The sequence below is a fragment of the Anolis carolinensis genome, chromosome Y (genome assembly GCF_035594765.1).
Source record: "Anolis carolinensis isolate JA03-04 chromosome Y, rAnoCar3.1.pri, whole genome shotgun sequence".
NCBI classification, from domain to species: Eukaryota; Metazoa; Chordata; class Lepidosauria; order Squamata; family Dactyloidae; genus Anolis; species Anolis carolinensis.
In genome coordinates, this window is record NC_085848.1 from 898,553 (window position 1) to 1,186,910 (window position 288,358).

At 44.8% G+C, this 288,358-nt stretch overlaps 4 protein-coding genes across 18 annotated transcripts; 1 reads left to right on the forward strand and 3 right to left on the reverse strand.

Moving 5' to 3' along the window:
• Positions 1–12,667: 12,667 nt before the first annotated feature.
• Positions 12,668–26,288, reverse strand: LOC134292949 (mediator of RNA polymerase II transcription subunit 15-like). 6 transcript variants are annotated; one of them, XM_062958837.1, is made up of 19 exons: positions 25,877–26,288; positions 25,538–25,757; positions 23,362–23,449; positions 23,204–23,255; positions 23,042–23,077; positions 22,521–22,811; positions 22,063–22,355; positions 21,618–21,974; positions 21,410–21,496; positions 21,206–21,316; positions 20,987–21,114; positions 20,646–20,776; positions 20,376–20,510; positions 19,766–19,829; positions 19,346–19,421; positions 14,007–14,167; positions 13,699–13,865; positions 13,308–13,406; positions 12,668–13,225 (listed from the first exon to the last, which is right to left on the reverse strand). In XM_062958837.1, exons 2-19 carry the CDS (start codon positions 25,591–25,593, stop codon positions 13,089–13,091), a joined length of 2,469 nt encoding a protein of 822 aa, XP_062814907.1. In that variant the 5' UTR covers positions 25,594–25,757; positions 25,877–26,288; the 3' UTR covers positions 12,668–13,088. The 6 variants fall into 6 exon arrangements, with proteins under 6 accessions (XP_062814907.1, XP_062814906.1, XP_062814908.1 ...); XM_062958836.1 differs by having other exon boundaries at positions 25,538–25,760; XM_062958838.1 differs by having other exon boundaries at positions 19,355–19,421; positions 25,538–26,288.
• A 166-nt stretch (positions 26,289–26,454) lies between these two features.
• Positions 26,455–36,332, forward strand: LOC134292950 (crk-like protein). Of its 5 annotated transcripts, none has more exons than XM_062958844.1 (4): positions 26,455–26,829; positions 26,921–27,353; positions 29,998–30,124; positions 36,148–36,332. In XM_062958844.1, the coding sequence occupies exons 1-4, from the start codon at positions 26,483–26,485 to the stop codon at positions 36,186–36,188; spliced, it is 948 nt and encodes a 315-aa protein (XP_062814914.1). In that variant the 5' UTR covers positions 26,455–26,482; the 3' UTR covers positions 36,189–36,332. The 5 variants fall into 5 exon arrangements, with proteins under 5 accessions (XP_062814914.1, XP_062814911.1, XP_062814915.1 ...); XM_062958841.1 differs by lacking the exon at positions 36,148–36,332 and adding an exon at positions 32,254–34,912 and having other exon boundaries at positions 29,998–30,090; XM_062958842.1 differs by lacking the exon at positions 36,148–36,332 and adding an exon at positions 32,254–34,912 and having other exon boundaries at positions 26,456–26,829.
• A 31,313-nt stretch (positions 36,333–67,645) lies between these two features.
• Positions 67,646–199,181, reverse strand: LOC134292951 (serine/threonine-protein phosphatase PP1-gamma catalytic subunit A-like). Of its 6 annotated transcripts, XM_062958848.1 has the most exons (8): positions 198,898–199,175; positions 163,537–163,668; positions 147,814–148,044; positions 117,944–118,048; positions 111,663–111,886; positions 97,113–97,247; positions 69,155–69,215; positions 67,646–68,024 (listed from the first exon to the last, which is right to left on the reverse strand). In XM_062958848.1, exons 1-8 carry the CDS (start codon positions 198,950–198,952, stop codon positions 68,011–68,013), a joined length of 957 nt encoding a protein of 318 aa, XP_062814918.1. In that variant the 5' UTR covers positions 198,953–199,175; the 3' UTR covers positions 67,646–68,010. The 6 variants fall into 6 exon arrangements, with proteins under 6 accessions (XP_062814918.1, XP_062814921.1, XP_062814916.1 ...); XM_062958851.1 differs by lacking the exon at positions 97,113–97,247 and having other exon boundaries at positions 198,898–199,180; XM_062958846.1 differs by lacking the exon at positions 69,155–69,215 and having other exon boundaries at positions 198,898–199,178.
• A 24,395-nt stretch (positions 199,182–223,576) lies between these two features.
• On the reverse strand, positions 223,577–255,738 carry LOC134292947 (sodium/glucose cotransporter 1-like). Its single transcript, XM_062958832.1, has 17 exons — positions 255,669–255,738; positions 248,388–248,430; positions 248,021–248,265; positions 246,943–247,014; positions 246,176–246,280; positions 246,021–246,080; positions 245,809–245,913; positions 228,682–228,787; positions 228,516–228,596; positions 228,153–228,370; positions 227,519–227,654; positions 226,994–227,101; positions 226,080–226,230; positions 225,792–225,960; positions 225,354–225,569; positions 224,544–224,652; positions 223,577–224,392 (listed from the first exon to the last, which is right to left on the reverse strand). Exons 3-17 carry the CDS (start codon positions 248,156–248,158, stop codon positions 224,181–224,183), a joined length of 1,986 nt encoding a protein of 661 aa, XP_062814902.1. The 5' UTR covers positions 248,159–248,265; positions 248,388–248,430; positions 255,669–255,738; the 3' UTR covers positions 223,577–224,180.
• Between the last annotated feature and the right edge of the window lie 32,620 nt (positions 255,739–288,358).

Below are 288,358 nucleotides of genomic sequence, written 5' to 3' on the forward strand. Positions count from 1 at the left end.
GGCAACTCCGTCTCCTTGTCCACGTCCTCCTCCTCTTGCTCAGGCAACTCCGTCTCCTTGTCCACGTCCTCCTCCTCTTACTCAGGCAACGCCGTCTCCTTGTCCACGTCCTCCTCCTCCTGCTCAGGCAACTCCGTCTCCTTGTCCACGTCCTCCTCCTCTTGCTCAGGCAACTCCGTCTCATTGTCCACGTCCTTCCTCCTCTTGCTCAGGCAACGCCTTCTCCTTGTCCACGTCCTCCTCCTCTTGCTCAGGCAACTCCGTCTCCTTGTCCACGTCCTCCTCCTCTTGCTCAGGCAACTCCGACTCCTTGTCCACGTCCTCCTCCTCTTGCTCAGGCAACTCCGTCTCCTTGTCCACGTCCTCCTCCTCTTGCTCAGGCAACTCCGTCTCCTTGTCCACGTCCTCCTCCTCTTGCTGAGGCGACTCCGTCTCCTTGTCCACGTCCTCCTCCTCTTGCTCAGGCAACTCCGTCTCATTGTCCACGTCCTTCCTCCTCTTGCTCAGGCAACGCCTTCTCCTTGTCCACGTCCTCCTCCTCTTGCTCAGGCAACTCCGTCTCCTTGTCCACGTCCTCCTCCTCTTGCTCAGGCAACTCCGACTCCTTGTCCACGTCCTCCTCCTCTTGCTCAGGCAACTCCGTCTCCTTGTCCACGTCCTCCTCCTCTTGCTCAGGCAACTCCGTCTCCTTGTCCACGTCCTCCTCCTCTTGCTCAGGCAACTCCGTCACCATGCCCTCCTCCTCCTTCTCTTGCTCAGGCAACTCCGTCTCCTTGTCCACGTCCTCCTCCTCTTGCTCAGGCAACTCCATCTCCTTGTCCACGTCCTCCTCCTCTTGCTCAGGCAACTCCGTCTCCTTCTACACGTCCTCCTCCTCTTGCTCAGGCAACTCCGTCTCCTTGTCCTCGTCCTCCTCCTCTTGCTCAGGCGACACCGTCTCCTTGTCCACGTCCTCCTCCTCTTGCTCAGGCAACTCCGTCTCCTTGTCCACGTCCTCCTCCTCTTGCTCAGGCAACTCCGTCTCCTTGTCCACGTCCTCCTCCTCTTGCTCAGGCGACACCGTCTCCTTGTCCACGTCCTCCTCCTCTTGCTGAGGCAACTCCGTCTTCTTGTCCACGTCCTCCTCCTCTTGCTGAGGCAACTCCGTCTCCTTGTCCACGTCCTCCTCCTCTTGCTCAGGCAACTCCGTCTCCTTGTCCACGTCCTCCTCCTCTTGCTCAGGCAACTCCGTCTCCTTGTCCACGTCCTCCTCCTCTTGCTCAGGCAACTCCCTCTCCTTCTCCACGTCCTCCTCCTCTTGCTAAGGCAACTCCGTCTCCTTGTCCACGTCCTCCTCCTCTTGCTCAGGCAACTCCGTCTCCGTGTCCACGTCCTCCTCCTCTTGCTCAGGCAACTCCCTCTCCTTCTCCACGTCCTCCTCCTCTTGCTCAGGCAACTCCGTCTCCTTGTCCACGTCCTCCTCCTTTTGCTCAGGCAACTCCTTCTCGTCCTCCTCCTCTTCCTCTTGCTCAGGCAACTCCGTCTCCTTGTCCACGTCCTCCTCCTCTTGCTCAGGCAACTCCGTCTCCTTGTCCACGTCCTCCTCCTCTTGCTCAGGCAACTCCGTCTCCTTGTCCACGTCCTCCTCCTCTTGCTCAGGCAACTCCCTCTCCTTCTCCACGTCCTCCTCCTCTTGCTAAGGCAACTCCGTCTCCTTGTCCACGTCCTCCTCCTCTTGCTCAGGCAACTCCGTCTCCGTGTCCACGTCCTCCTCCTCTTGCTCAGGCAACTCCCTCTCCTTCTCCACGTCCTCCTCCTCTTGCTCAGGCAACTCCGTCTCCTTGTCCACGTCCTCCTCCTTTTGCTCAGGCAACTCCTTCTCGTCCTCCTCCTCTTCCTCTTGCTCAGGCAACTCCGTCTCCGTGTCCACTTCCCCCTCCTCTTGCTCAGGCAACTCCGTCTCCTTGTCCACGTCCTCCTCCTCTTGCTCAGGCATCTCCGTCTCCTTGTCCACGTCCTCCTCCTCTTCCTCAGGCAACTCCGTCTCCTTGTCCACTTCCCCCTCCTCTTGCTAAGGCAACTCCGTCTCCTTGTCCACGTCCTCCTCCTCTTCCTCAGGCAACTCCGTCTCCTTGTCCACGTCCTCCTCCTCTTCCTCAGGCAACTCCGTCTCCTTGTCCACGTCCTCCTCCTCTTGCTCAGGCAACTCCGTCTCCTTGTCCACGTCCTCCTCCTCTTGCTCAGGCAACTCCGTCTCCTTGTCCACGTCCCCCTCTTCTTGCTCAGGCAACTCCATCTCCTTGTCCACGTCCCCCTCTTCTTGCTCAGGCAACTCCGTCTCCGTGTCCACGTCCCCCTCCTCTTGCTCAGGCAACTCCGTCTCCGTGTCCACGTCCCCCTCCTCCTGCTCAGGCCACTCCGTCTCCTTGTCCACGTCCTCCTCTTGCTCAGGCAACTCCTTCTCGTCCTCCTCCTCTTCCTCTTGCTCAGGCAACTCCGTCTCCTTGTCCACGTCCTCATCCTCTTGCTTAGGCAACTCCTTCTCGTCCTCCTCCTCTTCCTCTTGCTAAGGCAACTCCGTCACCATGCCCTCGTCGTCCTCCTCTTGCTCAGGCAACTCCTTCTCGTCCTCCTCCTCTTCCTCTTGCTCAGGCAACTCCGCCTCCTTGTCCACGTCCTCCTCTTGCTCAGGCAACTCCGTCACCATGCCCGCATTGTCCTCCTCCTCCTCAGGCAACTCCGTCTCGTCCTCCTCCTCCTCCTCTTGCTCAGGCAACTCCGTCACCATCCCTCATCGTCCTCCTCTTGCTCAGGCAACTCCGTCTCCTTGTCCACATTCTCCTCCTTTTGCTCAGGCAACTCCGTCTCCTTGTCCACGTCCTCCTCCTCTTGCTCAGGCAACTCCGTCTCCTTCTCCACATCCTCCTCCTCTTGCTGAGGCAACTCCGTCTCCTTGTCCACGTCCTCCTCCTCTTGCTCAGGCAACTCCGTCTCCTTGTCCACGTCCTCCTCCTCTTGCTCAGGCAACTCCATCTCCTTGTCCACGTCCTCCTCCTCTTGCTCAGGCAACTCCGTCTCCTTGTCCACGTCGTCCTCCTCTTGCTCAGGCAACTCCGTCTCCTTGTCCACGTCCTCCTCCTCTTGCTCAGGCAACTCCATCTCCTTGTCCACGTCGTCCTCCTCTTGCTCAGGCAACTCCGTCACCATGCCCTCGTTGTCCTCCTCTTGCTCAGGCAACTCCGTCTCCTTGTCCACGTCCTCCTCCTCTTGCTGAGGCAACTCCGTCTCCTTGTCCACGTTCTCCTCCTCTTGCTCAGGCAACTCCGTCTCCTTGTCCACGTCCTCCTCCTCTTGCTCAGCCAACTCCGTCTCCTTGTCCATGTCCTCCTCCTCTTGCTCAGGCAACTCCGTCTCCTTGTCCACGTCCTCCTCCTCTTGCTCAGGCAACTCCGTCTCCGTGTCCACGTCCTCCTCCTCTTGCTCAGGCAACTCCGTCTCCGTGTCCACGTCCCCCTCCTCTTGCTCAGGGAACTCCTTCTCCTTGTCCACGTCCTCCTCCTCTTGCTCATGCAACTCCGTCTCCTTGTCCACGTCCTCCTCCTCTTGCTAAGGCAACTCCGTCTCCTTGTCCACGTCCTCCTCCTTTTGCTCAGGCAACTCTGTCTCCTTTTCCACGTCCTCCTCCTCTTGCTCAGGCGACACCGTCACCATGCCCTCGTCATCCTCCTCTTGCTCAGGCAACTCCGTCTCCTTGTCCACGTCCTCCTCCTTTTGCTCAGGCAACTCCCTCTCCTTCTCCACGTCCTCCTCTTCTTGCTCAGGCAACTCTGTCTCCGTGTCCACGTCTTCCTCCTCTTGCCCAGGGAACTCCATCTCCTTGTCCACGTCCTCCTCCTCTTGCTCAGGCAACTCCGTCTCCTTGTCCACGTCCTCCTCCTCTTGCTCAGGCAACTCCGTCTCCTTGTCCACGTCCTCGTCCTCTTGCTCAGACAACTCCGTCCCCATGCCCTCATCGTCCTCCTCTTGCTCAGTCAACTCCGTCTCCTTGTCCCCGTCCTCCTCCTCTTGCTCAGGCGACACCGTCACCATGCCCTCGTCATCCTCCTCTTGCTCAGGCAACTCCGTCTCCTTGTCCATGTTCTCCTCCTCTTGCTCAGGCAACTCCGTCTCCTTGTCCATGTTCTCCTCCTCTTGCTCAGGCAACTCCGTCTCCTTCTCCACGTCCTCCTCCTCTTGCTCAGGCAACTCCGTCTCCTTCTCCACGTCCTCCTCCTCTTGCTCAGGCAACTCCGTCTCCTTCTCCGCGTCCTCCTCCTCTTGCTCAGGCAACTCCGTCTCCTTGTCCACGTCCTCCTCCTCTTGCCCAGGCAACTCCGTCTCCTTGTCCACGTCTTCCTCCTTTTGCTCAGTCAACTCCGTCTCCTTGTCCACCTCCTCCTCCTCTTGCTCAGGCAACTCCGTCTCCTTGTCCACGTCCTCCTCCTCTTGCTCAGGCAACTCCGTCTCCTTGTCCACGTCCTCCTCTTGCTCAGGCAACTCCGTCACCATGCCCTCGTCGTCCTCCTCTTGCTCAGGCAACTCCGTCTCGTCCACCTCCTCCTCCTCTTGCTCAGGCAACTCCGTCTCCTTGTACACGTCCTTCTCCTCTTACTCAGGCAACTCCGTCACCTTGTACACGTCCTCCTCTTCTTGCTCAGGCAACTCCGTCTCCTTGTCCACGTCCTCCTCTTGCTCAGGCAACTCCGTCACCATGCCCTCGTCCTCCTCCTCTTGCTCAGGCAACTCCGTCTCGTCCACCTCCTCCTCCTCTTGCTCAGGCAACTCCGTCTCCTTGTACACGTCCTTCTCCTCTTACTCAGGCAACTCCGTCACCATGCCCTCGTCGTCCTCCTCTTGCTCAGGCAATTCCGTCACCATGCCCCCGTCATAGAATCATAGAATCATAGAATAGTAGAGTTGGAAGAGACCTCATGGGCCATCCAGTCCAACCCCCTTCCAAGTAGCAGTAAATCGCATTCAAAGCACCCCCGACAGATGGCCATCCAGCCTCTGCTTAAAAGCCTCCAAGGAAGGAGCCTGCACCACAGCCCGGGGGAGAGAGTTCCACTGCCAAACAGCCCTTCTCACTGTGAGGAAGTTCTTCCTGAGGTTCAGACGGAATCTCCTTCCTTTCCTGTAGTTTGAAGCCCTTGTTCCATTGCGTCCTAGTCTGCAGGGCAGCAGAAAACAATCTTGCTCCCTCCTCCCTATGACTTCCCTTCACGTATTTGTACATGGCCCTCATCATGTCTCCTCTCAGCCTTCTCTTCTGCAGGCTAAACATGCCCAGCTCTTTAAGCCGCTCCTCATAGGGCTTGTTCTCCAGACCCTTCATCATTTTAGTCGCCCTCTTCCTCTGGACGCTTTCCAGCTTGTCAACATCTCCCTTCATCTGCGGTGCCCAGAATGGGACACAGTGTGATTCCAGGTGTGGTCTGACCAAGGCAGAATAGAATAAGGGGGAGCAGGACTTCCCTGGATCTAGACGCTATTCCCCTCTTGATGCAGGACAGAATCCCATTGGCTTTTTTAGCAGCCGCATCACATTCCTGGCTCATGTTCCCCTTCCTCCCCACGAGGACTCCAAGGTCTTTTTCGCACACACTGCTGTCAAGCCAGGCATCGCCCCCCATTCTGTGTCTTTGATTTCCATTTTTTCTGCCGAAGTGAAGTATCCTGCATTTGTCCCTGTTGAACTTCATTTTGTGAGTTTCGGCCAATCATCTCTCTAGTCTGTCAAGATCGTTTTGGATTCTGCTCCTGTCTTCTGGAGTGTTGGCTCTCCCTCCCAGTTTGGTCCCCTCTGCAAACTTGATGATCGTGCCTTCTAACCCTTCGTCTAAGTCGTTAATAAAGATGTTGAACAGAACCGGGCCCAGGACGGAGCCCTGCGGCACTCCACTTGTCACTTCTTTCCAAGATGAAGACGACGCATTGGTGAGAATCACCCTTTGGGTTCGTTCGCTTAGCCAATTACAGATCCACCTCACCGTAGTTTTGTCTAGCCCACATTTTACTAGTTTGTTTGCCAGAAGGTCGTGGGGGACTTTGTCGAAGGCCTTACTGAAATCCAGGTCGGCTACATCCACAGCATTCCCTGTATCGACCCAACTCGTAACTCTGTCGAAAAAAGAGATCAGATGAGCCTGGCATGACTTGTTTTTGGTAAATCCGTGTTGACTATTAGCAATGACTGCATTTGTTTCTAAGTGTTTGCAGACCACTTCCTTGATGATCTTTTCCAGAATCCTGCCTGGTATCGATGTGAGGCTGACCGGACGGTAATTGTTTGGGTCGTTCTTTTTTCCCTTCTTGAAGATAGATCGGGACCACATTCGCCCTCCTCCAATCTGCCGGGACTTCTCCCGTTCTCCAAGAACTCTCGAAGATAATTGCCAGTGGTTCTGAAATAACTTCCGCTAATTCCTTCAATACTCTTGGATGTAGCTGATCTGGCCCTGGGGACTTGAATTCGTTTAGAGAGGCCAGTGGTCCTGGACAGCTTGTCTCCCTATTTGGGGTTGGATTTCCCCCAATCCTTCGTCCATTCCATGTTGCCGAGATTGAGGCTGGCTCTCGTTTTGTGAGGAGACCGAGGCAAAGAAGGCATTAAGTAGTTCTGCCTTTTCCCTGTCCCCTGTCACCATCACCCCATCTTCTCCTTGCAATGGCCCTATCGCCTCCTTTTTCTTCCTTTTTCTACCAACGTAAGGAAAAAAGCCTTTTTTGTTGTTTTTTATGTCCCTGGCAAGCCTGAGCTCATTTTGCGCTTTAGCCTTGCGAACCTTTTCCCTGCAGGTGTTGGCTATACGTTTGAATTCTTCTTTGGTGATTTCTCCCCTTTTCCACTTCTTGTGCATGTCACTTTTGCGTCTTAGCTCGGTTAGAAGTTCTTTGGACATCCATTCTGGCTTCTTTGCACTTGTCTTATTTTTCTTCTTTGTTGGCACTGCTTGCATTTGCGCCTTGAGTATTTCACTTTTTAAAAACTCTCATCCATCCTTAACTCCCATCCATCCTTAACTCCCATGGAATGCCACTCAGTATTTCCTTCATTTTTTGGAAGTCAGCTCTCTTAGAGTCCAGAATGCGTGTTTGACTTGTCTTAGTTTCAGCATTCCTTTGTATTGCAAACTGCAGGAGCACATGGTCACTTGCCCCTAAGGATCCAACCACTTCAACTGTGTTGATCAGGTCTTCCACATTTGTTAAGATTAGATCAAGAGTTGCTGATTCTCTTGTTGCCTCTTCTACCTTCTGGACCATAAAATTGTCTGCAAGGCAAATGAGGAATTTGGACTTTGTGCTCTTGGCAGAGTTTGTTTTCCAGCAGATATCGGGATAGTTGAAATCGCCCATGACTACTATATCTCTTCTTTGTGCCTATTTGGTCAGCTGCTGACAGAAGGCTTCCTCAAGTCCTTCATCCTGGTTCGGAGGTCTGTAGTTGACACCCACGACAAGGTCTTTTTGAGTCCCGGTTCCCTTGATTCTTATCCAGATGCTTTCAAGCTGGTTTCCCAGATTACAGTCTTGCATTTCTTCTGCAACGTAACTGTTTTTGACATATAAAGCTACTCCCCCTCCTCTCCCCTTTGTTCTATTTCTGTGAAAGAGGTTATAGCCCTCAATGGCTACATTCCAGTGATGGGAGTCATTCCACCAGGTTTCAATGATGCCTATGACATCGTATGTGTGGTGTTCATAAGCATATCATTAAAAAGATAATAGCAATGTTCTCTTCTGTCTTTTGAGGAAAGTAGGGCCTTACAAAGAAGTTGAAAGCTGAGGCAAGATGGCTTTTGGGCCTAGCAGCGTGGGGCCAGCCTGGAAGGCCTTAAACATGTCAGCAGAGGGGCCCAAGCGCCCAGTGGTGGGTGGGTAAGGGGGTAAGGGAGGGGGATAGAAGTGTTCATAATGACAGCAAAGATTAAAAAGATAGTCATTTTTCCTCTTCAGTCTGTTGTGGAAAGTAGATATAGTAAATGTATTTTTTTTATTATTATCAGTATGCACAGTCGGCCATGTTGGGTCTATGTGGTCCAGATCCATTGTCAGTGGGTTCATGGGTCCTAGGGGTTATGTGTGTCAAGTTTGGTCCAGGTCCGGCCTTCCTGGTGGTGGCAGTGGTTTTTTTATTACAAAAGTGTAGGCCGAAGGCTGTTAAGTGTACCAAAGCTAGCGTCGTTCTGAGGATAGAGAGTAGGCTGAAGCCTTTTGGTAGTAGTTTTTGCCTCAGGGGTCCCAGTGGCCTGTGAAAGTGGCGGCCAATCAGAAAGCTGGGCCATATTCCAGCCGGCCAATCAGAAGGCTGGCCCATATTCCAGCCAGCCAATCAAAACGCTGATACATACAAACATTCACTTTCATTTTAGATATAGATATAGATAGATATAGATATAGATTTAGATTAGATTTAGATATAGAATATATAAATAGATATATAGATCTAGACTAGCTTGGGGACTCTGCGGTGCCCGGGTTATTCCCATATTGTCCTATCGTCCATGCCCCCCCCCCCAAACAGCGCCAGGATGTAGAGTAGGTCATGGGGGCCCTATCTGCCAAGTTTGGTCTTGATCAGTCATTGGTGGGGGTCCTAGTGGTCTCACGCAATCACCCTTCAGTGAGTGAAGGGACTGCAAATCCTATCACCCTTGGTCTGTCACCCCCAAACCGTACCAGGATGTATAGTTGGTCATAGGGGGTATGTGTGCCAAGTTTGGTTTTTCTGTGGGAAATAGCTCTAGAAAGGACCCTTTCTGAGGGAAAATTGCCCAAAGTAACCCTTTTTGGGCAAAAACTCAGGAAAAATAACCATGATTGCCATAAAATGACTGTTTTTGAAGAAAACCCCACTTTAAAAAAAGGAAACAGTAAAAATGCACAAAGAAATGCCCTTTTTGGGAGGCAAACCCACTAAAATCGACTGTATTTGGACTGTGTTGTCGAAGGCTTTCATGGCCAGGATCACAGGGTTGTTGTATGTCTTTCGGGCTGTGTGGCCATGTTCCAGAAGCATTCTCTCCTGACGTTTCACCCACATCTAGGGCAGGCATCCTCAGAGGTGTAAGGCATGGATAAACTTAGGGAAGGAAAGGAAAAAAATATATATCTGTAGAGAGTCCAGGGTGTGGCAAGAGTCCTTTGTCACTGCGAAGCCAGCATTAATGTTTCAGTTAATCACCCTAATTAGCATTGGAAAGGTTTGTCTCTTGCCTGGGGGCATCCCTTGTTCAGTCATTAGCTGTCCCTGGGGCTCCTCTGCCCTCAGAGTGTTGGTTCCCATCCACTGTTTTGATTTTGGAGTTTTGTAATACTGGGAGCCAGATTGTGTTCATTTTCATGGTTCCCTCCTTTCTGTTGAAGTTGTCCACATGCTTGTGGATTTCAATGGCTTCTCTGTGTCGTCTGACATGATAGTTGTTGGAGTGGTCCAGCATTTCTATGTTCTCCAATAATATCCTGTGTCCAGGCTGGTTCATCAAGGGCTCTGGCTGATTTCTCTGGTTGAGTGAGTCTGCAGTGCCTTTCATGTTCCTTGACTTGTGTTTGGGCATTGCTGCGTTTGGTGGTCCCTCTGTAGACTTCTCATCCACAGCTGCATGGTATCCGGTAGACTCCTGCAGAGGAGAGAGGATCCCTCTTGTCCTTCGCTGACCGTAGCCTCGGTTGGGTTTTCTTTGTGGGTCTGTAGATAGTCTGTAGGTTGTGCTTCTTCATCAGCTTCCCTATGCGGTCAGTGGTTCCCTTGATGTCTGGAAAGAACACCTTTCCTCTGGGTGGATCTTTGTCTTGACTCTCCTGGCTTGTTCTTGGCCTTGCAGCTCTTCTGGTGTCTGTGGTGGAGTCTCCATTGGCCTGTAGAGCCCAGTTTAGGTGGTTGAGTTCCCCTTGGAGGAGGTGAGGTTCGCAAATTCTTTGTGCACGGTGAACTGGTGTCGGTGATCCGGAAGCTCAAATTGGTGCAAAATGCAGCCGCCCGGCTCCTTGCGGGAGTCCCGATGAGATGCCACATAACACCAATCTTACGGCAGCTGCACTGGTTACCAACTGAGCACCGGATCACTTTCAAAGTGATGGTGCTTACCTTCAAGGCCTTACATGGTCTAGGGCCGATGTACCTGAGGGACCGCCTCACTCCCAACAAACCCCAGAGATCCCTCCGTTCTGAGGACCAAGTCCTGCTGGAAGTCCCCAGTTTTAAGACCTTGCGTCTAACAACGACTAGACGCAGAGCCTTTTCAGCAGTGGCACCGTCTCTCTGGAACACCTTGCCACCTGAAGTCCGTGCCCTGCGGGACTTGTCGGCCTTACGCAGGGCATGCAAGACTCGTCTGTTTCGACAGGCTTTTGAGTTCTGTTGTTGATGTTTTAAAAGGTGCTTTTAGGATGTTTTAAAGATGTTTTTTAAAATGATGTTTTTAAGATGTTTTTAAATTGTTGATTTTAGCCGGTTCTTGTGTGGGGAGTGGCGGCATCTAAGTTTGAAAAATAAGTAAATAAATAAATAAATGGCAGTCAAGGATTCCTCATGGCCGTCAACTATATTTTATGTTATTCTATTTTAATGGGGATTTCAAATGTCTTTGGGTTTCTATAAAATGCTTTTAGTCAACAGATTTTTGTAAATAAAGGCCTCTTTTTGTTTCTAAGGAGAAATGTGTCAACGAGGGGTCATTTTCTGATTTTATACAACTTTTACCGAAGCATTGTCACCAAACCTTCTCCATGGCTGTCGTTTCCATGTTGACTGGAGAAGCCTATTCAGTGTTGGCAATGTGCATATTTTATACATAATTAATATAATATATAATAATAATTTGATTTCCTACCCTGCACTAAATAATAATAACAACAATTATTATTATTATTATTATTATTATTATTATTATTATTATTATTATTATTATTATTATTATTATTATTTTATTTTTATACCCTGCTCCATCTCCCCAAAGGGACTCAGGGCGGCTCACATAGGGCCAGATAAAAACAATAGCAATATAAAACACATCAAATGGAAAAAAGACATGCACAATTATAAAATTTGAACATTAATATATAAAGTAGCAAAAATAATAAAACATGATTTAAACACAGAAAGGTTATAAAAACAGACTGAGTAAAGTGCACCAATTGAATTGTGTAAACACAAGATAGCTGATAAAGTGCTGCAAATTCGTGAGAGAACAACTTGGGATGGGAATTGACCCCGTTGCTATATCAAGTTAACAAGGCAAGAAAAGTGCAACCGGTGAGGAAATGGTCACAGATACAAGATTTGTCATGGAGATGGGCAATCCTTATCCAAGGGCCTGTGTGAAGAGCCAGGTTTTCAGGCTCTTCCTGAAAAGCTACCTAAAAGCTACCAGGGTGGGGGCTTGCCTGATCTACCTGGGGAGCGAGTTCCAGAGCCGGGATGGGGGCCACGATGGAGAAGGCCCTCTCTCTCCCTCGTCCCCACCAACCGCGCTTGTGACGGAGGCGGAAGCGAGAGGAGGGCTTCCCCCGACGAACGAAGAGACCGTGCAGGTTCATAGGGGGAGAGGCGGTCACGAAGGTAGGGGGGTCCCGAACCGTGCAGGGCTTTGTAGGTGAGTACCTGCACCTTGAATTGGGACCGGAAGGTGAACGGCAGCCAGTGGAGCTCCCTAAACAGGAGGGTGGACTGCTCCCCACTAATTTATAAATAAATAAATGCATTTCAATATAAGGTTATTTAAAAAGTTTTTCTTTAGTTAACTATGTGTATGACACAATGCTAAATTTAATTTTACACCTATTAAGTGTGGTTTGGATTGAAATGAGTACTTTCATGTTTAGGTGCATGTACTCAAAAACTATTTTCTTAATAACTTCATTATCATTGTAGATCTTGAAGCCTGCTGAGAAAAAGAAGCCCAATGCTAGCCGACCTGTAACACCACCTAGGGGTATGATCACAAAGCAAACAAAGAAATGATCATTTTTGACCCTGCTTTTTTGAGATGAATTTCAGGATTTTGTGTGTGTGTGTGTGTGTGTGTGTGTGTGAGTGTGTGAGTGTGTTTGTTTGAAGGGAAGACAAAGTAAATCTGCTGAAATAACATTGTGTTTGTAGTTTTTATGTTCATTTTCATGTATGGTAATTGCAAAAAAAGCTTTTCTATATTAATATTTCAGCTGTATACTTTACAGTAACTGTATTTTTCATGCAAGGTAATCAAATTGTATCAGTGATTCCTCCAATGTGTAAAAATGAGCACTGTGCTATGACTGCTTTTCTTTTCAACTTAAGAGTCAAATTAGTTTGCTATAAGACTAGAAAACATAATACAGTAGTCTCACTTATCCAACGTTCTCGATTATCCAAGCCATTTTGTAGTCAATGTTTTCAATACATCGTGATATTTTGGTGCTAAATTCGTAAATACAGTAATTACTACATAGCATTACTGTGTATTGAACTACTTTTTCTGTCAAATTTGTTGTCTAACATGATGTTTTGGTGCTTAATTTGTAAAATCATAACCTAATTTGATGTTCAATAGGCTTTTTCTTAATCCCTCCTTATTATCCAACATATTCGCTTATCCAACATTCTGCCAGCCCATTTATGTTGGATAAGTGGGACTCTACTGTATAGTAAAAAGGGGAAAACAAAGTATTTTATTATAACAATACATTTATTTTTATATCAGAAAACAAAAAACACCTGAAACATCAGTTAACTCCCATCTCCACTCCGTTTCCGATATAGATTGAAGTTTTAAAATACAATAATAATGGGAAAATATTTAAATGGGGGGAAAGAGTCTGAAAAATAACCAGGTTCGGAAATATTTCAATTTAAAAATAAAAAGGAAAAATATTTAAATTAAAAAATAAAATTAAAATAGAGAAGAAAATTATAAAAAATATAGAAATGGATGAGGCAGCTGCTTCATTTTTTTGTCTCCCTGGGAGAAAAAAAAAATGGAATGGCAGCATCTCTGATTTTTGAATGGCAGAAGTCTCTGGAAGTCTGTGGCAGGCCGTGTCCTTGTGGAAGGGAAGGCGTGGGGGTGGGGTCTGGTGGGGGCGGGTGTTCAGGCGGCGGAGAGGGAGGCCTGGCGGATGCTCTGGGCCCAGGTCTGGAGCAGAGCCGTCACCGAATGCTTGTCCGGCAGCTGGAGCAGCTTGGACATCATGGCGCGGTGGACCGACTGCAGGAAAGGGTTGGCCTCTGGGGCCGGAAAGGGGGGGTCAGGCCCGCCCCCAGTCCTGAGCCCCCCCCCCGCCCCCCCCCCGCCTTCCCGTTCCCTCACCGTACTGCTGGCGGTTGTCGACCCACAGCGGACTCTGCTCGGGATAGTCGGCCGGGACGCTCAGCTGCAGCGGAGGCACGTTGGGAAGGTTCTTGTCGTCTGGAGAAAGCGAGAGCAAATATCAAATGCAAAGATAGACAGAAATATATAAGCCGCTTGCCTACTTTCTCCCTTCTCCAGCTCTGAGAAAGAAGGCCAGCCTGAGCGGGCCTCCCTCGCAAGGACTCCATGGCCTTCTTGGAGTCTGAAGGAGGGAGAAAGTGGGGCCTTTCCCCCCGATTTGGAGACAGGCCGAGAGGAAAGAGCTGAGAGAGAGCGGGCCTCCCTCCGAGCTGGGAAAGGGAGAAAGCAGGCTGAGAGCGGGAGGGAGGGAGGGAGGGGGCGGACAGACCTATCTTGCAGATGAGGTGGACGGTGCCGTTGTTGCTGCAGTGGGCGGGGTCCAGGTTGACCAGGAACTTGGGGTTGAGCCGGGCCACCTCCCCCTGCAGGACGTTGGGGATGGTCTGCCGGTCGTCCTCCTCGAACTTCCGCTTCCGGGGAGGCGGCACCGGGGCCCTGCAAACCCCGCCAAGAGGACAGGAGGAGTTCACACCACCGCAAGAGGGAACGCGGGTTCACACAGTCCCGAAATCAGAACGGGATCCCAACCGGACCCCAGGAAGAGACAAGGGCGCAAAAGCGGGAGCCACTACTCACACAATGGAAGGGCCGTGAATGGCCGTCATGGCCGGCATGAAGGTGCGGTAGAGGGAATGGTTGAAGACGGGCGAGCGGATGTTCGCCAACACCGCGTCCAGGAGCGGCTGGCAGAGGTATTGCTGCTTCGTCGGAGGGACCACCGGCGGCGGAGGGGTCGGCTGGACGGACGGAAAATGAATCATAAACATTAATATTAAGTACTATGGTTTCATGCATTGTTATATCTATATATATAAAAGGCTTTTGGCATTGCGGCGATACACAAAACAACAAAACCCAAAAAAAACGCAAACTCGAAAATTGTCAACACAATCCATCATCCCCGCATCAAGTAAGATACATCACAATTACACTAAAAACACAATCACAGGACCAACAAAAGGCCAAAAACTGCAACAGGTGATGTGCACCTGCACCAACACAGAAGACGCCACCACCAGTCCCCTTGCCCGGAAGGCAAAAGTGAGCCCAGGCAAAGCAAGGAGGCGGAGAGGGATCAACCCTCTGAGGGCCACCTGACTGGCCCACCTCTTCCCTGCTGACACCTCCTCCTCTTTGCGGCCTAACCGAACTGCCCTGGGTGGCCATGCTGAGCGGCAGTGCCTCGCCTTCGCCTGAGGAGGAAGGAGCGTTGCCGCTTTCGCTGCCGGGAGACATGGTGCTGCTCTTGCCCGCAACCACTGCCTCCTCTTCCTCCTCCTCCTCCATCTCTGCTAGGCGTCAAGGCCTGTATCCCCAGGAGACTCTCTTCCTGAGGGACTGCCTGGCCTACCTGGGCCTATGGGAGGCCTCCGCACCTCGGCTTTTTCCTAAAGATGATGCTGAGGAGGAGGAGGAGGAGGAGGAAGAGAATGAAAAAGAAGAGGAGGAGGAGGTGCAGGCCGCAGCCCCACCTCAAGGCCTGGACATTGATTTGGAAGAGAATGGCGAGGAGGAGGACGAAGAGCTTGGAGGAGGAAGAGGCGGACAGACCTTGCTGTTACTGCTACCCCATGCCGAACTCCTCCCTCCTTCCTTCGAGGCCTTGGGCACAACCAGCGGGGGCCTGCTCTACACCCCTGAAGAGGAGGGGGTGCCCCCCTGCCATGGTAACCACCATATTCTCCCAGACCTATGGTCCTCCACCAGGAGGAGGAGCAGCAGCGGAAGCGACAGTGGCAGCGGGAGCAGGGGGAGTGGCAGCTCCTGGAGGCGGCAGAGGAGGAGGGCTGGCCCTCAACAGAGGCAAGGCAGCGGCAGCAGCACTTCTGCGGAGGAAGAGCGTCAACACCACCGAGTGCGTCCCCGTGCCCAGCTCCAAGTATGTGGCCAAGATCGTGGGACGATAGGGTGAGTCCTTCCTCCCATCCACTCCCCTTCTTCATTCAAAGCCCAGCCAGTGCAACCCATGTCCCTACCCCCTACCTCCCCCCCCCCCACCATTCTACTCTTTGGAAACAAGGCCACAACTGTCAATTTCTTCCCTTCCACTCCTCTTATTCCTCCTCCTCCACTCATGAATCAAGGCCCATCCAACAGGCCCACCACCCAGCCCCTCCCACTCTTCTTCCTCTATTTATGTAAACAAGGCCCACCCAATACAACCCACAACCACCCCAACCATCCTCTTCCCCCATCCCTTTAAAAACAAGGCCCATCCAGCACAACCCACAACCATCCATTTCCTCCCACCCACCCCTCCTCTTCCTCCTCCATTCCTGGAAACAAAGTCCACCCCGTACAACACATACCCCCCCATCTCTCCCCTTTGAAAACAAGGCCACAACCATCCATTTCCTTCCCCCCCCCTCCCCACTCTCTCATTCCTCCTCCATTCATGGAAACAAGAGCCAGCCAGTACAACTCACAACCACAGATATACACAATATCTTATTGCAACTGGATTATCTTGAGTTCACAATGACATATAATTCAGTTCACAGTGGATTTAAAACAGCTGTCTACAAGGGACCTCATAGTATAATCAAGTTCTAACCAGATAATATAGGATTATAAATATAATATATAATAATTACTATACTATAATAATAAAGGACAATATCATCTCTAAAATCAGGACAGTAAATAAAGACCAACACAAGAAGAACCAGGGCCACCTACCACCTCACAACAAAGGATTCCCCCACTCAGGAAACAACCAGGCTTCCAAACAGCAAGCCTGTTCAGTCCTGTTCAACCCGACCAACCAAGATTTCCCCTTGATAGAAAACCCCCAGTCTTTGAACCCATCAGGCTATTCCGTCCCATTCAACCTGCCCAACAAAGGATGTCCCTATGTACAAACCGGCCAGGCTTTCAACCACCAAGTATTCACTGCTCTTCAACCTGGCCAACCTAGATTTCCCCTACATACAAAACTCTCAGGTTTTTATCCCATGAAATTACTCCATTCCATTCAGCCTACCCAAGGAAGAATACTCCTATACAGAAACTGACCAGGCCTTGAACCAGCAAGGCTATTCACTGCAGTTCCAATTACCCAAAAAACCATTCCCCTACAATGCAAGTACCCAGCCTTCCAAACAACAACCCTATTCCTTTATATTCCACCTCACCAAACAAGGATTTACATAAGAAGAAAATGGCCATGCTTTCAGGCTACAAGGCTATTCACTCCTATTCCACCTGACCAACAAAGAATTCCCATTAGCCACAGCAACGTGTGGCTGGGCACAGCTAGTTAACAGAATATAAGAATAAATTACATTATTGTTATATTTGGTTACATTACTATTCTAATATGTTAATATATTATTACTAGCTGTGCCCAGCCACGCGTTGCTGTGGCGAAGTCTGGTGGTCTGGGAAATAAAGTATTGAGGAATTGGTGGTAGTTAAGGTCAAGGGTCAAGGTTTTCCCCAGACATTAAGTCCAGTCGTGTCTGACTCTGGGGGTTGGTGCTCATCTCCATTTCTAAGCCGAAGAGCCGGCGTTGTCCGTAGACTCCTCCAAGGTCATGTGGGATGACTACATGGAGCGGCGTTACCTTCCCGCTGGAGCAGTACCTATTGATGCACTCACATTTGCATGTTTTCGAACTTCTGGGTTGGCAGAAGCTGGGGCTAACAGTGGGGGCTCTCTCCGCTCCCCCAATTCAAACCTGTGGCCTTTCAGTCCAGAAGTTCAGCAGCTCAGCGCTTTAACACGCTGTGCCATCAGGGGATATTATTTCCTAAAGGTTGTGAATATACAATATTTCTGATTGGTTTTTTTTTTTTGTTTGTTGGAGGCAAGTATGAATGCTGCAATTAGGAAAAATGATTAGGATGTAATGGCCTTGCAGCTTTAAAGCCTGGCTGTTTCCTCCCTGAGTGAATTTTTTGTTGGGAGGTGTTAGCTGGCCCTGATTGTTTCCTGTCTGGAATTCCCTTGTTTTCAGAGTGGTGTTGTTTGCGATATTTTATGTGCTTCTACTGTCTGTGGCCCTGAGAAAACAGAGGATTTTCCAGACTTTGATGATGGGAATACCTTGTTGGGAGGTGTTAGCTGGCCCTGATTGTTTCCTGTGTGGAATTCCCCTGTTTATTTACTGTCCTGGTTTTAGAGATTATATTGTTCTGCATTATTCTATCCCAGTAATTATTTCATATTAAAGAAGAATCTCACTTATCCAACATTCGCTTATACAATGTTCTGGATTATCCAACGCAGTCTGCCTTTTCATAATCAATGTTTTTGTAGTCAGTGTTTTAAATTCATTGTGATATTTTAGTGGTAAATTTGTAAATACAGTACAGTAGAGTTTCACTTATCCAACATAAACGGGCCGGCAGAACGTTGGATAAGCGAATATGTTGGATAATGAGGAATTAAGGATAACCCTATTAAACATCAAATTAAGTTATGATTTTACAAATTAAGCACCAAAACATCATGTTAGACAACAAATTTGTCAGAAAAAGTAGTTCAGTACACAGTAATGCTATATAGTAATTACTGTATTTATGAATTTAGCACCAAAATATCACGATATATTGAAAGCATTGACTACAAAAATGTGTTGGATAATCCAGAATGTTGGATAAGCGAGTGTTGAATAAGTGAGACTCTACTGTAAATACTACATAGCATTACTGCGCATGGAACTACGTTTTCTGTCAAATTTGTTGTATAATATGATGTTTTGGTGCTTAATTTGTCTAACGATTACCTAATTTGATGTTTAATTGGCTTTTCCTGAATCCCTTCTTATTATCCAACATATTCACTTATCCTGCCGGTCTGTTTACGTTGGATAAGTGAGACTCTACTGTATATTTCTAATCTTAAATTATCTGCTCAGAACTGGATTATATGAGGCTCCTTCTTCACAGCTGTATAAAATGCACACTGAAGTGGATTATATGGCAGTGTGGACTCAAGATAATCCAGTGCAAAGCAGATAATATAAGATTCTAAATGGGTTATATAGCTGTGTGGAAGGGCCTTGAGTCTACACTGCCATATAATCCAGTGCAAATTAGATAATCTGTGGAAGAAGACTCAGTGAGGCCTAAATCTGCCTGTCCCCTAACTGAAACCTGGCTGTCCCTTGGCTGGTTGCTAGGCAACCAAGTGGGCAGAGCTTAGCCCTCTAAACTGGCAGCAATTGGATAAAAAAAATTATTGCTCTCCCTCTAATTAGGACTTTATTTTTCTTTTCTTTTGTTGTATCAACCTTGAGGCGTGGATGATGGGTTGTGTTGTCAAATTTTGAGGTTGGGGGGGCCTGTAGTTTTGTTGTTTTGTGAATTTTTCCTAATTGCAGCATTCATACTTGCCTCCAACAAACAAAAAATAAAACTGCTGAACTTCTGGACTGAAAGGCCACAGGTTTGAATTGGTGGAGCGGAGAGAGCCCCCACTGTTAGCCCCAGCTTCTGCCAACCCAGAAGTTCAAAAACATGCAAATGTGAGTGCATCAATAGGTACTGCTCCGGCGGGAAGGTAACGCTGCTCCATGTAGTCATCCCACATGACCTTGGAGGAGTCTACGGACAACGCCGGCTCTTCGGCTTAGAAATGGAGATGAGCACCAACCCCCAGAGTCAGACATGACTGGACTTAATGTCTGGGGAAAACCTTGACCCTTGACCTTAACTACCACCAATTCCTCAATACTTTATTTCCCAGACCACCAAACTTCGCCACAGCAACGCGTGGCCGGGCACAGCTAGTAATACTATATAATGATAATAATAAATATAATTTGTTCTAACAGTATATTCACAATATGATTTTTGCAACAGCCATGATGTATATATGGAGAGGGGAGGACCCATTACGAGGGGACACATTAAAATTAGAACGTGGGAATCAAATCATGGCCGCTCTTAGGATGTCAGCGCAGCCGTACGGCTCTTACTGCCCCCATGTCATCCTTGAGCTTCTCCAGAGCGATCTCGCACTTCTGCAGGGTCTTCAGAGGACACCTAAAATTATATATAACAACATACAATGATAATCTGTAGTAATATAGAAATAATTAGGAATAATATATTTAGAAATAGTAATAATAAACTACAGAGGAAAGGTAGATAAAAATATTATTAGGGTGGCGCATAGTTAAGGGGATAATAATAATAATAATAATAATAATAATAATAATAATAATATAGGAATGGATCCTTCAAAACCATAATAATAATGCTATTGGAAGATATTTTCAACAATAACAATAATAATAATCACCTTGACAGAAATGGTAAAAATAATGATGAGATTTTGTATCTATGTTTCCTCGACAGTAATAATAATAAATGTTATTTCTCATTACCGTTTGGAAGGGTCTGTCAGGATATCCAGCAAGCTCTTCATTTTGCTCAAATCTTTCTTCCGGTCTAAACCAGGAAATATAAAAATAAATGGATAAAATAAACCACTATGTTGATGATACGAGAGTGGGAGTAATAGATGGATAAATAAATCTCTTTGTCAACAACATGATTCTAATAGATATACAGTAGAGTCTCACTTATCCAAGCTAAACGGGCCGGCAGAACTTTGGATATGTGAATATCTTGGATAATAAGGAGGGATTAAGGAAAAGCCTATTAAACATGAAATTAGGTTATGATTTTACAAATTAAACACCAAAACATCATGTTATACAACAAATTTGACAGAAAAAGTAGTTCAATATGCAGTAATGTTATGTTGTAATTACTGTATTTACAAATTTAGCACCAAAATATCACGATATATTGAAAACATTGACTACAAAAATGTCTTGGATAATCCAGAACCTTGGATAAGCGAGTCTTGGATAATTGAGACTCTACTGTAATAGTAATACATGGTTAAACAAGTTGCTACGCTGCCAATAAGATCATGAGAATAGATGGATAAAATGTGATATAATTTTTAAAATGAATTCTGTGTATGACCTTCGTTCTTGTCGATCTTGTTGATCATCCTCCGCAAGGGGTCGATGTACTTGGAGAGCTGCTTGAGCTTCTCCAGGTACTGCTGCTCCTCAGACTGGCTGGAACTGGCCGGACTCATGACGGAGCTGGGATTGCCTTCGGGGAGCAAAAGGAAAGGGGCTTGAGAGGAGGAGGAGGAGGAGGAGGAGAAGGGGGGAAGGAAGGGGAAGGGAGAGGAGAGCGGAAGAGAGCCAAGAAGGCTCCGGTGGGGGCAAGGAAGGGAAGCCGTACCGGGGGTGTTGAGGGGTCCCGGCGAAGGGACGCTGAAGGTCTGGGGGGTCCGTGCGGCCGCCGGGCTCTGCGAAGAGGGCTGTGGGGAAGGGCTGGGCAGGAAGCCTCCGGGGGACGGAGCGGGGCCCGAGCTGCCAGCGGAAGGGAGAGAAGGGCGTCAGGAAGAGGAGCCGCAGGAGGGGAGAGCAAGGCCGGGGGGGGGGGGCAGGCCTCACAGCTGGCCCTGCGGATCTGTTCCCAGGCCAGGAGGGAGTCGGCCTTTCCCGGGCCCCTGAAGGGAGGGGCCGGCCGGCCTCCCCTTCTGTCTCAGAGCCCGGACGGGGGGGGGGGGGGGGGAGCACCTGACGTTGGAGTTGGGCTGGGAGGTGGGCTGCGGCGAGGGCTGTGGGGGGGGCGGGGGCATGGGCGGGGGCTGCGGGGTCTGGGCGGCCTGCTGCTGGACGGGCGACGGGGAAGACATCATGGCGACCTGCGGAGAAGGAAGCAAGGAGAACGGTGGTGGAGGAGGGGGCCCTGGACGGCACGTGAGCCCGGGGGGCCGGACCCTCCCCCGGAAATACCTGTGGCGGCATCTGCATGGCGCTGGGGGGCGGGGGGGCCGAGACGGCGGCGGCCGGAGGGAAGCGCGGGCGGATCTGCATCCCGCCCCTGGCCATCGCGGCGGTCATCATCTTGGGAGGAAGGAAGGAAGACGGGTCAATGGTCACCGAGGCCGACCGTGGCCGCCTGCGGGCTCCCGCTTCCTCTTTGCCCCCCCCCCTCACCTGGTTGGAGGCCCCCATTTGGGCCGCCTGGGCCGCCACGGCTGCCTGCTGCTGCTGCTGTTGCTGTTGCTGCTGGAGGGCTCTGGCCTGCGAGGGTGAAAGGTCAGGGTCAGGGTCAGGGTGGCCGGCACGAGCGTCAAGACAGGAGGGAGGGAAAAGCCCAACATGGCGGCCAGTGTCTCCCCTCAGGCCCCAAGGCGGGACTCACCTGCATGGCCTTGAGTTGCTGCGGGGTCAGGGCCACGGGCATGACCTGTCCGGGGATCTGGCCAGGAAGGGTCTGGGCCTGCGAGACCATGGGCTGCGGGGGGATCTGGGAGGCCTGCGCGGCCGACACTTGTTGCTGCTGCTGCTGCTGTTGTTGCTGCTGCTGCTGCTGCATCTGCTGGATCTGCTGCTGCATGACCTGCTGGGCAGAGGCCGGAGGAGGAGGCTGCTGTTGTTGCTGCTGTTGTTGCTGCTGTTGTTGCTGCTGCTGTTGTTGTTGCACTTGGGCGGCCTGCTGCTGGAGCTGCTGCTGCATCTGGGCAATGCGCTGGAGCTGCTGCTGCTGCTGTTGCTGCATCTGCGGGGAAGGGGAGAGATGGGGGCCTGGACTCCAAATCCCAGCTTCCCCCAGGAGACTCGTAGAGATTGCGAGAGATCCCCTTTACCTGCTGCTGGCTCTGCTGGTGCAGCTGCATCTTCAGCATGTGCTGCTGCTGCTGCACCGCCTGCATCTGCTGCTGCTGTTGCTGCGCCTGCTGCTGCTGTTGGGCGGCCACGGCAGCGGCTGCGGCGGCCTGCTGCTGCTGCTGCGCCTGGAACTGCTGCTGCAGCGCGTTCTGCTGCGCCTGCTGGAACTGTTGCTGCGCCTGCTGCTGCTGCTGCTGCTGCAAGGCCGCGGCGGCCACCTGTTGCTGCTGCTGCTGCTGCTGTTGCGCCATTTGCTGCAGCTGGAGCTGGGCTGAGAGAGGAAGCAGGAGGAGCCTTGAGAGGAGTCGGGCCCGGGTACGGGAAACAATGCCTAGAGGGCTCCAGGGGTGGTGGGGTCGGGCCCCGGGCACCAGGAGTGAGGGGAGAGGGGTCCCTCCTTCTCTTGGCCAAGCTGCTTCCAGGCCGAGGGACTTACTTGGCTGCCCGGAGGGAGGGCCGATGCCGGGGATGCCGTGGGGCCCCATGGGGTTGGCGCCGGGGCCCGGGGGCGGCTGCTGTCCGGGCAGGGGCCCCATCTGCTGTGCCAAGGGGAGGCCGGCCATCCCCCCCATGGGGGCCCCTTGAGGCGGGGGGCGGGGCCCCAGCCCCATCGAGGAGGAGGAGGACGACGCCGCCGGCCCTCCGCCACCGGCCCCCCCTCCTCCGCCACCGCCTCCTCCGGCCGGGGGTCCGCCTCCCGTCAGGGTCTGGAGGGCGTTCATGGGGTCTGCGGAGAGAGAGAGAAGAGCAAAGGAGGAAGGAAGGAAGGAAGGAAGGAAGGAAGGAAGGAAGGAAGGAAGAAAAATCACAGGGGGAAGGAGAGGAAATGAAGGGATAGTAAAGGGGAGAGGGAAAGGGAAGAAAGGCAGGCAGGAGGAAAAAGAGGGAAGGCAAGAAGGAGGGAGGGAGGGAGGGAGGGAGGGAGGGAGGGAGGGAGGGAGGGAGGAGGGCTCTTACCAGCAGCTGCAGCCGAGGCCATGGACTTCTTATTGTCTGCGAAACAAAGAGGATCCGGAAATGAAAAAGAGTGAGACAAACGGGAGGGGAACTGCTTTGAAGCAAGTCTTGTAAAGAGAGAGAGAGAGAGAGAGCGAGGTGGATGAGCAGGGAGCTACTTACGGATGTCCCGGAAGTGGATGATGAGTCGGGCCACCAGGGAGAGGTACTCCTCCTGAGGGGGAACCACACGTTAAGGGGCGCCACGGGTGTGCCTCTCTACACTGCAGCATGAATGCCTGTTTTGCTCTAATTGGGGGAGGGGGGAGGGACACACTCACCCTGGTCTTGGCCTTCATGAAGACGTGGTTCTCCATGTCTTTGCTGGACTTGTTGTGCGCCACGCCCGCCTTGCGCATGGATTCCTCTCTACCAAGAATAGAGGGACGGAACGAGGGAGGGAGGGAAAAAGAAGCCATTACATAAATACACATATACATCTAGATATTCTATTCCAGTTGTCATGCGCTTCATGCAGGCCACTTTGGTCTCTGCCATTATCACCACCACCATAGAATCCTAGAACCGCAGAGTTGGAAGAGACCTCAGCTCTCTTAAAGTCCAGAATGCGTGTTTGACTTGTCTTAATTTCAGCCTTCCTTTGTATCACAAACTGCAGGAGCACATGGTCACTTGCCCCTAAGGATCCAACCACTTCGACTGTATTGATTAGGTCTTCCACATTTGTTAAGATTAGATCAAGAGTAGCCGATCCCCTTGTTGCCTCTTCTACCTTCTGGACCATAAAATTGACTGCAAGGCAAGTGAGGAATTTGGACTTTGTGCTCTTGGCCGAGTTTGTTTTCCAGCAGATATCGGGATAGTTGAAATCGCCCATGACTACTATATCTCTTCTTGGTTCCTGTTTGGTCAGCTGCTGACAGAAGGCTTCATCAAGTCCTTCATCCTGACTCGGAGTTCTGTAGTAGACACCCACGACGAGATCTTTTTGAGTCCCGGTTCCCTTGATTCTCATCCAGATGCTTTCCCGGATGCTTATCCAGATGTTTTCCGGATTACAGTCTTGCATTTCTTCTGCAATGTAACTGTTTTTGACATATAAAGCTACTCCCCCTCATCTCCCCTTTGTTCTATTTCTGTGAAAGAGGTTATAGCCCTCAATGGTTAAATTCCAGTGATGGGAGTCATCCCACCAGGTTTCAGTGATGCCTATGACATCGTATGTGTGGTGCTGTGCTAGAAGTTGGAGTTTGTCTTGCTTATTTCCCATGCTCTGAGCATTGGTGTCAAGACATGTAAGCCCCTGTGACCTCCCCTTGAGCTGTTTATTTGGGATTATTGTGCTTTCCGTACTTGGTCCTTGCTGTGTTTGTGCAGCCCTCCGTTTAGCCTTTTGGCGGTTCCCTGTAGTCGTAGGTAATACAGTGTTCGCCAGGCTGTTGTTCCCCTCCCCCAGTGGATCTAGTTTAAAGTGTGCCTGATGAGGTTTGTCAGTCTGTGTGCAAAAAGATGTTTTCCTACTTGTGTGAGATGCACCCCATCACTTGCTAGTAGGCCATCCTCTTGGAAGAGTAGACCATGGTCAAGGAAGCCAAAATTCTCCTCTTGACACCATTTTCTGAGCCAGTTATTGACCTGTATTATTTTTCCGGCCCTTGTAGAGCCGTGTCCTACAACGGGGAGGAGGGATGAAAAGATCACCTGTACATTACACAGTTTTAGCTTACTTCCGAGGGCTCGAAAATAATTTGTGATCTTTTGAAAAGTATGCCTAGCGGTGTCATGGGTTCCTACATGAATCAACATAAGGTGGGGAGGGTGATGGGGCTTTAGGAGCCTGCTGAACCTCTGAGTGATATGGTGTATTTCTGCCCCCGGGAGGCAGCATGTTTCTCGGGCCATCCCATCCGGTCTGGAAATGATGGCTTCCGTTCCTCTAAGGAGGGAGTCCCCTACTACCAAGACCTGTTTCCTTTGAGGATTGACAGGGTCCCTTTTGTGCAAGACAGTGTGTATGTCCCCTGAAGAGTGTTCCTGTTGAAGTGAATCGTGTAGGTGTAAAGTGTTGTCCTCCTCCTCAACATCCCCAGTGCATTCATCAATGACAATCCATTGAGATACATCCGAGAGCCCATCACTCTCCCAAGGGTGTTCCTGTTGCTCCTGGTCTACGATTGGGGATGGAGCATCTGCATGATTGTGTAAGTGTGAATGTGGTGATGCATCGCCCCTGTCAGGGCTATCTGCCCTGCAATGATCAAAGGTGGCCCACTGAGTGGTACCAGTTTATTCTAGTCACATGTTCTTTTTGAAATTCTCTCATCCCAGGATGTTTGTGGGCCGCAGTGAAGGGGCCCATGTGCATCTGGGGGGGAGGGGAGGGGGGAAGGGGCTGCTTGGCGGGCCGTCCTGCCCCTTCGTGCCCCAGGATGAGGCCTGGCGGGGCCTGGTGTCCATTCGCTCGCTTGCGCCTCCCCCCCCCCCCCCCGGACTTACATCTGGCTGACTAGCTTCTGCCGGAAGTTGCTGCTCCGCCAGTCGTTCTCCTCCATGACTGTGGGAGGCGGGAGGTGTCCTTCCTTCCTTCCTTCCCGAGTCCGCCCTCGAAGAACTTGGCCGCTTCCCGGGGAGGGAGAGGACGCCAGAGGACCAAGCCAGGCGGCTTCCGGCCCAGACCAGAAACACGGCTCCTACTTCCGGCCCTGACCCGCACTGCCTGCTGGGAAATGGAGTCACAGCATCATAGAGTTAGACGAGACCTCATGGGCTATCCGGTCTATCCCCATTCTGTCAAGAAGTAGGAAAATCACATTCAGAAAACATTGATGCACTCACCTATACTGAATTTTTTAAAAAAAGAAAGCCTTTCCTCCCTCGCCCAGTGTTGCTCCTCTTTGGAGAAAAGGGGGACCCGGAAGTGGCGCTACGTCTCTTCCCTTTTCGCACTGAGTTCCGTTTAGGCTTGGAAGCCTCACTGGAGGGAGGCTCCTCCCATGTTGCGCGTCGCAGGCGTTGCGCCTCCGCTTGCGCTCTTCAAGTCCTACCACCCTTCCCTCCCCGCCCCGCGGCCATGCCTTTCCGCTTCCCCCTTGGCCTTCCCCTTCCTCCTCCTCCGCTTCTCGCCTCGGGCCCCGGGCCTCCCGCCGGGCTTCCCTGAGGAGGGAAACCCTCGGCGGGGCCTTGGCCTGACGGAAGCGTGGCCGCGCGTGGGCTCTTTCTGAGGGGAAGGAAGGAAGGAAGGAAGGAAGGAAGGGGCCCCTCTCGCCGTCTCTGGGCAGGTGTGGCCCCGTGAGGCCCGCCCGCCCGCCCGCCCGCCCTCCTCGGGGCTTTCCTGGGGGAAACGTGGCCCTGTCTGGGGCCGGGGCGCCTGTCCTTGCGCGCCCTTCCTTCCTTCCTTCCTTCCTTCCTTCCTTGGTGTGCCCGCCCTCCCGGCCGGGGAGCATGTCGTGCCCGTGCCCGTGTCCGGGGGAGGGGTGCCGGGGGCGGGGCGCGTGGTACGCGGGGCGGCTGGGGCGGCGGGAGGCGGCGTGGCGGCTGCAGGGCCAGCGCCAGGGCACCTTCCTGGTGCGGGACTCCTCCACCTGCCCCGGGGACTACGTCCTCTCCGTCGCGGAGAACGGCCGCGTCTCCCACTACATCATCCACGCCCTCCCCGGGGATGGGGGCGGCGCCGCCGGGAGGGGCCTCTTCCGCATCGGGGACCAGCACTTCCAGAGCCTGCCGGACCTGCTGGACTTCTACCGGGACCACTACCTCGACACCACCACCCTCCGGGAGCCCCTCCCCAGGTGAGCACGCGGGGCCCGGGGGGGGGGGGAGGGGGGGGCCCCGCCTGAGCAGGCCTGACCAGGGCGGCCCCTCTCCTCTCCTCTCCCGCAGGGGCGCCGCTTCCCCGCCGGCCCCCGGGCGCCCGCCCTCCCTCCCGCCGGAGGGGCCCGAGGGGGAGCTGGTGCGGGCGCTCTATGACTTCGCCGGGAAGGACGCGGAGGACCTCCCGTTCCAGAAGGGAGAGGTGCTGTCCATCGAGGAGAAGCCCGAGGAGCAGTGGTGGCGCGCCAGGAACAAGGAGGGACGCCAAGGCATGATCCCCGTCCCCTACGTCCACAGGCTGCTGCTGCCGCCCAGCAAGGGGGCCGCCAAGGGGGCCGGGGGCCGCTACGGCATCCCGGAGCCCGCCCACGCCTACGCCCAGCCCCACGGACACCCCGCCCCTGCCCCCGCCGCCCCTGCCGCCCAGAAGGGCCCCGTCTTCGCCAAAGCCATCCAGAGGAGGGTCCCCTGCGCCTACGACAAGTCCGCCCTCGCCCTCGAGGTACCCACTCCGTCATATATTTTCATATCAGTGTAATGACCTAATATGGTCATGATAACAATATAATAATTTAATATCAGGGTAGTCATATAATTTTGTAATAAAAATATAGTAGGGATAACAATATAATGGAAGCAATGTTTACCCGTCCAAACCAATGTTTCCATATATACCATTGAGACTTTGGAGAGGCCCTGCTCACAGTCCTGCCTTCCTCACAGGTGTGACTGGTGTGGACAAGACAGGGCCTTCTCAGTGGTGGCCCCTCATCTGTGGAACTCCCTCCCAGGGAGATTAGATCAGCCCCCTCTCTCCTGACTTTCCATTAAAAAAATGAATACATGGCTTTGTGACTAAGCCTTTGGAGAACTGGTGCAATAAATAGATATGAAAAGATGCACAATGACTATTGGAAAGGCCCAGACTGTGTTTGTGGATCACATGATTAATAGTGTTGGTATTGCTCTAAATGTTTTTAATAGTTTTAATTGTATTGCATAACTCTATTTTAAATGTTTGTTTTATTGTACACTGTTTTTAAAAGCATCAAGTAGTTGCCTATGTTGTAGATCCACCTTGAGTCACCTCTGGGGTTGAGAAAGGCCAGGTAGAAATGTTGTGAAACATAATAATAAGTGTAATCATATAATAATAGTTCAACTGAAATAGCAATATTTAACAAGTCCACCCTCCTCCTCAAGGTACACAACAGAAAGAGAACATGAAGGAGAGGAGAGGATAATAGATAATCATGTAATATGATTATAATACAATATTTTTTCCTTTTAAGTATTCCACAAAACTATCAGAAATAATATTTTTATTTATATAAAATACAATACTACTAATAATAATATATTTCTATTAAATATACCACAACAATAAATAAAATGGGTTTCTTTCTAAAATACAATCATAATAATGAATTATGTATGGTAAATATTCCAAGAAAATTCAAACAAATTGGATTATTTCTATAAGATATAATCATGATATTTCTATTAAATATGCCACTAATTTCTTAGAAGTGGGATTATTTACTTCTATAAAATATATTATAAAATGTACTAAAATCAGATTGGTTTTCCTCCTATAAAATATATCACAAAAATGATTGAAAGCAAAAATATTTTTTATAAAATATACTAACTGGATTTATTTTTATAAAATACTAGCTGTACCCTGCCACGCCTTGCTGTGGCCAATTGGAATTGCCGTGAATAGCCTGGCTGCTTGAAAGCCTGGCCGTTTTCTACATAGGGTATGCTTGCTAGGCCAGATTGAATGAGATGGAGTAGCCTCGTGGTTTCCAAAGTCTGGCTTTGAAGCTGCAAGGTTGTTCAGTGTTAATCAAGGTGGGCCACAAAGGGGTTGATATATGTGTGGAATAACGTGCAGTGTGGTAGAAAGAACTGTTGTCTGGTTGAGGCAGGTGTTGCCATGGATCTCCTTGATTAGCATTGAATAGGCCTGGAGCTTCAAGGTCTGCCTGGTTAGTACTTGGAAGAATCCTTTACTGGGACGTGTTAGCTGGGTGTGATTATTTAAGTTGTTTAGCATTGAATGGTCTTGTAGCTTCCAAGCCTGGCTGCTTCCTGCGTGAGGGAATCCTTTGTTGGGAGGTATTAGCTGGGCCTGGTTGTTTCCTGTGTGGAATTCCCCTGTGTTCTGAGTGTTGTTGTTTATTTAGTGTCCTGATTTTAGAGATTATATTGTTGTGTATTGTTATTAGAGAACAGTAATTATTAAACATTATATTGTTATATGATTTGCCTGGAACAGGATAATATGAGGCCCCTTCTACACAATGGTTTAAAATTCACACTGAAGTGGTGTTTTTTTGTTTGTTTGTTTTTTTGCTGTGGCCTAGGAGGCAGCCTGGCTTTGAAGCTGCAAGGCTGTTTAGTGTCAATCAAGGTGGGTCACAAAGGGGTGCATTCTGGTTTTTTGGTCCCATGGAGGTTATGGATGTGTAGTTTGTTTGTAAGAACGTAGAGACGTGGATGAGGGGTTGTGTTGTCAATTTTCTAGGTTGGGGGGCCTTTAGTTTTGTTGTTTTGCTCCTTATATATATATAGAAGATGCAACAAAAATATTAAATATGTTTTTTATGAAAAATGTGGCACAGAAGTTATTAAAAATTAAACCGTATTTTCTATTAAACACAAAATAATTAAAATGTGATTATTTTTGCTTTAAAAATATTAGAAACATTATTAAAATTGATATTTCTAAAAGCATACCATTAAATTAATACAAATCCAATTGTTTCTATAAAATATACACCAGAAAATAAAATTCACATTTATTTAAATAAATATATTACAAAATTTAATAAAAATCATATAATTATTTTTATATCAAATCACCTTCTTTGGGCGTTTTCTGAGGGCAAAGAGGCCTTTTCTGAGGAAAAACCTGCCTACCTTGGCCTTTTCTGAGGGAAAACAGGCCTCTTTAGAGGGAAAATCTGTTTCATTTCCGAGGGAAAATATGTCTTTTTCTAATGGAAAACCTGTCATCTTTTGACATTTTCTGACTAAAATGATGCCGCTTCTGAGGAAAAACTTGCTCCCATTGGCCTTTTCTGAGGGAAAAAAAGGCTTCTTCTGAGGTAAAACCTGCTTCCTTGGGTCTCTTTCAGGTTGGCGACCTGGTGAGAGTGACCCAGATGAACATCAACGGCCAATGGGAGGGCGAGATCCAGGGCAGGAGGGGCCTCTTCCCTTTCACACATGTCAGAATCATCAATCCTCGCAACCCAAATGAGAGTGAATGATGTTCCCATCCACTTGTTTCGTTTTCTTAACATTTTATTATAATTTAATATATTTCTTTTTCTCCACCATTTTCCTCCATTAAAGGATGGAAAATAGAGCAACTTTCCCAGATGATGGGATTTTTTTGTATTCTTCAGAAGTAACTTTCCCCCCAAGAAATATGTTTATACACACACATACACACAAAGTTGACAGATTTTATTTTTTATTTTTAATGGAAGGAACAATCTGTTTAAATGAGGAATAATAAGAATTGTGCCTTCCCCCTGCTGTTTATATCTTGCTTTTATTACCGTATATACTTGAGTATAAGCTGACGTGAATATAAGCCGAGGCACCTGATTTTACCACAAAAAAAAAATATTGACTCGAGTAAAGCTGAGGGTGGGAAATGCAGCAGCTATGGGTTAATTTCAAAAATATAAAAGATATGGCTGAAATTACATTACTTGATGCATCAGTATCAAATGTATTTGAATATTTACCATATTTCAAAGAAAAACAGTAAACTAGCTCTGTAAATGGAAAATGGGGTCAACAAAAACAATATGATATCAACAATAACTTTGTAATAATAATAATTTATTTGTACTCTGTCCTATCTCCCCATGGGGACTCAGGGCAGCTTCCAACATAGTAACAGGCAAACATTCAATGCCTATAAAAATAAAAAAACATAAAAAATTTAAACAAAAGACAATACTAAACATTGTACCATAAGTTAAAATAAACAGTTGCATTAATAATTACCATTACAAACAATTAAAAAACCAGCCAAGGTAAAGTGTCATATCAGTTCCCTTTAGCCTTCTCTCAGGCTTCTATTGGGAACACCATTGGCCTTTTCAGCTGCACCACCACACGGTTGGCTCATGGCCAACTATGACTTCTTTCATAGAATCCTAAAGTTGGAAGGGACCTCTAAAGGCCATCTAGTCCAACCCCCTTCATTGTGCCTTTATGCAGGGAAAGCACCCTCAACAGATGGCCATCCAGAGGCCCCTCGCAGTGAGACCTCTCACAGTAAGTGCAGGGCCTCTGGTCACAGTGAGGGACCTGCACTGGCAGCAAGAAGCCTTGCAGCAAGCGAGGGATGCAGAGGACGCAGCAGAGCCCTCTCGCTGCGAGCCCCTTCTACCTTCTTGCCTTTGCTTGCAGTAAGAAGGCTCAGTTGTGTCCGCTGCCTTCTCCACTCACTGTGAGGCCTCTCCTTTCCAGTGCAGGTCCCTTGCAGTGAGCACAGGCTCCTTTTAGCAAGCGCAGTGAGGGGCAGTGAGAGCCCTCGCAGCAAGCGGAAGACGCAGCAAGACCTTCTGCTTTCTTGCCTTCGCTCACTGCGAGAGGGCTCCACTACATCCTCCACTTGCTGCGAGGCCTCTCGTTGCCAGTGCAGGCCTCTCGCAGCAAGCGCAGGCCCTTCACAAGAGGCAGTGGCTGCGAACAGAGTGGAAGAGGAGACAGGGCCAGGGACTTAGTAACAGTGGCAGCTTCACTTGAATATAAGCTGAGGCAGGCTTTTTCAGCCCCCCAAAAGGGCTGATAAACTCAGCTTACATTCAAGTATATACAGTATATTTTGTGAAGTATGTCTAAAAATCCTGTTTTTGCATAATTTTAGCTCTTATTCACATTTTCTTTTGTTTCTTTTTGCAATTATCAAGTTTTGATAGTCATTAATAATGAAGAATCTCATTTTGATAATTTTCACTATTTGTAATATAATCTTTTTCATATTTCTTGAATTATTGAAAAGAAAAATAATAAAAACAACAAGGAATAATTTAAAAATATATGGATATCTATTACGGGTACTTTGTGCCTTTCCTGCATGGCAGTGGGTTGGACAGGATAGCCTATGTTGTCTTTTCCAACTCTATGATTCTATTATTCTATTACACAGCAACTTAAATGTTGAATATTGAAGAAAATTGTACAATTTTTCTGGATATTAATTTTTTTTTAAAAAAAAATGGCCAAGTAATTAAAATGTTGCATTTATTACTAAAGGGAAACAAACATACCTTAATTTGAATTTTTTTGTAACTAAAATGGATTACACGTGAAAGTAATAAATCAGAATGTCCAGAAGATCTCACATATGTCAATTACCATTTTTCCAGTGTCATCAACATTTGTATCACACAGCATGGAGACCTGGCATACTACTACTACTACAACTACTACTACTAATAATAATTGTAGCTCTGGCTCACGAATGGGACCCTGAAGAAGGAGACGGAAGGCCTGATCCTTGCAGCCCAGGAGCAAGACATCAGGACAAAGGCCATTAATAATAATAATAATAATAATAATAATAATAATAGAAGACCTGGCTCTGGCTCACGAACGGGACCCTGAAGAAGGAGACAGAAGGCCTGATCCTTGCAGCCCAGGAGCAAGACATCAGGACAAAGGCCATTAATAATAATAATAATAATAATAATAATAATAATAATAATAGAAGACCTGGCTCTGGCTCACGAATGGGACCCTGAAGAAGGAGACAGAAGGCCTGATCCTTGCAGCCCAGGAGCAAGACATCAGGACAAAGGCCATTAATAATAATAATAATAATAATAATAATAATAATAATAATAATAGAAGACCTGGCTCTGGCTCACGAATGGGACCCTGAAGAAGGAGACAGAAGGCCTGATCCTTGCAGCCCAGGAGCAAGACATCAGGACAAAGGCCATTAATAATAATAATAATAATAATAATAATAATAATAATAATAGAAGACCTGGCTCTGGCTCACGAATGGGACCCTGAAGAAGGAGACAGAAGGCCTGATCCTTGCAGCCCAGGAGCAAGACATCAGGACAAAGGCCATTAATAATAATAATAATAATAATAATAATAATAGAAGACCTGGCTCTGGCTCACGAATGGGACCCTGAAGAAGGAGACAGAAGGCCTGATCCTTGCAGCCCAGGAGCAAGACATCAGGACAAAGGCCATTAATAATAATAATAATAATAATAATAATAATAATAATAATAATAATAATAGAAGACCTGGCTCTGGCTCACGAATGGGACCCTGAAGAAGGAGACAGAAGGCCTGATCCTTGCAGCCCAGGAGCAAGACATCAGGACAAAGGCAATTCAGGCCAAGATCGAAAAATCAGCTGATGACCCAAAATGCAGACTCTGCAAGGAAACCGATGAAACCATTGACCATATCCTCAGCTGCTGTAAGAAAATTGCACAGACAGACTACAAACAGAGGCACAACTACGTGGCCCAAATGACTCATTGGAACTTATGCCTCAAGTCCCACCTGCCAGCAGCAAAGAACTGGTGGGATCACAAACCTGCAAAAGTCTTGGAAAATGAGCACGCAAAGATACTGTGGGACTTCCGAATCCAGACTGACAAAGTTCTGGAACACAACACACCAGACATCACAGTTGTGGAAAAGAAAAAGGTTTGGATCATTGATGTCCCATCCCAGGTGACAGTCGCATTGACGAAAAACAAGAGGAAAAACTCAGCCGCTCTCAGGACCTCAAGATTGAACTTCAAAGACTCTGGCAGAAACCAGTGCAGGTGGTCCCGGTGGTGATGGGCACACTGGGTGCCGTGCCAAAAGATCTCAGCCGGCATTTGGAAACAATAGACATTGACAAAATCACGATCTGCCAACTGCAAAAGGCCACCCTGCTGGGATCTGCAGCATCATCAGAAAATACATCACACAGTCCTAGACACTTGGGAAGTGTTCGACTTGTGGTTTTGTGATATGAAATCCAGCATATCTAGCTTGTTTGCTGTGTCATACAATATAATAATAATAATAATAATGGCATTTAAAATGGTTCCTGACTGCATTTATTTATTCTCCAGTGCAGAAGCATCCAGAGAAGGGTATGGACCTTGGGAAACTATAACTCTCAGAACAACATAGTATAGAGCTATGGTGTTTCAAGTGGGGTTCAAGAGTATTCATTCCATTGTGTAAATGCAACAAGAGAAGGGTATGGATCTTGGGAAACTATAACTCCCAGAATTGCACAGCATGGAGACATGGCATAATTATAATAATAATCCATCTCTCCCGGCTTTCTTATGTAACACAAGGCACAGACATATAATGGAAGGAAGGGAAGGGAAGGAAGAGAAAGGAAAGGACCCAAAAAAGAAATTGTTATGGCAAAGTAAAAACTTGATGAGTAAAAAGTAATTATTTCCCTAACATGGGTACTTTTGGCCCCACCCATAAATTGGGGAAACGTTTCATTTTAAACCTGGGAGCAACAAATGCCATCACATTACAGAACTGCCCATTTACCTAGATCATTCCCTCAAAATCAATTTCCCCACCACCTCTTGAAACGTTTGAAAAGAATGTCCCCCCCCCCCCTTAAAATACACAAAGAATGCTCTATCCTACACTTCAAGTCAAACTAACGTACAGTGCCTTCCCGGATTTTAAGTGTAGCACTGCGTGGAATTTAGTAAGTGTGATGAACTGGCATTACTGCAAGATCTCTATCCCATGTAACACTGTTATAAAGCCAGATGTCACCCATTCTGTATCTGCATTTCATTTTTTTCTGCCTAAGTGTAGTATTCTACATTTCTCCTTGTTGACATTCATGTTGTTAGTTCAGGCAAATCAGCTCTCTCATCTGTTGAGGTCATTTTGAATTCCGATCCTGTCCTCTGATGCATTAGCTCTCCCTCCTAATTTGGTCCCATTTGTAAACTTGATGAGCCTGCTCTCTAAACTTTTGTCCAAGACATTAATAAAGATGTTGAACAGGATTGAACCCTCTCTGTGGTACTCCACTAGTCATTTCTTTCCAGGGTGAAGAGGAATAATTGACAAGCACTCTTTTAGTTCAGGCATTCAATCAATTGCAGTGCCTAGCCCATTTTTTACTAGTCTCCATTGGCCTGGGGAACCCAGTTTAAGGGGTTCTGTTCCCCTTGGAGGAGGTGGGCTCCGCAGAATCTTCATGCATGGCAAACTGCAATTTCTAGATGTCCTAGTCATCTGCAAAGCCAATCAATAATTGGGCCACACAGTCTACAGAAAAGCTACACACATGGAGAGGTAGCTTCATTAAAACTCCAACCATCAACCAAGTCAAGAAAGAAGCATAATCAAAGCCCTGGCAGACGGTGCAAAAAGAATCTGTGAACCCCACCTCCTCCAAGGTGAACTGGTCTACTTTTTTTTTTTCAAAGCCAAAATCCCCTGTTTTTTTTTTCTTGCATTGGCACCGCTACGGAATCTCCTCCTCCCTCTGTTTGTTGAGCATATAAATCTTGTCCCCCTTCAGCATTCACTTTATAAAGAAGTAGGTATTTTTCATGTCTGGAGGGAGGGATGTTGTAAGGTAGATAGAAGAATCACAAACAGAAGTTGGATGTTACAATTGATGCTTGGGGAATCTAGAATAAGGCACACATCTGTATTTCTCTTTGGAACCATAAAGACAAGAGAAAATAATATGATTTTGTTGGGATCCAGAGAGAAAGGGTCATGCATTAGTAGATCTCATAAGACCATGGAAGAAATCCGTTATTTCCAAAACAGGTTATTTTGTGTGTGTGTGTGGGGGGGGGGGGGGTTGTATAAATCTCACTGTTGAATGATGGCCCATGGCCTGATCCATCATAGCAATAAATTCATGCCAACAAAGCAAAGGTCTTTTGTGTATCTTCTGGAGTCTTTAAAGATACAGATGAAAGGAATAACACATACATCTGGAGAGGAATGGCACCTGACATTTCTTTAGTTCATAATCTACTATATGCCTAGCAGATAAATCTGTTGTGCTGCAGGGTGTCTTGATGAAAAAGAATGGTGATAGTCTTCTGATAATCTCAAAAGAAGGAATAAAGGCTAGTATCTCTAGCCCCATAGGCATTGCAAAGCATGACTGATAACTAGCCATTCTAATAGTCAAAGAAGATGAAATGTAAACTCAAAAATACTGAATTTCTTCCATTTTATGCTTGTCAATGTTCTATGAATCTTCTTTTTATTCTTCATCTTCTTAGGTACCTCCATAGCTACAAAATTAAGAACTCTGCACTGCTAAGAAAAAGATCTACGCCAGTGCAAAAGCTGAGGTCCAAAGAAGGACCAGGGAACTCAAGAACATCTGGTGGACAAAGAAGGCTGAAGAAATCCAACACCTTGCAGATACCCATGATGCTCAGGGATTTGTCAAAGCCACAAAGATCATTTATGGACCAAGAAACCATGGCATACAGCCCCTACGCTCATCAGATGGAACGAAATTCTGAAGGACAAACCATCAATTGCACTACGTTGGAAAGAGCACTACCAGAACCTGCGGAATCGCAGCTCCAATGTGGCCGAAGAGACCCTCTCACAAATCCCGCAACAACAAACCAGGGATGAGCTTGCAGCACCACCTAGTTTGGAAGAAGTCAGCAATGCCACCAGCCAACAATAAAACAACAAAGCCAGAGGACCTGATGGGATCCCTGCTGAAATCTTCAAAGAGGGTGGACCTGAGCTGATACAACAACTCCACCAGCTCATTGAAAAGGTGTGGATGACCGAGAAAATCCCAACAGACTTCAAGGATGCCACCATCATCACCCTTTTCAAAAAAAAGGGGATAGAACAGACTGTGGGAACTATCGCGGTATCTCCCATCTGACTTCCGCTGGGAAAATCCTCGCAAGAATTCTCGCAAACCGCCTTCTCCCTGTTTCAGAAGACAGCCTTCCAGAATGGCTTCCGTCCTTCCAGAGGAACAGGGGACACGATCTTTAATGCACGACAGCTCAGAGAAAAATGCAGGGAACAAAACCAACCTCTGTACATGGCATTCATTGACCTTGCAAAGGCATTCGACACAGTGAATCGAAGGGCTCTCTGGAGCATCCCCCAAAAAACCGGGTGCCCTGACAAATTTGTGAACATCCTGCGGCTCCCCCATGATGACATGACGGCGACAGTCTTGGACAGCAACGGCTCCCAAAGTGACCCATTCAAGGTGGAATCAGGTGTCAAGCTTTTTTGTTGCTGCTGTTTATTCATTCAAGCAGGGATGTGTTATTGCCCCGACCTTATTCTCCATCTTCATCACTATGATTCTGCACCTTGTTGATGGGAAGTTCCCCACCAGAGCGGGAACTATCTATCGGACAGATGGCAAGCTATTTAAGCTCAGCACACTGAAAGCCAAAACCAAGGTCACCACAACATGTGTTATAGAACTCCAATATGCTGATGACAACGTAGTCTGTGTGCATTCAGAAGAAGGCCTACAAGCCACTCTAAACACTTTCGCAGAAGCATACGAGAAGCTCGGCCTCTCATTGGACATCGAGAAAACCAATGTGCTCTTCCAACAGGCACCAGCCAATCCCTCTGCAAGGCCAGAAATACAGCTTCACCATGTAACATTGGTGTAAATGTTGACCCTTTCCGCTACCTGGGCAGCCACCTCTCCACAAAAGTCAACATTGATGCTGAAATACATCACCGGCTGAGCTCTGCAAGTGCAGCATTTCTCTGAATGAAGCAGAGAGTGTCTGAGGATCGGGACATCCGTAGGGACACCAAGGGGCTCGTTTATAAAGCTACTGGCTGTGCCCGGCCAGGTGTTGCTGTGGCTTATGGGAATACTTTGTTGGCCAGGTGGAATAGCAGTGAATAGCCTTGCAGCCTCAAAGCCTGGCCGTTTTCTTTTTATGGGAATCCTTGTTTGTCCTCCCAGCTACGTTATATGCCTGCGAAACATGGACGTTCTACACACTCAACTCCTGGAGCGTTTCCATCAGTGTTGCCTCTGGAAAATCCTGCCAATCTCTTGGGAAGACAGGCGGACTAATGTCAGCGTGCCAGAAGAAGAAGCAAAGACCACCAGCATTGAAGCCATGCTCCTGCGCCATCAACTCCACTGGACTGAAGGCCACGTTGTCCAAAACCAGTTCCGATAATGAATTGAATTCTGATACTGAACCCAATTCCGATACTGAACCCAATTCTGATACTGAAACAAATACGTGAAGGGAAGTCCTAGGGAGGAGGGAGGGAGCTTCCTTTCTGCTGCCCTGCAGACTAGGACACGGAACAATGGCTTCAAACTACAGGAAAGGAGATTCCACTTGAACATCAGGAAGAACTTCCTCACTGTGAGAAGGGCTGTTCGGCAGTGGAACTCTCTCCCCCGGACTGTGGTGCAGGCTCCTTCTTTGGAGGCTTTTAAGCAGAGGCTGGATGGCCATCTGTCGGGAGTGCTTTGAATGCGATTTCCTGCTTCTTGGCAGAAAGGGGTTGGACTAGATGGGCCATGAGGTCTCTTCCAACTCTACGATTCTAGGATTCTATGATTCTATGAACTCAAAATACAATAAGCAATAAACATAGGAAAGGATTTAAAGTTTAAAATTATAGGATACAAACCAGTTTGGATATCTCTGACATGAATCAAATTAGAAATCAAACTAAACAAGTATCAACATTAAGGTAAAATAGGCAATAAATTGATGGCAGAACATTAAATTGAAGCAAGGCTTTATATTCATTGCTTTATATTGGAATATATGGCTATGTGGAAGGGCCCTTAGTTCAAAGCAGATATTGTGGAAATTTTTGCCTTAATATTCTGGATTATATGGCTATGTGGACAGGGGGCTGAGCTACTGCTATATATTCTAGTTCAAAGCAGAAAATGTGGGATTTTATTCAGCTGTGTGGAAGGGGCCAAGTGAGCTGATTGAGGAAGAAGCAAAAAACAGACTACATACGATTGTGGGTTGATATAGCTAGAAAAAGATACTTTGACTTCTAAACAATTTCTACTGTTTTTGTAATTTGAAGGCTGCATTCTTTCACAGCAACAAAATGTAAAGCTCTTTGAAGACACAAGTAAAAGTGGAACTGTAGAAAAGAAATATTATTAGGGGCAATCTGTAGCCTTGTGTTTCAGAGGCCATCCCTCCTTGGCCAGGCTTCCACTCTTTCGCTCTGCCTTATTTATTTATTTTATTTATTTATTTACAGTATTTATATTCCGCCCTTCTCACCCTGAAGGGGACTCAGGGTGGATCACATGACACATATAAGGCAAACATTCAATGCCTTGACAGAACAAAGACAAGACAAACATAGGCTCCGAGCGGGCCTCGAACTCATGACCTCCTGGTCAGAGTGATTCATTGCAGCTGGTTGCAGCTGGCTTGCTCTCCAGCCTGCGCCACAGCCCGGGCCTTGCTCTCTTCCCACAACCATTTCCTGAGGGAAGGAGAGCTACCAAGAAAGCCAATCCCAACGAAGTTTTTACCCAATCTGTCTTGCCTCAGGATTGCAAAAACTTTGTTTTCACTTCTCCTTGGGATGACCTTTTTGGCCGCATCTCCTCCTCCCTAGCATGACCTCAATAGTAGCACCCTGAGTCCAGGATTCCCCTCCTTCAGGGGTACCCATAGTAGTCGCTAAGGAAAAGGGAGCAGAACTGAGTTGGGAAATTAATGAGGCTGAAGCATGGCTAAGGGTTTTCACCAAGTTGATGGTGACACTGATTAAACTGTTGTATTGAGAGAATTGGAGGACAGTTTTTGCCTCACTGATAAGTCTGTTCTAGCTCCTGTAAGGTATTTTATATGATTGAAATGCTCCAAAATAGCTAAAACTTGAAAGTCTACTACAAGAATCCAGTCTACTAAAAAAAGTAGGACACATGAATTGTCCATCATGTATTCACAGACACTTAACGACTTCAACCATCAGGACATGACATCCACATCAGACTCTGGATTGGGATTGAAGGTTTTTCTCAGATGCAGGCAATTGTGTTGGACTGGATGAAACTGAATCCAGACAAGACGGAGGTCCTCCTGGTCAGTTGCAGGGCCGAACAGGGCATAGGGTCAGAGCCTGTGCTGGACGGGGTCGCACTCCCCCTGAAGACACAGGTTCGCAGTCTGGGGGTTCTTCTCCTGGACTCATCGCTGAGCCTGGAGCCCCAGGTCTCGGCGGTGGCCAGGGGAGCCTTTGCACAACTCCGCCTTGTGCGCCAGCTGCGCCCGTTCCTTGGGAGGTCTGACTTGGCCACGGGGGTCCACGCTCTGGTTACAGCTCGTTTGGACTACTGCAACGCGCTCTACGTGGGGCTGCCTCTGAAAACGGCCCGGAAGCTCCAACTAGTCGAGGTTGATAACCGGAGCGGCGTTCAGGGAGCGCACTACTCCTCTGTTACGCCAGCTCCACTGGCTGCCGATTAGCGACTGAGCACAATTCAAGGTGCTGGCTCTAGCCTATAAAGCTCTAAACGGTTCCGGCCCAGCTTATCTGTCCGAACGTGTCTCCTGCTACGACCCACCTCGAAGCTTAAAATCATCAGGTGAGGCCCTGCTCTCGGTCCCACCTGCCTCACAAGTGCGTCTGGCGGGGAGGAGGGGCGGGGCCTTCTCGGTGGTGGCCCCTCCCTCGGCTGTGGGACTCCCTCCCGAGTGACATCCGGCAGGCTCCATCCCTTTTCAGTTTCAGAAGGAAAGCAAAGACCTGGCTATGTGAGCAAGCGTTCAAAGAATAAGTTTCATTGGCTTCAACTCAGTCTGGGCTAAGGTTGATGTACAAGGTTTTGTGGATGAATGGCTCAAGTATTTTGTATTATTTAAATCTGTTTTCAACTGCTTATGTTTTATTCTTTTGTATGGTTGCGTCTTGGCATCGAATTCTGCCAGTTTTGTCAGCCGCCCTGAGTCCCTTCACGAGAGAAGAGCGGAATAGAAATAATAGAAATAATAAATAAATAAATTGAGGCACCTGGGGAAGCCCTTCAGGAGGGACAGATATAATAATAATAATAATAATAATAATAATAATAATAATAATAATAATAATAATTGTTGACAGAGGGATCATGGCAATAATGAAAAGCAGAGGGGACAATGAGTCTCCCTGGAAAATTCCTCTTCTGATGTTGACAAGTCCATAGCTTTCATTTCCAACAAACAGTTCAGTTTTCCAGTGCTCCATCATGTTTTCAATGAAGGTGCCAACTTTTTTACTAATCCCGATGGCGTCCAGGCACTTGATGATCCAGCTGTGTGGGAGTGAGTCAAAGGCCTTTTTGTAGTCAATCCACGTCATGTGAAGATTAGCTTTTTGGCTCTTACAGTTCTCCAGAATCATTTTGTCAATCAATAACTGGTCTTTTGTGCCCCTGCTTTTCCGTTTGTTGCCTTTCTGTTCATCTGGCAAGATGTTTTTTCTTCAAGATAGTCTTGAATTCTGTCAGCTATGATGCCAGTCAGTAGTTTAAACATAGTGGGCAGACACGTTATTGGCCTGTAGTTTCCTGGTGCTGCTCCTTTTGCTGGATCCTTTTGTATCAGGTATGTTCTTCCAGTTGTTAGCCATTCACTGATACTTCCTTTCTGCAGCATCTCATTGAATTGTTGGGCCATTTTTCCATGTAAACTAATCAGATGTTTGAGCCAAAATCCATGAAGTTGATCACTACCAGGCGATGTCCAGTTCTTGACTTTTTGCACTCGTTTGCTGATCATTTCAGTTGTTATTTCCATCAGTTCCATTTTGTTCTGTGAGAATTTTCCTTCAAACTCCTTTATCTACCCAGCGTTTTTGTTGTAGTTCTTATTATTTTCCCAAAGCTCTTTCCAGAACTTTATTGTTGCAGTTTTCTCTGGCTTTATGGTTACTGTGTCTGTTGCTTGGTTCAGACTCTGGTAGAACCGTCTATAGAACTCCAATATGCTGATGACAACGTAGTCTGTGCGCACTCAGAAGAAGGCCTACAAGCCACTCTAAACACCTTCGCAGAAGCATACGAGAAGCTCGGCCTCTCACGGAACATCGAGAAAACCAAAGTGCTCTTCCAACAGGCACCAGCCAATCCTTCTGCAAAGCCAGGAATACAGCTTAACGGTGTCACATTAGAAAACGTTGACCATTTCCGCTCCCTTGGCAGCCATCTCTCCACAAAAGTCAACATCGACACTGAAATACAATACCGCCTGAGCTCTGCGAGTGCAGCATTTTTCCGTATGAAGCAGAGAGTGTTTGATGACCGGGACATCCGTAGAGAGACCAAGGGGCTTGTTTACAAAGCCATTCCCCTCCCAACCCTGCTCTACGCCTGCGAAACGTGGACGGTCTACAGACGTCACACCAAACTCCTGGAGCGTTTCCATCAGCGTTGCCTCAGGAAAATCCTGCCAATCTCTTGGGAAGACAGGCGGACAAAGGTCAGCGTGCTTGAGGAAGCAATGACCACCAGCATTGAAGCCATGCTCCTACGCCATCAACTCCGCTGGACTGAAGGCCACGTTGTCCGAATGCCCAAAGATCACCATTGTCTCCCAAAGCAGTTGCTCTACTCCGAACTCAAGAACGGGAAACGTAATGTTGTTGGGCAGGAAAAGAGATTGAAAGATGGGCTCAAAGCCAACCTTAAAAACCGTGGCCTAGACACTGAGAACTGGGGAGCCCTGGCCCTTGAGGGCTCCAATTGGAGGTCAGCTGTGACCGGCAGTGCTGCGGAGTTCGAAGAGGCACGAACGGAGGGCTTGAGGGAGAAACGTGCCAAGAGGAAGAAGGTGCGTCAAGCCAACCCCGACCGGGACCGCCTTCCACCTGGAAACCGATGTCCTCACTGCGGAAGGGAGAACATGCGGGTCAAGAATAGGGCTCTTCAGCCACCTATGCATCCACCGCCAAGACACTACACCTGGAGGGCCATCATCCTCGGCCTACGAGGGATAGCCTAAGTACTCTTTATCTTGGGTACCTCTATAGATATAAAATTGAGAAGTGAATGTGTAACTACAAAAGATTATTTTGAAAATAATAAATGCTCTTGGTGATGATATGTAGGAGGCAAAGATACTGATTTAAGCCAAGATTGTGGAATAGTTGGAAGGCCAGCAGAGGGCTAAGTATTACTAGTGTTTTGCAAGTTCACAAGTAGGAAAAGCATCAGAAACAAGAGTTGCTAGACACAAACTTAGCATAAGGCTGTAAAGTGAATATAAGTACCGCTAATGAATATCCACATTAGCAAAAAAGCCAAAGATGAAGAAAATGCAGGAGAAAAATCAGAATTTTATTTCTTATAATCATTGCCATCATCATCATTTGATTGTTTTGGAGGATGACTGGATTTGAATCATTGATAGTACAGTAAATATCAGAACTGAAACAGAAATCAAGACACTAATCTTAATGGTATGAAACTGACCAGACTGAAAAGTAGTGTTTATTTATACTAGGGCAATAACAAGTATAATGAAATGCAGAAGACAGGTCCTAATGGTTTGGAATTTCTGTAGCCTTTAGAGAGATAAGGAAGCCTAACCAAGGCTGAAGGAAGCAGGAAGAACACAACATAAGGATCTCAAATAAATGAGGCATACTAAAAATGATCTTCAATAGTGATAATATTGAGGATGCCTCATAGATGTGGACGAAATGTCAAGAGAATACTTCTGGAACATGGCCATACAGCCTGGAAAACATAGAACAACCCTGTGATAATATTGTCTAGTCAGAGTGCAGCAAGTGTCATAACTAGAGATAATTTGCTTCTCCTGCATGGCAGGGGGTTGAACTGTAGTGAGTGCATTGAGCAAATGTCACCTCTAACGTGAATTGACACAATATGGCAAGCAAAATTGATGCTGACAATACTACTGATGTGGTAGAATGTAACACAGTAACAATTTTATTCAAGAAGATTCAGATGCCATCTTCAATTATTACCTCTGCATTTTAAGCAGCAATTTGGGAAGCATTAGACTTTATCATAGTGGTAGAAGCAAAAATAAAAAGGTTCCTGTCTTCTGCAACTTTGAGGGATGCCTCTTAGCTGTATAGTTTAACCTGAGAAGTCTAGGAATGTGACTTCCTTCTAGACAGAAAAGTCACTTATTGCATACATTTGGCAATACAGTTCCTTATAGGACTTGATAGGTATCACATCTATCTATATATATAAAAGAGTGATGGCATCAGGGCAGTGGACAAAACAACAAAAGTACAGGCTCCCCAACCTCGAAATTTGACAACACAACCCATCATCCACGCCTCTAGGTTGATACAACAAAAAGAAAAGAAAAATAAAGTCCTAATTAGAGGGAGAGCAATAATTGTTTTTATCCAATTGCTGCCAGTTTAGAGGGCTAATCTCTGCCCACTTCGTTGCCTAGCAACCAAGGGACAGCCAGGTTTCAGTTAGGGGACAGGCAGATTTAGGCCTCACTTAGGCTTCTTCCACAGATTATCTAATTTGCACTGGATTATATGGCAGTGTAGACTCAAGGCCCTTCAACACAGCTATATAACCCATTTATAATCTTATATTATCTGCTTTGCACTGGATTATCTTGACCTCACACTGCCATATAATCCACTTCAGTGTGCATTTTATACAACTGTGAAGAAAGGGCCTCATATAATCTAGTTCTGAGCAGATAATATAAGATTAGAAATATACAGTAGACTCTCACTTATCCAACATAAACAGGCCGGCAGGATAAGTAAATATATTGGATAATAAGAAGGGATTCAGGAAAAGCTGATTAAACATCAAATTACGTAATCGTTATACAAATTAAGCACCAAAACATCATATTATACAACAAATTTGACAGAAAAGGTAGTTCCACGCGCAGTAATGCTATGTAGTAATTACAGTAGAGTCTCACTTATCCAACACTCGCTTATCCAACGTTCTGGATTATCCAACGCATTTTTGTAGTCAATGTTTTCAATACATCGTGATATTTTGGTGCTAAATTCATAAATACAGTAATTACTACATAGCATTACTGCGTATTGAACTACTTTTTCTGCCAAATTTGTTGTCTAACATGATGTTTTGGTGCTTCATTTGTAAAATCATAACCTAATTTGATATTTAATAGGCTTTTCCTTAACGCCTCCTTATTATCCAACATATTCGGTTATCCAACATTTTGCCAGCCCACTTATGTTGGATAAGTGAGACTCTACTATACTGTATTTACAAATTTACCAGTAAAATATCACAATGAATTTGAAACACTGACTACAAAAACATTGATTATGAAAAGGCAGACTGTGTTGGATAATCCAGAACATTGTATAAGCGAATGTTGGATAAGTGAGATTCTACTTTGATATGAAATAATTTCTAGGATAGAATAATGCAGAACAATATAATCTCTAAAACCAGGACAGTAATAAAGAAATAAAGAAAGTAAATAAAGCAAGGAAATTGGAAATTCCACAAAGGAAACAATCAGGGCCAGCTAACACCTCCCAAGAAAGGATTCTTCCAGAAAGGAAGCTGAGAAGGCAGTGAAGCACTATGTATTACCAAAGTCATTATTATTACTATCATTACTATCCTTACTATTATTATTATTATTATTATTATTATTATTATTATTATTATTATGTTGCGGTCAACCGTGAAAATGAATACAATCTGGCTCCAAGTATTCAAAAACACTAAAATCAGAATATATAAAAATTAATGTGGTATAATAAAACAGAACAATACAATCTCTAAAATCAGAACACTAAATAAAGAACAACACTCTGAAAATAGGGGAATTCCACACAGAAAACAATCAGGGCCAGCTAACACCTCCCAACAAAGGATTCCCATAATCAAAGTCTGGCCAATCCTCTGTTTTCTCAGGGCCACAGACAGTAGAAGCATATAAAATATCGCAAACAACACCACTCTGAAAACAAGGTAATTCCAGACAGGAAACAATCAGGGCCAGCTAACACCTCCCAACAAAAAAATCACTCAGGGAGGAAACAGCTAGGCTTTAAATCTGCAAGGCCATTACATCCTAATCATTTTTCCTAATTGCAGCATTCATACTTGCCTCCAACAGACAAAAAAAAACAAAACAATCAGAAATATTGTATATTCACAACCTTTAGGAAATAATGTCCCCTGATGGCACAGCATGTTAAAGCGCTGAGCTGCTGAACTTCTGGACCGAAAGGCCGCAGGTTTGAATTGGGGGAACTGACAGAGCCCCCACTGTTAGCCCCAGCTTCTGCCAACCCAGAAGTTCAAAAACATGTAAATGTGAGTGCATCAATAGGTACTGCTCCGGTGGGAAGGTAACGCCGCCCCATGCAGTCATCCCACATGACCTTGGAGGAGTCTACGGACAACGCCGGCTCTTCGGCTTAGAAATGGAGATGAGCACCAACCCCCAGAATCAGACATGACTGGACTTAACGTCAGGGGAAAAGCTTTACCCTTGACCTTAACTACCACCAATTCCTCAATACTTTATTTCCCAGACCACCAGACTTCGCCACAGCAACGCGTGGCCGGGCACAGCTAGTCTATATATATAAAAGAGTGATGGCATCAGGGCAGTGGACAAAACAACAAAAGTACAGGCCCCCCAACCTCGAAATTTGACAACACAACCCATCATCCACGCCTCAAGGTTGTTACAACAAAAAGAAAAGAAAAATAAAGTCCTAATTAGAGGGAGAGCAATATTTTTTTTATCCAATTGCTGCCAGTTTAGAGGGCTAATCTCTGCCCACTTGGTTGCCTAGCAACCAGCCAAGGGACAGCCAGGTTTCAGTTAGGGGACAGGCAGATTTAGGCCTCACTTAGACTTCTTCCACAGATTATCTAATTTGCACTGGATTATATGGCAGTGTAGACTCAAGGCCCTTCCACACAGTTATATAACCCATTTATAATCTTATATTATCTGCTTTGCACTGGATTATCTTGAGTCCACACTGCCATATAATCCACTTCAGTGTGCATTTTATACAGCTGTGAAGAAGGAGCCTCATATCATCGAGTTCTAAGCAGATAATATAAGATTAGAAATATACAGTAGAGTCTCACTTATCCAACGTAAACAGGCCGGCAGGATAACTGAATATGTTGGATAATAAGAAGGGATTCAGGAAAAGCCAATTAAACATCAAATTAGGTAATCGTTATACAAATTAAGCACCAAAACATCATATTATACAACAAATTTGACAGAAAAAGTAGTTCCGTGCGCAGTAATGCTATGTAGTATTTACAGTAGAGTCTCACTTATCCAACACTCGCTTATCCAACGTTCTGGATTATCCAACACATTTTTGTAGTCAATGCTTTCAATATATCGTGATATTTTGGTGCTAAATTCATAAATACAGTAATTACTATATAGCATTACTGTGTATTGAACTACTTTTTCTGACAAATTTGTTGTCTAACATGATGTTTTGGTGCTTAATTTGTAAAATCATAACTTAATTTGATGTTTAATAGGGTTATCCTTAATTCCTCATTATCCAACATATTCGCTTATCCAACGTTCTGCCGGCCCATTTATGTTGGATAAGTGAGACTCTACTGTACTGTATTTACAAATTTACCACTAAAATATCACAATGAATTTAAAACACTGACTACAAAAACATTGATTATGAAAAGGCAGACTGCGTTGGATAATCCAGAACATTGTATAAGCGAATGTTGGATAAGTGAGATTCTTCTTTAATATGAAATAATTACTGGGATAGAATAATGCAGAACAATATAATCTCTAAAACCAGGACAGTAAATAAACAGGGGAATTCCACACAGGAAACAATCAGGGCCAGCTAACACCTCCCAACAAAGTATTCCCATCATCAAAGTCTGGAAAATCCTCTGTTTTCTCAGGGCCACAGACAGTAGAAGCACATAAAATATCGCAAACAACACCACTCTGAAAACAAGAGAATTCCAGACAGGAAACAATCAGGGCCAGCTAACACCTCCCAACAAAAAATTCACTCAGGGAGGAAACAGCCAGGCTTTAAAGCTGCAAGGCCATTACACCCTAATCATTTTTCCTAACTGCAGCATTCATACTTGCCTCCAACAGAAAAAAAACCCAATCAGAAATACTGTATATTCACAACCTTTAGGAAATAATATCCCCTGATGGCGCAGCGTGTTAAAGCGCTGAGCTGCTGAACTTCTGGACCGAAAGGCCACAGGTTTGAATTGGGGGAGCGGAGAGAGCCCTCACTGTTAGCCCCAGCTTCTGCCAACCCAGAAGTTCGAAAACATGCAAATGTGAGTGCATCAATAGGTACTGCTCCAGCGGGAAGGTAACGCCACTCCATGTAGTCATCCCACATGACCTTGGAGGAATCTACGGACAACGCCGGCTCTTCGGCTTAGAAATGGAAATGAGCACCAACCTCCAGAGTAAGACACGACTGGACTTAATGTCTGGGGAAAACCTTGACCCTTGACCTTAACTACCACCAATTCCTCAATACTTTATTTCCCAGACCACCAGACTTCGCCACAGCAACGCGTGGCCGGGCACAGCTAGTCTATATATATAAAAGAGTGATGGCATCACAGCAATTCACAAAACAACAAAAGTACAGGCCCCCCAACCTCAAAATTTGACAACACAACCCATCATCCACGCCTCAAGGTTGATACAACAAAAAGAAAAGAAAAATAAAGTCCTAATTAGAGGGAGAGCAATAATTTTTTTTATCCAATTGCTGCCAGTTTAGGGGGCTAATCTCTGCCCACTTGGTTGCCTAGCAACCAAGGGACAGCCAGGGTTCAGTTAGGGGACAGGCAGATTTAGGCCTCACTGAGTCTTCTTCCACAGATTATCGAATTTGCACTGGATTATATGGCAGTGTAGACTCAAGGCCCTTCCACACAGTTATATAACCCATTTATAATCTTATATTATCTGCTTTGCACTGGATTATCTTGAGTCCACACTGCCATATAATCCACTTCAGTGTGCATTTTATACAGCTGTGAAGAAGGGGCCTCATATAATCGAGTTCTGAGCAGATAATATAAGATTTGAAATATACAGCAGAGTCTCACTTATCCAACGTAAACAGGCCGGCAGGATAAGTGAATATGTTGGATAATAAGAAGGGATTCAGGAAAAGCCAATTAAACATCAAATTAGGTAATCGTTATACAAATTAAGCACCAAAACATCATATTATACAACAAATTTGACAGAAAAAGTAGTTCCATGCGCAGTAATGCTAAGTACTATTTACAGTAGAGTCTCACTTATCCAACACTCGCTTATCCAACGTTCTGGATTATCCAACGCATTTTTGTAGTCAATGCTTTCAATATATCGTGATATTTTGGTGCTAAATTCATAAATACAGTAATTACTATATAGCATTACTGCGTATTGAACTACTTTTTCTGGCAAATTTGTTGTCTAACATGATGTTTTGGTGCTTAATTTGTAAAATCAACTTAATTTGATGTTTAATAGGGTTATCCTTAATTCCTCATTATCCAACATATTCGCTTATCCAACGTTCTGCCGGCCCGTTTATGTTGGATAAGTGAGACTCTACTGTACTGTATTTACAAATTTACCACTAAAATATCACAATGAATTTAAAACACTGACTACAAAAACATTGATTATGAAAAGGCAGACTGCGTTGGATAATCCAGAACATTGTATAAGCGAATGTTGGATAAGTGAGATTCTTCTTTAATATGAAATAATTACTGGGATAGAATAATGCAGAACAATATAATCTCTAAAACCAGGACAGTAAATAAACAGGGGAATTCCACACAGGAAACAATCGGGGCCAGCTAACACCTCCCAACAAAGTATTCCCATCATCAAAGTCTGGCAAATCCTGTTTTCTCAGGGCCACAGACAGTAGAAGCACATAAAATATCGCAAACAACATCACTCTGAAAACAAGGGAATTCCAGACAGGAAACAATCAGGGACAGCTAACACCTCCCAACAAAGTATTCCCATCATCAAAGTCTGGCAAATCCTCTGTTTTCTCAGGGCCACAGGCAGTAGAAGCACATAAAATATCGCAAACAACACCACTCTGAAAACAAGGGAATTCCAGACAGGAAACAATCAGGGCCAGCTAACACCTCCCAACAAAAAATTCACTCAGGGAGGAAGCAGCCAGGCTTTAAAGCTGCAAGGCCATTACATCCTAATCATTTTTCCTAATTGCAGCATTCATACTTGCCTCCAACAAACAAAAAAACCCAATCAGAAATATTGTATATTCACAACCTTTAGGAAATAATATCCCCTGATGGTGCAGCATGTTAAAGCACTGAGCTGCTGAACTTCTGGACCAAAAGGCCGCAGGTTTGAATTGGGGGAGCGGAGGGAGCCCCCACTGTTAGCCCCAGCTTCTGCCAACCCAGAAGTTGTGTTGTCGACCGCGTTTTAGGGGATCGGGCCCTTAAGGAGAGACCCGATCCGGTCCTGAGAGAACAGACCTCGGCGGAGCCAATAGGAAAATATGAGCCGCAATACAACCTGAAGCCGAAATGAAGAAGGTCCGCCAAAGTTGAAGGAAAATTCCACCAAGGAGTCTTTATTGAGCAATTCAGCTGAAGAGGACTCTAGTAGCGATCATTCAGTCTACTAGGGTATCACATAATCAAAATAAAGCCATATTTATACAAAGTTTCAGTCTGACAGCCCTTTGAATTTCCCGCCCCGCTCCCCCCCGCCCATCTGATCGCTGATAGGCTAGAACAGGGGTCCCCAAACTTTTTTAACAGGGGGCCAGTTCACGGTCCCTCAGACCATTGGAGGGCCGGATTATAGTTTTTTTTTAAAAAAGCTATGAACAAATTCCTATGCGTACTGCACATATCTTATTTTGAAGTAAAAACAAAAACAAAAAAGGAACAAATACAGTCTCAATGTTAATAATAATAATAATAATAATCATCATCATCATCAAAATAATAAAGAGGGTTGGAAGAGACCCCTTGGGACATCTACTCCCTCCCCCTTTTGCTTTTGTGCATCACATCATAATCAAAGCACCCCTGACAGATAGCCACCCAATAACAACAACAACAACAACAACAACACCATAATAAACATGGTTGGAAGAGACCCCTTGGGCCATAGAGTCCAACCCCTTTCTCCCTTTGTGAACCAAAACATAAAGCACCCCTGACCAACAACAACAACAACAACAATAATAATACACTAAAAATCAGGGTTGGAAGAAATTGCTAGCCTTCAAGAAAAATGAATCCACGACAGGGCTGCAAAGGAGGGAGTCTGTGTGGCAAGATAAAACGGGAGCCCTCTACCTTTTACCACAGGCATGCCTCTATTGTTGTTTCGCCTCCTCCATTGCAGGAAGGCGCATACCAGGTGAGGGAGGAGGAGGAAAAGGAGTGTGCGAGGTGAGCGAGGAGGCAGGAAAGGCACGCATCTTTCCCTCCTCTCTCGTTCTGTGCAGGCCTTCCTCAGCAGTAGCGAGGAGGAAAGGAGGAAAGGCCCACGCCTTTTCCTCGCCCCGTGAGGCCCTTCCTCGACAGCGGGAAAGTTGCGTGCGTGACGAGGAAATGGCGTGCGCCTTTCTCCTCTCACCTCACGCGCATCTTTCCCACTGCCTTCCTCGACGGCGGCAGCGGGAAAGCTGCCCGCGAGGTGAGGGAGGAAAGTCACATGCCTTTTCCTCGCCTCGTGCAGCTCTTCCTCGGCGGCAGCAGCGGGAAAGGTGAGTGCAGGGCGAGGAAAAGCCATGCACCTTTCCTCCCTCACCCTGCGCTCACTTTTCCCGCTGCCTCCCTCAGCAGCGGCAGCGGGAAAGCGCCCCACGCAGCGGGGGAGGAATGCCTTTTCTTCCCCCCGTGCAGCCCTTCCTCGATGGTGGGAAAGCTGCCCCTGGGGTGAGGGAGGAAAGCCGCACACCTTTTCCTCGCCCCGTGCGGCCCTTCCTCAGCAGCAGCAGTGGGAAAAGTGCCTGTGGGGCGATGGAGATAAGAAAGGCATGTGCCTTTTCCTCCTTCTCCACACTACATGCACCTTTCTTGGCGGAGGAGGAAGGAGCCACCACCGCGGGGGCCGGATAAATGGCTCCGATGGGCCGGATGTGGCCCGCAGGCCGTACTTTGGGGACCCCTGGGCTAGAAGGTTGAACGAGGCGGGCTTTCGTTTCCCGCCTTGCTCTGTTGGCCCAATAGGAAGCTGCCTTTTGTCTCTACTCGAGCCAATCAGGAAGGAGAAGGCGGGAGTTATTGAAACAATGAAGTGACAGGGCAGGAAATATCGGATTAATTCCTGCTAGACCGATTTCTAAAGGGATTAATGGCAGCAATCAAGGATGTCCGGGTTTCTGTCACTTATACAGATTTTAGATATGCCTTGGGGTGTCAGAGCATGATTTTACAATTCATGAAGTTAGCCCAACGATTAGAAATTCATACAACAGTGATTCATGAGGGTGTCCAGGTACATAGAATATGAAAATTCACGGATACATTGGGAAAAGAGTTCATCTGTGGTGGAAGGAATTCATAGAAATAGCATGGGGAAGAGGTACATGTGAGTTGCAGTCTTTGGAAGTATAGGATTTCATAAGTTCAGGGGTAGGTCTGGGGAAGAGTGTTCTTCTCATTCATAAAATTATGAAGGTGTGAATGAAACGTGGAGGGCGCCCGTCCAGGCACCCTCCTGGCAGCTGTAGAGAGGGTGAAGGTCCTTGGAGAACTATGTCTCCCCAGCGGGAGAGCGATTCCCCATCCACAGTTCATAGAAAGGGACCAGTGATCTCTTAAAACCATCCCGCGGGTCGCGGGGAGAGGAAAGTCCGGGATAAGGCTGGAAGAGAGCAGTCTGGCTTGAAAAGAGCAGTCGTTCCGTTTGACAGTCAGCTGATGAGGTGCCGAGAACTGGACCGATTTTGGTTCCGCTGGTGGTCCTTGGGTCAGGAGCCTTAGGAAGGGTTAGGACTAAAAGAGGAGCGTGCTAGGGGTAATTTTGATAAAGATATGAGCCAATTTGTATCGTCCGCCGTATTAACCTATGGCGGAGGAACCTTAGCCAGAGTTTAAAGGTCGGACGGGTTAGAGAGAGAGAGGGGGGGGGATTGCGTGCAAAAGAAGGAGTCAGGGAAAGACACAAAATAACCAGATAGAAAGTGTTACTGTTAAAAATGAATGCTACTTTTATTGAGGGGATTTGTTACATAGTTCAGGGAAGGGGAAAGTGAAGAAAAAAAGATCTTTTAATAATAGTCTGCTGCGGTCCCGCTCCGTTCCTTTGGTGATGGATCTGTGGAACTCTCCGCTGCGGGTTCAAATCAATTTGAAAGCTGGCCCCACGGTCATCATATCCCCACTCGGGAGGGCGGGGAGAAATGGGAGGGGCCCATTTCTCCCCTGCCCTACCGCATAAGCATTGTAACCTCTCAGTGGCAGCATGGCCATCTGTTGAGAGGGGTTTGAATTGTTCTTTTTGTGACAAATTTGGAACAGAGCGGGTAAATGCGACCAGCAGCAGCTTATTATTAGAAGAAAGAGGATTACAGCTAGAAAGATGAGAAATCCTTTCCTCAACCAGTCTAAAGAAGGAAGCCAGTCGGTCAGAAAACTAAGATCGAAGCCAACCGTCTCTTTAATTCCCGATGCTAGATCATTCAAGCCCTCGATGGTTTTATGAATTATAGGAGTCTGGTCTGTCAAATTAAAGCAGCACATGTGCCTTACGCTCTCACAGCCATAGTGGTTCTTCAATAAGAGGAAATCAATAGCTGCCCTGTTATCCAATACAGCTTCACGCAGCTCATGCATTTCCTTGGCCACTGAAGCCAAGGCTTGAGAGGTATAATTGATGTTTTTGACCAGAGCACAGGCCAGATGCTTTATGGCCCTATAATTCATGGCTGAGGCCACTCCAGGAGTGAACAATGCAGCTGCCACAAATTGAGGAATGCCCTTAAGTACCACCGAGGGGTCGCAATTTGGATCCAAGTTTTGAATGGATCTGGCCTTCTGACTCAAAGAGTGTGCCAGTTCCAAGTCGTTTTTTGAAGGCATAAAAAGAGACAGCCTACCCAATGCACAATTCCCCATGGAGGTATTGGCTGGTAGATAACCATAGGCTGTCTGTCCACACAGGAAAAACCATCCTGGGGGCAGGACCAAATGGGCATTCAAATGAGACAGTTTTTCTATATGAGTGCAATTTAGAGAGTTGTCAATGGGAAGTTGATGGCACTCACCGGTGCAGGTGGGTATTTGAAAACAATTTTTTTCTTGTGGAACATGAGCAAGGTGAATTGCAGCCATGCTGGGCAACTTGTCCTTGGAAACTCTTCCCCAGTTTGAGAGATCTCTGTAAGACATATCCTTAGGGATGTCTTGGAACATGGTATTCTAAAAATTTCCAGGGGTTCTGGAATGCCAATTAAACAAGTGGAAAACAGGTCTGTGGCGGAAACCCCGCTGGACAGGCAAAAGTCTGAGACATTTAAGGCTTTTGAAGCTAACTGTTGCCAGAAGTTTACTTTAGAAGAGAGCCATTCATACAAAACCGGGCTAGAATTGACAGGGAGGGTTAGAGAAAAAATGAGAATTAGGGTTAGCATTTTTAGGGTTAGCACGCTGGACAGCTCCCAGCGGTGAAAGATAGGGAAGAAACAGAGAGGAAAAAAATAGAGAGAAAATTAGAACTCACGGCTCCTGACATGGTACTAAGGACAGCTCCCAGCGGTATCGCAGAGCCGGCTTTTCCGTGTGGGTGTTGAAATGAGAGATCTGATCAGCTGGCAGGTGAACTTGACAGCTGTCAAGTCGAGCTGTCAAATGTTTGTAGGTCCAAAAAGGGGTGTTCCCGTGGTGCTAGAGGGATGGGATTTGGAGGGGTCCTTGGAGGGGGTCTTGTGCTTTCGTCTCTGGCGTTTGGTCTTTCTCCGGGCCTCGGGAGGGTGTGGGTCAGGACAGTTTGCGGGCGGCAGGCCCTGAGGAGGTGTTTTCCGGAACAACACCCTCAGGTCGTCTCCCAGCTCAGCAGTCCACAGGTCTTTGTCTTCCTCACTGCTGATGGGGGCTGGTTCTGGTTCAGGAGCGCTCTTGAGCCTGGTGTGATGGATCCAGGCACGGATTCCAGCAACCTTGCAAGCGGTGTAGGAGGTCAGGAGGACTTGGTGAGGTCCGACCCACTTCTCAGTCAGAGGCTCCGGTCGCCACGTCCGCACGAAGACCCAATCTCCAATGGAAAAGTCATGGACTGGAGCATCCAAGGGGACAGGAAGGTGGGAGAGTAGGTACCTGTTTAGAGAAGAGAGGACAGAGGTAAGAGAAGACAGTCTAGTTCTAAGGCTTTCGGAACCCACCTCATGTAGGTGTTCAGCCTTCAAGGGAACCTGAGAAGAAGGAAAAGGTCTACCATAAAGAATCTCAAAAGGACTTAATTTTAACTTGCCCCTAGGGGCAGCCCTGACTCGAGTGAGAGCGAGTGGAAGAGCATCTGGCCAAGGCAGGTTAGCTTGCTGACAGATCTTCGCCACTTGTCGCTTAAGGGTTTGATTCATCCTTTCAACCTTGCTGCTTGCTTCTGGGTGCCAGCTGGAGTGTAAGTCCCACCGGATCTGAAGGGCCTGGGAGACCTGTTGGGTGACCTTGGAGATGAAGGAACTTCCGTTGTCCGAAGAAATGCAGAGAGGCAAACCGAAACGTGGGATGATGTCATGGAGGAGAGCTTGGGTGACTTCTTTGGCAGTGCAAGTGTAGCAGGCGAAAGCTTCAGGCCACCCGCTGTAGCAATTCACAAACACCAACAGGTATTTGTACTTTTTACTGGAGGGCAATTCAGCAAAATCCACCTGCCATACTTGTCCTGGTTGTAGTCCTGCCCTGAGATGCCCCACTTCTGGCTTCTTCTGGATCTTGGGATTGTTCTTTAGGCAAAGGAGGCATCGCTTGCAGGCCCAGATGGACTGTTGGGCCATGCGTGGTCCAATGAAGAAGGATTTGAGATGCTCCAGCATGGCATCATGACCCCAGTGGGTGCTTTTGTGAAGACGGAGGGCCACTTCACGCATCAGGGGATCTGTGAGGAGCAAACGGCCTTGGCTGTCCTTCCACCAACCCTCATCCCGTGTCAGACCTTCCTTCCTAGCGAACTCATCGTCCATAGTTCCATACAAAGGGAGGCTGGTGACGGTGGCATCTGGGATGAGGGCACCCTGGAAGGTGGGCGTTTGGTTGGCAGCCCCCTTAGCCGCGGCATCTGCTCTCCTGTTTCCCCTGGCGGCGTCCTGGTCTCCCGTCTGGTGTCCCCGACAGTGGATGACGGCAACGGCAGTGGGCTTGCAGACAGCATCCAGCAGCCTCAGGATTTCCGCCTGGTACTTGACTGGGCTGCCAGCAGTGGTCAGCAGTCCCCTCTCCTTCCAAATGGCTCCGTGGGCATGCAGGACATTGAAGGCAAATTTAGAGTCTGTGTAGATGTTAACAGTCCTTCCTTCCGCCAGCTCCAGAGCTCTGGTGAGGGCGATGAGTTCTGCCTTTTGGGCGGAGGTACCGGCTGGCAATGGTTCTGCCTCTATGGTGTCCCACAGAGTGACAATTGCATAGCCCTCCTTCCTCACGCCCTGATGGACACTGCTCGACCCATCAGTGTAGTATTCCAAATCTGCCTGGGGAAGTGGTTGGTCCTTGAGGTCCGGCCGGCTGGAGTAGACTTCTTCGATGGTGGCGATGCAATCATGTGGCTCCTGGTCGTCTCCCTCGGCTGATTCGATGGGCATTAGGGTGGCTGGGTTGAGGCAGTTGGTGGTAGCCAGGGTGAGGTCTCCCTGGTCGATGAGCAAAGCTTGGTAGCGAGTGAGCCGTCCCGCTGACAGCCAGTTGGTCCCCTTAGCATCCAGGACCGCCAGGACGCTATGGGGCACATAGACAGTCATTGGTTGGCCCAGCGTCAGCTTCCGGGCTTCCTCAGCCAGCATAGCGGTGGCAGCCACGGCACGAAGACAGGCTGGCCACCCAAGGCTGGTGGGGTCCAGTCGCTTGGAGAAGTAAGCGACTGGCCTTTTGGTGTTGCCCAGAGGTTGGGTCAACACCCCCGCTGCCACCCCCCGAAGTTCATGATCATAGAGTAAGAAGGGCTTGGTCATGTCAGGTAGTCCCAAGGCTGGTGCAGACATGAGGGCCTTCTTGAGGGCTTCGAAGGCTGTCCTGCATTCTGCGGTGCAGGTGAGGAAAGTCTCTGGTCCGGTGGTTGCCTCGTAAAGAGGCCTGGCAAGCAGTCCGAAGTTAGGCACCCAGATTCTGCAGAAGCCGGCCATGCCCAAAAAGCCCCTCAGTTGCTTCTTGGTCTTGGGCTCTTGGACCTTGCAGATGGCTTCCTTCCGCTCTGGTCCCAGAGCCCGCTGTCCTTGAGAGACATCAAACCCCAAGTAGCGCACAGTGTCCTTACAGATTTGAGCCTTCTTTTTGGAGACCTTGAAGCCAGCCTCTCCCAGGAAGTTGAGGAGACTGATGGTGAGTCTCTGGCAAGTAGGTTCGTTGGAAGTACAAAGCAAAAGATCATCAATATATTGAAGGAGGACCCCCTGGTCTCGATCTGGCCATCTGTCCAGCTCCGAAGCGAGGCTTTGGCTGAAGATCGTAGGGGAACAAGTGAAACCTTGCGGAAGAACCTGCCAGCAGAGCTGCACCTTCCTGGCCGAGTCCACATGCTCCCACTCAAAAGCAAATATTTCTTGGCTATCTACGTGCAGAGGGATAGAAAAAAACGCATCTTTTAAGTCCAGAACAGTAAAGCAAGAGCAGGAAGGAGGAATAGTAGAAAGAAGAGTATAGGGGTTAGGCACCACGGGATGAATGTCCACCACAACGGTGTTGATGGCTCTGAGGTCCTGTACAAAGCGGTATTCATCTGAGTTGGGCTTCTTGACTGGCAGCACAGGAGTGTTGTAGGGGGAGGCGCACTCCCTCAGCAGAGAGTGCTTCAGAAAATTATCAATGATGGGCTGGAGGCCCTTTTTGGCTTCGAGAGGGATGCGGTATTGGGGAATCCTAGGAGGATGTCAGGCTTTAGGGCAATTTTGACTGGGGCAATGTTCTTGGCCCTCCCTGGAATCCCATCGGCCCACACAACAGGGTCGACTTGTTCCAGAATGGCCAAAGGGATCAGGTCAGCCTCTGGGCTGGGCTGGTGAAGCAGAAAAGCCTGTACCCTCCACCCGTCCTCCTCTGGGACAGCCAAGATGATCTTTTCCGGCCCAAAGGTGACCTGCGCCCTGATCTTACAAAGGATGTCTCGGCCCAGAAGGGGAACTGGACACTCAGGCATGTACAGGAACTCATGAGACAGAGTCTTCCCTCCCACCTCACACTCGATGGGCTTGAGAAAAGACCTCTCTGCCTCTTTCCCTGAGACCCCCACCACCTGAGTCTTCCTAGCTCCCATTTCTGTTCCCCGAAACCCTTCGGTGACCACTGAATGGGTGGCCCCACTGTCTAGAAGAAAATCCACAGTTCTTTTCCCTAACTTCAATGGCACCAACGGGTCACTGGGAGCCAAGACAATCCGCTGTCCTAGTCACATGACCCGGCTCCCTGCCCCCTTGTCCTTGAGATCGGGACATTCTCTCCTGTAGTGCCCCCTCTGCTGGCAGTGGAAACAACGGAGTTCCCTTGGTGGTTCTCTCCCTTGCCCTCTGTCCCTCCAAACTGGCCTTTCTCTGTTTTCCCCAAATCCCCGTCCCCTGTCACGTTCTGCCAGTGCAGCCACCACACTGGCCGCTTGGACCTGCGCCTGAGCCTGGCGATCATCTTCTTCCTTCTGGGCTGCTGCATCCTCCCGGTTGTGGAATACCTTGAAAGCAATGTTGATTAACTGGGAGATGGGCATGCCTGCTCCCCCCTCCAGTTTCTGGAGTTTTAGCCGGATGTCCCTGTATGACCTGCCAATGAACAGGGAATTTAAAGTGGATGCATTTTGGGTGTCAGTGGGGTCAATGTTTGTCCACTGTTTTGCAGTGCGACATAACCGATCATAAAAATCAGAGGGGCTTTCTTCAGGAGTCTGTTTTATGTCATAGAATTTAGAAAGATTTATAGGTCGAGGATAGACCAACGGCAGGCCAGCCAAGATGGCACGATGGAAAGCCTTTAGAGACATCATACCAGCGTTGGTATTGTAGTCCCAGCCGGGGTCTTCCTTGGTTGGAAAAATAATTTCAGAATCTCTACCGTCATCTACATCTGCCTTCATGATTTCAGCCTGAGCTGCGGCCAGTAGGCGGCGCTTCTCCTCTTGAGTAAGGAGAGAAGCCAAGAGAGTCATAACATCTGCCCAGGAGGGGCGATGAGTTAGAAATATAGTCCTAAAAAGCTCAGTCATTTCTGAGGGGTCTTGGGAAAGTGGTGCAGTTGTCTTCTTCCAAGCAATGAGGTCTGTTGTGCTGAAAGGGACATGGATTAGGACCAGGTCTCCCCTTGTCCCGACCACCTCCCGTAGGGGGGCCATTACGGTGGCGGAGCGGCTCCGCAGGCTATCTTTGGTGATGAGGGGCTCGAAGGGATTCTCTGATGCTTGAGAAACCCTTAGAGGGGGCAGGGGAGAAATTTCTGATGAGGGGGTAGGAGAGGGACAGTTGGGACTGGGTTTTTCGGGTGCTTGGAAGACTGGTGGGGGGGGTCTGAGAAGCTGGAGAGACTGGGGAAACGGGGGGTTTGCGGGGGGCGCAGATGGGAGTAATAGAGGGTGGAAAATCTGAGGGACGAGAGAGTCTGGGATTTGGAAGGGCGATCCTTTGGAAAGCGTGTATGGGAGATAGCCATTAAAGAAGGGGAAGGGAGGTTGAGAAAGAGAGAGAGAAGGGGATTGGGGAGTGGAGGGGTTGGGAGGAGGAGAGAGAAGGGATGGTTGGGGGGGGGGCTGAGAGAGAATAGAAGGCTGGGAAACGGAGGGGAGATGGGGCTGAGAGACAGTAGAAGGTTGGGGAGTGGAGGGGTTGGGAGGAGGAGAGAGAAGGGATGGTTGGGGGGGGCTGAGAGAGAGTAGAAGGCTGGGAAACGGAGGGAGCATAAGGGGAAATGGCAGGGGGTTGGGAGAGTGAGTCTTGGATGGTGGGGATCCCGGGAAGCAGAGGTTCCCCAGAAGGGTCAATTTGGGAGTTCTGGATCGGTACAGGACTCAAGACAGGGGGAGAAAGCGGGGAATGAGGTGGGGCAAAGGATGGGGGTCGGGGCTGGTAAGGTGGGGGGCAAGCGAATGTCTCCAGAAGTTCCTCTTCTGGTGGAGGCGGGAAGGGGAGTAGGTCTAGAGAGGAGCTTCTGAGGAGGGTTGGTTTGGAGCCCACGTCCCTGCATGGGAAGACTTGGACCCCCTCTGCTCTTCCACTCTCCCTCTGGCTTAAGGTCATAAACATCGCGGCATAAGCAAGCTGGGACCACTTGCCCTCCCCATGGCAATGGCTCTGGAGTCTCAAAATGAGATTCTCATCCTCACTGCCATGTGGAGGCCAAGCTATTCCCCCTTCAAGGGCCACAAGGGGCCACTTACGCACGCTGAGTTGGACCAACCTGGCCTGCACCATGTTTTTCGATGCAAACCCACCCCAATTGGCCAGGATCTTGCCCAATGGAGAATCCCTGGGGATGTCTGCTGGGGTGGGACACCCTAGACGTGCTGAACAAACACCCATCCTTAGCTCAGCCCCTGCCTACACCAACAGTTAATGGAGTAACGACTCACCCAACCGGTAGGATGCAGCTCGTCCTTTCAAGAGTCCCCTCCACTAAGGCTGGATGGCTAGCGTTCGTAGAATCCGTAGGTGACCCGGGAGCACAACCGTTCTCCTACCCTACGATCCTTGAACCTGCAATCTGCAAGCTAGATTGCTCTCACATGCTTTTAGGTGCCAGATGTTCCCACGTTTCACCAGGATTTGTTACCGAGCTCTGATCCGAAGTGCAATACCTCCAGAGCTCCTCCCACCTGGGTCTTAACAACGGAACCGGTTCCTTTTCAGGGCGTCCCCTGTTTCACGTTGGCGCCTTTCCTTCGAGGAGCTAAAAATCTGCTTCCTCCTATCTGGCTCCTTTGTTCAGTACCCTGAATCAGATCTAGAGAGAGAAAGGGACTGCCAGAGAAATTTGGATGTGAAATGAGGTCAAATTGTTGGTCGGAGGGCCCTCCTTGCAGCCGTTTCTCTCCCCAACCTGTTCCAGAATATCTGGACCAAGGTCGCCGCTTGGAATTTTAGCCTAAAAATTGATTTTTTGGAACTTCCAAGCAAGTCCCTTCGTGGTCGCCAAATTATATTGTCGACCGCGTTTTAGGGGATCGGGCCCTTAAGGAGAGACCCGATCCGGTCCTGAGAGAACGGACCTTGGCGGAGCCAATAGGAAAATATGAGCCGCAATACAACCTGAAGCCGAAATGAAGAAGGTCCGCCAAAGTTGAAGGAAAATTCCACCAAGGAGTCTTTATTGAGCAATTCAGCTGAAGAGGACTCTAGTAGCGATCATTCAGTCTACTAGGGTATCACATAATCAAAATAAAGCCATATTTATACAAAGTTTCAGTCTGACAGCCCTTTGAATTTCCCGCCCCGCTCCCCCCCGCCCATCTGATCGCTGATAGGCTAGAAGGTTGAATGAGGCGGGCTTTCGTTTCCCGCCTTGCTCTGTTGGCCCAATAGGAAGCTGCCTTTTGTCTCTACTCGAGCCAATCAGGAAGGAGAAGGCGGGAGTTATTGAAACAATGAAGTGACAGGGCAGGAAATATCGGATTAATTCCTGCTAGACCGATTTCTAAAGGGATTAATGGCAGCAATCAAGGATGTCCGGGTTTCTGTCACGTATACAGATTTTAGATATGCCTTGGGGTGTCAGAGGTGGAAGTAAAGATGGGTGGTGATGAGCCATATTGACAGGCTCTGCAGGGCGCCTTCCTGAGGTGTCCTGGATTTTCCTTTGGGTGAGATATGACAATGTTTGCCTTGGGGCGAATCACCTTTAGGTCAACACTCCGAATTCGGCGACTCAAGCCCTATATTGTCCATGCAATCTGAATTTGATTGGGTTAAGCGGTGGCAGATTATCCTTTTGTTTTTGGGAAGGGAAGCCTGGGTCATAGGAAATGGGATAGGTTCTGGGGTTCAGGTTGAGTTCAAAATATTTCCTATTTGATTTCATGACTTGGCAATTATATGAAATAAAATGAAAAATAAAATAAAGTTGGAATATAAACCCTGCTGGGAAAAATACATATTTTCCGGGGATCCCAAAGAGTACAAATACATATAGGCAGACAGATAGATTTCATGGAAATAAGGGAGAATCCATAAAAGTGAGTTACATTGCATAAAGGGGAATCATGAATGATATAAACAATTGAAAATATTTGATAAGAACGAAGTTCATAACATCTGGGGAACCCAATATGGAAATTCATAAAAGTGGAGTTTTAGCAGCATGATTTTAAAATTCATGAAGTTAGCCCAACGATTAGAAATTCATACAACAGTGATTCATGAGGGTGTCCAGGTACATAGAATATGAAAATTCACGGATACATTGGGAAAAGAGTTCATCTGTGGTGGAAGGAATTCATAGAAATAGCATGGGGAAGAGGTACATGTGAGTTGCAGTCTTTGGAAGTATAGGATTTCATAAGTTCAGGGGTAGGTCTGGGGAAGAGTGTTCTTCTCATTCATAAAATTATGAAGGTGTGAATGAAACGTGGAGGGCGCCCGTCCAGGCACCCTCCTGGCAGCTGTAGAGAGGGTGAAGGTCCTTGGAGAACTATGTCTCCCCAGCGGGAGAGCGATTCCCCATCCACAGTTCATAGAAAGGGACCAGTGATCTCTTAAAACCATCCCGCGGGTCGCGGGGAGAGGAAAGTCCGGGATAAGGCTGGAAGAGAGCAGTCTGGCTTGAAAAGAGCAGTCGTTCCGTTTGACAGTCAGCTGATGAGGTGCCGAGAACTGGACCGATTTTGGTTCCGCTGGTGGTCCTTGGGTCAGGAGCCTTAGGAAGGGTTAGGACTAAAAGAGGAGCGTGCTAGGGGTAATTTTGATAAAGATATGAGCCAATTTGTATCGTCCGCCGTATTAACCTATGGCGGAGGAACCTTAGCCAGAGTTTAAAGGTCGGACGGGTTAGAGAGAGAGAGGGGGGGGGATTGCGTGCAAAAGAAGGAGTCAGGGAAAGACACAAAATAACCAGATAGAAAGTGTTACTGTTAAAAATGAATGCTACTTTTATTGAGGGGATTTGTTACATAGTTCAGGGAAGGGGAAAGTGAAGAAAAAAAGATCTTTTAATAATAGTCTGCTGCGGTCCCGCTCCGTTCCTTTGGTGATGGATCTGTGGAACTCTCCGCTGCGGGTTCAAATCAATTTGAAAGCTGGCGCCACGGTCATCACTTGTAGGAGTCTACGGACAACGCCGGCTCTTCGGCTTAGAAATGGAGATGAGCACCACCCCCCAGAGTCAGACACGACTGGACTTAACGTCAGGGGAAAACCTTGACCCTTGACCTTAACTACCACCAATTCCTCAATACTTTATTTCCCAGACCACCAGACTTCGCCACAGCAACGCGTGGCCGGGCACAGCTAGTATGGTATAAATGAGAAAAGGCAATAACAAGCTGAAATTCTGGGGATTTTTTCATCCAAAAAAGGAGTAAAGTCAAAATAGGAAAGAGAACACAAGCAACGAGAATGACAGAAGTGAAATGGAAAATTTTCAAATAAAGTCTACATTAGCACAGAACCCATAATCTAAGACCACGATGAATCAAATCAGGATCATGCCTTGTCTTCCAAATGGTGTGTTTTTTCCTATAGGCAAGATGCTATGTAAACCTTCCCTTGTTAATAAATATTGCCTGGTATCAGAAAAGTTATAATTACTAAAACCCTTGTCATAGAATCATAGAATAGTAGAGTTGGAAGAGACCTCATGGGCCATCCAGTCCAGCCCCATTCTGCCAAGAAGCAGGAAATCGCCTTCAAAGCACTCCCGACAGATGGCCATCCAGCCTCTGCTTAAAAGCCTCCAAGGAAGGAGCCTGCACCACGGCCCGGGGGAGAGAGTTCCACTGGTGAACAGCCCTTCTCCCTGTGAGGAAGTTCTTCCGGATGTTCAGACAGAATCTCCTTCCTTTCCTGTCGTTTGAAGCCCTTGTTCCCTTGCGTCCTAGTCTGCAGGGCAGCAGAAAGGAAGCTCCCTCCCTCCTCCCTCTGACTTCCCTTCACGTATTTGTACATGGCCCTCATCATGTCTCCTCTCAGCCTTCTCTTCTGCAGGCTAAACATGCCCAGCTCTTTCAGCCGCTCCTCATGGGGATTCTTGTTCTCCAGACCCTTGATCACTTGAGCCTCCCTCATCCTCTGGACGCTTTCCAGCTTAGAGTCACCCTCTCCCTTCAATTGCAGTGCCCAGAATGGGGCACAGTGGGATTCCAGGTCAAGTGGCCTGGCCAAGGAGGAATAGACTTCCCTGGACCTAGACGCTATTCCCCTCTTGATGCAGGACAGAATCCCGTTGGCTTTCTTAGCCGCCGCACCACATTCCTGGCTCATGTTCCCCTTCCTCCCCACGAGGACTCCAAGGTCTTTTTCGCACACACTGCTGTCAAGCCAGGCATCGCCCCCCATTCTGTGTCTTTGATTTCCATTTTTTCTGCCGAAGTGAAGTATCCTGCATTTGTCCCTGTTGAACTGCAGTTTGTTAGTTTCGGCCCATCTCTCTTGATCAGAATTCTTTTTTTAAAAAAAATACTTTTTATTAAAATTTCTTTTATAATACAATAATAATATAATAGTAATAAAGAAGAAAAAGGAAAGGAAAAAAGAAAAGAGAAAAAGAAAGATTAATATATAGATATGAAAAAAGGGACATAAATAGAACAGATTTAAGACTGCAAGTTAGAGTATCTATTTTGCTGTGTATTACCTACACTAAATTGTGTATATTCTGGAAAAAAATTAATTAAAATTTTTGTTATTATTGTTATTGTGCTGTCTTACTGGGTTCCTATCCCTTGCTTATTTCCCGCTTTGCTGTTCCTGGGTGGAATGTTTCATTGGCTCCTGTTTTGGGGAGGGGCTTGGGACTCCCCTGTAGGTTTATATGAGTTGGTTCAGCCTGTGAGCTAGGCTCTAGAGGCATTTTCCCTCCATTTGGGATTCCAGGGAAAAATCTCTTAGAGATAGGTCTTAGAATTTGGTCTGGGTTCTTTGGCCTGGCAAATTCAAACAGGCAGCATAAATCATGTACTTACCTCATGTGCTTACCAAGAGTATAGTTTATGTACTTATCACCTCATAGTTATTATAGATAGTTTAGCATAGCTTGTACTTACCTGATAGTGAAGTACTTACCTCATGTACTTACCATATAGTTATTATACCTCATAGTTTACCTCATAGCTTATGTACTTACCTTATATTTCACCTCATATTATTTCTAATACAATAAAAGGACCATTTTCTGTGTTCCAATAAAAGTATTTTTGGTTATCTTTAACCAGCTTCAGGAATGTTTACTTTGGGGTTTGAGGTATAATTAAAGGGTAAACCATTTGTTTTGACTTCCTGGTATCTTCCAGAGGTCTGTTCCTTTTCTATTTTTCTGTTCTATTCTTGTTCTTTTCTCGCTTTCTTCTTTCTTCCCCTTTGTTTTTGTACATAGTTTTGTTTTTACAAATAGTTCTTATCATATCAATATTTTTTTATTCTTTAACATGAGATATTCATTTACTTGTTTCCAGTTGGCTTCCTTTATTTTCATTCCTTTATTCTTAGTCATGAGAAAGGTAAGCCTATCCATATTTCTAATTTCTAAGATTTTTGTCATCCAGGTTTCTTCATCAGGTATATCTTGATTTTTCCATAACTGAGCATAACACAGTCTTGCAGCTGTGATCAGTAAGAATAACAATTTGTCTGTATTTTTTTTCCATCTTTATTTCACGGATTCCTAGTAGAAATGTTTCTCATTTCCATGGTATAGCAATTTTTAGAATCTTCTGTAGCTCCTTATGTATTGTTTTCCAGAATTTTTTTGCCTTTTCACATTTCCACTATAAGTGGAAGTATGTTCCTTCTCTCTGCTTGCATTTCCAGCAGCTTGTGTTGGTATTCTTGTAACATTTTCCCAGTTTTTTTGGTGTCATATACCATCTGTATGCAGATTAAATCCAATTTTCTTTTAGATCTATTATGTATATTTTAGTTTTTTTCCAGATTTCTTCCCACTCTTCTTTCCTAATTGTTCTTCCTATATTTTCTCTCCATCTTTTCATGTATTTTTTCCCTTCTTTTTCTGCTATTTCCCATTCAAGTAGTTTCTTATAAATTTTTGTTATCAGTTTCCTCTCTGATTTCATTATATCTTCCCAGAAGTTTGCTTCTTCCGAAAATCCTTTCTCTTTGTCTTTTCTGTATCTTTCCTTTATCTGCCAATATTGATACCATGAAATTTTCTGATCTATTGTGTTTAGTTCTTGTTGTGATTTTTATCTCATCTCCCCTCCTTCTTTTTTTTTTGGTATTTCTTGATAAGTAGGCCAGTTCTGCCATCCTAGGGTCCGTCTTTGTCCTGCCTCTAGTGGGGATAGCCAGAGTGGGGTCTTTTCATACAATTTCTTTTTATATTTGTCCCAAATTTTATATATGGCCGACCTTATGAAATGGTTGCCATTTTTTTTTTCTTTTTTTACACCCTCATACCAGGTATGAGTGCCATCCGGCTCTTAACTCTTCTTCTAAATTTAAAATTTTTGTTTTTTCTAGTTTTGCCCATTCTCTGACCCATACCAACGCACTGGCCTCAAAATATATTTTCAAATTTGGTGTTGCTAACCCTCCTTTTTCTTTGCGCTCTGTCATATGTTTGAAGTGTATTTTCGGTTTCTTATTTTCCTATATATATTTCATAATATCTCTATTCCAATCTTTCAACAGTTTTTGGTTTCTTAATATGGGTAAATTTTGGAACAAGAAGATCATTTTGGGAAGTATTTTTATTTTTACACTAGCAATCCTGCCCATCAGTGATAGTTTTATATTTCTCCAACTATCCATTTCTTTTTTCATTTCCTTCCATTTATCTAAATAATTATTTTGTATTAATTGTAAGTTTTTTTGATGTCAGGATAATTCCTAAATACTTTACTTTTGGCACAATCTGTATATTCCACTTTTCTTTTATTGAATCCTTCTCCTTTTTTTCTATATTCTTTGTTATTGCCTGTTATTGCTATTGCCTTTGTTGAAACCCGCCACTTCGCCAAATTTTCTTATTACCTCAATCCATTCTCCTAAGCTCTTTTTTGGTTCTTCAATTATACAAATTAAATCATCCGCAAAAGCTCGAACTTTGAGATCCTGTCCTTGAATTCGTGCTCCTTTCCATTCTTTTTCTGTTCTTATTTTATTTAACAGTACTTCCTGGGTAAAAATGAATATTAGTGGTGACAGAGGGTAGCCCTGCCTTGTCCCCTTTTTTATCTCTAGTGATTCTGTTTCTTGACCATTTATTATGATTTTTGTCTCTTGTTTTTCGTATATTGCTTCTATCACATTTTGAAATGTGATCAGAATTCATGAGTCAAGCAGTTATGGAGCTCATGTGTACAGCCCACCTTGTCCTCTCTCATTTGCCATTCAATTATTCTTTCAAAGGTAATGCAAAAAAACTGTTATTTTAAAGTTTAAGTTGCACACATGATGCTAATGAAATTAACACAGAGAAGATTTATCAACTTATTCATTTAATAAGCATTTGACCATATTCTACTGCACATGCCATCTGTTTAAAAATATTGATTTGTAAAACCAAAAACCCTCTGAAAAGATGCTCTGTGAGTCACACAAACAGGTGATCAGGGTTCATTGTTGCAATTGGTTGCTTTCTTGCTTTTGTAGAACAGGTCTTCAGATGTTAATTAAAAACGAACTCTAAATGAATTGTTTTATGTGGCAAATCTTTAAATAGCTCTTCACATTCTTTCTGAACTGGCTAAACAATACAATAGCAAATCTCAACACTGAATATAGGGGATGAATAAAAAGCCTTTAATTCTGCATCCCAGTTGACCACAGCATTACTTTCTGCTAGTTCAAGTTGTTCTTCCTGCAGAGGAAAAAATCCAACTTAGACTTTCTATAGACTGCACTGACATGTTGTTCTCAATGCTTTCCCATTCACTATAAAGATATAAAGCAGGAAAAATATTCTTCCATTAAAATATACTTTATAGTAATGAAGCTGATTTAAAAAGAGAATGATTTCAAAATACTAACAATGTAATTTATGTACTGAACAAGAAAAAATCATTTGAGGGGAGTGACCCAGAAATATTTCCATAGTACAGGCAGTCCCTGAGTTACAAACATTCATTTTACACCTATTCTGACTTACATACAAACACAATTTAAAAGAAACTTGCAGAACTTATTTTGTTTGCAACAGCAACAACAATGCTTTATATACTGCTCTATCTCCCCAAAGAGACTCAGAGCAGTTAACCCAGGATCTGTCTGTAATTTGTATAAACAAGGTATAATCTGACAGTACAGTAGAGTCTCACTTATCCAACATAAATGGGCCGGCAGAATGTTGGATAAGCGAATATGTTGGATAATAAGGAGGGATTAAGAAAAAGCCTATTGAACATCAAATTAGGTTATGATTTTACAAATTAAGCACCAAAACATCATGTTAGACAACAAATTTGACAGAAAAAGTAGTTCAATACACAGTAATGCTATGTAGTAATTACTGTATTTACGAATTTAGCACCAAAATATCACGATGTATTGAAAACATTGACTACAAAATGGCTTGGATAATCGAGAACGTTGGATAAGTGAGACTACTGTATTATGTTTTCTAGTCTTATAGCAAACTAATTTGACTCTTAAGTTGAAAAGAAAAGCAGTCATAGCACAGTGCTCATTTTTACACATTGGAGGAATCACTGATACAATTTGATTACCTTGCATGAAAAATACAGTTACTGTAAAGTATACAGCTGAAATATTAATATAGAAAAGCTTTTTTTGCAATTACCATACATGAAAATGAACATAAAAACTACAAACACAATGTTATTTCAGCAGATTTACTTTGTCTTCCCTTCAAACAAACACACTCACACACTCACACACACACACACACACACACACACACAAAATCCTGAAATTCATCTCAAAAAAGCAGGGTCAAAAATGATCATTTCTTTGTTTGCTTTGTGATCATACCCCTAGGTGGTGTTACAGGTCGGCTAGCATTGGGCTTCTTTTTCTCAGCAGGCTTCAAGATCTACAATGATAATGAAGTTATTAAGAAAATAGTTTTTGAGTACATGCACCTAAACATGAAAGTACTCATTTCAATCCAAACCACACTTAATAGGTGTAAAATTAAATTTAGCATTGTGTCATACACATAGTTAACTAAAGAAAAACTTTTTAAATAACCTTATATTGAAATGCATTTATTTATTTATAAATTAGTGGGGAGCAGTCCACCCTCCTGTTTAGGGAGCTCCACTGGCTGCCGTTCACCTTCCGGTCCCAATTCAAGGTGCAGGTACTCACCTACAAAGCCCTGCACGGTTCGGGACCCCCCTACCTTCGTGACCGCCTCTCCCCCTATGAACCTGCACGGTCTCTTCGTTCGTCGGGGGAAGCCCTCCTCTCGCTTCCGCCTCCGTCACAAGCGCGGTTGGTGGGGACGAGGGAGAGAGAGGGCCTTCTCCATCGTGGCCCCCATCCCGGCTCTGGAACTCGCTCCCCAGGTAGATCAGGCAAGCCCCCACCCTGGTAGCTTTTAGGTAGCTTTTCAGGAAGAGCCTGAAAACCTGGCTCTTCACACAGGCCCTTGGATAAGGATTGCCCATCTCCATGACAAATCTTGTATCTGTGACCATTTCCTCACCGGTTGCACTTTTCTTGCCTTGTTAACTTGATATAGCAACGGGGTCAATTCCCATCCCAAGTTGTTCTCTCACGAATTTGCAGCACTTTATCAGCTATCTTGTGTTTACACAATTCAATTGGTGCACTTTACTCAGTCTGTTTTTATAACCTTTCTGTGTTTAAATCATGTTTTATTATTTTTGCTACTTTATATATTAATGTTCAAATTTTATAATTGTGCATGTCTTTTTTCCATTTGATGTGTTTTATATTGCTATTGTTTTTATCTGGCCCTATGTGAGCCGCCCTGAGTCCCTTTGGGGAGATGGAGCAGGGTATAAAAATAAAATAATAATAATAATAATAATAATAATAATTGTTGTTATTATTATTTAGTGCAGGGTAGGAAATCAAATTACAGTAGAGTCTCACTAATCCAAGCCTCGCTTATCCAAGCCTCTGGATAATCCAAGCCATTTTTGTAGTCAATGTTTTCAATATATCGTGATATTTTGGTGCTAAATTCATAAATACAGTAATTACAACATAACATTACTGTGTATTGAACTATTTTTTCTGTGAAATTTGTTGTATAACATGATCTTTTGGTGCTTAATTTGTAATATCATAACCTAATTTGATGTTTAATTGGCTTTTCCTTAATCCCTCCTTATAATCCAAGATATTCGCTTATCCAAGCTTCTGCCGGCCCGTTTAGCTTGGATAAGTGAGACTCTACTGTATTACATTTTTGAAACAGAATAAATAGGAAGATTTTGCTGTAATCTAGATGACAAAAAGCCCTTAGGGGATAATATTGATCATTACCTGTGTTACATTAATGATAAAAAAAAATTAAAGCTTGTTCCTCTCTCTTTCTCAGATAGATAAGAATTGTACAGATCTTGTCCTCTCATGCCTCCCAAGAAGGTCATTTTCTTATCTAATGTTCCAACTATCTGAGTGGACAGTACATTTACAACAGAATAGAAAGTGACAGAAAAATTGAATCCCCATTATCCTAAACCTAGAACACTTTAACACCAGAAATGAACATTAGTGCTGTGTTAGATTACAAGGATGTTTACATTTCAATGTGGAAAATGAACATGTACCAGACAAAGAAATCTTCCAGAAGTGAAAAATAAAATATTTGGTACATAATGGGACCTTCCCCAAGGGGAGGAAAAAGGGTTTTTTCACCTTTGACAAAGAAATCAATCATTAAGTAAGATTTCAACAGAAACCCACTAATACTAGCTCATAAAAATAAGACAGACTTTAAGTTGAATGCTCAGTGACTGTTCATCACCAAACATTTGTAGCAACACTGTATAAAGAGTTACAACTTTTCCAGGAAATAGAAACTTTAGTGAGGCACAAAGCAACCTAAGAAAAAGCAATAATGAAGAAAACTAGTTGCTTGAATATATGAAATATAAACATGCATAGTTTTTTCAATTGATGCTAACCATACAACCATATTTCCATTCTGAACCATGTTTGAAAACTTCCCAACATATTCTCATAATATGATAACAACTAGAATCCTGAAATAAGATTCCAAGCATAATGTACATAGTTTGGAAATAGTGCTTGTTCTTCATTGGTGAATTTGCAAAAAAAAATAAATCATAGTCATTTCTTGTTCAACTGATACACTTGCCTGTTTTTTGTAAGAAGTTATATAAAACTGGTTTAATTGTGTGTGTGTGCAATCCCAATCTTTGACACAAGTGTCTAGTCATCACTCTATTCCTTTAAAAGGGTGCATAGTTTTATCTACTAACACCTAACTCTTCATTACAGATGCAGGTAGAGACAGATTTGCTAGGCAAAAATAGCAAAATCTTCGTTATGGACCATGGCTAAAAGGAAATGAATAATGAGCCGGTTTAATAACCTTTCCATTTTATTTTAGGTATGTGGCAATCCCCTTCAAGTAGTTTCTCAGAACAAGGGCAAAATAATGTCCTGTGCCTTGTGAAAAGACAGATGTTGCTTTTGGAATAAAGGGTAAATTTAATGATAGTTTAATTGAATGAATAAAATTTTTCAATAAAGAGAATTCTTGATCTTGTAAAATGATTGCATGCAGTTAGAAAGACAAGTGTTTGGGGATATTAAAAATACTATGAAGTTACTTACTTAGGCGATCCCTCGTAGCTCGAGGACGATGGTCTTCCATCTTGGGGGTGGGTTCTTAGGTGGCTGAAGAGCCCTATTCTTGACCCGCATGTTCTCCCTTCCGCAGTGAGGACATCGGTTTCCAGGTGGAAGGCGGTCCCGGTCGGGGTTGGCTTGACGCACCTTCTTCCTCTTGGCACGTTTCTCCCTCAAGCCCTCCGTTCGTGCCTCTTCGAACTCCGCAGCACTGCCGGTCACAGCTGACCTCCAATTGGAGCCCTCAAGGGCCAGGGCTCCCCAGTTCTCAGTGTCTAGGCCACGGTTTTTAAGGTTGGCTTTGAGCCCATCTTTCAATCTCTTTTCCTGCCCAACAACATTACGTTTCCCGTTCTTGAGTTCGGAGTAGAGCAACTGCTTTGGGAGACAATGGTGATCTTTGGGCATTCGGACAACGTGGCCTTTAGTCCAGCGGAGTTGATGGCGTAGGAGCATGGCTTCAATGCTGGTGGTCATTGCTTCCTCAAGCACGCTGACCTTTGTCCGCCTGTCTTCCCAAGAGATTGGCAGGATTTTCCTGAGGCAACGCTGATGGAAACGCTCCAGGAGTTTGGTGTGATGTCTGTAGACCGTCCACGTTTCGCAGGCGTAGAGCAGGGTTGGGAGGGGAATGGCTTTGTAAACAAGCCCCTTGGTCTCTCTACGGATGTCCCGGTCATCAAACACTCTCTGCTTCATACGGAAAAATGCTGCACTCGCAGAGCTCAGGCGGTATTGTATTTCAGTGTCGATGTTGACTTTTGTGGAGAGATGGCTGCCAAGGGAGCGGAAATGGTCAACGTTTTCTAATGTGACACCGTTAAGCTGTATTCCTGGCTTTGCAGAAGGATTGGCTGGTGCCTGTTGGAAGAGCACTTTGGTTTTCTCGATGTTCCGTGAGAGGCCGAGCTTCTCGTATGCTTCTGCGAAGGTGAAGTATAAAGAATTGAACCATCATGACTTTCAGAATGATAAGGCTGTACTGAGGCCTAGCAAATACAGTGATTCACTGACATCTCTTCCAGTAGACTCCTGGGAGAGAAGTTGTCACCTAACGAGTATAACTTGTTCTATTTATTTATTGTGTCAGATGTGAATTGAGGGTACATTTACAGTAGAGTCTCGCTTATCCAAGTTTCTGGATAATCCAAGCCATTTTTGTAGTCAATGTTTTCAATATATCATCATATTTTCATGACCAGATTTCTAACGTGAGCCAGCTATAGGGAGCACACAATGCCCCTATTAAAGCAGCTCCACTGGCTGCCGATAAACTGCCGGGCCCAATTCAAGGTGCAGGTCTTGACCTATAAAGCCCTACACGGCTCGGGCCCTACCTATCTCCATGATCGCATCTCCTCCTATGAGCCAGTGCGGACTTTGAGATCTTCCGGGGAGGTTCTTCTCGCGCTCCCACCACCGTCCCAAGTGCGGCTGGTGGGGACGAGGGAACGAGCCTTCTCGGCAGTGGCCCCCATCCCGGCTCTGGAATGCACTGCCAAAAGAGATCAGGCCATCCCCTACATTATCCAATTTCCGTAAGGAACTGAAGACCTGGTGGTGTCGGCAGGTTTTTCAGTAATTACATTGGACTACCGCCAATTTCTGGGCCTGAATATATTGCACAAGATTTCCCTAGCCTAAAATGATACATTTTAATATATTGGTTTTATGGTTCCCGTCCCCTTGATCTGGTCATGTAAGTGTGATTTATTGTCATAATTGTATTTTTTTACTTTGTTTAATAATGTGTATTATGTTGTTATGTAATGTTTGTGTTGCTTTTATGACTGTAAACCGCCCTGAGTCCCATCCGGAGATAGGGCGGTATATAAATAAAGTTCTATTTTATTATGACACAGCAAACAAGATAGATATGCTGGATTTCGCATCACAAAATCACAAGTTGGACACTTCCCAAGTGTCTAGGACTGTGTGATGTATTTTCGGATGATGCGTGCAGATCCCAGTCGGGTGGCCTTTTGCAGCTGGCAGATCGTGATTTTGTCAATGTCTATTGTTTCCAAATGCCGGCTGAGATCTTTTGGCACGGCACCCAGTGTGCCCATCACCACCGGGACCACCTGTACTGGTTTCTGCCAGAGTCCTTACTGTTCAATCTTGAGGTCCTGAGAGCGGCTGAGTTTTTCCTGTTGTTTGTCGTCAATGCGACTGTCACCTGGGATGGCGACATCCATGATCCAAACCTTTTTCTTTTCCACAACTGTGAGGTCTGGTGTGTTGTGTTCCAGAACTTTGTCAGTCTGGACTCGGAAGCCCCACAGTCTCTTTGTGTGCTCATTCTCCAATACTTTTGCAGGTTTGTGATCCCACCAGTTCTTTGCTGCCGGGAGGTGGTACTTGAGGCATAAGTTCCAATGAGTCATTTGGGCCACGTAGTTGTGCCTCTGTTTGTAGTCTGTCTGTGCAATTTTCTTACAGCAGCTGAGGATATGATCCATGGTTTCGTTGGTTTCCTTGCACAGTCTGCATTTTGGGTCATCAGCTGATTTTTCGATCTTGGCCTTGATTGCATTTGTCCTGATGTCTTGCTCCTGGGCTGCAAGGATCAGGCCTTCTGTCTCCTTCTTCAGGGTCCCATTCGTGAGCCAGAGCCAGGTCTTCTCCTTATCAGCTTTTCCTTCAATTTTGACAAGGAACTTTCCATGCAATGTTTTGTTGTGCCAGCTGTCAGCTCTAGTTTGCAGTCCGGTTTTCTTGTACTAGTTTTTTGTCTGCTGTGCTTTGAGGAGTTTCTGATTTTTGACTTCAATCAAAGCAGGTTCTTCACTTTGCTTTACATCTTCTGCCAGGGCATGTTCTTCTTCTTTGACTGCTTGTTTTACTTGTAAGAGTCCTCTGCCCCCTGATCTTCGAGGCAGATATAGCTGGTCAACATCACTGCGAGGGTGCAGTGAAGGATGAATGGTCATGAGTTTTCTTGTTTTTCTGTCCAAATTGTCCAGTTCCATCTGTGTCCAGTTAATGATGCCAGCAGTATATCTTATGACAGGTATGGCCCGGTGTTTATGCCCTTGATGGCACCCCGCAGGTGCCACCTTGACGTGGTGGGGGGGGCTTAGCCATTCCAAGGATGCTGAGGGCTGTGCTGGCGGTAGTGTAACTACCGGCAGGTCCAACCAAGCCAGAGAGGCCTCAGCTGAGGAGCAGAACCAAGAGCACCTAACCCATTAGCATTATGGAGAATCAAACCCAAACGAAGTCTATACTGGCTCGGTCGTCGCCCAGGATAAAAAGGACCACGGTGGATGCTGCTGATTCTGGACATCCATCGACAAGTGGGCTACGGAATCATCAAAACCCAAATGAATAGTCACAGAAGCGGCAGAAATACACAATGCCAGAAAACTGCACAGTCATGAAATGCTATTACAACTCTGAACCCAAAAAACGTGGCTACCAAAAAGGATGCATCAGCTATGGAAACAAGAGTACCCTGACTCACAGATAACAGAACCCCGACTGGCTGACCAACGAAGATTCATAATCAGAAGTATTATTATTATTATTATTATTATTATTATTTTGGTGCTAAATTCATAAATACAGTAATTACTGGATAGCATTACTGTGTATTGAACTATTTTTTATGTCAAATGTGTTGTATAACATGATGTTTTGATGCTTAATTTGTAAAATCATAACCTAATTTGATGCTTAATAGGCTTTTCCTTAATCCCTCCTTATTATCCAAGATATTTGCTTATCCAAGGTTCTGCTGGCCCATTTAGCTTGGATAAGTGAGACTCTACTGTATAATGTATAGAAAAATCACAAATGAACTTAAAAACTTGGCATGATACTAAATGTCCTTTCACCAGAAACAGGCCACTTGGATGCCTCTGGTTTGCAGCAAGAAGGTCCTCCATTGTGCATGTAGCAGGGCTCAGACTGCATTGTAGTCAGTGGTCTATGGTTTACTGTCCTCCACACTTGCATGTTGTAGATTCAACTTTGTGTGGTCCCAGTCCATAAGGTTGGCTTTGCACCTCATGGTGCCAGAGCGCAGTCTGTTCAGTGCCTTCTGGGTTATCTTGAACCAGTGGTGGCATTCTTTCATGCAAGGGAAGCGTAGAGATTTCTATGAAGATCCGGTTTCTGCCTGTGTTAGCTTGACAAGGCACTGATTTTGTCTCAGCAAGCACAGAGGACTTAAAAAAAATACCTATCCCTCAATGGCAGCTGTAATTCATAGCAAAAGGAACCTCTATTTGCTGTTTTAAGGAAGATTTCTCAAGATTGTCCCTTGTGATTCACTTCTGGATGTTGGATAATTAACTTCCCAATGGCATTCAACTCCTTGGAGATGTGAGTTATCTCTTTTGTAAAAAGTAAAGAGAACTTTTGGGATTCTTTTCAGCTTGTTTACCCGGATGACGTGGACAGGATCCTTGGGGCGGTGAGAGCAACCACTTGCTCCGTGGATCTTTGCCCCTCGTGGCTAATTAAATCAGCCAGAGGAGGGTTGGTAGAGTGGTTTGTGAGTATAATTAATGCCTCTTTGGATCAAGGCAAATTTCCATCTGCCCTAAAACAGGCCATAGTGAGGCCCATATTGAAGAAGGCCTCCCTTGATTCTTCTATTTTAAACAACTTCAGACCAATCTCGAACCTGCCTTTCTTGGGCAAGGTCCTGGAGCGGGTGGTTGCCTCTCAGCTGCAGGGTTTCCTGGATGACACCGATTTTCTGGACCCATCGCAGTCCGGCTGCAGGCCTGGGTTCAGCACCGAGACGGCTTGGGTGGCCTTGGTGGATGACCTCCGCAGGGAGCTGGGCAGGGGGAGTGTGACCCTGCTGGTTCTCCTGGACATCTCAGCGGCTTTCGAGACCATCGACCATGGTCTCCTTCTGGGACGGCTCTCTGGGATGGGCCTTGGGGGTTCTGCTCTGCAGTGGCTCCAGTCCTTCCTGGAGGGCCGTTCCCAGTTGGTGAAGCTGGGGGACACCTGTGGGGTTCCATTCTGTCCCCATGCTTTTCAACGTCTACATGAAACCGCTGGGTGAGGTCATCCGGGGATTTGGAGTTGGGTGCCATCTCTACGCAGATGACACCCAACTCTACTACTCCTTTCCACCAAACTCCAAGGAAGCCCCTCGGGTACCGGACCAGTGCCTGGCGGCTGTGATGGGCTGGGTGAGGGCGAATAAGCTGAAGCTTAATCCCGACAAGACAGAGGTCCTCGAGGCCAGTCGCATGTCTGACCGGGGTATTGGGTGGCCACCTGTGCTTGACGGGGTCGCACTCCCCCCGAAGGCGCAGGTCCATTGCAGTCTGGGGGTCCTCCTGGTCTCGGGGCTGACTCTTGAGGCTCAGGTGTCGGCCGTGGCCGGGAGGGCCTTTGCACAACTAAAGCCTGTGCGCCAGCTGCGACCGTACCTCGTGAAGTCTGACTTGGCCATGGTGGTCCACGCCTGAGTCACCTCTAGGCTGGACGATTGCAATGCGCTCTACCTGGAGCTGCCCTTGAAGATGGCCCGGAAATTACAAATAGTCCAACAACCGGCAGCCAGACTAAACGGAGCAACCTACAGGGAGAGGTCTACTCCCTTGTTTAGGGAGCTCCACTGGCTGCCGTTCACCTTCCGGTCCCAATTCAAGGTGCAGGTACTCACCTACAAAGCCCTGCACGGTTCGGGACCCCCCTACCTTCGTGACCGCCTCTCCCCCTATGAACCTGCACGGTCTCTTCGTTCGTCGGGGGAAGCCCTCCTCTCGCTTCCGCCTCCGTCACAAGCGCGGTTGGTGGGGACGAGGGAGAGAGAGGGCCTTCTCCATCGTGGCCCCCATCCCGGCTCTGGAACTCGCTCCCCAGGTAGATCAGGCAAGCCCCCACCTTGGATGTGTTCAGGAAGAGCCTGAAAACCTGGCTCTTCCAACAGGCCTTTGGTGATTTCCTTCCATAGCAAAGGATTGACCAGTTGCCCATTTTTATTTTTACCGCACTTTATTTCTTTAGCCTCCTTTGTTTATGCCTTCCCAGGGCCGGCCCCACTCATGCGGCAGCTGACGCCGCCGCCTCGGGCGCAGGCCCGGGGGGGCGCCGTCAGGCTGGGCGGGAGGCGGGGCACCGCCCTGACGGTGCCCCGCCTCCCGCCCAGTGCGCCCTGGCCCGTCTGGCCTGCTAGAAAAGGCCAGACGGGCGAGCGGGAGTAGCGTGGGAGGCGGGGCCAGCTCTGACGCCGCTCCCCCCCCCCCCGCCCAGCGTGCCTTGGCCCCGCCTCCCACGTTGCGTGGGAGGCAGGGCCAAGGCACGCTGGGCGGGGGGGGGGAGCGGCGTCAGAGCTGGCCCCGCCTCCCACGTTACCCCCGCTCGCCCGTCTGGCCTTGTGTAGCAGGCCAGACTGAGTCTGGCCTGCTACAAAAGGCCAGACGGGCGAGCGGGGGTAGCGTGGGAGGCGGGGCCAACTCTGGCCCCGCCCCCCCGCCCAGCGTGCCCTGGCCCCGCCTCCCACGCTGCGTGGGAGGCGGGGCCAGGGCACGGGGGCGGGGCCAACTCTGGCCCCGCCCCCTCACTATTCGCCCTGGCCCCGCCTCCCACGCAGCGTGGGAGGCGGGGCCAGGGCACGCTGGGCGGGGCCAGGGCGCCGGTGGCGGGGGCGCTTTTCAGCACCCCCGCTTTACATAAAAAAATATCTCCGGCCGGCCCTGTGCCTTCCCCAGCACTTTAATGGGACAATGATTTTGTATCGTCCTCTCCCCAATTGTATCTGATACTACTAGCACTTTTATGGCCCAGTTCCTTTTAGGAGCCAACCCAGGATTTTATCAAGCATGTTTGTTTTCTATGATTTTATTTGTTTTATGACTTGCTTTATTGTTGATTGCTTTGTTTTTATTGTTGTGTTTTATATTGTCTGTTTTGCCTGGGCTTGGCCCCATGCAAGCAGCCCCGAGTCCCCTTGGGGGGATAGGGCGGGGTATTAAAAATTATTATTGTTGTTGTTGTTGTTGTTGTTGTCCCCCAACAACACCTTCTGAGAACAACCCTCAAGTTACTACAAAACAGTACCTCCAGGGCCCATTCCTGCATGGCATTCCAGAAGGATATCATGGTTGACAGTATCGAAGGCTGCTGAGAGGTCCAGCAGAAACAGCAGGGACACACTCCCCTGTCCAGCTCCCGGTGTATATCATCCACTAAGGTGACCAAGGCTGCCTCCATACCATGCCCGGGCCTGAAACCAGACTGCGCCGGATCCAGAAAATCAGTGTCTACCAAGAATCCCTGGAGTTGTGAGGCCACCACATGTTCCAGGACCTTGCCCAAAAAGGGGAGATTGGAAATAGGCCGATAGCTCACCAATTGAGTGAGGTCCAGTGATGGTTTTTTCAACAGCAGTTTTATAATGGCTTGTTTTAAACTGGCTGGAAAACTGCCTTCCCGGAGGGAGGCATTAACCACCGCCTTCTCCCACTCTGCCAAACCCCCTCTGGCTTCTATATATATAAAAGGGTAAACAAATTTTGGCCTAGGACAAAACAACAAAACTACACATCCCAGAAACACTAAACTTGGCAACACAACCCCTCATCCATGCCTCTACGTTCATACAACAAAAAGAAAAGAAAAGAAAAGAAAAATAAAGTCCTAATTAGAGGGAGAGGAATAATTGTTTTTTATCCAATTGCTGCCAGTTACAAGGCTAAGCTCTACCACTTGGTCTCCTAGCAACCTACTCAGCCCAGGGGACAGGCACAGTTAGGCCTCAGGCCTCTTCCACACTGCCTATAAGATACAGATTATCTGATTTGAACTGGATTATATGGCAGTGTAGACTACTCAAGGCCCTTCCACACAGCTATATTTCCCATTTATAATCATATATTATCTGCTTTGCACTGGATTATCTTGACTCCACACTGCCAGATAATCCACTTCAGTGTGCATTTTCTACAGCTGTGAAGAAGGGGCCTCAGATAATCCAGTTCTAAGCAGATAATATATGATTATCAATATACAGTGGAGTCTCACTTATCCAACATAAACACCCTGGCAGAACGTTGGATAAGTGAATATGTTGGATAATAAGAAGGAATTCAGGAAAAGCCTATTAAACATCAAATTAGGTAATCGTTATACAAATTAAGCACCAAACATCATGTTATACAACAAATTGGACAGAAAAAGTAGTTCAATGCTCAGTAATGCTATGTAGTAATTACTGTATTTACAAATTTAGCACCAAAATATCACAATGAATTTAAAACACTGACTACAAAAACATTGACTACTAAAAGGTAGACTGTGTTGGATAATCCAGAATACTGGATAAGCGAATGTTGGATAAGTGAGATTCTACTGTAATATGAAATAATTACTGTGGTAATCAGTCCAACCCAATTCTGCCATGGAGGACACAATCCAAGCACGCCCAACAGATGGCCACCCAGCCTCTCAATAATAATAATAATAATAATAATAATAATAATAATAATAATAATAATAATAATATCATACGTTCCTAAGGTTAGGAGGCACCCCTAAGGATCACCCAGTTCAACTTCCTTATATCATGCAGGACACAATCCAACCACTCCTGACAGATGGCCATCCAAGATCTGCACAGTAATAATACAAATCGAATCATAGAATCAGACAGTTAGAAGAGACCCCTAAAGGCCATCCAGTCCAACCCAACTCTGCCATTGGACGATACAATCTAAGCACTCCCAACAGATGGCCAGCCACCCTCTCAATAATAATAATAATAATAATAATAATAATAATAATAATAATAATAATAATAATAATATCATCATACAATCCTAAGGTTAGGAGGCACCCCTAAGGATCACCCAGTTCAACTTCCTTATATCATGCAGGACACAATCCAACCACTCCTGACAGATGGCCATCCAAGATCTGCACAGTAATAATACAAATCGAATCATAGAATCAGACAGTTAGAAGAGACCCCTAAAGGCCATCCAGTCCAACCCAACTCTGCCATTGGACGATACAATCTAAGCACTCCCAACAGATGGCCAGCCACCCTCTCAATAATAATAATAATAATAATAATAATAATAATAATAAGAAGAAGAAGAAGAAGATTATCATACAATCCTAAGGTTAGGAGGCACCCCTAAGGATTACCCAGTTCAACTTCCTTATATCATGCAGGACACAATCCAACCACTCCTGACAGATGGCCATCCAAGATCTGCACAGTAATAATACAAATCGAATCATAGAATCAGACAGTTAGAAGAGACCCCTAAAGGCCATCCAGTCCAACCCAACTCTGCCATTGGACGATACAATCTAAGCACTCCCAACAGATGGCCAGCCACCCTCTCAATAATAATAATAATAATAATAATAATAATAATAATAAGATTATCATACAATCCTAAGGTTAGGAGGCACCCCTAAGGATCACCCAGTTCAACTTCCTTATATCATGCAGGACACAATCCAACCACTCCTGACAGATGGCCATCCAAGATCTGCACAGTAATAATACAAATCGAATCATAGAATCAGACAGTTAGGAGAGACCCCTAAAGGCCATCCAGTCCAACCCAACTCTGCCATTGGACGATACAATCTAAGCACTCCCAACAGATGGCTAGCCACCCTCTCAATAATAATAATAATAATAATAAGATCATACAATCCTAAGGTTAGAAGATACCCCTAAGGATCACCCAGTTCGACTTCCTTAGCCTGGAGCAACGTCAATACCAGACCATTTCACCTTATGTCTGGAGGCTCTGTCGAACTGGCTACGTGCTAGGAGACTGAAGGTGAACCCGGCAAAGACTGAGATTCTCTGGCATGGCCGCTCAACTGATCTGACCCACTTGCTACCCACCTTTGATGGTGCTGCCCTATCTCCTTCGCCCACCGTTAAGAGCCTGGGTGTCGTTTTAGATTCGCAGCTGACAATGAAAGCTCAGGTCGCTGCTGCCGGCAAACAGGCCTTTTTCCACCTACGACAAGCAAGGCAACTGGCACCCTATCTATCTGATGAGGCGCTGGCAACAGTCATCCATGCCACGGTCACGTCTAGGCTGGACTATTGCAACGCCCTGTATGTTGGCCTTCCGATGTCCACGACCCGGAAGCTCCGTATTGTTCAGAATGCGGCAGCCAGGCTACTCACAAGAACACCCATGAAATGCCACATCACACCAGTGCTGCAGCATCTGCATTGGCTTCCCACTGATTACCGTGGTCTATATAAGATGCTAGTCCTGACCTTTAAAACTCTTTACGGCCAGGGCCCATCGTACCTTAGGGACCGTCTCTCCTTCTCCCATCATTGGAGGTCGCAACAACCATCCCAACGAGACTTACTTTATGTACCGGGTCCCAGAGAAGTGCACTTGGAGAGGACCAGGCGCAGAGCTTTTTCTATTTCTGCCCCTGCCTTAGGGAATGCCTTGCCGCCCCATATGAGAGCCATGCGTGAGTTGGGGCCTTTCACCCTCGCACTCAAGACCTGGCTCTTTACTAGAGCTTTTAATCTATGTTACTTTTATCAATATTTGTATGTATGTATTTTTATCCTTTACAATTTTATCTTGTCTAGAGTATCGTGGATGGAGGGCAATTAATAAGTAATTAGATGATGATGATGATGATGATGATGATGATGATATCATGCAGGAGGACACAATCCAACCACTCCTGACAGATGGCCATCCAATATCTGCACAATAATAATACACATCGAATCATAGCATCAGATAGTTAGGAGACACCCCTAAAGGCCATTCAGTCCAACCCAATTCTGCCATGCAGGACACAATCCAAGCACTCCCAACAGATGGCCACCCAGCCTCTTAATACTAATACTAATAATAATAACAACAAAATCATACAATCCTAAGGTTTGGAGTGACCCCTAAGGATCATCCAGATCAACTTCCTTCTACCATGCAGGACACAATCCAAGAACTCCTGACAGATGGCCATCCAGCCTCTCCATAAAAATGATGATGAAGATGATAATAACAACAACAATAATAATAATAATAAGGATAAGATCATGCCTCATGCTGCAGCAAATGCAATAAGACAGCGGCTCCCAACTCTAAAAACAGTGCCCAAGAGACACCTGGCGCCTCTCATGAAAGATGTGAATGCAGCACTCTCCACTGTCCAAATAACATCAATTGAACAAACAAACCAGTTTGCCTACAGTGCAGCAGTGATAGTAACAGAAGAACTTGGGCTCCTACAACCAAGGCAGCCCCAAAGAAAATCGACTGGAAAACCAAAGTGGAAGGTCAGGCTAGAGTTGAAAATCAAGAAACTTAGATCAGATGCAAGTAACCTGAAAAGTATGAAAGAGAAGAAACTGAAGAATGACAAAATCAAGCAATACCTGATCAGAAAGTACTGGCTGAAAACCAGAAAAATTGAAGAAGCTTTGGAAATTGTGAAAGAACAAATTACAGCAACAGCCAGAAAAATTGAAAGGTATGAAGCCAGAATCATCCAATACAGACAAAATCAACTGTTTCAATCAGACCAAAGACGGTTCTACCAGAATCTGAACCAAACAACAGACACAGTAACCATAAAGCCAGAGAAAACTGCAACAACAAAGTTCTGGAAAGAGCTTTGGGAAAATAATAAGAACTACAACAAAAACGCTGGGTGGATAAAGGAGTTTGAAGGAAAATTCTCACAGAACAAAATGGAACTGATGGAAATAACAACTGAAATGATCAGCAAACGAGTGCAAAAAGTCAAGAACTGGACATCGCCTGGTAGTGATCAACTTCATGGATTTTGGCTCAAACATCTGATTAGTTTACATGGAAAAATGGCCCAACAATTCAATGAGATGCTGCAGAAAGGAAGTATCAGTGAATGGCTAACAACTGGAAGAACATACCTGATACAAAAGGATCCAGCAAAAGGAGCAGCACCAGGAAACTACAGGCCAATAACGTGTCTGCCCACTATGTTTAAACTACTGACTGGCATCATAGCTGACAGAATTCAAGACTATCTTGAAGAAAAAAACATCTTGCCAGATGAACAGAAAGGCAACAAACGGAAAAGCAGGGCACAAAAGACCAGTTATTGATTGACAAAATGATTCTGGAGAACTGTAAGAGCCGAAAAGCTAATCTTCACATGACGTGGATTGACTACAAAAAGGCCTTTGACACTCAGCTGGATCATCAAGTGCCTGCACACCATCGGGATTAGTAAAAAAGTTGGCACCTTCATTGAAAACATGATGGAGCACTGGAAAACTGAACTGTTTGTTGGAAATGAAAGCTATGGACTTGTCAACATCAGGAGAGGAATTTTCCAGGGAGATTCATTGTCCCTTCTGCTTTTCATTAATGCCATGATCCCTCTGACAACAATCTTACAAAAAACAAACCTCGGTTATCAAACATCTAAAAAATCTCACAAAACTTCACATCTGATGTACATAGATGACCTGAAGCCATATGGGAAAACGGAAACTGAAATCCAGTCTCTGACCAACACTGTCGGAATCTTTAGCACTGATATCAGCATGGAGTTTGGACAAATGTTCGACAGTGATATTGAAGAAGGGAAAAATCATTGAAAGTGAGGGCATAAATATGCCTAATGGCCAAACAATAAAGTGTCTACTTTAAGTCTCCATATGGAGAGGAAAAGCAGAATATAAATAATAATAATAATAATAATAATAATAATAATAATAATAATAATAATCCACATGGGCCATCGAGCCCAACCTCCTGCCATGCAGGAAAAGCACAATCAAAGTACAGTTCCTTGACAAAATTTGAAGAAAAAGTTGATAAGGAGAAGACCTGGCTCTGGCTCACAAATGGGACACTGAAGGAGGAAGGAGACAGAAGGCCTGATCCTTGCAGCCCAGGAGCAAGCCATCAGAACAAAGGCAATGATTTTCTGATGATTTAATTTGTATTATAGAGGACCCAATAGAAGACATACAGAAATGGCTAAGTACAATAGAAGAATTTGGTATGATAGCAGGCTTTAAAATAAATAGAAATAAATTGATGATGTTAACTAAAAATATCTCTAAGAAAGACCAAGAAAAGTTGAAAGAAATCTCTGGACTTGAAGTGACGAATAAAATAAACTATTTAGGGATTTGTGTCTCATCCAAAAACTCCCAGTTACTCAAAAACAACTATGAGACAAAATGGACAGAAATAAAAAGAATTAGAAAACTGGAAACGCTTAAATCTTTCATTACTTGGCAGGATTTTGTGATAAAAATGAATAAACTTCCAAAAATGCTGTTCCTGTTCCAGAACTTGCAAATCATTAGAAATTTGACTTTATTCAAAACTTGGGGAAAAGATCTGAAAAAAATTATTTGCAAGACAAAAAAAAAGCCAGAATCAAATACACAAACAAGACAAAAAGAGGAGGTCTGGGAATGCCAGACTTGGAGTCTTACTATGAAGCATGTGCTTTATTATGGGCAAAAGACTGGATGACATTGGAAAGAGAAAAAACTCTAACACTAGAGGGTCACAGTTTGCGACTTGGTCGGCACGCATACCTCTGGTATGGGAAAATAAAGTTAGAAAAAAAATTGGCAATCACTTCATTCAATCATCAATTATAAAAATCTGGAACAAATACAAAAGAATATACCTGAAAACTCCACTCTGGGTCTCACCGCGTGAAGCAGGACAAAAAAGACTGTTGGGCTGGGAAAAATGGCCTACTTATAAGGACATACTGAAACAAATAGGTGGAAGTATGGAAATGAGATCTCAGGAAGAATATTAGAGTTAATTATAAAACGGTCTCGTGGAGCTCCGGTGGCAAAGTATGTTAAAGTGCTGAGCTACTGAACTTGCAGACCGAAAGGTCGCAGGTTCAAACCCCGGGAGTGGAGTGAGTGCCTGCTGTTGCTCCAGCTCCTGCCAACCTAGCAGTTCGCTTCTAGAATTGCAAACAGAAAAAGAATTAGTAAAAGAATCTATGGTAAAATGGGCAAAAATCATTGAAAGTGAGGGCATAAATATGCCTAATGGCCAAACAATAAAGTGTCACCAGCCAGAGGCCTGTAAATATCTGGGCATATTACAGCTGGACAACACCAAGCATGAACATGTGAAAACTGTGGTCAGTAAAAAATACACACAAAGGGTCAGAAAAATTCTCAAAAGCAAGCTCAATGGAGGCAACACCATCAAGGCCATAAACACCTGGGCCATACCTGTCATAAGATATACTGCTGGCATCATAAACTGGACACAGGCGGAACTGGACAATTTGGGCAGAAAAACAAGAAAACTCATGACCATTCATCCTTTACTGCACCCTCGCAGTGATGTTGACCGGCTGTATCTGCCTCGAAGATCAGGGGGCAGAGGACTCTTACAAGTAAAACAAGCAGTGAAAGAAGAAGAACATGCCCTGGCAGAATATGTAAAGCAAAGAGAAGAACCTGCTTTGATTGAAGTCAAAAATCAGAAACTCCTCAAAGCGCAGCAGACAAAAAACTAGTACAAGAAAACCGCACTACAAACTAGAGCTGACAGCTGGCACAAGAAAACATTGCATGGAAAGTTCCTTGACAAAACTGAAGGAAAAGCTGAGAAGGAGAAGACCTGGCTCTGGCTCACGAATGGGACCCTGAAGAAGGAGACAGAAGGCCTGATCCTTGCAGCCCAGGAGCAAGACATCAGGACAAAGGCAATTCAGGCCAAGATCGAAAAATCAGCTGATGACCCAAAATGCAGACTCTGCAAGGAAACCGATGAAACCATTGACCATATCCTCAGCTGCTGTAAGAAAATTGCACAGACAGACTACAAACAGAGGCACAACTACGTGGCCCAAATGACTCATTGGAACTTATGCCTCAAGTACCACCTCCCGGCAGCAAAGAACTGGTGGGATCACAAACCTGCAAAAGTATTGGAAAATGAGCACGCAAAGATACTGTGGGACTTCCGAATCCAGACTGACAAAGTTCTGGAACACAAGACACCAGACATCACAGTTGTGGAAAAGAACAAGGTTTGGATCATGGATGTTGCCATCCCAGGTGACAGTCGCATTGACGAAAAACAACAGGAAAAACTCAGGACCTCAAGATTGAACTTCAAAGACTCTGGCAGAAACCAGTACAGGTGGTCCCGGTGGTGATGGGCACACTGGGTGCCGTGCCAAAAGATCTCAGCCAGCATTTGGAAACAATATACATTGACAAAATCACGATCTGCCAACTGCAAAACTGGGATCTGCACACATCATCCGAAAATACATCACACAGTCCTGAACACTTGGGAAGTGTTCGACTTGTGGTTTTGTGAAATGAAATCCAGCATGTCTATTCCGTTTGCTGTGTCTTACAATAATAATAAAAATAATAAAGAGAGTTGGAAGAGACCTTTTGGGCCATTTAGTCCAACCTCCCCCCCGATTTTGTGCAGCACAAGCACAAGAAAAGCACCCCTGAATAATTAATAATTAATTAAATAATAATTAAGACGCCTTTATAAACACAAGCAAAGCTTTGGAAGGCACGTACCAGGAGAGGGAGGAGGTTGGAAAGGCTCCAAAAGCTTGTGCAGCAAGAGGTATGAGGTGGGAAAGGTGGTGGCAGACACCTTCCTTGGAGGAGGAGGAGGAAGCTACTGCGACAGGGGCTGGATAAATGCCATCAAGGTCCTTGTGGCCAGCAGGCTGTAGTTTGGGGACCCGTCTCAAGAGTGTTTACCAAGAAAATTGTGGTGGTGACTACATGGTTTTGGAGACAAGGTATCATTCTCTTCTGTATTTTAAATGACTAACTGTCATGATCAAGGAGCAGCCTCTGAATGGCTCCTGGCGCTGTATGACATGGGGGCACCGGAGCTCAACAGCTTGGATGCCTTCATGGGGGCACTAAGATCCCGCTTTGAGGACCGCCTGCGGAAGCAAAAAGCCAGGGCGAAACTGAAGAGCCTGAAGCAAGGCACCCGCTCCGCCCAGGACTTTGCCTTGGAATTCAGAAGGCTGGCCTCATTGCTACCTGAGTGGAACGAAGCCTATAGGATTGAAGTGTTCAAGGAGGTCTTGAGGCCAGACCTGGTGGAATGGGTGCTGGCCAGGGAGAACCCAGGCACCCTGGAGGGATGGGTGGATGCGGCTGGCAAGGAGTAGGTGCTGAAGGAGGAAATCAAAAACTTCCGCCAAAAACAAACCCCCCCAGCCGGAAGCACCGCGGGCAGAAGCCGTGCCCCTTTGAAGAACAGGGACAGGCTTGATCCAGCTGAAAAGGATCGGAGGTGGAAGCTGGGCTTGTGCCTACGGTGTGGAGGTGAGGGGCATTTGGCCACCTCCTGCCCAGGAAACGGGAAGAAACCTGCAGGACGCAGAACAGGAGAAGGCCAGCCCAAGGCCAACCTCAACCCAGGGAAGAAGACCAGCACAACAGCACTGGCAGCAAAGCAGCAGAAACGACCGGAGACCCCCCGCGACAGACCTCAAGATGACTCCTCTGGCAGCGAACAGCTCTCAGGAAACAAGGCTTGCCTGGATTAAAGCGCGCCGGCGTCCAGGCAGAAGGAAGGAAGCGCCGGAACAGCAGAGACTGGCAGTGAATCCTCCCCGCCCCAGGCAGCACGGAAGCGACGCTCCAAGACCGTGGTGAGTGGCACAGAATCCCCCTTCTGGCTGAAGGTGCAGCTGAGCAAAATAGGGGCTGGAACAGACTTGCCCATGCGGGCAATCCTGGACTCAGGCTGCACAAAATCCATAATAAAGCCTGAGGTCGTGCTTGGGATGGGGTTGGCCAAAGCTAAGCTTCGCTCACCAATAACCTTTGCGTAGATGGATGGGAGCAAAATGAAGAGGGGACTCTGTAAATACAGGACTGAACAAGTATTGTTGCGGGTGGGAGACCATTGAGAGGCCATCCAGTTCATAATTGCTCCCACAGCCCGCTACAAACTGGTCCTAGGCTTGGATTGGCTGAAACGACACAACCCCATGGTGAAATGGAGGGAGGGGGACATCATTTTCACAGATCCAGCATGCAAGGACCACTTGCGGGACCGGAATGCAAGCGAGACGGGAGGGGCCGATGCGGGATGCAGCACACTCACTCTTTGCCCACCGGAGGGAGAGGGAGGGGGCATCGAAGACCCAGAGCAAATGGCAGGAAGCCCAGTTCAACCACTGGCGGGAGGGGGCGACACACTCACCTCTCAAACACTGGGGCACGGAGTCAGGGTGCTCCCAAATACCAGCACAATATGCAGACTTAGCAGAGGGCTTTGATGACAAAGAGAGTGACAAACTCCCCATTGAGATACGGACTCTGCTATCGAGATCTTGCCTAATTCCCCAATGCCAAAACAAAGAACCTACCCCATGACTCCCAAAGAAAAGTTGCGCTGAAAGAATTCCTGGACAAGAACTTGGCCAGGAGCTTTATTCACCCATTCATGTCGCCCTTGGGTGCGCCAGTCTTTTTCAGGGAAAAGAAAGACCATTCCCTGAGGCTGGTCACCGATTATAGACACTTAAACACAATCAGCGCCACACAGTCATATCTCCTCCCTTTGATTAAAGACATGCTGGCGCACTTAGCACCGGCAAGATCTTTACCAAACTGGACCTACGCGAGGCATTTCACCGAGTTAGAATAAGACAGGGGGATGAATATAAGACAGCAATAAACACGGTCTATGGGAAGTATGAATTTCTAGTAATGAATTTTGGTTTAAAATCCAGATCTGCAGTCTTCCAAAATCTCATTAATGAAGTGCTCAGGGAACACCTAGGCAAAGGTGTTCTCTCTTATTTGGATGACGTCCTTATAATTACTAATGACCTTGAATCTCATGTCCCACTAGTACGGCAAGTCCTAAAAAAAAACTGCTGGCCAACCAATTGTATGTCAAGCTGCCCAAGTGTGCATTCCACCAGGACAAACTGGACTACTTGGGTTACCGCATCTCTAGCCAGGGCATTGAGATGGACCCCAGCAAAGTGCAGGCAGTACTGGGGTGGGAGCCCCCCAGGACACGGAGGCACCTACAAAGCTTCCTGGGATTTGCAAATTTCTACAGGCAATTCATACCCAACTTTGCCCAGATAGCCCTGCCCCTCACTGACATGCTCAAAACGAGGAAAAAGGGAGGGGGAGGTCAATCAGATGCCAAGCCCAAACCAAGCACCAAACTGCCCTGGATCAGGGAGGCCCAGGAGGCCTTTGAAATGCTAAAGTCTCTCAATGAGTTCAGAGCCAATCCTGAAACACCCAGACACCCAACACCCCTTTGTCATACAAGCAGATGCCAGTGACGCAGCCACGGGGGCAGTGTTACTCCAGAAGGATGACGAGGGCATTTTGCGCCCCTGTAGTTACCTCTCCCGGAAGTTCAACACAACAGAGTCACACTGGCCCATCTGGGAAAAGGAAGCTGCAGCAGTCAAATTTGCCTTAGAAGCCTGGAGGCACCTTTTGGAAGGAGTCCCTCACAAATTTGTAGTGTACACAGATCACAGAAACTTAGAAGCACTCCAAACACCACACAAAGTGATCCCAAAGCAACTGAGGTGGGCCAAATTCTTTGCCCGATTTGACTTTGAGCTAAAGTACCTGCCTAGAAAGGAAAACTTCCTAGCGGATGCCTTATCCAGGCTGCCACAGCACAACGCAGATAAACAACACACAATGGGGACAATCTTTTCCAACACCCAACTGGGAATGGGGGTGGTCACGAGGAGCAGAGCGAACAAAGAGGGGACAGGACCAGAGGCCACCCCTCCCCCAGAGAAGAACATCAGGGACCCCTGGCTCAGGGAACACTATCAGGAATTGGAGCATAAGGACGGGGTGTGGCTGAAAGGCAGCAGAACTTATGTCCCTGAGGACCAAAGGAAACTGGTCCTTCACGATCATCATGACAACAAAACAGCGGGGCACTTTGGATTTGTAAAAACTCTGCATTTAGTGCAGAGAAAATATTGGTGTCCTTTCATGAGAAAAGATGTGAAAGCGTATGTTCACCAATGCCCAGTCTGTGCCACAGTGAAAGGGGAAGGGGGCCAACCATCAGGGCTCCTCAGGCCCCTAGAAACCCCAGTAGCCCCCTGGGAACACATCAGCATGGATTTCATTGTAGACCTGCCCCCCAGCAATGGGAAGACCGTGATTTGGGTAGTAGTAGACCTCTTCTCCAAGCAGGCACACTTCATCCCATGCAGGAGCATGCCCAATGCAGAGCAATTGGCGCACATGTTCATTGAACACTGCTATAAGCACCATGGGGCTCCCTCGGAAGTCATATCAGACCGGGGCTCTGTATTTGTGTCCAGATTTTGGAAAGCGTTTCTACGCCAATTAGGGGCCAAGCAAGCCCTCAGCATGGCATACCACCCCCAGACTGACGGGCAAACAGAGAGGGTCAACCAGGTGCTGGAACAATACCTGAGATGTTACACCAACTACCAACAGGATAATTGGTCAAAGTTTTTGGCCTATGCCCAGGTGGCTTACAACAATTCGGTACATTCCAGCACAGGGCACTCCCCATTCGAGATAGTTTACGGCCACAACCTCCGCACGCTGCCAACCCCAGAGGTCATCCAGTCTGACCCAGTCCCCTTGGCAGAATGGATGGCGAGAATTAAGGTCGCATGGCCAGTCATCACACAGGCGCTAGAAGAGGACAAGGCAGCTTACAAACACCAAGCGGACAAACACAGGAGACCAGATTGGGACCTTCTTAGCAGGGGGTTGGACTAGATGGCCCATGTGGTCTCTTCCAACTCTACTATTCTATGATTCTATGATTCTATGATTCAAGCCAGGACAACAGGTCTACCTCTCCACCAAATACCTCAAAGGTAGACAGCCAACCAAGAAGTTGGCTGCCAGTTACGTTGGCCCCTTCACGGTCAAAAGACTAGTGAATGAAGTCACCGCAGAACTCGAACTCCCCCAGTCCTACAGAATGATTCACCCAGTTTTCCACTTCAGTCTCCTCAAACCAGATCCTGAGAGCTCCCAGTGGCACCCAGTCAAGCCCCCGCCCCCACCCATCATGATAGGGGGCAACCAACACTATGAGGTGGCGGAAATATTAGACTCCAGAGTCAGGAAAAACACTCTCCAATATTTCGTCAGGTGGAAGCGTTTTCCTCTCAGTGAATCAGAATGGGTCAGGGATTCTGACATAAATGCACCCACAGCCATCAACAGGTTTCACGCCCAAAACCCACACAAACCTCCATACAAGGGGGGAGGACTGTCTTTGGAGGGGGCGTGATGTCATGATCTCCAATCTTTGACTTCTCTGGTCGGCTGACAGGGAACATATGCCAGCCATAAAACGGGCCAGCCATAAAACCTCAATGACCCTCTGGTATGTGAGAGCCCCCATATAAGTGGGCCAAAGAAAAGGTTCTGGGATTCGGTACAATAAAATCTATTGGAACCTACTAGTGTGTGTCTTGGTGCTTTTTCCAGTGGAAGACTGACCCACAGCACTAACAGATGACACTAACAGATCCTCATCAGCTTGAAACCACATCTGCTAAAAAGGAATGATAGACTTGACCCTCACTCTTCTGCAGGATCTCAGCCTAATTGTAAATTGAGGAAATTCTCACCTGGAACCAACTCTCATCATCAAAGTCATTGGATCAATCTTTAATTCAATGAAGGAGGCAGCCTTCCTTCTGGAAGACGGCAGGTTTCAAAGACTAAGAAATCCCATGCTCTTATGCCAAAGGAGATTCAGATTCTATTGGATATTTGTATTCTATTATGCCTGTGTCTATATGAGACAGTTGCAAATATGGCTTCTAAGACTTTTTAATATTTTATATACTTTGCCAAAAATGGACCTCACAATCCCTTCATGAGTACTCTGTATCCTCACCTAGAAAATGGTCTACAAAATGTGTGTGCAGAAATGCAATCCCAAGTCCTTTATTGTCAATGACAACAGACTCACCTCTCCATAGCTGGGGAGCTCACTGTGAAGGCATCATCATATCAACTTCCTCAACACATTACTGCCTAGATCTCCTGGTTGTCTCAAAGCTCTCTGTTCATTTGAGACATTGATAACTGTCAACAGATTATGTCAGACAACATGACAACAAACAAAAGGGACTTGATCACAGAATCTTCTGTCATTGTCACTTTGACTTTGGCAATAGTGGCATACTGATACAAATCTTGCAGGATATGTTTCCACAACCAGTGGAATTTCAAATCAAGCACTCAAATCACTCTTCATATGATGGGAAATGCCTATAATATCCCTGTTTGCCTTTAGGGATAACACATAGGTTCCTCTATTCTGCACAATAAGTTGCCTGAATGAGACCAAGGAATCCTTATGGGATGATGCCAATACAGGTGTATAGTCAGCTTTTATTAGCTTTCCTTTAACCTTCAAGGTGCTCAAGATCATCTTGGACTCATTGACAACAGTGGTTCTTTTTCCTGCTAATGTTATACTATCATTTCCATACTTACTGTTCATACACAAGGGTTCAATTCATTACTCAGACATCTATATGCTCTGATTTTTTAAAATAGAAAACATGTATTAATATTATAAGGGAAAACAGTTATATATGTTTAAAATATCAAACTGCTCTGAAATATATCACCATCTCTTGAAATGATACAGATTTGGCTCCTGGGAATGGTGGAGAGTTTCATACTGCAGAACTGGTGCATTTAAAATAGCATTTAAAATATGCTCTAATTGACAGTTTGGATGTTAACTTCCCTGATGGCATCTGTTTTGGGAAGTAAAAATGAGTACAGTGGGAAGTTCCACATTTTGGAGGTGTTACACCAATTATCAACATAAAAGGTGAATGTGCATAAGTGGAATTGCTACTAAAATCTTTTCACTAGTCAGAATATTGACCCACAATCATCATCAGTTTTGAGTTTGCTTGAGCTTTTGGCTCTTTCAGGCTTATAGGTTTCTTGAGTAAAATGTTAATTGTCTGCAATATTGTGGCACTTGCAAAGATGGGCACACCTCATTATTTTTCTTGTGCTTTGGTGGAGTCTTTTCCATACAGTCATAAGAACTTGCATCTGCCTATTTAGGAGCCATTTTCTACTTGGAATCTCAAGCTGGTGTTATCAAAACTCATAAACAAGTCTTTTGGACCAATGACGTAACCTTTTGTGGCCATATCAACCAGATGGGCATGTGAACTCTGTGCCCTAAGGATTAAGCCAATCAAGTTTTGCTTCAAACTGATATCACTTTTTTGTCTAAGGCCTATTCACTTACTATATCAACCAGTATGTATCCTGCTTAATCTATTTGAACGATAATTTTGGAAAAAAGGCTTCATGTGTTCAGTGTGCATCAAGCTCTATCCTTTTATATTCATTGAACTATAAAGACCTTTGCAAGCCTATAACACACAGTTCCTATGTTATTCTAAGGACTAATTGGGATTCCAGTTTCATAGCAGAAACTTTCAAACTGTACTGCCCATACTATTGCCTTATGTTCTGCATTTGCAGATAAACACCTCTCGTATGAATTCAATGTCATAACTCTAGGGTTCACGCTGTGTCAATGGTCTTTCTAACAGTACAGCCCTTAGGCTCAATCTATAAAGCTACCACTCTCAACATTTATTTCTCATTAGAGGTTGGATTCTGGGTTACTAGCTGAACTGCCTTCAGACAATGAATTTTACTGTCCTGTGTACCATGACACCTTTGTGGGTGTCCATATGCTAATATACTCATGTCGGTTCTAGACTACGTATAGTTTGTTCTCTGTTCAATGGCACTGTATATCTTTTCTGACTGTCCTGACAATACATATGATGATACATGTTTCTATGTATAGTTAATGCAGTTATTTGAGCCTTAGGTGCAATAACTTTTTATGACATCTTTGGATTATTGCATTGTGGTCTGTATGGACCAAGGTCTCTGATTACAGTAGGAGTTTGCTAACTACTGTATTTAATACATTTGAAAGTGTCCCAGTTTGACTGATTTATGACATTTAATAAATCAGGTTCTGAATGTGTCATGATTCCTACCACCTTTTATTAAGTTTGCTAGTTACCCATTTGTGTGATTCTTCAAGTGGTCATCTGTGAATTCATAATGTGATTTGAGATGAGACTGGTAGCTTTCCCCATTGGTCATTCTCATTGAGCAATTGCCTTCTCACCTCTCTGATGCTGCTCCTCCCACAAAATGCAATCAAGAAGAAGCTATGTTGCCCAGATAGTTAGCACATTATCAAAAGGCCTGGGATAATGAATCCAAGTATGAATGCAAAGAAGAAGAAAAAGCAAATTCAGGTCAATATGGTAATACAAAGATGATATGATTCCTGGGTTGTTGTGTATTTTCTGGGCTGTGTGGCCATGTTCCAGAAGCAGCATTCTCTCCTGACATTTCACCCACATCTATGGCAGGCATCTTCAGAGATTGTGAGGTCTGTTGGAAATGAGGCAAGTGGAGTGTGTGTGTGTGTGTGTGTGTGTGTGTGTGTGTCTGTCTGTCTGTCTGTCTGTCTGTCTGTCTGTCTATCTATCTATCTATCTATCTATCTATCTATCTATCTATCTATCTATCTATCTGTGGAATAATGTCCAGGGTGGGGAAAAACAACTTTTGTCTGTTGGAGGCAAGTGAGAATGTTGCAACTGGCCACCTTGATTAGCATTTGATGGCCGTTTGGCCTCAAGGCCTGGCTTCTTCCTGCATGGGGGAATCCTTTGTCTACGGAGGGCCCTCCAAACACAGCATTGCCCAAACACGGGTCAAGGAACATGAAAGGCACTGCAGACTCACTCAATCAGAGAAGCCAGCCATAGCCGAGCCCTTGAGGAACCAGCCTGGACACAGGATATTATTGTTGGAGACACAGACAGGCAGGGACCACACTCACCGCCACCACGTCAGGCAACACAGAGAAGCCACTGAAATCCACAAGAAGCAGGTGGGCAATCTCAACAGAAAGGAGGAAACCAGGAAAGTGAGCACAGTCTGGCTCCCAGTATTGAAAAACTCTAAACTCAGGACAGGAAATAAAGAGCAACACTCTGAAAACGGGAATTCCAGCCATGAATCAATCAGGGGCAGCTTACACCTCCCAACAAAGAATTCCCCCAGGCAGGAAGAAGCCAGGATGCAAGGCCATTCAATGGCAACACTCCCACTTCCCTCAGGCAGACATGAGTTCTCTCTCCCACCTGGACATCATTACACAGGGATGTGAACCCCACTTGCCCAGTTTCTAAGAGATAAAATGTAAGGAGAGAATGTTTCAGGAACATGGCCAGGCAACCCAGAAAATACACAATAATCCAGTGATTCCGGCCCTGAAAGTCTTTGACAACACTGATGCTGCTGAAGCAGTAAAAGAAATAGGTAGATAAGGGGGAATCCCCTTAAACATAGTGGTTACTGCAGGAAATCCCATTTCTGTGAGTCACAGACACAATGAAAAAGAATAGTTATTACTTTGGCTCCTTTTCTACTATTTGGATATTTTTCACATTGTCACCTAATATTCACTGTCTTGATTTCTTCAGTTGCCATTAATGAGCTGAGAATTTTAACTGAATTTGATTGATCATAAATTAATTTAAAACGTATTACGATTCACATATAGATCTGTACCATCCCTGCTTATTAAAGTGAGAGAGAGGAGCAATGTGTATGAGGTTTTTTTGCTGCTAGAAAATATGGGGCACAACATATATGTGTTTTTAAAAATAAAAATAAAAATGTGAAGACAGTTTTCTCTTACTGAAAGCCTGACTCATTCATTAAGGGATAATGTAGAGTGCAGCAAAAGACTATGTAGGCTCTTAACATATATAATGTATCAAGTGTTTAAGGTACTTCATTCCAAATGCTTTAATATCTCTAAATATCAACAATTTGAAAATAGATTCAATTCTGCTTTTTGTTCCTTTTAATACATTGACAACATCTTATAGATTAACCCTTTTAGATGCGGTAAAGAGAATGACAATTCTTTAGACAATTACATTAAATTACCAAGATTATATAGCAAACTTCTGCCCTAAAGAAAAATAAAGCTTTAACCTTTTTTCTATGAAGCTGTAATGTAATAAAGACCAGTTTAAAAGTAAACATAGATTAGAGGAGATGATAAAGAACAGATCAGCTAAAAAGTACCTGGAAAGAGCACATTAAAGTCTCATCCACGCTCATCATGGCTCCTGCATTGTCAAACTCCCCACAGTAATTGGGGGCAGAAAACAGAGTTACCAGCTGTCTTTTTGCAAAAAATTCATATCCATCTTCAACAACCTTTAAAACAAAGAATCGTTTTCAGAATGGGGAAAGAGGAAAACCAGAAACAATGATTTATTTTATTGTGAAACATATATTGTAACACTATCACTTATCTTAGCCCTCTACAAAGGGAAAACTGGAATGTTTGCAAACATTCTTGGCTCTATAAATAAATCCTGCAGTCACTCACATCTCAATCTTTAATATGAGGTTAATAGCAAGCTAGTTCATTTTTTTCATGGAGTGCATGATACTAATCCATATGAACATTGCCGAAATCTAGCAAATATGATATAGCAAAGAGCTGGCAATTAAAAGATCCTTTCAACCCTTTCCCTAATACTAGATGAGATGTCATAATGAGGGAAGGGAATACTAACCATACAACTAATGCTGCTTTTGGTATATGGAAGACCCTTAAAGTTCCACTGCACCTTTTAGATGTAAAATGTGCAGGGAAAACAGAAATACCTCAAATGTGGCAAAAACACCACTATAAACACTATTCAAGTTACAGATGAAATAGGTACCACAGGTTTGTTCTTAAGCTGAATTTGTATGTAAGTCAGAATAGGTATTTTTTAAACTTTAACTCTAGCCATATATTCATATCTCTATATATAAAAATGTAATGTTCGTTTTACAAAACCACTGAACCAAATCCCACCAAATTTGGCCACAAAAGACATAGTAATCCAAAATATATCTTTCAATAAAAACCCCTAGAAAATAGTCCAAATTACAGAGGATGAGGAAGAGCCTTTCTCCCTCTAACTGCCCGTCCGAAAGGTTGGCTCTACTGCCTTTAGCCCCCCCCCCCCCCGGCTGCCTTTAGGCCCCACCCCCTTCGTGTCCTACCAACTCCCTCAGCCAAGATGGCGCCAGGGCACAGGCAGAGTGCACTTAGGCCTCATCTACACTGCCTATAAAATACAGATTGTTTGATTTGAACTGGATTGATTATATGGCAGTGTAGACTCAAGGTCCTTCCACACACCTATATTACCCATTTATAATCTTATATTATCTATTTTCAACTGGATTACCTTGAGTCCACACTGCCATATAACCCAGTTCAGTGTGTATCATATCATCCAGTGCAAAGCAGATAATATCTATATATATAAAATGATAAAGTTGTTTGCGCAGTGACTATAACAACAAAACTAAACATCCTAGAAATACGAAATTTGGCAACACAATGCAAAAGGCTTGCCTCCAGGTTACAACAACACAACCACACCACAAAACCACAATCCAGACCCACAAAACTCACAACATCGCATCATGCAATAACAACACAACTAAATGCCCCAGAAATACAAAACTTGGCATCACAATGCAAAAGCCTTGCCTCCCAGTTGGAACAACACAACCACACCACAAAACCACACAGGACCCACAAAACTCACAACAACGCATCGTGACACAACTAAACGCCCCAGAAATACGAAACTTGGCAACACAACACAAAAGCCTTCCCTCCAGGTTGTAACAACACAACCACACCACAAAACCACAATTCGTGGCCACAAAACTCACAACAATGCATCTTTACTATAACAACACAACTAAACGCCCCAGAAATACGAAACTTGGCACACAACTAAACGCCCCAGAAATATAAAACTTGACAACACAATGCAAAAGCCTTGCTTCCCGGTTGTAACAACACAACCACACCACAAAACCACAATTCGTGCCCACAAAACTCACAACAATGCATCGTTACTATAACAACACAACTAAACGCCCCAGAAATACGAAACTTGGCACACAACTAAACGCCCCAGAAATACAAAACTTGACAACACAACACAAAAGCCTTTTCTCCCGGTTGTAACAACACAACCACACCACAAAACCACACTGGACCCACAAAACTCACAACAACGCATCGTGACTATAACACAACTAAACGCCCCAGAAATACAAAATTTGACAACACAACGCAAAAGCCTTGCCTCCCAGTTGTAAGAACACAACCACAACACAAAACCGCAATCCGGACCCACAAAACTCACAACGCATCATGACTATAACAACACAACTAAACGCCCCAGAAATACAAAACTTGGCAAAACAATGCAAAAGCCTTGCCTCCCAGTTGTAACAACACAACCACACCACAAAACCACACTGGACCCACAAAACTCACAACAACGCATCATGACTATAACAACACAACTAAACGCCCCAGAAATACGAAACTTGGCAACACAACACAAAAGCATTCCCTCCCGATTGTAACAACACAACCACACCACAAAACTCACAACAGTGCATCGTGACTATAACAACACAACTGAACACCCCAGAAATACAAAACTTGGCACACAACTAAACGGCCCAGAAATACAAAACTTGGCAACACAACACAAAAGCCTTGCCTCTCAGTTGTAACAACACAACCACACCACAAAACCACAATCCGGACCCACAAAACTCACAACAACGCATTGTGTCTATAACAAATACAAAATTTGACAACACAACTCATCCACCTCCCCAATCCCTACATTCACACTTGGCCTCCAAAAAAACAATTACAATAATAACAATGACAACGACAACAATAAGAGTCAACGCAATCACAGGCAAGAAACAGCCAGGCACTGAGGCTGAGAGGCCAGTCAGTGCTACACTGGGCCTCCAAAAAACAATACAGTAGCATCTAACTTATCCAACCTTCATGACCACTACAACAACAACAATAATAAACACCTACACAGGCAAAACAAAAAAAAGACTATTGTACCACAATAAAAATATAAACCGCACTCAGCAGAATCAGACATTACAACTAACAACAAACCAAAGACAACAGGGATCTCAAGCAATTATCAATCAACACAAAAATTGAAGCAGGTAATAGACTTCAAATACTATTACTAATGTGAGTATAAAGAAGGTGGAGGTCACAGCATAAATACAACCTAATGTAGACTGAACAACACCACCAGACTCAGACACAGCAACGCGTGGCCGGGCACAGCTAGTAAGATTATAAATATAATATGAAACAATTACTGTGGTATAATAATACAGAACAATATAATCTCTAAAACCAGGAGCAACACTCTGAAAGAAAGAGTAACACTCTGAAAGAAGGGAAATTGGGAATTCCAGAAAGGAAACAATCAGGGCCGGCTAACACTTCCCAACAAAGGATTCCCCCAGGCAGGAAGCAGCCAGGTTTTGAAGCGGCAAGACCATTAAATGCTAATCAAGGTGGCTAATTGCAGCATTCATACCTGACACACTGAGACTATTAATTTCTATTCAATCTGGCCAACCAAGGATTCTGCAAGGTAGAAAGCGGCCAGGCTTGCAAGCACAAGGCTATTCAGTGCAATTCAATCTGGCCAAACAAGGATTCCCCTACAAAGGAAGGAGCCAGTCTTCAAAGCGGCTCTTTGATTGAGGGTGCGACTCCAGCTACTCCAGAAAATGGCCAGGCTTTGAAGCTGCAAGGCTACTCACTGCTATTCCGTCTGGACAACAAAGGATTCCCATCAGCCACAGCAATGCGTGGCCAGACAAAGCTATATACATACACACAATCTAAAAAGGTAAAGGTTTCCCCTGATGATAAGTCCAGTCGTGTCTGACTCTGGGGGTTGGTGCTCATCTCCATTTCTAAGCCCAAGAGCCGGCGTTGTCCGTAGACTCCTCCAAGGTCATGTGGGATGACTGCATGGAGCGGCGTTACCTTCCCGCCGGAGCAGTACCTATTGATGCACTCACATTTGTAAGTTTTTGAACTTCTGGGTTGGCAGAAGCTGGGGCTAACAGTGGGGGCTCTCTCCGCTCCCCCAATTCAAACCTGTGGCCTTTCGGTCCAGAAGTTCAGCAGCTCAGCGCTTTAACACGCTGCGCCATCAGGGGATATTATTTCCTAAAGGTTGTGAATATACAATACAGTAGAGACTCACTTATCCAACATAAACGGGACGGCAGAACGTTGCATAAGTGAATATGTTGGATAATAAGGAGAGATTAAGAAAAAGCCTATTAAACGTCAAAATAGGTTATGATTTTACAAATTAAGCACCAACACATCATGTTATACAACAAATTTGACAGAAAAAGTAGTTCATTACACATTAATGCAATGTAGTAAATACTCTATTTACGAATTTAGCACCAAAATATCACAAAAGTACGTTGGATAATCCAGAACGTTGGATAAGTGAGTGTTGGATAAGTGAGACTCTACTGTATTTCTGATTGGTTTTTTTGTCTGTTGGAGGCAAGTATGAATGCTGCAATTAGGGAAAATGATTAGGATGTAATGGCCTTGCAGCTGTAAAGCCTGGCTATTTCCTCCCTGAGTGATTTTTTTTGTTGGGAGGTGTTAGCTGGCCCTGATTGTTTCCTGTCTGGAATTCCCTTTTTTCAGAGTGTTGTTCTTTATTTAATGTTCTGATTTTAGAGATTGTATTGTTCTGTTTTATTATATTCTGATTTTTTATTATATTCAGATATATTTTATATATTCTGATTTTAGTGTTTTGGAATACTTGGAGCCAGATTGTATTCATTTTCACGGTTGACCGCAACACAATAATAATAATAATAATAATAATAATGATAGTAATAATAATGACTTTGGTAATACACAGTGCTTCACTCCCTTCTCAGCTTCCTTTCTGGAGGAATCCTTTCTTGGGAGGTGTTAGTTGGCCCTGATTGTTTCCTTTGTGGAATTTCCAATTTCCCTGCTTTCAGACTGTTGGTCTTTATTTACTGTCCTGGTTTTAGAGATTATATTGTTCTGCATTATTCTATCCCAGTAATTATTTCATATTAAAGTAGAATCTCACTTATCCAACATTCGCTTATACAATGTTCTGGATTATCCAACGCAATCTGCCTTTTCGTAACCCATGTTTTTGTAGTCAGTGTTTTAAATTCATTGTGATATTTTAGTGGTAAATTTGTAAATACAGTACAGTAATTACTACATAGCATTACTGCGCATGTAACTACTTTTTCTGTCAAATTTGTTGTATAACATGATGTTTTGGTGCTTAATTTGTATAACAATTACCTAATTTGATGTTTAATTGGCTTTTCCTGAATCCCTTCTTATTATCCAACATATTCATTTATCCTGCCGGCCTGTTTACGTTGGATAAGTGAGACTCTACTGTATATTGATAATCTCATATTATCTGCTTAGAACTGGATTATCTGAGGCCCTTTCTTCACAGCTGTATAAAATGCACACTGAAGTGGATTATCTGGCAGTGTGGAGTCAAGATAATCCAGTGCAAAGCAGATAATATCTATATATATAAAATGATAAAGTTGTTTGCGCAGTGACTATAACAACAAAACTAAACATCCCAGAAATACAAAATTTGGCAACACAATGCAAAAGGCTTGCCTCCAGGTTACAACAACACAACCACACCACAAAACCACAATCCAGACCCACAAAACTCACAACGCATCATGCGATAACAACACAACTAAACGCCCCAGAAATACAAAACTTGGCAACACAATGCAAAAGCCTTGCCTCCCAGTTGTAACAACACAACCACACCACAAAACCACACAGGACCCACAAAACTCACAACAACGCATCATGACTATAACAACACAACTAAACGCCCCAGAAATACGAAACTTGGCAACATAATGCAAAAGCCTTCCCTCCAGGTTGTAACAACACAACCACACCACAAAACTACAATCCGGACCCATAAAACTCACAACAACACATCGTGACTATAACAACACAACTAAACGCCCCAGAAATACAAAACTTGGCACACAACTAAACGCCCCAGAAATATAAAACTTAACAACACAATGCAAAAGCCTTGCCTCCCGGTTGTAACAACGCAACCACACCACAAAACCACAATCCGGACCCACAAAACTTACAATAAGGCATCATGACTATAACAACACAACTAAACGCCCCAGAAATACAAAACTTGGCAAAACAATGCAAAAGCCTTGCCTCCCGATTGTAACAACACAACCACACCACAAAACCACAATCCAGACCCACAAAACTCACAACAACGCATCATGACTATAACAACACAACTAAACGCCCCAGAAATACGAAACTTGGCAACACAACACAAAAGCATTCCCTCCCGATTGTAACAACGCAACCACACCACAAAACCACAATCCAGACCCACAAAACTCACAACAATGCATCGTGACTATAACACAACTAAACGCCCCAGAAATACAAAACTTGCCAACACAACACAAAAACCTTGCCTCTCAGTTGTAACAACACAACCACACCACAAAACCACAATCCGGACCCACAAAACTCACAACAACGCATCATGACTATAACAAATACAAAATTTGACAACACAACTCATCCACCTCCCCAATCCCTACATTCACACTTGGCCTCCAAAAAAGCAATTACAATAATAACAATGACAACAACAACAACAATAAGAATCAACACCATCACAGGCAAGAAACAGCCAGGCACTGAGGCTGAGAGGCCAGTCAGTGCTACACTGGGCCTCCAAAAAACAATACAGTAGCATCTAACTTATCCAACCTTCATGACCACTACAACAACAATAATAATAAACAGCTACATAGGCAAAACAAAAAAAAAACTATTGTACCACAATAAAAATATAAACCGCACTCAGCAGAATCAGACATTACAACTAACAACAAACCAAAGACAACAGGGATCTCAAGCAATTATCAATCAACACAAAAATTGAAGAAGGTAACAGACTTCAAATACTATTACTAATGTGAGTATAAAGAAGGTGGAGGTCACAGCATCAATACAACCTAATGTAGACTGAACAACACCACCAGACTCAGACACAGCAACGCGTGGCTGGGCACAGCTAGTAAGATTATAAATGGGTAATATAGCTGTGTGGAAGGGCCTTGAGTCTACACTGCCATATAACTCAGGGCAAATTAGATAATCTGTGGAAGAGGCCTGAGGCCTAAGTCTGCCTGTCCCCTGGGCTGAGTTGGTTGCCAGGAGACCAAGTGGGCAGAGATTAGTCCTCTAACTGGCAGCAAATGGATAAAAACAATTATTGCTCTCCCTCTAATTAGGACTTTATTTTTCTTTTCTTTTTGTTGTATCAACCTAGAGCAAACTTTTTAAAGAGGGGGCCAGTTCACGGTCCCTGACACTGTTGGAGGGCCGGACTACAGTTGAAAAAAAACTATAAACAAATTCTTATGCACACTGCACATCTCTTATTTTGAAGCAAAAAGAAACAAATGGGAACAAATACAGCCTCAATGTTAATCATAATCATAATAAAAATAATAAAGAAGGTTGGAAGAGACCCCTTGGGCCATTTAGTCCAACCCCCTTCTACCTTTGTACTCCAAAAGCACAAAGCACCCCTGATAGATGGCCACGCAGCCTCAATGTTGTTTGTTGTTGTTGTTGTTGTTGTTGTTGTTGTTGTTGTTATTATTATTATTATTATTATTTTATTGTATGAGACAGCAAACAAGATAGACATGCTGGATTTCTTATCACAAAATCACAAGTCAAACACTTCCCAAGTGTCTAGGACTGTGTCATGTATTATTATTATTATTATTATTATTATGACACAGCAAACAAGATAGATATGCTGGATTTCGTATCACAAAATCACAAGGCGAACACTTCCCACGTGTCTAGGACTGTGTGATGTATTTATTATTATTATTATTATTATTATTATTATTATTATTATTATTATTATTTTATTGTATGACACAGCAAACAAGATAGACATGCTGGATTTCTTATCACAAAATCACAAGTCAAACACTTCCCAAGTGTCTAGGACTGTGTGATGTATTTTTGGATGATGCGCGCAGATCCCAGTAGGGTGGCCTTTTACAGCTGACAGATTATTATTATTATTATTATTATTATTATTATTATTATTATTATTATTATTATCATCAACACAACGGCGTTGTATGGCACAGCAAACAAGATATTATTATTATTATTATTATTATTATTATTATTATTATTATTATTATTATTATTCACACAGTCCTAAACGCTTCGGAAATGTTCAACTTGTGATTTTGTGATACGAAATCCAGCATACCTATCTTGTTTGCTGTGTTATACTGTGTCTTTGTGTCAATAATAATAAAAATAATAATAATAAAGAAAACTGGAAGAAACCCCTTGGGCATTTTAGTCCAACCCCTTCTGCCTTTGTGCATCAAAATCACTGGCAAAGCATGCCTTAATAATTAATTATTAATTAAATAATAATTAAAATACCATTATAAACAAGCAAAGCTTTGGAAGGCGTGCACCAGGTGAAGAAGGAGGTGGATGATGGGTTGTGTTGTCAAATTTCGAGGTTGGGGGGCCTGTAGTTTTGTTGTTTTGTCGGTTGCCGTGATGCCATCACTCATTTATATATATTGATCTATATATCTATCTAGATCCATAATAAAAGTGAAAACTTGTATGTGTGTATGTGGCACGGGTTTCTGCTCACACAGACGGCCTCCCTCCGGCCTCCACAAGCAAACCATAGTTCCCAGGGCTGAGGAACCACCACGTCACTCCCGTCCACTGACATGGCAGTGACAGTGAGCGCTATGAACATGTATCCCAACCCCTGCCAATGTCCTCCCCAGACGCCACGGCCCACCCCCAAGGAAGGCTTTCCTTTGGGGACCGTTTCACCCCAATTCGTGCCTTGTCCTCCACCACAGGCAGGCATCCCAGGGCTCTCTCTCCATTGGTGTGGAATTTGCATAGCCCTGCCCACGGCCCTCCCCTTTCCAATCTGTCTACATAATAAACACAGCAGAACTGAGCAGCAACTAAACTTACTGGGGGAGTTTAGGGATTGACTCCACATGGTGGAAGTTGTAGTTCACCCTGCATCAAGTCAGAGTGCTGTGACTCCTACTGGGGAATGTAGAGGAGTTGTAGTTCACCTACACCCAGAATGCTATGAACCCAAACAACGATGGCTCTGAGCCACACTTGCCACGCATCCCCGATAGGCCCAGATTTGTATACTGGTGGGTATGGAGGGGAATTGGCCTGGACATTTGGGATTTATAGTTCACCTGCAATCAAACCCCAACAATGATGGACCAGGACCAAACTTGGCACACAGAGCCCCCAAAACAAAAGAATATATTGGACCACTTTGGGGGAAAGGGAGTTATAGTTCACCTGTATCTAGAGAAACAGCGACCCCCACCGACAATGGACCAGGACCAAACTTTGCGCAGAGAAGCCTCATGACCCACTGCAGGGGTTTGTAGGTAGGGGCCTTGATTCTGGGAGTTGTTGTTCACCTGCATCCAAAGAGCACTGGACCCAGCCAATGAGGGATCTCAGACACATCCCGAATACATTCATCTAGGACAGTCCACTCAATGGTGTCCAAGAATCTTTCATCCTTCTCAACATGTTCTAATTCCTCATCATTTCTGATTGGGTAAAGAACTTCATATTGATTGTGTAACTCCACATTCACAGTACCATACCCAGTCCTATTCCTTCCAACAGCAGCCTCCTTATAGCCATCCCCTGCATGTTCATCCAATCTATGTTTTCATCTAGAATTGTCTGATCTGTGTTCAAGAAAAACTCAAGTTCTCTAATGTCCTTCAATGTAATGAGTTGAGCTTCCAGTTGCTGGATTATCTCTTCCTTCAAAGCAAGCTGGTTGCACTTGCTGTAGATGTAGCTTGCTAAATATTTTGGCAATAATATATACATCCCACAGGTCCTGCACGTGACTGCAATAGGTTCTCCACTCTCCATGTCCTGGTGACATAGGTCACAAGTAGGAATTTCTACATAAATCCTGTGTCTCTCCTCAAAACACCACATTTATCTCCTTCTCCATATTTTTCAGAGATGATTGTTTAAACTGATCAGCTACATCCAAGAGTATTGAAGGAACTAGCGGAAGTTATTTCAGAACCACTGGCAATCATCTTTGAGAGTTCTTGGAGAATGGGAGAAGTCCCGGCAGATTGGAGGAGGGCGAATGTGGTCCCGATCTATCTTCAAGAAGGGAAAAAAGAACGACCCAAACAATTACCAATGTCTGGTCAGCCTCACATCGATACCAGGCAGGATTCTGGAAAAGATCATTAAGGAAGTGGTCTGCAAACACTTAGAAACAAATGCAGTCATTGCTAATAGTCAACACGGATTTACCAAAAACAAGTCATGCCAGGCTCATCTGATCTCTTTTTTCGACAGAGTTACGAGTTGGGTCAATACAGGGAATGCTGTGGATGTAGCCGACCTGGATTTCAGTAAGGCCTTCGACAAAGTCCCCCACGACCTTCTGGCAAACACACTAGTAAAATGTGGGCTAGACAAAACTACGGTGAGGTGGATCTGTCATTGGCTAAGCGAACGAACCCAAAGGGCGATTCTCACCCATGCGTCGTCTTCATCATGGAAAGAAGTGACAAGTGGAGTGCCATCCGCAGGGTTATGGGCCCGGTTCTGTTCAGGATCTTGATTAAGGACTTAGACGAAGGGTCAGAAGGCACGATCATCCAGTTTGCAGAGGGGACCAAACTGGGAGGGAGAGCCAACACTCCAGAAGACAGGAGCAGAATCCAAAACGATCTTGACAGACTAGAGAGATGATTGGCCGAAACTCACAAAATGAAGTTCAACAGGGACAAATGCAGGATACTTCACTTCGGCAGAAAAAATGGAAATCAAAGACACAGAATGGGGGGCGATGCCTGGCTTGACAGCAGTGTGTGCGAAAAAGACCTTGGAGTCCTCGTGGGGAGGAAGGGGAACATGAGCCAGGAATGTGGTGCGGCGGCTAAGAAAGCCAACGGGATTCTGTCCTGCATCAAGAGGGGAATAGCGTCTAGGTCCAGGGAAGTCTATTCCTCCTTGGCCAGGCCACTTGACCTGGAATCCCACTGTGCCCCATTCTGGGCACTGCAATTGAAGGGAGAGGGTGACTCTAAGCTGGAAAGCGTCCAGAGGATGAGGGAGGCTCAAGTGATCAAGGGTCTGGAGAACAAGAATCCCCATGAGGAGCGGCTTAAAGAGCAGGAACTCTCTCTCTGCCCCAGGGGAGTGTGGTGGAGAGAGGCTCCTTCTTGGGAGGCCTTGAAGATGGCTGGGTGGCCATCTCTCGGGGGTGCTTTCAACGAGATTTCCTGCTTCTTGGCACAATGGGGTTGGACCGGGTGGCCCATGAGGTCTCTTCCTGCGATTCTAGGATTCTATGAAAAATTAAATATGCAGCTATAGGATGGGAACACCTGACTTGGAAACAGTTCATGTGAAAGGGATCTAGGAATCTTAATCAGTCATAAGCTGATGATAAGCCAGGAATACTACTACTACTACTATTATTATTATTATTATTATTATTATTATTATTATTATTATTGTATGCCACAGCAAACAAGATAGATATGCTGGATTTCATTTCACAAAACCACAAGTCGAACACTTCCCAAGTGTCTAGGACTGTGTGATGTATTTTCGGATGATGCGAGCAGATCCCAGTAGGGTGGCCTTTTGCAGCTGGCAGATCATGATTTTGTCAATGTCTATTGTTTCCAAATGACAGCTGAGATCTTTTGGCACGGCACCCAGTGTGCCCATCACCACCGGGACCACCTGCACTGGTTTCTGCCAGAGTCTTTGAAGTTCAATCTTGAGGTCCTGATAGCGGCTGAGTTTTTCCTGTTGTTTTTCGTCAATGCGACTGTCACCTGGGATGGCAACATCAATGATCCAAACCTTGTTCTTTTCCACAACTGTGATGTCTGGTGTGTTGTGTTCCAGAACTTTGTCAGTCTGGATTCGGAAGTCCCACAGTATCTTTGCGTGCTCATTACCGAATACTTTTGCAGGTTTGTGATCCCACCAGTTCTTTACTGCTGGCAGGTGGTACTTGAGGCATAAGTTCCAATGAATCATTTGGGCCACATAGTTGTGCCTCTGTTTGTAGTCTGTCTGTGCAATTTTCTTACAGCAGCTGAGGATATGATCCATGGTGTCGTCGGTTTCCTTGCACAGTCTGCACTTTGGGTCATCAGCTGATTTTTCGATCTTGGCCTGAATGGCCTTTGTCCTGATGTCTTGCTCCTGGGCTGCAAGGATCAGGCCTTCTGTCTCCTTCCTTCTTCAGGGTCCCATTCGTGAGCCACAGCCAGGTCTTCTCCTTATCAGCTTTTCCTTCAGTTTTGTCAAGGAACTTTCCATGCAATGTTTTGTTGTGCCAGCTGTCAGCTCTAGTTTGTAGTGCGGTTTTCTTGTACTGGTTTTTTGTCTGCTATGCTCTGAGGAGTCTCTGATTTTTGACTTCAATCAAAGCAGGCTCTTCACTTTGCTTTCCATATTCTGCCAGGGCATGTTCTTCTTGTTTTACTTGCAAGAGTCCTCTGCCCCCTGATCTTCTAGGCAGATATAGCCAGTCAACATCACAGCGAGGGTGCAGTGAATGTGAATGGTCATGAGTTTTCTTCTTCTTATTATTATTATTATTTATTATTATTATTATTATTATTATTATTATTATTATTATTGGGTTGTTGTATGTTTTCCAGGCTGCCTGGCCATGTTCTGGAAGCATTCTCTCCTGACGTTTCTCCCAGATCTACGGCAAGCATCCTCAGAGGTTGTGAGGTATATTGGGAAACTAAGCAAGGAAGGTTTATATATATATATATCTGTGGAAAGTCCAGGGTGCCAGAAGAACTCTATCAGTTGGAGGCCAGTGTGAATGTTGCAGTTAATCACCTTAATTAGCTCTGAATAGCTTCACCTCCTGGCTTCTTCCTTCCTGGGGGCACCCTTTGTTCCTTTGTGCAGAGGTGAGAGGGATCCTCTCTCCTCTGGAGGAGTCTACTGGATACCATGCAGCTGTGGACAAGTCTACAGAGGGACCACCACACTCAGCAGCATTGCCCAAACACGAGTCAAAGAACATGAAAGGCACGGCAGACTCACTCAACCAGAGAAATTGGCCATAGCAGAGCCCTTGATGAACCAGCCTGGACACAGGATATTATTTGAGAACACAGAAATGCTTGACCACTCCAATAACTATCACGTCAGACAACACAGAGAAATCATTGAAATCCACAAGCATGTGGACAACTTCAACAGAAAGGAGGGAACCATGAAAATGAACAAAATCCGGCTACCAGTATTAAAACACTAAAAAATTAGAACAGTAAATAAGAAGCAACATTCTGAAAACAGAGGAGTTTCAAAAATTAGTCAATCATCGGCAGCTAACGACTCTGAACAAAGGATTTCCCCAGGCCAGGATGAGAGGCTGGGAAAGCCATTTAATGCTACCAAATGTGATTAATTACAACATTCACATTGGCCTCCAGCAGACAAGAGTTCTTTCCCCCCCACCCAGGAACTTCCACAGATTTACCTTCCTTGCCAAGTTTATCCATATATCTTAAATGAATCTATTGCACTTTATCTATTTAAAATTTGTAACTCATAATGTGCACCTTGCTTATCCGCTGTTGCAACCACATTGTTTTTAATTCAATGTTTTAATACCGTGTTGTGTGTTTTTTCGGCTGCTGTGTATATATTATCATTGGTTTTTATTATTGTTCTTTGATGTTTCATATTTTATTTTACCATTGTTTTGTATCTGATTTTGCTGTGAGCCGCCCCGAGTCCCCTTCGGGGGAGATGGAGGCGGGATATAAATAAACTTATTATTATTATTATTATTATTATTATTATTATTATTATTATTATTATTATTTCTCATAACCTCTGAGGATGCTTGCCAAAGATGTGGGTGAAACATCAGGAGAGAATGCTTCTGAAACATGGCCAGACAGCCCAGAAAACACAACAACCCTGTGATCCCGGCCATGAAAGCCTTCGAGAACACATTATTATTTTTCTTTGGTCAGACCTCACCTGGAATAACCCTCTGTTCAGTTCTTGGCAAAGCAATTCAAGAAGATGAACAAGCTAGAACACATCCAGAGGAGAGCAACCAACATGGTCAAAGGTTTGGAAACCAGGAATCAAGAAACCACTGAAGGAGTTGGGTATGTTCAGTTTGGAGAAAAAGTGGCTGAGAGAAATCTCACATGAAAGCCATGTTTAGATATTTGGAAGGATGTTTCATTGAGAAGAAAGGGGCAGGCTTGTTTTCTGCTGCTCTGGAAACTAGTGCACAAGTGAACCAAGAATTTAAGAAGAGATTCCACCTAAACATTAGAAAGGACCTCCTGATGGTAAGAAGAGATGTTCATTAATAGTACATATCTGCTGCCTGGGAGGTCTAGTGAAGGGTCCTTTCTTCTTTGGAGGTTTCTATCACACTATTTAAGTTTGGTACGTATGCTTATGTCAAAGAAACAATTCAGCTGTTACTAAGGCCTAATAAATTATTGATGGATGTGAACTTGAATCTTAATATTGCTTACCTGATGAGCTCTGCATATAAGATCCAAATCATGTTTGTGAAGGAACTTTGCAACAACTTCAGCTCCAAAGGTGAAAGATACTCCTCTGTCATTTTCACCCCATCCAAGCACATCTTTGTCAGGGTCAGACCACAGCAAATCACAGAGAAGACCTTGATCTGGCACATCAGTGGGCCGCATAATTCGTCGAATTTGTTCCATTGATTGGAGATCTGGCGATAAACCTGTTGAAAATCCAAATGCAGTCAATTTGCATTTTGTTTTTATAAAGCTGTGCATTAGAAATACCTATATATAGAATGCAAATGCATATATGCAGTGGAAATTAATGAAGTGGAAATTAAATCTTTGTTTTAATTATGCTGATCTAGAAAACAATGGGTAACTGTCTGATTTATCCAAAGCCAGGTTCACCCCCTTTAAAGATTTCAGCAGGGATCCCATCAGGTCTGTTGGCTTTGTTATTTTTTTGTTGGTTGATGGCATTGCTGACCCTCCAAATTAGGCAGTGTGCAAGCTCATCCCTGGTTTGCTGTTGTGGGATTCTTGGAAGGCTTTCCTTTTTATCAATTAGCTGTCGGATCTCTGTCATTTTCATCAAACCAATCTTGATGTTTTTTAGTTTGGTATCAAATAGTTTCTTCACAGGCTGTGATGATGGAGGTCTTCAGTTTGTTCCAATGTTCCTCAACATTTTTGGGGTGTTCTGTGAGTAGATGATCTTTGAGTGTTGTTTGGAGAAGGGCTCGTTTGGAGGGCTCCTGAAGGGCTTGGGTGTTCATTTTGTACCTCATCTTTCTTCTTTGGAGCCTGCATTTGGGGGCGATCTTGATAGCCACCATGGATTGGATTAACCTGTAGTCTGTCCAGCAGTCATCAGCACCTGTCAAGACTCTAGTGTTAGTTCATAGGTATCTATGATAGGTGCCTGCTAATTTTTGGAAAGATTAATTTGGAGGGTTGAGAGTCGTTCATTAATGGGTGCTTTGGACAGATGCTTCACCAGGTTATTTCTGATTACAAAGCTTTGCTATTTGATTGTATACAATATGCAGGTGCCATAATTGCCTCGGTTCTTTTCCTTCCTCCTTGTCAGTAGCAAGATTAGCATAGATAGGCTTAGGCCCAGTAATTCTAATTAACTAGTCTTAGACACAGTCAGATAATGCGTAGTCTTTAGCACTTGTACTCCATTACAGGAGCTCACAAGAATGATGATGATGATGATGATGATGATTATTACACATCAAAGCACCCATCTTTATTTATTTATTTATTTATTTATTTACAGTATTTATATTCCGCCCTTCTTTCTCACCCCGAAGGGGACTCAGGGCAGATCACATTATATAGGGCAAACATTCAATGCCCATATACACATAGAACCGAGACAGGCACAGGCACAGAGGCAATTTAACCTTCTCTTGAGGGGATGTTCGATTCTGGCCACAGGGGGGATCAGCTGCTTCCTCATCCACTGTGATGGCACTTCCTCATTCCAACGTTGTAAATTAGTTAAATTTGCCTCCCCACTTTATAAGTGGTACCTTATTTCCTACTTGATAGATGCAACTATCTTTCGCGTTGCTAGGTCAGCAACAAGCAGGGGCTATTTTTTAATTTTTTAATTGACAGGTGCTCATCCCACCATGGGCTGGCCTCAAACTCATGACCTCATGGTCAGAGTGATTTATTGCAGCAGGCTGCTCACCAGCCTGGCCCCTATCTTAAAAACTTTGTTAAAAACCTGATTGAATAAAATGGATTTAGCCTGCCATTGGAAAGACAGCAGGGAGGAGGTCATCCTAGCTTCCCTTGGCATGGAATTTGAGTTGAGGGGCAGACACTGAGAAGGCCTACTCTCTTGTTACTACCAACTGAGCTTGCAATGGAGGTGGGACTAAGAAAGGGACTTCTCCTAAAGAGGAAGAAGAAAAGCCACAAAGAAAGGAAGAGGAGGAAGCAATGGTTTGATGGATTATTGTGTTAGAATACCAAGGGACATGAGGATTTCACTTTTAAGGATTTCTGGAGGATGGGTAGGGTAGAGATGGAGGCAAGGTCATGGTTAAACGAACTCATAGAATTTGAACATTGTTTCTTGCAACAGTAATAGTTTAAACAGTGTGTATAAAGTAGGTCCTCCAATACTTCTTAAGGCCAGGACAGCCATACTGTAGCCAATCTTTCAGAAACACATCTTATAGAAAAAGACATATATTTCCTGAAACAGGATAAATAAGGTTTATTATTTAGGGCTTGTAAATATTTTAAAAAATTAATGGAATTTTTTTAATGTAAAAATTGAACTAACACCAGAGAAAGTATTCTGTGATCAGGAGGGTAGGATTAAAGTAAACATGCTAAACAAATTGGTCCAATTAGTAGGGATCTATGCACCCAATACAAAACAAAAAGCTTTTTTTTAAATAGGAAAATAGTTCAAATCTTAGCAGAATATGAAGAAAAAGAGATGACATGGATGTGAGACTTTAATGGAGTAAATGAAATAGTATACAAAACAGAAAGGGTAGAATTATTACCAAAGGTACAGGTAGACCATAATCCAGTATTACTGAGACTGAAAGGGATTAATAGAGTAGGAAGGCTCTAGGGAATGAATGGTTATATCTTGAACGTAAACACAACTAAGGAGAAAATCAAAACTTATCTGAAGGAGAACCTTCAGGCAGAAAGGGTGGTTTGGGATACAAGAATATAAGTATTAAGAGGGTTATTAATTCAACAAAACACCATTTGGTATAAGAGAAAAAGCAAGTTACATTAGAGTTATTATTTAATATTAAAGGTAAAGGTAAAGGTTTCCCCTGACGTTAAGTCCAGTCGTGTCCGACTCTGGGGGTTGGAACTCATCTCCATTTCTAAGCCAAAGGCGTTGTCCATAGACACCTCCAAGGTCATGTGGCCACTGGCATGACTGCATGGAGCACCATTACCTTCCTGCTGGAGCAGTACCTATTGATCTACTCACATTGTCTGTAGACATCTCCAGGGTCATGTGGCCACTGGCATGACTGCATGGAGCACCACTACCTTCCTGCTGGAGCAGTACCTATTGATCTACTCACATTGGCATGTTTTTGAACTGCTAGGTTGGCAGATTTAAGATTAGGAAAAAGGAAAACGAATTACAGGAAAATAGGGAAAGAGTGAAACACAGGCAAACTTGAAAATCCTTTACCAACAGAAGAAATTGCTGATTGTAAACAAAATCAAGATAAAAAATTATGTACAAATAATAAGCTCTGGCAAAGGATCGTTACGTTATTGCGGTGCTGGGGCTTGAGCCCCTCGATGATGCCATGAGTGAAACTGCAGGGCCACCCAAGACGGGAAGGTCATGGCAGAGAGGTCAGACTACATACGACCCCTGGGGAAGGTAACGGCAACCCACCCCAGTATCCTGGCCATGAAAACTACATGGATCAGTACAACCAGAGAAATGTCGGTATACCATCGGAAGATGCTACTGGGGAGGAACAGAGGACTAGTTCACTAGCTGCAGATGTGATGACGCAGTTAGCTCCAAGCTGAAAGGAAGGCTAACGGCCGACGGTGCTGGAGGTGAAGGACGAATTTGATGTTCTAGAGATTAACACACTATAGGAACCTGGAATGTAAGATCAATGAGCCAGGGCAAACTGGACGTGGTTATTGGTGAGATGCCAAGATTACAGATAGACATTCTGGGAGCCAGTGAACTGAAATGGACTGGAATGGGCCACTTCACAAAAGACGACCACCAGATCTACTACTGCGGACAAGAGGGACACCAAAGAAATGGAGTAGCCTTCATAATTAATAATAAAGTTGCTAAAGCAGTGCTTGGATACAACCCAAAAAATGATAGAATGATATCAATTGGAGTTCAAGTGATCCAAATATATGCCCCAACCACAGCTGCTGAAAAAGCAAAATTAGATCAGTTCCATGAGGATCTGCAGCACCCACTGGATAATACGCCAAAAAGAGACATTGTTTTCATTACAGGAGACTGGAATGCTAAGGTGGGCAGTCAAATGACAACCGGGATCACAGGCAAGCATGGTCTGGGACAACCAAACAAAGCAGGACATAGGCTGATAGAGTTTTGCCAGGAAAACTCACTGTGCATAACAAACACCCTTTTCCAACAACCTAAAAGACGGCTTTACACATGGACTTCCCCAGATGGTCAACACTGAAAGCAGATTGACTACATCCTTTGCAGCCAAAGGTGGCGGACATCCACCCAGTCGGTAAAAACAAGACCTGGAGCTGACTGTAGTTCAGTTCACAAAATTCTTATTGCACTATTTAGAATCAGACTAAAGAGAATGGGGAAAATACACAGACCATTTAGATACGATCTCACAAATATTCCTAGTGAATATGCAGTGGAGGTGAAGAATAGATTTCAGGGACTAGACTTGATAAATAGAGTCCCAGAAGAACTATGGACGGAAGTCTACAACATTGTCCAGGAGGCGGCAACAACGTACGCCCCAAAGAAAAAGAAACCAAGATGGCAAGGTGGTTGTCTGCGGAGACACTGGAAGTAGCCCAAGAAAGAAGGAAGGCAAAAGGAAACAGTGATAGGGGGAGATATGCCCAACTAAATGCACAATTCCAGAGGTTAGCCAGAAGAGACAAGGAACGACAGTAGAGTCTCACTTATCCAACATAAACGGGCCGGCAGAATGTTGGGTAAGCGAATATGTTGGATAATAAGGAGGCATTAAGGAAAAGCATATTAAACATCAAATTAGGTTATGATTTTACAAATGAAGCACCAAACCATCATGTCAGACAACAAATTTGGCAGAAAAAGTAGTTCAATACGCAGTAATGGTATGTAGTAATTACTGTATTTATGAATTTAGTACCAAAATATCATGATGTATTGAAAACATTGACTACCAAAATGCGTTGGATAATCCAGAACGTTGGATAAGCGAGTGTTGGATAAGTGAGACTCTACTGTATTTTTAAACAAGCAATGCATAGGAGTGGAAGAAGGCAATAGAATAGGAAGGACAATTTCAGGCAAAAATGGGCATGATCAAAAACAAAGATGGCAGGGACCTAACAGAAGCTGAAGAGATCAAGAAAAGGTGGTGAGAATGTACAGAAGGAAGGATAATAATATCGAGGATGGCTTTGACGGTGTGGTGAGTGAACTAGAGCCAGACATCCTGAGGAGTGAGGTTGAGAAGGCCTTAAGAAGCATTGCTAATAACACGGCAATATTCGCAGGGACCCAAACAGGTGTGGGACGGGAAAGAGAAGAAAGGAGAAGGGAAAACTGCAATCTGTAGGTTTGCATTGCACAAAGCTCTTCCATTATTGGTCTTTTCTTCCATCCCTAACCCTTTCTGGTGGAAGAGGGGCAAAATCTTTTCCAGAGTGGTGTCCCTCCAGCACCAAGGAAAACTTTTTGCTCTTTCCTTCCTCAAGAGAAGGTGGCGAGAATGTACAGAAGGAAGGATAATAATATCGAGGATGGCTACTACATCACATCACTGGCTCGTATTCAGCTTGTATGTTGCCAAGGCTTGTATGTTGCCAATAAATAATCTAAGTCTCCACGGCCAGATGAACTCCATCCAAGAGGATTAAAAGAACTGGCAGAATTTCTTTCAGAACCAGTGGTGAATGACCATCTTAAGAGAATTCCTGGACAGGATGGAAAGAGGGCCCAAACCATGACTGCCCAGTCAGCCTGACATCGATGCCAGGAAAGGTTCTGGAGCAGAGATAATCTGAAAGCATTTGGAAAGGCATGCCACACCCACAAAAAGTCAGCATGGGTTTCCCTTAATCAAGTCATGCCAGACCAACCACATATCTCTTTTTGGTAGATGCAGTGACTGCTGTGAATGCAGCAGATCTTGATTTCATTAAGGAGAGGACAGGCTTGTTTTCTGCTGCTCTAGAAACTGACGTTTCGCCCACATCTATGGCAGGCTGCAAGGCCAAGAGCAAGCCATGAGAGTCAAGACAAAGATGACAAAGGACTCTTGCTACACCCTGGACTCTCCACAGATATATATATTCTTTCCTTTCCTTACTTAGTTTATCCACACCTCACAACCTCTGAGGATGCCTGCCATAGATGTGGGCGAAACGTCAGGAGAGAATGCTTCTGGAACATGGCCACACAGCCCGAAAGACATACAACAACCCTGTGATCCCGGCCATGACAGCCTTCGACAACACATTTATTCAATAAGTTCAGTAACACAGCACAAGAAAGCAGCATACATAATTTAACCACTTACCTCCATGGCAACAAAATATTTTCTCATCCACTATGGCTGCAATTGGTAAGCAATTAAAGCAGTCTGTAAAGGTTTTCCATAGCTTGATGTTATATCTTCGTTTACCTAGAAGACATTTCAGGGCACATCTCATTTAAAAACCAAAAAAGCATAAAATAATAGCATTTTATTAGAGTAGAAGGGTTGAAGGAGAACACCAGATCAAGGTTCTATATTACTTTGCTTTTAATGGGTCTTGTTTGAGTCTGTTAAATATCAATCTCATAATTTTCTTCAAAATGGTATCAGACAAGCAGATCAAGTTTACATCCAGTATCTATTTTCTAGAAATGCAAACTCCACATTACACTTAGAGTAAATGAGAAGGTATCTTCTTAAGCAACATCCCATACATATTATGACCTGGAATCAAGCTCTGAAATTTTTGATTAGAAGAAAAAGCAAACAATTAAGATACATACCAGTTACTCATGCCTCAAGATGTTCTACTGAGGCCAAAGTATTTACTCCATATTACTTACGGGTAGTGTGTTATTTAATCACATGGAAAATAGCTCTTCTTGCTGATGATAGAATGTCTTTTCTAAAGAAAGATCTCTAATGTCTATCTTTACAACTAGCAAAGGATTCAAGACAGATAAAACAAAATTACTTCTTCATTTGAGACACATACTGGTATAAATTATGGAGCCATTTCACAATATGTACCATGATTACTAGTTAATACTTGATTTTAAAATCAATTTTAAACAAATGATAGTAAAAATATTAGCAATGATTAGATGTGGTGCAGTGTGTTAAACCACTGAGCTGCTGAACTTGCAGACCAAAAGGTCCCAGGTTCAAACCCCGGGAGCGGTGTGAGCGCCCGCTGTTAGCCCCAGCTCCTGCCAACCTAGCAGTTTGAAAACATGTAAATGTGAGTAGATCAATAGATCCCGCTCCAGCGGGAAGGTAACACTGGCGCTCCATGCAGTCATGCCAGTGGACACATGACCTTGGAGGTGTCTATGGACGACACCGGCTCTTGGGCTTAGAAATGGAGATGACCCCCAGAGTCGGTCACGACTGTACTTAACGTCAGGGGAAACCTTTACCTTTTACCTTTACCTATTATTACTTTATTACATTTTATTACTTTTTTATTTTTGATTCTTCTAATAATAGGACACAAGGAAGTTAACATTTATAAAACAAAACATATTTTAAAACTAGATAAAATGATAATTCAATAGCCCTGCTAGGTAGATATGAATAAACTGCCCCAAGCTCCCAAATACAAGGGAACAATCAATAGAGTTTTTCTCCCAAGACATTTATGTTTCTGTCCTACTATTCTTAAGAGAATCATCATAAGAATTTGGTGGGAGCCAAACAATACAATATTGACTAGTTCAACAAGAACTTCTATCCCCTATCCAGTTTCCACCCCGACTTACTTCCTAGTCTTACAGACCTCTATCCCCTATCCCTCAGCCCAATCGTACCCAATTTCTTACACTTATCCCAAAAAACCTCCTGCCCTCTACCCTCCAGTTCAATTGTCTCCTACTCCCTACCCCCAGGCCCAATGGCCATCTTCTCCCAACCCCCCCCCCCCCCCGTCAAATACCCTTTCCTCCTAATAGCTCCCTATGTCTTATCCTCCAGCCCTATAGTCCCCTACTTTTCACACCCCAAGCCGATAGCTTCCTGTTCCCTATCCCTCAGACCAACAACCCTCTCCTCCCTATTCCCCAGCTCAATAACTTCTTAACCCCTTGTTCTCCACCATAATAGGTAGAAAGTGGCCAGGCTTCAAGCAGCCAGGCTGTTCAGTGCTATTCAACCTGGCCAACCAAGATTTCCCCTAGGTAGAAAACCCCCAGGCTCTGAAGCCACGAGGCTACTCTGTCCCATTCAACCTGGCCTAGCAAGGAGGCCCTAGGTAGAAAGCGGCCAGGCCTTTAAGCTGCAAGGCTATTCAGTGCAATTCAATTTGGCCAAATAAGGATTCCTCTACAAAGGAAGCAGCCAGGCTTCAAAGTGGCTCTTTGATTGAGGGTGCAAGCTCACCAAACAAGGATTCCCCTAGGCATAACACAGTCAGGAACTGAAGCTGCAAGGCTATTCAGTGCAATTCAACCAGACCAACAAGGGATTAACTTTAGTAGAAGGCAGCCAGCTTTGAAGCATCGATACTATTCTATATGATTGAAACTGATGAACCAAAGATTCCCCTAGGCAGCAAGCAGCCAGGCTTTTACTGTATATACTCGAGTATAAGCCAGCCTGAATATAAGCTGAGGCACCTAATTTTACCACAAAAATTTGAGAAAACATATTGACTCAAGTATAAGCCGAGGTTGGGAAATGCAGCAGCTAGTGGTAAAGGCAGACCTAGAGATAGATCTAACATTATACAGTAGAGTCTCACTTATCCAACACTCGCTTATCCAACGTTCTGGATTATCCAACACATTTTTTGTAGTCAATGTTTTCAATATATCGTGATATTTTGGTGCTAAATTCATAAATACAGTAATTACTGCATAGCATTACTGTGTATTGAACTACTTTTTCTGCCAAATTTGTTGTATAACATGATGTTTTGGTGCTTCATTTGTAAAATCATAACCTAATTTGATGTTTAATAGGCTTTTCCTGAATGCCTCCTTATTATCCAACATATTCGCTTATCCAACATTCTGCCGGCCCGTTTATGTTGGATAAGTGAAACTCTACTGTATATACTAATTTCACATATGCATTTCCCCCTGAATCGTTTGTAAATCCTCTCTCTATATGTATGTGTTTTTCCCTCCTGAAATATTTGCAAACTCCATATATCTATGTTTATATCTATCTAGACAGTGTCTATATATGTGTCTGTGTATGCATTTCCCCTGAAATATCTGCAAGCCCAAGAAATCTATATTCACATCTGGAGATGTTTATATATATTTGTGTGTGCATTTCCACCCTGTAACATGTGCAAACCCAATATACAGATATACAGGTACATGGAAATCTCTAGATATCTATATGCATATAGGATTTGCAAAGACCTGCAAACATATGAGGGGGAAATCCATATATAGATAGATAAATACAGATATACAGGTACATAAGGATTGCAAAGGATTGCCTATATATCTGTAGGGGAGATTAACAAATATTTCAGGGGAAAATGTTTTTTATAAGATTAATGGATATATGCATTTTCTTCTTCCTGACTTGCCAGGTCTCTCTCGCCCTCCTTTCCCTTTTCAAAACATTCCCTTGGTTAAGTGGAGGCAGGCTTTGGAAAAGTAAACACACTGATAAGGGAGAAAAATAAATCATATATTGCAAGCAATGGCCTCCAGGCTCCTCTGCTGGCTTGACAGACCCCATTATAAACTGAGGGAGGTTTTTCTTTCTTTTCTTTTTTACAATTCAAAAAAGGACTGAAAAACTCGGCTTAGCTTCGAGTATATAATGAGACTATTGGAATTCTATCAGTTCAAAAAACCATCCAGCTAGAACAAGTACCCAGCAAGCCTGTTCCATTGTATTCCAGCTCACCCCACAAGGATTCCCATAAGAAGAAAATAGCCAGGCTTTGGGGCTGTAAGGCTATTCACTGCTATTCCATCTGGCCCACAAAGGATTCCCTCCCATAAGCCATGGCAACACGTGACCTGGCGCAGCTAGTAATAAGATATTTAACATAGCCTCTTTACTCATTATGTGCTACATTCCCCTATCACATTACAGGAGAGTCTCGCTTATCCAACCTCCACTCATCCAACGTTCTGTATTATCCAACGCAGTCTGCCTCCCGCCCGGAGCCACAGCTATTTCTCCAGGCAGCAACGTGCAGCGGGCCAACACGCCCAACAACAACACAAGTGCAGCCACGCTCCCAAACAAGTGGCAGGCTTGTTGTAAAACACGATGATTTGGTGCTTAATTTGTAAAATCATAACATAATTTGACATTTAATAGGCTTTTCCTTAATCCCTCCTTATTATCTAACATTTTTGCTTATCCAACATTCTGCCGGCCCGTTTATGTTGGAGAAGTGAGACTACTGTATTTGTTTTTATTGTTTTTCATCTCTAACAAGCTCAACCTCTTTCTGCATTTTGGCTTTACTAACTTTCTTTTTACACAGCTTGGCTATTTGCTTTTCCTTGGTGATTTATCCTTGTACATGTTTCTTTTAACTCTTAGCTCAACTACAGTGTTGTTTAGATACCATTCATTTTTCTTTTTTAATCAATTCATCATGAACACATAACTTCCCCTTCCCAATGTATAACAAACATGGTCACTCCCACATAAGGATCCTGCTATTTTCTATCCCATTTATCAGGTCATCCCTTCCAGATCTCAAATAGCTGGTCCCTTTGCTACCTCTTCCACCTCTTTGGCCTGTGAAAGGCAACAGCAACAACAACAACAACACAACAACAACAACTTTATTTTTGTATCCTGCCTCCATCTCCCCGAAGGGACTCGGGTGGCTCACATGCAGACAAGCCTGAACAACATTAATTAAAACATGGAGCAGTGAAATTAAAACATTGTAACCACATAAAACACATAAAACAACACCAGCAGCAATTTAAAACCTGGACAATAACAATTACTGAGCATTCAGAGGCAAGTGAGACATTTGTTGGACCTGATGTTTGCCTTTCAACAAATATCAGGATAAATTAATTATTAGTACTATATATTTCTTTTCTGAATATGTGGTCATCAGTTTCAGGAAAGCCACATTAAAGTTCTCTATTGGCAGACCTCCTCTGTCACAAACCTCCAAAACAACATCTCTATTGTTTCTCTTCCCCCTGATTTTTACCCAGATACTTATATCCCCGGGGTGGGGGGCAGGGAAGAGAAGGGAGTGGACCAAATCAGCAACGGAACAGTTCCTCAAATAACACTGTGAGGATCCCAAGGGAGAGGGGCCCAATAGGGAGGGGGATTCCTATGGTCAGGCCCCCCCCATAGGGGTGGTTTCGGAGAGGGGGAGATACGAGAACGAGATACCTTCAATTTGGCTTAAGGAACGAGAAAATTATTAATTCCAGAACAGTCTGCTGGCATAAGATTGGGTACCCAGACTGGCAATGTTGTTAAACATCAGGTCTACCAATGGAAAAACACCTATTATCCGAGATTTAATTCTGGAGGAACATGCAGACCTGGCGTGCATAACAGAGACCTAATTGGATGAGGCTGGAGAAGTAAATCTTATCCAGCTTTGTCCACCAAGGTACGCCATGCAGCACCAACTGAGAGCTAGAGGATGGGGAGGAGGGGCTGCAGTGGTTTATAAGGATTTCATTCCTTTGACCAGGTGTCCCATCAATGGCATTCAAATCTACCCCCCCCCCCCCCCGAGGATAGGTGACTAGGACAGAATAGGGATTTTGTTAGTGTACTGTCCATCCCACTGCACTACAGTCTCCTTCCCTGAGCTAGCCAGGGTGGTCTCGGGCCTGGCTTTGGAGTCCCAACAGCTCTTGGTGCTGGGGGACTTCAGAGACTACCCTGTCAGGAGCGGCTCAAGACTCCATGTCCATCAGGGCAACGATAAGGCTGTTCCAAGTGGTATCTGGCCCTACCCACAGTGCTGGACATCATCGGACTTGATTTTCTGACAGGGATGAGAGAATAGTATTGAGGAGTTGACTATTACTCCATTATCATGGACCGACCATCACCTGATCAGGTTTAGGCTGAGCCCCCTAACCTCCACAGGGCTGGAGGCTAATTAAGATGGTCCGCCCCAGGAGACTGATGGATCCAGGATTCCTGATGGCTCTTGGTGAATTTCCCACCACCTCAGTAGGTGATCCTGTTGATGCTCTGTTCTCTCTCTGGAATGGGGAGATAACCAGGGCAATAGACACGATTGCTCTAGAACACCCCCTCTCAAGTAGCAGAGATAAACCAGCTGCTTGGTTCAAAAAGGAATTGGCAGCAAGGAAGTAAACAAAGAGGGGACTAGAATGTGTGTGGTGTATCAGGCATAACGAATCAAAGTGAACACAGCTCTCTTTAACTAAAAGCATATTCCGCAGCAATCAATGCCACAAAAAATTCTCACTTTGCTGCAAACATTGCATCTGTGAAGAACTGTCCAGCAGAGCTGTTCTGAACAGCCAGAGATTTATTAAATCCCAACCCTCAAAATGGGGTTCCTGACCATTCACCGACCCGCTGTAAAGCATTTGCTCGGTTCTTTGCAGACAAAGTCATTCTGATCAAATCCGACCTGGACACCATGTTAATGGCAGGCTCTGTGGATATAACTGGAGTACATCTTGTCCAGTTTTGATGGATTCATTTCAATTGGTGCAGCTCGAGGATGTGGACAAGATCCTTGGAGAAGTGAGGGCAAGTACATGCATCCTAGACCCCTGCCCATCCTGGTTGGTAAGGGAGGCCAGAGAGGGTCTGGCCAAGTGGGTGAAGATGGTGGTAAATGCCTCCTTACAGGAGGGCAAATTTCCAGTGAGCTTAAACAAAGTCATGGAACATATAATGGTCTCACAACTCGAGGGGTTCTTGGAAGAAACTGGTTATCGGGATCCGGCACAGTCTGGCTTTAGGCCAGGACATGGAACTGAAACAGTCTTAGTTGCCGTAGTGGATGATCTGTGTAGGAATCTCAACAGGGGGCGTGTGACCCTGTTGGTTCTCCTGGACCTCTCAGCGGCCTTCAATACCATAGACCATGGTATCTTCCTGGGGCACCTCACAGGAATGGGTCTTGGAGGCACTGTTCTATAGTGGCTCCAGTTTTTCCTGGAGGGTCATACCCAGAAGGTGTTGCTGGGGGACACCTGCTCAGCCCCGCAGCCATTGACTCGTGGGGTCCTGCAGGGCTCAATGCTATTCTCCATGTTGTTCAACAGCTACATGAAGCCGCTGGGAAAGATCATCCGGGATTTTGAAGTTGGATGTCACCTGTACGCAGATGATGTCCAACTCTATCACTCCTTTCCACCTGTTGCTAAGGAGGCTGTTCAGATCCTGAACCGGTGTTTGGCTGCTGTGACAGTCTGGATGAGGGTAAACAAATTGAAATTGAATCCAGACAAGACAGAGGCACTCCTGGTTAATCGCAAGGCTGAACAGGGTGTGGGGTTACAACCTGTGCTGGATATGGTCACCCTCCCCTTGAAGACACAGATTCACAGTCTGGGAGTGATCCTGGACTCATAACTGAGCCTGGAGCCCCAGGTTTCAGCAGTGACCAGGGGAGTTTTTGCACAACTAAAGCACCCCTCTCCGCAGAGGGCATAAAAGGCCACCCTCGGCACCCACTCTCCAGTTCCTACGCCGCGAAAGGCGACGAGGAAGGGAGAGGTTTGCCAGAGGGGAAGGAAGGGCAGGATTGTGTGGATTCACAGAGTATACTCTAAGAAACATGGTTGCAGGTAAGCAACCTGCCTTTTTTCTTCGTGCACTCTGTGAATGCACACTAATGGAGACTAGCAAGCTGAAGTGTTGGGTGGTGGGACAGAGCAAACCCGAAAATGAGTTGAATGTCCAAAACCATGATTGTATTGAGCACAAATGGTAAACAAGTGCAAGTAAATGGTCGAAACAGCGACCTAATGCATATAGGAACATATAAAGCGGCCATTGAAAAACAGTCCCCGATACCGTGGCCACCCGGTATCCATGAGGGGAAAAAGGCAACATACCCAAAGTACTCCCATAGGGAGAATGCAATAAAGTGGTAACTCCTCACTGTGAGAAGGGCTGTTCGACAGTGGAACTCTCTCCCCGGGGCCGTGGTGGAGGCTCCTTCCTTGGAGGCTTTTAAGCAGAGGCTGGATGGCCATCTGTCGGGGGTGCTTTGAATGCGATTTCCTGCTTCTTAGCGGGGGGTTGGACTAGATGGCCCATGTGGTCTCTTCCAACTCTACTAGTCTATGATTCTATGATTCTATGATTCCTCGGTACCGAGGAGAAAAAAGCACACTATAAGAGATAAGTAATGCAAACAGTGCAAGTAACTTTGCAGTGCAAAAAACATCTCAAGGCAGTCATCCCTGAAGGGAGAGAGTGGTACAACACTGTCAACATGGAGAACCCAAGTAAAGAGGTGTAAATCAAGAACCATAATTATGGTAGTCTTTGTGTGACCGAGAGAGGAATGCCCGAAGGTGGGACCAAGGGCATTCTACGACAAATAAGATGACAATATCGACCTGGTGAAGGCCGAGTCCCCAAGATTTCTAGAGTCCATTCTATAGTGGGAGACAAAGTTTGAGGGAGTAGACCAGATTGCCGCTCGACAAATAGAGTCAAGAGGAATCCCCCTTAAGAATGCAGTGGAGGCGGAAAGACCCCTTGTCGATCTTGGTTGGACCGAAGCTGGGGAGGGCGCTTGGCCAGTTCGTAAGCAAGTTCTATGGCCTGCGCAATCCAGTGGGATAGCCTCTGAGAAGAAATCAGGATGCCCAATTTATCTGGGGCGTATGCGACAAAGAGTGTGGGAGTCTTCCGCTTAGCTTTAGTTCTGTCCTTGTAAAAAAGGAGGGCTCTCCTGACATCGAGAAGGTGAAGCTTTTGCTCAAGCGGAGTTGATGGGTTGGGGATAAAGGCCGGAAGGACAATGTCTTGGTTCAGGTGGAAAGCGGACACCACCTTCGGCAGGAAAGTGAGGTCCAGGCGGAGCACAGCATGGTCGTGATGAAACCGGAGGTAGGGTTCATCGACCCACAGGGACGCAAGTTCCGATGGTCTCCACGCCGAGGTGACTGCGACCAGGAATGCGACCTTCTACGAGAGGAGGTGGAGATCAGCCGAAGCCAAGGGTTCGAAAGGAGAATCATACAATCATAGACTAGTAGAGTTGGAAGAGACCTCATGGGCCATCCAGTCCAACCACATTCTGCCAAGAAGCAGGAAATCGCATTCAAAGCACCCCCGACAGATGGCCACCCAGCCTCTGCTTAAAAGCCTCCAAAGAAGGAGCCTCCACCACAGTCTGAGGCAGAGAGTTCCACTGCTGAACAGCCCTCACAGTGAGGAAGTTCTTCCTGATGTTTAGGTGGAATCTCCTTTCCTGCAGTTTGAAGTCCTTGTCCCATGGTGTCCCAGTCTGCAGGGCAGCAGAAAACAATCTTGCTCCCTCCTCCCTATGACTTCCCTTCACGTATTTGTACATGGCCCTCATCATGTCTCCTCTCAGCCTTCTCTTCTGCAGGCTAAACATGCCCAGCTCTTTAAGCCGCTCCTCATGGGGATTCTTGTTCTCCAGACCCTTGATCACTTGAGCCTCCCTCATCCTCTGGACGCTTTCCAGCTTAGAGTCACCCTCTCCCTTCAATTGCAGTGCCCAGAATGGGGCACAGTGGGATTCCAGGTCAAGTGGCCTGGCCAAGGAGGAATAGACTTCCCTGGACCTAGACGCTATTCCCCTCTTGATGCAGGACAGAATCCCGTTGGCTTTCTTAGCCGCCGCACCACATTCCTGGCTCATGTTCCCCTTCCTCCCCACGAGGACTCCAAGGTCTTTTTCGCACACACTGCTGTCAAGCCAGGCATCGCCCCCCATTCTGTGTCTTTGATTTCCATTTTTTCTGCCGAAGTGAAGTATCCTGCATTTGTCCCTGTTGAACTTCATTTTGTGAGTTTCGGCCAATCATCTCTCTAGTCTGTCAAGATCGTTTTGGATTCTGCTCCTGTCTTCTGGAGTGTTGGCTCTCCCTCCCAGTTTGGTCCCCTCTGCAAACTGGATGATCGTGCCTTCTGACCCTTCGTCTAAGTCCTTAATCAAGATCCTGAACAGAACCGGGCCCATAACCCTGCGGATGGCACTCCACTCGTCACTTCTTTCCATGATGAAGACGACGCATGGGTGAGAATCGCCCTTTGGGTTCATTCGCTTAGCCAATGACAGATCCACCTCACCGTAGTTTTGTCTAGCCCACATTTTACTAGTTTCCTTGCCAGAAGGTCGTGGGGGACTTTGTCGAAGGCCTTACTGAAATCCAGGTCGGCTACATCCACGGCATTCCCTGTATCAACCCAACTCGTAACTCTGTCAAAAAAAGAGATCAGATGAGTCTGGCATGACTTGTTTTTGGTAAATCCGTGTTGACTATTAGCAATGACCGCATTTGTTTCTAAGTGTTCGCAGACCACTTCCTTAATGATCTTTTCCAGAATCCTGCCTGGTATCGATGTGAGGCTGACCGGACATTGGTAATTGTTTGGGTCGTTCTTTTTTCCCTTCTTGAAGATAGATCGGGACCACATTCGCCCTCCTCCAATCTGCCGGGACTTCTCCCGTTCTCCAAGAACTCTCGAAGATAATTGCCAGTGGTTCTGAAATAACTTCCACTAGTTCCTTCAATAATCTTGGATGTAGTTGATCTGGCCCTGGGGACTTGAATTCATTGTGAGCGGCCAGGTGTTCCTGGACAACTTGTCTCCCTATTTGGGATTGGATTTCCCCCAATCCTTCGTCCATTCCATGTTGCTGAGATTGAGGCTGCCTCTCGTTTTGTGAGGAGACCGAGGCAAAGAAGGCATTAAGCAGTTCTGCCTTTTCCCTGTCCCCTGTCGCCATCACCCCATCTTCTCCTCGCAGAGGCCCTATCACCTCCTTGTTCTTCCTTTTTCTACCAGCGTGAGCAAAAAACCCTTTTTTGTTGTTTTTTATGTCCCTGGCAAGCCTGAGCTCATTTTGCGCTTTAGCCTTGCAAACCTTTTCCCTACAGGACTTGGCTATACGTTTGAATTCTTCTTTGGTGATTTCTCCCCTTTTCCACTTCTTGTGCATGTCACTTTTGAGTCTTAGCCCAGTTAGCGTCTTCGCACTTGTCTTATTTTTCTTCTTTGTTTGCATTTGCACCTTGAGTATTTCACTTTTTAAAAACTCCCATCCATTCTTAACTCCCTTGTCTTTTAATATTGGCGTCCATGGAATGCCGCTCAGTATTTCCTTCATTTTTTGGAAGTCAGCTCTCTTAAAGTCCAGAATGCGTGTTTGACTTGTCTGTTTGACTTTCAGCATTCCTTTGTATCACAAACTGCAGGAGCACATGGTCACTTGCCCCTAAGGATCCGACCACTTCGACTGTATTGATCAGGTCCTCCACATTTGTTAAGATTAGATCAAGAGTTGCCAATCCCCTTGTTGCCTCTTCTACCTTCTGGACCATAAAACTGTCTGCAAGGCAAGTGAGGAATTTGTTGGACTTTGTACTCTTGGCCAAGTTTGTTTTCCAGCAGATATCGGGATAGTTGAAATCGCCCATGACTACTATATCTCTTCTTGGTGCCTGTTTGGTCAGCTGCTGACAGAAGGCTTCATCAAGTTCTTCATCTTGGTTCGGAGGTCTGTAGTAGACACCCACGACAAGATCTTTTTGAGTCCCGGTTCCCTTGATTCTCATCCAGATGCTTTCCCGGATGCTTATCCAGATGTTTTCCGGATTACAGTCTTGCATTTCTTCTGCAACGTAACTGTTTTTGACATATAAAGCTACTCCCCCTCCTCTTCCCTTTGTTCTATTTCTGTGAAAGAGGTCATAGCCCTCAATGGCTACATTCCAGTGATGGGAGTCATCCCACCAGGTTTCAGTGATGCCTATGACATCGTATGTGTGGTGCTGTGCTAGAAGTTGGAGTTTGTCTTGCTTATTTCCCATGCTCTGAGCATTGGTGTCAAGACATGTAAGCCCCTGTGACCTCCCCTTGAGCTGTTTATTTGGGATTATTGTGCTTTCCGTACTTGGTCCTTGCTGTGTTTGTGCAGCCCTCCGTTTAGCCTTTTGGCGGTTCCCTGTAGTCGTAGGTAATACAGTGTTCGCCAGGCTGTTGTTCCCCTCCCTCAGTGGATCTAGTTTAAAGTGCGCCTGATGAGGTTTGTCAGTCTGTGTGCAAAAAGATGTTTTCCTACTTGTGTGAGATACACCCCATCACTTGCCAGTAGGCCATCCTCCTGGAGGAGCAGGCCATGGTCCAGGAAGCCAAAATGCTCCTCTTGACACCATTTTCTGAGCCAGTTATTGACCTGTACTATTTTTCCGGCCCTTGTAGAGCCGTGTCCTACAACAGGGAGGAGGGATGAAAAGATCACATGTACAATATACAGTTTTAGCTTTGTTCCCAGAGCTTGAAAATCGTTTGTGATCTTTTGAAAAGTATGCCTAGCGGTGTCATGGGTTCCTACATGAATCAACATAAGGTGGGGAGGGTGATGGGGCTTTAGGAGCCTGCTGAGCCTCTGAGTGATATGGTGTATTTCTGCCCCCGGGAGGCAGCATGTTTCTCGAGCCATCCCATCCGGTCTGGAAATGATGGCTTCCGTTCCTCTAAGGAGGGAGTCACCTACTACCAAGACCTGTTTCCTTTGAGGATTGACAGGGTCCCTTTTGTGCAAGACAGTGTGTATGTCCCCTGAAGAGTGTTCCTGTTGAAGTGAATCGTGTAGGTGTAAAGTGTTGTCCTCCTCCTCAACATCCCCAGTGCATTCATCAATGACAATCCATTGAGATACATCCGAGAGCCCATCACTCTCCCAAGGATGTTCCTGTTGCTCCTGGTCTACGATTGGGGATGGAGCATCTGCATGATTGTGTAAGTGTGAATGTGGTGATGCACTGTCCCCGTCAGGGATATCCCCTGCGCATTGATCAAGTGGCCCACTGAGTGGTATCTAAGTAACTGTGGTCCTCCACAAGATGTGGTTCCTGATTGTATGTTAGTGGTATAAGAATTTGGAATCTGTTGTGTAAATGCAGCTGAGCAGAGGAGTTCTGCGGAGGCTGCCTGGTCCTGTGTCTCTTTCTATGGGTAACCTCCTTCCAAGCCTGAGGGTTATCTGAGTTGATCTCCCTGTAAAGTGATGCAGGTTGCAGATCTACAGTAGCGTGTTGTGCAGTGTCCAAGAGCTCAAGTGCCTGAATGTCCTTAAGGGTCTTAATGCGGGCCTCAAGTTATTGGATCCTCTGCTCCATCCGAGTCAGCTGTTTACACTTGGTGCAGGTGTAGTTGAGTAGTTGTTGTGCAAAGAAGGTGAACATGCCGCAACTTGTGCATGTGGTGGCAAGTATTTGCTGTTGATCCATCTCTTGGTGAGTGAAGTGACCGAGTAGGTTTGTGTGTGTTATGGGCAGAATGCTATCCACCTTCCTGTGTGTGTGTATTTTAATGTTGTTTTGTTTATTTTATATACTGTAAGAACATGTTTTAGTGTAGGTGGGTTCATGAGCGCCGTCAGGCGCGAGCGACGCTGGCTCAGAAAGCTTCAACAGGAAGCCAACACTTTCAATAATAGCCTCGCCTCACCTTACAATAGCCTCGCCTCACCTTAAGGTACAATAGCCTCACCTCACCAGGAAAGAGCCGCCAGATAAGACTTTATCGAGGCTAGTAAAGCTGTCAGCTAGGACAAGACGAGCTCGAGATTCCAATCAGGTGTCAGGGTGCAGTGGAGGGCGAAGGTTGTTGTAGCCTCTCAGGAAGTTTTTAACAAGGTGATTGGCGAATAAAGACAGTTGACCTTGATGTTGGAAGTACCAGGAGAGAGCCGCGAGATAAGACTTTATCGAGGCTAGAGAAAGCTTTCGGTCTGCTAGAGTGAGAAGAAAGTCCAGGACCAGTGGGACCAAGGTGGAGAGAGCCTCGATGCCGTGGAGCCGAAGAAAGGCATGGAACTTGGCAATTTTGTTGGCATAGGCCCTCGAGGTTGCTGGCTTGTGGGCCACGTGGAGGATTGTTTGGAGGTCCAGGTGAAAGGAGCTCAGGGAAGAATCCTCCAGGCTGTCAAATGTAGGGATGGGACGTCCGGATGGAGGACTTGGCCATCCTGGGAGGTGAGAAGGTGAGGAAGTGAGCGGAAGCGGAAGAAAGAACCCCAACAACAGCTGCAGAAGGGCCGGGTACCACGGTTGGCGTGGCCAGGCAGGAGCTATGAGAATCGCCATAGCTGACAGACGAAGCCTCTCTAGCACCTTTGGGATCAGCAGAAAAGGAGGAAACAAGTAGAGGAGCTCGATGGACTAGTCCAGGAGAAAGGCATCCCCTAGACAACTGGGGACTGACCTTGGAGGTAGTCTCGCCCCAAACTGGGGAAGTCAAGTGTTCTCGGGGGAGGCAAACAGGTCTAGGGTTGGCCATCCCCATCTGTCGAAGATGCGATGGAGAGTCATGGGATTGAGCTCATGAGGTGAAGTTGTCATCCTGCTGAGGGAGTCGGCCAAGCCATTCCGCACGCCGGGAAGGTGAATGGCCACTGGGGAAATGTCGTGGGCTATGCACCACAACATTTGGATGTTCTTGGATGAGAGAGCCATGAGCTTCCTCAAGCCAGTACCGCCCTGCTTGTTGATGTAGTACATTGCAACAGTGTTGTCCGTCTGGATCAGCACAGTTTTGTGAAGCAGGGATCGAGCGAAGGCTCGGAGAGCCTTGGATATTGCCAACAATTCCAGAAAGTTTATGTGGTAAGCTCTTTCCAGAGGCGACCACAGGTCGCGAACTGTAAGGTCGTCCATATGAGCTCCCCATGCATAGTTGGAGGAATCATGGCCAATGGGAGGGATGGATGGAGGGGTAGGCCCTTGCAGACGTTGGCTCGATCCATCCACCAGTGAAGGGACCAATGGACCTGCATCGGTATCGTGTGGAACATGGAGCTGGGGTGACGGAGAGGTTTGAAAGAGTCTATAAACCATCTTTGAAGAGGTCTCAGACGGAGCCTGGTGAAGGGGGTAACTAGAACCGTAGACACCATGTGACCAAGGAGGACTTGGACAGAGCAGGCCTGAACCCTGCGGTTGTTTTAGAGAAGCGACATGTGCTGCTGTAGAGCTAGAAGCCTGCCCGATGGCAGGGAAGCTATTTGAGTGATGGAGTTGAAGAGGGCTCCGATGAAGCGTATCTTTCTGGAGGGAGCAAAATGAGACTTCTCGGCGTTTAACTGGAGACCGAGTGAGTCCAGAAGGCGTAAGGTCTGGGAGACATGACATTCCAGCAACAACGGATCGGGACCAACAATCATCCAATCGTCCAGGTAGGGGAAGATGGTGATGCCCTGCTTCCTTAGGTGAACCGCCACCACAGCCTTGGTAAATACCCGCTGAATGGTAACAAGTCCGAAAGGAAGAACCGCAAACTGGTAAGTTTGATTGAGAAGCTTGAAAAAGAGGAAGCGTCTGTGAGAGTTCCTCACTGCAATGTGGAAGTAAGCATCTCGTAAGTCTATGGAAGCGAAGTAGTCTCCCCGCTGGAGCATGGGGAGGTTGGAAGCAACGGAGACCATGCGGAATTTCGAAGAATGAATAAACAGGTTTAGGGCCCTTAAGTCCAGAATGGGACCTAGTCCTCCGCCCCTCTTTGGAACTGTAAAGTACCTCGAGAAAAAACTTCGAGGGTCCTGCTCAGAAGGAGAAGGTTGTATGGCTCCTTTGGCAAGAAGGGAATCTACTTCAGCGCAGATTTCTGGAGAAGGGTCGGTATGCAGGACCCTGCCCGTAGTGGGAAGCTCCTCGAATTCCAAGGCGCATCCACCTTGGACAATGCGGAGAACCCATGCATCTGAGGTGATAGACGTCCATACATGGTAGAAAGGGGCCAGACGGTCTCAGAAGTGACAGAGAGGATGGTTGGACGACAGACTTAGGGGCAGCATGATGTTTGCAGCGGTATCAGAGTCGGAAACGGTACCAAGGGATAAGGCGTCAGGCTCGACACTGGGTGTGAGGAGTGGTAGCCACTCCCTGTCCTCTATTTTTCGGGACTTGGTGTTGTCGGGCTGTTGCTGGCCCTGCTGACTAGAACTAGAGGAACGCCTGAAGGTCTGATGCCGAAAGGACTGAGGAGGAAAGTGTCGGTATCGTTGAGGAAACCAACGAGTGCGCTGAGTGTGCGGTTGATTGGTTCCACACTTGGAGGCAAGGATCTTAAAGTCATGATTCGACTTCAGTTTGTCATCTGTTCCTGCATTGAAGAGGCCCAAGGGTAGGTCCTTGATCACCTGCCGAGAGGAAGAAAGGCCCGAAGATCTCAGCCAAGAGTGACGAAGAATGGCCACCATGTGAGCAATCATCTTGCCAGCCATATTGCCCGTATGCTTGGCCATTTGATGGTGGGCCAAAGAGTCTGCCTCCTGCTGGAGGGTGGAAAGGACTGAGCAATCTTCATCGGAGAGTTTTGCAAAGAAGGGTTGGGCCTCCTCCCAGAGTATTTGCTGATAGGCCCCCATGCAAGCACCATAATTTGCCATCCGGCAAAGGAGGAGGGCCCCAGAGTAAAGCTTTCGACCTATTGTGTCGAATCTATTCCCTTCTCTATTGGCCGGTGAATTTGACTGCCAACCCGAGGAGTGAGAAGCCTTGACCACCATCGACTTTGGATCAGGGTGATGCTTTAGCCACTGCAGAGCTTCATCATCTGTATGATACCATACCTCGATTTTTTTCAAGGTGGGGATATTGAGGACGAAGTCTTCCAAGATGCTTGGATGACGTCCAGCAAGTAAGGAAGAAAAAGGAGGAGTGTGGCCGGAGGAGCTTGAGCCTGGACCCTCTTGAAAACAGGGTCGGTTACGGCCTTCGAAGTCTGTTTAATCTCCATCCCCAAGGCATCTGCCAACCTGACCATCTGGTCCGAGAAGGCACGAATGTTGTCCGTGGGTCAACCTCATAAGTGTCATGAGGGGGAGAGAGATCAAGTCCCAAGGAGACAACCGAGGCCGAGAGTATCAACTCCGGGCATTCGGCGTCGAGCTCATTATCCTCGGCCCCTTGAGGGGACCAGGGAGGAGAGGAAAGTATATTCTCTGTAGGAGGTATTACCTCAAGAGCAGCAGTGGTCTGTGGCCGATGGTCTTTGGAGGCCGAAGCCTGAGCAGCTTGAGCAAGACGGGTTGTCTGCCTCCCCCTTTCAGGAGTTTGAGGGGGGAGGAAAAAGCTCCTGGCGGGCTTGCCGATGCTGGATCGCAGGCTGAGGCCAAGGGGCTCTGACCGTGGTATGGGTGGAGCGGTCGGGTGAGATCTGAGTATCGCCTTCGGAAGACCGACGAGGCGGAGACCAGGAGGCTGAACGCAAGCGTTGCGCCAGTTGAATTGGAGACAATCTCCTTGATGATGCAGCAGAAGAGGGAAAGTCCCTCCTGGAAGAAACGGAGGAGAATGAGCGCTGAATCATGCACTTCTTCGCCAGAGGCTGCTTGGATGGATTTCCTCATAGATTTCCCCGGTGTCGGTGGAATAGGGCAAACTGCCGCCAAGTCGGATTGGGCTTGGGAAGATTCCTCCTGGGCCCTCTTAAAAGTGATCTTCATCGCCGACGTCGATGGAGGCAAGGCCAGACAAGATCGAGTCGACACCGCCGAGGCCAGTGAGCTCGATGTCGAGGAAGGACCAACTTTACCCGACCAGGTGGAGACGGTGGCTATGGTCACCGTGCAAGGAGGCTTCGCCGGCTTGGCAGCCTTCGAGGTCATGGAGGCCTTTCCAGGTCTCGCAGGCCATCAAGGTCAAGGCTGAAGCGGCGGATTCCGGAGCAAGGGATTTCTCGTAAAGAGCCGCCCTGAGTCTGGCTGCTCTGTTTCTCCTTGCTTGAGCCGTAAAGGCCAGGCAAATTCGACAGGAACCGACGATGTGACTTTCGCCAAGACAGAGGAGGCACTTGGCGTGGCCGTCAGAATCAGGAATCTTAGCGGCACACTGAGTGCAGCGCTTAAAGCGCGTAGTCGACACAGAGAAGAAACGAAGAGTCCGATGTGAGCTTTGCGGCGGAAAAAAGGAACTGGAGAGCGGGCGCTGGGGGCGGCCTTTTATGCCCTCTGGGGAGAGGGGCGGGGTTACCGCCAAAATTCAAAGTTTTAGCTTGGAATAGTTTCCGTTGGAGCCTGCACAAGCGCAGTCTTTCCATTAGTGTGCATTCACAGAGTACATGAAGAAAAACACGATGTTCTTTGTTGTATAGTATGCTGTAAACCGCTTTGGGTCCCCTAGGGGAGGAAGACGGGATATAAATGATGTAAATAAAGAAATAAAGAAATAACTTGGCTTCCAGGATTAAAGTGAAGCATCCTTGACATGTTTAGTCTATTTCTCTGAAAAAGATAGCCCTCGCTAGTATTATATTCCAGTCATTGCACCTGAGTAGAGTAACATGATAGAGATTTGTTTTTTCTTCCACACAAGAAAACATTTGATTTTTAAAAGATCTAAATGTAGAATGTAATGAAGATGGATTTGTCCAGACAGTGTCATTACCTTACACATAATGACAGTATTGTGACGTTCTACGTACTTAAATGCAGGATCAGAAACTAGATGTTCAGGTATAGTTGTTGGTAATTTTAGTGCATTAAGTAATTTGAGTCACCTGGTAAGTAAGACCAAGCATGTTCTCAAGGAGATGCTTATCTGGATTACATGAGGATTCAGGTAGAAAGGAGCAGAAACTGGATGGCTATCTGTTGGGAGATTTTTGAATTTGTGTTCTTGCTTGGCAAAGTGGGGTTAAACTGGATGGCCCTTGGGGTCTCTTCCAACTAGGATTCTAGGATCCTTCCTGAATCACAGGACATTGCTAGCATAGGCCATTGAAGAGTTATCAAAAATCTCATATTTATTCCAGGTCTTAGATTGCTTTCTGAATTAGTCTTTATATAGGGCACTAGCTGTGCCTGGCCACGCATTGCTGTGGCGTTGTCTGGTGGTGTTGGTGAGAACTTGTTGAGGTAGTGGTGGTATTGAATGTCTGTTGTATGGTTGTCTTTATGTTGAGTATGCATTTGGTTGTTTGTGTACTATGAAAGTGGTGAGGGTAGAGGGGCTCTATGTCCCTGTGTAGTATTGTATAGTATTTATATGTTGTCCATGTGTTGTGAATGCTTGGATTGTGTCCTCCTGCATCGTAGAAAGGGTTGGGCTGAATGGCCCTTAGGGGTCTCTTCAAACTTGGATTCTATGCTTCTATCATCATCATCATCATCATCATCATCTTCATCATCATTATTATGGAGAGGCTGGATGGCCATCTGTCAGGAGTGCTTGGATTGTGTCCTCCTGCATGGTAGAAGGAAGTTGATCTGGATGATCCCTAGGGGTCACTCCATCCTTAGGATTGTATGATGTTGTTATTATTATTAGTAGTAGTATTAGTATTCAGAGGCTGGGTGGCCATCTGTTGGGAGTGCTTGGATTGTGTCCTGCATGGCAAAATTAGGCTGGATGGATGGCCTTTAGGAGTCTCTCCTAACTGTCTGATGCTATGATTCGATGTGTATTATTATTGTGCAGATATTGGATGGCCATCTGTCAGGAGGGGTTGGGTTGTGTCCTCCTGCATGATATAAGGAAGTTGAACTGGGTGATCCTTAGGGGTGTCTCCTAACCTTAGGATTGTATGATATTCTTATTATTATTATTATTATTATTATTATTGAGAGGGTGGCTAGCCATCTGTTGGGAGTGCTTAGATTGTATCGTCCAATGGCAGAGTTGGGTTGGACTGGATGGCCTTTAGGGGTCTCTTCTAACTGTCTGATTCTATGATTCGATTTGTATTATTACTGTGCAGATCTTGGATGGCCATCTGTCAGGAGTGGTTGGATTGTGTCCTGCATGATATAAGGAAGTTGAACTGGGTGATCCTTAGGGGTGCCTCCTAACCTTACGATTGTATGATCTTATTATTATTATTATTATTATTATTATTATTATTATTATTATTATTGAGAGGGTGGCTGGCCATCTGTTGGGAGTGCTTAGATTGTATCGTCCAATGGCAGAGTTGGGTTGGACTGGATGGCCTTTAGGGGTCTCTTCTAACTGTCTGATTCTATGATTCGATTTGTATTATTACTGTGCAGATCTTGGATGGCCATCTGTCAGGAGTGGTTGGATTGTGTCCTGCATGATATAAGGAAGTTGAACTGGGTGATCCTTAGGGGTGCCTCCTAACCTTAGGATTGTATGATGATATTATTATTATTATTATTATTATTATTATTATTATTATTATTATTGAGAGGGTGGCTGGCCATCTGTTGGGAGTGCTTAGATTGTATCGTCCAATGGCAGAGTTGGGTTGGACTGGATGGCCTTTAGGGGTCTCTTCTAACTGTCTGATTCTATGATTCGATTTGTATTATTACTGTGCAGATCTTGGATGGCCATCTGTCAGGAGTGGTTGGATTGTGTCCTGCATGATATAAGGAAGTTGAACTGGGTGATCCTTAGGGGTGCCTCCTAACCTTAGGATTGTATGATGATATTATTATTATTATTATTATTATTATTATTATTATTATTATTATTATTATTGAGAGGGTGGCTGGCCATCTGTTGGGAGTGCTTAGATTGTATCGTCCAATGGCAGAGTTGGGTTGGACTGGATGGCCTTTAGGGGTCTCTTCTAACTGTCTGATTCTATGATTCGATTTGTATTATTACTGTGCAGATCTTGGATGGCCATCTGTCAGGAGTGGTTGGATTGTGTCCTGCATGATATAAGGAAGTTGAACTGGGTGATCCTTAGGGGTGCCTCCTAACCTTAGGATTGTATGATGATATTATTATTATTATTATTATTATTATTATTATTATTATTATTATTATTGAGAGGGTGGCTGGCCATCTGTTGGGAGTGCTTAGATTGTATCGTCCAATGGCAGAGTTGGGTTGGACTGGATGGCCTTTAGGGGTCTCTTCTAACTGTCTGATTCTATGATTCGATTTGTATTATTACTGTGCAGATCTTGGATGGCCATCTGTCAGGAGTGGTTGGATTGTGTCCTGCATGATATAAGGAAGTTGAACTGGGTGATCCTTAGGGGTGCCTCCTAACCTTAGGATTGTATGATCTTATTATTATTATTATTATTATTATTATTATTATTATTATTATTATTATTATTGAGAGGGTGGCTGGCCATCTGTTGGGAGTGCTTAGATTGTATCGTCCAATGGCAGAGTTGGGTTGGACTGGATGGCCTTTAGGGGTCTCTTCTAACTGTCTGATTCTATGATTCGATTTGTATTATTACTGTGCAGATCTTGGATGGCCATCTGTCAGGAGTGGTTGGATTGTGTCCTGCATGATATAAGGAAGTTGAACTGGGTGATCCTTAGGGGTGCCTCCTAACCTTAGGATTGTATGATGATATTATTATTATTATTATTATTATTATTATTATTATTATTATTATTATTATTATTATTGAGAGGGTGGCTGGCCATCTGTTGGGAGTGCTTAGATTGTATCGTCCAATGGCAGAGTTGGGTTGGACTGGATGGCCTTTAGGGGTCTCTTCTAACTGTCTGATTCTATGATTCGATTTGTATTATTACTGTGCAGATCTTGGATGGCCATCTGTCAGGAGTGGTTGGATTGTGTCCTGCATGATATAAGGAAGTTGAACTGGGTGATCCTTAGGGGTGCCTCCTAACCTTAGGATTGTATGATGATATTATTATTATTATTATTATTATTATTATTATTATTATTATTATTATTGAGAGGGTGGCTGGCCATCTGTTGGGAGTGCTTAGATTGTATCGTCCAATGGCAGAGTTGGGTTGGACTGGATGGCCTTTAGGGGTCTCTTCTAACTGTCTGATTCTATGATTCGATTTGTATTATTACTGTGCAGATCTTGGATGGCCATCTGTCAGGAGTGGTTGGATTGTGTCCTGCATGATATAAGGAAGTTGAACTGGGTGATCCTTAGGGGTGCCTCCTAACCTTAGGATTGTATGATGATATTATTATTATTATTATTATTATTATTATTATTATTATTATTATTATTATTATTGAGAGGGTGGCTGGCCATCTGTTGGGAGTGCTTAGATTGTATCGTCCAATGGCAGAGTTGGGTTGGACTGGATGGCCTTTAGGGGTCTCTTCTAACTGTCTGATTCTATGATTCGATTTGTATTATTACTGTGCAGATCTTGGATGGCCATCTGTCAGGAGTGGTTGGATTGTGTCCTGCATGATATAAGGAAGTTGAACTGGGTGATCCTTAGGGGTGCCTCCTAACCTTAGGATTGTATGATGATATTATTATTATTATTATTATTATTATTATTATTATTATTATTATTATTATTATTGAGAGGGTGGCTGGCCATCTGTTGGGAGTGCTTAGATTGTATCGTCCAATGGCAGAGTTGGGTTGGACTGGATGGCCTTTAGGGGTCTCTTCTAACTGTCTGATTCTATGATTCGATTTGTATTATTACTGTGCAGATCTTGGATGGCCATCTGTCAGGAGTGGTTGGATTGTGTCCTGCATGATATAAGGAAGTTGAACTGGGTGATCCTTAGGGGTGCCTCCTAACCTTACGATTGTATGATCTTATTATTATTATTATTATTATTATTATTATTATTATTATTATTATTATTATTGAGAGGGTGGCTGGCCATCTGTTGGGAGTGCTTAGATTGTATCGTCCAATGGCAGAGTTGGGTTGGACTGGATGGCCTTTAGGGGTCTCTTCTAACTGTCTGATTCTATGATTCGATTTGTATTATTACTGTGCAGATCTTGGATGGCCATCTGTCAGGAGTGGTTGGATTGTGTCCTGCATGATATAAGGAAGTTGAACTGGGTGATCCTTAGGGGTGCCTCCTAACCTTAGGATTGTATGATGATATTATTATTATTATTATTATTATTATTATTATTATTATTATTATTATTATTATTATTAAGAGGGTGGCTGGCCATCTGTTGGGAGTGCTTAGATTGTATCGTCCAATGGCAGAGTTGGGTTGGACTGGATGGCCTTTAGGGGTCTCTTCTAACTGTCTGATTCTATGATTCGATTTGTATTATTACTGTGCAGATCTTGGATGGCCATCTGTCAGGAGTGGTTGGATTGTGTCCTGCATGATATAAGGAAGTTGAACTGGGTGATCCTTAGGGGTGCCTCCTAACCTTAGGAACGTATGATATTATTATTATTATTATTATTATTATTATTATTATTATTATTATTATTATTATTATTATTATTGAGAGGCTGGGTGGCCATCTGTTGGGCGTGCTTGGATTGTGTCCTCCATGGCAGAATTGGGTTGGACTGATTACCACAGTAATTATTTCATATTACAGTAGAATCTCACTTATCCAACATTCGCTTATCCAGTATTCTGGATTATCCAACACAGTCTACCTTTTAGTAGTCAATGTTTTTGTAGTCAGTGTTTTAAATTCATTGTGATATTTTGGTGCTAAATTTGTAAATACAGTAATTACTACATAGCATTACTGAGCATTGAACTACTTTTTCTGTCCAATTTGTTGTATAACATGATGTTTGGTGCTTAATTTGTATAACGATTACCTAATTTGATGTTTAATAGGCTTTTCCTGAATTCCTTCTTATTATCCATCATATTCACTTATCCAACGTTCTGCCGGCCTGTTTATGTTGGATAAGTGAGACTCTACTGTATATTTATAATCATATATTATCTGCTTAGAACTGGATTATATGAGGCCCTTTCTTCACAGCTGTAGAAAATGCACACTGAAGTGGATTATCTGGCAGTGTGGACTCAAGGTAATCCAGTGCCAAGCAGATAATATAAGATTATAAATGGGTTATATAACTGTGTGGAAGGGCCTTGAGTCTACACTGCCATATAATCCAGTGCAAACTAAATAATCTGTGGAAGAGGCCTAAGTGAGGCCTAACTGTGCCTGTCCCCTGAGCTGAGTAGGTTGCTAGGAGACCAAGTGGGCGGAACTTAGCCTTGTAACTGGCAGCAATTGGATAAAAACAATTATTGCTCTCCCTGTAATTAGGACTTTATTTTTCTTTTCTTTTTATTGTATCAACCTAGAGCCATGGATGATGGGTTGTGTTGTCAAATTTCGAGGTTGGGAGGCCTGTAGTTTTGTTGCTTTGTCCGCTGCCCTGATGCCATCACTCCTTTATATAGATAGATAGATAGATAGATAGATAGATAGATAGATAGATAGATGAAGACAGTGGAGTAGATTGGTAACTACTAAGGTTGTCCAAAATTTCGTTATGATTCTATTTCGGAATTATTTCGGATTGTTCTCGCTTTTTGAACCGAGTATTGAAACGTTGTCCCTGGGCGCAACTGGCAATGTAATTCGAACCATCGTTGGCCCATTCTCTAATTGTTCTTAATGTTTCGTTAATTTTTTTTCCTTCCAAATTTTTTTTTTTTAAAGATTTTTTTAAAAATTTTTTGTTTCTGCAACCTAACTTGAATGGGAGCCTAGCGTAGCCTAAAATGGCTGCTGCTCCCTGGCCAATCAGAGACTTCCACGATGGCTGGAAAAGGTGGGGGCTAGCGTCCTCCGCGTCCACGTGTAGGATCTCTATAAAAATCCCCTCCCCAACCCAGGCAAGCCATTCGGGGCTAGGATACCGAGCAGAGAGGGTGGATTGCGCTGCGCTGGGAATCAAGCTGCTTGGGGAGAGAGGGCTAAGTGTTCTGGCTATAGAGGGTGGAGTGTCTGTTGTTGCTGGTTCGATATTGTGTTTTGGTTTTTTTTGGGAAATTGGCTTGGGGCTTGTGGGATGTGGCAGAGTCCTTGCTGTGGCTTTAGGCAATTTTTATTTTTAAAAGGATGTGGGTGCCAAGGCATTGCTTTCCTGACGCTCCATTTCTAAACTTCTGCCTTTTTTTTGGAATTTAGCAATCACTAGATCAGCCCTTCTTTGCAATCCTGAAAAGGGGGGGGGGGCATTGAAAGTTATAGTTTCCAAAGGACGTCTGCGTTCCTGCAAGTGCATTGCTTCCCTCACGCTCTGTTTGTAATCCCAAGCCCCCGGGCTGAGTGTTATTGCAGCAATCACAAAGACACACATTGTTTTTAAACCTAAAAGGGTACATTGGAAGAAATAGTTTCCAAAGGACGTGGGGCACCCGCCAAGGCATTGCTTCCCTCAAGCTCCATTTCTGTTCCCAAGCCTTGGGCTGAGTTTTATTTCTGCAATCACAAAGTCAGACATTGATTTGATTCAATAGAGGGTCCACAGCAATTTATAGTTTCCAAAGGACATTGCCAATCCTGTCAAGGCATTGCTTGGCATGTGCTGCGTTTCTAATCCAAAGTCTACACAAGTAGAAGAGGGACTTTTACAGTGATAAGAACCCAATTGAACAGGAAATAAGACTTTCAAACCAGGAACAGGTTTCTTCAAATATTGAAAAATAATGTATTATAAAAAGTTATGAAAATTCGCCAAAAATCATAGGAGACAGGAAACGTTCTGCAATTTGTTGAGCAAAGAGTGTTGAATGTGATCTCCCACTGTACCAAATTTGATGAGGATAGCTCAAGAAATGAGGGTGGGAGAGCTCTGTAAAAGTCCCCCCTTTTTCCTTTTTTTTGGGGCGATTGCGCATGCGCGTCCGCCATTTTAGAAACATTTAGAATCATTACGAATTTTCGGAAATATCCGAAATTTTTGGGTAAAAAATTCAGAAATAATTTCTATATTTAAGCGTCGGCACCCCCTACTTTAGAAACGAGAATTGAAACATTTTTTCCATCGATCGGACAAGCCTAGTAACTACTAGTCTATATATATACTAGCTGTGCCCGGCCACGTGTTGCTGTGGCGAAGAATGGTGGTCTGGGAAAGAAAGTATTGAGGAATTGGTGGTAGTTAAGGTAAAGGGTAAACGTTTTCCCCTGACGTTAAGTCCAGTCATGTCTGACTCTGGGGGTTGGTGCTCATCTCCATTTCTAAGCCGAAGAGCCGTCGTTGTCCGTAGACTCCTCCAAGGTCATGTGGGATGACAGTATGGAGCAGCGTTACCTTCCCACCGGAGCAGTACCTATTGATGCACTCACATTTACATGTTTTTGAACTTCTGGGTTGGCAGAAGCTGGGGCTAACAGTGGGGGCTCTATCAGTTCCCCCAATTCAAACCTGCGACCTTTCGGTCCAGAAGTTCAGCAGCTCAGCGCTTTAACATGCTGTGCCATCAGGGGACATTATTTCCTAAAGGTTGTGAATATACAATATTTCTGATTGTTTTTTTTTTGTCTGTTGGAGGCAAGTATGAATGCTGCAATTAGGAAAAATGATTAGGATGTAATGGCCTTGCAGATTTAAAGCCTAGCTGTTTCCTCCCTGAGTGATTTTTTTGTTGGGAGGTGTTAGCTGGCCCTGATTGTTTCCTGTCTGGAATTCCCTTGTTTTCAGAGTGGTGTTGTTTGCGATATTTTATGTGCTTCTACTGTCTGTGGCCCTGAGAAAATAGAGGATTTTCCAGACTTTGATGATGGGAATACTTTGTTGGGAGGTGTTAGCTGGCCCTGATTGTTTCCTGTGTGGAATTCCCCTGTTTATTTACTGTCCTGGTTTTAGAGATTATATTGTTCTGCATTATTCTATCCCAGTAATTATTTCATATTAAAGAAGAATCTCACTTATCCAACATTCGCTTATACAATGTTCTGGATTATCCAACACAGTCTGCCTTTTCATAATCAATGTTTTTGTAGTCAGTGTTTCAAATTCATTGTGATATTTTACTGGTAAATTTGTAAATACAGTACAGTAGAGTCTCACTTATCCAACATAAGTGGGCTGGCAAAATGTTGGATAACCGAATATGTTGGATAATAAGGAGGCATTAAGGAAAAGCCTATTAAATATCAAATTAGGTTATGATTTTACAAATGAAACACCAAAACATCATGTTAGACAACAAATTTGGCAGAAAAAGTAGTTCAATACGCAGTAATGCTATGTAGTAATTACTGTATTTATGAATTTAGCAATATATCATGATATATTGAAAACATTGACTACAAAAATGCATTGGATAATCCAGAACGTTGGATAAGCGAGTCTTGGATAAGTGAGACTCTACTGTAATTACTACATAGCATTACTGCGCATGGAACTACCTTTTCTGTCAAATTTGTTGTATAATATGATGTGGATTATATGGAAGTGTGGAGTCAAGATAATCCAGTGCAAAGCAGATAATATAAGATTATAAATGGGTTATATAGCTGTGTGGAAGGGCCTTGAGTCTACACTGCCATATAATCCTGTTCAAATAAGATAATCTGTGGAAGAAGTCTAAGTGAGGCCTAAATTTGCCTGTCCCCTAACTGAAACCTGGCTGTCCCTTGGTTGCTAGGCAACGAAGTGGGCAGAGATTAGCCCTCTAAACTGGCAGCAATTGGATAAAAACAATTACTCCTCTCCCTCTAATTAGGACTTTTTTTTCTTTTCTTTTTGTTGTATCAACCTAGAGGCGTGGATGATGGGTTGTGTTGTCAAATTTCGAGGTTGGGGGGCCTGTAGTTTTGTTGTTTTGTCCACTGCCCTGATGCCATCACTCTTTTATATATATAGATAATGGTAATGGAATACTGGCACCGAGCAAAACAACAAAAGTAAACACCCCCCCAACCTAGCAATTTCACCGCACAATACAACATCCACACCTTAAGGTTGAAACAACAAAAGATCACGTCACGCACCTCCACACGGACAGAACCCACAACGCACCATCTACGCTTGCGCACTCCCTCTCATCTCCCACCCCAGGCGTCTCACCTACGGCAGAACCTCTGCCCTCCTCCCATGACCAGCATGTTAGCTGCACTCTCCCTGCTCCTCCTGCTTCTCCTGACTAGGAGAGCCACAATGGCGGCACCCACTTTCCCTCACCAAAAGGAGAGAACCACGGACGCGGGGAGCCATGCTGGGAGGGAAGGAGAAGCCTCATGGCCCACCGGCTAGAGGAAAGGCAGGCAATCGGAAAAAGCTGTCCCCTGGGTCCTAGCACCCGCCCATCATCCGAGTTATTTATCTCCACTACACTCTCCCTTATCCAACCTTCTACAATATCCAACCCATTTTAATACTCAATATTTTAAATATATGCTATGAACCATGACAATCAACACAGTCTGACTCCTAATATTTTAACAAGCTTAAAATCACAACACCAAATAAAAAACAACACTCTTAAAACAGGGGAATTCCAGACACTAAACAATCAGGGCCAGCTAACACCTCCCACAATCTGCCATGCAGGACACAATCCAAGCACTCCCAACAGATGGCCACCCAGTCTCTCAATAACAACAACAACAACAACAACAACAACAACATAGAATCCTAAGGTTTGCAGAGACCCCTAACAATCATCCAGTAAAACTTCCTTCTACCATACAGGAGGACACAATCCAAACACTCCTGACAGATGGCCATCCAATATCTCCACAATCTCCACAATAAAAATAATAATAAAATCCTACAGTCACAGAGATAGGAGAGACCCCTAAAGCCCATCCACTCCAACCCCTTCCTGCCATGAAGAACACAATCGAAACATTCCCAACAGACGGCCATACAGCCTCTTGATAATAATAATAATAATAATAATAATAACAATATCACGGAATCCTCATGTTTGCAGACAGCCCTAAGAATCATCCAGTACAACCTCCTTCTACCATGCAAGACCACACAATCCAAAAACTCCTGACAAATGGCCATCCACCCACTATATAATAATGATGATGATAATAAAGATAATAATCATCATGATGATAACAATAATAATAATAATAATAATAATAATAATAATAATAATAATAATACAACTACACAATCCAAAAATTTAGAGACACCCCTAATGGCCATCCACCCCAACCCTTTCTACTATGCACCAAGACACAACCTAACCATTCACAACACTTGGACAACGTATGAATACTGTACAATACTACACAGCAACAAAGACCTCCTCTACTCTCACCACTTTCACATTACACAAACAACCAAATACATACTAAACATAAAGACAACCATACAACAGACATTCAATACCACCACTAACTCAAATTTCTCACCAACACCACCAGACAACGCCACAGCAACGCGTGGCTGGGCACAGCTAGTCTATACTATAATTAAAAGACTATAATCCCAATTTCCTGCTAGTTGAAATCTTGACTTGTACTAGCTTGTGCTATTAGTCATTGACTGCAGTATTTTAACCACTGTGGAGACGTTATAAGTTATAGTTGAGTTCTATCTGAAAGCAGAAGGGAGATGTAAGATTGTCCAGAGCACCCTGGGTGGTTTGTATATCCTTGGCATAATGAGGGGGGATCGAATATCTCTCTAGAATAGGCACTGAAGAAGCACATGTTCCGTTTTCTCCATTATACTAGTAAATGATGGAACTTTTCACAACTGAAAAACTGAATGAAATAGATGGATGAAGGATCCAATGGCCTGTTGTAAAAAGCTTCTCCACTGAAGGAGGAGATGTCCAAATAATTAAGCATTCTGCTTAAAATAATTTTGGGTCTCAAAGTTTTGTTTTAAAAACCTTTCCCTTTGTAAAATTTTAATTAGGAAAAATATTTGATTTTGCGAAGTTCATAACATTCACACATTCACTAGGCAAAAGGTAGCCCAGGAACCCACAACCGTTAATATAAAATTATAAAAATATTTTGCCAAAGCCTGGTGGAAGAAAATATTGAAGAAAACAAATTCCAAATTTGTAAACACACACAAAGACAGACAGACAGACAGAGAGAAAGAGAGAGAGAGTACGCCATAAGGTGAATGGAGAAAAGCTTCCTACTGACAATAAAATTATCTCAGATAGAGAACATCTAAGAAAAAACTGGGAAAATAACCATACAACTGTTAAAAATGGTTGAACTCCCATCAATTACAAATTCAACAGGATCTACAAACAGGGACAATGTGACCATATGTGTAAGTCACGTATACCGCAAGGATTTATTGTTAGAATATAATTAGTTAAAAGCAAAAAGTACTTTCTGGTAAAAAAAAAAAAAACCAACAATATCTATATTTAATCTTAAGTTATTGTTTCCCAGGAATACTTACATTCATCATAGAAACCATAAATTCTATTAATGCTGGCACATTCGTGATTTCCTCTGAGGAGAAAAAAATTCTCTGGATATTTTATCTTGTAAGCGAGTAAAAGGCAAATTGTTTCTAAAGACTGCTTCCCTCTATCAACATAATCACCAAGGAACAGATAGTTGCTTTCTGGTGGAAAACCTCCATATTCAAATAGTCGAAGCAAGTCATAATATTGTCCATGGATATCACCTTAAACAAACAAACAAAAAACCCTTTCATATACTTCATGGCTTAGAAGATAGAAACATATTTAATGCAAGATAAAATACATGTTTTGGAAGACATGAAATACTTACTTTTGTAATATCAAAATTTAATAATAATAATAATAATAATAATAATAATAATAATAGTTTTATTCATATATTCTGCCCCATCTCCCCAAAGGGACTCAGGGTGGCTACATGGGAACCAAGCCCGGCAAAACACAGTAAAATATAACCACATAAATACATGCATAAAATCATAAAACATATAATATACATTAAAACATACTCCAAACTGATATCTAACAGCCAAGCACAGTGTGCATATTCAACTGGAGGCAAGGCAACTGTTATATGTGTACAGTATCTAGAAAACCTCTGCTGAATGATCCAGAAGAAGAGCAGTGGCTGTGTCAAGGTGGATGTCAGGGATAGTTGTCAATGTATGCCAAATTAAGTTAAATGCTCATTGAAACAACCAGGTTTTCAGATCTTTACAGAATGTGGCCAGGGTGGGAGCTAGTCTAATTTCTCTCGGGAAAGAGTTCCAGAGCCAAGGAGGCTATCCCAGCTATGTAATTTGTTGCATATATCATTAAATATTCCCAAATTGTATTCCTATAGATTTACTAGGACTTTAATTTAAGATTTTTATTGGACTATGCCACAGATTTCTTCTTCAGAATAAATACCTAACTTTAATTCTAAAAGCAATGCTGGCATGAACTCTAAACTTCAATCAGTTTAATGGAGAATAAATAAGATCAATTGATTCTCAGAAGTAGCGCAGTGTTATTTCTTGTGGCAGAAAACACAAACATCCTGACAAAAGTTGTCCATGGCTACAAACAAATAAGCATTTTAGTTTTCCACTATGAAAAGACTAGATATGTCTCAATTCAATGGTCTCATAGAATTATAGAAACCTATAATAATTATAGAGTTGGAGGAGACCACAAGTCACATCTAATCCAATCTCATTCTGCCAAGCAAACAGGCAGGCATCATCAAAGCCCTCCCTACAAATGGTTATCCAGCCTCTGTTTTAAGACCCTCAGAGTGAGAAGGAGGTTTCACCAGAATCCATGGCAGCAACATATTCCCCTGCCAGACAGTTCTTTTTACTGTCAAGAGAGTCTTCCTAATGTTTACACAGAATCTTTTTTCCTGCAATTTTAACCCATGGCTCCCTTATGTCCTAATGGCCAGGGCAAGAGAAAGGAAGCCTGTTCTTTTTCCCCTCCATAGGACATGCAAATATTTAAACATGGCCTTCTCTTAACATTCTCTCATCCAAGCTAAATGGTCAAGAGAAATTCTTAGCTTCTAGACCTTTGGCCATTTTGGTGGCCCTTTGCTGGACATGTTCCATCTAATGAGAAATGCTAAAACTAAGTTCATTGTACCATCTAATAAACTTATTATAAGACACACACTTTATGAAAGAAATACAAGAGAAGATATTAAAATAACAATGAAGTATTTCCAGAACTACTTATTATTATTATTTAAACAAATTAAATGAGACAAAATGAAAAAAGGAAGAAAAACCAACCACAATTAAGTAGTCACAAAATTGTAAAGATAAATAATTAATGGTGTTACTGAAAGGAAAAACAATATATGGTTTTATATGATTTTCCCAATTTAAGAGAATCTGGTGAAATGTAAATCTATGTATATATAAAGCTTCTGACCATTTTTACCTAGAACTCAGAACCATGAAACTTGGCAACACAACCCAGAGTCCTCCCCACTAGGTTCCGACAACAAAACCACCACTCGAATAATAATAATAATAATAATAATAATAATAATAATAATAATAATAATAATAATAATAATAATAAACTTTATACCCTGCCACCATCTCCCCGCGGGGACTCGGGGCGGCTTACATGGGGCAGCGGCCCAAACAACATAAGGACAAAATATAAGCAACATAATACAAATCACAATATAAAAAAGAATCATAGAATCATAGAATCATTGAATCCTAGAGTTGGAAGAGACCTCATGGGCCATCCGGTCCAACCCCATTCTGCCAAGAAGCAGGAAATCGCATTCAAAGCACTCCCGACAGATGGCCATCCAGCCTCTGCTTAAAAGCCTCCAAGGAAGGAGCCTGCACCACAGTCCGGGGGAGAGAGTTCCACTGCCGAACAGCCCTTCTCACTGTGAGGAAGTTCTTCCGGATGTTCAGACAGAATCTCCTTCCTTTCCTGTCGTTTGAAGCCCTTGTTCCCTTGCGTCCTAGTCTGCAGGGCAGCAGAAAGGAAGCTCCCTCCCTCCTCCCTCTGACTTCCCCTCACGTATTTGTACATGGCCCTCATCATGTCTCCTCTCAGCCTTCTCTTCTGCAGGCTAAACATGCCCAGCTCTTTAAGCCGCTCCTCATAGGGCTTGTTCTCCAGACCCTTAATCATTTTAGTCGCCCTCTTCCTCTGGACGCTTTCCAGCTTGTCAACATCTCCCTTCATCTGCGGTGCCCAGAATGGGACACAGTGTGATTCCAGATGTGGTCTGACCAAGGCAGAATAGAATAGGGGGGAGCAGGACTTCCCTGGACCTAGACGCTATTCCCCTCTTGATGCAGGACAGAATCCCGTTGGCTTTCTTAGCCGCCGCACCACATTCCTGGCTCATGTTCCCCTTCCTCCCCACGAGGACTCCAAGGTCTTTTTCGCACACACTGCTGTCAAGCCAGGCATCGTCCCCCATTCTGTATCTTTGATTTCCATTTTTTCTGCCGAAGTGAAGTATCTTGCATTTATCCCTGTTGAACTTCATTTTGTTAGTTTTGGCCCATCTCTCTAGTCTGTCAAGATCGTTTTGAATTCTGCTCCTGTCTTCTGGAGTGTTAGCTATCCCTCCCAGTTTGGTGTCGTCTGCAAACTTGATGATCGTGCCTTCTAACCCTTCGTCTAAGTCCTTAATCAAGATCCTGAACAGAACCGGGCCCAGGACGGAGCCCTGCTTGTGGCACTCCACTTGTCACTTCTTTCCATGATGAAGACGACGCATTGGTGAGCACCCTTTGGGTTCGTTCGCTTAGCCAATGACAGATCCACCTCACCGTAGTTTTGTCTAGCCCACATTTTACTAGTTTCCTTGCCAGCAGGTCGTGGGGGACTTTGTCGAAGGCCTTACTGAAATCCAGGTACGCTACATCCACAGCATTCCCTGTATCGACCCAACTCGTAACTCTATCGAAAAAAGAGATCAGATTAGTCTGGCATGACTTGTTTTTGGTAAATCCGTGTTGACTATTAGCAATGACCGCATTTGTTTCTAAGTGTTCGCAGACCACTTCCTTAATGATCTTTTCCAGAATTTTGCCTGGTATTGATGTGAGGCTGACCGGACGGTAATTGTTTGGGTCGTTCTTTTTTCCCTTCTTGAAGATAGATCGGGACCACATTCGCCCTCCTCCAATCTGCTGGGACTTCTCCCGTTCTCCAAGAACTCTCGAAGATAATTGCCAGTGGTTCTGAAATAACTTCCGCTAATTCCTTCAGTACTCTTGGATGTAGCTGATCTGGCCCTGGGGACTTGAATTCGTTTAGAGAGGCCAGGTGTTCCTGGACAGCTTGTTTCCCTATTTGGGGTTGGATTTCCCCCAATCCTTCGTCCATTCCATGTTGCTGAGGTTGAAGATGGCTTTCTTTTTCTGAGAAGACCGAGGCAAAGAAGGCATTAAGTAATTCTGCCTTTTCCCTGTCCCCTGTCGCCATCACCCCATCTTCTCCTTGCAAGATAAAACAGTAATACAATATATCAATTAAAACAATACAAGATTTAAAAAATTGCATTTAAAACACATAAATGGTAAGACCGTAATACAAGATAGATTATTAAAAACCCTCTGGGTCTGATTAATTAATGACTGTATCTCCGAAGGCCTGCCGAAACATCCAAGTCTTCCGTTGTTTCCTGAAGGAAGATAGAGAGGGAGCCAACTGAAAGACTTGGTGGAAATCTTGAAACAGGCTTGAATAGTTTAAGATTAAAAGACATAGAAAAAAACCAAAGAAAACTTAATACAAATTATAATATCAATATTGGCAAAAGTTTGTTAACACAGCACCCCCACCTCAAATGATTTGTAGTTCACCAGAGACATCATGATGAAAAGAAATGAAAAGTTTTTCCTTTTCCATGGATCCCCTTCCACCCTGATTAGGATCAGCAGCAACCAATACCCCTAAAAAGCCTCCTTCCCATTTATATGTATTTTTATTAAAATCCAAAGAGATGTGCTGATTCATACCACCAAAAGTGCAGACAGAACCTGCAGCAGCAGATCATGTATCCTACCTTTACTCCAAGGTGTCAATTCCTATCTACTTCTACCCCTTGCCTCATCTTCCCTTGCTTGCCTTTCCCATATGCCTGTGTTTATACATCTACCTATGTTTGCACACCTGTGTATGAGCAGAGCAATAACAAAAATATAGAAAGAATGTCTCCTAAAATTGATAATTTCTGGCCAACAAATGATATTCTTTTAGGGTGTACCTCCCAGAATCTTGAAAGAATTGCAGTACAGTGTTCCCTCACTTATTGCAGGAGTTACATTCCAGGACCACCCACAATAAGTGAAAATCCGCGAAGTAGGGAAACTATTTTTATTTTAATATTTATACATTATTTTAGTAGTTACACACTATTTTAAGTCTTTACCAACCAATCATGTGTTGATAAATTGCCTCCTTCTCCTCCCGTTGCAGCTTGAGCTCCTTTTCTCTCCCTTTGGCTTCTCCTTCCTCCCTTCCTTAGGCTGTAAATTGTAATTTTTTTTATGATTTATAGTTTTAGAGTTTATTGAAAAACCGCAAAACAGCAAATACGCGAAAAGTGAACTACAAAGTAGTGAGGGAACACTGTAATTGGAGATCAGTACTCATAAACACAATTTGAACTACATATCACTCTCAGATCATGACAGAAGAATGAATGTGAGAATGAGAGGGATCCCAGAAGGAGAGACAAATAAGTCACTGAGATGCAATAATCACTTGGATACAAGAGGTGACCAAAGAAACATTGCAACAATCACAGATTGACAGAATCTACCATACAGGATTCAAAATAATATCTCCCTACCTGAGGTATATCTTGATCAGATTCTCAAGCTTTTTCTACAAAAAAAACTCGATGTAGGCAATAAGAAAATTTCAAGGAAGGCCAGGTTGCTTACCTATAACCATGTTTCTTTGAGTGGTACTCTGTGAATCCACACATTTCCACAAATCCACAGTTACTGCACCTGAAAACTGGCTTTTGAAATTCTACAATCAATGTTTGGCACCAAAACAGATTCCCAGAGTATGGAGGAAAACTAAGATCATTGCCATTTTAAAACCTGCTAAAGGCGCCTCTAGTGCCAGGAACTACCGACCAATCTCCCTCTTCTGTCATCTACATAAAGTATATATGAGAGGATGCTATTAAATCGATTAGGACCTGCCATAGAACCCAAGCTTATTGCACAACAAGCAGGTTTACTACAGGGAAAAACTACACAGGTCAAATTCTCCATCTGACTGAGCATATTGAGGAAGGCCATGAGAAAGGCTGCATCACGGGAACAGTCTTTGTGGGCCTTACGGCAGCCTATGACACGGTGCAACATAGAAAAATGCTGCATAAACTCTACCATATTACCCGGGACTTTGACTTTACAAAAACTGTCTAGACCCTCTTAGAAAACCGCAGCTTCTATGTGGAGTTTCAGGGCCAGAAAAGCAGATGGAGGAGGCAAAAGAATGGTTTACCCCAAGGCAGCGTTCTTGCCCCGACCTTGTTTAACATCTTCACGAACAATCAGCCACAACCACCACTCACAAAGAGCTTTATATATGCTGATGACCTTGGCCTCACAACACAAGCGAAAGATTTTGAAACAGTTGAAAGCCAACTCACCAATGCCTTGAAAGACCTCTCCAGCTACTACAAAGAGAACCACCTGAAGCCTAACCCTGCCAAGACACAAGTGTGCACTTTCCACCTACGTAACCGCGAAGCCAACAGGAAACTGAAAGTTACTTGGGAAGGCCAAGAGCTCGGACACTGTTTCCATCCTAAATACCTTGGTGTCACCTTAGACCGAACACTAACATATAGGAAACTCTGCGTGAACACCAGGCACAAAGTAGCCGCACGCAACAACATCCTGCGGAAACTGACTGGCAGCGCATGGGGAGCAGACCCACAAGTCGTCAGAACCTCAGCCCTGGCCTTGTCTTTCTCACCGGCTGAGTGCGCCTGCCAGGCCTGTCTGGCACAAGTCTGCCCATGCGAAGCAGGTGGACATAGCACTGAACGAAACATGCAGAGTCCTCACAGGAGGCCTGGAACCCACACCTGATGACAAACTCTACAAGTTAGCTGGCATTGCCCCTCCTGACGTGCGACGGGAAGTCGCTGCTAACGGCGAGAGGTCTACCATCGTGAAAGCCACCCCCTGCATGACTCTCGGCCCGGGCCCTCCCTCCCTCCCAGCAGACTCAAGTCCAGGAAGGGCTTCATGAGGACCACCCCCAGCAGCAGCATGGGTGCCCCTCTGGGCAGCCAGGCCAGGCAACCCCAACTGGGCCTCCCTCCCTCCAGGGCAAACCAGGAATGGGCCACTCAGAGGTCCCTGAAGAGACTCAGGAGCGGAGTGGGCAGATCCAAAGGGAACCTGGCCAGGGGCACCGCCTGGAGGAATCCTCCACCTTGTGGACAACTCCGCATCTGTAGGTTTGCCCACCCTGCCCGCCTCATGCACGGAGGAGGAGGAGGAGTGGTTGAAAGATACCGACAATGCGGCCGGTCGTGTGGCCCGCTTTTGGTCTTAAACTATTTAGCTGTTGTGATTCCTTTATCTCATCACTTTTAAAATTAGTTATCATGAAATGCTTTTGGCACAACATAAATAAAACTACACCTGTGCCGGCTGTAACGGAAAGTTTCCCAAACTGAATTTTTTCAGATTGGCAGTAAGCCCGCCCACTCCTCCCAGGGCATAAAAGGGAGCCCTGGCCACACACTCCCCAGTTCATTCACCACAAGCAGCAGCGAGAAAGGGGAAGAGTTGCATAGGGTAGATGGATGAATTTGTGTGAACTCACATAATACTACTTGGAGAAACATGGTTACAGGTAAGCAACCTGGCCTTTTTCTTTGTGGACTCTGTGAATGAACACATATGGAGACTCGTAGCAAGTTGAAGTCCAGGCAGGCGGAAAATATGCCAAACCGACACCAGGTTAAGTGCAACTAAAACTTCTTTTATTGACAAAGAAAGGCAAAGAAAAACAGTAGTTACAGGCAAACAGCCACACATGCAACATTTATCAAGTGCAACAGTGCAGAGCCAATATAGAGGGCCATGGTGCTCTAGTCACTAGTCAAATGGCTGTCAGGTAATGCAATCGGTCAGTGCAAAGATAACGGGATTACAATCTGTGCAACATGCCTTGGTCTTCTGCCATCGGAGACATAGTTTAGTGCATAAACAGGAACAGTATATAAAAAGAAACTCTTTCTTTGTAGGTAGGGTAAAGAAGACAGACTATTAACCCAAACATTCTCAAACTAATACAGCAGACACCTTAGGCAGAAGTGGAACATAAGGCAGAAAAAAATGTGATGTACAGTGTGGAGGTATCAACATAAGCATTGAAAAATCAGACGTATGAGCCTCAAGGCATCCAAGGTAGATATATTGAAAACCTTATTATCCAACATATTCGCTTATCCAACGTTCTGCTGGCCCGTTTACATTGGATAAGCGAGACTCTACTGTATTTATTTATTTATTTAATTAATTATATGCTGCTCCTTTCCCCGGGGGACCCAGAGCGATCTTACAATATGGCAGTATTAGATGCCACATCTTCTATATATATAAAAGAGTGATGGCATCACGGCAATTCACAAAACAACAAAAGTACAGGCCCCCCAACCTCAAAATTTGACAACACAACCCATCATCCACGCCTCAAGGTTGATACAACAAAAAGAAAAGAAAAATAAAGTCCTAATTAGAGGGAGAGCAATAATTTTTTTTATCCAATTGCTGCCAGTTTAGAGGGCTAATCTCTGCCCACTTGGTTGCCTAGCAACCAAGGGACAGCCAGGCTTCAGTTAGGGGACAGGCAGATTTAGGCCTCACTTAGGCCTCTTCCACAGATTATCTAATTTGCACTGGATTATATGGCAGTGTAGACTCAAGGCCCTTCCACACAGCTATAGAACCCATTTATAATCTTACTAGCTGTGCCCGGCCACGCGTTGCTGTGGCGAAGTCTGGTGTTCTGGGAAATAAAGTATTGAGGAATTGGTGGTAGTTAAGGTAAAGGGTAAACGTTTTCCTCTGACATTAAGCCCAGTCATGTATGATTCTGGGGGTTGGTGCTCATCTCCATTTCTAAGCCGAAGAGCCAGCGTTGTCCATAGACTCCTCCAAGGTCATGTGGCATGACTGCATGGAGCGGCATTACCTTCCCACCGGAGCAGTACCTATTGATGCACTCACATTTACATGTTTTTGAACTTCTGGGTTGGCAGAAGCTGGGGCTAACAGTGGGGGCTCTGTCAGTTCCCCCAATTCAAACCTGCGGCCTTTCGGTCCAGAAGTTCAGCAGCTCAGCGCTTTAACATGCTGTGCCATCAGGGGATATTATTTCCTAAAGGTTGTGAATATACAATATTTCTGATTGTTTTGTTTTTTTTGTCTGTTGGAGGCAAGTATGAATGCTGCAATTAGGAAAAATGATTAGGATGTAATGGCCTTGCAGATTTAAAGCCTAGCTGTTTCCTCCCTGAGTGATTTTTTTGTTGGGAGGTGTTAGCTGGCCCTGATTGTTTCCTGTCTGGAATTACCTTGTTTTCAGAGTGGTGGTGTTTGCGATATTTTATATGCTTCTACTGTCTGTGGCCCTGAGAAAACAGAGGATTGGCCAGACTTTGATGATGGGAATCCTTTGTTGGGAGGTGTTAGCTGGCCCTGATTGTTTTCTGTGTGGAATTCCCCTATTTTCAGAGTGTTGTTCTTTATTTAGTGTTCTGATTTTAGAGATTGTATTGTTCTGTTTTATTATACCACATTAATTTTTATATATTCTGATTTTAGTGTTTTTGAATACTTGGAGCCAGATTGTATTCATTTTCACGGTTGACCGCAACACAATAATAATAATAATAATAATAATAATAATAATAATAATAATAATAATAATAATAATAGTAAGGATAGTAATGATAGTAATAATAATGACTTTGGTAATACATAGTGCTTCACTGCCTTCTCAGCTTCCTTTCTGGAAGAATCCTTTCTTGGGAGGTGTTAGCTGGCCCTGATTGTTTCCTTTGTGGAATTTCCAATTTCCTTGCTTTATTTACTTTCTTTATTTCTTTATTTCTTTATTACTGTCCTGGTTTTAGAGATTATATTGTTCTGCATTATTCTATCCTAGAAATTATTTCATATCAAAGTAGAATCTCACTTATCCAACATTCGCTTATACAATGTTCTGGATTATCCAACACAGTCTGCCTTTTCATAATCAATGTTTTTGTAGTCAGTGTTTCAAATTCATTGTGATATTTTACTGGTAAATTTGTAAATACAGTACAGTAGAGTCTCACTTATCCAACATAAGTGGGCTGGCAAAATGTTGGATAACTGAATATGTTGGATAATAAGGAGGCGTTAAGGAAAAGCCTATTAAATATCAAATTAGGTTATGATTTTACAAATGAAACACCGAAACATCATGTTAGACAACAAATTTGGCAGAAAAAGTAGTTCAATACGCAGTAATGCTATGTAGTAATTACTGTATTTATGAATTTAGCACCAAAATATCACGATATATTGAAAACATTGACTACAAAAATGCGTTGGATAATCCAGAATGTTAGATAAGCGAGTGTTGGATAAGTGAGACTCTACTGTAATTACTACATAGCATTACTGCGCATGGAACTACCTTTTCTGTCAAATTTGTTGTATAATATGATGTTTTGGTGCTTAATTTGTATAACGATTACCTAATTTGATGTTTAATCAGCTTTTCCTGAATCCCTTCTTATTATCCAATATATTTACTTATCCTGCCGGCCTGTTTATGTTGGATAAGTGAGAGTCTACTGTATATTGATCATCTTATATTATCTGCTTAGAACTGGATTATATGAGGCCCCTTCTTCACAGTTGTATAAAATGCTCACTGAAGTGGATTATATGGCAGTGTGGAGTCAAGATAATCCAGTGCAAAGCAGATAATATAAGATTCTAAATGGGTTATATAGCTGTGTGGAAGAACCTTGAGTCTACACTGCCATATAATCCAGTGCAAATTAGATAATCTGTGGAAGAAGACTCAGTGAGGCCTACATCCGCCTGTCCCCTAACTGAAACCTGGCTGTCCCTTGGTTGCTAGGCAACGAAGTGGGCAGAGATTAGCCCTCTAAACTGGCAGCAATTGGATAAAAACAATTATTGCTCTCCCTCTAATTAGGACTTTATTTTTCTTTTCTTTTTGTTGTATCAACCTTGAGGCGTGGATGATGGGTTGTGTTGTCAAATTTCGAGGTTGGGGGGCCTGTAGTTTTGTTGTTTTGTGAATTGCTGTGATGCCATCACTCTTTTATATAGATAGATATTATCTGCTTTGCACTGGATTATCTTGACTCCACACTACCATATAATCCACTTCAGTGTGCATTTTATACAGCTGTGTAGAAGGGGCCTCAGATAATCCAGTTCTGAGCAGAGAATATAAGATTAGAAATATACAGTAGAGTCTCACTTATCCAACGTAAACAGGCCGGCAGGATAAGTGAATATGTTGGATAATAAGAAGGGATTCAGGAAAAGCCAATTAAACATCAAATTAGGTAATCGTTATACAAATTAAGCACCAAAACATCATATTATACAACAAATTTGACAGAAAAAGTAGTTCCATGCACAGTAATGCTATGTAGTATTTACAGTAGAGTCTCACTTATCCAACACTCGCTTATCCAACGTTCTGGATTATCCAACGCATTTTTGTAGTCAATGTTTTCAATATATCGTGATATTTTGGTGCTAAATTCATAAATACAGTAATTACTATATAGCATTACTGCGTATTGAACTACTTTTCTGACAAATTTGTTGTCTAACATGATGTTTTGGTGCTTAATTTGTAAAATCATAACTTAATTTGATGTTTAATAGGGTTATCCTTAATTCCTCATTATCCAACATATTCGCTTATCCAACGTTCTGCCGGCCCGTTTATGTTGGATAAGTGAGACTCTACTGTACTGTATTTACAAATTTACCACTAAAATATCACAATGAATTTAAAACACTGACTACAAAAACATTGATTATGAAAAGGCAGACTGTGTTGGATAATCCAGAACATTGTATAAGCGAATGTTGGATAAGTGAGATTCTTCTTTAATATGAAATAATTACTGGGATAGAATAATGCAGAACAATATAATCTCTAAAACCAGGACAGTAAATAAACAGGGGAATTCCACACAGGAAACAATCGGGGCCAGCTAACACCTCCCAACAAAGTATTCCCATCATCAAAGTCTGGCAAATCCTGTTTTCTCAGGGCCACAGACAGTAGAAGCACATAAAATATCGCAAACAACACCACTCTGAAAACAAGGGAATTCCAGACAGGAAACAATCAGAGCCAGCTAACACCTCCCAACAAAGTATTCCCATCATCAAAGTCTGGAAAATCCTCTGTTTTCTCAGGGCCACAGACAGTAGAAGCATATAAAATATTGCAAACAACACCACTCTGAAAACAAGGGAATTCCAGACAGGAAACAATCAGGGCCAGCTAACACCTCCCAACAAAAAATTCACTCAGGGAGGAAGCAGCCAGGCTTTAAAGCTGCAAGGCCATTACATCCTAATCATTTTTCCTAATTGCAGCATTCATACTTGCCTCCAACAAACAAAAAAAACCAATCAGAAATATTGTATATTTACAACCTTTAGGAAATAATATCCCCTGATGGCGCAGCGTGTTAAAGCGCTGAGCTGCTGAACTTCTGGACCGAAAGGCCGCAGGTTTGAATTGGGGGAGCGGAGAGAGCCCTCACTGTTAGCCCCAGCTTCTGCCAACCCAGAAGTTCGAAAACATGCAAATGTGAGTGCATCAATAGGTACTGCTCCGGCGGGAAGGTAACGCCGATCCATGCAGTCATCCCACATGACCTTGGAGGAGTCTACGGACAACGCCGGCTCTTCGGCCTAGAAATGGAGATGAGCACCAACCCCCAGAATCAGACATGACTGGACTTAATGTCTGGGGAAAACCTTGACCCTTGACCTTAACTACCACCAATTCCTCAATACTTTATTTCCCAGACCACCAGACTTCGCCACAGCAACGCGTGGCCGGGCACAGCTAGTCTATATATATAAAAATGTTCTAGACTTTTTACTTAGAAGTAGACAACAAAACTACACGACCCAGAAGCATGAAACTTGGCAACACAACCCACCATCCTTGCTGCTAGGTTCAGACAACAAAACCAAACATCCAGGATGGAACCATGGCCCAAAAAACCCAAAAAACAAGAAAATGCCATCTATGCCTGCACGAAACAGGACACAGCCACACACTCCCCCACTCCCTCCAACATGCTCCAGCATTCATTCGCCTGTTTCCATGCCGCCGCCATCTTCGCCACCATCCATCCACATCGCCCAAGGACACGGAGAGGACAGCGAAAGCAGCGGTTTACTTTCTCCGAGACAAAGGTGGCCTAGCAAACTGCAGGCCTTGCGGCCCTGTGCAGGGGGGTGGCAGGGGAAGAGCGAAGGGTCCACTGTCCATCTATGTGACGGAAGGGTCCGAGGCCATGAGTAGGCCACAACTAGGCCTCAAAACAATTCTGCCTTGACGCCACCTCCAAACAATTCTGAGGCGATGAGGGGAAATGGGAAGGTCTCTTTGGAGTGAGAAAATAATAGGGGTGTCCTTGAACAGAGTGAAAATGGGGGCCAAGTGACAGAGAAGGGGAAATGGGGGGACTTTGGGGTGAGGAGATAATAATAATAATAATAATAATAATAATAATAATAATAATAATAATAATAATAATAATAATGTGTTGTCGAAGGCTTTCATGGCCGAGATCACAAGGTTGTTGTATGTCTTTTGGGCTGTGCGGCCATGTTCCAGAAGAATTCTCTCCTGACGTTTCATCTACATCTATGGTAGGCATCCTCAGAGGTTGTCCATACCTCAGCCCCATCTCTCATCCCCGCCAACCATAATATTTTATACTTTACAACAAAATGTTGATGTAAAGAGTAAGGAACAAGATAATCGGAAGAAGATTCAATATAATATCAAGGAGAAAGGGAAAGAGCTTCAAAAGGACCGCTCAAACAAAGAACAGTCTGATGAGAACTATTTTCTATTATCACCGTTGTTGAAATCAAAAAGAAGTTGAGGTATATGAATCAGAAACCGTTTGGACTGGCAAACAAATCAGGATTATTGAACTGGATGGCAGAGGATTGAATTAGATGGCTCTTGGAGTTTCTTCCAGCTCTAGGATCCCATGATCCTATGATCTAAAATGGCTAACATATAAGCTGAGGAAGGAGAGAAGAAATTAATATTAAAGATCACTGAGGGAAAGGAAGAATTTGCAAATCAAGATGACGTTACCTTGATTTGTAAATCCTTTATTTCTTTGATGTTTAATATTGACTTGATCACATCATCTACAACGATTATATATCTGTTGTTGAATGCTTTCATGGCCAAAATCTCAGGGTTGCTCTGCACTTGCCAGGCTGTGTGGCCATGTTCCGGAAGCATTCTCTCCTGACATTTTACCCACATCTGAGGTCTGTTGGAAACTGGGCAAGTGGGGTTCACATCCCTGTGTAATGATGTCCAGGTGGGAGAGAGAACTCATGTCTGCCTGAGGGAAGTGGGAGTGTTGCCATTGAATGGCCTTGCATCCTGGCTTCTTCCTGCCTGGGGGAATTCTTTGTTGGGAGGTGTAAGCTGCCCCTGATTGATTCATGGCTGGAATTCCCGTTTTCAGAGTGTTGCTCTTTATTTCCTGTCCTGAGTTTAGAGTTTTTCAATACTGGGAGCCAGACTGTGCTCACTTTCCTGGTTTCCTCCTTTCTGTTGAGATTGCCCACCTGCTTCTTGTGGATTTCAGTGGCTTCTCTGTGTTGCCTGACGTGGTGGCGGTGAGTGTGGTCCCTGCCTGTCTGTGTCTCCAACAATAATATCCTGTGTCCAGGCTGGTTCCTCAAGGGCTCGGCTATGGCTGGCTTCTCTGATTGAGTGAGTCTGCAGTGCCTTTCATGTTCCTTGACCCGTGTTTGGGCATTGCTGTGTTTGGAGGGCCCTCCGTAGACTTGTCCACAGCTGCACGGTATACAGTAGACTCCTGCAGAGGTGAGAGGATCCCTCTTGTCCTTTGCTCAACATAGCATTTGTTGGTGGGTCTGTAGATAGTTTGTAGGTTGCGTTTCTTCCACCGCTTCCCTCTGTGGTTGGTGATTCTCTTGATGTATGCTGAGAACACTTTTCCTCTGGGTGGACCTTCCCTTTGCTCTCGAGGCTTGTTCTTGGCATGAGGTGGATGGAGTCTCTATTGGCCTGGGGAGCCCAGTTTAGGGGGTTCTGTTCCCCAGATCTTCTGTAAACAGTGTGGCCCAATTGTGGATTGGCTTTGCGGTTGACTAGACATCTAGAAAGGGCAGTTTCCTTTCATTTTCTGTTTCCATGGTGAATTGGATGTTTGGGTGGAGGCTGTGGAGGTGGTCCAGGAACTCGCTGAGTTCTCCTCCATGGCTCCAAATGGTGAAGGTGTCATCCACATATCTGAACCATATAGTGGGATTTTTTGGTGCTGTTTCCAGGGATTGTTTCTCAAAGTGTTCCTTATCGAAATTTGCCATGACTGGGATGAGACGGCCCGTGGCTACCCATCTTTCTATTCAGAAAAGCTACACACATGGTTAAAGGTTGGACTATGGCTGGAGGACATAGTTCAAATACCTGCTCACCCAAGAATACCCACTGAAAGACTTTGGACAAGTCACATGCTGTTAGTCTTAGAAGAGCCTATGAAGATCCATATTAAGGTTGCCATAAACAGAAAATGATTTAAAGGCATACAAGAATACAATGTAAAATCATTTATAGAGAAAGGAAAGTATGGTTCTCTGGATATTGTTGAATGAATAATCAAACCATGGTGCATCACAAAAGTAAAGGATAATGAAAACTGGATTGCAACAGCTGGAGAGATATAAATCTAGCAGCTCAGCAGAGACTGAATGTATTTTCACTGCAATCTTTTACAAGCATTCTACTAAGTTTTGAATGAGATGTATCAGCTGATATTAATATCAATCACATTTTTTCAAATTATTATCAGTTAATTAGAAGGCACAGGCATAGCTAAACATAGTACTTACCACATATTTTAAGTGGTGCTTCAAGTTCTAATAGAATGGGTTGACTAAGAAAAATCTCTCGAGATTTCAAGCACAATCCTCTTATTTCATTTTCCTGAAGCTGGACATTTTTACCAGGTTTTGAACCTCTCACTGTGAAAGAAAAAGAGCATCGCAAAATAAATAAATAAATAAATAAATAAAGGCATTACAATATTTAATCAGCTATTGTTTCCCTTTGAATACTTCTTGAATCTCATAATGAAACCATTTTTTTTCTATGTCAGGAATGTCTTGAGAAACTGCAAAGTCGCTTCTGGTGTGAGAGAATTGGCCATCTGTAAGGACGTTGCCAAGGGACACTGCCTGGATGTTTTACCATCCTATGGAAGGCTTCTCTCATGCTCCCGCATGGGGTACTGAAGCTGACAGACAGGTCACCCTGTTTCTTGTATTCGAACCACCAACCTTTCGATTAGCAGTTCTGCTGACAGTCACGGCGTCACCAGGGGCTCCTATGAAACCAAATAAGGGGAAGGTATTGTTGTACACCAGATAAGAATTAAATTGCAAAGTTAAAAAAAATAAGAATGGTTTGTGAATTTTGATCTAAAATATGGGTTCTTAAAACTTTTTCAGTCATAGAGCCCTTTCTTGGGCAGCATCAAGAAATATATATAATATCCTATCGGATTTGTTGTTGATCCACAGCTCTGGACTTCATACAAATCTACCAGTTGCCAAAATCTACAATCCTGTGCTTTTCTTTTCCATTTCCAGCCAAATAGCTTAATCATAGGTTTGTCCTACTGAGTATGTGGTCTGCCGAAGTGCTACTTGTGGTCTCTGGAATCCAGTTTGAGTCAACGTGTCCTTTATCAGTTGCCTTTGGTTTGTGCTCTATGCCCTGCCCATCTCCTTTTTGCCTCATAGATTTCATTGAACATGTTTTGTACTTCAGTTCTTTGACACAGCTCTTTATTGCTGACTTCATCTCTTATTGTCACGACAAAGCCTTCTCATGCACCAGCTGTGCTCATACCTTAAGATGTCAGAATTGGCCATGGTAGTCTACACCTTAGTTAAATCCCATCTACTGCAATGCTCTCTATGTGAGATTGCCTTAGAAGATAGTTCAGAAACTGCAACTGGTCCAGTCATCAGCAGCCAAGATACTAACTGGAGTGCTGTACAGGGAGAGAACCACTTCCATGTAATGGCAGATCCACTGAGTGACAGTCCACTTCTCTGCTAAATGGTGCTTTGGGTGCTTTGAATAAGATTTCCTGCTTCTTGGCAGGGGTTGGACTGGATGGCCCATGAGGTCTCTTCCAACTCTACTATTCTATGATTCTATGAAATACAAAGTACTAGTTATCTATATATCTATAGCTATAATAAGAGCAAAAACCCATTATGTGTGTATGTGGCACAGGTGTCCATTCACACAGACAGCCTCCGGCCGCCACAAACAGGCTATATTTCCCAGGGCTGAGAATCCAGCAAGTCACTCTTTTCCACTGACATTGCAGTTACAGTGAGCGCTATGAACATGCAGCCCACCCCCTGCCAATGCCCTCCCCAAAAACTACGGCCCACCCCCCAAGGAATGCTTTCGTTTGGGGACAATTTCATCCTAGATTTTGCTTTTTCTTCCACCACAGGCAGGCATCCCAGGGCTCTCTCTCCATTGGTGTGGAATTTGCATGACCCCACCCATGGCCCTTCCCTTTCCAATCTCTCTGCATAACAAACACAGCAGAACTGAGCTCCAACTAACTTACTGGGGGAGTTTAGGAACTGACTCCACATGGCAGAAGTTGTAGTTCACCCTGCATCAAGTCAGAGCCCTGTGACTCCTACTGTAAAATGTAGAGGAGTTGTAGTTCACCTACACCCAGAACGCTAGGAACCCAAACAACAATGGCTCTGGGCCAAACTTGCTATGCAGACCCGATAGGCCCAGATTTGTATACTGGTCGATTTGGAGGGGAATTGGCCTGGACATTTGGGAGCCGTAAGTACTGGGATGTATACCTGCAATCGAACCCCACCAATGATGGACCAGGACCACACTTGGCACACAGAGCCTCCATAACCAACAGAGCATATTGGACAAGTTTGGGGAAAATGTTTATTTATATCCTGCCTCCATCTCCCCCGAAGGGGACTCGGGGCGGCTTACAGCAAAATCAGATACAAAACAATGATAAAATATGAAACATCAAAGAACAATAACAAAAACCAATAATAAAAAGCCTGGGCTGTGGCGCAAGCTGGTGAGCAGCCAGCTGCAGCCAGCTGAGACCAATCACTCTGACCAAGAGATCATGAGTTCGAGGCCAGCTCGGAGCCTGCGTTTGTGTTTGTCTTTGTTCTATGTCAAGGCATTGAATGTTTGCCTTATATGTGTAATGTGATCCCCCCTGAGTCCCCTTTGGGGTGAGAAAGAAGGGCGGAATAGAAATGCTGTAAATAAATAAATAAAAAATAAATAATATATACACAATAACCGGGGGGAAAACCCAACAGAGTATTAAAAGATCGAATAAAAACAATGAGGTTGCAATAGTAGATAAGCAAGGTGCCCATTATGAGTAACAAATTCGTAAATAGATAAAGTGCAATAGATTCATTTAAGATCACATTAGGTAGGGAGGAGCCCTGAATTAATGTCAAGTTATCAGGAAAAGAGCGACCAATACAAAAGGTCGAGGAGCATAATTGTAATTATGATGGGGATGGGCGATCTTAATCAAAGGCCTGTTGGAAGAGCCAGGTTTTCAGGCTCTTCCTGAACACATCCAAGGTGGGGGCTTGCCTGATCTACCTGGGGAGCGAGTTCCAGAGCCGGGATGGGGGCCACGATGGAGAAGGCCCTCTCTCTCCCTCGTCCCCACCAACCGCGCTTGTGACGGAGGCGGAAGCGAGAGGAGGGCTTCCCCCGACGAACGAAGAGACCGTGCAGGTTCATAGGGGGAGAGGCGGTCACGAAGGTAGGGGGGTCCCGAACCGTGCAGGGCTTTGTAGGTGAGTACCTGCACCTTGAATTGGGACCGGAAGGTGAACGGCAGCCAGTGGAGCTCCCTAAACAAGGGAGTAGACCTCTCCCTGTAGGTTGCTCCGTTTAGTCTGGCTGCCGGTTGTTGGACTATTTGTAATTTCCGGGCCATCTTCAAGGGCAGCCCCAGGTAGAGCGCATTGCAATCGTCCAGCCTAGAGGTGACTCAGGCGTGGACCACCATGGCCAAGTCAGACTTCACGAGGTACGGTCGCAGCTGGCGCACAGGCTTTAGTTGTGCAAAGGCCCTCCCGGCCACGGCCGACACCTGAGCCTCAAGAGTCAGCCCCGAGACCAGGAGGACCCCCAGACTGCAATGGACCTGCGCCTTCGGGGGGAGTGCGACCCCGTCAAGCACAGGTGGCCACCCAATACCCCGGTCAGACATGCGACTGGCCTCGAGGACCTCTGTCTTGTCGGGATTAAGCTTCAGCTTATTCGCCCTCACCCAGCCCATCACAGCCGCCAGGCACTGGTCCGGTACCTGAGGGGCTTCCTTGGAGTTTGGTGGAAAGGAGTAGTAGAGTTGGGTGTCATCTGCGTAGAGATGGCACCCAACTCCAAAACTCCAAATGACCTCTCCCAACGGTTTCATGTAGATGTTGAAAAGCATGGGGGACAGAATGGAACCTTGCGGGACCCCACGGGTCAATGGCCAGGGGTCCAAGCAGGTGTCCCTCAGCTTCACCATCTGGGAACGACCCTCCAGGAAGGACTGGAGCCACTGCAGAGCAGAACCCCCAAGGCCCATCCCGGAGAGCCGTCCGAGAAGGATACCATGGTCGATGGTCTCGAAAGCCACTGAGATGTCCAAGAGAACCAGCAGGGTCACACTCCCCCTGTCCACCAAGGCGACCAAAGCCGTCTCAGTACTATAACCAGGCCTGAAGCCAGACTGTGATTGGTCCAGAAAATCCGTATCTTCCAAGAATCCCTGGAGCTGGGAAGCAACCACCCTCTCCAAGACCTTGCCCAAAAATGGAAGGTTAGAGATTGGTCTGTAGTAACTAAGGTTGGTCGAATCCAAGGAGGCCTTCTTCAAGACAGGCCTCACTACAGCTTGTTTTAGGCAAGATGGAAATCTACCCTGCCCCAAAGAGGCATTGATTATCCTCACAAACCAATCTACCAGCCCACCACTGGCCTGTTTTAAGAGCCAGGATGGGCAAGGGTCAAGGGCACAGGTGGTCACCCTCAACGCTCCAAGAATCTTGTCCACATCATCAGGCTGCACAAGCTGAAACGAATCCCACAAGCTCAAACAGAACAGCTGCCTTGGTTACCTCACCTGGCATTGCAACAAGGCCAGCATCCAAGTCGGAACGAATCTGAGCGACTTTGTCTGCAAAATGGTGAGCGAACTCGCTACACTGAGTTGCCGAGATGTCAGATGCCCCCCCAACCTGAGGGGGGTGGAGGAGCTCCCCAACAACCCGAAACAACTCTGAAGATCTATTTGTTGCAGACACGATGCGGGCAGTCAAGACAACCTTCCTGGCTGCCCGCAACGCCACGGAATAAGCCCTAATAGCGGCTCTAGACTGTGCTCGGTCGATGCATCGCGAGTTGTCCACCAGCGGCACTCTAGTCTCCTTCTCGCACGTTTCATCACCGCCAGCTCCCCAGTAAACCAGGGGGCTGAGGCAACTCCACGCAGCGAGAGGGGACGTTTGGGGGCGATCATGTCTATTGTCATGGACATCTCGCTATTGTAGCGAGTGACCAAGGCATTGACAGGATCGTCAGCTTCCATGGCAGACAGATCCCCAAAAGACCTCAGCAATCCCTCAGGATCCATAAGTCTCCTGGGGCGGACCATCTTAATGGGCCCACCACCCCTGCGAAGGTTTGAGGATACGGTGAGTCTTAAACTGATCAGATAATGATCGGACCATGACAATGGAAGGATAATTTGCTCTTCCACTCTGACCAAACCATCACCTGCAACAAAGACCAGGTCGAGTGTATGTCCAGCTTGATGAGTGGGACCCAATATTACTTGGGACAGTCCCATGGTCGTCATGGCGGCCATGAACTCTTGAGCTGCACCTGTCAAGGTGGCCTCAGCATGGACATTGAAGTCACCCAGTACCATGAGGCGCTGGGAACCCAATACCACACTAGAGACCACCTCTGCTAGCTCAGACAGCGAGATTGCTGTGTCGCGGTGTGGAACACCAGCAGAATCCCCAAACTGTCCCGGATTCCCACCTTCAAGTGGAGACACTCAAACCCAGCAAATTGCAGAGCGGCACATCTGACCAGGGCAATGGACTGCAGAAAGACCACTGCAACCCTACCTCCCCGCCCTCCAGGCCTGGCCTGCTGATGCAGACTTACCCCACCCAGCTCATCCAACCAGGTCTCGATGAAGGGTCTCCCAGGGTCGCAAGAAACCTGTTGCGCTTCTCCCTGGGAATCCGTTGACCGCGCCTCCCCCTCCCCCACACAACCTCGATGGAAACACCCCCCCTCCCGGTCTCCACCCCCAAGGAACCTGGCTCTATTGGAGCGTTATTAAGAGGCCTTAGTCAGCTCCCTAAATCCAAATGGCTGCAAGAATTTCCATCTAGACTAGTATCTAGGGAAAGGGGCAAATGGAGTCTATCAGAAGGGAGATCTCTCGAAATGGCTTAATGAAGCGGCGGAAGACAAGGATTGCGGACAGGGTACGGAAAAGGGTTGGGCAGAAATATCAGAATAAGGGTTTAATGGGGGCGAGGACCAACACAGAGGGTTAGGCATCCTATTATCCCTGGACCTAATAGGGGCTTTTACGTGTAAAGACAGGTTGGCCATTAGGGGACGGATTAAGGGGTCCACAATAACTCTTCTAATGGTGATGCCTCATGAGTTCAGCTGAAACCTGAAAGCCTATAATTTATCTTTTATGAACTTGTCCTCCAGAGTGATAATGAGGCGCATTGAGTGGTCGTGAGATTGAAAGTCCTTATAGAGCCAGATGATGGTCTTAATCTTGACTTCTGATATGCTCCGTGAAAGAATATGGGCCAAGGACCTCTGGATCGCTCTTTTTGTGGTCCATCTGCCCCTGTTCAATTGATAATCTTTAATTTCAAGTGCCAATTGTTATTTGGAAAAGATGGTCATCAAGGCACCCTACGTACGATGGAGAATAGTCCGTCCCCAGCGGAGTGTTCATAATCTGCTTCGACACTCCCAAGTCTATATTCCTATTCCCAACCCTTCCCTGCCCATATTGTTCAACCAGAGGATCTTCACTTCCCTTAATTACCCATTGTCTAATTTTGTTACCTTGCTAAACTTTTGTTGCCCAATGCCTCCCTCACCAGCCAAATCTGACGGCCAGCTGACCTCCGTTAAGTTATAACCAGCAATATTTTCCTCCCTAGGGTCATCGTGCTGTGTGGAATTTTTTACTAGCAACGAGATCCCTTTCAGGAGGTGGTCTATTTTGTCATTTTAAGGTTACTAGTTGAGAAAGGTCAAGGCTAAAGGACCTACCCATAAGGTGACATGAATGTGATATTTCGTAATTCCCAATTGTGTCTGTCTGATTCATTTTCTACTAACCTACCCTAGGCTTTCAAAATACAGTAGAGTCTCACTTATCCAACACTCACTTATCCAACGTTCTGGATTATCCAACGCATTTTTGTAGTCAATGTTTTCAATACATCATGATATTTTGGTGCTAAATTCGTAAATACAGTAATTACTACATAACATTACTGTGTATTGAACTACTTATTGAACTACTTTTTCTGTCAAATTTGTTGTATAACATGATGTTTGGTGTTTAATTTGTAAAATCATAACCTAATTTAATGTTTAATAGGCTTTCCCTTAATCTCTCCTTATCCAACATATTATCCAACATATTCGCTTATCCAATGTTCTGCCAGCCCGTTTACGTTGGAGAAGCGAGACTCTACTGTAGTACTATCCAATTCCTTCCACAGAAAAACAACCTTCTAAAACCTTCACTTTCATTCTACCTAATTAACTTCCCGCCAACGATCAACGTTGGCACTTCCAACCAAAAAGTCTTAATACATCCTCTTCCCTCCTACACTTTCTGAAACCATCAGTATACCAATCATTTCTATCTAGGGAATTACGTAGTGGCCTAGCCACCTTATATGGCCTGCCTTCTTCTAATCAATTACCTCACCTAACTTAGGACATCTATCAATTGACTTTGACAACAATATTAATTGCCCAGTTTGGTTAAAAACTGTGTAAGTTGTTAATACTCTTATTCATTTACAACTTACTAAAACCACCATAAATTTAGAGAGAGAGAAAGGGGGGGAACCAAAGGGGGAGAAAAAGGTGGCAACAGCGTAAAGTGGTCTAGTATAGGAATCCCTTTCGAGCAAAGAACAGTAGTCTCAATGATCAATGCCAACTGCAGGCCCCAATGGGGGTGCCACTCAGTCCAGTTCAAGTTCCCCAGAGTAGACCCACAAAGATGAGGGAGATGGTAATTCCGATGAAGGCCACCTCCTGGTCCCGCGAGGCAGCCACTCAAAGCAGCAACAGCGACGATTCTTGGTGGATGTCACCAGCCAGCTAACAGGGCGAAAAAGTAGCTAGAAGAGGCCCCCCGATTTGACGCAGCCTACTAGACTGAAGAGATAACTGGGGGGAGGCCGCCCGGTCTGGCGCAGCCTCCTAAGCCGGTGAAGTCGCTGAGGGGAAGCTGCCCGGTCCGGCGCAGCTTCCTGAGGCCGAGATAGTAGCTAGGAGGGAGGCCGCCCAGCTCGGCGCAGTCTCCTAGGCCAGAGAGGTAGCTGAAGGGAGGCCGCCCAGTTCGGCGCGGATTCCTAAGGGCCAAGGTAGTAGCTGGGAGGGAGGCTGCCCGGTTCAGCGCAGCCCCAAGGCCGGAAGAATAGCTAGAGAGGAGCTGCACGGTTCGGTGTGGCTTCCTAAGGTCAAGGTGATAGTAGCTGAGGAGGGAGGCCGCCTGGTTCGGCGCGGCCTCCTAGATCGAGAAAACAACTGGAGGAAGGCCGCCCGGTTCGGCGCGGCCACCTGGGCCGAGATGACTAGGCCGAGGTAGTAACTAGAAAAGGAGGCCACCCGGTTCAGCGCGGCCTCCTAGGCCGAGGAAACAGCTGGAGGGAGGCCACCCGGTTCGGCGCGGCCTCCTGAGCCGAGGAGATGACTGGGCCAAGGAAATAGCTGGAAAGGGAAGCAGCTAGGCCGAGGAAGCAGCTAGAAGAAGGCCGAGGTTCGGCGCAGCCTCCTAGGCTGAGTAAGCAGCTAGAAGAAAGCCGCCCGGTTCGGCGCAGTAATTTGTTCTTTCAAGATTTCCAAAGCTTCTTCAATTTTTCTGGTGTTCAGCCAGTACTTTCTGATCAGGTATTGCTTGATTTTGTCATTCTTCAGTTTCTTCTCTTTCATATTTTTCACGTTAGTTGCATCTGATCTAAGTTTCTTGATTTTCAACTCAAGCCTGACCTTCCACTTTGGTTTTCCAGTCGATTTTCTTTGGGGCTGCCTTGGATGTAGAGCCCAAGCTCTTCTGTTACTATCACTGCTGCACTGTAGGCATACTGGTTTGTTTGTTCAATTGATGTTATTTGGACAGTGGAGAGTACTGTATTCACATCTTTCATGAGAGGCGCCAGGTGTCTCTTGGGCACTGTTTTTAGAGTTGGGAGCCGCTGTCTTATTGCATTTGCTGCAGCATGAGCCATGATCTCAATGAGCCTTGAGCTCTTGTTGTCTTGCTGTCAAAGTAGGCATTGTCCCCTGTTAATTGAGTTTCTGGGAAAGCTTTATTTGCCAGTGTGAGTTTCTGCCAGAGCCTGATCCCAGAAGGGCAGTTGGTTCTCGCAGAGGCAGAGGCAGCAGGAGGACATTTTTGCTCCCTGGCTTCAGGTAGGATTTGGCTAAGATTTGGCTAAGATTTTAAACTGAGTGTGGGCTTGGCTTCTGTGGTCAAAGTCTAACTGTTGTGTGACTGTTGTGTTGAAAGAGAGCCAGGTACTTAAGTTGATTGACAGCAGGCATTGTCCCCTGTTAATTGAGTTTCTGGGAAAGCTTTATTTGCCAGTGTGAGTTTCTGCCAGAGCCTGATCCCAGAAGGGCAGTTGGTTCTCGCAGAGGCAGAAGCAGCAGGAGGACATTTTTGCTCCCTGGCTTCAGGTAGGATTTGGCTAAGATTTGGCTAAGATTTTAAACTGAGTGTGGGCTTGGCTCCTGTGGTCAAAGTCTAACTGTTGTGTGACTGTTGTGTTGAAAGAGAGCCAGGTACTTAAGTTGATTGACAGCAGGCATTGTCCCCTGTTAATTGAGTTTCTGGGAAAGCTTTATTTGCCAGTGTGAGTTTCTGCCAGAGCCTGATCCCAGAAGGGCAGTTGGTTCTCGCAGAGGCAGAGGCAGCAGGAGGACATTTTTGCTCCCTGGCTTCAGGTAGGATTTGGCTAAGATTTGGCTAAGATTTTAAACTGAGTGTTGGCTTGGCTCCTGTGGTCAAAGTCTAACTGTTGTGTGACTGTTGTGTTGAAAGAGAGCCAGGTACTTAAGTTGATTGACAGCAGGCATTGTCCCCTGTTAATTGAGTTTCTGGGAAAGCTTTATTTGCCAGTGTGAGTTTCTGCCAGAGCCTGATCCCAGAAAGGCAGTTGGTTCTCGCAGAGGCAGAGGCAGCAGGAGGACATTTTTGCTCCCTGGCTTCAGGTAGGATTTGGCTAAGATTTGGCTAAGATTTTAAACTGAGTGTGGGCTTGGCTCCTGTGGTCAAAGTCTAACTGTTGTGTGACTGTTGTGTTGAAAGAGAGCCAGGTACTTAAGTTGATTGACAGCAGGCATTGTCCCCTGTAAAGGCACCTTTACTAACTATCCTTTGCATTACATACAGGAAACAAAGCAACATAAACAAATACACAAAGAGGTGGTTTGTTGCAGTCTGCACATAAAGTGCGTGCATATTACTTAACTGTACAAAGATCCCACTTGGCCACCACGCTCACCAAGAGATGCAACAAAAGCAAAACATTCCCATCTCATGCACCAGCTGTGGCATGTTCCGCTTTTTCACACAAAAACTAGACAACTACAACTGCTCCAAATGCAAACAGATGACTCTGATGGAGCAGAGGATCCAACAGCTCGAGCACCGTATTAAGACCCTTAAGGACATTCAGGCACTCGAGCTCTTCTTGGACACTGCACAACACGCTGCTGTAGATATGCAGCCTGCATCACACCAACACCACCAAGACCATGATCAGGAACCTTATGGGGAGATCAACTCAAAGGTAAACAACCCTCAGGCTTGGAAGGAGGTCACCCATAGAAGGAGACGCAGGACCAGGCAGCCTCCACAGAACTCCTCTGCTCAGCTGCATTTACACAACAGATTTGAAATTCTTACATCATTAACATACAATCAGGAAACACATCTTGTGGAGGACCACAGTTTCTTAGATACCACTCAGTGGACCACCCTGGATCAATGCGCAGGGGATAGCCCTGACGGGGACAGTGCATCACCACAGTCACACTTATGTAATCATGCAAATGCTCCATCTCCAATCATAGACCAGGAGCAACAGGAACATCCTTGGGAGAGTAATGGGCTCTCGGATGTATCTCAATGGATTGTCATTGATGAATGCACTGGGGATGTTGAGGAGGAGGACAACACTTTACACCTGCATGATTCACTTCAACAGGAACACTCTTCAGGGGACATACACACTGTCTTGCACAAAAGGGACCCTGTCAATCCTCAAAGGAAACAGGTCTTGGTAGTAGGTGACTCCCTCCTTAGAGGAACGGAAGCCATCATTTCCAGACCGGATGGGATGGCTCGAGAAACATGCTGCCTCCCGGGGGCAAAAATACACCATATCACTCAGAGGCTCAGCAGGCTCCTAAAGCCCCATCACCCTCCCCACCTTATGTTGATTCATGTAGGAACCCATGACACCGCTAGGCATACTTTTCAAAAGATCACAAATTATTTTCGAGCCCTCGGAAGTAAGCTAAAACTGTGTAATGTACAGGTGATCTTTTCATCCCTCCTCCCCGTTGTAGGACACGGCTCTACAAGGGCCGGAAAAATAGTACAGGTCAATAACTGGCTCATAAAATGGTGTCAAGAGGAGCATTTTGGATTCCTTGACCATGGTCTACTCTTCCAAGAGGATGGACTACAGGCAAGCGATGGGGTGCATCTCACACAAGTAGGAAAACATCTTTTTGCACAGAGACTGACAAACCTCATCAGGCGCACTTTAAACTAGATCCACTGGGGGAGGGGAACAACAGCCTGGCAAACACTATATTACCCACGACCACAGGGAACCGCCAAAAGGCTAAACGGAGGGCTGCACAAACACAGCAAGGACCAAGTACAGAGAGCACAATAATCCCAAATAAACAGTTCGAGGGGAGGTCACAGAGGCTTACATGTCTTTACACTAATGCTCAGAGCATGGGAAATAAGCAAGACGAACTCCAACTCCTAGCACAGCACCACACATACGATGTCATAGGCATCACTGAAACCTGGTGGGATGACTCCCATCACTGGAATTTAACCATTGAGGGCTATAACCTCTTTCACAGAAATAGAACAAAGGGGAGAGGAGGGGGGGTAGCTTTATATGTCAAAAACAGTTACGTTGCAGAAGAAATGCAAGACTGTAATCCGGGAAACCAGCTTGAAAGCATCTGGATAAGAATCAAGGGAACCGGGACTCAAAAAGATCTTGTCGTGGGTGTCTACTACAGACCTCCGAGTCAGGATGAAGGACTTGATGAAGCCTTCTGTCAACAGCTGACCAAACAGGCACAAAGAAGAGATATAGTAGTCATGGGCGATTTCAATTATCCCGATATCTGCTGGAAAACAAACTCAGCCAAGAGTACAAAGTCCAACAAATTTCTCACTTGCCTTGCAGATAATTTTATGGTCCAGAAGGTAGAAGAGGCAACAAGGGGATCAGCAATTCTTGATCTAATCTTAACAAATGTGGAAGACCTGATCAATACAGTTGAAGTGGTTGGATCCTTAGGGCCAAGTGACCATGTGCTCCTGCAGTTTGCAATACAAAGGAATGCTGAAACTAAGACAAGTCAAACACGCTTTCTGGACTTTAAGAGAGCTGACTTCCAAAAAATGAAGGAATTACTGAGCGGCATTCCATGGACGCCGATATTAAAAAAACAAGGGAGTTAAGGATGGATGGGAGTTTTTCAAAAGTGAAATACTCAAGGCGCAAATGCAAACAGTGCCAACAAAGAAGAAAAATAAGACAAGTGCAAAGAAGCCAGAATGGATGTCCAAAGAACTTCTAACTGAGCTAAAGCTCAAAAGTGACATGCACAAGAAGTGGAAAAGGGGAGAAATCACCAAAGAAGAATTCAAACATATAGCCAACACCTGTAGGGAAAAGGTTCACAAGGCTAAAGCAAAAAATGAGCTCAGGCTTGCCAGGGACATAAAAAACAACAAAAAAGGCTTTTTTGCTTACGTTGGTAGAAAAAGGAAGAAAAAGGAGGCGATAGGGCCATTGCAAGGAGAAGATGGGGTGATGGCGACAGGGGACAGGGAAAAGGCAGAACTACTTAATGCCTTCTTTGCCTCGGTCTTCTCACAAAAAGAAAGCCATCTTCAACCTCAGCACCATGGAATGGACGAAGGATTGGGGGAAATCCAACCCCAAATAGGGAGACAAGCTGTCCAGGACCACTGGCCGCTCTAAACGAATTCAAGTCCCCAGGGCCAGATCAGATACATCCAAGAGTACTGAAGGAACTAGCGGAAGTTATTTCAGAACCACTGGCAATTATCTTCGAGAGTTCTTGGAGAACGGGAGAAGTCCCAGCAGATTGGAGGAGGGCGAATGTGGTCCCTATTTATCTTCAAGAAGGGAAAAAAGAACGACCCAAACAATTACCGTCCGGTCAGCCTCACATCAATACCAGGCAAAATTCTGGAAAAGATCATTAAAGAAGTGGTCTGCGAACACTTAGAAACAAATGCGGTCATTGCTAATAGTCAACACGGATTTACCAAAAACAAGTCATGCCAGACTAATCTGATCTCTTTTTTCGATAGAGTTACGAGTTGGGTCGTTACAGGGAATGCCGTGGATGTAGCCGACCTGGATTTCAGTAAGGCCTTCGACAAAGTCCCCCACGATCTTCTGGCAAACAAACTAGTAAAATGTGGGCTAGACAAAACTACGGTTAGGTGGATCTGTAATTGGCTAAGCGAACGAACCCAAAGGGTGCTCACCAATGCGTCGTCTTCATCATGGAAAGAAGTGACAAGTGGAGTGCCGCAGGGCTCCGTCCTGGGCCCGGTTCTGTTCAACATCTTTATTAACGACTTAGACGAAGGGTTAGAAGGCACGATCATCAAGTTTGCAGACGACACAAAACTGGGAGGGATAGCTAACACTCCAGAAGACAGGAGCAGAATCCAAAACGATCTTGACAGACTAGAGAGATGGGCCGAAACTAACAAAATGAAGTTCAACAGGGACAAATGCAAGATACTTCACTTCGGCAGAAAAAATGGAAATCAAAGATACAGAATGGGGGACGCCTGGCTTGACAGCAGTGTGTGCGAAAAAGACCTTGGAGTCCTCGTGGGGAACAAGTTAAACATGAGCCAACAATGTGATGCGGCAGCTAAAAAAGCCAACGGGATTCTGGCCTGCATCAATAGGGGAATAGCGTCTAGATCCAGGGAAGTCCTGCTCCCCCTTATTCTATTCTGCCTTGGTCAGACCACACCTGGAATCACACTGTGTCCAATTTTGGGCACCACAGTTGAAGGGAGATGTTGACAAGCTGGAAAGCGTCCAGAGGAAGAGGGCGACTAAAATGATGAAGGGTCTGGAGAACAAGCCCTATGAGGAGCGGCTGAAAGAGCTGGGCATGTTTAGCCTGCAGAAGAGAAGGCTGAGAGGAGACATGATGAGGGCCATGTACAAATACGTGAGGGGAAGTCAGAGGGAGGAGGGAGGGAGCTTCCTTTCTGCTGCCCTGCAGACTAGGACGCAATGGAACAAGGGCTTCAAACTATAGGAAAGGAAGGAGATTCCACCTGAACATCAGGAAGAACTTCCTCACTGGGAGAGCTGTTCGACAGTGGAACTCTCTCCCCCGGACTGTGGTGGAGGCTCCTTCTTTGGAGGCTTTTAAGCAGAGGCTGGATGGCCATCTGTCGGGGGTGCTTTGAATGCGATTTCCTGCTTCTTAGCAGGGGGTTGGACTGGATGGCCCGTGAGGTCTCTTCCAACTCTACTATTCTATGATTCTATGATTCTATGAAAGTTCCTGATGGTTCAACAGGTGTTTCAAGGGCTGGTTCTTCAAATTCTTGCAAAAGCTCCACACTTTCTTCTGGTTCAATCTGTTCCACCATTCCAAGTGTTGCTGGAGTCTCTGCTGCTGTCTGTGCTGCGGTTTGATGGTAATTTGCTTTGCAGATTTTCTGGATTTCTTCAAGTTCAACTTCACTGAATACTTTGTTTCTGATTATGAATCTTCGTTGGTCAGCCAGTCGGGGTTCTGTTATCTGTGAGTCAGGGTACTCTTGTTTCCATAGCTGATGCATCCTTTTTTGGTAGCCACGTTTTTTGGGTTCAGAGTTGTAATAGCATTTCATGACTGTGCGGTTTTCTGGCATTGTGTATTTCTGCCGCTTCTGTGACTGTTCATTTGGGGTTTGATGATTCCATAGCCCACTTGTCGATGGATGTCCAGAATCAGCAGCATCCACCGCGGTCCTTTTTATCCCGGGCGACGACCAAGCCAGTATAGACTTCGTTTGGGTTTGATTCTCCATAATGCTAATGGGTTAGGTGCTCTTGGTTGTGCTCCTCAGCTGAGGCCTCTCTGGCTTGGTTGGACCTGCCGGTAGTTACACTACCACCAGCACAGCCCTCAGTCATCATTAGAGTGGTTAAGCCCCCCCACCACGTCAAGGTGGCACCTGCGGGGGGATTATTATTATTATTATTATTATTACTATTATTATTATTATTGCCACCCCACTTTTCTCTTTAGGTTTGGCACTGCCCTATATCCCAGGATCTGATTCCAAATTATCTGATTTAAACTGGATTATATGAGTCCACACTGGAGATAATCTGGGATAAGGAGAAAAGTGATGGATCTGGACCAAGCTTGGCACACACCAGCTGTGAATCCTAGGGGGGTTTTGGAAGGGTTGACCCAAGACTTTTGGGAATTGTAGTTCACCCATACATTTTCTCATGGGAGCATTCATAAAAAACAAAAGGAACAGCATGGTGTAGTGTAGTGCAAGGGTTCACAGTCCTGCAGACTGTTGGGGGGACAGATTATGGTGAAATAGTCCAAAATTAGGATTGTTGTTGTTGTTGTATGCCTTCAAGTCATTTCAGACTTAGGTCAACCCTAAGTCTAAAGTTTAGGACAGGGGCCAGATCAATGGCATTAGAGGTCCGCATCTGGCCCATGGGCCGGGCCGTAGTTTGGGGACTCCTGCTGTCTCCCAGGTTGTCCCCCTTGTTTCTTTATAACTTCTTTGGATGTTATGCCTGTCTTTGTCTTATTATATTTGAGTACACTAGGTAAAGGAGTGAGACAACATACAAACAATAGATATATGAAAATCCCCCAAATTAACATTGTTTAGAAAAAGTCTGCACCATATGCACGATTAGTCAGTTTCTGAAAGATGTTATTGCGTGCAGATACTTTGTGTTTGGTGTTTTCACAGTGTTTCTTAAATGTTAGTGTTCAATCTAAGATGACGCTAAGATATTTAGGATAGGGAGAGTGTTTAAGCAGTTGGCCTTCCCAGGAAACCTTATAATAATAATAATAATAATAATAATAATAATAATAATAATAACAACAACAACAACAACAACAACAACAACAACAACAACTTCATTTAGGTCATGGGACAGAGACTGTCTTGGTAGCTATTACTGACGAAATTCGTTGTCAGCTAGACCAGGGCGGATCAGCGCTCTTGGTACTCTTGGACCTTAAAGCTGCCTTCGACACCGTGGACCATGACTTGCTGATCCATCGATTGGCTATGTCTGGTGTACGAGGTTTACTCTTCAATGGTTCACTTCGTTTCTCCGGGACCAGAGACAGAGGGTGGAGTGGTCAGGCCAAAGCTCTGAGAGCTCCTGCCTTGGCTGTGGAGTTCCCCAGGGCGCTATCCTTTCGCCCCTGTTATTCAACATCTACGTCCGACCACTTGCTGGACGAGTGCAGAGCTTTGGCCTAGAGTGCTACCAGTATGCAGATGACACCCAGCTACTCTTGCGTCTCGAACCTGGGACAACCACGATTCCTGAGAGCTTTAAGTTGTGTTTTGAAGAAGTGATGAGTTGGTTGCGAGCAAGTAGACTAAAAGTGAATTCCGCAAAAATTGAGATACTCTGGCCCGGCCAGCCACCAGAGTTAACCCAGTCACTGCCTGATCTCGATGGGGAAGTTCTGGTTCCATCTGCGACTGTTAAAAGCCTTGGGGCTGTGTTGGACTCATCGCTGACGATGGAGGCCCAGATCACTGGCCTTTTCCCATCTTCGCCAGGCAAGGAAATTGGCATCCTACCTCTCAACAGAAGCATTGGCAACGGTCATCCATGCAACAGTCACCACTCGGTTGGATTATTGTAACGCCTTATATGCCTGCCTTCCAAAGACAAAAACCCAGAAGATCCAAATGGTCCAAAACGCGGCGGCCAGGCTGCTAGCGGGATCATCTATAAGATCCCATATTACACTGATTCTGAAACAACTGCATTGGCTACCAATAGAACATCGGATCTCTTACAAGATACTGATCCTGACATTTAGAGCTCGAAATGGCCAAGGACCATGATATCTTAGGGACCGCCTCATTTCTTTCTTCCATCCGTGGTCACCTCGGTCCTCCCAGGAAAATCTCCTATACGTACCGGGCCCAAGGGAACCCGGCGCAGTCTGGTTTCAGGCCGGGGCATGGTACCGAGACAGCCTTGGTCGCCTTAGTCGATGATCTACGCCGGGAACTGGACAGGGGGAGTGTGTCCTTGCTGGTTCTGCTGGACCTCTCAGCGGCCTTCGATACCGTCGAGCACGGTATCCTTCTGGGGCGCCTTGCCGGGATGGGTCTCGGAGGTACTGTTTTGCAGTGGCTCCGGTCCTTCCTGGAGGGTCGTTCCCAGATGGTGTCATTGGGGGACACCTGCTCGACCCCACAACCATTGTCTTGTGGGGTCCTGCAGGGGTCAGTACTGTCCCCCATGTTGTTTAACATCTACATGAAGCCGCTGGGAGAGATCATCCAGAGTTTCGGGGTTCGGTGTCACCTGTCCGCAGATGATGTCCAGCTCTGTCACTCCTTCCCACCTGTCACTAAGGAGGCTGTTCAGGTCCTGAACCGGTGTCTAGCCACTGTGTCAGACTGGATGAGGGCCAACAAATTGAAATTGAATCCAGACAAGACAGAGGTCCTCCTGGTCAGTCGTAAGGCTGAACAGGGAATAGGGTTACAGCCTGTGTTGGACGGGGTCGCACTCCCCCTGAAGACACAGGTTCGCAGTCTGGGGGTTCTTCTCCTGGACTCATCGCTGAGCCTGGAGCCCCAGGTCTCGGCGGTGGCCAGGGGAGCATTCACGCAACTGAGACTTGTGCGCCAGCTGCGCCCGTTCCTTGGGAGGTCTGACTTGGCCACGGTGGTCCACGCTCTGGTTACAGCTCGTTTGGATTACTGCAACGCTCTCTACGTGGGGTTGCCTTTGAAGACAGCCCAGAAGCTCCAACTAGTACAACGGGCGGCAGCCAGGCTTATAACTGCGGCGGCATACAGGGAGCGTACCACCCCCCTGCTAAGCCAGCTCCACTGGCTGCCGATATGCTACCGAGCCCAATTCAAAGTGCTGGTCTTGACCTATAAAGCCCTAAACGGTTCTGGCCCAATTTACTTATCCGAACGTATCTCCTCCTATGAGCCAGGAAGACCCCTAAGGTCATCTGGAGAGGCCCTGCTCTCGGTCCCACCTGCCTCACAGGCGCGGCTGGTGGGAACGAGGGACAGGGCCTTCCTTCTCGGTGGTGGCTCCCCGGCTGTGGAACACCCTCCTCACAAATATCCGACAAGCCCCAACTCTTCTGGGTTTCAGAAAGGCTGTGAAAACATGGCTGTGTGCACAAGCTTTTAACGAGTAATATGATAACGTCGACATGGTCCGATTGAAGGCTGAAGCATGAGGTTTTTAGACAAATGGATCTAATTTACTTATGTTTTAATTTTTATAATGTATTTTAATGATGTATTTTTATAGTTTTAATTGATTATATGTACCTTTTTTGTTTTATTATTATGTTCTTGGCATTAAATGTTGCCAACTGTGTAAGCCGCCCTGAGTGCCCCCGGGTGAGAAGGGCGGGGTATAAATTCTGGAAATAAATAAATAAATAAGGGAAGTACACCTGGAAGCTACAAGGCGTAGAGCCTTTTTGACCGATGCTCCAATTCTGTGAAACTCACGGCCTCCATATCTTAGAGCAATGTCGGAGTTGCAACCTTTTGGAAAAGCGCTCAAGACTTGGCTGTTTGGTTGTGCATTTAAGTAAATCAGATCTAATTTGCCAAATAGTCACTGTTGAATGTTTTTAGGCTGAATATTTTTATGTTGAATGTTTTTAAATTGTGGAATGACATTTTAAATTGTAAGTCGCTCGGAGCACTCTGGTGGAAAGCGACTAATTAAGAAATAAAGTGAAGTGAATAATGATCTCTGGAAGTGACTGAAGATACCACAAATCCCATCAACAAGGGTCCACCCTCCCCCTAAGCACAACAGGACATAAAGTGGGTCATGGGGGGAGGGAGTCTGTCTTCTAACTTTCATCCTGAACCATCATTGTTGGGAATCACAATGGTGATATTTGAAAAGGTATTGGCACACAACTGGAGATTAAATCATTGTGGTATTTATATTTGGGGGGTCATATATGACCCAGTGATTTGGCCTCTGCTTACAGGTTTGAGACCAGCCTCCCAGATAAAAACTAGCTTAAATATCAATTCAAGGTCTTCCATCCCGACTTCTAGTTTAGCATCATTAGAATTCTCTTCAGAGATCTCAGATAAAGCTCCAGTCACCCCTCATTTAGCCCAATTCCCTACCCAGAAAAACTGCTGTATTAATTTTTATACGCCTCCTCTTTTTAGTTCCCCTTAAAACATTTCAATTGATCCCCCCCTTTCCCCCTCCCATGACCCCCCCTTTAGGAATCCTTCAACTTGGGTTATCTTTTGATCATTTGGGCTTAGAGAGCTGACTAGCCCCTTCCGACTGCTCTCCTGTTCTGGGGGGACCTGGGGGTGGGGGAGATGACTGAGGTAAGGGGGCAGGCATCGAGGTGGTGTGAAGGAGGGGAAGTTGCGGTCGAAACGATCAGCCCAGGGAGAAGCCGCAACAAAGTCCTTGCAACCCTGAGGAAAAATAGGTAGGGTAGCTTCCATGACAGACCCCCCCCCCCCCCCCAGGTTCAAGGTCTTGCTGTTAAATGCCAGGTCTGTCAATGGTAAAAGGCCAGGTCTGTCAAGCGGTAATACAGGATTTGATCATGGAAAAAAGGCAGATCTGGCCTGTATTACCAAAACCTGGCTGGATGAGCTGGGGGGAGTTAATCTTACCCAGCTCTGTCCACCACGCTACGAGGTGCACCAGCAAGCCAGACCTGGGGGGCGGGGAGGTGGGGTAGTGGTACTCTATCAGGAATCCATCCCCCTGACCAGATAATAATAATAATAATAATAATAATAATAATAATAATAATAATAATAATAATAATTTTATTTTTGTACCCCGCCACCATCTCCCCAGAGGGACTCGGGGTGGCTTGCAGATATAAAACCAACATACAATAATATCAAATACAAAAACACACAAATACATTTAAAAGGCATTGAAAATCAGTCATTATAAAACACTTGAGAAACACAGCAATAAAAACATAAAATGAGCTGGGCAAAGTGCACTGAGTGGAACTTGTAAACAAGAAGGAAGTTAAGGTGCTACAAGGTCATGGGAAGAGCCTTAGACTGGGGTGAACACTGAGGCTGTGTCAGGGAGTTAACCAACAGGTACAACTGGTCAGAAGAAACCACTAGTACCAGGGTTTAGCAAACAGTGGGCGGTACTTCTTCAAAGGCCTGTTGGAAGAGCCAGGTTTTCAGGCTCTTCCTGAACACTTCCAAGGTGGCAGCTTGCCTAATTTCCCTGGGGAGCGCGTTCCAGAGCCGGGATGGGGGCCGCCACGGAGAAGGCCCCCTCCCTCGTCCCCACAAATCGCGCTTGTGACAGAGGCGAAAGCGAGAGGAGGGCCTCCCCGACGAACGAAGGGATCGTGCGGGTTCGTAGGGGGAGATGCGGTCAGAAAGGTAAGTGGGTCCCAAACCGTTCAGATGCCCCGTTTCTCAATCAACCGGGTTTAATAATAATAATAATAATAATAATAATAATAATAAAACTTTATTTATAGCCCGCCACCATCTCCCCGCAGGGACTCAAGATGGCTTACATGGGGCAGAGGCCCAAACAACATAAGGACAAAATATAAGCAACATAATACAAATCTATATATATAAATGAGTAATGGCATCACGGCGACCCACAAAACAACAAAACTACAGGCTCCCCAACCTCGAAATTTGACAACACAACCCATCATCCACGCCTCTAGGTTGATACAACAAAAAGAAAAGAAAAATAAAGTCCTAATTAGAGGGAAAGGAATAATTGTTTTTATCCAATTGCTGCCAGTTTAGAGGGCTAATCTCTGCCCACTTGGTCTCCTAGCAACCAACTCAGCCAAGGGAGAGCCAGGGTTCAGTTAGGGGACAGGCAGACCTAGGCCTCACTTAGGCTTCTTCCACAGATTATCTAATTTGCACTGGATTATATGGCAGTGTAGACTCAAGGCCAGTTCACACAGCTATATAACCCATTTATAATCTTATATTATCTGCTTTGAACTGGATTATTTTGACTCCACACTGCCGTATAATCCACTTCAGTGTGCATTTTATACAGCTTGGAAGAAGGGGCCTCATATAATCCAGTTCTAAGCAGATAATGTAAGATTATAAATATACAGTAGTCTCTCACTTATCCAACATAAACAGGCCGGCAGAACGTTGGATAAGTGAATATGATGGATAATAAGAAGGGATTCAGGAAAAGCCGATTAAACATCAAATTAGGTACAAATTACAAATGAAGCACCAAAACATCATATTATACAACAAATTTGACAGAAAAAGTAGTTCCATGCACAGTAATGCTATGTAGTAATTACAGTACAGTCTCACTTATCCAATACTCGCTTATCCAAGGTTATGGAATATCCAACGCATTTTTGTAGTCAATGTTTTCAATATATCCTGATATTTTGGTGCTAAATTCATAAATACAGTAATTACTACATAATTGGTGCTTCATTTGTAAAAGACTCTACTGTACTGTATTTACAAATTTAACACTAAAATATCACAATGAATTTAAAAAACTGACTACAAAAACATTGATTATGAAAAGACAGACTGCGTTGGATAATCCAGAACATTGTATAAGCGAATGTTGGATAAGTGAGATTCTACTTTAATATGAAATAATTACTGGGATAGAATAATGCAGAACAATATAATCTCTAAAACCAGGACAGTAAATAACGATCAACAGTCTGAAAGCAGGGAAATTGGAAATTCCACAAAGGAAACAATCAGGGCCAGCTAACACCTCCCAAGAAAGGATTCTTCCAGAAAGGAAGCTGAGAAGGGAGTGAAGCACTGTGTATTACCAAAGTCATTATTATTACTATTATTATTATTATTATTATTATTGTGTTGCGGTCAACCATGAATCATAGAATCATAGAATAGTAGAGTTGGAAGAGACCTCATGGGCCATCCAGTCCAACCCCCTGCTAAGAAGAAGGAAATCACATTCAAAGCACCCCCGACAGATGGCCATCCAGCCTCTGCTTAAAAGCCTCCAAGGAAGGAGCCTGCACCACGGCCCGGGGGAGAGAGTTCCACTGGTGAACAGCCCTTCTCACTGTGAGGAAGTTCTTCCGGATGTTCAGACAGAATCTCCTTCCTTTCCTGTCGTTTGAAGCCCTTGTTCCCTTGCGTCCTAGTCTGCAGGGCAGCAGAAAGGAAGCTCCCTCCCTCCTCCCTCTGACTTCCCCTCACGTATTTGTACATGGCCCTCATCATGTCTCCTCTCAGCCTTCTCTTCTGCAGGCTAAACATGCCCAGCTCTTTCAGCCGCTCCTCATGGGGATTCTTGTTCTCCAGACCCTTCATCATTTTAGTCGCCCTCTTCCTCTGGACGCTTTCCAGCTTGTCAACATCTCCTTTCATCTGCGGTGCCCAGAATGGGACACAGTGTGATTCCAGATGTGGTCTGACCAAGGCAGAATAGAATAGGGGGGAGCAGGACTTCCCTGGATCTAGACGCTATTCCCCTCTTGATGCAGGACAGAATCCCGTTGGCTTTCTTAGCCGCCGCACCACATTCCTGGCTCATGTTCACCTTCCTCCCCACGAGGACTCCAAGGTCTTTTTCGCACACACTGCTGTCAAGCCAGGCATCGCCCCCCATTCTGTATCTTTGATTTCCATTTTTTCTGCCGAAGTGAAGTATCCTGCATTTGTCCCTGTTGAACTTCATTTTGTTAGTTTCGGCCAATCATCTCTCTAGTCTGTCAAGATCGTTTTGGATTCTGCTCCTGTCTTCTGGAGTGTTGGCTCTCCCTCCCAGTTTGGTCCCCTCTGCAAACTTGATGATCATGCCTTCTGACCCTTCGTCTAAGTCGTTAATAAAGATGTTGAACAGAACCGGGCCCAGGACGGAGCCCTGCGGCACTCCACTTGTCACTTCTTTCCATGATGAAGACGACGCATTGGTGAGCACCCTTTGGGTTCGTTCGCTTAGCCAATTGCAGATCCACCTCACCGTAGTTTTGTCTAGCCCACATTTTACTAGTTTATTTGCCAGAAGGTCGTGGGGGACTTTGTCGAAGGCCTTACTGAAATCCAGGTAGGCTACATCCACAGCATTCCCTGTATCAACCCAACTCGTAACTCTGTCGAAAAAAGAGATCAGATGAGTCTGGCATGACTTGTTTTTGGTAAATCCGTGTTGACTATTAGCAATGACCGCATTTGTTTCTAAGTGTTCGCAGACCACTTCTTTAATGATCTTTTCCAGAATTTTGCCTGGTATTGATGTGAGGCTGACCGGACGGTAATTGTTTGGGTCGTTCTTTTTTCCCTTCTTGAAGATAAATAGGGACCACATTCGCCCTCCTCCAATCTGCTGGGACTTCTCCCGTTCTCCAAGAACTCTCGAAGATAATTGCCAGTGGTTCTGAAATAACTTCCGCTAGTTCCTTCAGTACTCTTGGGTGTAGCTGATCTGGCCCTGGGGACTTGAATTCGTTTAGAGAGGCCAAGAGTTCCTGGACAACGTGTTTCCCTATTTGGGGTTGGATTTCCCCCAATCCTTCGTCCATTCCGTGTTGCTGAGGTTGAAGATGGCTTTCTTTTTCTGAGAAGACCGAGGCAAAGAAGGCATTAAGTAGTTCTGCCTTTTCCCTGTCCCCTGTCGCCATCACCCCATCTTCTCCTTGCAATGGCCCTATCGCCTCCTTTTTCTTCCTTTTTCTACCAACGTAAGCAAAAAAGCCTTTTTTGTTGTTTTTTATGTCCCTGGCAAGCCTGAGCTCATTTTGCGCTTTAGCCTTGCGAACCTTTTCCCTACAGGTGTTGGCTATACGTTTGAATTCTTCTTTGGTGATTTCTCCCCTTTTCCACTTCTTGTGCATGTCACTTTTGAGCTTTAGCTCAGTTAGAAGTTTTTTGGACATCCATTCTGGCTTCTTTGCACTTGTCTTATTTTTCTTCTTTGTTGGCACTGTTTGCATTTGCGCCTTGAGTATTTCACTTTTGAAAAACTCCCATCCATCCTTAACTCCCTTGTTTTTTAATATGGAATGCCGCTCAGTAATTCCTTCATTTTTTGGAAGTCAGCTCTCTTAAAGTCCAGAATGCGTGTTTGACTTGTCTTAGTTTCAGCATTCCTTTGTACTGCAAACTGCAAGAGCACATGGTCACTTGCCCCTAAGGATCCGACGACTTCAACTGTATCGATCAGGTCTTCCACATTTGTTAAGATTAGATCAAGAGTTGCTGATCCTGTCAGAACCCTGCTACTAGAGCCTGGATGTGGCTCTGAGTTTCAGGGTCACTGACATTGATAAGACACCTGCGTCTCAGGACTCGGAGAAGAAACGGCTGCTGGACTTGGCGGGGAATCTGCACGGGGTTTTGCTGAGCGGGAAGAGACTTTTCAAATGAGGGGGAGGGTATATAAAGGATGGTTGGCCGGAGCCTCCCATTCTTGGCTTTTCTGATGTTTATGTTTCCTGCAGTAAAGTTTCTGGTGATACCACAGAGAGTCTCGTGTGTTCATTCAGGAGCGGCTGTAGTGAGCTGACACTAACCAAGAATACGGACACCATCCCGCTGTAGCGGTGAGGTGCAACATGCAAGTGGAGGATGAAGAGCTCTTGGGTGCAGGAGGAGGAAGGTCGGGAAGGGCCACTCCCGAGCCAGACGCTGAGTTCCACCAGCTGGCGGCCCTGGCGTCATCCACCGCTTATGCCCAGCCGAATGGGGTAACCCAGAGGCGTGGAGTGGTGCAGGGAGACAGCACCAGAGGAGAGGAAGATTTACCTTCCCCAGCCCCACAAAGGATGGTGTTTCTGGAGGAGAGGATGTCGGCGATGGAGACCACCCTGGCAGTAATGTCGAGGGCGATGGAGCGCCTGGCGTTTTTGGTGGAGCCAGAGAGAGGAAGGGAACTTCGGGCTGGCTCAATGTGGGACATGTGCGTGGGAAGCAGCCAGGGCTTTGCAGACCTCCCAGCACCGAAGGGAAGGGAAATGCGAAAGGAGCCCGGTGCCCGGCCCAAGACCCAAACAAGCCTGACGCGGGTGGAGGAGAGTGACGACGAAGGGGAAAAGCCTCCGAGAATCCCGGCTACGCTCCCAGCTGAGACCCTAGTGCCCCTGGCGAATGCCGGGCGTGGCACAGGGCCAAGAGAAACAGCAGCGGGGCCCACTGGTCCGCAAGGGGGCTTGCGACAGGCGGAGGATTGGGGATTGCCGCCACAGGGACCCCTACCGAGACGAGAGGAACTAAGGATCGAGTTTGGGGGAGAGTCCTCTGAACTGGATTTTTTCCTTACCACGGTGAGGGGCTATATGGAGGACAATGCTCACACTTTTAGAATGGAATCCAGCCGGATCCGGACCATTGGTGCAGTGTTGAAGAGGGGAGCGGCTAGCTGGTACGTTCAGTTGCACGCGCGGCGCGACCCATGTCTGGGGTCAGTCCGACGCTTTATGGGGGCCCTGGAGACTCGTTTCTGAGATCCATTGGAGCAAATCCGGGCAAGGGAGAAGTTGAAGACCATCTCCCAGGGGCAGAGATCGGTATCTGAGTATGCGGAGGAATTCCAATGCCTCGCCGAAAAGGTGCCGGAATGGCCTGCAGTGACAAAGATGGAACTCTTCAAAGAGGGGCTCAGGTGGGAGATCCTCTCCTGGGCTGTGCACCGTGATGAGCCTGACACACTGCACGGATGGATTCAGCTGGCGGGGCGCGTCGAGACATCGCTGGCCCAGGCGAGGAGGCACCGAGGAGGGCTACAGCAACGGCCGCAGATGAAAGAGGGGAGCCGGAAGGAGGGATCAACCCCAACCGGGAGGAGAGCAGAGCCGAGAGGGAACGTGAGCGCCAGCAGGAGTGGCTGCTTCGTGTGCGGCCGGTTGGGCCACAGGGCTGCCGAGTGCTGGCAGAGAAAAGGGGAAGGCGGAGGCCCGCCCAAACCAAGAGCCGTGGCAGGAAAACGCGCCGAGGAAGAACCACCGATGAGGGATCATTCGGGGGGGTTGGTAAGTCAGGGCAAAGCTATGATAGTGGTCCCCATTCAGCTTGAAAATGGCAGCAAACAAGCAACATGCAAAGCGTTTGTGGATTGTGGATGTTCCAGGAACATCATTTCCCCTGAATTAGCCGGGGGATTGGGATGCGAAAGAACGAGCCTAGAATCCCCAATAGCATTTTCGCAGTTGGACGGATCCACAGCATCAGGATCGTTAGCTAGGCACAGTGCCAAAGATGTAAAGTGTAAGATAGGGAGTTGGGAAGGAAAGGTGTCATTTGTGATATCACAAATAGCCAACTATAATGTTATACTAGGCATGCCGTGGCTGGGGCAGGCCAACCCGCAAATCAACTGGGAGGATAAGAGCATGATTTTCGGGATGAGTTTGGAAGAAGGGAGCCAGGAAGTCGAGAGGGAGCCGGGAAAAAGGGGGGAGGAAGACTCTATCAGAATAGCAGAACTGGCAGATAAATTACCCCCAGAGTATCGTGATTTTGTGGACGTGTTTGACGAGAAGGAAGCAGACAATTTCCCACCGAAGCGGAGGGTTGAAGTGAAAATAGAGCTAGTCCCAGGAGCAGAGCTTCCCAAGGCAAAGATATACCCGATGTCGGCTAGGGAAAAGGAGGAACTGAGAAAATACATTGATAAAAACCTAGCGAAGGGTTTCATAGAACCATCGAATTCCCCTTTAGGGGCACCTGTGTTGTTTAGGCGGAAAAAGGACCAAACGCTGAGACTCTGCATTGACTACAGAGGCCTGAATGCAATCAGTACTGTAAATAAATACCCTCTACCCTTAGTGAAGGACTTGATCGCCCAGTTATCGGAGGGGCAGATATTCACTAAATTGGATTTAATTGAGGCTTACCATAAATTGCAGATCAACCCAGAGGACAGGTGGAAGACGGCCTTCTCCTGCGCCTTCGGATTATTCAATTATTGTGTGCTCCCATTCGGTTTATGCGGGGGAGGGGCCGCGTTCATGCAATTAATCAACGAAGTGTTGCATCCATTATTGTACAAGGGAGTTTTTATTTTTTTAGATGATATATTGATAATGTCTCGGACCAAGGAGCAACACGTAGAACTAGTCAGGGAAGTCCTACAAAAGTTGAGGGAAGCGAAACTGTATGCGAAACTTGCCAAGTGCGAGTTCAATAAAGACCAGATAGACTTTCTGGGGTATAGGATTTCATCCCAGGGAGTGGCGATGGACCCTGCGAAGGTGGAAGACATAAGGGGGTGGGAAGCCCCCAGAACACGGAAGCAGCTGCAATCCTTCCTGGGGTTCGCAAACTTCTATAGAACATTTATCAAGGACTTTGCGCGCCTCACTTTGCCATTAACTGATTTGTTAAAGACTAAAGGCAGGGGAGAAACAGCCAAAGTGAAGGCCCCTGGGGCCAAACTGACCTGGACAATAGAATGCCAGGAAGCTTTCGAAGCCCTAAAAAAGCGTTTTACTGAGGAGCCTGTCCTACAGCACCCTGATATGTCTAAGACCTTTGTAATACATTGTGATGCGTCAGACCGGGCATATGGGGCAGTCCTGCTGCAGAAAGACGAGGGGGGGAACCTGAACCCATGTGGCTATCTGTCGAAAAAGTTTAGCGATACAGAAAAAAACTGGCCGATTTGGGAGAGGGAAACGCACTAGAGTGCTGGAGACACTTTCTGGAAGGGAGTGGAATACCGTTTGAGGTGTGGTCTGATCATAAAAATTTACAATATCTGAGATCCCCTCGCAAACTATCAGCGAAGCAGATTAGATGGGCCCAATATTTCAGCCGTTTTGATTTCAGACTCAGGTTCTTCCAGGGGAAACACAACATACTCGCTGACGCTCTCTCTCAGATGCCTCAGCACGGGGGAGGAATTCAGGAATCTGAGGGGAGCCTTTTCCTAGATAAGCAATGGGGCCTGGCAGTACTGACTCGAGCACAAGCGGCCAAAGAAAACAAACGTACTGCTATTTCCACGGGGGGAGGAGAAATATGGGAGGAAGAGTTGAAGCGAGCATATGGAATGGACGAATGGTTACAAACGAACAAAGAACAGGGAGAACTGTGTGGGGATTTGGTGTTTGTTAATAAGAGATTGTATATTCCTGAATGTTTGAGACAAGAAATGTTAAGGAAATGCCACGATAACAAGGGTGCAGGTCATCTAGGCCCTACCAGGACTATTAAACTGTTGGCCAAACAATGCTGGTGGCCCGGAATGAGGAAAGACGCCAGGGGGTACGTCACGCAGTGTGAATTATGTGCAGAGGGCAAAACACCACCTGGGAAGCCCCAGGGGCTATTGCAGAAGGTGGTGGAGCCCATGAGGCCATGGGAATGCGTGGCAATGGATTTTGTAGGCGAACTACCCCCCAGCAAAGGCCACAGATACATTTGGACAATATTGGACCTATTCTTAAAACAGGCGCACTTTGTGGCCCTGTCAAAACTCCCCTCGGCTGAAAAGCTCGCGGATTTGTATGTAAAGCATGTATATCGCCTACATGGGTGCCCCGACAAAATAATTAGCGACCGGGGAGTCCAATTCACTGCAAAATTTTGGGGAAAATTCTTACAGCTGTTAGGAGCAGAAAGGAACCTGAGCTCGGCCTTTCATCCCGCAACCAACGGGGGGGTCGAACGTACCCAACAAACACTGTGCCAATTCTTGAGGATGTACACCAATTATAGACAGGACGATTGGTCAGACCTTCTGCCGTTTGCTGAGATGGCATTTAACGGGGCCGTACATTCGGCCACAGGTCGTGCCCCATTCGAAATAGTATACGGACAGGAGGTGGCACCTTTCCCCAGGCTACCCGAGTGGAAAGAAGGAGAGGGCCAGACCGACAAGGAATGGCCGGCTAAAATTAAGCAAGGGTGGCAGAACGTGGTGGAGGCATTGCGGGAAACACAAAAGAAGTACAAGCTCTTTGCAGATCGTAGGCGCCGAGAGGGGGACAAATTGGGCGAAGGAGATCTGGTTTGGCTGAGCACAAAAAACCTGAAATTGGGGTTCCCATCTAAGAAATTGGCTCCACGCTATATAGGGCCGTTCAGGGTGGCGAAAAGAATAAACGAAGTGACCTATCAGCTGAGGCTACCCAAGGACCTAGGAAAGGTACACCCGGTATTCCATTGCAGCCTGTTAAAAAAGTATAAAGGAACTCTGGACAGCGGAGAACAATAGTTGTGTTAAATCTTTTCCTTCCAGGACGAAGGGGAGGAGGACGCCATGTCAGACCCCTGCTACTAGAGCCTGGATGTGGCTCTGAGTTTCAGGGTCACTGACATTGATAAGACACCTGCGTCTCAGGACTCGGAGAAGAAACGGCTGCTGGACTTGGCGGGGAATCTGCGCGGGGTTTTGCTGAGCGGGAAGAGACTTTTCAAATGAGGGGGAGGGTATATAAAGGATGGTTGGCCGGAGCCTCCCATTCTTGGCTTTTCTGATGTTTATGTTTCCTGCAGTAAAGTTTCTGGTGATACCACAGAGAGTCTCGTGTGTTCATTCAGGAGCGGCTGTAGTGAGCTGACAGATCCCCTTGTTGCCTCTTCTGCTTTCTGGACCATAAAATTGTCTGCAAGGCAAGTGAGGAATTTGGACTTTGTGCTCTTGGCCGAGTTTGTTTTCCAGCAGATATCGGGATAGTTGAAATCGCCCATGACTACTATATCTCTTCTTTGTGCCTGTTTGGTCAGCTGCTGACAGAAGGCTTCATCAAGTCCTTCATCCTGACTCGGAGGTCTGTAGTAGACACCCACGACAAGATCTTTTTGAGTCCCGGTTCCCTTGATTCTTATCCAGATGCTTTCAAGCTGGTTTCCCGGATTACAGTCTTGCATTTCTTCTGCAACGTAACTGTTTTTGACATATAAAGCTACTCCCCCTCCTCTTCCCTTTGTTCTATTTCTGTGAAAGAGGTCATAGCCCTCAATGGCTACATTCCAGTGATGGGAGTCATCCCACCAGGTTTCAGTGATGCCTATGACATCATACGTGTGGTGCTGTGCTAAGAGTTGGAGTTCGTCGTGCTTATTTCCCATGCTCTGAGCATTGGTGTAAAGACATGTAAGCCCCTGTGACCTCCCCTTGAGCTGTTTATTTGGGATTATTGTGCTTTCCGTACTTGGTCCTTGCTGTGTTTGTGCAGCCCTCCGTTTAGCCTTTTGGCGGTTCCCTGTAGTCGTAGGTAATACAGTGTTCGCCAGGCTGTTGTTCCCCTCCCCCAGTGGATCTAGTTTAAAGTGTGCCTGATGAGGTTTGTCAGTCTGTGTGCAAAAAGATGTTTTCCTACTTGTGTGAGATGCACCCCATCACTTGCTAGTAGGCCATCCTCTTGGAAGAGTAGACCATGGTCAAGGAAGCCAAAATTCTCCTCTTGACACCATTTTCTGAGCCAGTTATTGACCTGTATTATTTTTCCGGCCCTTGTAGAGCCGTGTCCTACAACGGGGAGGAGGGATGAAAAGATCACCTGTACATTACACAGTTTTAGCTTACTTCCGAGGGCTCGAAAATAATTTGTGATCTTTTGAAAAGTATGCCTAGCGGTGTCATGGGTTCCTACATGAATCAACATAAGGTGGGGAGGGTGATGGGGCTTTAGGAGCCTGCTGAACCTCTGAGTGATATGGTGTATTTCTGCCCCCGGGAGGCAGCATGTTTCTCGGGCCATCCCATCCGGTCTGGAAATGATGGCTTCCGTTCCTCTAAGGAGGGAGTCCCCTACTACCAAGACCTGTTTCCTTTGAGGATTGACAGGGTCCCTTTTATGCAAGACAGTGTGTATGTCCCCTGAAGAGTGTTCCTGTTGAAGTGAATCGTGTAGGTGTAAAGTGTTGTCCTCCTCCTCAACATCCCCAGTGCATTCATCAATGACAATCCATTGAGATACATCCGAAAGCCCATCACTCTCCCAAGGGTGTTCCTGTTGCATGATTGTGTAAATGTGAATGTGGTGATGCACTGTCCCCGTCAGGGCTATCCCCTGCGCATTGATCAAGGGTAGCCCACTGAGTGGTATCTAAGAAACTGTGGTCCTCCACAAGATGTGTTTCCTGATTGTATGTTAATGGTGTTAGAATTTCAAATCTGTTGTGTAAATCCAGCTGAGCAGAGGAGTTCTGCAGAGGCTGCCTGGTCCTGTGTCTCCTTCTATGAGTGACCTCCTTCCAAGCCTGAGAGTTGTCTACCTTTGAGTTGATCTCCCCATAAAGTTCCTCATCCTGCTGTTGGTGTGATGCGGGTTGTGTATCTAGAACAGCGTGTTGTGCAGTGACCAAAAAGAGCTCGAGTTCCTGAATGTCCTTAAGGGTCTTAATACGGTCCTCGGGTTGTTGTTGGATCCTCTGCTCCATCAGAGTCATCTGTTTGCATTTGGAGCAGATGTAGTTGCCTAATTTTTGTGTGAAAAAGCGGAACATGCCACAGCTGGTGCATGCGATGGGAAAGTTTTGCTTTTGTTGCATCTCTTGGTGAGTGTGGTGGTCAAGTGGGATCTTTGTACAGCTAAGTAATATGCACACACTTTATGTGCAGACTGCCCCAAACCACCTTTGTGTATTTATGTTGTTTTGTTTTCTGTATGTACTGCAAAGGATAATTAGTAAAGGTGACTAACTGGCAAATATAGCTTTCCCAGGCACTCAATTAACAGGGGACAATGCCTGCTGTCAATCAACTTAAGTACCTGGCTCTCTTTCAACACAACAGTCACACAAAAGTTAGACTTTGACCACAGGAGCCAAGCCCACACTCAGTTTCAAATCTTAGCCAAATCTTAGCCAAATCCTACCTGAAGCCAGGGAGCAAAAATGTCCTCCTGCTGCCTGTACTTCTGCGAGAATCAATCCTAGAGCTAGAAGGGGCACCCAAAGGCCATCTAGTCGAACCCCCTTCTGCCATAGAGGAAGATACCATCCAAGCCCTCCTGGCAGATGGCCATCCAGTCATAAATACGATTGGGAGTCAGATAGAGTCCTAGATTTCAAAGGGGTCTCTGAAGGTCATCCAATCCAGCCCTTTCTGCCACAAAGGAAGACACCATCTAAGCTCTCCTGACAGATGATCATCCAGTCATAAATATGATTGGGAGATATGGAAAGTACTGTATTACCTTGTAGAAGGACAGTTCTGGCAATGAGCCAGGCAGAAGCTGCCTTCTTTGGAGCAATCTTGAGGAGGCAAGATGGTGTTCTGTTTTGGAGCTTAGGAGGAGAAAGCCAGCCTGGAAGGCCTTAAAAATGTCAGCAGAGGGGCCAAAGGGGCCCAGTGGTGGGTGGGTAAGGTGGGTGGGAGGGGGGATAAAAATTTTCATAAAGACAGCCAAAACCAGCCTTAAAAGGAAAGATTAAAAAGATAGTCATTATTAACATTAACGGCCTCAGATATGCAGATGATACCACGTTGATGGCTGAAAGCGAGGAGGAGCTGAAGAGCCTTATCACCGAGGGGAAAGAAAGAAGAGAGTGCAAAAGCCGGGCTGCAGTTAAACATCAAGAAAACCCAGAGGATGACAACCAGACCGATTGATAACTGGCAAACAGGCAGGGACAGACTTTATATTTCTAGGCACAAAGATCACGGCAGACGCAGACTGCAGCCAGGAAATCAGAAGGAGTTTCCTTCTTGGGAGGAGAGCAATGGCCAACCTCGATGAGAAAACAGTGAAGAGCCGAGCCATCCCACCGGCAACGAAGGTCCGCATAGTGAAAGCAATGGTCTTCCCCATAGTAACCTATGGACCATAAGGAAGGCTGACTGAGCGAGGGAAGGAAGAGAGGCGCTTTTGAACCCTGGTGTCGGAGGAAAATCCTGAGCGTGCCTTGGACCTTGGCAAGGAGATCCCCCCAGTCCATCCTCCGGGAAATAATGCCCAATGGCTGCTCACTGGAGGGAAGGATACGAGAGGAAAAGATCCAGGACTTTGGCCACATCATGGGAAGACAGGAGACCTTGGAGTGATGCTGGGGAAAAGGGGAGGAAGAAGGAAGAAGGGCCGACCAAGGGCAAGATGGACGGACGGTATCCTTGAAGGAAATGGCTCCACCTTGAAGGAGATGGGGGGGAGGGGGGGCACCGCCGACAGGGAGGTCTGGCCTGGGTGGGCCAGGAGGTCACCAAGAGTAGGAAACGACTATGTGAATGAAGAAGATGGATGATGGGATTTGCAGTACACTCACCCACTTACACAGAACAATGACGGACCTGGACCAAACTTGAGGCAGAGACCCACCCACCCACCCCCCGCCCCGACTCACTTTACGTCTTGGTGGAGGGTTTGGGGGAGGATGAACCATGGATGATGGGATTTACAGCACTGTCACCCACTTACACAGAGTAATGATCGACCGGTACCCAATTTGGGACACAGACAACCCCCCCCCCCAAATCTCTTTACATCTTGGTGGGGTTTGTTGGAGGATGGACCACGGATGATTGGTTTTGCAATACCGTCACCCACTTATACAGACCAATGACGGACCTGGACCAAACTTGGGAAACAGACCCCCCCACCCCCCCACCCCGATTTACATCTTGGTGCAGTTTGGAAGAGGATGGACCATGGATGATGGGATTTGTAGTACCCTCACCCACTTACACAGACCTCTCCCGAATCACTTTACGTCTTGGTGGGGGAAGGATGGATCCCAGATGATGTGATGATGTACCTTCACCCACATCCAGAGACTACTACTAATGCCATCAGTCATGGATCTGCACCAATTTCTCCTGGGCCCATTCATAACATCAAAAAAACAAACAGTGCCTTCTTCAAATAATCCAAGCATCACTGGGTACCCAAACTAGTCTATATATACAGTATAAGCGATTTCATGATAAATTCAAATGTTTACCATTTCATTTTGTTTTGTTTTCTAATTTTTAAGTCAGTAACTGAGACTGTCATGTGCTCAAAAACCATTTTATGTGAGATCAAATTCATTCATATATGTGATTCTTGCTTATGTAAGGAAATATATTGATCATTTAGAAACAACAGTTCTTTATTTATTAATGTTATTGTCATTAAAGAGCCCCCAGTGGTGCAATGTGTTAAAGTGCTGAGCTGCTGAATTTGCAGACCGAAAGGTCGTAGGTTCGAATCCGGTGAATGGAATGAGCACCTGCTGTTAGCCCCAGCTTCTGCCAACCTAGCAGTTCAAAAACATGCAAATGTGAGTAGATTAATAGGTACTGCTCTGGCGGGAAGGTAACATTGGTGCTCCATGCAATCATGCCTATGGCCACATGACCTTGGAGGCGTCTACGGACAACGCCGGCTTTTTGGCTTAGAAATGGAGATGAGCATCAACCCCCAGAGCGTGAGTAGAGCAATAGGTACTGCTCCTATTGGCGGGAAGGTAATGGAACTCCATGCAGTCATGCCAGTGGCCACATAACCTTGGAGGTGTCTACAGCCAATGGAGCTGGATGAGCTCTCACTGTTAACCCCAGCTTCTGCCAACCTAGCAGATTGAAAACATGCAAATGTGAGTAGATCAATAGGTACTGTTCCAGCGGGAAGATAACCCTGGTGCTCCATGCAGTCATGCCAGTGGCCACATGACCTTGGAGGTGTCTATGGACAAAGCTGGCTCTTGGGCTTAGAAATGAAGATGAGCACCAACCCCCAGTCAGACATGACTGGACTTAACGTCAGGGGAAAACCTTTACCTATCTTTATTGTCATTAAATTTATTCATAATTTAACTTTTTTATTTAAATTATGTTTAATTTTCAACATCTGATTTAAACTATTTTCAAATGGCATAGTAGCATTGCAAGTATGTGAATCATTAAGCAGGAAAATAAGGTGTCTTAGAATAGCTGGTGTTTGTTAACATATATAAAATAATACAGATCCTTCAATTCTGAGGAGACATTTGATTCAAAAAAGTATATTAATTTCACTGCCATCAAAAGAAAAAATATATGTCTCTATAAATGTAAACAAACACCTGCTGTTCCAAGACACATCATATTTTCCTATATTTAGGCTATGTCGTTATTCGAAACAGGGGAAGAATCCAATGTCATTTTGAGAAGCGCTGTTTTATAATATTATTTTACTATTTTATTGTTACTATATTAATTAATCTGAAACGTCATAACTTTATACTGTTTTGCATATCTATATCTGTTCCTCAATAGAGTGTGAAAATATAAACAAGATAATTCAAAAACACATGCAGACTCACACCACAGAGAGCAGATATGTTTATGCATCAACCGCGATAAACATATCCTACTGATAGCCGTTACGAAGACACTCGGCAATATCTTCCTTCAACGACTGCGCCTTATTCTCATACCTTTATGTGTCGTTTGTTATCTCACCTTCAAGCAGCCGTTGGATAATGCTGTCAACGTTGAGTTTGTCAAGATCCGCCATCGCCTCTCAAGCAAATGAAGAAGGCAGCAGAGACAGTAGCTGAAAATATCGACTTCCTCAGCGGCTTTCTGGCTAGATTTTCCTTTGTTCTTCTCAAACGTTTCTTCCTTTCAACCTCCCTCTTCCTTTCTTTCCCCCCTTCTTCGCTGATTCAGTTGCTCCCGCGGGAAGCACCGACGACGGTGGACAAAATGGCCGCCTCCCCCTCCCTTCTCAGAGGCGCCCGGATACAAAAAGAATCGACAGCCGGTAATTCTGTAGGGCAAGAAAGCGCGGAAAGACATAAGAATACAAAATCGTTTGCTTAGAATGTGTGACCTCTTTTGTCCCTTCCACAACATAAAGTGTGTTTCTTGTAGCTAATTAGCAACAAAAATCTGTGTAAGTCAAGGAGGCTGGAATAAAATTGGTGCATATACAGGAGAGCAGAGGGGGCCCCAAACTTTTTAAAGAGGGGGCCAGTTCGCGGTCCCTCAGATCGTTGGAAGGCCGGACTAGAGTTGTAAAAAAAACCCCTATAAACAAATTCCCATGCACACTGCACATCTCTTATTTAGAAGTAATAAAACAAAACGGGAACAAATACAGCCTCAATGTTAATCATAACCCTAATAAAAATATTAAAGAGGGTTGGAAGAGACTCCTCCGGCCATTGAGTCCAACCCCCTTCTGCCTTTGGGCCCAAAAGCACAAGCAAAGCACCCCTGGCAGATGGCCACCCAGCCTCCATGTTGTTAATAATAATAAATCACACAGTCCTAAAGGCTTGGAAAGAGTTCGACTTGTGATTTTGTGATTCAAAATCCAGCATATCTATCTCGTTTGCTGTGCTATACTATTTCCTTCTGTCAATAATAATAATAATAACAAAGAAGGTTGGAAGAGACCCCTTGGGGCATTGAGTCCAACCCCCTTCTGCCTTTGTGCACCAAAAGCACTGGCAAAGCACCCCTTAATAATTAACAATTAATTAAAGGTAAAGGTTTCCCCTGACGTTAAATCTCGTTGTGTCCATTGACTCTGGGGGTTGGTACTCATCTCCATTTCTAGGCCGAAGAGCCGGCGTTGTCCGCAGACACCTCCAAGGTCATGTGGACACTGGCATGACTGCATGGAGCGCTGTTACCTTCCCGCCGGAGCAGTACCTATTGATCTACTCACATTTGCATGTTTTCGAACTGCTAGGTTGGCAGGAGCTGGGGCTAACTGCGGGCACTCACTCGACTCCGGGATTTGAACCTGGGACCTTTTGGTCCGCAAGTTCAGCAGCTCAGCGCTTTAACACACTTCACCACTGGGGCTCCATAATAGTATTATAATAGTAATTATAATAGTATTTTAATTATTATTTAATAATTAAATAAATCATAATTAAAATACTACCCTGTTTCCCCTAAAATAAGACATCCCCAGAAAATAAGACCTAGTAGAGGTTTTGCTGAATTGCTAAATATAAGGCCTCCCCCGAAAGTAAGACCTAGCAAAGATTTTGTTTGGAAGCATGCCCAACGAACAGAACACCAGAGCATGCAGGATCGGTACCATTAAGTGTTGTACATGGAAATATTGGTAGTAGCAAGAAATTCTTGATAGGATTCACAGTTTGTCTGGTTATGCTGGTTTGTGACCACAACTACTGTACAGTATATAATAAATGTTCATATTTTTGGTCAACAAAAAATGTGAGCTCTTCTTCATGGAAAAATAAGACATCCCCTGAAAATAAGACCTAGAGCATCTTTGGGAGCAAAAATTAATATAAGACATTGTCTTATTTTTGGGAAAACACAGTATTATAAACAAGCAAAGCTTTGGAAGGCACACACCAGGCGAGCCTTTCCCTCCTCCCTCATGCTGCACGCACCTTACTCGGTGGAGGAGGAGGGAGCCGCCACCACGGGGGCCGGATAAATGGCTTCGATGGGCCGCATGTGGCCCCTGGGCCTTAGTTTGGGGACCCCTGCAGTAGAGTCCCACTTCTCCAACATAAACAGGCAGGCAGGACCTTGGATAAGCAAATATCTTGGATAATAAGGAGGGATGAAGGAAAAACCTTAATTAGGTTATGCTTTTACAAATTAAGCACCAAAACATTATGTTATACAACAAATTTGACAGAAAAAGCAGTTCAATATACAGTAATGTTATGTTGTAATTACTGTATTTATGAATTTAGCACCAATTGAAACATTGACTACAAAAACATTGACTAAAGGCTAACTGTGTTGGATAATTCAGAACATTGGGTAAGCAAAAGTTGGATAAGTGAGTACTGTATATTGCCTTTAGTCTTATGAGTGTACCAAAAACAATACATTCTAATGGGGGAAACTATAAAAGAGTTAATAGTGAAGCAAGAATAACATATTTAACCTTATAAGTTTCAAATATCACCTTAGCCTCATTTAAAATTCTGAGTTTGAAATTGTAGTTGATCATAGAATCCTTGAATCCTAGAGTTGGAAGAGACCTCATGGGCCATCCAGTCCAACCCCATTCTGCCAAGAAGCAGGAAATCGCGTTCAAAGCACCCCTGACAGATGGCCATCCAGCCTCTGCTTAAAAGCCTCCAAAGAAGGAGCCTCCACCACAGCCCGGGGCAGAGAGTTCCACTGCTGAACAGCCCTTCTCACTGTGAGGAAGTTCTTCCTGATGCTTTGTGGGGAAAATTTGCATCTATTTGTTAGAGATTTCCTACACTAGTTTTACTGTACATTTATTTGTAAATATTTTTAATGTGTACTGTACAAAGGGAAAAATGGCAAGCATTCAATGTCACGTGAATAACAAAATAAAACATTAAAACAAGCAGTTAAAATACTCAAATTAAACACAGTAACACACAGTTAAAATAAACAACAAATTATTTAGACTAAAACAAATACATCAATAAGGCATCATACCTTATTTGATTGTTTATTTATGGTACTTTTACCCCTAATTCTCAATAAATTAGCGGTGACCATTGTCAATATAGTAGTAGACTTGTGGGCAATGGTGTAATCCCACCACCAATGCCTGAAGAAATATCATTTGTTTACCCTAAGATTTGTAATTCAACCATTAAACAAATGTCATATCCAAAATTCCTGACCAACAAAGTTGTATTGTTTTCCTTTTTCACTTTCTGGAACATATTTTATCATTTAAGGCTACATCCCATACCATGCTTCCAGTGTGAGATTAGTATGGTTACTATCTTCCAATTCCTTGCAATTATAAGTTTTGCCACAAGTCTTTCTTTTCCATTTCTAAATTCAACTTTGTGGCATCCATTAATAAGTGGAGTTGTTTCGAGTAGCCAGGGTACTCCTCCACCCTAATTCCCTAGGGGGATCATTGACTACCCAACAACTTGCTGTGGCGAGTTTCCCCATCATTTTGCAGACAAAGTCATTTGGATATGGTCCAACTTAAATGCCAGCTTTCAGCAGTATCTATGGATGTACCAGCAGTACCTGTCTGTCCTATTTTGACAGCTTGTTTCAGCTTGTTCGGTCTGATGTGGACAAGATTATTGGAGCCATGAATATAATAATAATAAATCCACATATGTATCTTGTTTGCTGTGTCATAATAAAATAATAATAATAATAATAATTTTATTCTTGCACCCCACCTCCATCTCCCCGCAGGGACTCAGGGCAGCTTACAAATGCAAAACAAACAGTTCAGGACCTGCCTATCTCTGTGATCGCCTCCTCTCCTATGAGCCAACGCGAGCCCTGAGATCATCCGGGGAGGCGCTCCTCTCGCTCCCGCCTTTGTCTCAAATGCGGCTGGTGGGGACGAGGGAGGGAGAGGGCCTTCTCGGCGGTGGCCCCCATCCTGGCTCTGGAACTCTCTCCCTAAGGAGATCAGGTTAGCTCCTTCCCTGCCCATTTTCCGCCGGGAATTAAAAACATGGTTGTTCCAGAGCGCGTTTGAATGAACCAGGCCCAATACAGCTGGCATTAGAATACTTCTCTCTGTTTAAAAGCGTATGGCACTTTATCACTCATTTCCATGAAACAGCACTTTATGAAACCTGTCCCCGCTGGTTTGTTTTTAATTCTCTGATTTTATTGCTTGGATTTTAATGTATTTATTATTTATTTTGTGAATTGTTGGAATGTTTTTGGTCAAATGTCTTGTGTTGTTGTTTTCGGGCTTGTCCCTCTTGTAAGCCGCCCCGAGTCCCTTTGGGGAGATGGGGCGGGATATAAAAATAAAGTTTATTATTACTTATTATTAAAACAAGTATACATACAATAACATCAAATACCGAAAACGCATGAATGAAAATTAAAACATACGATAAAATCATAACCATTAATAAGACAAAGTTAAAACGCAGCAATAAAACATAAGGATGGGCTGGTTAAAGTGCACTAAGTGAAACGTGTAAACATGGAGGAAGTTAAAAGTGCTATAAGATCATGGGGGGGGAACCCAAAAGTGAGTTGAACCCTGAGGCTATATCAAGAAATTACCCATGTGGATGCAGCCGAAGGGATAACCATTAGTACGAGAATTTAACATTCAAGTGGGCAGTACTTATTCAAAAGCCTGTGTGAACAGCCAAGTTTTCAGGCTCTTCCTAACCCCTTCCAAGGTGGCAGCTTGCCTAATTTCCTTTTTATTATTATTGATAATAATATTATAATGTAATGCAAAATAATAATGGCCTGGGGCTGTGGCGCAGACGGGAGAGCAAACCAGCTGCAATTAACTGCAATCAATCACTCTGACCAGGAGGTCATGAGTTCGAGGCCCGCTCAGAGCCTATGTTTGTCTTGTCTTTGTTCCATGTTAAAAGGCATTGAATGTTTGCCTGATGTGTGTAATGTGATCCGCCCTGAGTCCCCTTTGGGGTGAGAAAGAAGGGCGGAATATAAATGATGTAAATAAATAAATAAATAAATAATACAATATTATAATATTAATTATATATTATTTATCTATATATATAAAAGAGTGATGGCATCAGGGCAGCGGACAAAACAACAAAACTACAGGCCCCCCAACCTCAAAATTTGACAACACAACCCATCATCCACGGCTCTAGGTTGATACAACAAAAAGAAAAGAAAAATAAAGTCCTAATTAGAGGGAGAGGAATAATTGTTTTTATCCAATTGCTGCCAGTTACAAGGCTAAGTTCCGCACACTTGGTCTCCTAGCAACCTACTCAGCCCAGGGGACAGGCACAAGAGTTTGGAGAGACCCTTAAGGGCCATCCAACCCAACCCTTTCTACTATGCAGCAGGACACTATCCAAGCATTCACAACACATGGACAACGTATAAATACTATACAATACTACACAGGGACATAGACCCCCCCCCTTCTACCCTCACCACTTTCACAGTACACAAACAACCAAATGCATACTAAACATAAAGACAACCATACAACAGACATTCAATACCACCATTACCTCAACCATTTCTCACCACCACCACCAGACAACGCCACAGCAACGTGTGGCCAGGCACAGCTAGTTACATATAATATTACTGGTAATATTACAGTATATTGATGTGGTGCAATAGTGCTAGTGTTGTGCTGTACTAGTGATATAATACACTGTCTGAGTCCCCTTTGGGGTGAGAAGATGGGATATAAATGTAGTAAGTAAATAAATGAAAGCTGCCTGGCAGCTATGAGTGACTGGATGAGGACTAACAAGCTGAAACTCAATCCAGACCAGACAGAGGTCCTCCTGGTCAGTCACAAGACCGATCAGGATCTAGGGTGGCGACCTATGCTGGACAGGGTCCTGCCCCACCTGAGGACACAGGTCATCTGGGGTCCTCCAGAACTTGAAACTCGGAGGTCAGCAGTAGATGGGAAAGCCTTTGCACAGCTAAAACTTGTGCGCCAACTGCGGCTGTACCTTGAAAAGCCTGTTTTGGCCACTGTGGTCCATGCCTGACTACTTCATCACATTGGGCTGGGAAGTGTAGCGCTCAGTCTGACTCAATGTTGGAATGAAATGGCTGATTTCCCTACCTTCCTTCATCACACTGTTAAATGTATCAGTGGCACTTGGCATTCTTTTAGTAAGTTTTGTGACAGAATGAAAAATCACACGTAGTTCACATTTGACTAGTCCACACACTATCTTACCAGATAAAAGAGATGCCACACAGATGATCAGTAAAGAATAAGAAGTTTACTCTTCAAAATACAGAACAACATATGTGCAATCCTATGAACTGACTCACAAAATGTCATTTTTGTCATTTGAGAGAGCTTAAAATACAGTGTTCCCTCCCTATTTTGCAGTTTACTTTTCACTCCCTCACTGCTTTGCGTTTTTTTTTTCCTGAGAGATGCGCATGTGCAAAAGGTGCCAGTTTCCCTTTTGCGCATGTGCCTTCCCTCTTGTAGGCATCCAGCCGGGCCCCTCTGGGAAGCACACGCACAAAAGGGGAACTGTCAGGCGCTGGAGAGGAAGAAGCACAGGAAGAATTAATAATAATAATAATAATAATAATAATAATAATAATAATAAATTTATTCTTATATCCCGCCCCATCTCCCCGAGGGGACTCGGGGCGGCTCACAGCAATAATAAAAACAGTGACAAATTACACATTGTAAAATCAAACATGAAAAGCAGTCATACAATCAATACATACATCACATGTTAAAAACAAGGAGATAAAACAGTTCTAGGCCGAAATAGAGGGCTTCTGTAGCTTCGTGGCAGAAGTACTCAGCAAGGTATCAATAATCATGGCAGAACACTCTCTAATTAAATTAAATGGGCAGACAAATCAACCCCCAAAAATTAGTCGTCGAAGGCCCTCTGGAAAAGCCAGGTTTTAAGGCTTTTTCGAAAGGCAAGGAGGGTGGGGGCCTGTCTAATCTCCCTCGGGAGTGAGTTCCAGAGGCGGGATGGGGGCCACAGCGGAGAAGGCCCTCTCTCTCGTCCCCACCAGCCGCAACTGCGAAGGTGGTGGGAGCGAGAGGAGGGCCTCCCCCGAAGAGCGAAGAGATCGTGCAGGTTCATAGGGGGAGATGCGGTCTCTAAGGTAGGCGGGTCCCAAACCGTTTAGAAGGCTTGCAAAGGGAAGAAAGGCCACCTCACGACTCATATAATGTGTAAGTATTGAAATGAATATAGTGCCCCTACTTTGCAGAATTTCACTTATTGCGGGTGGTCCTGGAACATAACCTCTGCGACAAGTGATGGAACACTGTAGTCCAGTGATTCCCAAAGTGGGCGCTACCGCCCCCTGGTGGGCGCTGCAGCAATCCAGGGGAGCGGTGATGGCCACAGGTACATAGATCTTTCTGTTTAATTACTATTACAATTTTAAAAAAATTAATTTCCTGGGTGCTGAGTAATATTTTTTCTGGAAAGGGGGCGGTAGGCCAAATAAGTTTGGGAACATATGTCCTTAGATGTCAATGTAAAAGGTCTTTTTTCAGCAGCTCAGAAGCAAACTTCTCTTGGTAAGCCCCTGCACATCAAGGTATATGTAGCCGTTGCCAGAACTTTCAGGCTTAGCTAACTCCTTGGGTGTAGCCCAACCAATCAGCTTCGTGCTAAATACTGCTAAATGTTTTTGAACAATGGTTTAGTTAACACATCTTCCAGGTTCAAGTTAGTATTGTAGTAAACCAAAACAAGCTCACCACTTTTACTGCATCCCTAACACAATTGTATTTTATGTCTTCATGTTTGCTCCTTTGCTTTACCCTGACTTGGCTAGCTATGTGCATGCATGTCTGGTTGTCTTCGAAAATTGTTGTGTGATCCTCAATCAGAATCTGCAAATCCTTTAGTAATTACTTTACTACACAGATCTCTGTGTATGCCATGCTCAGAGCATCGAATTCTGCCTCACTTGAGCTAAGAGCTGCCAGTCAATCACTATGTTTGCAAATTTGACCAAAATTCCAGTAGTTGAATTTCTGTCACTGCAAAATCACTATCTGAATAAACCAGCAGACTTAAACTGTCACTTAAACTCAAAACTAAACAAAAATCCTGAGATTAATGTATTGTTGAAGGCTTTCATGGCTGGAATCACAGGGTTGTTGTATGTTTTCCGGGCTGTCTGGCCATGTTCCAGAAGTATTCTCTCCTGACGTTTCACCCACATCTATGGCAGGCATCCTCAGAGGTTTTGAGTTATGGCTGCCATAGATGTGGGCGAAACGTCAGGAGAGAATGCTTCTGGAACATGGCCAGACAGCCTGAAAAACACACAAGAATCCTGAGTTTGTTTCAAATATTGCCCAACTCTTTTACGTCCATTCCACACAGCAGCTGATGAGTTGCTTACATACCTGCTCAAGAAATTATCCGCAAACGATATATCTGCCCTGGTACAATGGCTTATCTACTCTGATAATGCTCTTGTACAGTGCTTTATCCTTAAATGGCTCAACGTTCTCAATTTCACCGCCCTTCTCATTCCATGCAGTATTTACACCCAAAAAAATATTGCACTGTTCTCAAGTTCCTCAACTTAAAAAGATTAATAATAATAATAATAATAATAATAATAATAATAATAATAATAATAATCCCCCCGCAGGTGCCACCTTGACGTGGTGGGGGGGCTTAACCACTCTAATGATGACTGAGGGCTATGCTGGTGGTAGTGTAACTACCGGCAGGTCCAACCAAGCCAGAGAGGCCTCAGCGGAACTAAGAGCACCTAACCCATTAGCATTATGGAGAATCAAACCCAAACGAAGTCTATACTGGCTCGGTCGTCGCCCAGGATAAAAAGGACCGCGGTGGATGCTGCTGATTCTGGACATCCATTGACAAGTGGGCTATGGAATCATCAAAACCCAAATGAATAGTCACAGAAGCGGCAGAAATACACAATGCCAGAAAACCGCACAGTCATGAAATGCTATTACAACTCTGAACCCAAAAAACGTGGCTACCAAAAAAGGATGCATCAGCTATGGAAACAAGAGTACCCTGACTCACAGATAACAGAACCCCGACTGGCTGACCAACGAAGATTCATAATCAGAAACAAAGTATTCAGTGAAGTTGAACTTGAAGAAATCCAGAAAATCTGCAAAGCAAATTACCATCAGACCACAGCACAGACAGCAGCAGAGACTCCAGCAACACTTGGAATGGTGGAACAGATTGAACCAGAAGAAAGTGTGGAACCTTTGCAAGAATTTGAAGAACCAGCCCTTGAAACACCTGTTGAACCACCAGGAACCTTGACAGCAAGACAACAAGAGCTCAAGGATAAGATCATGGCTCATGCTGCAGCAAATGCAATAAGACAGCGGCTCCCAACTCTAAAAACAGTGCCCAAGAGACACCTAGCGCCTCTCATGAAAGATGTGAATGCAGCACTCTCCAGTGTCCAAATAACATCAATTGAACAAACAAACCAGTTTGCCTACAGTGCAGCAGTGATAGTAACAGAAGAACTTGGGCTCCTACAACCAAGGCAGCCCCAAAGAAAATCGACTGGAAAACCAAAGTGGAAGGTCAGGCTAGAGTTGAAAATCAAGAAACTTAGATCAGATGCAAGTAACCTGAAAAGTATGAAAGAGAAGAAACTGAAGAATGACAAAATCAAGCAATACCTGATCAGAAAGTACTGGCTGAAAACCAGAAAAATTGAAGAAGCTTTGGAAATTGTGAAAGAACAAATTACAGCAACAGCCAGAAAAATTGAAAGGTATGAAGCCAGAATCATCCAGTACAGACAAAATCAACTGTTTCAATCAGACCAAAGACGGTTCTTACTTACTTACTTACTTACTTACTTACTTACTTAGGCGATCCCTCGTAGCTCGAGGACGATGGTCTTCCATCTTGGGGGTGGGTTCTTAGGTGGCTGAAGAGCCCTATTCTTGACCCGCATGTTCTCCCTTCCGCAGTGAGGACATCGGTTTCCAGGTGGAAGGCGGTCCCGGTCGGGGTTGGCTTGACGCACCTTCTTCCTCTTGGCACGTTTCTCCCTCAAGCCCTCCGTTCGTGCCTCTTCGAACTCCGCAGCACTGCCGGTCACAGCTGACCTCCAATTGGAGCCCTCAAGGGCCAGGGCTCCCCAGTTCTCAGTGTCTAGGCCACGGTTTTTAAGGTTGGCTTTGAGCCCATCTTTCAATCTCTTTTCCTGCCCAACAACATTACGTTTCCCGTTCTTGAGTTCGGAGTAGAGCAACTGCTTTGGGAGACAATGGTGATCTTTGGGCATTCGGACAACGTGGCCTTTAGTCCAGCGGAGTTGATGGCGTAGGAGCATGGCTTCAATGCTGGTGGTCATTGCTTCCTCAAGCACGCTGACCTTTGTCCGCCTGTCTTCCCAAGAGATTGGCAGGATTTTCCTGAGGCAACGCTGATGGAAACGCTCCAGGAGTTTGGTGTGACGTCTGTAGACCGTCCACGTTTCGCAGGCGTAGAGCAGGGTTGGGAGGGGAATGGCTTTGTAAACAAGCCCCTTGGTCTCTCTACGGATGTCCCGGTCATCAAACACTCTCTGCTTCATACGGAAAAATGCTGCACTCGCAGAGCTCAGGCGGTATTGTATTTCAGTGTCGATGTTGACTTTTGTGGAGAGATGGCTGCCAAGGGAGCGGAAATGGTCAACGTTTTCTAATGTGACACCGTTAAGCTGTATTCCTGGCTTTGCAGAAGGATTGGCTGGTGCCTGTTGGAAGAGCACTTTGGTTTTCTCGATGTTCCGTGAGAGGCCGAGCTTCTCGTATGCTTCTGCGAAGGTGTTTAGAGTGGCTTGTAGGCCTTCTTCTGAGTGCGCACAGACTACGTTGTCATCAGCATATTGGAGTTCTATAGACGGTTCTACCAGAGTCTGAACCAAGCAACAGACACAGTAACCATAAAGCCAGAGAAAACTGCAACAATAAAGTTCTGGAAAGAGCTTTGGGAAAATAATAAGAACTACAACAAAAACGCTGGGTAGATAAAGGAGTTTGAAGGAAAATTCTCACAGAACAAAATGGAACTGATGGAAATAACAACTGAAATGATCAGCAAACGAGTGCAAAAAGTCAAGAACTGGACATCGCCTGGTAGTGATCAACTTCATGGATTTTGGCTCAAACATCTGATTAGTTTACATGGAAAAATGGCCCAACAATTCAATGAGATGCTGCAGAAAGGAAGTATCAGTGAATGGCTAACAACTGGAAGAACATACCTGATACAAAAGGATCCAGCAAAAGGAGCAGCACCAGGAAACTACAGGCCAATAACGTGTCTGCCCACTATGTTTAAACTACTGACTGGCATCATAGCTGACAGAATTCAAGACTATCTTGAAGAAAAAAACATCTTGCCAGATGAACAGAAAGGCAACAAACGGAAAAGCAGGGCACAAAAGACCAGTTATTGATTGACAAAATGATTCTGGAGAACTGTAAGAGCCGAAAAGCTAATCTTCACATGACGTGGATTGACTACAAAAAGGCCTTTGACTCACTCCCACACAGCTGGATCATCAAGTGCCTGGACGCCATCGGGATTAGTAAAAAAGTTGGCACCTTCATTGAAAACATGATGGAGCACTGGAAAACTGAACTATTGGTTGGAAATGAAAGCTATGGACTTGTCAACATCAGGAGAGGAATTTTCCAGGGAGACTCATTGTCCCTTCTGCTTTTCATTAATGCCATGATCCCTCTATCAACAATCTTACAATAAACAAATCTCGGCTATCAAACATCTAAAAAATCTCACAAAACTTAACATCTGATGTACAAGCTCAATGGAGGCAACACCATCAAGGCCATAAACACCTGGGCCATACCTGTCATAAGATATACTGCTGGCATTATAAACTGGACACAGGCGGAACTGGACAAATTGGACAGAAAAACAAGAAAACTCATGACCATTCATCACTCACTGCACCCTCGCAGTGATGTTGACCGGCTATATCTGCCTCGAAGATCAGGGGGCAGAGGACTCTTACAAGTAAAACAAGCAGTCAAAGAAGAAGAACATGCCCTGGCAGAAGATGTAAAGCAAAGTGAAGAACCTGCTTTGATTGAAGTCAAAAATCAGAAACTCCTCAAAGCACAGCAGACAAAAAACCAGTACAAGAAAACCGGACTGCAAACTAGAGCTGACAGCTGGCACAACAAAACATTGCATGGAAAGTTCCTTGACAAAATTGAAGGAAAAGCTGAGAAGGAGAAGACCTGGCTCTGGCTCACGAATGGGACCCTGAAGAAGGAGACAGAAGGCCTGATCCTTGCAGCCCAGGAGCAAGACATCAGGACAAAGGCCATTAATAATAATAATAATAATAATAATAATAATAATAATAATAATAATAATAATAATAGAAGACCTGGCTCTGGCTCACGAATGGGACCCTGAAGAAGGAGACAGAAGGCCTGATCCTTGCAGCCCAGGAGCAAGACATCAGGACAAAGGCCATTAATAATAATAATAATAATAATAATAATAATAATAATAATAATAATAGAAGACCTGGCTCTGGCTCACGAATGGGACCCTGAAGAAGGAGACAGAAGGCCTGATCCTTGCAGCCCAGGAGCAAGACATCAGGACAAAGGCCATTAATAATAATAATAATAATAATAATAATAATAATAATAGAAGACCTGGCTCTGGCTCACGAATGGGACCCTGAAGAAGGAGACAGAAGGCCTGATCCTTGCAGCCCAGGAGCAAGACATCAGGACAAAGGCCATTAATAATAATAATAATAATAATAATAATAATAATAATAATAATAATAGAAGACCTGGCTCTGGCTCACGAATGGGACCCTGAAGAAGGAGACAGAAGGCCTGATCCTTGCAGCCCAGGAGCAAGACATCAGGACAAAGGCCATTAATAATAATAATAATAATAATAATAATAATAATAATAATAATAGAAGACCTGGCTCTGGCTCACGAATGGGACCCTGAAGAAGGAGACAGAAGGCCTGATCCTTGCAGCCCAGGAGCAAGACATCAGGACAAAGGCCATTAATAATAATAATAATAATAATAATAATAATAATAATAATAATAATAGAAGACCTGGCTCTGGCTCACGAATGGGACCCTGAAGAAGGAGACAGAAGGCCTGATCCTTGCAGCCCAGGAGCAAGACATCAGGACAAAGGCCATTAATAATAATAATAATAATAATAATAATAATAATAATAATAATAATAATAGAAGACCTGGCTCTGGCTCACGAATGGGACCCTGAAGAAGGAGACAGAAGGCCTGATCCTTGCAGCCCAGGAGCAAGACATCAGGACAAAGGCCATTAATAATAATAATAATAATAATAATAATAATAATAATAATAGAAGACCTGGCTCTGGCTCACGAATGGGACCCTGAAGAAGGAAGGAGACAGAAGGCCTGATCCTTGCAGCCCAGGAGCAAGACATCAGGACAAAGGCCATTAATAATAATAATAATAATAATAATAATAATAGAAGACCTGGCTCTGGCTCACGAATGGGACCCTGAAGAAGGAAGGAGACAGAAGGCCTGATCCTTGCAGCCCAGGAGCAAGACATCAGAACAAAGGCAATCAAGACCAAGATCGAAAAATCAGCTGATCACCCAAAATGCAGACTGTGCAAGGAAACCGACGAAACCATGGATCATATCCCCAGCTGCTGTAAGAAAATTGCACAGACAGACTACAAACAGAGGCACAACTATGTGGCCCAAATGATTCACTGGAACTTATGCCTCAAGTCCCACCTGGCAGCAGCAAAGAACTGGTGGGATCACAAACCTGCAAAAGTCTTGGAAAATAAGCACACAAAGATACTGTGGGACTTCCGAATCCAGACTGACAAAGTTCTGGAAAACAACACACCAGACATCACAGTTGTGGAAAAGAAAAAGGTTTGGATCATAGAATCATAGAATCATAGAATAATAGAGTTGGAAGAGACCTCATGGGCCATCCGGTCCAACCCCATTCTGCCAAGAAGCAGGAAATCGCATTCAAAGCACTCCCGACAGATGGCCATCCAGCCTCTGCTTAAAAGCCTCCAAGGAAAGAGCCTCCACCACAGTCCGGGGGAGAGAGTTCCACTGCCGAACAGCCCTTCTCCCTGTGAGGAAGTTCTTCCGGATGTTCAGACAGAATCTCCTTCCTTTCCTGTCGTTTGAAGCCCTTGTTCCCTTGCGTCCTAGTCTGCAGGGCAGCAGAAAGGAAGCTCCCTCCCTCCTCCCTCTGACTTCCCCTCACGTATTTGTACATGGCCCTCATCATGTCTCCTCTCAGCCTTCTCTTCTGCAGGCTAAACATGCCCAGCTCTTTAAGCCGCTCCTCATGGGGATTCTTGTTCTCCAGACCCTTGATCACTTGAGCCTCCCTCATCCTCTGGACGCTTTCCAGCTTAGAGTCACCCTCTCCCTTCAATTGCAGTGCCCAGAATGGGGCACAGTGGGATTCCAGGTCAAGTGGCCTGGCCAAGGAGGAATAGACTTCCCTGGACCTAGACGCTATTCCCCTCTTGATGCAGGACAGAATCCCGTTGGCTTTCTTAGCCGCCGCACCACATTCCTGGCTCATGTTCCCCTTCCTCCCCACGAGGACTCCAAGGTCTTTTTCGCACACACTGCTGTCAAGCCAGGCATCGCCCCCCATTCTGTGTCTTTGATTTCCATTTTTTCTGCCGAAGTGAAGTATCCTGCATTTGTCCCTGTTGAACTTCATTTTGTGAGTTTCGGCCAATCATCTCTCTAGTCTGTCAAGATCGTTTTGGATTCTGCTCCTGTCTTCTGGAGTGTTGGCTCTCCCTCCCAGTTTGGTCCCCTCTGCAAACTGGATGATCGTGCCTTCTGACCCTTCGTCTAAGTCCTTAATCAAGATCCTGAACAGAACCGGGCCCATAACCCTGCGGATGGCACTCCACTCGTCACTTCTTTCCATGATGAAGACGACGCATTGGTGAGCACCCTTTGGGTTCGTTCGCTTAGCCAATTGCAGATCCACCTCACCGTAGTTTTGTCTAGCCCACATTTTACTAGTGTGTTTGCCAGAAGGTCGTGGGGGACTTTGTCGAAGGCCTTACTGAAATCCAGGTCGGCTACATCCACAGCATTCCCTGTATCGACCCAACTCGTAACTCTGTCGAAAAAAGAGATCAGATGAGTCTGGCATGACTTGTTTTTGGTAAATCCGTGTTGACTATTAGCAATGACCGCATTTGTTTCTAAGTGTTTGCAGACCACTTCCTTAATGATCTTTTCCAGAATCCTGCCTGGTATCGATGTGAGGCTGACCGGACATTGGTTATTGTTTGGGTCGTTCTTTTTTCCCTTCTTGAAGATAGATCGGGACCACATTCGCCCTCCTCCAATCTGCCGGGACTTCTCCCGTTCTCCAAGAACTCTCAAAGATGATTGCCAGTGGTTCTGAAATAACCTTATCTAATTCCTTCAATACTCTTGGATGTATCTGATCTGGCCCTGGGGACTTGAATTCGTTTAGAGCGGCCAGGTGTTCCTGGACAACTTGTTTCCCTATTTGGGGTTGGATTTCCCCCAATCCTTCGTCCATTCCATGTTGCCGAGATTGAGGCTGGCTCTCGTTTTGTGAGGAGACCGAGGCAAAGAAGGCATTAAGTAGTTCTGCCTTTTCCCTGTCCCCTGTCGCCATCACCCCATCTTGTCCTTGCAATGGCCCTATCGCCTCCTTTTTCTTCCTTTTTCTACCAACGTAAGCAAAAAAGCCTTTTTTGTTGTTTTTAATGTCCCTGGCAAGCCTGAGCTCATTTTGTGCTTTAGCCTTGCGAACCTTTTCCCTGCAGGTGTTGGCTATACGTTTGAATTCTTCTTTGGTGATTTCTCCCCTTTTCCACTTCTTGTGCATGTCACTTTTGAGCTTTAGCTCAGTTAGATTGCCTCTGTGTCTGTCTCTGTCTCGGTTCTATGTGTATAAGGGCATTTAATGTTTGTCCTATATGTATATAATGTGATCTGCCCTGAGTCCCCTTCGGGGTGAGAAAGAAGGGCGGAATAGAAATACTGTAAATAAATAAATAAATAATGTTGCCTAAGTACCTGATGTTGCCTGGGTTCATTTGGTAAGGATATATATTAGAAATAGGCATTGTTGGATTTTGGATTTTAAGAATAAAGCTATTAGAAAATGCATAACCATATAAACAGAACCATATATAAATTTGCCGCCCCTCTCCTCTGTTTCCAACAATGGGGACATGGCTGGCAGCATAGCGTTTTGGCTACGCTGCAGGAAGGGAGAAGGGGGAAGAGCTGACGACACAAGCGGGGAATTTACTGGAGCAGTACTTTTCAAACTCATTTATCTATAAGAAACGTGGCTAAATTTAAATGGGGATTACATGAGATTGTAGTTTTGGGATGTGTCTTTCAGCTGCATATGGTAAATGATTTATCCTATACTTTGATCTTTTTAAAATCCAAAACGTAGCCTACTTTCTGGATAGCCCTCATATATTATCTGCTTTGCACTGGATTATCTTGACTCCACACTACCATATAATCCACTTCAGTATGCCTTTTATCCAGCTGGGAAGAAGGGGTCTCATATAATCCAGTTCTAAGCAGATAATATAAGATTATAAATATACGGTAGAGTCTCACTTATCCAACATAAACAGGCCGGCAGGATAAGTGAATATGTTGGATAATAAGAAGGGATTCAGGGAAAGCTGATTAAACACCAAATTAGGTAATCGTTATACAAATTAAGCACCAAAACATCATATTATAGAACAAATTTGGCAGAAAAAGTAGTTCCATGCGCAGTAATGCTATGTAGTATTTACAGTAGAGTCTCACTTATCCAACATTCTGGATTATCCAACGCATTTTTGTAGTCAATGTGTTCAATATATCGTGATATTTTGGTGCTAAATTCATAAATACAGTAATTACTACATAGCATTACTGCGTATTGAACTACTTTTTCTGCCAAATGTGTTGTCTAACATGATGTTTTGGTGCTTCATTTGTAAAATCATAACCTAATTGGATGTTTAATAGGCTTCTCCTTAATGCCTCCTTATTATCCAACATATTCACTTATCCAACATTCTGCCGGCCCATTTATGTTGGGTAAGTGAGACTCGACTTGTACTGTATTTACAAATTTACCACTAAAATATCACAATGAATTTAAAACACTGACTACAAAAACATTGATTACGAAAAGGCAGATTGCGTTGGATAATCCAGAACATTGTATAAGCAAATGTTGGATAAGTGAGATTCTACTTTAATATGACATAATTACTGGGATAGAATAATGCAGAACAATATAATCTCTAAAACCAGGACAGTAAATAAAGACCAACAGTCTGAAAGCAGGGAAATTGGAAATTCCACAAAGGAAACAATCAGGGCCAACTAACACCTCCCAAGAAAGGATTCTTCCAGAAAGGAAGCTGAGAAGGGAGTGAAGCACTGTGTATTACCAAAGTCATTATTATTACTATCATTACTATTATTATTATTATTATTATTATTGTGTTGCAGTCAACCGTAAAAATGAATACAATCTGGCTCCAAGTATTCAAAAACACTAAAGTCAGAATATATAAAAATTAATGTGGTATAATAAAACAGAACAATACAATCTCTAAAATCAGAACACTAAATAAAGAACAACACTCTGAAAACAAGGGAATCCCAGACAGGAAACAATCAGGGCCAACTAACACCTCCCAACAAAGGATTCCCATCATCAAAGTCTGGCAAATCCTGTTTTCTCAGGGCCACAGACAGTAGAAGCACATAAAATATCGCAAACAACACCGCTCTGAAAACAAGGGAATTCCAGACAGGAAACAATCAGGGCCAGCTAACACCTCCCAACAAAGTATTCCCATCATCAAAGTCTGGAAAATCCTCTGTTTTCTCAGGGCCACAGACAGTAGAAGCACATAAAATATTGCAAAGAATGCCACTCTGAAAACAAGGGAATTCCAGACAGGAAACAATCAGGGCCAGCTAACACCTCCCAACAAAAAATTCACTCAGGGAGGAAACAGCCAGGCTTTAAAGCTGCAAGGCCTTTACATCCTAATCATTTTTCCTAATTGCAGCATTCATACTTGCCTCCAACAAACAAAAAAACCAATCAGAAATATTGTATATTCACAATCTTTAGGAAATAATATCCCCTGATGGCACAGCGTGTTAAAGCGCTGAGCTGCTGAACTTCTGGACCGAAAGGCCACAGGTTTGAATTGGGGGAGCGGAGAGAGCACCCACTGTTAGCCCCAGCTTCTGCCAACCCAGAAGTTCAAAAACATGTAAATGTGAGTGCATCAATAGGTACTGCTCCGGCGGGAAGGTAACGCTGCTCCATGTAGTCATCCCACATGACCTTGGAGGAGTCTACGGACAAACTTTGATCCTTGACCTTAATAACCACCAATTCCTCAATACTTTATTTCCCATACCACCAGACTTCGCCACAGCAACCCGTGGCCGGGCATAGCTAGTATAATATATAATTAATATTATTACATTGTTTTAATTATTTTAATTATTACAATATTATTATATGCATATACTATGCCTCCAAGGCTTCCACTATTGCCATGCTATGTCTCCCAGGAACCTCTCATTGCCATACTATGTCTTCCAGACTCCAATTCTGGCTGGACTATGTTGAAATGCCCCTGATCTGTATGTTTCCCAAATGCTAAGCAGGGTCAGGCCTGGTTGGGAATAAGGTGGGAGTCTGACCACAGATATATAATAGGAAGGAATGGGGTAAGCCTGAAGGCAGGCATGCGGGGGGGGGGGGGGGGTTCAATGACTGAACAGCCCCAGAGTTTTCCCAAATGCTTGACATTCCCCAAATGCTAAGCAAGGCCGGCCCTGGTGGGGAACAGGATGGGAGGCCGGCCTCTGTGTGGCGGAAATCAGCTTGGTGCCCTTGTTGGTGCGGAAGCAGTGCTGGGAGGCAGAAGAGGTCCAGGCGCTGATCCTGGAGATGCTGCAGGGCTGCCTGTGGAGTTATGTCTCAATACTATGTCTCCAAATGTTATCGAGACTGCAATTAGCCCAGATCTGCCCTGTGAGGGAGATCTATGAGGGAACGAGTCTTGGCGAGCTGTTAGGGAGGCAGAAAATAACCCGGAATATAAATTTACCTGAGACCGAAAGGAAAAGACTCTGCCAAGTTGAAGGAAAAAACTGTCAAAGTGTTTATTAAAACAATTCAATTGAAAAGGACATCCGTCGCGATAGATCGACATGCGAGATGTAATTTTACATTGAGAAATAAAGCCATTTTATACATTTTCAAGTTTGAAGTCTGTTTGAACTTCCCGCCCAGTCCCTCCGCTCATCTGGCTGCTGATTGGGCAAGGACGCCGCACTAGGCGGGAGTTGGACTTCCCGCTCTGCGTCTCAGCCAATGAGGGACAACCTTTGCCTCTGCCAGGGCCAATCAGATTGGGGAAGGCGGGAGTCAGCTAGACAATGGGTTCTGGTGAATGAATCATTGGAGTTATCTTATGCAAAGCGATCACCCGAGGCTAGCGCCTTCCAGGATAATCTTAAGATTATTGCTGTTTTTGAGTAGGGTCATTTGGGATGTCCGGGGTCCTTTACGCACGTACACAGTTCATGAATACCTTGAGGTATGGCGGAGATGTCAGTTTATATTGACACTATGAGATTACAGAAACCGGACCAGTGGGGAGTCTTCCTTTGGCTCCCCAGGGGTCCAGGATGGGATTGTGGTCAACATTACCATATGAGATACAATCACCCGTGGGGCTGCTCCGATCTAAGGTGACAATCTCTCGCTATGGGTCATGCAGATGCAAATAGATAAAGTTTTATGGTGACAGTTTTACCCTTCTTTGTGTGTGGAGCTCAAGGTTCAAGAAGAGGGAGGGAGGAATTTCCGGGTTCAGCTAGACTTCAGACTGTGCCTTCATTGTTTAAATCATACTAGGGAATATAGAGAATCATATTATAGCCATTTCACCCCAAAACTACCAGAAGAAGTATTAAATATTAACACTTATAGCTCATTTTCCCTCCCTGTGTTAATAGCGCTGATCGGGGAGGCTATTTACGCAAAGAGAGCGATTTGATAGTCAGCTGTTGAGCCGAGAAAAAGTGGTCCAAGGTGGTTTCTGCCGGTTGTGTTTTTAAGACTAGACAATTATAGGCATAAATATGAAAAAGGATATTTTTTGGTGTGAAATTGAGCGAGTTCTGAGTGGAAATATAGGCTGGGGGGGGGGGGGTAAACAATCTGGCCATATCGCGGGTTTCCTAGGGACCGGGAGGAAATTCAGATTCCCTCCGGCTTTAAAGCAGAGAGTAAACCCGGTTTCCTTTTTTTGTAATATAATATATAAAAAAGGGAAATATATGAATTTGGGAATCTTCCAGGGGACCTATAGACCAAGTGACATTTGGCTAGACAGTAAATAAAGAATTGATTCCAATATTTCATAAACATATAAGCAGACAATTCATGGAAAGTTCATAAGCAGTTCAGGCAATAGGAGGTTCATGAAAATAACAAAGTGAAGGGATTCCTGTTGATTCCAGTCCTTGGTAGCCTGGCAACATAGGAATGAGAAGTCCGGTCATTCATAAAAATGATGATGAATGGATGAACGGAGGAGGATCGCGGCTGGTCCTTGAGGAAACTATATTTCCCTCTCTCTCTGGGAGGGTGGCAGTCCACCAGCAGCAGCCTTGGGGAGAAGCCCAGGTTCCCAGAAAACAGCCTGCCGGCCGTGAGAGAGGAGAAACGGCTGTTGCGGAGAAAGAGGCAAACGAACCGGCTTTTTGACAGTCAGCTGGTTTGGGGCTTCAAACTGGACCCATTCGGGCGCTGTTGGTTATTTGAACCAGGGACCTCAAAGAGTGTTAAATATAAGAGATAGGCATGCTTGGAGTGTTTCTGATGAAGTTAGAGTCCAATTTGTTCCGTTTCAATGGCAAGGAGAACGTGGCGAGGTTAATGGAAGAAGGAGGGGGGGGATTTCATGCAAAGGAGTCAAAAAGGATACCAAAAAACCACTGGAGAGGATTTCAAGTTAAAAGGAAAGGATACTTTTTATTTAAGGATTAGTTACAATGTTAGGGCTGGGGAAAGCAATGAAAAGAATTTAATAATAATAATTTGTTGCGGTCTGAACGTTCTCCCACTTTGCAGGCGATCCGGATCTGTGGAACCCTCCGCAGTCAGATGAATTTAAAGGCGGGGGTCTCGGTCATCACAAAAACCCAATTTTGTCATACCATGTCTCCCAGACTTCAATACTGTCTCCCAGAACCCAATTTTGTTACACTGTATCTCCCAAACTTCCATATTATGTCTCCCTTAGCCCAATGGAGGCTCCTTCTTTGGAGGCTTTTAAGCAGAGGCTGGATGGCCATCTGTCGGGGGTGCTTTTGAGTGCAATTTTCCTGCTTCTTAGCAGAATGGGGTTGGACTGGATGGCCCACGAGGTATCTTCCAACTCTAGGATTCTATCCATAAATACAGCAGAGTCTCGGTTAACCGAGCCCCAGATAACCAAGCCTCCAAATTATCACTCAGGCCTTTGGATAAAGATTGCTCATCCCCATAACAATCCTGTATCTGTGACCATTCTTATACCGGTTTGCACTTTTTACCTTTGTCAGCTTGATCTAGACACAGCAGGGTCTACTTCCATCCCAATTTGCACTTCCAAATTTGCAGCACTTTCTCAGTCACCTTGTGTTTACAATATTTATAGGGTGCACCTTACCCAGTCTGCTTTTACAACCTCTCCGTTTTAATCCATGTTTTTATTAGCTCTTGTCATTTGTTTTTACTGGCTAATGTTTAAATTTTTATAATTGTGCATGTCTTTTGCCTATTGTTGTGTTTTATATTGTTATTGTTTTTATTTGGGCTTGGCCCCATGTAAGCCGCCCTGAGTCCCCGTTGGGGAGATAGAGGCGGAGTATAAACATAAAGTTGTTGTTGTTGTTGTTGTTGTTGTTGTTGTTGTTGTTGTTGTTATTATTATTATTATTATTATTATTATTATTATTATTATCCAAGGCATCACTGGGGGCACCCTTCACTCTCCCTCTCTAGAGCGAAGGGAGTTCGAGGAGAGGGAGAGGGAGGAGGAAGCGCCCCACAATCGGCGAGGGTTCGGCCCAGAGAAGTGCCCCGCGATCGCTGCAGCAGCGCTTGTGGAGTGCTTCCCAAGGGGCGAGGGCTTGCTGAGGGATGTCTCCCTGGATCTCCCTCAGCCAGGCCCTTGCTGGAGGAAGAAGTTTCCTCCAGCAAGGGCCAGGCCAAGGGAGATCCGGGGCATATTCTGCTTTTCTCGGAGGGACAGGTCCTTGGAACAGCAAGGGCCTGTCCGAGGGACAAGCGTGCCACGGGTTTTCCTCAGCCAGGCCCTTGCTGGAGGAAACTTCTTCCTCCAGCAAGGGCCTGGCTGAGGGAGATCCAGGGAGACATCCCTCGGCAAGCCCTCGCCCCTTGGGAAGCGCCAGTGAGCGTTGCTAGGCAGCAGCACTCGTGGGCGCTTCCCTAAACCAGATTGCCAGGAGGGATAATAGGGGCCTTCTCCTTTATCTCGGATAACCGAGACTCTACTGTATAAAAAAAATATAATGTTCGTTTTACTATGGAGTAAACAGCAAAACCACTGAACCCAATCACACCAAATTTGGCCACAAAAGGCATAGTCATCCAAGATATGTCTTTCAAATGAAAAAAACAAAGTTAGAAAACAAAGAAAAACAAAGTTCAAATTAGAGGATGAGGAAAAGCCGTTTCCCCCCCTCCCTAAATGCCAGCTAGAAGGGTATGCCCTGCCCAGTTTGTCTCCTAGCAACCTACTCAGCAACAATGGAGCTCAGGGCTTCTTCATTCCACACTGCCAATAAAATACAAATTATCTGATTTGAACTGGATTATATGGCAGTGTAGACTCAAGGCCCTTCCACGCAGCTATATTACCCAGAATGCCAAGGCAGGATAATCCACAGTATCTGCTTTGAACTGGATTATCTTGAGTCCACACCTCCAGTTCAGTGTATATTTTATACAGCTGTGTAGAAGGGGCCTCATATAATCCAGTTCTGAGCAGATAACGTGTAGCCAGGCAAAGCTAGTGATTCTATGATTCTATGAATTACCTCATACCATATCTTCCGGGCTCCTATTATTGCCCTACTATGTCTCTTGGCCCCTATAATTGCCATAGTATGTCTACTGAACCCTATTTCTGTCATGCTATGTCCCCCAGACTCCACTTCTGGTTGTTCTGTGTCTCCCAGACTCTGATTATTGTCATTCTGTCTCTTGGGCCCCTATTATTGCCATACTATTTCTCCTGGCCCCTATTTTGGTCATGCTTCACAATACTATGCCTCCCAGACTCCAATTCTGGTTGTACTATGTCTCCCCAGGCCCCTATTTTTGTCATACTATGCCTCTCAGATCCCTATTTTTGCAATGCTATGTCTCCCAGGCCCCTATTATTGCCATTCTTTGTCTCTTAGACCCCAATTTTTGCCATATTATGTCTCCCAGACCCCTATTTTTAGCCATACTATGTCTGCCGGGCCCCTAATATTGCCATACTATGTCTTTCAGACCTCTGTTATTGTCTCTCCCTCCCTCTGCAGGGAGGTTTGGGACCCTGGAGGCAGGGGCCCTGGAGGCGCTGGTGGGCCTGAGTGGGGCCTGGACACCTTGAAGGAACCATGGTGGGAAAGGACCACCTTCTTCAAGCCTCCTCTAGTCACACCTTGACCTCGAGTCCTGTCTTGTTGAAGGCTTTTCTCGCCAGAATCATTGGGCTGCTCTGAGTTTTCTGTGTCAGGACCATAAACAAAGAACAACACTCAGAATTCCAGGCAGGAGACAATCAGGGTCAGCTAACACCTCCCAACAAAGGATTCCCCCAGGCAGGAGGCAGCCAGGCTTTGCAGCTGAAAGGCTAATCAAGGTGATTAATTACAACATTCCACAGGGATGTATATAAACCCCACTGGCCTAGTTTTCAACAGAGCTCACAACCTCTGAAGATGCCTGCCATAGATGTGGGTGAAACATCAGGAGAAAATGCTACTACTGGGACTTGGCCAGACAGCCCAGAAAACTCACCACAACCAAGTGATTCCACTGGCCATGAAAGCCTCCCTTTGACAACCCATATCTCAAATGGATCTGTCACTGGACAGATAAGCTGTGTCCCTGTGCTATGCCAAACACATGAAGGCTATGAGTAAACCACAGAGGTTCTCCTTTGACCAAAGCTTCATTCATTTTGTCTCTTGAGCGCAACAGAGAATTGTTTTATGGGAGAGGTCAGGCGGGGTGATCTTAGGCTTTGGGGTTACTTGAGGTCAAACAAGTAATAATCGGCCTTCCCCTTGAATCCTTTCTTGCCAATGCTTTTCCGAATGGAAAAGAGGACGAGGAGATTTTAAAAAATCATCTATATATTTCTTTGGGTTTTTTTCCCTCCTTCTTGCCATTATACAAAGTGCAAAGAGCATTTGCTGGCTGGCCTTACAACAAAAGAAGTAATTATTATTATTATACATTATATTATTATTACTATTATTACAAAAGTCCCGTTTTCGCTTCAAATTGCACATTTTTTTGTACAAAATGGAAGGTGAGTTAATTGGAAAAAAAGAAAGAGACAGAAAAATCAATGAGGAAAAGATGATTGCCATATTATTATTATTGCTTCCGCCTTGAAGGGGCCACCTTGGACTGCCTTCTGTGTATCAATCCCCTTATTCATTATGCAAATTTTAAGGAGCTTTTTTTGGATCCATTCAGAGCTTCCAAGCACTTTACGGTATTCTATTTGCAAACTTATGACATATGCAAATTCCATGCTCATTTGAACGTTTTATGCAATTTTCCTATATGCAGATTTTATGCAAATTTGCCAATTTATGCAAATTTGCAACATATGCAAATTCCATGCACTAGGGGCATTTAATGCAAATTTTGCATGCAGATATATGCAGATTCTATGCAAGTTTTCCCCATATATGCACATTTTATACAAATTTTACCAATTTTGTGCACGTTTTCACCACATATGCCGATTTCATGCAAATTTAGCCAATAGATGCAAATCTGCAATGTATACAAATTCCATGCCCTAGTGGCATTTTATGCAAATTTCAGCCACATATGCATTCTATACAAATTTCACCCATATATGCAGATTGTGTGCAAATGTTGCCCGTGTATGCAAATTGTATGCCAATTCCGCCCGCGTATGCCAAGAGTCCGGCGGCAGCTCTAGGCGAAGAATCCGTGGCAGAAGATGGCCACGGCGAGGAGCAGGATGGCGTTGATGTTGACGACTCTCTTCCAGAAGGGGTCCTCGGTGGTGTCGGCCATCTTCTGGCGCAGGGCCTCCTCCTCGGCGGGGCTGAGCCAGGGGCCGCCCTGGTCCAGCCCACAGAACCAGTTCAGCGCCTTCCGCCCGCACGAGAGCTCTCGCTCCGGCACTGCCCGCAAAGACAACACAAGAACACCAAGGACTGGGTTGCAACACCCATCGTCCACCCGTCCAGAAGACCTTGCCTAGGAGGAGGAGGAGGAGCGGTGTCCTCACCCCAGAAGGATTTTAATTTACGTAAATATGAGGGGTCTGCTTACGGGTTTGGTCCTCGTAGACCATCTCCTCCTTCTTGGCCACGTCCTCCTCAGCGTCCAGGTCGATCCGTTCTTCTGTCCGGTTGCGGAGGGACCAGCAGAGGCGATACAGCTGCGGAGGTGGAGGAGATTCGGGGGTTGAGGGGTCGAGAGGAGGGCTTCGGATACAGGCCAGAGACAGACAGGTCGGGTTGGAGTTGGACTTGGAGTTAGAGGACACAGACAGAGAGTGCGAAGCCAGGTGAGAGTGAGGGTGAGAGGATGAGAATGAGGGTTCGTCTTAGAGTGAGGGTTAGGGATAGAGTTAGACAGAGTGAGAGGGCCTTGGAGTCATCACGGGTTTGTCATGGAGGTTGAATTAGGGCTGGAGTTAGGGTGAGAGATAGAAGAAGAGTTAGAGAGCCTTGGAGTTAGCAGTACGGGTCATCTTACAGTTAGAGTTAGAAGTAGAGTAAGAAGTAGATGGAGACTTAAGAGTTAGAGTTAGAAGTAGACATAGACTTAAAGAGTAGAAGTAGAGGTAGACATAGACTTGGAGAGCCTTGGAGTGAGCAAGAGGGTTCGTCTTAGAGTTAGAGGTAGAAGTAGACTCAACTTAGACCTCAAGAGCCTTGGAGGGTTTTTTAGAGTTAGAAGTAGAGGTAGAGGTAGACGTTGACTTGGAGAGCCTTGGAGTGAGCAAGAGGGTTTGTCTTAGAGGTAGAAGTAGACGTAGACTTGGAGTGAGAAGTAGGCCTAGACTCGGAGAGCCTTGGGGTGAGTGAGCAAGAAGGTCTGCCTCCAAGTCTGGACCCGGGCCCGTCTGGGACTCACGTGGACGTCGTCGATGGGCTTGGTGAGGAAGGAGGCACCCAGGACGATGACAATGGAGATGGCAAAGAGGATCATGGCGAAGTAGAGGTAGTGGACCTTGCAGATGATGGCCGGGCAGTTGCTGGGGTGGACGCAGCTCCCCGTCCCGAAGGCGAACTCCGTGATCATCCGGGAGAGGCCGATCAGGAGGCCCAGCACCAGGCCCCAGAAGGCCCCCTGAGGACGGGCAGAGCGGGGAAGGGTCAGCGGGAGAGAAGAAGTCCATTGGAGGAAAGGGAGATTTACAGAAGCAGAAGGCGAGAGGAGGAGGGGGCGGGAGAGACCCGTAGAACCCCATCCCGTTGGAGGAGGAGGAGGAGATCAAGAGGAACCTTGTCATCCCTTCCCGGGACCGTCCCCTCCTTCCGTACTCTCCCTCCCTCCCTCCCACCAGCTCACCGTCTCGTTGACCCTCTTGCAGAAGATGGCCAGGAAGAAGACAGCCGCGATGGGAGGCCCCAGGTAGCTGGTGATGGACTGGATGTAGTCAAAGAGCTGCCCGCTTTGGGCCTCCTGGACCACCGGGACCCAGAGGATGCTCAGGCCGATCAGGGCCATGATGAAGACACTGGAAACAGGGGAGACACAGCAGGGGGGGGGGGATGAGTGGGGGGGACGTGGAGCCAGGCAACGCGGGGGGTGGGGGGTGGGGTGGGGTGGCGGCCTTGGAGTCCCCTCTTGCGGCACCTTCCGACGATCATGAGCTCCCTCTCCTTGGCCCGGGTCCGGATCTTGGTGTAGATGTCCATGGTGAAGAGCGTGCTGGCACTGTTGAAGATGGAGGTCAAGGAGGACATCAGGGAGGCCAGCATCGCCGACAGCATCAGACCCCGCAGACCTGCCGTTCAGGGATTACGTCGCCTCCATTAATACAGCATCAGGATTTCAAAAATTTAATAAACAATGGCACGGTCCTGTTGGAAGGAGCAACCTCCCAAGCTTTTCACTGTTCATCTGCTAATGGATCTGTCTGCTAACCTGTATTCTATGTGTATGTGGATTCGCCAGTTTGACTGAGCATGTTCAGACTCAGGACTCCATTTTGTAGTCAGTCTGCTCAACACCTCGGTGGAGGTGGATGCATGGTGCTGTTTTGGACTTCAATACAGAAGTATGACTTACGGGCTTCAGTGAGTACAACGATACTTAAAGACTATGGTCTATTGATGAAGGTTTTTTTCACTGGCAATGGACCTGGACCCCATTTGTCACACAGAACCCCCATGACCCAATTCATCTACATCCAGAAAGCACTGTCATTCCCACCAATGAGGGATCCGGACCAAACTTAGCACAGGGGAGGCCCATGACCAACTGGACATTCTGCAGGAGTTTGGGGGAATGGACCTTGGTTTTGGGAGCTGTAGTTCACCCTTATCCAGAGGTGACGTTGGATGAAACCCTGCCGACGTTGGATCTGGACCAAACTCGGCCCACAGACCCAACATGGTCCACTGTGCATACGGGTGGGGTTTGGGGTGACGGCCCTTTGCATATCAGAGTCGTAGTTCACCCGCATCGGGAGAGCCCTGAGCCCAGCCGCTGGCCATGTTTCCCCCTCCTCCTTCTCAAGATGGCCTCCTCCTCCTCCTCCTCCTCACCGTTGGGCATGAGCTTGACCACCATCAAGGGGTAGGCGATGTTAGAGCAGCCCACCGTCGTCTCACAGACTTCCAGGCAGACATCGGGGTCGATGCAGGCCACTTGGTCTGCGGGAGAGACACACACAGAGAGAGAGAGAGACCCGGGTATCGACACGGGTAGGCTTGTGCAACATGTTCAGAAGTTCTGTGCAGCATGTTACAATCCCTACTTATGAGGCAATATCCAACACTTTAACTTTCCCTAAAATCAGTATGTATATGCAAATCTTTCTGAAACTTGGGGGGAAGGATCCCCTGTTATCTTGTGTCATTCAATGGAAAATTCAAGGAGATTACTCTTGCAGTTTTGGTTTAAAAAATATGAATATAGATACATACATATGAGTTCCGGGTACGATTATTAATAATATTAATAATACAAGAATAAACACACACACACACATACACGAGTCCTGAGAGTGACTCTCCCTCATTATTATCACCATCCATTCACGAGAACCCATCTGTTCCTGGGTGAGTGACCTGTGTAGAGGATGCGGCTGATCATGCCCGGCATGACCATCAGGAACATGGGCAGCAGTTTCATGTATCCACACAGGACGCAGCCCGCCTTGGCGTGGGACATGTTTTTGGCAGACAGGCACCGCTGCACAATCACCTGCAAGCACAACGTCTATTCTAATATCTATCTATAGACACAATGAAAGTGAAAAATGTGTCTGTGTGTATGTGGCGGAGGTGCCCACATACACAGACAGCTCTAGTTCCCACTGAGCAGGAGACCCCTATGGCCCTCCCTCCACTGACATGCAGGTGAGCGCCATGAACATGTATGTAGCCCAGACCCTGCCCGTGCCCCCCACAGACACCACCCTGCCCCTCACCCAAGCGAAGGCTTTCCTGCAGTGACCACTTCACTCAAGATGTTCTGTGTTTCCTCCACAATGCACATCCCAGGGTTCCTTCATTTGCATTGGGTGGGGTCATACAAATGCAGAGAGAAAGGAATCCTGGTATGTGCTCGCTGTAACTTGCAATGTCCTGGGAGTGAGGGACTTGGAGGCTCCTCAGCCCTGGGAACTATGGCCTGTGTATGTGAGCAGACACCCGTGCCACATACGATATGCAATATGATGATGATGAGGAGGAGGATGACCTGGTCAGTGCACCAGTACCAGAGGGCCAGGATGCTGAGGCCGAAGATGAGTCCGGGCCAGGGCAGGTCTCCGCTGAGGGGGTCCCGGAAGAGGCTGAAGGCGTCCGGGCGCGGCGTGTAGCACTTCTCGGAGATGTTGACGGTGGCGGCCGTGAGCGTGGGGACGGCCTTCATGTACTTCTCCACAAACTGGTCGTAGCCCCCCACCTCCATGAAGGCTGCGGGAGGGAAGGAAGGAGGGGCGGGCGGGCGGGCGGGCGGGAGGACGGACGGACACCCCCCCCCCGTCAGAACGGGGACCCAGCCCTGTCCACGGGCAGAGGAGGAGGGGGCCCAGGGAGGGGGGAGTCACGCCTCACTTACCGAACACGGTGAGGATGATGGAGGCCATCAGCATGATGACCGTCTGCAAGTTGTCCGTGTAGATGACCGCCGCTAAGCCTCCTGGGGACGGGGGGGAGGGAGAGGGGTGAGCGGGGGGGAGGGGGAAGGCTCCCAAGGGCCTGGAGGGGGAGGGGGGCCTCCTCACCCGTGATGGTGTAGAGGGCCATGATGACCAGCAGGATCTTAATGGCCACGTAGATGTCCAGCCCCATGGCCAGCTTGATGAAGATGGCCCCCGAGAAGATGTCCGCCTGCGCCCAAGTAAGAAAGGGAGAGGGAGAGAAAGAGAGAGAGATTCCACCCTCTCTATCTCTCACTCCAGAGGGACTCAGGGCAGATTCCAAACATAAAAGGCAAACATTCCATGCCCAAACATGTATATATTATATGTAATGTATTATTAGAATCCTAGAACCGTAGAGTTGGGAGAGACCTCATGGGCCATCCAGTCCAACCCCATTCTGCTAAGAAGCAGGAAATCGCATTCAAAGCACCCCCGACAGATGGCCATCCAGCCTCTGCTTAAAAGCCTCCAAGGAAGGAGCCTCCACCACGGCCCCGGGGCAGAGAGTTCCACTGCTGAACAGCCCTTCTCACTGTGAGGAAGTTCTTCACTGTGAGAGCTGTTCGGCAGTGGAACTCTCTCCCCCGGGCTGTGGTGGAGGCTCCTATTATTAGTATATTATATATTATTATTATTTTATTATAGATATATATTATCTTTATATATTATATATTATAATATATTGTATCATATATATAAAAATAGATTATAAATATAGGGATTATAAATAAACGTAAAGGTTACCCTGACATTAAGCCCAGTCATGTCTGACTCTGGGGGTTGGGGCTCATCTCCATTTCTAAGCCCAAGAGCTGGCGTTGTACATAGACTGGCTTGACTGCATGGAGTGCCGTTGCCTTCTTGCCGGAGCAGTACCCGTTGATCTACTCACATTGGCATGTTTTCGAACTGCTAGGTTGGCAGAAGCTGGAGCTAACAGCAGCTGCTCATGCTGCTCCCGGGGTTTGAACCTGATACCTTTCAGCAGCTTAGCGCTTTAGCACACCGCGCAACTGGGGCTCCATTATAAATATAGTAGATGAAGCAGCTGCTCCCCCCTGTGGCCAGAATTGAACATCCCCTCAGGAGAAGTTTAAATTGCCTCTTCGTCTGTTTCTGTCTCGGTTCTGTGTGTATATGGGCATTGAATGTTTGCCCTATATGTATATAATGCCATCTGTTTATATATATATATATATATATATATATATATATATATATATATATATATATATGGTTCTGTTTATATAGTTATGCATTTTATAATAGCTTTATTCTTAAAATCCAAAATCCAACAATGCCTATTTCTAATTATCTATCTATATATATAAAAGAGTGATGGCATCAGGGCAGTGGACAAAACAACAAAACTACAGGCCCCCCAACCTCGAAATTTGACAACACAACCCATCATCCACGCCTCTAGGTTGATAGAACAAAAAGAAAAGAAAAATAAAGTCCTAATTAGAGGGAGAGGAATAATTTTTTTTATCCAATTGCTGCCAGTTTAGAGGGCTAATCTCTGCCCACTTGGTTGCCTAGCAACCAGTCAAGGGACAGCCAGGGTTCAGTTAGGGGACAGGCAGATTTAGGCCTCACTTAGGCTTCTTCCACAGATTATCTGATTTTAACTGGATTATATGGCAGTGTAGACTCAAGGCCTTTCCACACAGTTATATAACCCATTTATAATCTTATATTATCTGCTTGGCACTGGATTACCTTGAGTCCACACTGCCAGATAATCCACTTCAGTGTGCATTTTCTACAGCTGTGAAGAAGGGGCCTCATATAATCCAGTTCTGAGCAGATAATATAAGATTATCAATATACAGTAGAGTCTCACTTATCCAACGTAAACAGGCCGGCAGGATAAGTAAATATATTGGATAATAAGAAGGGATTCAGGAAAAGCTGATTAAACATCAAATTAGGTAATCGTTATACAAATTAAGCACCAAAACATCATATTATACAACAAATCTGACAGAAAAGGTAGTTCCATGCGCAGTAATGCTATGTAGTAATTACAGTAGAGTCTCACTTATCCAACACTCGCTTATCCAACGTTCTGGATTATCCAACGCATTTTTGTAGTCAATGTTTTCAATATATCCTGATATTTTGGTGCTAAATTCATAAATACAGTAATTACTACATAGCATTACTGCGTATTGAACTACTTTTTCTGCCAAATTTGTTGTCTAACATGATGTTTTGGTGTTTCATTTGTAAAATCATAACCTAATTTGATATTTAATAGGCTTTTCCTTAACGCCTCCTTATTATCCAACATATTCGGTTATCCAACATTTTGCCAGCCCACTTATGTTGGATAAGTGAGACTCTACTGTACTGTATTTACAAATTTACCAGTAAAATATCACAATGAATTTGAAACACTGACTACAAAAACATTGATTATGAAAAGGCAGACTGTGTTGGATAATCCAGAACATTGTATAAGCAAATGTTGGATAAGTGAGATTCTACTTTGATATGAAATAATTTCTAGGATAGAATAATGCAGAACAATATAATCTCTAAAACCAGGACAGTAATAAAGAAATAAAGAAAGTAAATAAAGCAAGGAAATTGGAAATTCCACAAAGGAAACAATCAGGGCCAGCTAACACCTCCCAAGAAAGGATTCTTCCAGAAAGGAAGCTGAGAAGGCAGTGAAGCACTATGTATTACCAAAGTCATTATTATTACTATCATTACTATCCTTACTATTATTATTATTATTATTATTATTATTATTGTGTTGCGGTCAACCGTGAAAATGAATACAATCTGGCTCCAAGTATTCAAAAACACTAAAATCAGAATATATAAAAATTAATGTGGTATAATAAAACAGAACAATACAATCTCTAAAATCAGAACACTAAATAAAGAACAACACTCTGAAAATAGGGGAATTCCACACAGAAAACAATCAGGGCCAGCTAACACCTCCCAACAAAGGATTCCCATCATCAAAGTCTGGCCAATCCTCTGTTTTCTCAGGGCCACAGACAGTAGAAGCATATAAAATATCGCAAACACCACCACTCTGAAAACAAGGCAATTCCAGACAGGAAAGAATCAGGGCCAGCTAACACCTCCCAACAAAAAATTCAGGGAGGAAGCAGCCAGGCTTTAAAGCTGCAAGGCCATTACATCCTAATCATTTTTCCTAATTGCAGCATTCATACTTGCCTCCAACAAACAAAAAAACCCAATCAGAAATATTGTATATTCACAACCTTTAGGAAATAATATCCCCTGATGGCGCAGCGTGTTAAAGCGCTGAGCTGCTGAACTTCTGGACCGAAAGGCCGCAGGTTTGAATTGGGGGAACGGAGAGAGCCCCCACTGTTAGCCCCAGCTTCTGCCAACCCAGAAGTTCAAAAACATGCAAATGTGAGTGCATCAATAGGTACTGCTCCGGCGGGAAGGTAACGCCAATCCATGCAGTCATCCCACATGACCTTGGAGGAATCTACGGACAACGCCGGCTCTTCGGCTTAGAAATGGAGATGAGCACCAACCCCCAGAGTCAGACATGACTGGACTTAATGTCTGGGGAAAACCTTGACCCTTGACCTTAACTACCACCAATTCCTCAATACTTTATTTCCCAGACCACCAGACTTCGCCACAGCAACGCGTGGCCGGGCACAGCTAGTCTATATCTAAAAGGATAAAGTAGTGGGCACTGTGACTATAACAACACAACTATATGCCCCAGAACCACCAAACTTAACAACAACATCCAAAATCCTTGCCTCAAGGTTCTTACAACACAACCGAACCCCCAAAATGGAACCGTGACCCACAAAATCCCCAAAACTGGCAAATATGAAGACCGCACGCACCATACACAAAAAGGCACGCGCTCACCACAAACTCCACCCCCCACCCTCAACAGTTGGCTAGCTATTCCCGCCACTGCCGCCATCTACCTCAGCCACCCCACACCAACCCGCCGTGAGGAAAGACCACACCAACCCGCCGTGAGGCTGCAAAACTTGCACACAGGAGGGGAAAACAGCCTTCGACAACAACGGACACTCCAAAGGTGGGACACCGATACACTCGGGAGAAGGGTGGGGACCACCAGAAAACTCCCACTGGCCACACCCAAGGGGAAAGGAGCAGGTGGGCGGCCGACTACATAACCGGGGCAAACATGGCCGCCAGGCCAAAAAAAGCCCTCCAACACCTACAAACCCACAGCCCCCTATCCCTTCTAAAGCAACAAAATCTACCTCCATCCTCCACAGGCCAGAACGAACAGACGCCGCCCAGAGACAAATCAAGCCTCCTACAACCGCCGCATCTCCAAGGGAAACCGGACAACCACAACAAGGTGCTCCACACAGGCCAATCCTCAAGACCCTCAGTAAATGCGAGGGAAGAGAGCTGACCAGAACAAACAAAAACTAAGAAGGAAAACCAGCGCGGGGGGGGGGGGGGGGGTCCATGCCGGCGAATTAAAAAAAAAAAAAAACAGGACGGGAAGGCAGCGGGAGGACAGCGGGATCTATCCATCCAACCTAATAAGATTTCCAACAGAGGAGAGGGAGCATGGCGGGAAGAAGACAGGGACTCATGAACTCCAAGGTTTCAAACCCAAAAACAGGGAGGGGAAGGATGGGCACCGGAATCTATCCATGCAGGCTAATAAGATTTCCAACAGAGGGGAGGGAGCAAGCCGGGAAAAAGAAGGCCACAAAATAACAAGACCAACAACAGAGGAATACCATCATACAATCGACAAATCCCCATTAAGTCAAAACCCTCAACCCATCACCATAAAAACACAACTTATATACACCCATCCAACCAAACCACAAAACCAATCGACATTCCTAAAACTTGCAAGGCCATTACATGCTTATCATTTCCCCTAATTCCACCATTCATACTTCCCTCCAACAGACAAAAAAAAAAAAAAACCACACAGAAATATTCTACATTCACAACCTTTACCAAATAATTTCCCCTGATGGCGCACCATGTTAAACCGCTTACCTGATAAACTTCTCAACCAAAAGGTCACAGGTTTGAATTGGGGGAGTGGAGTGACCCCCTAATTTTAGCCCCAGCTTCTCCCAACCCAGAAGTTCGAAAACATTCAAATGTGAGTACAACAATAGGTACTGCTCCAGCGCAAATGTAACCGCTCCACGCAGTCATACTACATGACCTTGCAGAAGTCTATGGACAATGCCGGCACTTCGGCTAAAAAATAAAAAAAACCACCAACCCCTACAGTCAGACATGACTACACTTCATGTCAGGGGAAAACCTTTACCCTTTACCTTAACTACCAACAACAACCAACACACATTTCTCCGCCACAAATCCTACACATCCAACCAACCTCGGACACACCCTACCATAAATTAGGACAACCTCTACATACATCAAATCATTTATACATGTCCACCCCGCTAACGCAAAGACAACACATACACAACACACACACAAATAAACCCAATACCTGAAATACACACAACACTCACACAACTTCCCATTTCTCTTCTAGGAGTACTCACAAACAGAAGCAACTTTCAGCTATGCCACAAAGAAAAACAAATCTTGGCCGCCATACACGACAAAGGCGGGCACAACGGCTAGCTATTTCGCAACAAACTGAAATAGAAAGAACAGCAACAAAGCAGTGAAAAAAAGACACAAAAGCTCTACTATACCCTCTCCGAACGTATCTCCCCCTATGAGCCGCCCCACAGATTAAGATCTTCCAGTGAGGCCCTGCTCTCGGTCCCGCCGCTGTCACAGGTGCATTTGGCTGGGACGAGAGACAGGGCTTTTTTGGTGGTGGCTCCGCGGCTGTGGAACTCCTTGCCAAGGGAGATTAGGGGAGCCCCCTCACTCATGTCTTTTAGGAAGCAGCTGAAGACCTGGATGTGGGACCAAGCTTTTGGCCCATCCTAAGATACGGTCGATATAATCTGATGCATTTATTGGATTAATGTGAAATTGAATACAGACTGGCTCTGACTTTTGGCCCAATGCTACTGGCCCTGTTGTGATGGTCACACAGTGTTTTACTGTTTTAAATGGGGTATGATATTGGGTTTTAAGTGTGTTTTTACGATTGTTTGTTTTTACTATATTTTGTATTATATGTTGCATTAATCTTGCCATTATGTAAGACCGCTCTGGGTCCCCCGGGGGGAGAAGAGCGGTATATAAATCAAATAAATAAATAAATAAATAATATACACAAATGAAGATGCAGAACACTGTGCAAAAAGACTACAAGAAGCACGACTTGCTGCTGAATACGACCATGCAAAAACAAAAGAAAAGAAGCACAAACAACAACTCGCCACACTAAGGAACACGCGCCAACAAATGAGGACACAAGAAACAAACAAATACCACCGCATAGCATTCCAGTACAATCCAACTGAGGACTACAATTCAGCTCATCCTGTACACATTGGCAACCTAACAACAATCTGTCCTCAGTGCAATGCCATGAAATTCCCAGGAGAAACAAAGGGCATGTGCTGTGCTGCTGGAAAGTAAGACTACCACAACTAGAACCACCACCAGAGCCATTGCACAATCTACTTGCCAGAGAATCTCCAGAATCCAAGCATTTTCTTACAAATATCAGAAGATACAACTCATGCTTCCAGATGACCTCATTCAAGGCGAACATCATCACTGCACCATTCATGCCGACATTCAAAATCCAAGGACAAATCTATCACAACGCCGGATCCCTCTTACCATACAATGAGGGCCAACACAAATTCCTACAAATATACTTCATAGGAGATGAGGAACAACAAGTAACTAGACAATGTAATATTTCTGACGCAGTGCACACAAACATTGTAAAACAACTACAAAAATTACTACTGGAAAGGAACCATTTGATAAGATTATTCAGAACAGCCCTAGACATGATGCCAACAGACACACACAAACTTATTATCCATCTAGAGAAAACCCCTACTGCACAACATAAACGCAGATACAACGCACCAACTGTAGATGAAGTTGCCATTGTGATAGTAGGAGATCAATTTCAGCCAAGAGACATTATACTTCATCGAAGAAACAATCAATTAACCACAGTCTCGGAAACGCATCGATGCTACGATGCTCTGCGGTACCCCATTATTTTCTGGGGTGGTGCCGATGGATACCTCATTAACATCAAAATGGTCAATCCCATCACTGGCGCAGAAACAGACAACAAGTGTAGTGCAAGGAACTATTACGCCTACAGAATCATGATAAGAGAATACAACACAAACCACATCTTGCAATGTCAACAACTTTTCCACCAGTACATTGTGGACATGTAGGCCAAGATAGAATCAGAAAGATTACAATACATCCGCTTCAATCAGTCGAAACTCCGATCCGAAGAATACATACACTTAAGAGATGCAGCCAAACATGACGGCCACACAAAACAAATTGGAAAACTCACAATATTACCATCGTCCTATACAGGGAGTCCATGCCATATGCATTCGTACGCCCAAGATGCCATCACTTATGTTCGACAATATGGACGTCCGGACTTATTACATTTACATGTAATCCATCTTGGGATAGTATACAACAACTTCTACTTCCCGGTCAAACATCTGTTGACAGGCATGACATCACTGCCCGAGTATTTCGACAAAACCTAAAATCAATGATGGCCTTCATGGTAAAATGTGAAGTGTTCGGAAGGTACGGTGTTGGATGTATTCCGTGGAGTGGCAAAAAAGAGGCCTGCCACATGCCCGTATTCTAATCTGGCTCTGCCAAAAAATCACATCCAATGAAATAGACCAAGTCATAAGTGCTGAGATACCTGAAGAATCACATGAGATAGTCACCAAAAACATGATTCATGGACCATGTGGCATACTCAGTCCCAACTCACCATGTATGAAGGACGGAACATGCACCAAGAGAGATCCCCGCGCGCTCATCCCAAACACAATCACAGGCAACGATGGCTATCCTTTGTACAGGAGAAGATCACCAGAACAAGGAGGCCACGTAACAACAATGCGAATGCACAAAGGAGAAATACAAGTGGATAACCACTGGATTGTACCATACTCTCCTCTACTCAGCAAACATACAAAGCACACATCAACGTGGAATACTGCAAATCTGTAAAATCAATCAAATACATTTGCAAATACATCAACAAAGGAAGTGACATGGCAGTATTTGCAATGGAGCCAAAAAACACAAGTGAAACAATCGATATTGATGAAATTTCCCAGTATCAGGTAGGAAGATACATCAGCAGCAACGAGGCTATTTGGCGCATTCTCATGTTTCCAATACAAGAAAGGAGTCCACCTGTGGTACACCTGGCTGTACACTTAGAGAATGGACAATGAGTCTGTAAAGAAGTGTATGATTTTATTTTGTTTAATGATGACATGTTTATTTGATTTGTTTAAACAGTCAGGTTTGGTTAATTTAATATGGTGAGTATTAGAGCTGATAATACCAGGAGATAGCCAGCTCAGCATTGAAGAACTGGTTGCTATGACAACGGGGGCGGAGCCAACCGCCATTTGGAAAGGAAAAGGGGAATGTTTTAAACCCAGTTTCAGTCTGTGATTTTTAGTCGCAGGAAGAAGACTGATTCTCATGTGGAGGATCAGGGTGACTCAAAAGAATTTGAGTCAGGTCTAAAATAAAAGGATTTATTTTAGACAGTCTGTGATTTTAAATCACAGGGAGCAGTCTGGTTTCAAGACTGAAGGGAACCAGAAGGACAGACCTCTATTAGGCCAGACTAAGCAAGTTAGGGGACTTGTTTAGGGTCATTTACAGAGGCTGTGGATTAGGGAAAGTTAATCCCAGTAGATCCAGGAGGATCAGGTTTTAGTTTAGCTGAGAGGAAGAAGTATCTTGAAAGTTTGAACACCTCATATCTGTTTGTAACCATTAAGCTAAGTGCCTTTAAAAAGTTATAAGAAACCATCAAGCTCTGTACACGCAATAAACTTGTTTTGATTTAATTCCATCTAAGTCTCTGTCACAATTATATACCAAGTTAAGCAACATCATCATCTGAGGTAAAATAAACAAAGAAATCATTAAAAAGAACCAGTGCCATCTGCCTGATGTCTCTCCATTGGTGGCAGCGAAGAAGATAATCAAACAAATCATTAATTAACATCATCTCTCATAAGACATCTTTATTAAGTGGTGGTATCTGTGTGTGTGTGTGTGTGGGATTAAAAGGGATTCCATTCCCTGTCAACCTCAGCTCCTTACATAAATTGGTGGCAGCGGTGGGATTCAAAGGGGATTCCATCCTCTGCCACATCAAGTCTCCTCAGAGTCTATTTTACTGAGGCAACATTACAACAAGTTGCAGAAAATCCACCACCAACAACTTTAACATCATTCTTCACTTTGTGTCAAACAGACCCATTTGCAAGAACACTCCTTTATTCTGGAGTACCAACATATTATACATGGGATCCCAGGAGGAAAGGTTTTGCTCGACGCAAAAGAGGAGAACCAGTAGAAGGACAAACAGGTGTATTCAAAGACAACACCACAGGAAGGTTATACACTGTACATCCAAGGCAAGATGAATGCTTCTTCCTTCGTTTGTTATTAGTAAATGTCAGAGGACCAACATCATTCCAACAATTAAAAACAATCAATGGAATAACCTACGACACATTTCGTGGTGCCTGTCAAGCTTTGAATTTGCTGGAGAACGATCAACACTGGGATGAATGCATAAACGATGCATGCCAAACATCACATCCCAAACAAATTCGAGCATTGTTTGTCATTATTCTAACCTCCTGCTCTCCATCTTCTCCAACACAGCTCTGGGAAAAATATAAACCATACATGGCAGAGGATATTTTTCATCTCATACACAGAGAAAACACTGAAATCGATGAGGAAAAAAACCAAACAAATTTACAACGAAGTCCTCATTAGGATAGAAGATGCTTGCTTACAAGTAGCACACAAACTACTTGAACAATTAGGAATGCCAACACCAAATCGCACATCACCCCCAACATTTGAGGTAGAAATGCAACAGGAACTCAATTACAACACAGAAGAACAGCGCACCTACGTACAGTCTAATACCCCCAAACTGACACATGAGCAAACAACAGTGTATAATCGGATAATCAAAACAGTAGAAAATGAAAATGGAGACATATTCTTTTTGGATGCACCAGGAGGTACAGGAAAAACCTTCCTGATAAGACTGATTCTGGCAACAATACGATTGGAAAATAACATCGCTTTAGAACTTGCATCATCTGGAATAGCAGCAACATTGCTACCAGGAGGAAGAACGGGACATTCAGCACTAAAACTACCCTGAAACATACAACACATCAAAACACCAATCTGTAACATCTCAAAAACATCAAGTATGGGAAAAGTAATACAAAGATGCAAAATTATAATTTGGAATGAATGTACTATGGCCCACAAGAAATCTCTTGAGGCTCTCCACCGTACACTTCAAGACCTGCGTGGCAATAAAGGCCCCTTTGGAAATGCCACAATACTTCTGGCAGGAGACTTCAGGCAAACCTTGCCCATCATTCCCTGTTCCACACCAGCGGATGAAATCAATGCATGCCTGAAATATTCTACTTTGTGGCAACATGTCAAAACATTAAAACTGACCACAAACATGCGAGTCCAACTCCGGCAAGACCGCACAGCAGACATATTTACCAATCAATTATCAGACATCAGAAATGGACAACTGCCAATCGATCAAACCCCAGGACGAATTACACTACCTCCAAACTTCTGTACCATTCTAACATCTACACAAGAACTTATACAAAAAGTATTCCCAAAGATCAAAAATAATTACACAAATAAAAACTGGCTCAGTGAACAAGCTATTTTAGCTCCAAAAAATTTAGATGCCTATGCCATAAATCATACAATTTTGTCAACCATACCAAATGAAATTTTAATTTATAAATCCATTGACACAGTTGTTGAAGCCGATGAGGCAATTCATGACCCTACAGAACTCCTCAATTCTCTAGATTTACCAGGACTCTCACCACATATCCTCAAATTAGAATTAGGCGTCCCTATTATCATACTTAGAAACATTAACCCTCCAAAATTGTGAAATGGAACACGCCTGGCAGTCAAAAACTTACTTTAAAATGTCATAGAAGCAAGAATAATCATCTTTAAAGGAGAAGGTGTCCTCATCCCACGAATACCTATGATTCCCACCGATAGGCCCTTTCAATTGGGCTCCAATTCCCAATACGATGAGCTTTTGCCATGACAATCAACAAGGCACAAGGACAAACACTACCAGTCTGCGGCATCAATCTCGACACCGAATGCTTCTCACACGGACAATTATATGTTGCATGTTCCAGAGTGGGGAAACCACAAAATCTCTACATCAACGCACACAATGGAACAACCCAAAACATCGTGTACCCACAAGCTTTGGGACAGAATATATAATAATCCCCAGCACTTCCCATCACAAAAATAAATTCATCAACAGTACAAAATAAACCACATTCAGCAGACTCAAGTATCAAGAATAACAACCAATCACAGACAACATTCCTCTCAACCAATCTTCAATCAACATAAAAATTGAACAATGTAACAGACTTCAACAACTACTACTAATTGTGAGTATAAAGGAGGGAGAGGGTCACAGCAAAAAAAAAAAAACCTAATGTAGCTTGACCAACACCACTAAAAAACAGCCACAGCAAAGCATGGCCGGGCACAGCTAGTACTTACCAAATGAACCCAGGCAACGTCAGGTACTTAGGCAACATTATTTATTTATTTACAGTATTTATATTCCGCCCTTCTTTCTCACCCCGAAGGGGACTCAGGGCAGATCACATTATATAGGGCAAACATTCAATGCCCATATACACATAGAACCGAGACAGGCACAGGCACAGAGGCAATTTAACCTTCTCTTGAGGGGATGTTCGATTCTGGCCACAGGGGGGATCAGCTGCTTCCTCATCCACTGTGATGGCACTTCCTCATTCCAACGTTGTAAATTAGTTAAATTTGCCTCCCCACTTTATAAGTGGTACCTTATTTCCTACTTGATAGATGCAACTATCTTTCAGGTTGCTAGGTCCTTTGGCTCTGGGAGTTATAGTTGGGTGGGGTGGGGGGAATAAAAGTGTTCATAATGACAGCAAAGATTAAAAAGATAGTGATTTTTTTCTCTTCAGTCTGTTGTGGAAAGTACTGTCTTACCTTGTAGAAGGACAGTTCTGGCAATGAGGCAGGCAGAAGCTGCCTTCTTTGGAGCAATGTTGAGGATTAAAACATAATTATTTTCCATCATTAGTTGGATTCAGAATGCTGTGAATGTGTGAGTGAACTGTAATTCCTAGAACCCAAAGTTTTTTATTATCAGTATGCACAGTTGGCCATGTTGGGGTACCAAAGCTAGCGTTGTTCTGAGGAGAGAGAGTAGGCCGAAGCCTGTTTGGTAATAGTATGCAGCGGTGTATACTTCCGCCCTGGGATCTGACTCCCACAGACCACTGCAACCTCCCATAAAAGATGCATCTGGAACAGTTTGGACAAGGATGGACCACGGATGAAGGAATTTGCAGTACCATCACCTGCTTTACAGACCACACAACCCCCACCAATGACAGACTAGGACCAAGCCTGGAACACAAACTCCCTATGACTTTCAACCCTGGCGAGCTTTGGTGAAGGATGGAACATGGATGATAGGATCTGGAGTACCTTCACCCACATGCAGAGACTATTCCTAACCCCCTCAGTCATGTATCTGTACCAAAGATGGCACAGACCCCCATGACTCTTCTTATATACTGCTGAGGTTTTTGGGAGGATTGACCACAGACGATGGGATGTCCAGTAGCTTCAGCCCCATCCAGAAACTACTGCAAACCCCATCGGCCATAGATCTGCATCAATGGGCCCATTCATAATATCCAAAACAACTCAATGTCCGCTACTAATAACCCGGGCACCGCTGGGCCCCCCAACTTGTCTATATCTATATATATAATAAAAGTGAATGTTTGCATGTTTGTGTCAGCGTTTTGATTGGTCGGGTGGTGTATGTGCTCGCGTTTTGATTGGCCTGGCGGAATATGGGTCGGCTTTCTGATTGGCTGGGCGGAATGTGCCAGCTTTCTGATTGGCTGCCACTTTCATAGGCCACTGGGATCGCTGAGGGAAAAACTACTACCAACTGGCTTCGTTCGGCCTACTTCTCTCCTCAGAACGACGCTAGCTTTGGGACAGTTAACAGCCTGAGCCTACACTTTGGTAATCCAAAACACCACTGCCACCACCAGGAAGGCCCGACATGGACCAATCTTGACACACATCACCCCATGAACCCACTGACAACGGATGGCCCCCTTTGGGCCCTCTGCTGACATGTTTAAGGCCTTCCAGGCTGGCCCCTCGCTGCTAGGCCCAAAAGGAGGACGCCATCTTGCCTCAGCTTTCAACTTCTTTGTAAGGCCCTACTTTCCTCAAAAGACAGCAGAGACATTGTTATTATCTTTTGAACGATATGCTTCTGAACACTTCTAGCCCCCAAAGCCCCAATCCAAGCCTCCTTTGATCATTTGGCTAACACGTTTCAGGCCTTGCAGCCTGGCTCCATTGTGCTAGGCCGCAAAAGAGGCAGCCATCTTCCCTGTTCCCCATGGTTCCAAACAGAGCAGCTTTTGCCTGTGTCTTTTGGATACAGCACTCTCCTTCAACAAGGTCAGGCAGCAGTACGTAAATAGGTTGATCTTGGGCTGATGGAAGTAGCACCACATCAAGTAGGAAATAAGGTACCACTTATAAAGTGGGGAGGAAAATTTAACTAATTTACGACATTGGAATGAGGAAGTGCCGTCACAGTGGAAGATGAAGCAGCTGTTCTCCCCTGTGGCCAGAATCGAACATCCCCTCAGGAGAAGGTTAAATTGCCTCTGCGTCTGTCTCTGTCTCGGTTCTGTGTGTATATGGGCATTGAATGTTTGCCCTATATGTATATAATGTGATCTCTTTCTATATATATAAAAGAGTGATGGCATCACGGCAATTCACAAAACAACAAAAGTACAGGCCCCCCAACCTCAAAATTTGACAACACAACCCATCATCCACGCCTCAAGGTTGATACAACAAAAAGAAAAGAAAAATAAAGTCCTAATTAGAGGGAGAGCAATAATTTTTTCATCCAATTGCTGCCAGTTTAGAGGGCTAATCTCTGCCCACTTGGTTGCCTAGCAACCAAGGGACAGCCAGGCTTCAGTTAGGGGACAGGCAGATTTAGGCCTCACTTAGGCCTCTTCCACAGATTATCTAATTTGCACTGGATTATATGGCAGTGTAGACTCAAGGCCCTTCCACACAGTTATATAACCCATTTATAATCTTATATTATCTGCTTTGCACTGGATTATCTTGAGTCCACACTGCCAGATAATCCACTTTAGTGTGCATTTTATACAGCTTGGAAGAAGGGGCCTCAGATAACCCAGTTCTGAGCAGATAATATAAGATTAGAAATATACAGTAGAGTCTCACTTATCCAACGTAAACAGGCCGGCAGGATAAGTGAATATGTTGGATAATAAGAAGGGATTCAGGAAAAGCCAATTAAACATCAAATTAGGTAATCGTTATACAAATTAAGCACCAAAACATCATATTATGCAACAAATTTGACAGAAAAAGTAGTTCCATGCACAGTAATGCTATGTAGTATTTACAGTAGAGTCTCACTTATCCAACACTCGCTTATCCAACGTTCTGGATTATCCAACGCATTTTTGTAGTCAATGCTTTCAATATATCGTGATATTTTGGTGCTAAATTCATAAATACAGTAATTACTATATAGCATTACTGCGTATTGAACTACTTTTCTGACAAATTTGTTGTCTAACATGATGTTTTGGTGCTTAATTTGTAAAATCATAACTTAATTTGATGTTTAATAGGGTTATCCTTAATTCCTCATTATCCAACATATTCTCTTATCCAACGTTCTGCCGGCCCGTTTATGTTGGATAAGTGAGACTCTACTGTACTGTATTTACAAATTTACCACTAAAATATCACAATGAATTTAAAACACTGACTACAAAAACATTGATTATGAAAAGGCAGACTGTGTTGGATAATCCAGAACATTGTATAAGCGAATGTTGGATAAGTGAGATTCTACTTTAATATGACATAATTACTGGGATAGAATAATGCAGAACAATATAATCTCTAAAACCAGGACAGTAAATAAACAGGGGAATTCCACAGAGGAAACAATCAGGGCCAGCTAACACCTCCCAACAAAGTATTCCCATCATCAAATCTGGCAAATCCTGTTTTCTCAGGGCCACAGACAGTAGAAGCACATAAAATATCGCAAACAACACCACTCTGAAAACAAGGGAATTCCAGACAGGAAACAATCAGGGCCAGCTAACACCTCCCAACAAAGGATTCCCATCATCAAAGTCTGGCAAATCCTGTTTTCTCAGGGCCACAGACAGTAGAAGCACATAAAATATCGCAAACAACACCACTCTGAAAACAAGGGAATTCCAGACAGGAAACAATCAGGGCCAGCTAACACCTCCCAACAAAAAAATCACTCAGGGAGGAAGCAGCCAGGCTTTAAAGCTGCAAGGCCATTACATCCTAATCATTTTTCCTAATTGCAGCATTCATACTTGCCTCCAACAGACAAAAAAAACCAATCAGAAATATTGTATATTCACAATTTTTAGGAAATAATATCCCCTGATGGCGCAGCGTGTTAAAGTGCTGAGCTGCTGAACTTCTGGACCGAAAGGCCGCAGGTTTGAATTGGGGGAGCGGAGAGAGCCCCCACTGTTAGCCCCAGCTTCTGCCAACCCAGAAGTTCAAAAACATGCAAATGTGAGTGCATCAATAGGTACTGCTCCGGCGGGAAGGTAACGCTGCTCCATGTAGTCATCCCACATGACCTTGGAGGAGTCTACGGACAACGCCGGCTCTTCGGCTTAGAAATGGAGATGAGCACCAACCCCCAGAGTCAGACACGACTGGACTTAATGTCTGGGGAAAACCTTGACCCTTGACCTTAACTACCACCAATTCCCCAATACTTTATTTCCCAGACCACCAGACTTCGCCACAGCAACGCGTGGCCGGGCACAGCTAGTATAGTATATTATTATATATTATTATATAATATAATATAATATATAATATAATGCTCTAACAAAATATATATAGTATAATGTATAGATATTATCTATATATATAAAAGAGTGATGGCATCAGGGCAGCGGACAAAACAACAAAACTACAGGCCCCCCAACCTCGAAATTTGACAACACAACCCATCATTCACGGCTCTAGGTTGATACAACAAAAAGAAAAGAAAAATAAAGTCCTAATTAGAGGGAAAGGAATAATTGTTTTTATCCAATTGCTGCCAGTTTGAAGGCTAAGCTCCACCCACTTGGTCTCCTAGCAACCTCCTTAGCCCAGGAGACAGGCACAGTTAGGCCTCACTTAGGCCTCTTCCACAGATTATCAGATTTGAACTGGATTATATGGCAGTGTAGACTCAAGGCCCTTCCACACAGCTATATAACCCATTTAGAATCTTAGATTATCTGCTTTGCACTGGATTATCTTGACTCCACACTGCCATATAATCCACTTCAGTGTGCATACTAAACAGAAAGACAACCATACAACAGACATTCAATACCACCACTTCCTCAACAATTTCTCACCAACACAACCAGACAACGCCACAGCAACGCGTGGCTGGGCACAGCTAGTATGACATATAGTAATAATTTATATTATAATGTATATGATATAATATATAGATCATTGATCTATTCACTGCTCAATCGATTAGTCAATCAAGTCACTAATCGATCAAATCACCAGTCTATTCACTGATTGATCAATTTGTCAATTGATCAATTTGTCAATCAATCAAATCATCAATCTATTCACTGATTGATCATATATAACATAATGATATATATCTAACATAATACTGGAATTGTAGTGATATAGAATAATACATAATGATATGTATAATAATAGATGTCTTTTTCTTTGTTCCCTTGAGGCTCCTCCCCCTTGGGAGGCTCCGCCCCCTGCCTTAAAGGGCCGCCCACTTCCGAGATGGCCGCCACTCACCGAGATCTTGGTGAAGATGTAGAGCAGGAGCGAGAGGACGGAGAGGTAGATCTGGATCCGCTTCCCCCCAAAGCGCTTCTTGAGGTATTCCGGCATCGTCACCACCTAAGGAGAGTTGGGGGGAGGGGGGGCCCCCTCAGAATTAGGGTCAGAGATGGGCTGGAGTGGGGGTCAGGGGTTGGGTCTGGGTCCTCCTGAAGGCCCCTACTCACCCCGGCCTTGATGTAGATGGGGACAAAGAGCCAGCCCAGGACCACCACCATCACCAGCGCCTGCAGCCAAGGAAAACACACACACACACACACACGTCTAGAGAGAGTCCAGTTTCCGATCAAGAACCAATGAGTCAGTTGGGACCGATACTCACGTTCCACTCGAAGCCCCCGATGGCAATCCCGGCCGCCGCCCCGGTCCCGGCCAGCCCCACAAAATGGCCACTGCCGATGTTGCTGGCAAAGAGGGAGGCCCCGATCTGGGGGATATCGGAAAGAAATTGGTTTGTCAATCAATTGATTCGTCAATTGATCAATTCATCAATCTATTCACTGGTTGATCAGTTAATCAACCAATTAATCAATCAGTGAAATCATCAACCTATTCACTAATTAACCAATTTGTCAATTAATCTATTAGTCAATCGATCAATTCATCTATTTATCAAATCCTCAATCTGTTAGCTGATCAATCAATTATACAATCAATTGATTCATTAATCGATCAAATAATCAATCTAGTCACCGATCAATTAATAAGTGAATTGATTAGTCAATTGATTGATTCACTGATCGATCAAATCATCAATCTATTCATCGATCAATCAGTTCATTAATTCATCAAATCATCAAGCTATTCACCAATAAATCAATTCATCAATCAATCAGTTCATCAATCGATACAATCATCAATCTGTTCACCAATCAAACAATTCATCAACCCCTCTATTCATCAATCCATCAGTTCTATTCATCAATTGATCCAATCATCGATCAATTCACCATCAGGAAATAATTTTCCCCAGTTCAAGGAAAGAGGAAGGAGAGGCAAAGTCATGACGTTCCTTTCTTGGGAAGATTTGCTCCATGTAATTGATTGATTGATTGATTGAGTGATCAGTGGATCAATAATGGCACTCACCGGCCACCAGAACATGCTGCGTCTGGCCAGGAAGAAGCCCCCGATGGTCCTACGGTTCGTGGAATATTTGCCCTGACATCAGTGGAAACACAAAAATATCAATGAATGGAGGGTATTGATTAGGACAATTCGACTATTAATCAATGGCCTTTTGGGGACCTCAATAGACTTGTAGATAGAATGATTGAGAGATTGATGGATCAATAGATAAGACAGATGGATGATAAGTAGATATTGATTGACGAAAGAATTGTAGATGGATGGATGACAGAGAAATAGATCTTAGAGAAATAGATCAACTAAAATACATATCAATAGATAAGAGAAAGACCACGACAAATGGCAAGATCTGGAGACAGCTCAATATAGATTTATTGAGAAAAACATTGCCCAACTTGATTGATTGATGAAAGGGGACAATGGATGTTGTCATGTTGCAAGTCCAGAGGAAGTCCCACAAAATAACAGAGCATAGAAATCAATCATCAATCAATCACTGTAAAGGATTTTTGAAGGATTCAGGGGATTCAGGGATTTGAAGAATTGTGGATTTGGGGAATCAAGGATTTAGAGATTTCAGGAATTCGGGGGATTTGATGAATCAAGGATTCAGAGAGAGTTGTGGATTCAGGGGATTCCTGGGTTTGGAAAATCGGGGAGTTTGTGAATATGTAGATTTGGTGATTCAAGAATTCGGGGAATTCAAGGATTTGGTGAATCAAGGATTCAGAGAGATTCAGAGAATTTGTGGATTTGAGGAACCAGGGTGAATGAAGGATATATGAAATTTGTGGATTTAGTGGATCAAGGATTTGGGGAACGTGTGGATTTGGGGAATCAAGGATTTCAGGGATTCGGGCAATTTGAGGATTTGGCGAATGAAGGATTCATTGAGCTGTGGATTCCTTGATTTGAGGAACCAGGGATTCGGGGAATGTGTGGATTTGATGACTCAAGGATTCGGAGATTCGGAGAGCATTGTGGATGGGGCAATAGGTTGTAGACGTGGTGAACCGAGGATTGGGGGGAATGTGATGGATCCCGGACCTGGGGCGGCAGCGGTGGTGGGGGGACTCACCCAGAGGCCCACGGCCAGGACCACGAGGAAGTAGGTGACGATGACGGCAATGTCGGCCGCGTTGTCCACAGCCACCCTCTCGCTCTTGGCCTTCCCCATGGTGGTCAGCAGGCCCTGCTGGAGCGTGGTGGCCTCCATCCTGGCTCCGGAGGGGCCCTAATCGCTCACCTGTGTGCAGCTATTCCTCCTCCTCCTCCGCTACCTTTGTTAAGGCACAACCTTAACAAGGTAAGATGGGACAAGGGCTATTTTTAGGGAGGAAGGAAAGAAGGAAAGAAGAAAAGAAGGTGAGAAGGAAGGTGGGCCTTGGGGGAGCTTAGGCTCCTCTTCGCATTCCTCCCTCCCTTCGCTCCCCACTTGAAGTCACCTGGCGGTCACCTGGGATCACATCAGGTCAGCGGAGGTTGACCCTTCAGGGGAAAGAAGGGAAGAAAAGCAGAATAATAAAAAGAATAATAACGATAATGATATATCATAAGATATACTGCTGGCATTATAAACTGGACACAGGTGGAACTGGACAATATGGACAGAAAAACAAGAAAACTCATGACCATTCATCCTTCACTGCACCCTCGCAGTGATGTTGACCGGCTATATCTGGCTAGAAGATCAGGGGGCAGAGGACTCTTACAAGTAAAACAAGCAATCAAAGAAGAAGAACACGCCCTGGCAGAATATGTCAAGCAAAGTGAAGAACCTGCTTTGATTGAAGTCAAAAATCAGAAACTCCTCAAAGCACAGCAGACAAAAAATCAGTACAAGAAAACCGCACTACAAACTAGAGCTGACAGCTGGCACAACAAAGCATTGCATGGAAGGTTCCTTTACAATATTGAAGGAAAAGCTGATCAGGAGAAGACCTGGCTATGGCTCACGAATGGGACCCTGAAGAAGGAGAAACAAGGCCTGATCCTTGCAGCCCAGGAGCAAGACATCAGGACAAAGGCCATTCAGGCCAAGATCGAAACATCAGCTGATGACCCAAAGTGCAGACTGTGCAAGGAAACCGACGAAACCATGGATCATATCCTCAGCTGCTGTAAGAAAATCGCACAGACAGACTACAAACAGAGGCACAACTCAAGTACCACCTCCCAGCAGCAAAGAACTGGTGGGATCACAAACCAGCAAAGGTCGTGGAAAATGAGCAGGCAAAGATACTGTGGGACTTCCGAATCCAGACTGACAAAGTTCTGGAACACGACACACCAGACATCACAGTTGTGGAAAAGAAAGAGGTTTGGATCATGGATGTCGCCATCCCAGGTGACAGTCGCATAGATGAAAAACAACAGGAAAAACTCAGCCGCTCTCAGGACCTCAAGATTGAACTTCAGAGACTCTGGCAGAAACCAGTGCAGGTGGTCCCGGTGGTGATGGGCACACTGGGTGCCGTGCCAAAAGATCTCAGCCGGCATTTGGAAACAATAGACATTGACAATATTACGATCTGCCAACTGCAAAAGGCCACCCTGCTGGGATCTGCACACATCATCCGAAAATACATCACACAGTCCTAGACACTTGGGAAGTGTTCGACTTGTGATTTTGTGATAAGAAATCCAGCATGTCTATCTTGTTTGCTGTGTCATAAAATAATAATAATAATAATAATAATAATAATAATAATAATAATAATACATCACACAGTCCTAGACACTTGGGAAGTGTTCGACTTGTGATTTTGTGATAAGAAATCCAGCATGTCTATCTTGTTTGCTGTGTCATAAAATAATAATAATAATAATAATAATAATAATAATAATAATAATAATAATAATAATAATACATCACACAGTCCTAGACACTTGGGAAGTGTTCGACTTGGGATTTTGTGATATGAAATCCAGCATGTCTATCTTGTTTGCTGTGTCATAAAATAATAATAATAATAATAATAATAATAATAATAATAATAATAATAATACATCACACAGTCCTAGACACTTGGGAAGTGTTCGACTTGGGATTTTGTGATATGAAATCCAGCATGTCTATCTTGTTTGCTGTGTCATAAAATAATAATAATAATAATAATAATAATAATAATAATAATAATAATAATAATACATCACACAGTCCTAGACACTTGGGAAGTGTTCGACTTGGGATTTTGTGATGCGAAATCCAGCATGTCTATCTTGTTTGCTGTGTCATAAAATAATAATAATAATAATAATAATAATAATAATAATAATAATAATAATAATACATCACACAGTCCTAGACACTTGGGAAGTGTTCAACTTGGGATTTTGTGATGCGAAATCCAGCATATCTATCTTGTTTGCTGTGTCATAATAAAATAATAATAATAATACATCACACAGTACTAGACACTTGGGAAGTGTTCGACTTGGGATTTTGTGATATGAAATCCAGCATGTCTATCTTGTTTGCTGTGTCATAATAAAATAATAATAATAATAATAATAATAATAATAATAATAATAATAATAATAATAATAATAAATACATCACACAGTCCTAGACACTTGGGAAGTGTTCGACTTGTGATTTTGTGATACGAAATCCAGCATATCTATCTTGTTTGCTGTGTCATAAAATAATAATAATAATAATAATAATAATAATAATAATAATAATAATAATAATAATACATCACACAGTCCTAGACACTTGGGAAGTGTTCGACTTGTGATTTTGTGATAAGAAATCCAGCATGTCTATCTTGTTTGCTGTGTCATAATAATAATAATAATAATAATAATAATAATAATAATAATAATACATCACACAGTCCTAGACACTTGGGAAGTGTTCGACTTGTGATTTTGTGATAAGAAATCCAGCATGTCTATCTTGTTTGCTGTGTCATAAAATAATAATAATAATAATAATAATAATAATAATAATAATAATAATAATAATACATCACACAGTCCTAGACACTTGGGAAGTGTTCGACTTGGGATTTTGTGATATGAAATCCAGCATGTCTATCTTGTTTGCTGTGTCATAAAATAATAATAATAATAATAATAATAATAATAATAATAATAATAATAATAATAATAATACATCACACAGTCCTAGACACTTGGGAAGTGTTCGACTTGGGATTTTGTGATGCGAAATCCAGCATATCTATCTTGTTTGCTGTGTCATAAAATAATAATAATAATAATAATAATAATAATAATAATAATAATAATAATAATAATAATACATCACACAGTCCTAGACACTTGGGAAGTGTTCAACTTGGGATTTTGTGATGCGAAATCCAGCATGTCTATCTTGTTTGCTGTGTCATAAAATAATAATAATAATAATAATAATAATAATAATAATAATAATAATAATAATAATACATCACACAGTCCTAGACACTTGGGAAGTGTTCGACTTGGGATTTTGTGATATGAAATCCAGCATGTCTATCTTGTTTGCTGTGTCATAAAATAATAATAATAATAATAATAATAATAATAATAATAATAATAATAATACATCACACAGTCCTAGACACTTGGGAAGTGTTCGACTTGGGATTTTGTGATGCGAAATCCAGCATGTCTATCTTGTTTGCTGTGTCATAAAATAATAATAATAATAATAATAATAATAATAATAATAATAATAATAATAATACATCACACAGTCCTAGACACTTGGGAAGTGTTCAACTTGGGATTTTGTGATGCGAAATCCAGCATATCTATCTTGTTTGCTGTGTCATAATAAAATAATAATAATAATAATAATAATAATAATAATAATAATAATAATAATAATAATAATACATCACACAGTACTAGACACTTGGGAAGTGTTCGACTTGGGATTTTGTGATACGAAATCCAGCATATCTATCTTGTTTGCTGTGTCATAATAATAATAATAATAATAATAATAATAATAATACATCACACAGTACTAGACACTTGGGAAGTGTTCGACTTGGGATTTTGTGATACGAAATCCAGCATCTCTATCTTGTTTGCTGTGTCATAATAATAATAATAATAATAATAATAATAATAATAATAATAATAATACATCACACAGTACTAGACACTTGGGAAGTGTTCGACTTGGGATTTTGTGATATGAAATCCAGCATGTCTATCTTGTTTGCTGTGTCATAATAAAATAATAATAATAATAATAATAATAATAATAATAATAATAATAATAATAATAATAATAAATACATCACACAGTCCTAGACACTTGGGAAGTGTTCGACTTGTGATTTTGTGATACGAAATCCAGCATATCTATCTTGTTTGCTGTGTCATAAAATAATAATAATAATAATAATAATAATAATAATAATAATAATAATAATAATAATATACATCACACAGTCCTAGACACTTGGGAAGTGTTCGACTTGTGATTTTGTGATACGAAATCCAGCATGTCTATCTTGTTTGCTGTGTCATAATAAAATAATAATAATAATACATCACACAGTCCTAGACACTTGGGAAGTGTTCGACTTGTGATTTTGTGATACGAAATCCAGCATGTCTATGTTGTTTGCTGTGTCATAATAATAATAATAATAATAATAATAATAATAATAATAATAATAATAAAGAATATCATAATCATGATCATGATAAGGGCCAGGCTAAATGGCCTTTAGAAGGTCTTCTTCTAACTCAAAGCCTAGGAAGAATCTCCTCCTTCTTCATTGGGCCTTTCAATACTAAATCGATATCCAGTTCCAATGATAGTAATGAGGGATAGGTCTGGTCTATATGTCCTTTGGGGGTCCCTTGGCGGGATGTGGATTCCTGCCATGCCAGCTGCTTTGCGTGGGCTCGCCCAACAGGAGTTTAATCATTACAGCCACACAATGGAGCCCTCCACCTCCCCAAGGTGGCCAAAGGAAGGCCATTCTTCTCATTCTACCCGTTAGTTAGTTCGTTAGTTCCTCCCTTTGCCTCCAGAATTAATTAAGCAGGTCCATTCCTTCATTGATTTCAATGGCTGCTGAGAAGGAGAAGAAGAAGGGCCTCCAGAAAGGCACACACCCCTCCCTTGCACTCCTCTATCCATCAATTAATTATTCAATCAATCTATCAATCACTCAATCAATCACCTGTCTCTCTCCTCGATCTGATCTATCCATCCATCCATCATGATATCATGATATCATGATATCATGATATCTATCTATCTCCTATCTATCTGTCTCCTTGATCTGATCTACCCACCCATCCATCATTTATACGGTGCACTTTACTCAGTCTATTTTTAACTTGTGTTTTAATTATGTTATTAAGTCTGCTATTTTACCTGTATATGTAAATGTCCGTTTTTATAATTGTACATGTCTTTGTACATTTGATGTGTTTTATATTGTTACTGTTTTAATCTGGGTTCGACCCTTGTAAGCCGCCCCGAGTCCCTCCGGGGAGATGAAGGCAGAGTATAAATAAAGTGTTATTAGTATTACAGTATTATCATTATATCTACTAGGATGAGCAAGAAATCCAGTTCAAAGCAGATAATCTGGGATCAAATCCTGGGATATAGGAGCAGTGTAGAAGAGGAATCAGGCTAGATCTACACTGGCCTATATCCCAGGATTTAATCCCAGATTATTTTCTTATCCCAGATTATCTGGCAGCATAGGAATTGGAATCCAATCCAGGGATATAGGGGCAGTATGGAAGGGAGCTCATGATGAATCTACACTGCCCTTTATCCCAGGATCTGATTCCGGATTATCTGATTTATTATTAACTGCATTTCTATACCGCTTTTCTCACCCCTGTGGGTACTCAAAGTGGTTTACAACATAATACATGGCAAAATTCAATGCTTTACATATATATAAAAATATATCACATATTTAAATAAAAAACATACAACTATAGATTAAAACAATTAAAACTATAAAACATCAAACATAGACATATGTATGAAACATATTACAGCAATTAACATAGGTCCCTTCTCTACCCCCACCACCATCCGCCCTCTCCATAGTTTCAACCTATCTTTATATAACCTTCCTGCTCCCCCAGGGAGCAAAATGGTGGAGGCCCTTAATGATTTAAACTGGATTATATGAGTCTCCACAGTCATATATTCTGGGATAAGAAGAAAAGTGACGGATCTGGACCAAACTTGGCACACAGACCCAACATGGCCAACTGTGAATACTGGCAAGCTTTGTGGGTGATTGACCTTGGCATCAGAGAGTTATAGTTCAACCCTATTTGAGAGCACTGAACCCAGCGTGGTGTAGTGTAGTGGTTTGAGAGTTGGACTACAATTGTGGCTTCATTCCCCACTCAGCCATGGGAACCCACTGGGTGATCTTGGGCAAGTCACACACTCTCCGCTCCAGAAAACCCAATGAAACAGGAAATAACACTTTCAAACCAGGAACAGATTTCCTTATTCAGAGGCTGATGGCCATCTGTCAGGAGTGATTTGATGGTGTACTGTGATTTCTGTTTCTGGCTGATAAATGTCATTTCCTAATTGGTTCTGTCATAGAAACATGGCAAAACTTTACACTGCCAAAACTTTGTCTTTGCACAAGGGACATGGTGCTATGATAGCACATTAGGTTTCCTGGGACAATCTCCACCAATTTAACAAGTTTCCGCCACAAAAACAAAGTTTCTGAAGTAGAACAATGACTTTCAAAGTAAAGACAACCCAATGAAACAGGAAATAACACTTTTAAACCAGGAACAGATTGTTATTATTTAAAAATTCACAAACAATCTGAAGATAAATCAAATGTTCTTAGATTTGGTGGGCTAACAGTGGTTTTTGTGTTCTACCACTGAAGCAAATTTCATCAGGATAGCTCAAAAAATGAGGGAGAGAAGCCCCTTAATTTTCCCCATTGACAATAATGTTTTCCTTCATGCACATGCACTTCCGCCATTAATGAGGTACAAAGATTCGGAAGTATCAGAAAGTTTTGAATTTTTTGCTTCAAAATTCAGAAATGACTTTAGAAATGAAGCGCCAGTGCCCCCTACTTTTAAAGCGAGTACTGAACCATTTTTTTTCATGGATTGCACATGCCTAATATCTACCTACCTAGATATCCATCCATCCATCTCTATGCATCTATATCTATCAATAGATCCATCCATCCATCGTGAGATCTACCTACCTATCCATCCATCCATCCTTCCATCCATCTCTATGTATCTATATCTATTGATAGATCCACCCACCCATCATGGGATCTACCTACCTACCTCTGCATCTATCTATTTATATGTATCTATCTGTCTCCTTGATCTGATCGCTCCACCCACCCATCATATCTACCTACCCATCCATCCATCTATTCATCTCGGTCTCTCAATAGATCCATCCATCCATCATTAGATCTACATATCCATCCATCCTTCCATCCATCCATCTCTATGTATCTATATCTATTTGTAGATCCATCTCCCATCATGAGATCTACCTACCTACCTCTGTATCTATCTATCTCTATGTGTCTATATCTATCAATAGATCCATCCATCCATCCATCATTAAATCTACTTACCTATCTCAACATCTATCCATCCATCTATATCTATTGATAGATCCATCCCTCCATCTAGCTCTGTCCATCCATCCATTCAACCACCCATCTCTTTCTCTCACGTCAGTGAATGAGAATGTTGTGAGTCATCCCAACCTAAGAGTTTCTGGCCGAGCTTTGCTCCCAGTTCACCGGCTGAATTGGGCAGACCGGGGGTCTCCCTGCCTTTGGAAGCTGCCAATCCACCTAGCATAAGCCCCACCCACTGGGAAGCCCACCGTCCAATGAGGTAGCCCAATTGGAATTGTCAGTTGGATGGAGGTGGTTGCTAGGCAACGATTGGAACCATCCTCATCATTCTCTAAGAAGAAGAATAAAACAGAGAAGGAATAATAACAATAATGATGATATAATAATAATAATAATAATAATGCCTACAGTGCAGCAGTGATAGTAACAGAAGAGCTTGGGCTCTACATCCAAGGCAGCCCCAAAGAAAATTGACTGGAAAACCAAAGTGGAAGGTCAGGCTAGAGTTGAAAATCAAGAAACTTAGATCAGATGCAAGTAACCTGAAAAGTATGAAAGAGAGGAAACCGAAGAATGACAAAATCAAGCAATACCTGATGTTGACCGGCTATATCTGCCTCGAAGATCAGGGGGCAGAGGACTCTTACAAGTAAAACAAGCAATCAAAGAAGAAGAACATGCCCTGGCAGAAGATGTAAAGCAAAGTGAAGAACCTGCTTTGCTTGAAGTCAAAAATCAGAAACTCCTCAAAGCACAGCAGACAAAAAACCAGTACAAGAAAACCGCACTACAAACTAGAGCTGACAGCTGGCACAACAAAACATTGCATGGAAAGTTCCTTGACAAAATTGAAGGAAAAGCTGATAAGGAGAAGACCTGGCTCTGGCTCACGAATGGGACCCTGAAGAAGGAGACAGAAGGCCTGATCCTTGCAGCCCAGGAGCAAGACATCAGGACAAAGGCCATTAATAATAATAATAATAATAATAATAATAATAATAATAATAATAATAGAAGACCTGGCTCTGTCTCACGAATGGGACCCTGAAGAAGGAGACAGAAGGCCTGATCCTTGCAGCCCAGGAGCAAGACATCAGGACAAAGGCCATTAATAATAATAATAATAATAATAATAATAATAATAATAATAATAATAGAAGACCTGGCTCTGTCTCACGAATGGGACCCTGAAGAAGGAGACAGAAGGCCTGATCCTTGCAGCCCACGAGCAAGCCATCAGGACAAAGGCCATTAATAATAATAATGACCCCGTCAAGCACAGGTTGCCACCCAATACCCCGATCAGACGAGCGACTGACCAGGAGGGCCTCTGTCTTGTCAGGATTGATCCTCAGCTTGTTCCTCCCCATCCAGTCCGCCACAGCGGCCAGGCACAGGTTCAGCACCCGAGGGGCTTCCTTGGAGTCAGGTGGGAACGAGTAGTGGATTTGTGTGTCATCTGCGTAGAGATGGCAACACCCTCCAAAATCCGGATGACCTCTCCCAGCGGTTTCATGTAGATGTTGAATAGCATGGGGGATAGAATAGACCCCTGCGGGACCCCACAGGTCAATGGCCAGGGGTCCGAGCAGGTGTCCCCCAGCTTCACCATCTGGGAACGACCCTCCAGGAAGGACTGGAGCCACAGCAGAACCGTGCCACCGAGCCCCATCCCAGAGAGCCTCCCCAGAAGGAGACCATGGTCGATGGTATCGAAAGCCGCTGAGATGTCCAAGAGAACCATCAGGGTCACACTCCCCCTGCCCAGCTCCCTGTGGAGGTCATCCACCAAGGCCACCCAAGCCGTCTCAGTGCTGTGCCCAGGCCTGAAGCCAGACTGCGAGCGATCCAGAAAATCAGTGTCATCAAGGAACTCCTGCAGCTGCGTGGCCACCACCTGCTCCAGGACCTTGCCCAAAAACGGGAGGTTGGAAATTGGTCTGTAGTTGTTACATACAGATGGGTCTAGCGAGGTCTTTTTTGGTAACGGTTTTACCACCGCTTGCTTAGAACAAGATGGAAATGACCCCTGACCCAGGGAGGCATTTATTATAGCCACAAACCAATCCAACAACCCCTCTTTGGCCAGCTTGACCAGCCATGAAGGACAAGGATCCAGAGCGCAAGTGGTCGCCCTCACAGACCCAAGAATCCCCTCCACGTCATCAGGAAGAACAAGCCGGAAAGAATTCCATAAGATCGAACAGACAGGTACCTCGGTTACCTCCGCTGGAACTACAGTTAAGCTGGAGTCCAACTCATGGCGTATCTGAGCAACTTTGCCTGCAAAGTGGTGCGCAAAATCGCTGCATCGAGTTGCCAAGTCATCAGGAAGCCCCTGGGTCTCAGGAGGCCGCAGGAGCTCCCCAACAACTCGGAACAACTCCGATGGCCTGTTGGCTGCAGACGCTATGCGGGCAGTCGTGAAAGCTTTCCTGGCTGCTCGCAGAGCCACGGAGTAAGCCTTAATAGTTTAGAAGCTGCGGTTTTCTAAGAGGGTCTAGACAGTTTTTGTAAAGTCAAAGTCCCGGGTGATATGGTAGAGTTTATGCAGCATTTTTCTATGTTGCACCGTGTCATAGGCTGCCGTAAGGTCCACAAAGACTGTTCCCATGATGCAGCCTTTCTCATGGCCTTCCTCAATATGCTCAGTCAGATGGAGAATTTGACCTGTGTAGTTTTTCCCTGTAGTAAACCTGCTTGTTGTGCAATAAGCTTGGGTTCTATGGCAGGTCCTAATCGATTTAATAGCATCCTCTCATATATACTTTATGTAGATGACAGAAGAGGGAGATTGGTCGGTAGTTCCTGGCACTAGAGGCGCCTTTAGCAGGTTTTAAGATGGCAATGATCTTAGTTTTCCTCCATACTCTGGGAATCTGTTTTGGTGCCAAACATTGATTGTAGAATTTCAAAAGCCAGTTTTCAGCTTTGGGGCCCAAGTGTTTGATTTGCTCCATCATCAGGTCATCTAGGCCAGGTGCTTTACCAGTCTTACATCGCTTGATGGCTTCTCTGAGTTCTTTCAGGTTTAGAGGAGAAGACAACGGGTGGGTTTCAAGTTCTGGCACCCTGTTGATTTTCATCTTTATTCTGCTGCGGTTGGTTTTCCCATTCTGAATTAGCTGGTGAGCTATCTGGTCTGGTGTCACGTTTGCGTGTCCAGGGTTGACCAGAGGGTCACTATCCAGGCGTCTCAGCAATTGCCAGGCTTTTCGGCTACTCTTGGACATGTCCAGGTTCTCAAGCAGCTCTATCCAACGGTCTTTCTTAGCATTAGCTAAGGCTGTAGATAGTTTTTGGCCTGCTGCTATAGTCCCATCACTGTATGGGTTCTCCAGAAATAATCTGAGATATTCTTGTAGCTGATTTAGTGATTCTTCGTTTAGGCCTGGTAGGTAGCTTGTGCGACAGCCTCTAGGGATTGAGAGCCTCGAGGATCTTTTCACAGCTTCTACAAACAGGTCATAATTTTCTATAGAAGGTTCTATATCAGAAATAGCAGCTTCCAAGGTCTCTGTAAACTTTGTCCAGTTAGCTTTATTGAAGTTATATCTTCTGCGGAATGGGACACTTTTTGTCTTACAGCTGCATATGCTACACAGCATATTGGTCTGTGTTGTGTGTTAGGTATTGGGTTTAATACCCTTTTGACACATTGGTGGATTTTGTTTTCATTTACAAAAATCAAATCATTTTATCATGAAGCCTATGAATCAATCTGTCAGGATCAATGATTAATTCATGTGTATGTGGTGTACGTGTCCACTTACTCAGACAGGACCGTCACCCAATCTGGCTCCCACAGGCCACTGCACCCCCAACGAATGACCCGGACAAAATTTTGCCAGGTGTGCATTCAGGCCCAGTGTGGGGAAGACTGACTCACTATTCTGGGAATTGTAGTTCACCCACATAGTTATGTATTTAATCATGGGAGCATTCATCAAAAACGAAATCCCAAGCGTAGGCAAAAGCAACAACAATAATAAACGGTGCAGCTTTTGTTTATTTCATTGCCAGTGTTTTGATACCGTACATATTTACATGTGTGTATATTTATATTATTTTACATTTCCAACAGATATACTGATGTAAACTTCCCTCTCTTCTATATAGTTTACCTCTGACAGAGAAAGTCAGGAAAATGCATAATGAGGGAGAACGGAGACAAATATACCTCAGGATTGGGGACAAAAAAAAGGGCTTATTTCATGTCACCCTGAGGTAAAATATGAAGGAAAAGGCCGGAAATGGAAGGGAAAGGGTTTATTTCATCTAATTTTCTGGCATTCTGAGGGAAACATTGCAGAATATACCTCAGGACGGGCCGGAAATGGAAGGGAAAGGGCTTATTTCATCTAATTTTCTGGCATTCTGAGGGAAACATTGCAGAATTCACGTCAGGACGGGCTGGAAATGGAAGGGAAAGGGCTTATTTCATCTAATTTTCTGGCATTCTGAGGGAAACATTGCAGAATTCACCTCAGGACGGGCTGGAAATGGAAGGGAAAGGGCTTATTTCATCTAATTTTCTGGCATTCTGAGGGAAACATTGCAGAATTCACGTCAGGACGGGCTGGAAATGGAAGGGAAAGGGCTTATTTCATCTAATTTTCTGGCATTCTGAGGGAAACATTGCAGAATTCACGTCAGGACGGGCTGGAAATGGAAGGGAAAGGGCTTATTTCATCTAATTTTCTGGCATTCTGAGGGAAACATTGCAGAATTCACCTCAGGACGGGCTGGAAATGGAAGGGAAAGGGCTTATTTCATCTAATTTTCTGGCATTCTGAGGGAAACATTGCAGAATTCACCTCAGGACGGGCTGGAAATGGAAGGGAAAGGGCTTATTTCATCTAATTTTCTGGCATTCTGAGGGAAACATTGCAGAATTCACCTCAGGACGGGCCAGAAATGGAAGGGAAAGGGCTTATTTCATATAATTTTCTGGCATTCTGAGGGAAACATTGCAGAATATACCTCAGGACGGGCTGGAAATGGAAGGGAAAGGGCTTATTTCATCTAATTTTCTGGCATTCTGAGGGAAACATTGCAGAATTCACCTCAGGACGGGCTGGAAATGGAAGGGAAAGGGCTTATTTCATCTAATTTTCTGGCATTCTGAGGGAAACATTGCAGAATTCACCTCAGGACGGGCCAGAAATGGAAGGGAAAGGGCTTATTTCATCTAATTTTCTGGCATTCTGAGGGAAACATTGCAGAATTCACCTCAGGACGGGCTGGAAATGGAAGGGAAAGGGCTTATTTCATCTAATTTTCTGGCATTCTGAGGGAAACAGTGCAGAATTCACGTCAGGACGGGCTGGAAATGGAAGGGAAAGGGCTTATTTCATCTAATTTTCTGGCATTCTGAGGGAAACATTGCAGAATTCACGTCAGGATGGGCTGGAAATGGAAGGGAAAGGGCTTATTTCATCTAATTTTCTGGCATTCTGAGGGAAACATTGCAGAATTCACGTCAGGACGGGCTGGAAATGGAAGGGAAAGGGCTTATTTCATCTAATTTTCTGGCATTCTGAGGGAAACATTGCAGAATTCACGTCAGGACGGGCTGGAAATGGAAGGGAAAGGGCTTATTTCATCTAATTTTCTGGCATTCTGAGGGAAACATTGCAGAATTCACGTCAGGACGGGCTGGAAATGGAAAGGAAAGGGCTTATTTCATCTAATTTTCTGGCATTCTGAGGGAAACATTGCAGAATTCACCTCAGGACGGGCTGGAAATGGAAGGGAAAGGGCTTATTTCATCTAATTTTCTGGCATTCTGAGGGAAACATTGCAGAATTCACGTCAGGACGGGCTGGAAATGGAAGGGAAAGGGCTTATTTCATCTAATTTTCTGGCATTCTGAGGGAAACATTGCAGAATTCACCTCAGGACGGGCTGGAAATGGAAGGGAAAGGGCTTATTTCATCTAATTTTCTGGCATTCTGAGGGAAACATTGCAGAATTCACGTCAGGACGGGCTGGAAATGGAAGGGAAAGGGCTTATTTCATCTAATTTTCTGGCATTCTGAGGGAAACATTGCAGAATTCACGTCAGGACGGGCTGGAAATGGAAGGGAAAGGGCTTATTTCATCTAATTTTCTGGCATTCTGAGGGAAACATTGCAGAATTCACGTCAGGACGGGCTGGAAATGGAAGGGAAAGGGCTTATTTCATCTAATTTTCTGGCATTCTGAGGGAAACATTGCAGAATTCACGTCAGGACGGGCTGGAAATGGAAGGGAAAGGGCTTATTTCATCTAATTTTCTGGCATTCTGAGGGAAACATTGCAGAATTCACGTCAGGACGGGCTGGAAATGGAAGGGAAAGGGCTTATTTCATCTAATTTTCTGGCATTCTGAGGGAAACATTGCAGAATTCACGTCAGGACGGGCTGGAAATGGAAGGGAAAGGGCTTATTTCATCTAATTTTCTGGCATTCTGAGGGAAACATTGCAGAAATCACCTCAGGACGGGCTGGAAATGGAAGGGAAAGGGCTTATTTCATCTAATTTTCTGGCATTCTGAGGGAAACATTGCAGAATTCACCTCAGGACGGGCTGGAAATGGAAGGGAAAGGGCTTATTTCATCTAATTTTCTGGCATTCTGAGGGAAACAGTGCAGAATTCACGTCAGGACGGGCTGGAAATGGAAGGGAAAGGGCTTATTTCATCTAATTTTCTGGCATTCTGAGGGAAACATTGCAGAATATACCTCAGGACGGGCCGGAAATGGAAGGGAAAGGGCTTATTTCATCTAACTTTCTGGCATTCTGAGGGAAACATTGCAGAATTCACGTCAGGACGGGCTGGAAATGGAAGGGAAAGGGTTTATTTCATCTAATTTTCTGGTATTCTGAGGGAAACATTGCAGAATTCACCTCAGGACGGGCTGGAAATGGAAGGGAAAGGGCTTATTTCATCTAATTTTCTGGTATTCTGAGGGAAACATTGCAGAATTCACCTCAGGACAGGCCAGAAATGGAAGGGAAAGGGCTTATTTCATCTAATTTTCTGGTATTCTGAGGGAATCATTGCAGAATTCACGTCAGGACGGGCCAGAAATGGAAGGGAAAGGGCTTATTTCATCTAACTTTCTGGCATTCTGAGGGAAACATTGCAGAAATCACCTCAGGACGGGCCAGAAATGGAAGGGAAAGGGCTTATTTCATCTAATTTTCTGGCATTCTGAGGGAAACATTGCAGAATTCACGTCAGGACGGGCCGGAAATGGAAGGGAAAGGGCTTATTTCATCTAATTTTCTGGCATTCTGAGGGAAACATTGCAGAATTCACGTCAGGACGGGCTGGAAATGGAAGGGAAAGGGCTTATTTCATCTAATTTCTGGCATTCTGAGGGAAACATTGCAGAATTCACGTCAGGACGGGCCAGAAATGGAAGGGAAAGGGCTTATTTCATCTAATTTTCTGGCATTCTGAGGGAAACATTGCAGAATATACCTCAGGACGGGCCAGAAATGGAAGGGAAAGGGCTTATTTCATCTAATTTTCTGGCATTCTGAGGGAAACATTGCAGAATTCACGTCAGGACGGGCTGGAAATGGAAGGGAAAGGGCTTATTTCATCTAATTTTCTGGCATTCTGAGGGAAACATTGCAGAATTCACGTCAGGACGGGCCAGAAATGGAAGGGAAAGGGCTTATTTCATCTAATTTTCTGGCATTCTGAGGGAAACATTGCAGAATATACCTCAGGACGGGCCAGAAATGGAAGGGAAAGGGCTTATTTCATCTAATTTTCTGGCATTCTGAGGGAAACATTGCAGAATTCACCTCAGGACGGGCCAGAAATGGAAGGGAAAGGGCTTATTTCATCTAATTTTCTGGCATTCTGAGGGAAACATTGCAGAAATCACCTCAGGACAGGCCAGAAATGGAAGGGAAAGGGCTTATTTCATCTAATTTTCTGGCATTCTGAGGGAAACATTGAAGAAATCACCTCAGGACAGGCCAGAAATGGAAGGGAAAGGGCTTATTTCATCTAACTTTCTGGCATTCTGAGGGAAACATTGAAGAAATCACCTCAGGACAGGCCAGAAATGGAAGGGAAAGGGCTTATTTCATCTAATTTTCTGGCATTCTGAGGGAAACATTGCAGAATTCACGTCAGGACGGGCCAGAAATGGAAGGGAAAGGGCTTATTTCATCTAACTTTCTGGCATTCTGAGGGAAACATTGAAGAAATCACCTCAGGACAGGCCAGAAATGGAAGGGAAAGGGCTTATTTCATCTAACTTTCTGGCATTCTGAGGGAAACATTGAAGAAATCACCTCAGGACAGGCCAGAAATGGAAGGGAAAGGGCTTATTTCATCACTTTCTGGCATTCTGAGGGAAACATTGCAGAATTCACCTCAGGACGGGCCAGAAATGGAAGGGAAAGGGCTTATTTCATCTAACTTTCTGGCATTCTGAGGGAAACATTGCAGAAATCACCTCAGGACAGGCCAGAAATGGAAGGGAAAGGGCTTATTTCATCTAATTTTCTGGCATTCTGAGGGAAACATTGAAGAAATCACCTCAGGACAGGCCAGAAATGGAAGGGAAAGGGCTTATTTCATCTAACTTTCTGGCATTCTGAGGGAAACATTGAAGAAATCACCTCAGGACAGGCCAGAAATGGAAGGGAAAGGGCTTATTTCATCTAATTTTCTGGCATTCTGAGGGAAACATTGAAGAAATCACCTCAGGACGGGCCAGAAATGGAAGGGAAAGGGCTTATTTCATCTAATTTTCTGGTATTCTGAGGGAAACATTGAAGAAATCACCTCAGGACGGGCCAGAAATGGAAGGGAAAGGGCTTATTTCATCTAACTTTCTGGCATTCTGAGGGAAACATTGCAGAAATCACCTCAGGACAGGCCAGAAATGGAAGGGAAAGGGCTTATTTCATCTAATTTTCTGGCATTCTGAGGGAAACATTGAAGAAATCACCTCAGGACGGGCCAGAAATGGAAGGGAAAGGGCTTATTTCATCTAATTTTCTGGCATTCTGAGGGAAACATTGCAGAATTCACGTCAGGACGGGCTGGAAATGGAAGGGAAAGGGCTTATTTCATCTAATTTTCTGGTATTCTGAGGGAAACATTGAAGAAATCACCTCAGGACGGGCCAGAAATGGAAGGGAAAGGGCTTATTTCATCTAATTTTCTGGCATTCTGAGGGAAACATTGCAGAATTCACGTCAGGACGGGCTGGAAATGGAAGGGAAAGGGCTTATTTCATCTAATTTTCTGGCATTCTGAGGAAACATTGCAGAATTCACGTCAGGACGGGCCGGAAATGGAAGGGAAAGGGCTTATTTCATCTAACTTTCTGGCATTCTGAGGGAAACATTGCAGAAATCACCTCAGGACGGGCCAGAAATGGAAGGGAAAGGGCTTATTTCATCTAACTTTCTGGCATTCTGAGGGAAACATTGCAGAAATCACCTCAGGACGGGCCAGAAATGGAAGGGAAAGGGCTTATTTCATCTAACTTTCTGGCATTCTGAGGGAAACATTGCAGAAATCACCTCAGGACGGGCTGGAAATGGAAGGGAAAGGGCTTATTTCATCTAATTTTCTGGCATTCTGAGGGAAACATTGCAGAATTCACGTCAGGACGGGCTGGAAATGGAAGGGAAAGGGCTTATTTCATCTAATTTTCTGGCATTCTGAGGAAACATTGCAGAATTCACGTCAGGACGGGCCGGAAATGGAAGGGAAAGGGCTTATTTCATCTAACTTTCTGGCATTCTGAGGGAAACATTGAAGAAATCACCTCAGGACGGGCCAGAAATGGAAGGGAAAGGGCTTATTTCATCTAACTTTCTGGCATTCTGAGGGAAACATTGCAGAAATCACCTCAGGACGGGCTGGAAATGGAAGGGAAAGGGCTTATTTCATCTAATTTTCTGGCATTCTGAGGGAAACATTGCAGAATTCACCTCAGGACGGGCCAGAAATGGAAGGGAAAGGGCTTATTTCATCTAATTTTCTGGCATTCTGAGGGAAACATTGCAGAATTCACGTCAGGACGGGCCAGAAATGGAAGGGAAAGGGCTTATTTCATCTAATTTTCTGGCATTCTGAGGGAAACATTGCAGAATTCACCTCAGGACGGAAATGGAAGGGAAAGGGCTTATTTCATCTAATTTTCTGGCATTCTGAGGGAAACATTGCAGAAATCACCTCAGGACGGGCTGGAAATGGAAGGGAAAGGGCTTATTTCATCTAACTTTCTGGCATTCTGAGGGAAACATTGCAGAATTCACGTCAGGACGGGCTGGAAATGGAAGGGAAAGGGCTTATTTCATCTAATTTTCTGGCATTCTGAGGGAAACATTGCAGAATTCACCTCAGGACGGGCCAGAAATGGAAGGGAAAGGGCTTATTTCATCTAACTTTCTGGCATTCTGAGGGAAACATTGAAGAAATCACCTCAGGACGGGCCAGAAATGGAAGGGAAAGGGCTTATTTCATCTAATTTTCTGGCATTCTGAGGGAAACATTGCAGAATTCACGTCAGGACGGGCTGGAAATGGAAGGGAAAGGGCTTATTTCATCTAACTTTCTGGCATTCTGAGGGAAACATTGCAGAATATACCTCAGGACGGGCTGGAAATGGAAGGGAAAGGGCTTATTTCATCTAACTTTCTGGCATTCTGAGGGAAACATTGCAGAAATCACCTCAGGACGGGCTGGAAATGGAAGGGAAAGTGCTTATTTCATCTAACTTTCTGGCATTCTGAGGGAAACATTGCAGAATATACCTCAGGACGGGCTGGAAATGGAAGGGAAAGGGCTTATTTCATCTAACTTTCTGGCATTCTGAGGGAAACATTGCAGAAATCACCTCAGGACGGGCTGGAAATGGAAGGGAAAGTGCTTATTTCATCTAACTTTCTGGCATTCTGAGGGAAACATAGCAGAATTTACCTCAGGACGGGCCGGAAATGGAAGGGAAAGGGCTTATTTCATCTAACTTTCTGGCATTCTGAGGGAAACATTGCAGAAATCACCTCAGGACGGGCTGGAAATGGAAGGGAAAGTGCTTATTTCATCTAACTTTCTGGCATTCTGAGGGAAACATTGCAGAATATACCTCAGGACGGGCTGGAAATGGAAGGGAAAGGGCTTATTTCATCTAACTTTCTGGCATTCTGAGGGAAACATTGCAGAAATCACCTCAGGACGGGCTGGAAATGGAAGGGAAAGTGCTTATTTCATCTAACTTTCTGGCATTCTGAGGGAAACATTGCAGAATATACCTCAGGACGGGCTGGAAATGGAAGGGAAAGGGCTTATTTCATCTAACTTTCTGGCATTCTGAGGGAAACATTGCAGAAATCACCTCAGGACGGGCTGGAAATGGAAGGGAAAGTGCTTATTTCATCTAACTTTCTGGCATTCTGAGGGAAACATAGCAGAATTTACCTCAGGACGGGCCGGAAATGGAAGGGAAAGGGCTTATTTCATCTAACTTTCTGGCATTCTGAGGGAAACATTGCAGAAATCACCTCAGGACGGGCTGGAAATGGAAGGGAAAGGGCTTATTTCATCTAACTTTCTGGCATTCTGAGGGAAACATTGCAGAATATACCTCAGGACGGGCCGGAAATGGAAGGGAAAGGGCTTATTTCATCTAATTTTCTGGCATTCTGAGGGAAACATTGCAGAATTCACGTCAGGACGGGCCGGAAATGGAAGGGAAAGGGCTTATTTCATCTAATTTTCTGGCATTCTGAGGGAAACATTGCAGAATTCACGTCAGGACGGGCCGGAAATGGAAGGGAAAGGGCTTATTTCATCTAATTTTCTGGCATTCTGAGGGAAACATTGCAGAATTCACGTCAGGACGGGCTAGAAATGGAAGGGAAAGGGTTTATTTCATCTAACTTTCTGGCATTCTGAGGGAAACATTGCAGAAATCACCTCAGGACGGGCCAGAAATGGAAGGGAAAGGGCTTATTTCATCTAACTTTCTGGCATTCTGAGGGAAACATTGCAGAAATCACCTCAGGACGGGCCAGAAATGGAAGGGAAAGGGCTTATTTCATCTAATTTTCTGGCATTCTGAGGGAAACATTGCAGAATTCACGTCAGGACGGGCTGGAAATGGAAGGGAAAGGGCTTATTTCATCTAATTTTCTGGCATTCTGAGGGAAACATTGCAGAATTCACGTCAGGACGGGCCAGAAATGGAAGGGAAAGGGCTTATTTCATCTAATTTTCTGGCATTCTGAGGGAAACATTGCAGAATATACCTCAGGACGGGCCAGAAATGGAAGGGAAAGGGCTTATTTCATCTAATTTTCTGGCATTCTGAGGGAAACATTGCAGAATTCACGTCAGGACGGGCTGGAAATGGAAGGGAAAGGGCTTATTTCATCTAATTTTCTGGCATTCTGAGGGAAACATTGCAGAATTCACGTCAGGACGGGCCAGAAATGGAAGGGAAAGGGCTTATTTCATCTAATTTTCTGGCATTCTGAGGGAAACATTGCAGAATATACCTCAGGACGGGCCAGAAATGGAAGGGAAAGGGCTTATTTCATCTAATTTTCTGGCATTCTGAGGGAAACATTGCAGAATTCACCTCAGGACGGGCCAGAAATGGAAGGGAAAGGGCTTATTTCATCTAATTTTCTGGCATTCTGAGGGAAACATTGCAGAATTCACCTCAGGACGGGCTGGAAATGGAAGGGAAAGGGCTTATTTCATCTAATTTTCTGGCATTCTGAGGGAAACATTGCAGAATTCACGTCAGGACGGGCTGGAAATGGAAGGGAAAGGGCTTATTTCATCTAACTTTCTGGCATTCTGAGGGAAACATTGCAGAAATCACCTCAGGACGGGCCAGAAATGGAAGGGAAAGGGCTTATTTCATCTAACTTTCTGGCATTCTGAGGGAAACATTGCAGAAATCACCTCAGGACAGGCCAGAAATGGAAGGGAAAGGGCTTATTTCATCTAATTTTCTGGCATTCTGAGGGAAACATTGAAGAAATCACCTCAGGACAGGCCAGAAATGGAAGGGAAAGGGCTTATTTCATCTAACTTTCTGGCATTCTGAGGGAAACATTGAAGAAATCACCTCAGGACAGGCCAGAAATGGAAGGGAAAGGGCTTATTTCATCTAATTTTCTGGCATTCTGAGGGAAACATTGAAGAAATCACCTCAGGACGGGCCAGAAATGGAAGGGAAAGGGCTTATTTCATCTAATTTTCTGGTATTCTGAGGGAAACATTGAAGAAATCACCTCAGGACGGGCCAGAAATGGAAGGGAAAGGGCTTATTTCATCTAACTTTCTGGCATTCTGAGGGAAACATTGCAGAAATCACCTCAGGACAGGCCAGAAATGGAAGGGAAAGGGCTTATTTCATCTAATTTTCTGGCATTCTGAGGGAAACATTGAAGAAATCACCTCAGGACGGGCCAGAAATGGAAGGGAAAGGGCTTATTTCATCTAATTTTCTGGTATTCTGAGGGAAACATTGAAGAAATCACCTCAGGACGGGCCAGAAATGGAAGGGAAAGGGCTTATTTCATCTAATTTTCTGGCATTCTGAGGGAAACATTGCAGAATTCACGTCAGGACGGGCTGGAAATGGAAGGGAAAGGGCTTATTTCATCTAATTTTCTGGCATTCTGAGGAAACATTGCAGAATTCACGTCAGGACGGGCCGGAAATGGAAGGGAAAGGGCTTATTTCATCTAACTTTCTGGCATTCTGAGGGAAACATTGCAGAAATCACCTCAGGACGGGCCAGAAATGGAAGGGAAAGGGCTTATTTCATCTAACTTTCTGGCATTCTGAGGGAAACATTGCAGAAATCACCTCAGGACGGGCCAGAAATGGAAGGGAAAGGGCTTATTTCATCTAACTTTCTGGCATTCTGAGGGAAACATTGCAGAAATCACCTCAGGACGGGCTGGAAATGGAAGGGAAAGGGCTTATTTCATCTAATTTTCTGGCATTCTGAGGGAAACATTGCAGAATTCACGTCAGGACGGGCTGGAAATGGAAGGGAAAGGGCTTATTTCATCTAATTTTCTGGCATTCTGAGGAAACATTGCAGAATTCACGTCAGGACGGGCCGGAAATGGAAGGGAAAGGGCTTATTTCATCTAACTTTCTGGCATTCTGAGGGAAACATTGAAGAAATCACCTCAGGACGGGCCAGAAATGGAAGGGAAAGGGCTTATTTCATCTAACTTTCTGGCATTCTGAGGGAAACATTGCAGAAATCACCTCAGGACGGGCTGGAAATGGAAGGGAAAGGGCTTATTTCATCTAATTTTCTGGCATTCTGAGGGAAACATTGCAGAATTCACCTCAGGACGGGCCAGAAATGGAAGGGAAAGGGCTTATTTCATCTAATTTTCTGGCATTCTGAGGGAAACATTGCAGAATTCACCTCAGGACGGGCCAGAAATGGAAGGGAAAGGGCTTATTTCATCTAATTTTCTGGCATTCTGAGGGAAACATTGCAGAATTCACCTCAGGACGGAAATGGAAGGGAAAGGGCTTATTTCATCTAATTTTCTGGCATTCTGAGGGAAACATTGCAGAAATCACCTCAGGACGGGCTGGAAATGGAAGGGAAAGGGCTTATTTCATCTAACTTTCTGGCATTCTGAGGGAAACATTGCAGAATTCACGTCAGGACGGGCTGGAAATGGAAGGGAAAGGGCTTATTTCATCTAATTTTCTGGCATTCTGAGGGAAACATTGCAGAATTCACCTCAGGACGGGCCAGAAATGGAAGGGAAAGGGCTTATTTCATCTAACTTTCTGGCATTCTGAGGGAAACATTGAAGAAATCACCTCAGGACGGGCCAGAAATGGAAGGGAAAGGGCTTATTTCATCTAATTTTCTGGCATTCTGAGGGAAACATTGCAGAATTCACGTCAGGACGGGCTGGAAATGGAAGGGAAAGGGCTTATTTCATCTAACTTTCTGGCATTCTGAGGGAAACATTGCAGAATATACCTCAGGACGGGCTGGAAATGGAAGGGAAAGGGCTTATTTCATCTAACTTTCTGGCATTCTGAGGGAAACATTGCAGAAATCACCTCAGGACGGGCTGGAAATGGAAGGGAAAGTGCTTATTTCATCTAACTTTCTGGCATTCTGAGGGAAACATTGCAGAATATACCTCAGGACGGGCTGGAAATGGAAGGGAAAGGGCTTATTTCATCTAACTTTCTGGCATTCTGAGGGAAACATTGCAGAAATCACCTCAGGACGGGCTGGAAATGGAAGGGAAAGTGCTTATTTCATCTAACTTTCTGGCATTCTGAGGGAAACATTGCAGAATATACCTCAGGACGGGCTGGAAATGGAAGGGAAAGGGCTTATTTCATCTAACTTTCTGGCATTCTGAGGGAAACATTGCAGAAATCACCTCAGGACGGGCTGGAAATGGAAGGGAAAGTGCTTATTTCATCTAACTTTCTGGCATTCTGAGGGAAACATAGCAGAATTTACCTCAGGACGGGCCGGAAATGGAAGGGAAAGGGCTTATTTCATCTAACTTTCTGGCATTCTGAGGGAAACATTGCAGAAATCACCTCAGGACGGGCTGGAAATGGAAGGGAAAGTGCTTATTTCATCTAACTTTCTGGCATTCTGAGGGAAACATTGCAGAATATACCTCAGGACGGGCTGGAAATGGAAGGGAAAGGGCTTATTTCATCTAACTTTCTGGCATTCTGAGGGAAACATTGCAGAAATCACCTCAGGACGGGCTGGAAATGGAAGGGAAAGGGCTTATTTCATCTAACTTTCTGGCATTCTGAGGGAAACATTGCAGAATATACCTCAGGACGGGCTGGAAATGGAAGGGAAAGGGCTTATTTCATCTAACTTTCTGGCATTCTGAGGGAAACATTGCAGAAATCACCTCAGGACGGGCTGGAAATGGAAGGGAAAGTGCTTATTTCATCTAACTTTCTGGCATTCTGAGGGAAACATTGCAGAATATACCTCAGGACGGGCTGGAAATGGAAGGGAAAGGGCTTATTTCATCTAACTTTCTGGCATTCTGAGGGAAACATTGCAGAAATCACCTCAGGACGGGCTGGAAATGGAAGGGAAAGTGCTTATTTCATCTAACTTTCTGGCATTCTGAGGGAAACATAGCAGAATTTACCTCAGGACGGGCCGGAAATGGAAGGGAAAGGGCTTATTTCATCTAACTTTCTGGCATTCTGAGGGAAACATTGCAGAAATCACCTCAGGACGGGCTGGAAATGGAAGGGAAAGTGCTTATTTCATCTAACTTTCTGGCATTCTGAGGGAAACATTGCAGAATTCACGTCAGGACGGGCTGGAAATGGAAGGGAAAGGGCTTATTTCATCTAATTTTCTGGCATTCTGAGGGAAACATTGCAGAATTCACGTCAGGACGGGCCAGAAATGGAAGGGAAAGGGCTTATTTCATCTAATTTTCTGGCATTCTGAGGGAAACATTGCAGAATATACCTCAGGACGGGCCAGAAATGGAAGGGAAAGGGCTTATTTCATCTAATTTTCTGGCATTCTGAGGGAAACATTGCAGAATTCACGTCAGGACGGGCTGGAAATGGAAGGGAAAGGGCTTATTTCATCTAATTTTCTGGCATTCTGAGGGAAACATTGCAGAATTCACGTCAGGACGGGCCAGAAATGGAAGGGAAAGGGCTTATTTCATCTAATTTTCTGGCATTCTGAGGGAAACATTGCAGAATATACCTCAGGACGGGCCAGAAATGGAAGGGAAAGGGCTTATTTCATCTAATTTTCTGGCATTCTGAGGGAAACATTGCAGAATTCACCTCAGGACGGGCCAGAAATGGAAGGGAAAGGGCTTATTTCATCTAATTTTCTGGCATTCTGAGGGAAACATTGCAGAATTCACCTCAGGACGGGCTGGAAATGGAAGGGAAAGGGCTTATTTCATCTAATTTTCTGGCATTCTGAGGGAAACATTGCAGAATTCACGTCAGGACGGGCTGGAAATGGAAGGGAAAGGGCTTATTTCATCTAACTTTCTGGCATTCTGAGGGAAACATTGCAGAAATCACCTCAGGACGGGCCAGAAATGGAAGGGAAAGGGCTTATTTCATCTAACTTTCTGGCATTCTGAGGGAAACATTGCAGAAATCACCTCAGGACAGGCCAGAAATGGAAGGGAAAGGGCTTATTTCATCTAATTTTCTGGCATTCTGAGGGAAACATTGAAGAAATCACCTCAGGACAGGCCAGAAATGGAAGGGAAAGGGCTTATTTCATCTAACTTTCTGGCATTCTGAGGGAAACATTGAAGAAATCACCTCAGGACAGGCCAGAAATGGAAGGGAAAGGGCTTATTTCATCTAATTTTCTGGCATTCTGAGGGAAACATTGAAGAAATCACCTCAGGACGGGCCAGAAATGGAAGGGAAAGGGCTTATTTCATCTAATTTTCTGGTATTCTGAGGGAAACATTGAAGAAATCACCTCAGGACGGGCCAGAAATGGAAGGGAAAGGGCTTATTTCATCTAACTTTCTGGCATTCTGAGGGAAACATTGCAGAAATCACCTCAGGACAGGCCAGAAATGGAAGGGAAAGGGCTTATTTCATCTAATTTTCTGGCATTCTGAGGGAAACATTGAAGAAATCACCTCAGGACGGGCCAGAAATGGAAGGGAAAGGGCTTATTTCATCTAATTTTCTGGTATTCTGAGGGAAACATTGAAGAAATCACCTCAGGACGGGCCAGAAATGGAAGGGAAAGGGCTTATTTCATCTAATTTTCTGGCATTCTGAGGGAAACATTGCAGAATTCACGTCAGGACGGGCTGGAAATGGAAGGGAAAGGGCTTATTTCATCTAATTTTCTGGCATTCTGAGGAAACATTGCAGAATTCACGTCAGGACGGGCCGGAAATGGAAGGGAAAGGGCTTATTTCATCTAACTTTCTGGCATTCTGAGGGAAACATTGCAGAAATCACCTCAGGACGGGCCAGAAATGGAAGGGAAAGGGCTTATTTCATCTAACTTTCTGGCATTCTGAGGGAAACATTGCAGAAATCACCTCAGGACGGGCCAGAAATGGAAGGGAAAGGGCTTATTTCATCTAACTTTCTGGCATTCTGAGGGAAACATTGCAGAAATCACCTCAGGACGGGCTGGAAATGGAAGGGAAAGGGCTTATTTCATCTAATTTTCTGGCATTCTGAGGGAAACATTGCAGAATTCACGTCAGGACGGGCTGGAAATGGAAGGGAAAGGGCTTATTTCATCTAATTTTCTGGCATTCTGAGGAAACATTGCAGAATTCACGTCAGGACGGGCCGGAAATGGAAGGGAAAGGGCTTATTTCATCTAACTTTCTGGCATTCTGAGGGAAACATTGAAGAAATCACCTCAGGACGGGCCAGAAATGGAAGGGAAAGGGCTTATTTCATCTAACTTTCTGGCATTCTGAGGGAAACATTGCAGAAATCACCTCAGGACGGGCTGGAAATGGAAGGGAAAGGGCTTATTTCATCTAATTTTCTGGCATTCTGAGGGAAACATTGCAGAATTCACCTCAGGACGGGCCAGAAATGGAAGGGAAAGGGCTTATTTCATCTAATTTTCTGGCATTCTGAGGGAAACATTGCAGAATTCACCTCAGGACGGGCCAGAAATGGAAGGGAAAGGGCTTATTTCATCTAATTTTCTGGCATTCTGAGGGAAACATTGCAGAATTCACCTCAGGACGGAAATGGAAGGGAAAGGGCTTATTTCATCTAATTTTCTGGCATTCTGAGGGAAACATTGCAGAAATCACCTCAGGACGGGCTGGAAATGGAAGGGAAAGGGCTTATTTCATCTAACTTTCTGGCATTCTGAGGGAAACATTGCAGAATTCACGTCAGGACGGGCTGGAAATGGAAGGGAAAGGGCTTATTTCATCTAATTTTCTGGCATTCTGAGGGAAACATTGCAGAATTCACCTCAGGACCGGCCAGAAATGGAAGGGAAAGGGCTTATTTCATCTAACTTTCTGGCATTCTGAGGGAAACATTGAAGAAATCACCTCAGGACGGGCCAGAAATGGAAGGGAAAGGGCTTATTTCATCTAATTTTCTGGCATTCTGAGGGAAACATTGCAGAATTCACGTCAGGACGGGCTGGAAATGGAAGGGAAAGGGCTTATTTCATCTAACTTTCTGGCATTCTGAGGGAAACATTGCAGAATATACCTCAGGACGGGCTGGAAATGGAAGGGAAAGGGCTTATTTCATCTAACTTTCTGGCATTCTGAGGGAAACATTGCAGAAATCACCTCAGGACGGGCTGGAAATGGAAGGGAAAGTGCTTATTTCATCTAACTTTCTGGCATTCTGAGGGAAACATTGCAGAATATACCTCAGGACGGGCTGGAAATGGAAGGGAAAGGGCTTATTTCATCTAACTTTCTGGCATTCTGAGGGAAACATTGCAGAAATCACCTCAGGACGGGCTGGAAATGGAAGGGAAAGTGCTTATTTCATCTAACTTTCTGGCATTCTGAGGGAAACATAGCAGAATTTACCTCAGGACGGGCCGGAAATGGAAGGGAAAGGGCTTATTTCATCTAACTTTCTGGCATTCTGAGGGAAACATTGCAGAAATCACCTCAGGACGGGCTGGAAATGGAAGGGAAAGGGCTTATTTCATCTAACTTTCTGGCATTCTGAGGGAAACATTGCAGAATATACCTCAGGACGGGCCGGAAATGGAAGGGAAAGGGCTTATTTCATCTAATTTTCTGGCATTCTGAGGGAAACATTGCAGAATTCACGTCAGGACGGGCTGGAAATGGAAGGGAAAGGGCTTATTTCATCTAATTTTCTGGCATTCTGAGGGAAACATTGCAGAATTCACCTCAGGACGGGCTGGAAATGGAAGGGAAAGGGCTTATTTCATCTAATTTTCTGGCATTCTGAGGGAAACATTGCAGAATTCACCTCAGGACGGGCTGGAAATGGAAGGGAAAGGGCTTATTTCATCTAATTTTCTGGCATTCTGAGGGAAACATTGCAGAATTCACCTCAGGACGGGCCAGAAATGGAAGGGAAAGGGCTTATTTCATCTAATTTTCTGGCATTCTGAGGGAAACATTGCAGAATATACCTCAGGACGGGCTGGAAATGGAAGGGAAAGGGCTTATTTCATCTAATTTTCTGGCATTCTGAGGGAAACATTGCAGAATTCACGTCAGGACGGGCTGGAAATGGAAGGGAAAGGGCTTATTTCATCTAATTTTCTGGCATTCTGAGGGAAACATTGCAGAATTCACGTCAGGACGGGCTGGAAATGGAAGGGAAAGGGCTTATTTCATCTAATTTTCTGGCATTCTGAGGGAAACATTGCAGAATTCACGTCAGGACGGGCTGGAAATGGAAGGGAAAGGGCTTATTTCATCTAATTTTCTGGCATTCTGAGGGAAACATTGCAGAATTCACGTCAGGACGGGCTGGAAATGGAAGGGAAAGGGCTTATTTCATCTAATTTTCTGGCATTCTGAGGGAAACATTGCAGAATTCACGTCAGGACGGGCTGGAAATGGAAGGGAAAGGGCTTATTTCATCTAATTTTCTGGCATTCTGAGGGAAACATTGCAGAAATCACCTCAGGACGGGCTGGAAATGGAAGGGAAAGGGCTTATTTCATCTAATTTTCTGGCATTCTGAGGGAAACATTGCAGAATTCACCTCAGGACGGGCTGGAAATGGAAGGGAAAGGGCTTATTTCATCTAATTTTCTGGCATTCTGAGGGAAACAGTGCAGAATTCACGTCAGGACGGGCTGGAAATGGAAGGGAAAGGGCTTATTTCATCTAATTTTCTGGCATTCTGAGGGAAACATTGCAGAATATACCTCAGGACGGGCCGGAAATGGAAGGGAAAGGGCTTATTTCATCTAACTTTCTGGCATTCTGAGGGAAACATTGCAGAATTCACGTCAGGACGGGCTGGAAATGGAAGGGAAAGGGTTTATTTCATCTAATTTTCTGGTATTCTGAGGGAAACATTGCAGAATTCACCTCAGGACGGGCTGGAAATGGAAGGGAAAGGGCTTATTTCATCTAATTTTCTGGTATTCTGAGGGAAACATTGCAGAATTCACCTCAGGACAGGCCAGAAATGGAAGGGAAAGGGCTTATTTCATCTAATTTTCTGGTATTCTGAGGGAATCATTGCAGAATTCACGTCAGGACGGGCCAGAAATGGAAGGGAAAGGGCTTATTTCATCTAACTTTCTGGCATTCTGAGGGAAACATTGCAGAAATCACCTCAGGACGGGCCAGAAATGGAAGGGAAAGGGCTTATTTCATCTAATTTTCTGGCATTCTGAGGGAAACATTGCAGAATTCACGTCAGGACGGGCCGGAAATGGAAGGGAAAGGGCTTATTTCATCTAATTTTCTGGCATTCTGAGGGAAACATTGCAGAATTCACGTCAGGACGGGCTGGAAATGGAAGGGAAAGGGCTTATTTCATCTAATTTCTGGCATTCTGAGGGAAACATTGCAGAATTCACGTCAGGACGGGCCAGAAATGGAAGGGAAAGGGCTTATTTCATCTAATTTTCTGGCATTCTGAGGGAAACATTGCAGAATATACCTCAGGACGGGCCAGAAATGGAAGGGAAAGGGCTTATTTCATCTAATTTTCTGGCATTCTGAGGGAAACATTGCAGAATTCACGTCAGGACGGGCTGGAAATGGAAGGGAAAGGGCTTATTTCATCTAATTTTCTGGCATTCTGAGGGAAACATTGCAGAATTCACGTCAGGACGGGCCAGAAATGGAAGGGAAAGGGCTTATTTCATCTAATTTTCTGGCATTCTGAGGGAAACATTGCAGAATATACCTCAGGACGGGCCAGAAATGGAAGGGAAAGGGCTTATTTCATCTAATTTTCTGGCATTCTGAGGGAAACATTGCAGAATTCACCTCAGGACGGGCCAGAAATGGAAGGGAAAGGGCTTATTTCATCTAATTTTCTGGCATTCTGAGGGAAACATTGCAGAAATCACCTCAGGACAGGCCAGAAATGGAAGGGAAAGGGCTTATTTCATCTAATTTTCTGGCATTCTGAGGGAAACATTGAAGAAATCACCTCAGGACAGGCCAGAAATGGAAGGGAAAGGGCTTATTTCATCTAACTTTCTGGCATTCTGAGGGAAACATTGAAGAAATCACCTCAGGACAGGCCAGAAATGGAAGGGAAAGGGCTTATTTCATCTAATTTTCTGGCATTCTGAGGGAAACATTGCAGAATTCACGTCAGGACGGGCCAGAAATGGAAGGGAAAGGGCTTATTTCATCTAATTTTCTGGCATTCTGAGGGAAACATTGAAGAAATCACCTCAGGACAGGCCAGAAATGGAAGGGAAAGGGCTTATTTCATCTAACTTTCTGGCATTCTGAGGGAAACATTGAAGAAATCACCTCAGGACAGGCCAGAAATGGAAGGGAAAGGGCTTATTTCATCTAACTTTCTGGCATTCTGAGGGAAACATTGAAGAAATCACCTCAGGACAGGCCAGAAATGGAAGGGAAAGGGCTTATTTCATCACTTTCTGGCATTCTGAGGGAAACATTGCAGAATTCACCTCAGGACGGGCCAGAAATGGAAGGGAAAGGGCTTATTTCATCTAACTTTCTGGCATTCTGAGGGAAACATTGCAGAAATCACCTCAGGACAGGCCAGAAATGGAAGGGAAAGGGCTTATTTCATCTAATTTTCTGGCATTCTGAGGGAAACATTGAAGAAATCACCTCAGGACAGGCCAGAAATGGAAGGGAAAGGGCTTATTTCATCTAACTTTCTGGCATTCTGAGGGAAACATTGAAGAAATCACCTCAGGACAGGCCAGAAATGGAAGGGAAAGGGCTTATTTCATCTAATTTTCTGGCATTCTGAGGGAAACATTGAAGAAATCACCTCAGGACGGGCCAGAAATGGAAGGGAAAGGGCTTATTTCATCTAATTTTCTGGTATTCTGAGGGAAACATTGAAGAAATCACCTCAGGACGGGCCAGAAATGGAAGGGAAAGGGCTTATTTCATCTAACTTTCTGGCATTCTGAGGGAAACATTGCAGAAATCACCTCAGGACAGGCCAGAAATGGAAGGGAAAGGGCTTATTTCATCTAATTTTCTGGCATTCTGAGGGAAACATTGAAGAAATCACCTCAGGACGGGCCAGAAATGGAAGGGAAAGGGCTTATTTCATCTAATTTTCTGGTATTCTGAGGGAAACATTGAAGAAATCACCTCAGGACGGGCCAGAAATGGAAGGGAAAGGGCTTATTTCATCTAATTTTCTGGCATTCTGAGGGAAACATTGCAGAATTCACGTCAGGACGGGCTGGAAATGGAAGGGAAAGGGCTTATTTCATCTAATTTTCTGGCATTCTGAGGGAAACATTGCAGAATTCACGTCAGGACGGGCTGGAAATGGAAGGGAAAGGGCTTATTTCATCTAATTTTCTGGCATTCTGAGGGAAACATTGCAGAATTCACGTCAGGACGGGCTGGAAATGGAAGGGAAAGGGCTTATTTCATCTAATTTTCTGGCATTCTGAGGGAAACATTGCAGAATTCACGTCAGGACGGGCTGGAAATGGAAGGGAAAGGGCTTATTTCATCTAATTTTCTGGCATTCTGAGGGAAACATTGCAGAATTCACGTCAGGACGGGCTGGAAATGGAAGGGAAAGGGCTTATTTCATCTAATTTTCTGGCATTCTGAGGGAAACATTGCAGAATTCACGTCAGGACGGGCTGGAAATGGAAGGGAAAGGGCTTATTTCATCTAATTTTCTGGCATTCTGAGGGAAACATTGCAGAAATCACCTCAGGACGGGCTGGAAATGGAAGGGAAAGGGCTTATTTCATCTAATTTTCTGGCATTCTGAGGGAAACATTGCAGAATTCACCTCAGGACGGGCTGGAAATGGAAGGGAAAGGGCTTATTTCATCTAATTTTCTGGCATTCTGAGGGAAACAGTGCAGAATTCACGTCAGGACGGGCTGGAAATGGAAGGGAAAGGGCTTATTTCATCTAATTTTCTGGCATTCTGAGGGAAACATTGCAGAATATACCTCAGGACGGGCCGGAAATGGAAGGGAAAGGGCTTATTTCATCTAACTTTCTGGCATTCTGAGGGAAACATTGCAGAATTCACGTCAGGACGGGCTGGAAATGGAAGGGAAAGGGTTTATTTCATCTAATTTTCTGGTATTCTGAGGGAAACATTGCAGAATTCACCTCAGGACGGGCTGGAAATGGAAGGGAAAGGGCTTATTTCATCTAATTTTCTGGTATTCTGAGGGAAACATTGCAGAATTCACCTCAGGACAGGCCAGAAATGGAAGGGAAAGGGCTTATTTCATCTAATTTTCTGGTATTCTGAGGGAATCATTGCAGAATTCACGTCAGGACGGGCCAGAAATGGAAGGGAAAGGGCTTATTTCATCTAACTTTCTGGCATTCTGAGGGAAACATTGCAGAAATCACCTCAGGACGGGCCAGAAATGGAAGGGAAAGGGCTTATTTCATCTAATTTTCTGGCATTCTGAGGGAAACATTGCAGAATTCACGTCAGGACGGGCCGGAAATGGAAGGGAAAGGGCTTATTTCATCTAATTTTCTGGCATTCTGAGGGAAACATTGCAGAATTCACGTCAGGACGGGCTGGAAATGGAAGGGAAAGGGCTTATTTCATCTAATTTCTGGCATTCTGAGGGAAACATTGCAGAATTCACGTCAGGACGGGCCAGAAATGGAAGGGAAAGGGCTTATTTCATCTAATTTTCTGGCATTCTGAGGGAAACATTGCAGAATATACCTCAGGACGGGCCAGAAATGGAAGGGAAAGGGCTTATTTCATCTAATTTTCTGGCATTCTGAGGGAAACATTGCAGAATTCACGTCAGGACGGGCTGGAAATGGAAGGGAAAGGGCTTATTTCATCTAATTTTCTGGCATTCTGAGGGAAACATTGCAGAATTCACGTCAGGACGGGCCAGAAATGGAAGGGAAAGGGCTTATTTCATCTAATTTTCTGGCATTCTGAGGGAAACATTGCAGAATATACCTCAGGACGGGCCAGAAATGGAAGGGAAAGGGCTTATTTCATCTAATTTTCTGGCATTCTGAGGGAAACATTGCAGAATTCACCTCAGGACGGGCCAGAAATGGAAGGGAAAGGGCTTATTTCATCTAATTTTCTGGCATTCTGAGGGAAACATTGCAGAAATCACCTCAGGACAGGCCAGAAATGGAAGGGAAAGGGCTTATTTCATCTAATTTTCTGGCATTCTGAGGGAAACATTGAAGAAATCACCTCAGGACAGGCCAGAAATGGAAGGGAAAGGGCTTATTTCATCTAACTTTCTGGCATTCTGAGGGAAACATTGAAGAAATCACCTCAGGACAGGCCAGAAATGGAAGGGAAAGGGCTTATTTCATCTAATTTTCTGGCATTCTGAGGGAAACATTGCAGAATTCACGTCAGGACGGGCCAGAAATGGAAGGGAAAGGGCTTATTTCATCTAATTTTCTGGCATTCTGAGGGAAACATTGAAGAAATCACCTCAGGACAGGCCAGAAATGGAAGGGAAAGGGCTTATTTCATCTAACTTTCTGGCATTCTGAGGGAAACATTGAAGAAATCACCTCAGGACAGGCCAGAAATGGAAGGGAAAGGGCTTATTTCATCTAACTTTCTGGCATTCTGAGGGAAACATTGAAGAAATCACCTCAGGACAGGCCAGAAATGGAAGGGAAAGGGCTTATTTCATCACTTTCTGGCATTCTGAGGGAAACATTGCAGAATTCACCTCAGGACGGGCCAGAAATGGAAGGGAAAGGGCTTATTTCATCTAACTTTCTGGCATTCTGAGGGAAACATTGCAGAAATCACCTCAGGACAGGCCAGAAATGGAAGGGAAAGGGCTTATTTCATCTAATTTTCTGGCATTCTGAGGGAAACATTGAAGAAATCACCTCAGGACAGGCCAGAAATGGAAGGGAAAGGGCTTATTTCATCTAACTTTCTGGCATTCTGAGGGAAACATTGAAGAAATCACCTCAGGACAGGCCAGAAATGGAAGGGAAAGGGCTTATTTCATCTAATTTTCTGGCATTCTGAGGGAAACATTGAAGAAATCACCTCAGGACGGGCCAGAAATGGAAGGGAAAGGGCTTATTTCATCTAATTTTCTGGTATTCTGAGGGAAACATTGAAGAAATCACCTCAGGACGGGCCAGAAATGGAAGGGAAAGGGCTTATTTCATCTAACTTTCTGGCATTCTGAGGGAAACATTGCAGAAATCACCTCAGGACAGGCCAGAAATGGAAGGGAAAGGGCTTATTTCATCTAATTTTCTGGCATTCTGAGGGAAACATTGAAGAAATCACCTCAGGACGGGCCAGAAATGGAAGGGAAAGGGCTTATTTCATCTAATTTTCTGGTATTCTGAGGGAAACATTGAAGAAATCACCTCAGGACGGGCCAGAAATGGAAGGGAAAGGGCTTATTTCATCTAATTTTCTGGCATTCTGAGGGAAACATTGCAGAATTCACGTCAGGACGGGCTGGAAATGGAAGGGAAAGGGCTTATTTCATCTAATTTTCTGGCATTCTGAGGAAACATTGCAGAATTCACGTCAGGACGGGCCGGAAATGGAAGGGAAAGGGCTTATTTCATCTAACTTTCTGGCATTCTGAGGGAAACATTGCAGAAATCACCTCAGGACGGGCCAGAAATGGAAGGGAAAGGGCTTATTTCATCTAACTTTCTGGCATTCTGAGGGAAACATTGCAGAAATCACCTCAGGACGGGCCAGAAATGGAAGGGAAAGGGCTTATTTCATCTAACTTTCTGGCATTCTGAGGGAAACATTGCAGAAATCACCTCAGGACGGGCTGGAAATGGAAGGGAAAGGGCTTATTTCATCTAATTTTCTGGCATTCTGAGGGAAACATTGCAGAATTCACGTCAGGACGGGCTGGAAATGGAAGGGAAAGGGCTTATTTCATCTAATTTTCTGGCATTCTGAGGAAACATTGCAGAATTCACGTCAGGACGGGCCGGAAATGGAAGGGAAAGGGCTTATTTCATCTAACTTTCTGGCATTCTGAGGGAAACATTGAAGAAATCACCTCAGGACGGGCCAGAAATGGAAGGGAAAGGGCTTATTTCATCTAACTTTCTGGCATTCTGAGGGAAACATTGCAGAAATCACCTCAGGACGGGCTGGAAATGGAAGGGAAAGGGCTTATTTCATCTAATTTTCTGGCATTCTGAGGGAAACATTGCAGAATTCACCTCAGGACGGGCCAGAAATGGAAGGGAAAGGGCTTATTTCATCTAATTTTCTGGCATTCTGAGGGAAACATTGCAGAATTCACCTCAGGACGGGCCAGAAATGGAAGGGAAAGGGCTTATTTCATCTAATTTTCTGGCATTCTGAGGGAAACATTGCAGAATTCACCTCAGGACGGAAATGGAAGGGAAAGGGCTTATTTCATCTAATTTTCTGGCATTCTGAGGGAAACATTGCAGAAATCACCTCAGGACGGGCTGGAAATGGAAGGGAAAGGGCTTATTTCATCTAACTTTCTGGCATTCTGAGGGAAACATTGCAGAATTCACGTCAGGACGGGCTGGAAATGGAAGGGAAAGGGCTTATTTCATCTAATTTTCTGGCATTCTGAGGGAAACATTGCAGAATTCACCTCAGGACGGGCCAGAAATGGAAGGGAAAGGGCTTATTTCATCTAACTTTCTGGCATTCTGAGGGAAACATTGAAGAAATCACCTCAGGACGGGCCAGAAATGGAAGGGAAAGGGCTTATTTCATCTAATTTTCTGGCATTCTGAGGGAAACATTGCAGAATTCACGTCAGGACGGGCTGGAAATGGAAGGGAAAGGGCTTATTTCATCTAACTTTCTGGCATTCTGAGGGAAACATTGCAGAATATACCTCAGGACGGGCTGGAAATGGAAGGGAAAGGGCTTATTTCATCTAACTTTCTGGCATTCTGAGGGAAACATTGCAGAAATCACCTCAGGACGGGCTGGAAATGGAAGGGAAAGTGCTTATTTCATCTAACTTTCTGGCATTCTGAGGGAAACATTGCAGAATATACCTCAGGACGGGCTGGAAATGGAAGGGAAAGGGCTTATTTCATCTAACTTTCTGGCATTCTGAGGGAAACATTGCAGAAATCACCTCAGGACGGGCTGGAAATGGAAGGGAAAGTGCTTATTTCATCTAACTTTCTGGCATTCTGAGGGAAACATTGCAGAATTTACCTCAGGACGGGCCGGAAATGGAAGGGAAAGGGCTTATTTCATCTAACTTTCTGGCATTCTGAGGGAAACATTGCAGAATTTACCTCAGGACGGGCCGGAAATGGAAGGGAAAGGGCTTATTTCATCTAACTTTCTGGCATTCTGAGGGAAACATTGCAGAATTTACCTCAGGACGGGCCGGAAATGGAAGGGAAAGGGCTTATTTCATCTAACTTTCTGGCATTCTGAGGGAAACATTGCAGAAATCACCTCAGGACGGGCTGGAAATGGAAGGGAAAGGGCTTATTTCATCTAACTTTCTGGCATTCTGAGGGAAACATTGCAGAATATACCTCAGGACGGGCCGGAAATGGAAGGGAAAGGGCTTATTTCATCTAATTTTCTGGCATTCTGAGGGAAACATTGCAGAATTCACGTCAGGACGGGCCGGAAATGGAAGGGAAAGGGCTTATTTCATCTAATTTTCTGGCATTCTGAGGGAAACATTGCAGAATTCACGTCAGGACGGGCCGGAAATGGAAGGGAAAGGGCTTATTTCATCTAATTTTCTGGCATTCTGAGGGAAACATTGCAGAATTCACGTCAGGACGGGCTAGAAATGGAAGGGAAAGGGTTTATTTCATCTAACTTTCTGGCATTCTGAGGGAAACATTGCAGAAATCACCTCAGGACAGGCCAGAAATGGAAGGGAAAGGGCTTATTTCATCTAACTTTCTGGCATTCTGAGGGAAACATTGCAGAATATACCTCAGGACGGGCTGGAAATGGAAGGGAAAGTGCTTATTTCATCTAACTTTCTGGCATTCTGAGGGAAACATTGCAGAATATACCTCAGGACGGGCTGGAAATGGAAGGGAAAGGGCTTATTTCATCTAACTTTCTGGCATTCTGAGGGAAACATTGCAGAAATCACCTCAGGACGGGCTGGAAATGGAAGGGAAAGTGCTTATTTCATCTAACTTTCTGGCATTCTGAGGGAAACATTGGAGAAATCACCTCAGGACGGGCTGGAAATGGAAGGGAAAGGGCTTATTTCATCTAACTTTCTGGCATTCTGAGGGAAACATTGCAGAATATACCTCAGGACGGGCCGGAAATGGAAGGGAAAGGGCTTATTTCATCTAATTTTCTGGCATTCTGAGGGAAACATTGCAGAATTCACGTCAGGACGGGCCAGAAATGGAAGGGAAAGGGCTTATTTCATCTAATTTTCTGGCATTCTGAGGGAAACATTGCAGAATTCACCTCAGGACGGGCTGGAAATGCAAGGGAAAGGGCTTATTTCATCTAATTTTCTGGCATTCTGAGAGAAACATTGCAGAATTCACGTCAGGACGGGCCGGAAATGGAAGGGAAAGGGCTTATTTCATCTAATTTTCTGGCATTCTGAGGGAAACATTGCAGAATTCACGTCAGGACGGGCTGGAAATGGAAGGGAAAGGGCTTATTTCATCTAATTTTCTGGCATTCTGAGGGAAACAGTGCAGAATTCACGTCAGGACGGGCTGGAAATGGAAGGGAAAGGGCTTATTTCATCTAATTTTCTGGCATTCTGAGGGAAACATTGCAGAATTCACGTCAGGACGGGCTGGAAATGGAAGGGAAAGGGCTTATTTCATCTAATTTTCTGGCATTCTGAGGGAAACAGTGCAGAATTCACGTCAGGACGGGCTGGAAATGGAAGGGAAAGGGCTTATTTCATCTAATTTTCTGGCATTCTGAGGGAAACAGTGCAGAATTCACGTCAGGACGGGCTGGAAATGGAAGGGAAAGGGCTTATTTCATCTAATTTTCTGGCATTCTGAGGGAAACATTGCAGAATTCACGTCAGGACGGGCTGGAAATGGAAGGGAAAGGGCTTATTTCATCTAATTTTCTGGCATTCTGAGGGAAACAGTGCAGAATTCACGTCAGGACGGGCTGGAAATGGAAGGGAAAGGGCTTATTTCATCTAATTTTCTGGCATTCTGAGGGAAACATTGCAGAATTCACGTCAGGACGGGCTGGAAATGGAAGGGAAAGGGCTTATTTCATCTAATTTTCTGGCATTCTGAGGGAAACATTGCAGAATATACCTCAGGACGGGCCAGAAATGGAAGGGAAAGGGCTTATTTCATCTAATTTTCTGGCATTCTGAGGGAAACATTGCAGAATTCACGTCAGGACGGGCTGGAAATGGAAGGGAAAGGGCTTATTTCATCTAATTTTCTGGCATTCTGAGGGAAACAGTGCAGAATTCACGTCAGGACGGGCTGGAAATGGAAGGGAAAGGGCTTATTTCATCTAATTTTCTGGCATTCTGAGGGAAACAGTGCAGAATTCACGTCAGGACGGGCTGGAAATGGAAGGGAAAGGGCTTATTTCATCTAATTTTCTGGCATTCTGAGGGAAACAGTGCAGAATTCACGTCAGGACGGGCTGGAAATGGAAGGGAAAGGGCTTATTTCATCTAATTTTCTGGCATTCTGAGGGAAACAGTGCAGAATTCACGTCAGGACGGGCTGGAAATGGAAGGGAAAGGGCTTATTTCATCTAATTTTCTGGCATTCTGAGGGAAACATTGCAGAATTCACGTCAGGACGGGCTGGAAATGGAAGGGAAAGGGCTTATTTCATCTAATTTTCTGGCATTCTGAGGGAAACATTGCAGAATTCACGTCAGGACGGGCTGGAAATGGAAGGGAAAGGGCTTATTTCATCTAACTTTCTGGCATTCTGAGGGAAACATTGCAGAATATACCTCAGGACGGGCCAGAAATGGAAGGGAAAGGGCTTATTTCATCTAATTTTCTGGCATTCTGAGGGAAACATTGCAGAATTCACGTCAGGACGGGCCCGAAATGGAAGGGAAAGGGCTTATTTCATCTAATTTTCTGGCATTCTGAGGGAAACATTGCAGAATATACCTCAGGACGGGCTGGAAATGGAAGGGAAAGGGCTTATTTCATCTAATTTTCTGGCATTCTGAGGGAAACATTGCAGAATTCACGTCAGGACGGGCTGGAAATGAAAGGGAAAGGGCTTATTTCATCTAATTTTCTGGCATTCTGAGGGAAACATTGCAGAATTCACGTCAGGACGGGCTGGAAATGGAAGGGAAAGGGCTTATTTCATCTAACTTTCTGGCATTCTGAGGGAAACATTGCAGAATTCACCTCAGGACGGGCTGGAAATGGAAGGGAAAGGGCTTATTTCATCTAATTTTCTGGCATTCTGAGGGAAACATTGCAGAATATACCTCAGGACGGGCTGGAAATGGAAGGGAAAGGGCTTATTTCATCTAATTTTCTGGCATTCTGAGGGAAACATTGCAGAATATACCTCAGGACGGGCCAGAAATGGAAGGGAAAGGGCTTATTTCATCTAATTTTCTGGCATTCTGAGGGAAACATTGCAGAATTCACGTCAGGACGGGCTGGAAATGGAAGGGAAAGGACTTATTTCATCTAATTTTCTGGCATTCTGAGGGAAACATTGCAGAATTCACGTCAGGACGGGCTGGAAATGGAAGGGAAAGGGCTTATTTCATCTAATTTTCTGGCATTCTGAGGGAAACATTGCAGAATTCACGTCAGGACGGGCTGGAAATGGAAGGGAAAGGGCTTATTTCATCTAATTTTCTGGCATTCTGAGGGAAACATTGCAGAATTCACGTCAGGACGGGCTGGAAATGGAAGGGAAAGGGCTTATTTCATCTAATTTTCTGGCATTCTGAGGGAAACATTGCAGAATTCACCTCAGGACGGGCTGGAAATGGAAGGGAAAGGGCTTATTTCATCTAATTTTCTGGCATTCTGAGGGAAACATTGCAGAATTCACGTCAGGACGGGCTGGAAATGGAAGGGAAAGGGCTTATTTCATCTAATTTTCTGGTATTCTGAGGGAAACATTGCAGAAATCACCTCAGGACGGGCCAGAAATGGAAGGGAAAGGGCTTATTTCATCTAACTTTCTGGCATTCTGAGGGAAACATTGCAGAATTCACGTCAGGACGGGCCAGAAATGGAAGGGAAAGGGCTTATTTCATCTAATTTTCTGGCATTCTGAGGGAAACATTGCAGAATTCACGTCAGGACGGGCCAGAAATGGAAGGGAAAGGGCTTATTTCATCTAACTTTCTGGCATTCTGAGGGAAACATTGCAGAAATCACCTCAGGACGGGCCAGAAATGGAAGGGAAAGGGCTTATTTCATCTAACTTTCTGGCATTCTGAGGGAAACATTGCAGAAATCACCTCAGGACGGGCCAGAAATGGAAGGGAAAGGGCTTATTTCATCTAATTTTCTGGCATTCTGAGGGAAACATTGCAGAATTCACGTCAGGACGGGCCGGAAATGGAAGGGAAAGGGCTTATTTCATCTAATTTTCTGGCATTCTGAGGGAAACATTGCAGAATTCACGTCAGGACGGGCTGGAAATGGAAGGGAAAGGGCTTATTTCATCTAATTTTCTGGCATTCTGAGGG

Excerpts from the sequence above, each read along its gene's own strand:
- LOC134292947 (XM_062958832.1), bottom strand. The coding sequence starts at position 248,158 with ATGGAGGCCACCACGCTCCAGCAGGGCCTGCTGACCACCATGGGGAAG. Across the intron at positions 227,102-227,518 it reads CAGCCGCATCCTCTACACAG|ACCAAGTGGCCTGCATCGAC; the intron begins GTCACTCACCCA and ends TCTCTCCCGCAG. Across the intron at positions 226,231-226,993 it reads GGTCAAGCTCATGCCCAACG|GTCTGCGGGGTCTGATGCTG; the intron begins GTGAGGAGGAGG and ends CCTGAACGGCAG.
- LOC134292950 (XM_062958841.1), top strand. The coding sequence starts at position 26,483 with ATGTCGTGCCCGTGCCCGTGTCCGGGGGAGGGGTGCCGGGGGCGGGGC. Across the intron at positions 27,354-29,997 it reads AGTCCGCCCTCGCCCTCGAG|GTTGGCGACCTGGTGAGAGT; the intron begins GTACCCACTCCG and ends GGTCTCTTTCAG. Across the intron at positions 30,091-32,253 it reads GCCTCTTCCCTTTCACACAT|TGTCATCAACATTTGTATCA; the intron begins GTCAGAATCATC and ends CCATTTTTCCAG.
- LOC134292951 (XM_062958846.1), bottom strand. The coding sequence starts at position 198,952 with ATGGCGGATCTTGACAAACTCAACGTTGACAGCATTATCCAACGGCTG. Across the intron at positions 118,049-147,813 it reads TTATGGTTTCTATGATGAAT|GTAAACGAAGATATAACATC; the intron begins GTAAGTATTCCT and ends AATGTCTTCTAG. Across the intron at positions 111,887-117,943 it reads AATATTTTGTTGCCATGGAG|GTTTATCGCCAGATCTCCAA; the intron begins GTAAGTGGTTAA and ends GATTTTCAACAG.
- LOC134292949 (XM_062958837.1), bottom strand. The coding sequence starts at position 25,593 with ATGGAGGAGAACGACTGGCGGAGCAGCAACTTCCGGCAGAAGCTAGTC. Across the intron at positions 21,497-21,617 it reads AGCAACTCAAGGCCATGCAG|GCCAGAGCCCTCCAGCAGCA; the intron begins GTGAGTCCCGCC and ends TCACCCTCGCAG. Across the intron at positions 21,317-21,409 it reads AAATGGGGGCCTCCAACCAG|ATGATGACCGCCGCGATGGC; the intron begins GTGAGGGGGGGG and ends CTTCCTCCCAAG.